We start from the raw sequence: 288358 nt of genomic DNA, 5'->3' as shown, positions 1-288358 counted from the left end.
AAGGAAGACTGTAAGAGTTTCTTTAGATATATAAAGGACAAGAGAGGTAACAGTGGACATTGGATTGCTGGAAAATGACGTTGGAAAGATAGTAGTGGGTAATAAGGAAATGGCTGAGGCACTGAGCAATTACTTTGGTCAGTCTTCACAGTGCAAGGCCCAAGTTATATCCAAAAAATTCAAGTGAGTCAGAGGGCAGAGCTGAATATAGTGGCCATCACCAAGGACAAGGTGTGAGAAAAACTGAATGGCCTGAAGGTGGATAAATCACCTGAACCAAATGGACTACACCCCAGATTTCTAAGAGAGATGGCTGAAGAGATAGTGGAAGCATTGATGGTGATCTTTCAGGAAAGGTTAGAATCAGGGAAAGTCCCAGAGGACTGGAAAATCATGAACGAGACACCCCTATTTAAAAAGGGAGTCATGGAAAAGACAGAAAATTATAGACTGATTAGCCAAACCTCAGTTGTGGGTAAAATCCTGGAATTCATTGTGAAGAATGAGATTTCTGAATACTTGGAAGTGCAAGGCAAAATAGGGTAAAGTCAGCATGGTTTCATCAAGGGGAGGGTCATGCCTGACAAACCTGTTAGAATTCTTTGAGGAAGTAACAGCATATTAGATCAAGCAGAGCCAATGGATGTTATCGAACTTTGGTGCTGCACAGGAGGCTACTGAGTAAGATAAAGGCACATGGTGTTACAGGCAAGGTGCTAGCATGGATAGAAGCTTGGCTGTCTGGCAGAAAGTTGAGAGTGAGGATAAAAAGATCCTTCTCAGCATGGCAGCTGGTGACAAGTGGTGTTCTGCAAGGCTCAGTGCTGGGACGACTTTTCACTTTATACATTAAGGATCTAGATGAAGGAACTGTAGGCATTCTGGCTAAGTTTGTAGATGACACAAAGATAGGCAGAGGGTCAGGTAGCATTGAGGATGTGGAGAGGCAACAGAAGGATTTGGACAGGTTAGGAGAGTTGGCAAAGTAGTGGCAACTGGAGTACAATGTGGGAAAGTGTGCATGTTGATAGGAAGATTAGAGGCATGGACTATTTTCTAAATGGGGAGAAAATTCAGAAACCTGAACTACAAAGACACTTAGGAGTTCTAGTCCAGGATTCTTTCAAGGTAAACTTGTAGGTTAAGTCAGCATTTAGGAAGTCAAACACAATGTTGGCATTTATTTTGTGTGGGCTTGAATATAAAAGCAGGGATGTACTTCTGAGACTCTATAGGCTCCAGTCATACCACATTTACAGTATTGTGCACAGTTTTCAGAAGGATGTACTGGCCCTGGAGCGTGTTGAGAAGAGGTTCACGGGAATGAGCCCAGGAATGAAAACCTTAACAAATGAGGAACACTTGAGGATTCTGGCTCTACATTCAGTGGAGTTTAGAAGGATGAGGGGAGATCTAATTGAAATACACAGAATACTGAATGCCCTGGACAGAATAGATGTTGGGAAGATGTTTCCACTGGTGGGAGAGACTAGGACCCGAGTTCACAGCCTTAGAGTAAAGGGAAGACATTTTAGACAGGAGATAAGGAGAAACTTCTTCTGGCAGAGAGTGGTGAATCTATGGAATTCATTGCCACAGAAGACTGTGGAGGCCAGGTCATTGAGTACATTTAGGACTGAGATAGGTTCTTGAGTATATCAAGGGATTCAAGGGTTACAGGGAGAAAGCAGGAGAATGGGGTTGAGAAACTTATCAACCATGATTGAATGGTGGAGCAGACACAAAGGGCTGAACAGCCTAATAGCCATTTGGTCCTTCAAACCTACTTCACCATTCTTCTCCTATAGTCAGTCACTGGATGAGCTAGGCCAGCATTTACTGCCATCCTTAATGGCTTACAGGGCAATTAAGAGTCAACCATGTTGCTATGGATCTAGAGTCACATGTAGGCCCAACCAGGTAAGGATGGTAATTTCCTTCCCAATTGGACTTTGGTGAACAAGATGCATTTTTCCAGCAATCAACAATGGGTTCATGGTCATCAGTAGACTCCTAATTCCAGATTTTTATTGAATTCACAATTCACTATCAGCTGCGGCAGGATTTGAACTAGTGTTTCCAGAACATTACCTCTGTCTTTAGAATGTCAATCCAGTGATAATGCCATGAGGCCACACCCTCCCCTAAACTGATTATGGCTGATCATCAAACTCAGAACCCTGCTCCATGTTTTCTCTATACCCTTTGATCCCTTCCATCTCACCAGCCGATGTTTGGGCTGCGGTGGTTAACACTGTGTTAGTCATTGCCCCCACTGTGGTTTAACAGTATCTGACAAACATACTGCAGGAGGAAGACAGTGGCCTGACAAGGTGCATATTTGCTAACCTCGGTTTTCTCTGCAGCCACCTATCAGTCAGCAGAGATTTTAGATTCCACTCTTCTCTTCCAATGCTCTTCCAAACGGTTGGTTTCCAGAGGTCAGAACTCAGTGACAAGACTTTCTGCTCCATGAATGTACGTTGCATTAACAAACAAAAACTCTACAGCAAAAGCAATCCATCCAGGGCTAACTGACGAGGTTAATGACAGTATTAAATTCAAAGGAGAGGCTTATGATTCTGTTGGGAAAAGTAATAAGCCGATTAGAATAGTTCTAAAACTATGGTGAAGTAAGTACAATGAAGTCATGTATAAATAGAGGAAAATGTTATACGAGAGTAAAAATCCAGAAATATAAAACAGGTTGTAAGGCCTTCAACAAAGGAAAATTCAGGAAGGCATGTTTAAAACTGAGCGAAAGTGAGGAATGCAGATACCCCATACCCAGGTCCTAGCTCCCAGCCCTGCCGAGTTTTCACTATACCCCCAGACCTCCCCCTCACTGAGGACCAACGATCAGTCCTCAGCAAAGGCCTTACCTTCATCCCCCCTTCCATCCACGCATCAACTAATTCAATATCCGTCGTGACGTCAAACATCTCTTCAGTCACCCCTGCCTCTGAGCTTACTTTCTTCAAGACTCCCGCCTACTTTCCAAAGACTCCTTCGCCCGCCTCCAACACACCACGTCCACCTGGACACCCCGTGCCGGTCTATTACCCACCCTCGACCTCTTTATTTCCAACTGCCGCTGGGACATTGACTGCCTCAACCTGTCTACCCCTCCCCCACTCCAACCTCTCACCCTCACAACGCACAGTCCTCCACTCCTGCTGCTCCAACCCCAACCCCACCATCAAACCAGCATACAAAGGGAATGCAGGGGGTAGTTTGGCACTCTAACCTCTACACCGTGGAAGCCAGGCACCAACTTGAAGACACCTCCTCCCACCAACCCCTAGACCATGATCTCACCTTCCATCACCAAACCATCACTTCCCAGACCGTACATAACCTCATCACCTCAGGGGATCTCCCACCCACAGCTTCCATAGTTTGGGAACTCCACACCACCCGATTCTACCTCCTACCAAAGATCCACAAGCCTGACTAGCCCAGCCGACCTAGCGTCTCAGCCTGTTCCTGCCCCACCGAAGTCATCTCCACATACCTCGATACTGTTCTATTGCCCCTGGTCCAGGAACTCCCAACATAGGTTTGGGACAACACCCACGCCTTCCATTTCCTCCAACACTTCTATTTCCCTCACCGCCCCCCCCCGATGCCTCATCTTCACCATGGACATCTAGTCCTTATAGACCTCCATCCGCCATAACCAAGGCCTCCAAGCCCTCCGTTTCTTCATCTTCTGACATCTCCATCAGTACCCTTCCACTGACATTCTAATTCGTTTGGCTAAACTAGTCATCACCCTCAACAATTTCTTCTTTGGATTCTCCCACTTCCTCCAGACGAAAGGGGTAGCCATAGGCACCTGCATGGGCCCCAGCTATGCCTGTCTCTTTGTCGGCTACGTGGAACAGTCCATCTTCTGCAGTTACATTGGCACCACTCCCCACCTTTTCCTCCACTACATTGATGACTGCAGCGGCACCACCTCATGCACCCAGCAGGATGTTGAACAGTTCACCAACTTCACCAATATACTCCACCCTGACCTTAAATTCACCTGGACTATCTCTTACACCTGCCTCTCCTTCCTGGACTTCTCCATCTCCATCAACGGTGACTGACTCAACACTGACATTTTCTACAAACCCACCGACTCCCACAGCTACCTGAATTAAACCTCCTCCCACTCTGCCTCCCAGTCTAAAACTGAGGCATTCAAATGGGAAATAGCCAGAGTACAGGACAAATACGTTCCTATAAATGCAAAGAGTGGCAACAAGACTGCAGAACCCTGATGTCAACAGACATAAAGATTCAAATTAAGTAAAAAAGAGAAGTCTATGGCAGATAAGCTAAGGGCTCCAAATGGCAGTCTCTACAGTCATTAAAAAAGTGCAGTGGGCACTTAAATGGAGGGGGGGGTGGGGGTATGATCGAGAAGGTTTCAGTTGACATTGAAATTTGTGATGTGTCAAATCATGAGGAAGATATTTGTAAACTGTAGGATGATATCAACAGACTGGTCAGGTGGGAGAAGCAAATGGAATTCACCTTGGAAAAGTGTGAGGTAATGCACTTGAGAGGGCTAACAAGATAAGTAATTACACTATGAATGGTTTGACCCTGAAAAGTGCTAAAGATCAGAGGAAACTTGGTGTGCATATCCACAGATCCCTGAAGGTAGTAGTCCAGGTAAGTACAATGGTTACAAAAAGATATGAGATTAAACTTAATTAGCTGAAGCATATTAAACAAGACCAGGGAGATTATGCTGGGATGATATAAAACCCTAGTTTGGCCACAACTGGAATACGTGTGCAATTCTGGTCACCACCTCAGATGAAGGAAGAGGTAGAAGGCCAAAAGGAGAATTAAGGAGAATTTGTTTTCACTCAGAGATTGGTGAGAGTCTAGGACCCATTGCCTGGAAATGTGGTTGAGTTATTTTTATATGTACAGACACATGCATACATATCCACCTGAGTTACCATCACCTCAAGGAAATTGAATCCACCCCATGTGATATCACGAAGCCACTGTATACTGCAAAGGTTATGAAGCCCAGCAATATTCATAGAATCCCGACAGTGTGGAACAGGCCTGTCAGCCCATCAATTACATAACAACGCTCAGAAGAGCATCCCACCCAGAACCACCCTCCTGTCCTATCCCTGCATTTCCAATGGTTAATTCACCTAAGCCTCCATATCCCTGGCCATTACAGGTAGTTCAGTGGCCAATCCATGTAACCTGCACATTTTTGGATTGTGGGACGAAACCGGAGCACCCAAAGGAAGCCCACGCAGACACGGGGAGAATGTGCAAACTCCACACAGACAGTTGCCTGAGGCTGGAATCGAACACAGGATCCTGACACTGTGAGGCAGCAGTGCTAACCGCTGAGCCTTCATGATTACCTCAGTCAGAACCCATGCTGTCGTCATCAGTCTGTGTCACAAACCAGCTATCCAGCCAAATGAACTAACTGACCCCCAAGTACTGAGGCTATAACAGCTGTTCAAAGGCTAGGAATTCTGCAGTGGCAAACCCACCTCCTAATTCTCCAAAGCTTGTCCATCATCTTCAAGGCAAAACTTAGGAATGAGATGGAATACTCTCCACTTGCCTGGATGAGTGCAGGCCCAACAACACTTAACATGCTTGACGTCATCCAGGACAAAGCAACCCACTTGATTGGCATTACATCCACAAGCATTGATTCTCTCCACAGCCAATGCTTTGTCGCAACAGTTTGTACCATTTAGAAGATGCATCACAGAAATTCACAAAAGCTCCTTAGCTAGCGCCTACTAAATCCATGGCCACCTCCATCTGGATGGACGAAAGCAGCAGATACATGGGAACACAAAGAATAATGTAAATACAAGTTCCCCTCCAAATACTCACAAGCCTGAAAGACATTAGAAAATCATAATGTAATGAGATAGACACTGGATTTATAAAAGGAAAATTGTATTGAAATATTTTGATGATGGAACTTGCAGTGAAGTTCAAGGGGAACCTTTAAGATGTTGCATATTTTGATTTTCAGCAAGTAGCTGCTAAGGAGCCACATGAAAAGTTGTTGCATCAATGATAGGTGTGCAGAGGCTTAAGGGATCGATTGTACTGTATCTAAGTTTGCTAATGTTACAAAGCTAAGTAGAAAGGCAAGCTCTGAGGGAAACTCAAAGAGGCTACTTGAGGTGATTGACATGTTACATGAGTGGGCAAGAAGGTGGTAGATAGACTAGAGTGTGCAGAAGAGTTGGGTTCATTGCTCTGGGAGGAAAATAGAAAGGCAGAATTTTTAATTAGAAGTGCAGACTATTAAACATTGGTATTCAGAAAGACTTGGAAGTCAATAAAACATAAGAAATATAGAATTAAAAATCACACAACATCAGGTTATAGTCCAACAGGTTTAATTGGAAGCACACTAGCTTTCGGAGCGTCGCTCCTCCATCAGGTGGTAGTGGAGGGCTCAATCCTAACACACAGAATTTATAGCAAAAATTTACAGTGTGATGTAACTGAAATTATACATTGAAAAATACCTTGATTGTCTGTTGAGTCTTTCATCTGTTTGAATACCATGATAGTTTTACTTCTTTCATATGTAAATCACAAAACCTTTTTTTCAAAAGTTGCATTCTCAGCTTAGCTGTAACAATGGGTGATAGCTAGACAATCTGTTGAAGGTGTTAGCCCCTGTGTTCTCTGTCTATGCCATGCTGTTTAGATTGATTCTAATCTAAAAAGTGAGATAACAGAGTTTTACATGAATTCATGCAGTTTTTGAGCAAAGTACAATGTAACTCTGCAGGTACAAATTCACCTCACAAAATATATGTGTGTCTGTGGGTCTTTGTCTGTGTGTGTGTGTGTCTGCCTGTGTTGGGGGTTGTGAGTGTGAGAGGGAGTGTATTTGTGTGTGTAGCGAGTGTAGAGTGTCTTAAGTCTGTGAGGGGGTGCATGTGTGAGTGTGGGAGTGTGTGCGTGTCTGGAGTGGGAGGTTGTGAGTGTCTGTGAGAGAGAGTGTGTATGTGTGTGCATGAGTGTAGAGTTGTCTAAGTCTGAGAGGATGCCTGTGGGAGTGTGTGTGTCTGTAAGGGTGTGTGTGAGTGTCTGTGTGCATGTCTGTGTATATGTCTGTCCGTGTGTATGTGTGTGTATAGGAGTGCCTGTGCGTTTGTATGTGTGTGTGTGTCCATGTGTATGTGTGTGTATAGGAGTGCCTGTGTGTGTATGTGAGTATATAGGAGTGTGTGTAGGAGTGTCTGTGTGTGTGTGTGTGTGTATAGTGCAATGGTGGTCACCTGTAATGTGACATGAACCCAAGGTCCTTGTTGAAGCCCTCCCTATGCATACCGAACTTAGCTATCAGCCTCTGCTCGGCCACTTTTTGCTGCTGCCTGTCCCGAAGTCCACCTTGGAGGATGGTCACCCAAAGGTCCGAGGTCAAATATCCTGGGCCACTGAAGTGTTCCCCAACTGGGAGGAACCCTCCTGTCTGTTGATTGTTGTGCGGTGCCCATTCATCCGTTGTCGTAGCCTTTGCTCGGTTTCCCCATCTCAGGGCATCCTTGCCTGCAACGTATAAGATAGGCATCGTTGGCTGTGTCACGTGAGTACCTGCCAAGTACATGGTGGGAGGTGTCCCCACATGTAATGGTGGTATCCATGTCCACACTCTGACACGTCTTGCAGCAGCTACCGTGACAGGGGTGTATGGAGTTGTCCTGAGAGCCGGACAGCTTGCTACGAACAATGATCTGTTTGAGGTTTGGCGGTTGTTTAAAGGCAAGTAGTGGAGGTATGGGGAAGGTCTTGGCGAAGTGCTCATCCTCATTGATAATGTGTTGCAGGTCAGGAAGAACATGGTGTAGTTTTTCAGCTCCTGGGGAGTACTGAACAACAAAGGGTACCCTGTCGGTTGCAGCACGTGTCTGTTTCCTGAGGAGGTCTGTTTCGCTGTGGCACGTCGGAACTGGTGGTCAATGAGTTGAGCATCGTACTCCATTCTTGTGAGGGCATCCCTGAGTACTTCCAGGTGTCCGTCACGTTCCTCCTCATCCTAACACCCATTGTTACAGCTAAACTGAGAATGCAACTTTTAAAAAAGGTTTTGTGATTTACACATGAAAGAAGCGAAACTATCATGGTATTCAAACAGATGAAAGACTCAACAGACAATCAAGGTATTTTTCAATGTATAATTTCAGTTACATCACACTGTAAATTTTTGCTATAAATTCTGTGTTAGGACTGAGCCCTCCTCAATCACCTGATGAAGGAGCGTCGCTCCGAAAGCTAGTGCTTCCAATTAAACCTGTTGGACTATAACCTGATGTTGTGTGATTTTTAACTTTGTACACCCCAGTCCAACACTGGCATCTCCAAATCAGAAACACAGAATGTTAGCAAACAGGTACAGCAAGCAAATAGGAAGGCAAATGGCACATTTGCCTTTTTGCAAGAGGAATTCTCACTAAAATTATACACAGGCTTTGATAATACACACCTTGGAGTCCTGTATAGAACTGTAGCCTGAAATCCTTTGTTGCCGAGTCCTCCTCTTATTCGTGGGGAGACAGTGACGTAGTGATGCTTTTACTAGATAGTAATCCAGAAGTTCTGGGGACATAGGTTCAAACCCCATTACGATAGATGGTAGAATTAAATTTGATTCATAAATATAACATAAATCTGGAACAGATTACTACTGTCAGTGTTTGTGACCATGAAACCATCAATGATTGTTATAAAAATCTACCCGGTTCACAAATGTCTTTTGGGGAATTCTGCCACCCTTACCTAGTGTAGCCTATGTATGACAGCAATGCGATTGATTTTTCACTGTCTTCTGAAATGGCCCCATGAGACTCTGACGGAGGCCAATTATGGATGGGTAACAAATGTGGAACTCACCAGCAATGCTCATATTCTGCGATATAATAAAGGAAGTAAGCATTTCTTACCAGCATGGCTTCTCTGAGCACCATGAGAGCTTTCGCCCTTGTCCCTGTTGTTTGTACCCCCTGCCCCTTCTAAGATGCCCTCCTTTCGCCAACCTTGAAGCTGCTGCGTAATCAGATCATTAGTTGAGGTCTCAAATAGTTGCACATGCCCATTCCCCGAATTCCCACCTGTAGCTGAAGTCACCCGCAACACACCAATGTCAAATCCAGCATCCTTCATTAAATAAAAGGCCATTAATCTGTTTAGTTTATAAAACAGGATATGACATTTGTTAACAAAGTACAGGCAGTAATTTGATACAAATATGTTAATGACTGCTCCAAAAATAACACAACAGGGAATTTGAATCCCTTAGCAAATGTCACCACTTCAGAGCTTTTTGTGCTCACAGAACTGTTACAGCACAGAAAAAGGTTATTCAGCCCACCATGTGTGTGCTAGCTCTCTGTATGAGTATGGATGTGTTCATGACAATACAATAAGAAATAGGATCTGGGGTAGGCCCTTGGATCCTGACCTATCATTTAGTAAGCTTGTCGCTGATGTGACTGTAGCCTTAATTCTATATTCCTGCCTATCTCTATTAACTCTTGACTCCCTTATCAGTCAAATAATCTTCACACGTGGACTTGATCTAACCTCCACTGTTCCAAAGAGAAGAACACTTCAAAGATTAAGGACTCTCTGAGAGAGTACATTGAACTATATATCCTATTTCTAGATTTCCCCATGAGGGGGAGAATTTTCTCAACATCTGCTCTTTTAAGTCCCCTCAGAATCGGTTAGGTTTCAATAAGATCATCCTGTATTGTTTTGCCGATTGTATTTTATGCAGGGATGACACCAGTATCTGTGTCTGAACAAGGGCTTTCATTTAAATAAAACAAAGAACTTCAGATGCTGAAGATCTCAAAGAAAGAGAAATTGCTTGAAAAACTTAGCAAGACAGCATCTGTGGAGAGAAAACAAGCTTTGAGTCCAGAACAGTTGTCTAAAGAAGATTCATTGAACCCAAAATATTAATTCTGCTTTCTCTCCATAGATGCTGCCAGACCTGCTGAGGTTCTCATTTATCTTTACTCTGTTTAGGATCTCGGTAAAAACAATGATTGCAGATGCTGGAAACCAGATTTTGGATTAATGGTGCTGGAAGAGCACAGCAATTCAGGCAGCATCCGAGGAGCAGTAAAATCGACGTTTCGGGCAAAAGCCCTTCAGAACTGCTGTGCTCTTCCAGCACCACTAATCTAGAATCTGGTTTAGGATCTGTCCAGTGATTAGTGATAGAGGGTACCCTACTGTAGCATATCTATAGAAGAGGCACTGTCTTAGATAACCACATAATCATAATTACATGACAGCAATAAGTACAATGGCATTTGGTCAGGCATAATGAATAGTATCTCAAGAGTTAGATTACATCTGCACCACGGTGCCGCAAGGTGGCTCAGTGGTTAGCACTGTTGCCTCACAGCACCAGGGTTTGATCCCACTCTCGGGTGACTGTCTGTGTGGAGTTTGCACATTCTCCCGTGTCTGCATGGGTTTCCTCCGGGAGCTCCAGTTTCCTCCCACAGTCAAAAGGATGTGCACGTTAGATGAATTGGCCATGCTTAAATTGTCAATTAAGTGCAATAGTCAGAGGGAAAATGGGTTTGGGTGGGTTACTCTTCGGAGGGTCGGTGTGACCTGTTGGGCTGAAGGGCCTGTTTCCACACTGTAGGGAATCTAATCTAATCATATGAAGGTTAGTGTAGAACTCCCTGTCTTCACCCACACACTGAATCGGATATTAACAGAATGGGTGGCGCTCAATATAATCATGGGGCATTAACTCCTTCAGAACCATCAACTTATACAACAAAGAACACCCCTTCACTCATCTAAATGCTAATGAGTACAGTCTAAATTCTCTCATCCTTTCCACAATAAGCAAACCTCTCATCTTAGAAACCAGCCAAATGAACCTCCTCTGAACAGTATCCAATTTAAAAGTATCTCTCCTTAAGCAGGGAGCACAAAGCTGCACACAAACACTTATGTAATGGAGGAACCGATGTTGGACTTGGGTAAACACAGTTAAAAATCACACAACACCAGCAACAGGTTTATTTGGAAGTACCAGCTTTCAGAGTGCTGCTCCTTCATCAGGAAAACTGTAGTGGGGCAGGATCATAAGACACAGAATTTATAACAAAAGATTACAGTGTCATGCAATTAATATGATATATTGAACAAACATAGGTTGCTGCTAAGTCTTTCATCTTTTAGAATGGGTTGCAGGTTTCGATTCATTAATTAGATTACATTACAGTGTGGAAACAGGCCCTTCGGCCCAACAAGTCCACACCGACCCGCCAAAGCGCAACCCACCCATACCCCTACATTTACCCCTTACCTAACTCTACAGGCAATTTAGCGTGGCCAATTCACCTGACCTGCACATCTTTGGACTGTGCGAGGAAACCGGAGCACCCAGAGGAAACCCACGCAGACACGGGGAGAACGTGCAAACTCCACACAGTCAGTTGCCTGAGGCGGGAATTGAACCCGGGTCTCTGGCGCTGTGAGGCAGCAGTGCTGACCACTGTGCCACCGTGCCGCCCACTGAATATGTAAATTTCAGAACTTCTTTCAAGTCACATTCTCAAGATAACTTAAGGTTTTATATTAAAAAAAGGTGATATCTCAGCACAGAAAATGCATTAAAGGTGTATGGTTAGAGTCTGTCTGTATCCCAAACTTGAGTCAAACTGGTTCAATTTCCAAAGTAGGAATTTATAAAGTGTTATATAGATTGACTGCCTGCAGGTTGTGTGCTGTGTGTGTGTGTGTGTGTGTGTGTATGTGCGCGCATGCATGTGTGTGAGTGTGATGGAGCATAAGCCTGTGAGTGGGTGTGTGCATGGGTATGGATACGGGGGGTACATGCGTGTGTGTCTGAGAGAGAGAGAGCTTGCGTATGAGAGAATCTGCCTGAGTGTGTGAGTATGTAAGGGTGTGTGCGTGAGAGAGTGTGTATAGTGTAGTGGAGTCACCTGTAGTGTGACATGAATCCAAGGTCCCAGTTGAGGATATCCACATGGGTACTGAACTTGTCTATCAGCTTCTGCTTGGCCACTCTGCATTGTTGTATATCCCGAAGTTTGCCCTGAAGGATGGTCATCCAAAGATCCGAGGCCGAATGTCCCTGACCGCTGAAGTGTTCCCCGAATGGGAGATGAATACACCTGTCTGGGGACTGTTGGTCGGTGTCCATTCATCCGTTATCGTGGCGTCTGCTTGTTCTTGCCAATGTACCATGCCTCGGGGCATCCTTGCCTGCAGCGTATGAGACAGATGATGTTGGCCGAGTCACAGGAGTACTTACCATGTACAGGTGGGCTTAAAGTGCAGTCTAAGAAGGACCCCGTACAGTTGTCGAAAGACTTCCTTACTTTTATACTGTACCCCCTCCACAAACACCATTTGCTTTCCTCATTACACGCTGTACCTGCATACTAACATTTTGTCTTTAATTCTTTGATGCAAGTAGGCATTGCTATCAATCCCAAATTACCCTTTAACTGAATGATTTGTTTGGCCATTTCAGAACTAAACTGAACAGTTGCAGGTCTGGAGTTATATACAGAACTCATACCACGTAAAACAGCAAATTTCTCTCCCAAAAAGACATTAATGAGCCAGATATGTTTTTACAACAGATCAGCATTTGAACTTAAATTCCACGAGGTGGGACTTGAATGTATGCCCCGAGTGCTTTAGTTTGGGATGTCTGGATTAATAGTCCAGTGACAATATCATAATATCACTATCTGCCCCATTGATGATTCAAGGACAACACATCGATTAATTGATGTGGATGTAAAAGATTGAGGCATTGTTTCTAAGCAGAGCAGAAGAGTTCTATCTAAGTACAGTACTTGTAAATTATTGTACTTCAATCAACACCTAAAACTGATTATCTGGTCATTAACACATCGCCACATGTGATAGCCAGTTGTCAAAATGCAGCTGTCCCATCAATTACACTGTCCCATCAAACACTGTCACAACAGGGACAGCACAGGGTTAGAAACAGAGGAAAGCTCCCTCTATGCTGTCCCCAGCAAACATGCCAAAGACAGGGACAGCACATGATTAAAGCTCCTTCTATATTGTTCCATCATACATTCCCTGGATAGACAAGAGGTTATATACAGAGTAAATACTGTCCCGTCAAACACTCTCAGGACAAGTAGATTGATATTAGACTCCACTACGATGTCTTGTCAGAGAATTACGGTTCAGTTACAGAATGTTTCAGAATTTCAAAAGGCTGTTAACAATTTTTCACATATCTGTTAGTGGTTCAGATATAAGATTGACTCAGAGACAGAAAATAGGGACCAGTAATGAATAAATTTTAATTTAAAAAATTACTTCTTTCATTGCTCATAGGAAATGTATTGTCCAGGTGTTAGTATTAAAATTTCTGATATTACAAAATGACAAGTTCAGAGCCTAGACAGAAATTTGGTTCAATAGATCATATTTTATTTGTTTTGGTTTTAACAAAATGGTGTCTTGTTGAAAGATAAGCACACAATGCTGCAGATTTTGTTTTAACATGTAAACAAAGGATTATTAACACATGAATTGAAGATAAAATAGGATAAACCACTTATAACACAAATCCAAAAAAATTTAAGCAGCAAAATTATAATCGTATAAATCCTAAAATTCCCCTTTGTAAATTGTAAGGATAAACTTCAGTTCTTTATAGTTCCAATACACACTCCTAGTATAGTATCCAAAACAACACTCATACAATATTCACACCAGAGTCCCGCTTTTTAACACTGTGGTAAATTTACGTCACTTGTAGCTTTGACTTATAGTCTGCAATTGTAGATGGTTCCTTCCTGGAGCTATTAAACACCTGACCTAAAGGTACTCAGCCTTAGGCAACCTCTTCAGGTTTTTATCTCAACACTTCTAATCTAGGATTAATACAAACTCCTTAAGGCAATCTAGTTCACTATATCATCCTTTCTCAGGCATACTGGTCTACATAGTTAACCTATCCCAAGGACTTCACAGGACTATTTAAAACTCAAAGTAAAAGTTGAAACCAAATGTCTGCCTTCCAAAGCCATGGGTGTTTCCCTTAAACTTGAAACAAGTTAAGTTTCAGAATTATCTAAGAAAATGTAATGTCTCATTATTTATCTCCCTGGTTTGAGAAACAATCTAAAAGCAAAACATATAACTATCAGTGGCATTAAAAAACCCCATTCATTCCAAAGCCATGTCTCAAAAACTACTGTAAAAGAAATCATCATGGCTACAGAAATAGCTACAAGTTAATTACTAACCTAAGACTGACAGAGAACCAATGGGTTACTAACTCAAAAACAAAACCAAATATAATTTTATATTTATACATAAATCACAGTTTATAATATGAAGTTTCAAAATGCAGAAAGTGAAGAAGATTAGGAACTGACTTCAAGAGTGCATAGAACATTGAATAAGTCAACAGCTAGCATTGAGCAGTATGAAGTGATACTGTTTGAGAAGAAAAATGAAGTCATCAAATATAAACAAATATAAATAAAATGCTATAATTTTGAAAGGTGTACAGTAACAGAGAAATTTGCAGATTTCCATACACATCTTGGAAGGTGGCAGGATAGGTTGAGGATTAAACATGCACATGATATCCTTGACTTCATAGATAGAATTTCAGACAATACACAATCCAGTAATGTATCACACTTGTTTCCCCGCTGTTTTTACTGCACTAGAGTTACCTCCCATCTCTCCTTATCTAACTCTCTCATCAGAACTATCAATTCCCTTCTCTCCCATGTGTTTTTCTGTGCTTCTCACAATAGAAATTTCTTCTAAAGTCCCACTTGGATTTTTTGGTGATTATCTCAAAATAACAACCTGTGGCTTTGCTCTTCTTCCATTCTCTGTTCTTTCTATCAGGTTTTTTTAGAACATAGAACAGAGAACATTATAGCGCAATACAGGCCCTTCAACCCTCGATGTTGCACCGACCTGTGAATCTAATCTGAAGACTATCAATCCTACACTATTCAATTTCCATCCATATGCTTTTCCAATGACCACTTTAATGCCCTTAAGTTTGACAAATCTACAATAGCTGCAGGCAGGGAATTCCATGCCCTTACAACTCTGAGTAAAGAAGCTACCTCTGACATCTGTCCTATATCTGTCACCCCTCAATTTAAAGCTATGTCCCCTCATGCTAGCCATCACCATCCGAGGAAAAAGGCTCTCACTGTCCACCCTAACCCTCTGATTATCTGAGATGCTCAATTAAGTCACGTCTCAACTAATCTCTTCTTGCTAATGAAAACAGCCTCAAGTCCCTCAGATTTTCCTCATAAGACTTTCACTCCATATCAGGGAACATCCTTATAAATGGCGTCTGATCCCTTTCCAAAGGTTCCGCATCCTTCCTGTAATGCGGTGACCAGAACTGTACGCAATACTCCAAGTGCGGCCACAGTAGAGGTTTGTACAACTGCAGCATGACCTCGTGGCTCCAAAACTCAATCCCTCTACCAATAAAAGCCTTCTTAAACAGCCCTACCAACTAGGGTGGCAACTCTCAGGGATCTACGTACATGGACAACAAAATGTCTCTGCTAATCAACACTACCAAGAAACTTACCACTAGCCCAATACTTATTATTCCTGTTGCTCCTTCTAAAGTGAATCACCTCACACTTTTCCACATTAAACTCCATCTGCCACCTCTCAGCACAGCTCTGCTGCTTAATGATGTCCCTAGGTAACCTGCAACACCATTCAGAACTGTCCACAACTCCACTGACTTTAGTGTCATCCGCAAATTTACTTACCCATCCTGCTATGCTCTCATTCAGGTCATTTCTAAAAATAACAAACATCAATGGGCCCAAAACAGATCCTTGCAGTGCACCACTAGTAACTGAAGATCAGTGTGAATGTTTTCCCTCTGCCTTCTTTCAGCCAGACAATTTCTGACACAGAACGGTAAATCATACTCAATTCCATGCCTCCTTATTTTCAGCAATTGCTTACCATGGGGAACCTGATCAAAAGCCTTACTGAAATCCATATACACCACGTCAACCACTTTACACTCATCTACCTGTTTGGTCACCTTCATAAAGAACTCAATAAGGTTTGTGAGGCATAACCCACCCTTCACAAAACCATGTTAACTATCCCTAACCAAATTATTCCTTTCTTGAATTGTACATCATGGGACCTGTCCTCACTTTCTCACATTGGCAACTCCGCTGGAGCGGTCCCTGCAGTTGTGTGAGTGCAGTTTCCATCATCAAATAGAAATTGAGACAGTTTGGTGTCCAGTGAAGTTGTCGGCTGTTTTCTTAACCTTGCCTTCAATACTTGGACTGTTTGTTCAGCCAGACTATTGGACAAAGGATGCAGCTGTCATTACAGGCCAAATGCCATTCAACTTCAGGAAATACTCAAAATTCCTTGCTGGCACATGGATGCCTGTAATCTGTGACCAACATGTCCAGACACCAGGTGCTCACAATTTTTCAAATGCAGTCTGCACCTTTGACAAATGAGCTTTATGCATATCTAACCACATTGAATGGGCGTGCACAAAAATCCACAAACAGACTGGCACATTCGATGTGTAACTGACTCCAGGCTATACCTGGCCAGTTGCATGAATATTGTGCACAGCTGGCGACAATTTCTGTCCTTGTTGGCACTCTGGGTACTGCCCTACCAACATGGCTGTGTCAGCATCCAATCCTGGCCAACAGTCATAAATTCTCATCTCTATCCTCATTTGGGAAATCACTGGATGACCCTGAAGTTCAGCCAGTTTCTGACAGTGATCTTTGCTTGGGCCAAACACTCTTGCTCCCCATATTAGTATGCCATCTTCAATGGTCATCTGGTCTTATCAGGCCTAGAAAGGACTCTTTTTGATTTTAAGATGTCTTTCAGGTCACCTTCAGCCTTTTTTAGATTAGATTAGATTCCCTACAATGTGGAAACAGGCCCTTCGGCCCAACAAGTCCACACCGACCCTCCTAAGAGTAACCCACCCCCGCCTCTGACTAATGAACCTAACAACTATGGACAATTTAGCATAGCCAATTCACCTGACCTGCACATCTTTGGAATGTGGGAGGAAACCGGAGCACCCGGAGGAAACCCACATAGATACAGGGAGAATGTGCAAACTCCACACAAACAGTCACCCAAGGCTGGAATCAAACCTGGGACCCTGGCGCTGTGAGGCAGCAGTGCTAACCACTGAGCCACTGTGCCTTCTTTTCTCTATTTTCTTGAGACCCAGCCTATTAATCATTCCCTGGTAGTTATAATTCCACAGTTCTGCAATCAAGAATTTCAATCTTTCTCCAGGGTGTTTATACCTTTTTATAATAGCCGACCTGCACATAATGTTCTAAGTGTTATGTAACCAAGATTCAGTACATAAGTTCACTTGTTTCCAATTCTCCCCCTCAAGAAATAAGTCCAAGTAGTCAGGTTAACTTTTTTAATGGCACTTGTTACGATCGATCCCTGGGTGAGCATCCCCAGTTTGTTCCGATTCTAGATGGAATACTTTAAAATGGTTATGATCCTGAGTGAGGAGAAATGAAACAGTCCCTCTTCATTTTTCAACCCCTTCCAAGGCTGATTGTAACAGGTTAATTTTAAAAAAGGATTCCTTGTCTTCGTAGGTGCCTTTCCCCAACCCAAATATATTCATGTTTTAAAGGGTTCCAAAAAAAAGGTTTTTTTGAGTTTAATAAAAGGTAAGTTTTCAGCCAAATCTGAGAAAAGATAGTAAAATGCCACTCACACATGCAGGTTAGAAATGTGATTCGAGGAAAAAGATAACAATTAAAAAGATATACAACTCAATCTCTGGACTCCATGAAGTTGAAAATTACAGCCCTTAAATTGAGTGATACCAATAATGCTGACATGGATAATTAAGTGATTCATAGAACATAGAACAGTACAGCACAGAACAGGCCCCATGATGTTGTGCTGAACATTTATCTGAGTCTAAGATCAACCTAAACTACACAGCCCTCAATTTACCACCATCCATGTTCTTGTCCAAGAGTCACTTAAATGTCCCTAATGTCTCTGACTCTACCACCACTGCTGGCAGTGCATTCCACGCATCCACCACTCTGTGTGTTTAGAACCTACCTCTGACATCTCCCCTAAACTTTCCTCCAATCACCTTAAAATTATGACCCCCTCATGACAGCCATTTCTGCCCTGGGGAAAAGTCTCTGGCTATCTACTCTCTCTGTGCCTCTCATTCCCTTGTACACCTCTATCAAGTCACCTCTCTTCCTTCTTCTCTCCAGCGTGAAAAGCTCCAGCTCACTCAACTTCTCTTCATAAGACAAGCCCTCCAATCCAGACAGCATCCTGGTAAATCTCCTCTGCACCCTCTCTAAAGCATTTACATCCTTCCTATAATGATCAGAACTGGACACAATATTCCAAGTGTGGTCTAACCAGGGTTTTATAGAGCTGCAGCAAAACCTCGCAGTTCTTAAACTCAATCCCCCTGTTAATGAAAGCCAAATCACCATACACCTTCTTAACAACTTGGGTGGCAACTTTGAGGGATTTATGTACATGGAACCCAAGATCCCACTGTTCCTCCACACTGCCGACAATCCTGTCTTTAACCTTGTATTCAGCATTCAAATTCACCCTTCCAAAATGAATCACTTCACAGTTATCCAGGTTGAACTCCACCTACCACTTCTCAGCCCAGCTCTACATTCTGTCAATGTCTTATTGTAGCCTGCAACAACCCTCCACACCATCTACAACACCATCAACTTTGTGTCATTGGCAAACTTACTAAGCCACGCTTCCAATTCTTCATCCAAGTCATTTATAAAAACTACAAGCAGCAGTAGCCCAAGAACAGATCCCTGTGGGACATCACTGGTCACCGACCTCCAGGCGGAATACTTTCCATCCACTACAACTCACTGTCTTCTTTCAGCCAGCCAATTCTGTATCCAGACAGTCAAATTTCCCTGTGTCGCATACCTCCTAACTTTCTGAATGAGCCTACTATGGGGAACCTTATCAAAGACCTTACTGTAATCCATATACACCACATCCACTGCCTGATCTTTGTCAACCTGTCTCATCACATCCTCAAAGAACTCAATAAGGATTGTGAGGCATGACCTGCCCCTCACAAAGCCATGCTGACTATCTTTAATCAAACTAGGTTTTTCCAAATAGTCATAAATCCTATCTCTCAGAATCCTTTCCAGTACCTTGCTTACCACAGGCATAAGACTGTAATTCCCAGAGATTTCCCTATTTCCTTTCTTGAACAAAGGAACAACATTCGCCTCCCTCCAATCATCTGGTTCTATTCCCTTGGAGAGTTAGGATGCAAAGATCATTACCAGAGGTGCAGCAATCCCATTCCTTGCTTCCCGGAGGAACCTTGGATATATCTGGTTCAGCCCTGGAGACTTATCTATCTTGATATTTCCCAGAATTTCCAGCACATCCACTTTCAATCTGTTCAAGCCTATTAACCTGGTCCACAGTGTTCTCATTATCAACAAGGTCCCTCTCTCCAGTGAATACTGAAGCAAAAAACTCACTTAGGGCCTCCCCTACCTCTCAAACTCCGGGCACACTTTCCCTCCACTATCCCTGATTGACTCGACCTTCTCTCTGACCATTCTCTTATTCCTCACTTATGTGTAGAACGCCTTTAGGTTTTCCCTTATCCTTCCCGCCAAGGCTTTTTTGTGCCCCCCCCCCCCCCCCCCCAGCTCTCCTCACTCCATTTTTGAGTTCTTTCCTAGCTACCCTGTAATCCTCTAAAGCTGTGCCAGATCCTTGCTTCCTCAACCTTTAGTAAGTTTCATTCTTCCTTTTGATGAGAAGCTCCTCTTCTCTTGTCATCCAAGACTCCTTCATCTTACCATTCCTTGCCTGTCTCATTAGGAAATGTTTGGCTCTACAAGTTACCTAGCAAGCTTTTATCCTGTTTCCTTTTCAATGGCATCTTCACTGGCTTGCCTGGCTTCCAGCACTCAGAGCAAGAGAGTGTCCATTCTGCATCTGCAGCACAGGGGTGTCCAATGGCTGTTCTCAAGCTATAACCTTCACAGCACACTATCCACACTTGTATATTAGCCCACCAACACACACAGATCATGGTTGCATTTGAGTTTTTGTTTGCTTTTTTTGTATATTCCTGGAAGACTATAACATAGTGTGTGGCATATTGGCTCAGTGGTTAGCACTGCTGCCTCACAGCACTAGAGACCCGGCTTTCTGTGTGGCGTTTGCACATTCTCCCCGTGTCTGTGTGGGTTTCCTCTGGGTGCTCTGGTTTTCTCCCACAGCCCAAAGATGTGCAAGTTAGGTGAATTGGCCATGCTAAATTGCTCATAGTGTTCAGGGATGTGTGCATTAGTAAGGGGTAAATGTAGGGTAGGGGAATGGGTCTGGCTGGGTTACTCTTCGGAGGGTCAGTGTGGACTTGTTGGGCTGAAGGGCCTGTTTCCACATTGTAGGTATACTATATCTATATAAACATGTCTGCAGTTTGGGGTGTAATCTACAAGAGATAGCTTTCTGATGTTAGGAATATTCAGCCTCTCATTATCTCTGTAGCCACATGAGATCACAGTTCATTTTGATTTGAGTTGCATGTTCCTTGACGAATTGCCTTTGAAGTTCCCTTGGTATTTTCAAGGGTGACATTCTATGCGTCATCTCAGCGTTTTGCTGGATTGTCATTGACTTTACATCAGCAGTCATCTTTTGTCTCTATGCCCTCTTATAAAAATAACATGCTGTTATTAAAGTTCAGTCTGTTCTTAAGGTTATGATTTATTTTAATGTTATTACTCCACATTGCCACTTTAAATAATTTATACATTTACACTCCAAGATTCTTTTGTCCCTCTGTGCCACTAAGATTCTTATTTTTCCAAATGATGTTAATTTTTATCACCATAACCCAATACCTCATATATACTTGTGCAGAAGTTCATTTAGGAAGCTTTAAATCCTTCTTGTAATTTGTTGCAGTCCTCCTCAGTATTGATCATACCCCCAAAATTGGCACCAAAATTTAGAAATTATGCTTTGCATTCCCAATGCTAACTCATTGTTATAAGTCATGATCAATTACGGTCCCACTTGTTGTGGGATCCCATAATTCACACTTTCAAAGTGTACAGATCATACAGAAATAGTTATCATTGTTAAAAGAGAAACACTGCGGAACTCCAAAAGCTTATTAAGTAGCTGTTGGAGTGGATGGATAAGTGGCAGATGAAATTCATTGCAGAGAAGTGTGAGGTGATAAATTTTGTTAGAAAGACAGATGAACAGTATTAAATAAGGGTCTTAATTCTCAAAGGATGCAGGAGCACAGGAACATATATGTGTTTGAGCACAGCTCATTCAAGGTGGTAGGACAACTGGAGAGAGAAGTTAATAAAACATTGTGTTCTCAGCTTTATTAATAGCAGTTAGGGTACAAGACCAAGGAAGCTTTGTTGAATTTGTACAAGACACTTGTTAGATCTCAGCTGGAGTATTGTGTACTGTTCTGGGTATCACATTGAAGAAAAGATGTGAATGCATTGGAAAGAGCATAAGGGACATTTACAGGGTCAATCTGTGGAATTCTCAACTACAGAAGGCTGCAGAGGCACGGACACTGAGTATATTCAAGAAAGAGTTGATAAGTTATTTGAAACCTCTAATCTCAAATAGTATGGAGAGACAACAAGAATATATCATTGAGAAAAAGGATCAGCCATGATCAGACTGAAATGCAGAGCAGTCTTAAAGGACTGAAAAGCTGACTTCTGCTCCTAATTTTATATATCAGTCAGAGACTTTAGTTATGAGGATAGATTAGAGAGATTGGTCTGGTTGGAGAGGAGATGACCGAGGGGTGAAATGACAGAAGTTTTCAACATCATGAGAGGTATGAGTGAAATAGGTAGGGAGAAATGTTCCCACTTAGAAAATGGTCAAGGACCAAAAGGCACAAATTTGCAGGGAATTACAAAAGAAGCAAGTATAATGTGAGAAAAATATTTTTCAACACAGTGAGTGGTTCAGCTCTGCTATACTCTGCCTGGAAATGTGGTGAAGCCATTCGATTTAAGGCATTCAAAAAGGCATTGGATGATTATTTAAATTAATGCATTCACAAGATGTGTCACTGTCCAGGCTTGCATTTATTACTACATTATTAATTTCTTTACTACTTATTTATTTTATATGTATTATTATCGTATTTACTTATTGTAGAAGCAACGTGCAAGGTACAAGGAAAAGACTTGATGCTCATTTGGATCAGGAAACTGCCAACATTGCCTGGTCAGGCCGATGTTTAACTCCAGACCAACAGCAATGTGGTTGACTCTTGGCTGACCTCTGAATAATTAGGACTGGGTGATAAATGCCGGTCTAACCAGCGATGCCCATAGCCCACGAACAAATGAAAAAGAAAGTTGATGGGGGTGTGCCTTGCAACAAAGTCACAAAGCACTGGACTTTATAAATAACCTACCTCCACACTCAGCAGTGTCTGTGTCTGCCTCCATGATTTTTACCTGGTGGGCTAGATTGGAGACAAACATTATCCACCATGACCCCACCAGAATGAAACGCCCACCTTTCCCAAACTTCCTCCCAAAGCTTGTGGGCTGAGGCAGGAATTTCCCCAACCCATGCCACCTGCCTCAAGGATGGATATCCAGGTCAATTATATATGGTATTCAATTTTCCTGATTATGCAAAGATAGATAGGAAAACAAGCTGTGTGGAGATTGCAAACAGCTTGAGATAAAGTAAGCAATTATACTTGTCAGAGAGTATCATGTGGGAAAATGTAAGGGTGTTCACTTTAGGAGGAAGAAATAAAAAGCAAAATATTATTTCAATGGAGAGAGACTGCAGAATGCTTCAGAACAGAGGAATCTGGTGTCCTAGTACATGAACCAAAAATGTTGGCATGCAGCAATGTGGTTGACATATAATGCAGAAAACAAATGGAATGCTAATCTTTATTACAAGGGATCATTGGTTGCATGGTCAACATTGACCCGGCTTTCTATTTCAGAATTTTTAAAAATTGAATTCAAATTTCACCATCTTCCATTGTGACATTCAAACGCATGTCCCTAAGCACTAACCTCAAGTACGGGATTCCTAATTCAGTGACTTTACTCTCTCCACTAAGATCTCGTGCCGCATGCACTTCTCATGCCCAATGAGGCCATCTCAAGGCCCCAACTCCACCATGATCCCTCATGTGCCTCATACCAAGAAATGGCCCCATTGCTAGGCTTTTGAATTTCCACGCTCATTCGCTCATTATTAATCACTATAATGATGGTAGCCTGTGTAAAAAGGCTCTTAAAAAGCAGTAATTTGTTGATAACTTCCAACTTCCTAAATACAAAACTCCTTTTTATGACAATTCTATAGAGGTGTCACTCATCCAGGGGCTTTGAAGTATCAGGAGGTTAAAGTGCAAGAATCTGAAACCTTCTGTAAATAACCATTATGAAATTGACAGCTAAGGTCAAATCAAAATTGGTGGTTCGGTGGACAGCGAAGAAGGTTACCTCAGAGTACAGCAGGATTTTGCTCAGAATGGCAAATGGGCTGAGGAGTGACAGGTGGAGTTTAATTTAGATAAATGTCAGGTGCCACAGTTTTGAAAGACAAATAAGAGCAGGACTTATACACTTAATGGTAAGGTCCTAGGAAGTGTTGCTGGACAAAGAGACCTTGGAGTGCAGGTTCGTAGCTCCTTGAAAGCGGAGTTGCAGGTAGATAGGATAGTGAAGAAGGCGTTTGGTATGTTTTCCTTTATTGGTCAGAGTATTGAGTACAGGAGTTGGGAGGTCATGTTGTGGCTGTACAGGTAAGGTTACTATTGGAATATTGTGTGCAATTCTGGTCTCCTTTCTATCGGAAGGATGCTGTGAAACTTCAGAAAAGATTTACAAGGACGTTGCCAGAGTTGGAGAATTTGAGCTGTAGGAAGAGGCTGAAAAGGCTGGGGCTGTTTTCCCTGGAGCGTCGGAGGGTGAGGGCTGACCTTATAGAGGTTTATAAAATCATGAGGGGGATAGATAGGGTAAATAGACAATGCCTGTTCCCTGGGGTGGGGGAGTCCGGAACTAGAGGGCATGGGTTGACGGTGAGAGGAGAAAAATTTATAGGACATTGAACATAGAATATAGAACATGACAGCGCAGTACAGGCCCTTTGGCTCTCGATGTTGCACTGACCTGTGGAGCCAATCTGAAGCCCATCTATCCTACACTATTCCATTCTCGTCCATATGCCTATCCAATGACCATTTAAATGTCCTTAAAGTTGATGAGTTTACTACTGTTGCAGGCAGTGTGTTCCCCACCCTTGCTACTCTCTGAGTAAAGAAACTACCTCTGACATCTAATTCCCCTCAATTTGAAGCTATGCCCCCTCTCGTGCTATCTATCACCATTCTCGGAAAAAGGCTCTCCCTGTCTACCCTACCTAACCTCTGATTATCTGATACGTCTCAAGGAAGTCACCTCTCAACCTTCTTTTCTCTAATGAAAACAGCCTCAGGTCCCTCAACCTTTCCTCGTAAGACCTTCCCTCCATGCCAGGCAACATCCGAGTAAATCTCGTATGAACCCTTTCCAAAGCTTCCACATCCTTCCTATAATGTGGTGACCAGAGCTGCATGCAATACTTGAAGTGCAGCAGAACCAGAGTTTTGTACAGCTGCAGCATGACCTCATGGTTCCAAACCTTGATCCCTCTACAACTAAAAACTAACACACCGTATGCCTTCTTAACAGCCCTACCAACATGGGGGCAATTTTGAGGGATCTATGTACATGGACACCGAGATCTCTCTGCTCATCTACACTACCAAGAATCTTACCATTCACCCAGTACTCTGCATTCCTGTTACTCCTTCCAAAGTGAATCATCTCACACTTTTCTGCATTAAACTCCATTTTCCACCTCTCTGCCCAGCTCTGCAGCTTATCTATATCCCTCTGCAATCTACAGCATGCTTCGGCACTATCCACAACTGTACTGACCATAGTGTCGTCTGCAAATTTACTTACCAATCCTTCTATGACCTCATCCAGGTCGTTTATAAAAATGACAAACAGCAGTGGACCTTGCGGTACGCCACTAGTAAATGAACTCCAGGATGACCATTTCCCATCAAACATCATCCTCTGTCTTCTTTCAGCTAGCCAATTTCTGATCCAAACCGGTAAATCACCCTCAATCCTATGCCTCTGTATTTTGTGCAATAGCCTACCATGGGGAATCTTATCAAATGCCTTATTGAAATCTGTATACACCACATCAACCGCTTTACCCTTATCCACCTGTTTGGTCACCAACTCAAAGAAATCAATAAGGTATGTGAGGCACGACCTAACCTTCACAAAACTGTGTTGACTATCCCTAATCAACTTATCTTCCCTAGATGATTATAAATCCTATCTCTTATAACTTACTCCAACACTTTACCCACAACCAAAGTAAGGCTCACTGGTCTATAATTAACAGGGTTGTTCTCAATGGTGACATGAAGATCAAAGCCTAAGGCTCTGTAAACTCCTCCCCGGCTTCTCAGAGAATCCTCGGATAAATCCCATCCAGCCCAGGGGATTTGTCTATTTTCACACTTAGAATTGCTAACACCTCATCCTTATGAACTTCAATCCCATCTAGTCTAGTAGTCTGTTTCTCAGTATTCTCCTCGACAACATTGCCTTTTTCCAGTGTGAATATTGATGAAAAATATTCACTTAGTGCTTCCCCTATCTCCTCTGACTCCACGCACAACTTCCCACTACTGTCCTTGATTGGCCCTAAACTTACTCTCGTCATTCTTTTATCCCTTATATACCTATCGAAAGCTTTAGGGTTTTCCCTGATTCCATCCGCCAACAACTTCTCACGTCCCCTCCTTGCTTGTCTTAACTCTCCCTTTTGGTCTTTCCTGGCTACCTTGTAACTCTCAAGCGCCCTAACTCAGCCTTCACATCCCAACCGAACACAATCCTTCTTCTTCCTCTTGACAAGACGTTCAACTTCCTTAGGGACCTAAGGGGCAACTTATTCACGCAGAGGGTGGTGCGTGCATGGAATGAGCTGCCAGAGGAAGTGGTGGAGGCTGGTACAATTACAGCATTTAAAAGACATTTGGATGGGTATATGACTCGGAAAGGTTTGGAGGGATTTAGATCATGTGCTGGCAAATGGGACTAGATAAGGGTCGGCGAGCTGGTCGGCATGGATGAGTTGGACTGAAGGGTCTGTTTCTGTGCTGTATATCTCTATGACTGGAGTTGAGAAACACTTTAGCAATGCTTACCAATAACTTGGCTAAAGCGACTGAATGCTAGTTGCTAAATTTGCTCATAATACCGATATAGGCAGGAAAGTAAAATATGGAAAAGACTTTAGGAGTCAGTAAAGATGAAGCAGACTTGATGGGCCAAATGGCCTAATTCCACACCTATATTTTATGTTCTCCTGTTTTGTCTTTCCCTCCTCCATATTCTCACGCACTTCTGTCTTTCAAAAAATCCATGGTTTTTACATTTACTTCATTATTTGAATTTTCACAATTCAAACATATTTTTAATTAGTTTTATTCAACTGCTTTAAAAGTTCTGGATTTTAGAAACATATTGTTGAGAGGCAGGTTCTAATTGATTGCTCGCAGAATCTAAGGTTTAGTTTGGGGTTAATTAAGTTCAAGTGTGTTAAACAATTGCCCTCAATCAAGCTGAAATAATTGCTCTTCTTTTTTGGATGCTTTTCTTGCAGAGTTCCTGTAGTGATTGTAACGGGCAGTAGCTCATCTTGTGCCTTTGCTACACGAAGAAGAGAGCAAATTTCTTCCGAAATGCTCCCAGCGCAAGAGGCAAGCTGCTCTGCATTACAATCGCCACAGTGCAGTTTCGAGAGTGAGCTACCTCGAGGCTAAGCCATTCAAGAGGTGTTTCTGGAATGTTACAAAAGGGGTGCTGATTAGTCTCCATCTTTTATTAAAAATATGTATTGCACAATTTCAGAGGCAGAGTAACAGTTGTGCATTTGTTTAAAAATGATGGAATGCAGTTTTCCTTATTTCACTAGCTCGGATGAGAAAGGTAAACAATTCAAAATGACAACTTTCTTCCCGATTTGAGCTGTTTCTACGGTTGCCAGGGAATAAGACCATATGTAGGGCTGAAAGGGGAAAGTAGGGCAAATGGTCAAGCGCATTCAAAGAGCCAGTGTGGGCTTGAGGGGCTGAATGGTCTCCTATGCTATTGCAAATATGGTGAAGCCAGTTTTCAAGGTTGGCCTTTGACCTTTCTAAGATGGCTGCTCTGCCGACTTTACTGCGATGGAGAAGGAATAGGGCCGGTTTTTGGCTGTAGTTCTGAGCAAAACAATTAATTTAAATTAGAATAAAAGTGTGCAAAACATTTCATCGACCCTTGGATATGATAATCTAATAATTTTGCACAGAATAGATTTATCAATCACAGAGTACTTTCTAAAAGTCTTTACAAAGAAGTATTATATTGAGCATTCTTTATTTGGGAGGATATGTTGCAGCTGAACAGGACATTAGTTAGGCCATTTTTAAAAATAGTGTGTGTAATTCTGGTCTCCTTCCTATTGGAAGGATGTTGTGAAACTCAAAAGGATTCACAAAAGATTTACAAGGATGTTGCTAGGGTTGGAGGGTTTGAGCTGTAGGGAGAGGCTGAATAGGCTGGGGCTGCTTTCCCTGGAGCATCGGAGGCTGAGGGGTGACCTTATCGAGGTTTATAAAATCATGAGGGGCATGGATAGGATAAATAGACAAGGTCTTTTCCCTGGGATGGGATGTCCAGAACTCGAGGGCATAGGCTTAGGGTGAGACGGGAAATATTTATTAGGGACCTAAGGAGTAATCTTCCATGTAGAGGATGGTGTGTGTATGGAATGAGCTGCCAGAGGAAGTGGTGGTACAATTACAACATTTAAAAAGGCATCTGGATGGGTATATGAATAGGAAGGGTTTAGAGGGATATGGGCCAAGTTCTGGCAAATGGGACTGGGTTAATATAGGATATCTGATCGGCATGGACAAGTTAGACTGAAGGGTCTGTTTCCGTGCTGTACATTTATGGCTTATGGCTCGATGACACTATGATTCTATAACAGAGACATGGTCAAACAAATGGTCATGTGTTTCAAGACAATAATTGTTGTCTGGGCTCTCAGCTAAAACTGAATACTGAGTTTTTTTTTGACACATCCTACTGTCCCTGTTGGTCTAGAGATAAGTACCACCTGGGAGATCAAGGTTCTTTGAAACAGCACTGTATTCCCTCAGGACTGCCTTTAGGGCCTTGGTCTAGATTATGAGCTTCTGTTATTCGGATGCGATTTGAATTCACAGCCTTCGAATTCAACAATGAGAGTGTAACCACTGAGGCACCACTGATAAATTAAGCTTTCAGGAGTTGGTTAACATCAGACTCTGCTAATCACAGTCCCCCATGAATAGTTATTGACAGAGACTCTGGACACCATTTATAATTTGCAGTTCAGTCCTTCAGGAAAAGAAAAAAAAATTGAAAGGTAGCAAGATAAAAGATTGTGGATCTATGATGTATAATTTAGGACTTGCAAAGAGCTGAAGTTGGAGCCAGGCCTCATCCCTATAGATTTTTAAAAGCTCTTTAAAAGCTTGAATCCCTGTCATTCCAGTCATCTATTTTTTATTGACACTGAGTTGCATCTCTTTGTTATTAGACACTGCGTAGTGACATTGTCTGCATTTAAAAAAACTAATGGGCTTTACACAGACAGCCTAGGAGCTCCCTTCCTGCCCTCCAACTGTTACAACCTCGACACTGCAATCCCAAAATAGCAACAGCCCTTCGAGAAGAGATTCTCGAGATTCTTCATTTAACCTGTTTAATAAAACATTGACAGCACTTTTAGATAGTCGACACTGAGGAATAATTGAGTGCACTGCTCACTGTATAGGTCTCAGTTCAAGCATTCCGGTTATTTTAGATGCATGGGTGACAGGTTCGATGTTAGGCACAAGTTGAAAGCCGGCACATCAGTCCCTTCACCTCACTGAGTAAAATGCTGATTAACACAAATTCTAAATCTGGGCTCAAAACAATGCTAAAACATCACAAGGGGTTTAAAATATTTGTAATCGATATATATCACATAATGATTATAGTGAAATATATGGGGAGAATTTTACACGGCCCTGCCTGATTCATTGGATCACTTGGATATAGATTTTCTTCAGTGATCACCCATGCTCACCATTACTGGTGATTCAACCATCCAACTAATCAATGGAAACACCCTTCCTTCATAAGTCTTCATCCCTTTCATCATATGCCTCCACCCTACCACCCCATCATTCTAAACTCCAACCCCTGATCTGTTCTGGGACCTCTGCTTGTTGTGAGTTTTATAAATGACTTGGATGATGAAGTGGAAGGGTGGGTTAGTAAGGTTGCTGATGACACAAAGGTTGGTGGATAGTGTGGAGGGCTGTTGTAGTTTGCAATGCGCCATTGACAGGATGCAGAGCTGGGCTGAGAAGTGGCAGATGGAGTTCAACATGGAAAAGTGTGAAGTCATTCACCTTGGAAAGTTGAATTTGAATGCAAAATACAGGGTTAAAGGCAGGATTCTTGGCAGTAGATTTAGATTAGATTACTTACAGTATGGAAACAGGCCCTTTGGCCCAACAAGTCCACACCGACCCGCCGAAGCGCAACCCACCCAGACCCCTACATTTACCCCTTACCTAACACCATGGGCAATTTAGCATGGCCAATTCACCTGACCTGCACATCTTTGGACTGTGGGAGGAAACCGGAGCACCCGGAGGAAACCCACGCAGACACGGGGAGAACGTGCAAACTCCACACAGTCAGTCGCCTGAGTGGGGAATTGAACCCAGGTCTCTGGCGCTGTGAGGCAGCAGTGCTAACCACTGTGCCACCGTGCCGCCCATTGTGGAGGAACAGAGGATCTTGAGACTGGGATAAGGTGTGAGAAGGGGAAATGAGGAAACTGGTGAAATCCGCATTGCTCCCATATGGTTTCAGGGTCCCAAGATGGAGGATGAGTCTTTCTTCCTCCAGGCGCAGGTGATTAGGGTTTGACAATGGAGTAGGCCCAGGACCTGCATGTCATTGGTGGCATGGGAAGGAGAGTTGAAATGTTCAGCCAAGGGCTGGTGGGTTTGATTGGTGAGGGTGTCCCAGAGATGTTCTCTGAAATGATCGCAAGTTGGCTTCCTGTCTCCCTGATATAGAGGAGATCACATCGGGTGCAATGGATACAGCAGATGACATTTGTGGAGGTACTGGTAAATTTCTGTTGGATGTAGAAGGATCCTTTGGGGACTTGGATGGAGATGAGTGGGGGAGGTCTGGGCGCAGGTTTTGCATTACCTGCAGTGGCAGGGGAAGATGCTGGGAGTGGGGTGAGGGCTAGGAGTGGGGGATTGGGGGGGAGCACGGGTAATGCATTGGATCTGACACTCACCTTATCCCAGTCCCAAGCCTCCAACTTAGCATCACCCTCTTGACCTGTCCATCATCTTTCCCATCTATCCGCTCCACCCTCCTCTCTGACCTATCACCTTCTCCCCCATCTTCATCTACCTATCACATTCCCAGCTACCTTCCCCCCGGCCCCACCCCCCTCCCAGTTATCTCTCAGCACCCCCAACCCACAAGCCTCATTCCTGATGAAGAACTTATGCCCGAAACGTTGATTCTTCTGCTCCTCAGTTGCTGCCTGACCTGCTGTGCATTTCCAGCGCCACACTCTCAACTCTGATCTCCAGCATCTGCAGTCCTCCCTTTCTCCAGGTTATCTCGATGTCATGGATAACATAGCAATCTTTGGAAGAACTAAAAATAAACTTAACACAAACATATACCAACTTATGAGCATGGCAAGGTTTTGTTTCCAACAATTAAAAATGTCAAATCAACCTGAGCAAAATCAATTTCTTCAGTTCATTCTACTCATCAAACTGTATTGGAACTGATCCTCGCAAAATGGAAGACATACAGAAGATACTTATGCTACAAGGCAAAATGATTTACAAAGGTGTCTCGGGTCCTTCAACTTTTTATGGAGTCTTACAGTTATAGAGATGTACAGCACAGAAACAGACCCTTCAATCCAACTCATCCATGCCGACCAGATATCCTAAATTAATCTAGTCCCATTTGGCAGCACTTGGCCCATATACCTCTAAACCCTTCCTATTCATACACCCATCCATAAGCTTTTTAAATGCTGTAATTGTACCAGCCTCCACCACTTCCTCTGGCAGCGCATTCCAAACACGCACCACCCTCTGCGGGAAAAAGTTGCCCCTTGAGTCCCTTTTAAATCTTTCCCTTCTCACCTTAAATCTATGTCCTCTAGTTTGGATTTGGCTAATCTAGGAAAGACACCTTAGCTATGCGTGCTATCCATATACCGCATGCTGTTATAAATCTCTGTAATGTCACCCCTGAGCTTCCAAAGCTCCAGGGAAATTACACCCAGCCCATTCAGCCTCTCCCTTTAGCTGAAACCCTCCAACATCCTTGTAAATCTTTTCTGAACCCTTTCAGGTTTCGCAACACTTTTTCTGTGAAAGGGAGACCAGAACTGAACACAGTATTCCAAAAGTGGCGTAATATATTCTGAATCTTGCAACCAATATCTCTCCTCTTTAAGATCTTCACCAAAAACATACACTATACATTTGGCAGGAAGATCGTCAACACATTGCTGAAATGGTTAGTAAGTTTGCAGATGAGACCAAAATTGGAAGTGTAGTGGACAGTGAAGAACGTCACCTCAAATTACAATTGGATCTTGATCAGATGGGCCAATGGGCTGAGGAATGGCAGATGGAATTTAATTTAGATAAATGTAAGGTGCTGCATTTTGGAAAGGCAAATCAGGGCAGGGCTTATACACTTAATGATAAGGTCCTGGAGAGTGTTGCTGAACAGAGAGACCTTAGAGTGCAGGTTCATAGCACCTTGAAAGTGGAGTCACAGGTAGATAGGATAGTGAAGAAGGCGTTTGGTATGATTGCTTTTATTAGTCAGTGCATTGAGTATAGGAGTTGAGAGGTCACGTTGCAGCTGTAACAGGACATTGGTTAGGCCACTTCTGGAATACTGTTTTCAATTCTGGTCTCCCTCTTATAGGAAGAATGTTGTGAAAATTGAAAGGATTTTGCCAGGGTTGAATGGTTTGAGCTACTGAATAAGCTGGGGTTATGTTTGGACCTCCAAGATTGGAGGTCATAGGTTTAAGGTGAGAGGGAAAAGATTTAAAAGGGACATCAGAATAACTTTTTCACGTAGATAGTGGTGTATGCATTGAATGAGCTGCCAGAGGAAGTGGTGGGAGCTGGTACAATTACAACGTTTAAAAGGCATCTGGATGGGTATATGAATAGGAAGGGTTTAGAGGGAAAGGGCCAAGTGCTGGCAAATGGGACTAGATTAATGTAGGATATCTGGTCGGCATGGACAAGTTGGATGAACAGGTCTGTTTCCTTGCTGTACAGCTCTATGATGCTCAATAATGCTCCATCACCCAGTAAATATGTTTTTCAAAATAACTTAGCAGGGTGGAAGCATGTGCATTTCAAAAAGGCCTCAGAAAATGTCTGTTCTCAGATGGTAAGCCTGCTATGTTTGGGTCAAAGTTCTTTATGAGAGCTCAGCCAAAATGAAAAATAAACTCTTGCTTTGGTTTATAGAAAGCTGTGGTTACTCACATTCCAATTCAACAAGCATTTCATTATTCATTCCAACTACAAATCATTGGAAACGACCTGTTCAAAGCATAGGTGCATTCCCACAATTCCAGTGATTACATGTAAAAGCCAAGCAGATGATTTAGGTCTCCAATATAAACCAGGTTTTCAATGCCCACTTCCAACATAATAAAATAAAACAAAAAACTGTGGAGGCTGGAAATCTGAAACAAACACGGAAATTGATGGAGGAAACAGGGTTAATGTCTCAAGTCCAGTGACTATTCTTAAGAACCCAGATGGAAATGGAAATTCACTGGGCTTGAAATATTAAGCATGTTTTCTCTCCACAGATACTGAACATTTCCAACAGTTAGCTTCCAAACCCTATTTAAAACCGAGATACAGGGTCATGACTCCCTAATGTGCCACCATCTCATCTGCAGGCACCTGTCAGTCTCCTGAAGAAAATGCTCAGTGGTTAGCACTGCTGCCTCACAGCGCCCAGGACCTGAGATCAATTCCAGCCTCAGGCGACTGTCTGTGTGGAGTTTGCACATTCTCCCCAGGTCTGCGTGGGTTTCCTCTCACAATCCAAAGATGTGCAGGTTAGGTGAATTGGCCATGCTAAATTGCCGATAGTGTTCAGGGATATGTAGGTTAAGTGCATTAGTCAGGGGTAAATAGAGGGATAGGGTCTGGTGGGATACTCTTTGGAGGGTTGGTGTGGATTTGTTAGGCTAAAGGACCTGTTTCCACACTGTAGGGATTCTATGAATGCATTTTACAGTGACGCCAGGAAGATTTTCAGGTTTTTAATTGCTGCAAAGGCAGTTTAAAGTGTAGCCACTAGAGTTCTGACATTAAACTATTGTAAACTATTGGGCGGCACGGTGGCACAGCAGTTAGCACTGCTGCCTCACAGCACCAGAGACCCAGGTTCAATTCCTACCTCAGGCGACTGACTGTGTGGAGTTTGCACATTCTCCCCGTGTCTGCGTGGGTTTGCTCCGGTTTCCTCCCACAATCCAAAAATGTGTGGGTTAGGTGAATTGGCCATGTAGTGTTAGGTGAAGGGGTAAATGTAGGGGAATAGGTCTGGGTGGGTTGCGCTTCGGCGGGTCAGTGTGGACTTAACCCCTGACCGGACTACTCTGCGCCAGCCTTGATTTCAATGTATCTCATGATCCCTCAAGTCTAAACTCCAGTCTGAATATATGCACTCATTACCTTTACAGCTGATGCTTGGGGGTCCATGATAACATTTTAAAAGATTTTAACCTCAGAGATATGAATTTGGAGCTCAGCCTCAAAGTAATTTTGTCCACTTTGAAGAATGGACGGCGCAGTCCTAACAGTTGAGGATAATCCTGCTGCAACTCACAAGACCGTTTCCATTAGATTCAGGCTGGGTCAAGGTAAACAAATTACTTCGGAGGAACTGGAGTATGGAAAAGTATTTCCAGCCCTGCGGCGCTTGAGGTGGCTGTAAATTTGGGAGAAAGATTTCCAGAACTGGCAAAATGCACCAGTTGTGAATCAATCAATGGACGGAGATATGATGCAAATTGTACATCAGGAGGCAAGTTAAAATAACGAAGTCAATAATGATGAAGGTGATGTGAGATTGAAGCTGCAGATAGAGTTCACAACAATAAATACATTCAATTGACCACAAGTTTGATAGCTGGATTGATAGCATGATACAAAGCTAATTATCAAAACAGATTAGGCAATCCAAGCCGCAAGATTGAGTTCGGAAGATAGAGGAGGAGAGCAGTCACCAGCCTTTACAAGTGCCTGTATAAGTGCAATAGCCCCATGTGTGCAGGAGGGTTTCCTGACACAATATGTAGACAGGCCAACAAGAGGTGAGGCCATACTGGATTTGGTTCTGGGTAACGAACCAGGCCAGGTGTTAGAATTGGAGGTAGGTGACCACAATTCGGTGACTTTTACTCTAGTGATGGAGAGGGATAAGTGTGCACTGCAGGGCAAGAGTTATAGCTGGGGGCAGGGAAATTATGATGCGGTGAGGCACAACCTAGGATGCGTGGCTTGGAAAAGTAGGCTTCAAGGCATGGGCACAATTGATATGTGGAGCTTGTTCAAGGAGCAACTATTGAGTGTCCTTGATAAGTATGTACCTGTCAGGCAGGGAGGAAAGGATCGTGTGAGGGAGCCGTGGTTTGTGGGCGGCACGGTGGCACAGTGGTTAGCACTGCTGCCTCACAGCGCCAGAGACCCGGGTTCAATTCCCGCCTCAGGCGACTGACTGTGTGGAGTTTGCACGTTCTCCCCGTGTCTGCGTGGGTTTCCTCCGGGTGCTCCGGTTTCCTCCCACAGTCCAAAGATGTGCAGGTCAGGTGAATTGGCCATGCTAAATTGCCCGTAGTGTTAGGTAAGGGGTACATGTAGGGGTACGGGTGGGTTGCGCTTCGGCGGGTCGGTGTGGACTTGTTGGGCCGAAGGGCCTGTTTCCACACTGTAAGTAATCTAATCTAAGAAAATAAGGAATTGGAATCCCTTGTTAAATGGAAGAGGGCGGCCTATGTAAAGATGAGGCGTGAAGGTTCAATTGGGGCGATTGAGAGTTATAAGGTAGCCAGGAAGGATCTGAAGAGAGAGCTAAGAGCAGCAAGGAGGGGACATGAAAGGTCCTTAGTTGGTAGGATTAGGGAAAACCCTAAGGCTTTCTATAGGTATGTCAGGAATAAAAGAGTGACTAGGGTAGGAATAGGTCCAGTCAAGGATAGTAGTGGGAAGTTGCGTGTGGAGGCTGAAGAGGTTGGGGAGACACTGAATGAATACTTTTCGTCAGTATTCACTCAGGAACAGGACATTGTTGCCGATGTGAATATTGAGTCACAATTAATTAGAATGGACGGCTTTGAGGTATGTAGGGAAGAGGTGTTGGAAATTCTGGAAAGGGTGAAAATAGATAAGTCCCGTGGGCCTGATGGCATTGAGTTCCGGAGCCCTGAGGTCATGTTGCAGTTGTATAAGACTCTGGTGCGGCCACATCTGGAGTATTGTGTGCAGTTTTGGTCACCATACCATAGGAAGGATGTGGAGGCACTGGAACGGGTGCAGAGGAGGTTTACCAGGATGTTGCCTGGTATGGTAGGAAGATCGTATGAGGAAAGGCTGAAGCACTTGGGGCTGTTTTCATTGAAGAAAAGAAGGTTTAGGGGTGACTTGATAGAGGTGTACAAGATGATTAGGGGTTTAGATAGGGTTGACCATGAGAACCTTTTTCCACGTATGGAGTCAGCTATTACGAGGGGGCATAGCTTTAAATTAAGGGGTGGTAGGTATAGGACAGATGTTAGGGATAGATTCTTTACTCAGCGAGTCGTGAGTTCATGGAATGCCCTGCCAGTAGCAGTGGTGGACTCTCCCTCTTTATGGACATTTAAATAGGCATTGGATAGGCATATGGAGGATAGTGGGCTAGTGTAGGTTAGGTGGGCTTGGATCGGCGCAACATCAAGGGCCAAAGGGCCTGTACTGCGCTGTATTTTTCTATGTTCTATGTTCTATGATAATCACCATCAGATATTCATGCAAGGGCAACATCTTTGTAAGAGTCAGCACATCCAGAATCATTGAAGCAGATAGGAGAAGAGAAAGCAGTGGTTTAAACACTGGGATTTATGAACTGAATGTTTTTAACTATTCTATGCTCAATACTTATTTTTGCTGTCTCTAATACAAAAGGATGCACACATGTAACAGTACACAAACAGTCAACAAGTGTTAAAAAATGGTTTAAAAATGCCTGTGCTGAGCCTGATACATGAGCTCCCATGGACTGGCAAATGCCTGACCTTGACAGCTCTAGCTTCGGGATGTACAACTTGTGCCATATTCAGCTTACAAATGGACATTTCTGAATTTCTGAGTTCGAAAATGGTCTCCATGTCAATCGCATTCGTTCTGGTCACTGCCGAGCTTTGGTTCGAGCTCAAATATAGTCAAGTGTGAGTCGGCTGGCACAGTTTCCTACATGAGCAGCTACGTTTTAAAAAAGTTCCTTTGTCTGTGAAGCTCTTTGGGACATTCCTTGAGGTTGTGAAAGGTGTTATATAAATGTAGATCTTTCTTTTTCTACAATGGAAGTTAATGGCAACACAGCAGCCTGGTTCAATTTAGATGAAATATGTGATTGAGCAGAGTATTGTTCTCTGCAAAATTCAGACTACTTCTGACGTCGAACAAGCAAAAAAATAGCCAGTATAAATAGAACAGTTCAGGTGGGAGCAGCTGCACTTCACGGGCCAGTGCTCAATTGATCTCATCGGCAGTAACTTCACAAAGGGGCTTCTTTGTTTTGAAATCTAATTTCACCATGACAGGCCAACATTCTCCTCTCTGAGTTAAAAATCACACAACACCAGGTTATAGTCCAACAGGTTTAATTGGAAGCACACTAGCTTTCGGAGCGACACTCCTTCATCAGGTGGTTGTGGAGGTAGAGATCATGAGGGGGATATACTGGAGGTTCCAGTTTTAACCCACTTCAGTCAGACAATGGGGTGCTTGGGAGTGGATTGAAATCAAGTTCAAGGATCTGTTGTGTTGAGCACACCAGTCTTGCTGCTGATTTGACTGGCTTCAAGATGGCTGCCTAGCCCAGAGATGTCAGGGGGGTGTAACCACGGAGGCAAAGTCACCGTCTGAGGGTGTGACTTTGGGCACCTTAGTCAATGCAGGGTCAAAGGCTGAAAAACCTCCCGAGGAAGTTGGAGCTGCCCAAACAAAGATAGACAGTGACCTTTTAATAGCTCTGTGGGGAGCAGTGGGGAGGGAAAGGAGGAGGAGGTGAGGAAGGAAGGGAGAGAGGGAGAGAAGAGGCGAGGTGGAAGAGAAGGAGATGAAGCAGATGGAGTTGGAGGGTGAGGGGGAAATGGATGTGGAGAAGGGACAGCAGGAATGGAGGAGGAGAAAGGATGGAGAAAAAGGGAAGGGGAGGAATGGAAGAAGGGGAGGGGAGGAAATGGAAGAAGGGAGGCGGAGTTGGTGGGGACAGGGTGGAGGAAACTAAGGGGAGGGGTGAGTGGAGGGGTAGGATTTGGAGGATGAGGTGGAAGAGGGAAAGGGAGGGAGAGAGGACGACGATGGCAGAAGAGGTGAAGTGGTCTCAGGGCTTGCTTGACCTCAGACAGTAGAGGATAACCATTGGTGAGTCAAGTGGGAGTAGGCTTTAGTATCAATTAAGACATGAGTTATTGCATAGCAGCAATCAGGGATAGCTTCTATTGGTCTGATAGGCATTAATACTGAGACTATGATGAGACCTCAACATCTATCTCCCTCACCTTCCAGGGCTGTTCTCCCTTTCCTCATCCAAGTCCTTGTGACATCATCAGATTGGATGGAGCTTGATGCAGTACTCAGCATTAACCCTTTCAGAGCTAAACACCTTATGCAGTTGTAAAGGGCTGTTTTGTTTTTGTTGGGTTTCAACAATGGCCAGGTTAACAATGCAGAGACCCCATGCCCAGGCTGCTACTTCAGTGAGAAAGTTTTAGCTTTAGGTGACTTACAAGGCTCCTGTGCCTGGAGACTCCAGCTCTCTGAATGTCAGTAAGCAAGTGGAAGTCAGCACTTTTGGGTGTTGAGATACCCAACTGTAAACCTTAAAATAAATGGAAAAACTTGGTGGGCTGCTGGATACTGCTGAGAAAACAGCCACAAGAATCCAGAAATACAGACTGGGGACTATAGGGCATTGTAACTCTGGAGCATGGAACCCACATCCAGCCCAGTACTGCAGTCTGGCACTGTGTACTGGTGCACTGTCAGATGTGACATTAAAACACAGGCCCTGCCTGTCCTCTTAGGCAATTGTAAAAGTTCACTGTGGGCAAAAGGACAAGAGAATTATTGCTTGGTGAGCAGGCTAATAATAATCCTTCAACCAACACAGATCTAATTACAGCTTGGGGTATCTTGCAGTGCAAGGATCCTCTTCCATGCTTCATACTTCGGTTAAGTGACTGCATTGCCTGTAAAGTGCTTCATGAGGTTTCATAGTCACAAATTCATGAAATTCACCCTCCGAAACTCCATCCTTACCAGCATTCACACTCCAAAACCCCACCCTCACCACCGTTTACCCTCTTAAACCCCAACCTCACTACCATTCACCCTCCGAAACCCACCCTCACCACCGTTCACCCTCGTAAACCCCATCCTCAACACCGTTCACCCTCTTAAACCCCACCCTCACCACCATTCACCCTCCTAAACCCCATCCTCACCACCATTCACTCTCCTAAACCCCACCTTCACCACCATTTACCCTCCAAAACGCCGCTCTCACCAGCATTTACCCTCTTAAACACCATCCTCACCACTGTTCACCCTCCTAAACCCCACCCTCACTACCATTCACCCTCCTCACTCCCACCCTCAGCACCGTTCACCCTCCTAGACCCCATCTTCACCATCATTCACCCTTCCCAACAACTACCATCACCACTGTTCACCCTCCTAAACCCCATCTTCACCACCATTCACCCTCCTAAACCCCATCTTCACCACCATTCACTATCCTAAACCCCATCCTCACCACCGTTCACCCTCCTAAACACCATCTTCATCACCATTTACCCTCCTAAACCCCATCTTCACCACCACCTTCACCACCCTCACCAGTGTTCCCCCTCCTAAACCCCACCCTCACCACTGTTCACCCTCTTAAACACCATCCTCACCATCGTTCACCCTCCTAAACCCCATCCTCACCATCGTTCACCCTCCTAAACTCCATCCTCACCGCCTTTCGCCCTCCTAAACCCCATCTTCACCACGGTTCACCCTCTTAAACACCATCCTCACCACCATTCACCCTCCTAAACCTCACCCTTACCACTATTCAGCCTCTTAAACCCCATTCTCAGCACCATTCACCTTCCTAAACCCCATCCTCACCATCGTTCACCCTCCTAAACCCCATCTTCACCATCATTCACCCTCCTACACCCCATCTTCACCACCATTTACCCTTCTAAACTCCATCCTCACCACCGTTCACCCTCCTAAACCCACCCTCACCACTGTTCACCCTCGTAACCCCATCCTCACTATCATTCACCCTCCTAAACCCCACCCTCACCACCGTTCACCCTCCTAAACTCCATCCTCACCACCATTCACCCTCCTAAACCCCACCCTCACCACTGTTCACCCTCCTAAACTCCATCCTCAACACCGTTCACCCACTTAAACCCTACCCTCACCACCATTCACACTCCTAAACCCCATCCTCACCACCATTCACCCTCCTAAACCCCACCCTCACAAACATTTACCCTCCTCACTCCCACCCTCTGCACGGTTCACCCTCCTAGACCCCATCTTCACCATCATTCACCCTTCCCAACAACTGCCATCACCACTGTTCACCCTCCTAAATCCCACCCTCACCACCGTTCACCCTCCTAAACCCCACCCTCACCACCATTCACCCTCTTAAACTCCATCCTCACCACTGTTCACCCTCCTAAACCCCACCCTCACTACCATTCACCCTCCTTACTCCCACCCTCTGCACCGTTCACCCTCCCAGACCCCATCTTCACCATCATTCACCCTTCCCAACAACTGCCATCACCACTGTTCACCCTCCTAAACCCCATCTTCACCACCATTCACCCTCCTAAACCCCATCCTCACCACCGTTCACCCTCCTAAACCCCATCCTCACCACCGTTCATCCTCCTAAATCGCTCCCTCACCACCGTTCACCCTCCTAAACCCCATCCTCACCACCGTTCGCCCTCCTAAATCCCACCCTCACCACCGTTCACCCTCCTAAACCCCACCCTCACCACCATTTACCCTCCTAAACCCCATCTTCACCATCATTCACCCTTCCCAACAACTGCCATCGCCACTGTTCACCCTCCTAAACCCCATCCTCACCACCTTTTGCCCTCCTAAATCACACCCTCACCACCGTTCACCCTCCTAAACCCCACTCTCACCACCGTTCACCCTCCTAAACCCCAACCTCACCACCATTTACCCTCCTAAACCCCATCTTCACCACCATTCACCCTTCCCAACACCCACCTTCACCACCCTCACTACCGTTCACCCTCCTAAACTCTATCCTCACCACTGTTCACCCTCTTAAACACCATCCTCACCACCATTCACCCTCTGAACCCCACCCTTACCACTATTCAGCCTCTTAAACCCCATCCTCACCACCATTCACCCTCCTAAACCCCACCCTCACCACCGTTCACCCTCTTAAACTCCATCCTCACCGCCGTTCACCCTCCTAACCCCCATCTTCACCCCCGTTCACCTTCCTAAACCCCATCCTCACCACCGTTCACCCTCCTAAACCCCACCCTCACCACCGTTCATCCTCCTAAATCCCACCCTCACCACTGTTCTCCCTCCTAAACCCCATCTTCACCACCATTCACCCATCCCAACACCCACCTTCACCACCCTCACTACCGTTCTCCCTCCAAAACTCCATCCTCACCACTGTTCACCCTCTTAAACACCATCCTCACCACCTTTCACCCTCCGAACCCCACCCTTACCACTATTCAGCCTCTTAAACCCCATCTCACTACTGTTCACTCTCCTAAATCCCACCCTCACCACCGTTCACCCTCCTAAACCCCACCCTCACCACCGTTCACCCTCCTAAACTCCATCCTCACTGCCGTTCACCCTCCTAAACCCCATCTTCACCACCATTTACCCTCCTAAACCCCATCTTCACCACCATTCACACTTCCCAACACCCACCTTCACCACCCTCACCACTGTTCTCCCTCCTAAACTCCATCCTCACCACTGTTCTCCCTCTTAAACACCATCCTCACCACCGTTCACCCTCCTAAACCCCACCCTCACCACCGTTCACCCTCCTAAACTCCATCCTCACCGCCTTTCATAGAACATAGAACATAGAACATAGAACAATACAGCACAGAACAGGCCCTTCGGCCCACGTTGTTGTGCCGAACATCTAACCTAGATTAAGTACCCATCCATGTACCTATCCAAATGCCGCTTAAAGGTCGCCAATGATTCCGACTCTACCACTCCCACGGGCAGCGCATTCCATGCCCCCACCACTCTCTGGGTAAAGAACCCACCCCTGACATCTCCCCTATACCTTCCACCCTTCACCTTAAATTTATGTCCCCTTGTAACAATCTGTTGTACCCGGGGAAAAAGTTTCTGACTGTCTACTCTATCTATTCCTCTGACCATCTTATAAACCTCTATCAAGTCACCCCTCATCCTTCGCCGTTCCAACGAGAAAAGGCCGAGAACTCTCAACCTATCCTCGTACGACTTCCTCTCCATTCCAGGCAACATCCTGGTAAATCTTCTCTGCACCCTCTCCAAAGCTTCCACATCTTTCCTAAAGTGAGGCGACCAGAACTGCACACAGTACTCCAACTGTGGCCTAACCAAAGTCCTGTACAGCTGCAACATCACTTCACGACTCTTGAATTCAATCCCTCTGCTAATGAACGATAATACTCCATAGGCCTTCTTACAAACTCTATCCACCTGAGTGGCAACCTTCAAAGATCTATGTACATAGACCCCAAGATCCCTCTGTTCCTCCACCTGACTAAGAACCCTACCATTAACCCTGTATTCCGCATTCTTATTTGTTCTTCCAAAATGGACAACCTCACACTTGGCAGGGTTGAACTCCATCTGCCACTCCTCAGCCCAGCTCTGCATCATATCTAAGTCCCTCTGCAGCCGACAACAGCCCTCCTCACTGTCCACAACTCCACCTATCTTCGTATCATCTGCAAATTTACTGACCCACCCTTCGACTCCCTCATCTAAGTCATTAATAAAAATTACAAACAGCAGAGGACCCAGAACTGATCCCTGCGGAACTCCACTTGTAACTGGGCTCCAGGCTGGGACACCCGGACCAACCAACCCAACCACCCTGTAGCTCAACATTTCAATTCCCCCTCCCACTCCACCAAGGATATGCAGGTCTTTGGACTCCTCCATCGTCAGACCACAACAAAACGATGGTTGGAGGAAGAACGCCTCATCTTCCGGCTAGGAACCCTCCAACCACAAGGGATGAACTCGGATTTCACCAGTTTCCTCATTTCCCCTCCCCCCACCCTGTCTCAGTCAAATCCATCAAATTCAGCACCGCCTTCCTAACCTGAGATCTTCTTCCCGACCTCTCTGCCCCCACCCCAGTCTGACCTATCACCCTCACCTTGACCTCTTTCCACCTATCACATTTCCGACGCCCCTCTCCCAAGTCCCTCCTCCCTACCTTTTATCTTAGCCTGCTGGACAAACTTTCCCCATTCCTGAAGAAGGGCTTATGCCTGAAACGTCGATTCTCCTGTTCCCTGGATGCTGCCTGACCTGCTGCGCTTTTCCAGCAACACATTTCCAGCTCTGATCTCCAGCATCTGCAGACCTCACTTTCTCCTCCAGGCTGAATATTTACCATCTACCACCACTCTCTGCCTTCGACCGGTTAGCCAGTTTTCTATCCAATTGGCCAAATTTCCCTCTATCCCATGCCTCCTGACTTTCCGCATAAGCCTCCCATGGGGAACCTTATCAAATGCCTTACTAAAATCCATGTACACTACATCCACTGCTCTACCCTCATCCACATGCTTGGTCACCTCCTCGAAGAATTCAATAAGACTTGTAAGGCAAGACCTACCCCTCAGAAATCCGTGCTGGCTGTCCCTAATCAAGCAGTGTCTTTCCAGATACTCATAAATCCTATCCCTCAGTACCCTTTCCATTACTTTGCCTACCACAGAAGTAAGACTAACAGGCCTGTAATTCCCGGGGTTATCCCTATTCCCTTTTTTGAACAGGGGCACAACATTCGCTACTCTCCAGTCCCCTGGTACCACCCCCGTTGCCAGTGAAGACGAGAAGATCATTGCCAACGGTACTGCAATTTCCTCTCTTGCTTCCCACATAATCCTAGGATATATCCCGTCAGGCCCGGGGGACTTGTCTATCCTCAAGTTGTTCAAAATGTCCAACACATCTTCCTTCCTAACAAGTATCTCTTCTAGCTTACCAGTCCATTTCACACTCTCCTCTTCTACAATACGGTCCCTCTCGTTCGTAAATACTGAAGAGAAGTACTTGTTCAAGACCTCTGCTATCTCTTCCGACTCAATACACAGTCTCCCACTACTGTCCTTGATCGGACCTACCCTCGTTCTCGTCATTCTCAGGTTTCTCACATACGCATAAAATGCCTTGGGGTTATCCTTGATCCTATCCGCCAACGATTTTTCATGCCCTCTCTTAGCTCTCCTAATCCCTTTCTTCAGGTCCCTTCTGGCTATCCTGTATCCCTCCACTGCTCTGTCTGAATCCTGTTTCCTCAACCTTATGTAAGCCTCCTTCTTCCTCTTTACCAGACATTCAATCTCTCTCGTCAACCAAGGCTCCCTCACACGACCATTTCTTTCCTGCCTGATAGGTACATACATATCATGGACACGTCGTATCTGCTCTTTGAAAAAGTTCCACCTTTCCACCACATCCTTCCCTGACAGCCTATGCTCCCAACGGTTTCACCCTCCTAAACCCCATCTTCACCACGGTTCACCCTCTTAAACACCATCCTCACCACCATTCACCCTCCTAAACCCCACCCTTACCACTATTCAGCATCTTAAACCACATCCTCACCACTGTTCATCCTCCTAAATCCCACCCTCACCACCGTTCACCCTCCTAAACCCCACCCTCACCACCGTTCACCCTCTTAAACTTTATCCTCAACACTGTTCACCCTCCTAAACCCCACCCTCACTACCATTCACCCTCCTCACTCCCACCCTCTGCACCGTTCACCCTCCTGGACCCCATCTTCACCATCATTCACCCTTCCCAACAACTGCCATCACCACTGTTCACCCTCCTAAACCCCATCTTCACCACCATTCACCCTCCTAAACCCCATCCTCACCACCGTTCACCCTCCTAAATCCCACCCTCACCACCGTTCATCCTCCTAAATCTCTCCCTCACCACCGTTCACCCTCCTAAACCCCATCCTCACCACCGTTCGCCCTCCTAAACCCCACCCTCACCACTGTTCGCCCTCCTAAACCCCACCCTCACCATCGTACATCCTCCTAAATCCCACCCTCACCACCGTTCACCCTCCTAAACCCCACCCTCACCAACATTTATTCTCCTAAACCCCATCTTCACCATCATTCACCCTTCCCAACAACTGCCATCACCACTGTTCACCCTCCTAAACCCCATCTTCACCACCATTCACCCTCCTAAACCCCATCCTCACCAACGTTCACCCTCCTAAACCCCATCCTCACCACCGTTCATCCTCCTAAACCCCACCCTCACTACCGTTCACCCTCCTAAACGCCACCCTCACCACCATTTACCCTCCTAAACCCCATCTTCACTACCGTTCACCCTCCTCACTCCCACCCTCTGCACCGTTCACCCTCCTAGACCCCATCTTCACCATCATTCACCCTTCCCAACAACTGCCATCACCACTGTTCACCCTCCGAAACTCCATCTTCACCACCATTCACCCTCCTAAACCACCATCCTCACCACCGTTCACCCTCCTAACCCCCACCCTCACCGCCATTTACCCTCCTAAACCCCATCTTCACCACCATTCACACTTCCCAACACCCACCTTCACCACCCACACCACTGTTCTCCCTCCTAATCTCCATCCTCACCACGGTTCACCCTCTTAAACACCATCCTCACCACCATTCACCGTCCTAAACCCCACCCTTACCACTATTCAGCCTCTTAAACCCCATCCTCACCACCGTTCACCCTCCTAAACCCCATCCTCACCACCTTTCACCCTCCTAAACCCCATCTTCACCACGGTTCACCCTCTGAAACCCCATCCTCACCACCGTTCACCCTCCTAAACCCCATCCTCACCACCGTTCACCCTCCTAAACTCCTTCCTCACCGCCTTTTACCCTCCTAAACCCCATCTTCACCACGGTTCACCCTCCTAAACTCCATCTTCACCACCATTCACCCACCCTTACCACTATTCAGCCTCTTAAATCCCATCCTCACCACCGTTCACCTTCCTAAACCCCATCCTCACCATCGTTCACCCTCCTAAACCCCACCTTCACCATCATTCACCCTCGTAAACCCCATCCTCACCACCATTCACCCTCCTAAACCCCACCCTCACCACCGTTCACCCTCCTAAACCCCATCCTCAACACCGTTCACCCTCTTAAACCCCACCCTCACCACCATTCACACTCCTAAACACCATGCTCAACACCGTTCACCCTCCTAAACCCCACCCTCACCACCATTTACCCTGTTAAACCCCATCCTCACCACTGTTCACCCTCCTAAACCCCACCCTCACTACCATTCACCCTCCTCACTCCCACCCTCTGCACAGTTCACCCTCCTAGACCCCATCTTCACCATCATTCACCCTTCCCAACAACTGCCATCACCACTGTTCACCCTCCTAAACCCCATCTTCACCACCATTCACCCTCCTAAACCCCATCTTCACCACCGTTCACCCTCCTAAACCCCACCCTCACCACCGTTCACCCTCCTAAACCCATCTTCACCACCATTCGCCCTCCTAAACCCCATCCTCACCACCGTTCATCCTCCAAAACCCCATCCTCACCACCGTACATCCTCCTAAATCCCACCCTCACCAACGTTCGCCCTCCTAAACTCCACCCTCACCACCGTTCATCCTCCTAAACCCGACCGTCACCACCGTTCATCCTCCTAAACCCGACCGTCACCACCGTTCATCCTCCTAAACCCCACCCTCACCACCGTTCACCCTCTTAAACTGCATCCTCAACACTGTTCACCCTCCTAAACCCCACCCTCACTACCATTCACCCTCCTCACTCCCACCCTCTGCACCATTCACCCTCCTGGACCCCATCTTCACCATCATTCACCGTTCCCAACAACTGCCATCACCACCGTTCACCCTCCTAAACCCCATCTTCACCACCATTCACCTTCCTAAACCCCATCCTCACCACCGTTCACCCTCCTAAATCCCACCCTCACCACCGTTCATCCTCCTAAATCTCTCCTTCACCACCGTTCACCCTCCTAAACCCCATCCTCACCACCGTTCGCCCTCCTAAACCCCACCCTCACCACTGTTCGCCCTCCTAAACCCCACCCTCACCATCGTACATCCTCCTAAATCCCACCCTCACCACCGTTCACCCTCCTAAACCCCATCTTCACCATCATTCACCCTTCCCAACAACTGCCATCACCACTGTTCACCCTCCTAAACCCCATCTTCACCACCATTCACCCTCCTAAACCCCATCCTCACCAACATTCACCCTCCTAAACCCCATCCTCACCACCGTTCATCCTCCTAAATCCCACCCTCACCACCGTTCACCCTCCTAAACCCCACCCTCACTACCGTTCACCCTCCTAAACGCCACCCTCACCACCATTTACCCTCCTAAACCCCATCTTCACTACCATTCACCCTTCCCAACACCCACCTTCACCACCCTCACTAGCGTTCTCCCTTCTAAACTCTATCCTCACCACTGTTCACCCTCTTAAACAGCATCCTCACCACCATTCACCCTCCGAACCCCACCCTTACCACTATTCAGCCTGTTAAACCCCATCCTCACCACCGTTCACCCTCCTAAACCCATCTTCACCACCATTCGCCCTCCTAAACCCCATCCTCACCACCGTTCATCCTCCAAAACCCCATCCTCACCACTGTACATCCTCCTAAATCCCACCCTCACCAACGTTCGCCCTCCTAAACTCCACCCTCACCACCGTTCATCCTCCTAAACCCGACCGTCACCACCGTTCATCCTCCTAAACCCGACCGTCACCACCGTTCATCCTCCTAAACCCCACCCTCACCACTGTTCACCCTCTTAAACACCATCCTCACCACCATTCACCCTCCGAACCCTATCCTTACCACTATTCAGCATCTTAAACCACATCCTCACCACTGTTCATCCTCCTAAATCTCACCCTCACCACCGTTCACCCTCCTAAACCCCACCCTCACCACCGTTCACCCTCTTAAACTGCATCCTCAACACTGTTCACCCTCCTAAACCCCACCCTCACTACCATTCACCCTCCTCACTCCCACCCTCTGCACCATTCACCCTCCTGGACCCCATCTTCACTATCATTCACCCTTCCCAACAACTGCCATCACCACTGTTCACCCTCCTAAACCCCATCTTCACCACCATTCACCCTCCTAAACCCCATCCTCACCACCGTTCACCCTCCTAAATCCCACCCTCACCACCGTTCATCCTCCTAAATCTCTCCCTCACCACCCTTCACCCTCCTAAACCCCATCCTCACCACCGTTCGCCCTCCTAAACCCCACCCTCACCACTGTTCGCCCTCCTAAACCCCACCCTCACCATCGTACATCCTCCTAAATCCCACCCTCACCACCGTTCACCCTCCTAAACCCCATCTTCACCATCATTCACCCTTCCCAACAACTGCCATCACCACTGTTCACCCTCCTAAACCCCATCTTCACCACCATTCACCCTCCTAAACCCCATCCTCACCAACGTTCACCCTCCTAAACCCCATCCTCACCACCGTTCATCCTCCTAAATCCCACCCTCACCACCGTTCACCCTCCTAAACCCCACCCTCACTACCGTTCACCCTCCTAAACGCCACCCTCACCACCATTTACCCTCCTAAACCCCATCTTCACCACCATTCACCCTTCCCAACACCCACCTTCACCACCCTCACTAGTGTTCTCCCTTCTAAACTCTATCCTCACCACTGTTCACCCTCTTAAACAGCATCCTCACCACCATTCACCCTCCGAACCCCACCCTTACCACTATTCAGCCTGTTAAACCCCATCCTCACCACTGTTCACCCTCCTAAATCCCACCCTCACCACCGTTCACCCTCCTAAACCCCATCTTCACCACCGTTCACCCTCCTAAACCCCATCCTCACCACCGTTCACCCTCCCAAACCCCACCCTCACCACCGTTCATCCTCCTAAATCCCACCCTCACCACCGTTCATCCTCCTAAATCCCACCCTCACCACCGTTTACCCTCCTAAACCCCATCTTCACCACCATTCACCCTTCCCAACACCCACCTTCACCACCCTCACTACCGTTCTCCCTCCAAAACTCCATCCTCACCACTGTTCACCCTCTTAAACACCATCCTCACCACCATTCACCCTCCGAACCCCACCCTTACCACTATTCAGCCTCTTAAACCCCATCCTCACCACTGTTCACCCTCCTAAATCCCACCCTCACCACCGTTCACCCTCCTAAACCCCACCCTCACCACCGTTCACCCTCCTAAACCCCACCTTCACCATCATTCACCCTCCTAAACCCCATCTTCACCCCCGTTCACCCTCCTAAACTTCATCCTCACCACCGTTCACCCTCCTAAACCCCGTCTTCACCACCATTAAACCTTCCCAACACCCACCTTCACCACCGTTCACCCTCCTAAACACCATCTTCACCACCATTCTCCCTTCCCAACACCTACCTTCACCAGCCTAACCACCATTCATCCTCCTAAATCCCACCCTCACCATCGTTCACCCTCCTAAACCCCACCCTCACCACCATTCACCCTTCTAAACCCCGTCTTCACCACCATTCAACCTTCCCAACACCCACCTTCACCACCGTTCACCCTCCTAAACCACATCTTCACCACCATTCAGCATTCCCAACACCCACCACTACCCTCACCACTGTTCTCCCTCCTAAACTCCATCCTCACCACCGTTCACCCTCCTAAACCCCACCCTCACCATCGTTCATCCTCCTAAACCCCACCCTCACCATCATTCATCCTCCGAAATCCCACCCCCACCACTGTTCACCCTCCTAAACCCCATCTTCACCCCCGTTCACCCTCCTAAACCCCATCCTCACCACCGTTCACCCTCCTAAACCCCACCCTCACCATCGTTCATCCTCCTAAATCCCACCCTCACCACCATTTACCCTCCTAAACCCCATCTTCACCACCATTCATCCTTCCCAACACCCACCTTCACCACCTTCACTACCTTTCTCCCTCCTAAACTCTATCCTCACCACTATTCAGCCTCTTAAACCCCATCCTCACCACCGTTAACCCTCCTAAACTCCTTCCTCACCGCCGTTCACCCTCCTAAACCCATCTTCACCCCCGTTCACCCTCCTAAACCCCATCCTCACCATCGTTCACCCTCCTAAACCCCACCCTCACCACCATTCACCCTTCTAAACCCCATCTTCACCACCATTCAACCTTCCCAACACCCACCTTCACCACCATTCACCCTCTTAAACACCATCTTCACCACCATTCACCCTTCCCAACACCTACCTTCACCACCCTCACCACCGTTCTCCCTCCTAAACCCCATCCTCACCACTGTTCACCCTCTTAAACACCATCCTCACCACCATTCACCCTCCTAAACCTCACCCTCACCACTATTCTGCCTCTTAAAATCCATCCTCACCACTGTTCACCCTCCTAAAGCCCACCCTCAACACCGTTCACCCTCTAAACCCCATCCTCACCACCGTTCACCCTCCTAAATCCCACCCTCACCATCATTCACCCTCCTAAACCCTATCCTCAGCACCGTTCACCCTCCTACATCCCACCCTCACCACCGTTCACCCTCCTAAACCCCATCCTCACCATCGTTCACCCTCCTTACCCCCACCCTCACCACCATTCACCCTCCTAAACCCCATCTTCACCACCATTTCCCCTCCTAAACCCCACCTTCACCACCATTCACCCTTCACAACACCCACCTTCACCACCATTCACCTTCCTGAAGCCCATGATCACAATATTTCCCTTTATTGAGGATTGGGATAACTGGCCCTTCATCAGTGTGAGTATCTCAGATGTTCTTCCTACTTCCCAGCAGATCAGATCTGGATATCCGAAGGTGGCCACATCAGTGTGCTGCGGGAGCTATGAACTGCTTGTCCATGCTTGAGCCCAGGGTTAGTCCAGATCATCATAATGCTCCTTCTCCATAACCATGGCCCACCTGCCCACCCCTTAAATAATGAGGAACAGAGGGAAAAAAGGATGGCAAAAGAATAACGGTAAGACTTGGAAATAAATGTACAGCCTGTGCTAGAGCTCTGCTTTGAAGGATAGACGAAAGATCAAATCGCCATGTCTCATTTCATCTGCATTATTGGTTTCGCTTGTGACTGAGAAGAGCAGAGAGCATAGTGTTCTATCAAAGTCTCGCATATTCAATCTCTTGAGGTGTTAGTAAGTTTTCAAAAACACACCTGCTCAATATCAAAATCGTGAAAATATTTGAAATATCTAGAAAGGTCCTCCAATTGTTTTTATTGTTATCATAGATAACATAGCATTATTTCAGTTGTCATAGCTACCACACTAACCCGAATCTCAAATCTTAGATAATTTGGTGATAAAGTGGGAATCCTGTCCTGGAAGGAGTGGAATTGTAGTTTTGGCAAATAGCTTTGGGTTTTCCAAGATTACAACTGGATTAGAATGGTGCTGGAAAAGCACAGCAGTTCAGGCAGCATCAGAGGAGCAGGAAAATCGACGTTTTGGGCAAAAGCCCTTCATCAGGAATACAGGCAGACATCCTGAATGGTGGAGAGATAAATGAGAGGAGGTTTTACCAAGATTACAACTGGAAAGGAGATACTTGTATGATATTCAATTTGCCAGTCAGATAATTTTGTATTTTTGGTTGGGGGCAGGCCATTAAGTCTAAATAAAAATGGAACCACTCATAGCATAAGTAATTACATATTCTTTTATCAATTTTTTCACAAAGTCAAGACAACACATTCAAGGCTATACATACAACAGGTGTAAAATTAATGGAGGTTTATAAATATTTATAAATTATAAATGGTGCCTCTGAATGTGCTTTGTGACACACAACAGTGCGTCACAACATGAAGAGTGTGGCATTGAATCCACAATAATTATTTGCACATTTCCCTTGCTGATATATACAGCTGGTAAAACACAGGTTGCCACAAACATTTTTTTGCTGCACTGCACCATTTTAATTTTCTATCCGAGTTAACTTTGGGGTATTCCCACCCTGTGTGCCTACTGATTAAGAAATACAGTCCCCTCACCCAGATCCCTGCCACGTTGTACATTTGCTCGTAGATAAAAACAGGGAGCCATCAAGTTCTCTCTCAATTTGTCTGCTTGTAGTCTGGTCACCTACTGCCATCCAGTGGAAAGAGATCCAGCTAACAGAGTGGAGACAACAACCGAAGTCTCAAAGCAAGGCAGCATTCCTCTGTCCCATGGTGAATTCTGTAAACTGCAAAGTAACAGCCTCATTCATTGCAAAAGCACAGAAAGAGAGGAGCTCCCCAGTCCAGGACATGACCAGGTCTGAAGAAGAATCACTGGACTCACAACATTAACTTTGTTCTCTCTCCACAAATTATGCTGGACCTGGTGAATTTCTCGAGCACTTTTTTGCCTTTTGTTTCAGATTTCCAGCAGCCGCAGTTCTTTGTGCAGGTTTTCTGGTTTATTTTTGAGATGACAATGAATCACAGATCTGTCAGACCTCTAACCCTAACCCTAATAGAGTGGAAGTGTGTGGAGATTTCTCTCTTGGGCTGGAGATGTGAATTCATTTTGATGCCTTGTACAGCAGGCACGCTGATCTGGGTGAATGAGTGCTGGCAGGATTTTTTATAGGTGGCTGTTCTGATCACTGACTGTGAACAAATTGCACCCGACATCAATCATGTTTATTTCTGTGACAATCTTCCAATAAGACCTATTTCCTCAGTAAGTGTTCTAAACACATGTGAATACATTTCTCCCAAATGGCCAGTATGTGGAAAGGCTTGAAGAATCTAACATTGTTCTCCTTAGAATTGGGGAAATTAATTGGAAATTTCCTGCTTAATCTTAAAGCCTTGTTCTGTGTCTTCAAATGCCTGTTTGATCATTGCTTCGCCACTGATAATGAAGAGGACAGGTGTTAAACAGCATTACTGTCGATGTCCGCTTCTGGTTACACAACGCTTTTTAGAAACCCTTCTTAAATACAGAGACCAAAGCAGCACACAAATCCCAGTGTAGATTCATCAAAGCCCTGTACTTTCTCTCACCAAATGCAAACTTCGAATTTCTTGTAGAAGCACACTCTAGTCTACTGGTATATCAACATTGACAAATTTCACACCTTTGACCTAAACAATAGAAAAGAATATTTTTTTAAAAAGTGCATAAACTCACCCTTCTTCACACTATACTCCATTGCCCACTTTCTTCAACTTGTTTACATTACTTATGGGTGGCACGGTGGTTAGCACTGCTACCTCACAGCGCCAGAGATCCGGGTTCAATTCCCGCCTCAGGCAACTGTCTGTGTGGAGTTTGCACATTCTCCCCGTGTCTGCGTGGGTTTCCTCCCACAGTCCAAAAAAATGTGCAAGTTAGGCGAATTGGCCATGCTAAATTGCCCGTAGTGTTAGGTGAAGGGGTAAATGTAGGGGTCTGGGTCTGGGTGGGTTGAGGGCCGGTGTGGACTTATTGGGCTGAAGGGCCTGTTTCCACACTGTAAGTAATCTAATCTACTTTGCAGCCTCACTATCATCAAAGCTTACATCCCAATGTAACTTAGTATCATCACAAAATTAAATTCATTACTTCATCTCAATCACTAAAATAGTTTATGAATAGCAAATTTGAAAATATTGATCCTTACAACATGGCATCAGTCACAGCTTGCCAACTTGAGAATCCATACATTCTGATTCTTGCAATTAAATGTAAATACATACTTTCAATAATTGGTTAAAGACTGTCTGGGAAATATTAGAAGTCTTTGGGCTTTTCTGTATTGAGAAGGGCTACCATATGATCTCTTGGAAATTGGAGAAATTGCTATGCATTGCTTTCAAGGAGCTAAGACATGGACTATAATCCCTCAATTACTGAGAAAATCCTACCTTTGGGAGGAATACTGCCCCATACAGTTGCTTCAAAACCCTCTTGTCTTAGAATTCTGTTTTGAAGGTTGAAAAGTCAGAGCAAAGAAAACACCCCAGAACCTGCTCGTCTCTCTCACCTGAAATCCTGTTGAGACCTTCAGTAATTCAATAGAATTTACAAATACAAGTATTTCTATCTATGTGGAGAAAGTGAGGATTCCTGAAGAAGGACTTATGCCCGAAACGTCGATCCTCCTGACCTGCTGCGCTTTTCCAGCAACACATTTTTCAGCTCAGTTACTATCTGTGTGACAAAACCTGAAGGGGTGGACTGTGAACAATTCTCATCAACTCACATCCAAGTCTGTTACAATCAGAAATAGATGTTCATCAGCAATCTGCAGCTTCAACAAGAAATGCAGACATGAAAAGTCATCATATGTATTGTGTGCTTCCAGGGTCCTTACCTATAGTGCCGTGGCTTTTTCCCCCTTTTTTTAGAAATAAGACCATCATCTCTGCAGAGGTTTGTCAGCTTGTGTTGTGCCAGTGTGCTTGTAGAGAAGTTCAAAGGATATCGTGTTCATTTCGATCATAGTTAAAATGTTCATAAGATCATAAGACATAGGAGTGGAAGTAAGGCGATTCGGCCCATCGAGTCCACTTTTTCGGCCCATTGAGTCCACTCCGCCATTTAATCAGTGTTTGCCATTCACTTTCAGAATAATTTTGTTCATAATAACCAGATCATTTTGAGTTCATTAAAGAAGCCTGCTGAAGAGAAGCATTTGGCCATTTTGGTAACTGAGTCAATAAATGTTGTCGTGAACTTTGATTATCAGCTCATTACTTCCAACATAATTGAAACTCAATCTTCTATTAATGCTAATATATTTTCCCCAACTCCTGAAACCATTACATTCTATATTAATCTTCTGTGTGACCCAAGTATACTTCCACTGGTTCTCCTTCATCTGGCCTTCTAGTTACATCTTCAAAAACCTCAAGATTTCCCTATTGTAACATCAGCTCATCTGATTACACTGTGACTTTCTAGATCATTGGTAATACTTGTTTAATTAGATTCCAGCACTCGCCTAACCACTAACACTGGGGGAAACCCATGGACCTGTTAGCCTGCCTCCAGTGTTGAATGTAGGAAGCCCAGCCAAGAGTGCAGTGGAATAGTAAAGGCACAACATAACAAAAGTATAAATGAGGTTTTCAGCAGCAGAGAAGCTGAGACAGGAGTACAGTTGGATGATATCACAGCCATTTTAGTTTTAGCATGAATGTATGGTTGGACAATAACTGCATGCCATTAGATTAGATTAGATTAGATTACTTACAGTGTGGAAACAGGCCCTTCGGCCCAACAAGTCCACTCCGACCCGCCGAAGCGCAACCCACCCATACCCTTACGTTTACTCCTTACCTAACACTACGGGCAATTTAGCATGGCCAATTCACCTGACCTGCACATCTTTGGACTGTGGGAGGAAACCGGAGCACCCGGAGGAAACCCACGCAGACACGGGAAGAACGTGCAAACTCCACACAGATGGTCGCCTGAAGCGGGAATTGAACTCGGGTCTCTGGCGCTGTGAGGCAGCAGTGCTAACCACTGTGCCACCGTGTCATATTGGATCCGAGCATAAAAATGGAGATGAAAAGAATGCTTCAACTCATACGTAATCCTAGCACTAAAAGGCACTGGCCAGCTTTTTAGGACAGAGGTGAGGAGAAATCTTTTCCTTAGTCATTTGTGACTTTGGAATAACTTGCCTTAGGTGGCAGTGAATGTTAGAATTAGAGCATCACATAACAGGGAAACAGACCCTTCAGTTCAACTCATCCATGCCAACCAAGTTTTCCAAAAATAAACTAGTCCCATTTGCCTGCATTTGCACCATATCCCTCGAAACCATTCCTATTCAGATACCTGGCCAAATGTCTTTTAAATGTTGTAACTGTAGCTGCATCTATCACTTTCTCTGGCTGTTTAATTTGATCCAAATGACATATTATTTTGACCCAAGTAACCATTTGAATGCCTCAATTGAACCCACTTCCACCATATTTCCAGGCAGTGCATTTCAGATCCTAGCTACCCGTTGAGTGGAAACACTTCTTTTCCACATTACCCTTGCTTCGTTTTCAAATCACTGTAAAAACTGCACCCTCTGATTACGAGCGGGAGTCTATTCTATCCAGTCCTCTCATGACTTTGTAGAGTGCCATCAGATCTTCTCTCGGCTTTCTTCACTTCAGGGAGAACAGACCCAGCTGAAGTTTTTCATTCCTTGAACTATTCTTGTAATATGTTTCTGCGCTATCTTCAATACGTTTACATCTTTGCCAAATGATTCCAGGAACGAGAAACTTCAGTTATTATGATAGATTGGAAAAGTTGGACCTGCTCTCCTTTGAGAGAAGGCGGCTGACAGGAGATTTGAAAGTTTTTTTTTCAAAATCACGAGTGGGCTGGACACAGTAGATCGGGATAAACTGTTTCAGTTCATAAAAAAAAAGAATGAGAGGGCATAATTTTAAATTGAGAACCACATGAAAGCAAGGGTGATGTGTGAGAAAAGAAAATTTGTTCACTCTGAATATTTAGAGGATAGAATGTACTGTTTGGAAATGTGGTGGAGGTGGGTTCAATTGAGGCATTTAAGAGAGTACTTGATGATTATTTGGATGAAAATGGTGTACAGGGAATTATGGAAAAGGCAAGGGACTAGCACTGGGTAATAAAAATGGTGCAGGTATGATGGGCCAAATGGCTTTCTTCTGCATTGTAACAATTGTGAGATACACCCAGAACTGTACAAAATACTCCATCTGTGGTCTAACAGGTGCTTGATAGAAGTTCAACGTCACTCCTTTATAGGAGAAAGTGAGGACTGCAGATGCTGGAGATCCGAGCTGAAAAATGTGTTGCTGGAAAAGCGCAGCAGGTCAGGCAGCATCCAAGGAGCAGAAGAATCGAGGTTTCGGGCATGAGCTCCTACTCCTTGGATGCTGCCTGACTTGCTGCGCTTTTCCAGCAATACTTTGTCACCCCTTTATAGTCCACACCCTATTAATAAAGCTGAGAACACAGTATTTCCTGCTCTCCCCACTGTCCTGCCTCAGTGATCTGTAGACATATACAGCCAGTTTGCCCTGCTCCTGCACCCCCTTTAGTAACGTACCCACTATTTTAGAATGTCTTTCAATGTTTCTGCTACCAAAATGCATCACCTCACACTTCTCTGCATTGAACCCCATCTGCCATCTACCTGTCCGTTCCACCAATTTGGTAATCTCCTTTGAGTTCCACACTGATCGCCTATAATTTACACTTCTTTCAAATATTGTGTCATCTGCAAACTTTGAAACTATCCCTTGCACAACAAAATCTAGATTAAATATATTAGGAAAACCAAGAGTCTCAATACCAACCCTGAGGAACTCCATTGCAAACCTTTCTCTGGCCTGAAAAATATCCATTGACCATTACAAATTCCTATCACGTGGTATCTATGCTGGTTGACTCTTTACAAGCCATGGAAACAATGTAATTTACAAGTCCATGTGTGTCAGTGTATTAAATGCCTTTCTGAAACTCTATGTACATCACATCCACATTGTTACCACATCAAGCCTTTCTAATGTCTCTTCAAAACAAAACTTAGGTAAGTTACTTAAACACAATTTCCCTTTTAGCAATTCATGCTGACACTTCCTAATCAGCCCAGCTTTTTCCCTGTGGCCATCCTGTGACTTGATTCTATCCTGAATAGTAGTCTGCAGAACATTGAAGTTGAACTGATTAGTTGGTAATGGCATAGATTACCTTTACAACTTTTCTTGCACTATAATGTTTGCAATTTTCCAGTCCTTTGGCACCTCCCTTGAGTGGAAGACTGAAAGTCCCCCTGCAGTTTTCACTCTTACCTCCATCAAAATTCTTAGACGCATTTGATGCCTTGTAAACTTAAAGTACCAACAGTCTATCCAACACCTTAAGAGGCATTTGGATGGGTATATGAATAGGAAGGATTTGGAGGGATATGGGCCAGGTGCTGGCAGATGGGACTAGATTGGGTTGGGATATCTGGTTGGCATGTACGGGTTGGACCGAAGGGTCTGTTTCCATGCTGTACATCTCTATGACTCTATAACCTGCTCATCAATTTTCAACCCTTCGCGTGACAGTTTCCTTCTCTGTTACATGTCCTGGTTAGCAACTCTTTATTTGGTAAAGACAAATGGAAAGTAATCGTTTAACACCTCGGTCATGTCCCCTGCCTCCTGTTCTAATTCCCTTTTTGGTTCAGCATCAGCCCATATCTTCCGTTTACCAGTCATAGAGTCATACAGCATGGAAACAGACTCTTCCGTCCAATCGTCTATGGTGAACATAATCCCAAACTAAACTAGTCCCACCTGCCTGCTCCTGGCCCATATCCCTCCAAACCTTTCCTATTCATGTACTTATCCAAATGTCTTTTAAACATTGTAATTGCACCCACATCTTTACTATTTTTATGCTGATGGACGACTTTGGGGCAATCTGGCTGCCAGTCTTTTCTCATAATTTCTTTCTCTTATTTGTCTTTTTTTAAACTCTCACCTCTGAACCTTCAATATTCCTCTTATTATCTTGGTTCACACCTTTATGTTCTACATGAAACTTGTCATAACACATATTTTCTTCATTACCTTATTTTTTTTGTCATCTCATTTCGTCAGGGATCTTTGGATTTTTTTTATCATACTTTTTCTGTTTGAGGGAATATGCCTTGCCTACATCTGAACCATCTCCTCTTTGAAGGTAGCCAATCGTTCATTTAGTTGGTTCCACCAACTTTGCATTCCAGTCAATCCTGCCCAGCTCAATCGTTATCCTTTATGAAGTCTGCTCTCTTTCAATTGGTTTTTCTCACTCTGGGTTAATATTTGTCATTCTCCACGATCATCCCAAACCTAAACCATTATAGGAAGAATGTGCAACCTTGGGAGAAGGTTCAGAGAATATTGCCTGGTATGGAAGGAAGCTGAAAAATGTGTTGCTGGAAAAGCGCAGCAGGTCAGGCAGCATCCAAGGAGCAGGAGAATTAACGTTTCGGGCATAAGCCCTTCTTCAGGAATGCTCGAAAGGATCAGAGAGTCCAAGGACACAATCAATTTAGCTAGAGCGAAGGAACAAAAAGGGTACAGTTAGATAAGAAGGCTCATGCCCGAAACGTCAATTCTCCTGCTCCTTGGATGCTGCCTGACCTGCTGCGCTTTTCCAGCAACACATTTTTCAGCTCTGATCTCCAGCATCTGCAGTCCTCACTTTTTACTGGTATGGAAGGAAGGTCTTATGAGGAAAGGCTGAGGGACTTGAGGCTGTTTCATTAGAGAGAAGGTTGAGAGGTGACTTAATTGAGACATATAAGATAATCAGAGGGTTAGATAGGGTGGACAGTGAGAGCCTTTTTCCTCGGATGGTGATGGTTAGCGTGAGGGGACATAGCTTTAAATTGAGGGGTGATAGATATTGGACAGATGTCAGAGGTAGTTTCTTTACTCAGAGAGCAATAGGGGCGTGGAACACCCTGCCTGCAACAGTAGTAGACTCGCCAACTTTAAGGGCATTTAAATGGTCATTGGATAGACATATGGATGAAAATGGAATGTTGTAGGTTAGATGAGCTTCAGATTGGTTCCACAGGTTGGCACAACATCAAGGGCCAAAGGGCCTGTACTGTGCTGTAATGTTCTATGTACGATACAATGATTACTGTTTTCTAAATGTTCCTTCACTGTCATTTGATCGACTCGGCACATTTCAATTTCAATCAGTGCACCCTTTCTTATTGGACTGGATCCGTGATGCTGTTGGAAAGTCTCCTCCACGCAATCCATTAAGTCCTAACCATTACCGCCCCTTACACTGCCAGTATCCCTGTCTATATTTGAGTAATTGAAATTCCTCATAACTACTCCATAGCATCGCCATATATTTGTAATTGTCAAAAAATGTGGCACTGGAAAAGTGCAGCAGGTCAGGCAGCATCCGCGGAGCAGGAGGGTCAACATTTTGGGCATAAGCCTGTTCTGCTGTGCGGATGCTGCCTGACCTCCTGTGCTTTTCCAGCTCCACACTTTTTGACTCCGACTCTCCATCATCTGCCGTCTTCACCTCTTCCCACATATTTGTAATTCCTGGCAGATTTATTCTTCTACATCCTTTTCTAATAGTTTGTGATCCATAGACTACAACTAGAAATGTAACTGTACCCTTTTTGTTTCTTTGCTCTAGCCAAATTGTGTCCTTGGACTCTCTGATCGTTACCTTTCTCCAACACTGCAATGCTCTTCTATCCTTCCTTTTCCATCTTTTCTGAACAATTTATATCCAGGAATATTTATTAAAGCCAGTCCTGCCTTTCCTTGATCAACTTTGTTATCACCACAAAATCATAGTTCCATATTCCAATTTGTGCCTGTAGCTCCCCAACCTTACTTACAATACATCATGTATTCTCTTTAATTTCACCCAATTACTTGTTATCTCTATGCTAGTGTTAGTTGCATCTGTAAATATTTTGTGAACACTGGGGGATTTCTAAGGCAGAGGTGGATAGATTTTTGATGGGCAATGGAAATAAAGGTTATTGGGATCAGATGGAAATGGGGAACTCAAAATACAAGCAAAGCAACCATGATCTTACTGAATGGGGCAGCGGCTTGTGGACCGGAATGGCCTACATCTGCTCCTATTTCTTTGTTTGTGACATTGAGGTTCAGCTTCAAGGATGGGGTCAGAGCAGAAAAGTGGAATTATCTTCCCTATATTTAACTGGAAGACATTTCCACTCATCTCCAGTAGTGGTCACAGCTGAGCAGTCTGATAAGTTCAGACAACAGAGGATCACAATGGGTGGCAGTGGTGAGATTCAGTAGAGAGTGTCCTTGGGTCAAAAATCTGAATTCTCGACCTTCATTACATAGACTGCAACCAGTCCACAAACTTCTTTCTTACCTTCTCCAAGGGAGTTTATGACGGAAAATAAATGTCAGCCTTGCCAGTGACACCCACGAAAGAACAATAACAAGTGCAAAAGTCTACGGCTAATACTCACTAATAGTACATTTATTGAGGTTGATATTCACATTTATGTACAAGCTACAAATGGTTTGCAATGCTGATTCTGATTCTTGGCATGTCTGGTCAAGCAGGTTGCTTGCACCCCACACACTGTGGCACTGTCCCTGTTAAAAGAGTCGGTGAGCAGTCCTTCATTTATTCAGCAGGTTGTCAAGCTGTGACTGTAAAGAAGCCAACTGGAAAAAGAAAGGACAGTGTGTTAAATCCACAGTCTTGATGGATATCGATTATGCTTAGGCATAAACAAAATCAAACTGACAGGAGCTGTCTGCACAATGCTGACAGCTAACGCTCCTGGTTTCCTGTGCAGGGAACCGCTATACTTACTGTTCAAGAAAAGACTGCAACTGGGGAAAATGTACAGACAAAGCAGAAGGAAGTAAACACCTTCCTCACACTGTTATCCACACCAAGCAGCAAGGGAAGAACAAGTGAAAGCTGGGGGAGGTTTAGGGGAGTGGGGGAAAAGAGGTGGGATTGATGGAAAGAGCAGAGAGTGAGGAGTGAGTACAAGGGAGGTGGTGAGAGTGAGGGATAGGGAGGAGGTGGTGAGGGGAGAAAGAAGAATGAATTGACCACCAGCAGGAATGGCAATTGAATTGGAAGGATGATGGGTACAAGGCAAGGTGGGGATCAGGGACTCCTTAAAATGTCCAGTTGCTCCTTGCTGTTTGGTGTAGAGTCTACATTACCATGTACTGATCACTCAAGCTTGAGATCTTCCTAAACAATTTCAGAATCACCATAAAGACCAGCAGAATTTCAGAAAACATTTTTCTCCTTCACAGGATGTCCCAAAGTGTTTCACAATGAAGTATTTTAGAATTATTTATTGCCAGTGTTCAAATATCACAAAGAAACATAGCAACTTGTGCAAAGCAAGTTCTCAAAAACATGAATGTAGTAATGAATGGATAATCTCAACTGGTGATGATGCTCAAATATTAAACAGTAGTCAGATATGAGAGCAGAGGTGGACTAAGTTTAACCTCTCATGTGACAGACTGCACATGCTACAATGCAGAAGTCCTTCGTCACTGCACTGGGTCAGTTTACTTCGAATCTATGCTCTGATCTCTGTAGCGGAACTGGAACTATGGCCTTCAAACTCTGAAATGACAGTTAGTGCTGAGACCAGGCTGTCAAACACAGAATGCTGTACAATTGAAAAATTATATTTTGATACCAAAATATTGAAACATAATAAGGGGGCCAAGCCAAGCTGATCTGGAGGATCTTCAGTTGAGCTCCTCAGTAGAAACTCTCCTGCTATGATCCCAGCGACGTCTGGGAGCATACTCATGTCCTTCCCCGGGCCCACGTGATTTCAAATACCAATGCCTCTGGGCCCATTACACTCCATACCATTTCCTTGTCACCTCCCTGTCTCACCTGTGATTTCGATAGTACCCTGTCACCTTGCTATGTTCCTCCAGCAATGAGAGTGAGAGAGAAGAGTGAGAGAAAGAGTCAAGTGCATGCAGTTGTGATCTATAGACTGCACCTACAAATGGAATTGTACAAGAAAGTGTAAATTTTTATTTTATACAAATCTAATTTAGCTTGCAGTAGCTTTAAACTGAAAGTTACAGCTTTAATTATGTGGTTGCCAGCCTTGACTAAGCTGCTCTTTCACTGGAAACCTTGAAAAATAACTTAGTTTAAGAACAAACTGAATCTGTACCCTCATTAATTCAGACAGTCTTTTGTGTTAGAAACAGATAGAAAACATGAAACTTTATATGATTTGGCACTTGAATGCCACTTACAATAGTGCACCATGGTCTTCTGCTGCAGTGGTATTTCCTACCTCAAGGAGGGGTTCATGGTCCACCTACCCCTGGGGTGTGCCATAACATGTATAAACAAGTTTATTAAAATACCTACAATACACTGCTGTTGTCACTGCTGTAGGGAATCACAGGGAAGGAAGGCAAAGACAAGTACTTTTGCTATTTTTTTGTCTAAACGTTTTCAGCCTCCAGGAATAGATGCTTACCCCGCGACAAGAGAAGAAGCTGGTTAATTGGAGAGTATATGGTAAACAATTAAGTCTTATTCTATTCCAACGTTTCAAAGTAGTATAGCAGCTGGAAGCAGAGTTAACCAAATATATTAAAATATATTTCAGTATAAAAGTGAAGAAAATAATTAAGTAGCCCCTCATAACAATTAAAGATGGTATGACAGGTGATGTGACACATCAGCAGCATGTAGGAGTTTGTAGATATCAGCTTGGTCCACAGCAAATATAACTGTTGATTCATGCATGAGGATCCCCTCATTATTTTGCACTACATTCCATTTCCCCATTTAAAATAATAATCTTCATTCTTCCTGTCAAAGTGCAGAACTTCACATTTTCAAATATTACTTTCTATCTGCCAAAGTTTTGCCCACTTGCTTAACCTGTCTATATCCCTTGAAAGGCTCTTCCTCAGCTCTTGCCTTCCCACCTATTTTTGCATAATTCACAAATTTGGAAGCAGTGCATTCACTACAATATATAATGACTTGGATGATGGAAAATAATTGTGACCCCAGCACTGATCCACGTGGCACTCCACTAATCACAGGCTGCCATCCTGAAATGCCTTCTTTATCCCAGCTGTGATTTCTTTTACTTGGCCAAAACTCCATCTATGCTAAAACAATATCACTGACACCATCAGCTTTTACCTTATTAAGCAGGTAAATAGGATAGTGAAGGCGGCGTTTGGTATGCTTTCTTTTATTGGTCAGAGTATTGAGTATAGGAGTTGGGAGGTCATGTTGCAGCTGTACAGGACATTGGTTAGGCCACTGCTGGAATATTGCATGCAGTTCTGGTCTCCTTCCTATTGGAAATATGTTGTGAAACTTGAAAGGGTTCAGAAGAGATTTACAAGGATGTTGCCAGGGTTGGAGGATTTGACCTATAGGGTGAGGTTGAATAGGCTGGGGCTATTTTTCCCTGGAGCGTCGGAGGCTGAGGGGTGACCTTATAGAGGTTTATAAAATCATAAGGGGCATGGATAGGATAAATAGACAAAGTTTTTTCCCTGGGGTGGGAGAGTCCAGAACTACACGGCATAGGTTTATGGTGAGAGGGGAAAGATATAAAAGAGTCTTAAGAGGCAACGTTTTCACTCAGAAGGTGGTACGTGTATGGAACGAGCTGCCAGAGGAAGTGGTGGAGGCTGGTACAATCGCAACATTTAAAAGGCATCTGGATGGATATATGAATAGGAAGAGTTTGGAGGGATATGAGCCAGGTGCTGGCAGGTGGGAATATCTGGTCGGCATGGACAGATTGGACCGAAGGGTCTGTTCCTGTGTTGTACATCTCTATGACTCTAAGTAGCCTTTATGTGTGGTACCTCACTGAATGCCTTTTGGAGAGCAAAATCTCTTTCATCTTTATCTTCTCTGCTTGTTCTTCATAGAACTGTAAAAGTTTTTCAGACGAGTTTTCCCCTTCATGAAGCCATGCTGACTCTGCATTACTTTTTTTTATATATTTCTAAATGCTATGCTATTACATCCTTTGTTATAAACTTCAACATTTTTACCAGTGACTGATATTAAACTATCTGGCCTATTGTTACCCGTTTGTTGCTTCCATCCATTTTTGAATTAAAGCGTCACATTGGCAGTTTTTCAAACCTCTAGGGCTTTGCCAAAATTTAAGGGTTCCTGGAATATTACTATCTAGCAACCAACATCTCTGTAGTTACCTCCTTTAAAATCGTGGCATGGGGTGAGAGTGACAGGTCTTGACATCAAGGTCACATTCAACCAATGTGGCATCAAGGAGCCCTTGCAAAACTGGAATCAAGGGTATTGAGGGCAAACTCTCTGGTGGCTAGAGCCATACCTGACATATAGGAACACAGAACATAGAAAAGTACAGCACAGAACAGGCCCTTCAGCCCACGACGTTGTGCTGAGGATTAATCCTAATGTAAAATAAAATAAGCAAACCTACACACCCCTCAATTCACTGCTGTCCATGTATATGTCCAGCAGTCACCTTAACTGTCCCTAATGACTCTGCTTCCACTACCACTGCTGGCAACACATTTCATGCTTCACAACTCTCTGCGTAAAGAACCTACCTCTGACCTCTCCTCTATACATTTCTCCTAATATCTTAAAACTATGACCCCTCGTGCCAGTCAATCCTGTCCTGGGGAAAAGTCTCTGGCTATTGACTGTATCCATGCCTCTCATAACCTTGTATGCCTTGATCAGGTTACCTCTTTTCCTCCTTCTCTCCAGAGAGAAAAGTCTGATCTTAGTCAACCTCTCTTCATAAGGCAAGCCCTCCAGTCCAGGCAGCATCCTGGTAAACCTTCTCTGCACCCTCTCCAAGCGTCTGTATCTTTCCTATAGTAGGGCAACCAGAACTGGACACAATATTCCTAGTGTGGTTTCTCCAGGGTCTTGTAGAGCTGTAGCAAAACCTCGCAGCTCTTAAACTCGATCCCCCTGTTAATGAAAGCCAAAGCACCAAATGCTTTCTTAACAACCTATCCACTTGGGTGGCAACTTTGAAGAATCTATGTACTTGAACAGCAAGATCCCGCTGTTCCTCCACACTACCAAGAATCCTGTCTTTAATCCTATGATTGTGGTTGTTGGAGGTCAGTCATGTCAGCTCCAGGACATCTCTGCAGTTCTATGGTGTCCTATGGCCCATACATCTTCAGCTGCATTATCAATGATCTTCCCTCCATCATAAGGTCAGAAGTGATGATGTTCACTGATGATTGCACAATGTTCAGCACCATTCATGACTCCTCAGATACTGAAGCAGTCCATGTTCAAATCCAACAAGATCTGGATAATATCCAGGGTTGGGCTGACATGTGGCAAGTGACATCAGCGCCACACAAATGCCAAGTTATTATGGTCATCAATACGACCATCTAACCATCGCCCCTTGACAGTGTTACCATCACTGAATTCCCTACAATCATTGTGGGGGTTTTCATTGACCAGAAACTCAACTGAATGCACCAAATAAACACAGTGGCTACAAGAACAGGTCAAAGCTAGGAATACTGTGGCGAGTAACTCACCTCCTGACTCCTCAAAGCCTGTCCATCATCTTCAAGGCACAAGTCAGGAGTGTGATGGAATACTCTCAATACACATCCACAAGCATCCACTCCTTCCACAACCGACATTCAATAGCAGCAGTGTGTACTATCTCCAAGATACACTGCAGAAATTCACCAAAGATCCTCAGACAGCACCTTCCAAACCCTTGACCACTTCCATCCAGAAGGATAAGGGCAGCAGATATATGGGACCACCACCACATTAATGTTCCCCTTGAAGCCACTCACCATCCTGACTTGGAAATATATCATCGTTCCTTCACTGTTGCTGGGTCAAAATCCTGGAATTCCCTCACTAATGGTATTGTGGGTCATCCCACAGCAGAAGGATTGCAGTGATTCAAAAAGGCAGTTCACTATCACCTTCGCAAGGGCAACTAGCGATGGGCAATAAATGCTGGCCCAGCCAGCAAAGCCCACATCCCACAAAGAACAAATAAAATAAAATGTTAAACCTATTAGATAGATGGAACTTATCAGCTTTTAGCCATATTAGGTTCCTTAGTAGATTTTTGTCCAGCATTTATTCCCATGCTCCCCCCAAATCCCATTATTTTAGACTCTTAATTTTTCAGCATTTATGGAACGCTGTTAGTGCTGCCTATCACGACGATGGCTAAAGTATTTATTCAACTCTTCTGTCTTCTTTGGCTCTCAACTATTATGTTGCTAGCCTCATTCTCAGAGGAGGGTATGTTCACGTCACCTCTCTTTTTTACATATTTGAAGAAATTTTTACTGCCGGTTTGTATTTTACTTGGCACATTGCACTCAGTTTATTTTATTCTTTTTTTGGGTAATCTTTTGTTGGCTTTTAAAACTCCCAATCTTCTGATTTAGTATTAATAATTCCCCCATTTTATGTTTTCTCTTTCAATTTGATACCATCCTAATCTTCCATGGTTAATCATGGTCAGACTAAAACTTTTGATGTGAGTTATTAACTATTTTCTTAAATATCTTGTTCATCAACCTTCTTTGCTGCTAAACTCCTTTCCCAGTCCTTCCCAGTCAACTCAGCCCTCAATCCTACATAGTTACACTTATTTAAGTTTAGCACAGTTGTTTCTATCAAGTTTCTCACTCTCAAACTGAATGCCAAATTCCAGCAATTATGGTCAGTGTTCCCAAAGGGATCCTTTACTTGGAGATCACTTACTAAACCTGCCTCATAACACATCGCCAAATCCAAAATAGCCTGATCACCCATTGCACCCACAAGATACTGTTCTAGGAAACTGTTTGAAATACACTCTATGGCTTTCCCTTTGTGGCTATCTATGCCAATTTCATTTTCCCAATCTACATCACACATGATTAATGTATGGCCTTTTTTACATGCACTCATTATCTTCTGAATTATTCTCCGTCCTACAGAACAGCTACTGTTAGAAGCCATAGGATCATACAGCACAGAAACAGACTCTTTGGTCTAACTCATCCGCACCAACCAGACAGCCCAATGTGACCTAGTTCCAGTTGCCAGCATTTCGCCCAAATCCCTATAACCCTTCCTATTCATATACCCATCCAGATGCCTGGTAATTGTTGCAGTTGTACCAGCCTCCACAATAGAACATAGAATAATACAGTGCAGAACAGGCCCTTTCGCTCTTGATGTTGCGTCGACCTGTGAACTAATCTGAGCCCATACTCCTACACTATCCCATCATCATCCATGTGCTTATCCAAGGACTGTTTAAATGCCCCTAATGTGGCTGTGTTAACTGCATTGGCAGGCAGGGCATTCCAAGCCCTTACCACTGTCTGAGTAAAGAACCTGCCTCTGACATCTGTCTTAAATCTATCACCCCTCAATTTGCAGCTATGCTTCCTCGCACAAGCTGACGTAATCATCCTAGAAAAAAGACTCTCACTGTCCACTCAATCTAATCTTCTGATCATCTTGTATGTCTCTCTTAAAGCGCCTTTTAGCCTTTTTCTATCCAATGAGCACTTCCTATTGTAGCTTTTTCTAAACACACACACCACCTTCTGCATGAAAAGTTAGCTGTAAAATCCTTTTTAAATCATTTCCCTCCCCTCTTAAACCTATGCCCTCTTGTTCTGGTCTCCCTCACCCTAGGAACTGACCTTGAGTATTCATCCTATCCATGCTTCTCATGATCTTATAAACCTCTATAAGTCAGCCTCTGATGCTCCAGGGAAACGTAGCCCCAGCAAAACTACCTGACTGCCTTGAAATTATCCAAGTGTCCTGCCATTATTTCTTAATAATAGCTTCTAAAGTTTTCTTTATGACAAATATAAAGTTAGCTGACACATAATGCCCTGCTATCTCCTTTCCTTTTGGATTACAGGAATTAGACACTCTATCTTCCAATCTAATGGGACAAAATCTGAATCAAGGCAGTTTTGTCAAATTAAAATCAATGCATCAATTATTTCACTGGTCCCTTCTGCTAGGACCCTATGATGAAGTCTATCATGTCTGACCAATTAATTGGAGTTCACATGTGCTGTGAATAAAGAGGAACAGGTGGGTGCAAATTGTTTTTAGATTTCTAGGAGGCATTTCTATGATGCTACATCAAAGATTATTGTAGAAAATTAAAGCTTATGATATTGGCGTAGCATATTGGCATGGATAGAAGATTGGCTGGTGGCAGGAAGCAATAAGTTGGCTCAGGTTGTAAGATGTCACAAGTAGTGTGCTACAGTGATCAGTGCTGGCACATCAACTGCTTGCAATTTAGATCAAAGACTTTAATGAAGGAATGCAAAGCAAGGTTGCCAAATTTGCTGAGGTAACAAAGATAGAAAGGAAATTAAGTTGTGAAAAGGACATAACAGGTTACAAAAAGTATAAGTAGATAGATTAAGCATGTGGGTACAGTTGTGGCATATGGAGCATAATATGAAGAAAATATGAAGTTGTCCATTTTGGCAGGAGAATTTTTTTTTAAATGCCTACTATTGAAACCATGAGAGATTGCAGAACTCTGGATGAAGAGGGATCTGGGTGTCCTCATGACTGAATTATAAAAGGTTGGCATGCAATTACAACACACAGATAAGAAAACTAGTAAATTGTTATCATTTATTACAAGGTGAACTAAATATAAAAGGAGAAAGTGAGGACTGCAGATACTGGAGATCAGAGTCGAGAGTGGGGTGCTGGAAAAACACAGCAGGTCAGACAGCATCCGAGGAGTAGGAGAATCGACGTTTCGGGCAAGAGCCCTTCATCAGGTCCCCACTCTTGACTCTAAATGTAAAAGGAGGTCCTTCTTCAATTATCCAGAGCACTGATGAACCTGCATCTGGATTACTGGGCATAGTCTGGGTCACTTTATTTCAAGAAGGATATAAATACATAGGAGGCAGTTCAGAAGAGACCTAGTAGATTAATACTTGCAGCAGGCACATTGTCTGATGAGGAATGGTGTATAGAAGAGCAAGAAGTCCCTTGATTGAAACAATTTCCTAAAGGGTGTTAACAGGGAAAATGCAGGCAGGCTGTGTCCTCTTGAGAGAATCTATAATTAGGAGCACTGTTTAAGAATTAGGGGCTGCCCATTGGAATCAGAGGTTAAACAAAAACAATACTTTGAGAGTTGAGAGTGTTTGGAGCTCGCTTCCTGGAAGCAAAGTCTTTGAATACCTTTAAGGTAGAGGTAGATAGATTGTTGATAAGAGGATGAAAGGTTATCGGGCTAGGTGGGAATGCGGATTTGACTTTACTATCAGATCAACCATGATTTAATGGAATAGCGAAGCAGATCGAGGGGCTGAATAGCCTATTCCTCTTCCTGCTGAGACTGAATGTGAGCGTGAATGTGAGTGATGGAGAGATTGTGGGAGAAGAGAATAAGAGACAGAGTTGGAGACTGTAAGCAAGAGCGTGACAAACCATGTCTTTGCAGTGGGTAACAGCATGTGAGAAAGTGAGATGAGTTCTCACCTGTAGTTTCTCCTTCTCCTCCTGTTGTTTGATCTCATCAACCACAGCCTGCAGGCGATTCTGAAAGAGAAACACAGGCTGACTGAACCTGCTGGAAACATTCACTTATGATGCTATCATATGGTTGGGAGGCTGAAAGCCACCGACACTAGCCCATGACAACTGATTGAGAGCTACACAGTTTCAAATTCTTACTCCCCTTTCCCCAGAGGGGCTAACTCGCTTGCCACATCTGCAAACTCACACTTATTCCCCTGACATACACACTGTCAGTTCTCTAAAGGTGTTGACTCGCTTCCTCCCTTCCCTCCCCCCCCCCCCCCCCTCTATCTGCTGACCCTCTCTCTGTCCACTCACACCTACCCCATCAGTCACCACCCCACCACACCCTCCCACCCCCGGCAGAATGTGCTGACTCTCTCAATGCTGAAAGTGCTCTCTCACTCACTCTCTCACCTCCCCACCCCAAAGGTGCTGACTCCCTCTGTCTCCCCACCCCAAAGGTGCTGACTCCCTCTGTCTCCCCACCGAAGGTGCTGATCTCTCTCTCTCTTTCACTCTCCTCTTCCCCTTAAGCTACAGATTGTCGCTCTCCATCTGCTGAACTTGCTGAATCCCTCCCTTTCTCCCCCTCCCCCTTTAAAGTGCAGTCTCTCTCCCTCTCTCTCCCCGCCCACACCTCCTCCCCCCCACCCCCCACCCCCCACCCCCCCACTGAAGGTGCCAGGTTTCTCTCTTTCTCTCTCTCCCCCCACTGAAGGTGCCAAGCATCACTCTCGCTTCCCCCGCTGAAGATGCCAAGTCTCCCTCTCTCCCCACTGAAGGTGCCAAGTCTCTCTCTCTCTCTCTTTTCCCCCCCACCCCACTGTAGGTGCCAAGTCTCTCTCTCTCTCTCTCTCTCCCTCCCACCCTCCACTGAAGGTGCCAAGTTTCCCCCCACCAATGAAGGTGCCAAGTCCCTTTAACCCACCCCCTCCCCCACCCCACCTCCCATGCACTGAAGGCGCTAAGTCTCTCTCTCCACCCCCCCATTGAAGGTGCAAAGGTGTGCGCTCTCTCTCTCTTGCCACCCCCCCCCCTCCCCCAGCCAACACAAGGTGCCAAGCCAAGTTTCTCTCTCTCTCTCCCCCGCTCCCACTGAAGGTGCCAAGTCTCTGTCTCTCTCCCTCTCCTCCCATTGCATATGCCAAGTCTCTCTCTCTCTCTCGCCTCTGAAAATGCTGATTCTCTTTTTCTCTCTCTCTCTGGGTTCAATTCCCACACCAGCTGAGGTTACCATGAAGGACTCTCTTTCTCAACCTTTCCCCTTGTCTGAGGCATGGTGTTCCTCAGGTTAAACCACCACCAGTCATCTCTTTCTCTCTAATGACAGAACAGCCCTATGGTCTGGCAACACTATGGTGACTTCACCTTTATTTTGCCTGACTGTGCTGACACATTTCTCCCTTCCCCGAAGGAGGACAATAAGTAATTTCTAACTGGGACATCTGCCTAACACCCCTCTACTCACCTTCAATGCCAAATTCTCCACCTTCATAATAAGGTCCTCCTGTCGTTTTCTCTTCTCCTGGGTTAACTGTAATGTCTCTCTCAGTTTTTCAATCTCATACTGGAACTGCACAACTACCAGGAGACAAGAAGGAAGTTGCTGAAGTCACACTACTCAATTGACCCACATCCCTCTTGTACTCCCTTACTTCCAAACCGTTATTCGCGTAAGAAAGAAAGCCATGTTGGTTCATCTCTGGTGAAAAACAGAGTCATAGTCATAGAGTCATAGACATGTACAGCATGGAAACAGACCCTTCGGACATTTTTCTGATAGGAAGGAGACCAGAATTGTACGCAATATTCCAACAGTGGCCTAACCAATGTCCTGTACAGCCACAACATGACCTAGAAGGTGTAATGTGGTGACTGAGACAGTATAAATGCACAACAAACAGAAATCACTGGTCAGAATCTGGAGCACAGTAAACCCAATGGTATTTCACACTCACCAGGAACCGAACTACGGGTTTGCTGGGTTCAGACAGTGTGCTGATCAGCACTGAGCTCCCCCACATGCACAGATCCTGGAAAGAGTTAGGGTTTTTCAAGCAACAGGGAGGGAGAGGATCTCATTCCCCTTATGCTGAATACTTGCCCTAGCCTGGCTACCCAGAAACTGAGACATGTGTGCAAATAGATTAGATTAGATTCCCCACAGTATGGAAACAGGTCCTTCGGCCCAACAAGTCCACACTGTCCCTCTGAAGAGTAACCCACTCAGACCCATTCCCCTACCCTATATTTACCCCTGACTAATGCGCCCAACACAGCATGGCCAATTCACCTGACCTGCACGACTTTGGACGGTGGGAGGAAACCGGAGCACCCGGAGGAAACCCACGCAGACATGGGGAGAACGTGCAAACTCTACACAGTCGCCTGAGGGTGGAATCGATCCCGGATCCCTGGCGCTGTGAGGCACCAGTGCTAACCACTCAGCCACCATGCTCCAAGTAATTGTGATGCTGCCACTCTGGCCTGACATAATGGTCTCCTTCTGGCAGGGGGGAAAAGCACTGGAGAACAGTGTGTGGGAGAGGGCAGAAGAGATAGTGAGTGCCCTATTGTGTGTGAACTAGACACAGCACTGACATTACCCATTTGGTTTGATTCTTGCTTTGGTTGCATTTGAGCATCAGTTTCTTCGAGTTTCTGTTGCAAGCGACGGGCCAAGTCATCCTCTGAATCCATGATGTTTAGGTTCTCGTCATCATGGCGATCACCTTCATCTTCATCCTCCTCACTGCTGCTGCTGATGTCATTGAAGATCTCACGCAGTTCATCTCTCTCCACTGTAAAACACAGTGAGAAGACATGGAGCAGATACACCAGTGCTCAGGCCTCTCCTTTGCTTCTCAGTTACTGACCAGAACTAGCCTCATACAGACTCACAACAAATCCTATCTGCCGCTCTGTTTCATTGCACTGCCTCTGTCCCTGCTCCCTCTGTCTGTTCTTTACACAGTCTTGCCCTGTCCCCAAATCCCATTTACCTGGCCTTCTCTACCTCTTGCTTCCATTCATCTGAACCTTCTCTAACCCCCGACTCCATTTGTCAGACCCTTTAACCCCTTATCACCAAGTTTCAGCTTACCCCTTAAACCCAACGCCTCTGCCCTGCAACCACAACTCCAAAACTCATTCTCTCACCCCTAGTTCCCGCCAACCTATGGCCTTTCCTCTCCCCGAGTTCACTCATCGTTCCCCGACCCACTCAGCTCTTGTTCACTTCGGTACCTGCTGAGGTGTGGCCCGGCTTGTGCCCAGATGATCCTGGTGATGAGCTGTCGAGGTTTGGCAGTGAGCCCTGGTTCTCCACTTCCTTCGTTTCATCCTCTGCTATAACTTCCCACCCTGCGCACGGGCAACATTAAGGGGCATAACGCATCGACCAATGTCAATCAGACTGAAACATCTTCCCTCAGCAAACACTGGAAGAAAATAAAGCTGCGCGAGTGCCACAAACTGGACAGCAGAGGTCAGCGGACCATGAGAACTCCCTCTCGTAGTGGCTGTAAAAATGTATGCAGCAGGTTACTGCTTGTGAAGATAGACGTCTATGATTCCAACTGCTCTGGTTGAACCCAGTCTTCACCTAGCCGAAAATGAAGTGAAAGCAAGTATCTTTTTTAAAATTCCATCCTGGCCTGTGTGCATCACTGGTTGGCCAGCATTTATTGCCTAGCCTTAGTTTCCCCTGAGAAGGTGATGGCAAGCTGCCTGGACTGCCCCACAATGCCTTTAGGAAGGGAATTCCAGGATTTTGACCCAGCAACAGTGAAGGAACGATGATATATTTCCAAGTCAGGATGGTGAGTGGGTTGGAGAGGAACTTGCAACGTGTCACAATGCATCTGCCACTCTGGTCCTTCTAGATGGAAGTGATTGTAGGTTTGGAAGGTGCTGTCTAAGGCTATTCGGTGCATTTCTGCAGTGCACTGCTGCTGCTGAGCTTTGATGGTAGAGGGAGTGGATGTTTGTGGTAGTGATTGAGGTGACTTAAAATGCCCAGGGCCCATGTTACAAAACGTAAACAAACACTCCAAATTATCCATAACTCTACTCGATGTTCATCCTGTCCCTTACAAACCATCTATCAACTTTATAAATACTCAGCAGCCATGCTGACTACTCCTAATCAAACCTTGTCTTTCCAAACGCATGTATATCTTATCTCTCAGAATCTTCTCCAGTAACCTACCTACCGCAGATGTTAAGCTACTGGTGTGTTCCTAGGCTTTTTCTTTTTGCAGACCTTCTTGAATAATGGCACAACATTCACTACTCTCCAGTCTTCTGGGACCTCAGCCGTGACTAACGATGAGGCAAAAATATATCAGCCAGGGCCCCTGCAATTTCTTCTCTAGCCTCTTGCAGTGCTCTTGGATGTATCTGGTCAGCACCAGGAGATTTGTCAGCGATCACACATTCTAATACATCAAACACCTCCTCTACTGTGCTATGGACTGTCCCCAAGATATCACCACTAACATCCCCAAGTCATCATGTCTTTCTCCATGGTAAACACAGAGGAGAAAGTATTATTGAGAACCTCACACACTCCTACAGTACTACACATACGTGTCCACTTTGGTCTTTGAAGGTCCCTACTCTCTTTTTAATTGTTCTATTTCCTTTAATATACTTTAATAATTTCTTTGGATTCATCCTAATTTTCTTAGCCAAGGCTATCTCATGCTCCTTTTTGCCCTCCTGATTTCCTTCTTCAGTAAACTCCTGTATCCCCTACATTCTTCCAGGGATTCCCATGATCCCAGCTGCCTGTACCTGAGCTGCGCCTCCATTTTATTCTGGTCAAAACCTACATCAGGCAAACACATGCCAGCATATCAAATAGATGACCAGCTATTTGCTACTTTGCACAGCCCTGAAGGGTGGAAACTGGCTGCCGTGTCTCCTACATTACAACCAAATATTATGCTTTAAAAGTTTTCACAGACTATGACATGATTTGGTAATTTCTGTGGTCACACATGATGATACACACATCAGAAGGCACTACTTTTTGCCATAAATTGAAGCCCACTCCGTCTTCAAACAGAAAGGATACGGACACTGACAGCCTCAGCATCTGTGCTGAGCAGTCTCTTCACTTCCTTTTCCACATCTGGAGATTCAATGTACTAGGAACAAAAAAACAAATAATGAGGCTCCATTCTCACATTATGTTGGCTGAGATCATCAAAGATTTGATTTCATTCTGCACAAGCCATCAAATTAGTCAAGCACTGTACCACACGCCACAGATTAAGCTCAAAGTAAAACTTCCTCCAATTAGAAAGTGAGATCACTCTCTACACTGTCCCCATTGAAAACTTCAAGGACAGGTACAGCATAGGGTGTAATGAGAGTACTGAAAATGTGTTGCTGGAAAAACGCAGCAGGTCAGGCAGCATCCAAGGAACAGGAGAATCGACGTTTCGGGCATAAGCCCATTCCTGAAGAAGGGCTTATGCCCAAAACTTCGATTCTCCTGTTCCTTGGATGCTGCCTGACCTGCTGCGCTTTTCCAGCAACACATTTTCAGCTCTGATCTCCAGCATCTGCAGTCCTCACTTTCTCCTGTAATGAGAGTACAGCTCAATCTACACTGTTCCCATCAAACACTCCCAGGACAGGTACAGCACGGGTTTGGATACTGAGTAGTTCACCTGGACTTAAGGTCATAAATCAGTCGTGATCTTTTTGAATGGTGGAGCTGATTGGAGAGGCTCTCAGGCCTACTATAGCTCCTGTTTTGTATGTTGTTACGTACACTGTGAAATTAAACATCCTCAGGATTTATTTACCACAGGTTAGATATACACAGCATACACTCCTACAGTTACACAGATTTTCCAAGTCCTCACCTTCTTCTTTGCAGTTTTCCGGAAGCGTCTTTTCCGGACATTCTTCAGGGGGCATGTGACTGAAATCAAAGGGAAATGGCAGCATGTCAGTCATGGTGACAATCACCTGATGAGGGAGCGTCGCTCCGAAAGCTAGTGTGCTTCCAATTAAACCTGTTGGACTATAACCTGGTGTTGTGTGATTTTTAACATGGTAACAAAAGACTGTGATTTGTTTCTCAGTATGAGTCCTACTCTCCTGTAGAACTTGAGAATGATGGTGAATTTAATACACTTGTCCAAGCTATTCAAATTTTAAATCCACTAAAGTAATTATACTACACTTCTCCGATCTCCACTTTGCTTCTGCCTGTGTACTGAACAGGCTTAGGGTACAGACCTTTTGATCTTCCTCCTATGTTGCTCACCCATGATGTCAGTATAAGGACTGGTTCAATACAATAAATAGAGAGTGAGGCACCAGAAATAGTTTTGGATTCATAGGATCACAGAATCCCTGCAGTGTAGAAAGAGGCCATTCAAGTCTACACCAATCCTCTGAAGAGCATCCTACCCAGACCCATCCCCCACCCTATCCCCATAAGCCCTGTATTTAACACGGCTAATCCAAATAGTCTGCTCATCTTTGGACTGTCGGAGGAATATGGAGCACCCAGAGGAAACCCACACAGACACGGGGAGCACATGCAAACTCCACACAGACACAAGGATCGAATCAAACCCAGTCCTTGGCGCTGTGAGGCAGGAGTAACCACTGAGTCACTCCTGCTATATGCTACTGCATCTAGTATTCCCAGATGTTCTCCCGTCCAAGTACTAACCAGGCCTGAGTCTGCTTCGCTTCTGAGATCAGGCATTTTCATACTATGATGGCAAGCCAGGTAAGAGATGAAACCACAATCTTCTGATTGATACAGGACTGAGGAGAAAATGGATCTACGGTATTGGTATATGATTGGCATAGTTCTGCTTTAAATGAACAAGACATTTGGGATTCAGATTGGAGTCAGACATATGAATTAGGGATTGATGCAGGGCTATCGAAAGACGGCAGGGTAATAGGATTAGTTCAGGATTGATACAGATCTATGGATTAATCCCACTACCCAGCTCATTCCTGAAATTTGATAGAGATCTACAAGGACAGAATGAGATAGTGGGATTGTTTTAGGATTGACACAGGGCTATGGTGACTGAGCAGGGTAGTGGGATTTCTTTGGGATTGATGCAATTGATTGATTGGGATTGATGTAAACAAGGCCATTCAAGTGTGCAGAGCGAAACAAAAAGTTGTAGTAGGAGGGGATTCTATAATTATGGGTACGGATAGCATCCTTTGAAAACAGGATCGACAGTCCTGCATGGTGTGTTGCCCACCTGGTGCCAAAGTATTGGACATCTCAGATCAGCTTGAAAGGATATTGGAGTGGGAGGGGAACATTGAGCTGTTCAGGTCCATTTTGGGACCCCCAGTACAGGCAAGAGACAAAATCTCAGCAGGGAAAACTCAGCAGGTCTGGCGCACTTTAACATACCACTGTGTATCCTAGCTGACATCATCTGTGTCAGGCTTACTGCAGTCCTCCAGCGAAGCTTAATGTAAGCTCAAGGAACAGCACCTCATTTTCCACTTGGAGACTCTGCAGCCTTCTGGGCTCCATACTGGGTTCAATAATTTTAGGGCCTGAACAGCTTCTCTCATGTCCTTACCCTAACCTCCGCACACCAAGCTTTGTCATCACATGGCTGCTACCCCAACCATCCTACTGTCCGCTACTAATGGTCCCAGTTAGCAGCTACTAATTCTCCTAGGCTGGCCGTTACCCATTCCTTGTCTGTCCAGCTGTTGTACTCTCTCTCTGGACTTCATCTCCATCTATCATTTACGCCTCTGCCACCACCCCACCTTCAGTATATATTCCAATATTTTTCTTGTTATAATCAGTTCTGAAGAAGGGTCACTGGACCCGGAATGTTAACTCTGCTTTCTCTCCACAGATGGTGCCAGACCTGTTATGTTTCTGAGCAATTGTTGTTTTTGTTTCTGATTCTGTAGTTCTTTGGGACTTTAAAAAAAAAAATGGGCAAAAGGTCCTATTAAGGGAACATCAGGAATTGGAATACAAGAACAGGACCTCAAGGATTATTTGGATTATTACCCAAGCCAAAAGCATGGCTCAGTGGCTAGCACTGCCCTCTCAGAGCGCCAGGGACCCAGGTTCGATTCCAGCCTTGCGCGACTGTCTGTGTAGAGTTTGCACATTTTGTGTCTGCGTGGGTTTCCTCCGGGTGCTCCAGTTTCCTCCCACAGTCCAAAGATGTGCAGGTCAGGTGAATTGGCCGTGCTAAATTGTCTGTAGTGTTAGGTGCGTTAGTCAGAGTGGGTTACTCTTTGGAGGTTGGTATGGACTTGTTGGGCCGAAGGGCCTGTTTCCACACTGTAGGGAATCTAATCTAATCTAATTTAATCAAATTGTCATAAAGATAAGAAAGTTTTGTCAGTAAACAGATGGCTAAAGATGGTGTGGGCAAGAGGGGTTCCATTCCATGGGGCACAGCAGCAGTATTTGGACAGGAAGGAACAAACCAACCTGGGTTTCGGATCCTCACGGAAAGGAGTTCAAACTAATTAAAGTCAGGGGAGGACTCAGCGGAGGTTAAAGTTTCCAGAACAAGGAAGAGGACAGAGAATACGGAAACTGTCAGAAATCTATCTTCAGGCACAGCAACATGGCTTTGTGCATGGGAAATCATGTCTCACTAACTTGATTAAGTTTTCTGAAGAAGTAACCAAGAGGATTGATAAGGGCAGAGCGGTAGATGTGATCCATATGGACTTCATTAAGGCGTTCGACACGGTTCCCCGTGGGACACTGGTTAGCAAGGTTAGATCTCATGGAATACAAGGAAAACAAGCCATTTGGATACAGAATTGGCTCAAAGGTAGAAGACAGAGGGTGGTGTTGAAGGGTTGTTTTTTAGACTGGAAGCCTGTGACCAGTGGAGTGCCACAAGGATCGGTGCTGGCTCCACTACTTTTCATCATTTATTTAAATGATTTGGATGTGAGCATAAGAGGTATCATTGGTAAGTTGGCAGATGACACCAAAACTGGAGGTGTAATGGACACGAAGAACGTTACCTCAGATTACAACGGGATCTTGATCAGATGGGCCAATGGGCTGAGAAGTGGCAGATGGAGTTTAATTTGGATAAATGCGAGATGCTGCATTTTGGGAAATCAAATCTTAGCAGGACTTGTACACTAAATGGTAAAGTCCTGGAGAATGTTGCTGAACAAAGAGACCTTGGAGTGCAGGTTCATAGCTCCTTGAAAGTAGAGTCACAGGTAGATAGGATAGTGAAGGCGGCATTTGGTATGCTTTCCTTTATTAGTCAGAGTATTGAGTACAGGGGTTTGGGAGGTCATGTTGCGGCTGTACACGACATTGGTTAGGCCACTGTTGGAATATTGTGTGCAATTCTGGTCTCCTTCCTATCGGAAAGATGTTGTGAAACTTGAAAGGGTTCGGAAAAAAACTACAAGGATGTTGCCAGGGTTGGAGGATTTGAGCTATAGGGAGAGGTTGAATAGGCTGGGGCTGTTTTCCTTGGAGCGTCAGAGCCTGAGGGGTGACCTTATAGAGGTTTATAAAATCATGAGGGGTATGGATAGGATAAATAGACAAAGTCTCTTCCCTGGGGTGGGGGAGTCCAGAACTAGAGGGCATAGGTTTAGGGTGAGAGGGGAAAGATATAAAAGAGACCTAAGGGGCAACTTTTCACGCAGAGGGTGGTACGTGTATGGAATGAGCTGCCAGAGCAAATAGTGGAGGCTGGTACAATTGCAACATTTGATTATGTTTAGATTAGATTACATTACAGTGTGGAAACAGACCCTTCGGCCCAATAAGTCCACACCGACCCGCCGAAGCGCAACCCACCCATATCCCTACATTTACCCCTTACCTAACACTACGGGCAATTTAGCATGGCCAATTCACCTGACCTGCACATCTTTGGACTGTGGGAGGAAACCAGAGCACCCGGAGGAAACCCACGCAGACACGGGGAGAACGTGCAAACTCCACACAGTCAGTCGCCTGAGGCAGGAATTGAACCCGGATCTCTGGCACTGTGAGGCAGCAGTGCTAACCACTGTGCCATCGTGCCACCCGTTTGAAAAGGCAGCTGTATGGGTGTATGAATAGGAAGGGTTTGGAGGGATATGGACTGGTTGCTGCAGGTGGGACTAGGTTGGTTTGGGATGGACAAGTTGGACCGAAGGGTCTGTTTCCGTGCTGTAAATCTCTCTGTCTCTAATAAAGGAATAACTATGAGAAGGGGGCGGTCAATGCAGGACTGAGGCTGTGGCCTTAAATGCTCACAAAATACAAAAGAAGAGAAATGTGCATGTAGTGCAGATTGAAACTGGCAAGTACAATGTTGAGGGTACCATGGTTGCAAGGGGCTCAGGGCTGGGAACTAAAACTAAAATCTAAGAACATGTATCCTATCAAAAGGACAAGCAGATGGGCAAGGTGGCGGGATTGTCTTGTTAGTAAGAAATGAAGTTAAATTGACAGCAAGAAATAATATAGGTTCAGCAGGTGCAGAATCTGTTATGTAGAGTTGAGGAACCACAAAGGAGAAGTAACCCCATCGGGAGCTATGTAAAGCCGCCTACCAGTAGTCAGAATTGGGGTAGACAAGAAATCAGGCGATCGAAAAGGCATGTAAGAAAAACACTATTACAGTAATGATAGGGCCTGGAGTGGACTGAGAAAATGAGGTTTATAGCAGATCCTAAGAAAAGGAATTCATGGAATGCTTACAAGATCTTATTTTCGAGCAGCTTGTGGTAGAAACTCATGAGGGAACAGACAATTCTGGATTTGGTGATGTGTAGTGAAGATGACTTTATTAGGAAGCTTAAGGTAAAGAAGGCCCTAGGGAGCAGTGACCACAATATGATAGAATTCACCCTGCAGTTTGAGAGGGAGACGCTGGAATCAGATGTAATGTTATTACAATTAAATAAAGGTAACTACAAATACACAAGGGAGGAGCTGGGATTTAAGGAAGGCCTAGCAGAGAAGACAGTGAAGCAGCAATGGCAGAGTGTCTGGGGGTAATTTGGGAGGCACAGCAGAAATTCATCGCAAAGAAGAAACATATTCAGGGGAGGATGAGGCAACCATGGCTGTCAAAGGGAGTCAGGGACAGCATAAAAACAAAAGAAAAAGCAGATCAATGGAAATTCAGAGATTTGGGAAACCTTTGAAAACCAGCAGAGGACAACTGAAAGAGCAATAAGGGGGAAGAAGATGAAACATGATGATAAGCCAGCTAGTAATAGAAAGGAAGACTGCAAGAGTTTTTATAAATATATTAAAGGTATGAGAGAGGCAAGAATGGACATTGGATTGCTGGAAAATGAGGGAGTAGTAGTTATGGGGAAGAAAGAAATGATGGATGAACTGAATAGGTACAGAATACTGAGACGTCTGGATGGAGTGGACATGAAGAAAATGTTTCTACTATTAGGAGAGATTAGGGTCAGAGGGCATGGCCTCAGAGCGAATGGGTGACCCTCCATTACTGCAATGAGTGGAAATTTTTTCAGCAAGATGGTGGTGAATCTGTGGAACCCATTGCCGCAGAGGACTGTGCAGGCTGAGTCATTGAGTCATCTTTAAGACAGAGATAGGTAAGTTCTTAATTAGTAAGGGGATCAATGGTTATGGGGAAAAGACAGCAGAATGGGACTGAGAAACATATCAGCCATGATCAAATTGTATAGTAGACTCAATGGGCCAAATGGCTTAATTCTGCTCCTGTACCTGATGGTCTTATTCTCTGCTGTGAACCTCTTACTGAATCCCCTATGCAGCAGTTCACTCCCAGCATTTCACATTGCAAACTATTCTCCACGTACAGCCCAGGTTTAGAAGGACAAAGGCGAGAATTATACTGCTGGAACTTTCCACAGTACCGATGTAGGTTGGGTAGTTGTAGGATGGCCCAGTCACTTCACTCACAACTCTGTTTAAAGAAGCCTGTAGGCTTTTCCATTCTACTACAGGCAAAGATAGAGGGTGCACTTCCTTAGCCTGCCATTATATGAACACAAGGCCAGCATATTAACACCTCTCTTGAATGCACTTACCCTGCCAGGCAGGATAAAGCAACACATTGTCTGTAATCTGATTCCTATACAGTGCTAATTGGGAAAGTTCCTCACTTTATTACCACTCTTCCTATTACTTTCCTTAAGGCCCATAGAAAATCATAGTAATCTGAACGTTCAGCCCATCACCTCTGGGCTGGTTGCGTTAACAAGCCTCGCCATTTTAATCCAACTTTCCAGCACCTTGCCCAGAGTCTTGCAGGTTACTGAATTTCAGATCCAGATCCAGATTCCTTTCAAATGATTTGACCACTAAACTGGGCAGTGAATTCTTGACACCCACCAACCCCTGGGTGGAAAGACGTTTGTGTTCCCTGAAAACATTCTACAAACTAAATTAAATTTGTGCCTTCTGGTTAATTTGTGCCTTCTACACAAGGCAAAACAGCTTTTTCCCATTTGCTTTATTTTTGACCTGTACATTGATGAAGTCACTCAGAGACATGCAGATATGCAACACAGAATCATACCCTTAGGTCAAACTAGTCCATAGAATCATAGAGATGTACAGACAGACCCTTCAGTTCAACTTGTCCATGCCAACCAGAAATCCTAAACTAATCTAGTCCCATTTCCCAACACTTGGCCCATATCTCTCTAAACCCTTGCTATTCATGTACCCATCCTGATGCCTTTTAAATGCTGCACTTGTTCTGGCATCTCATTCCATACATACACCATCCTTTGCGTGAAAAAGTTGCCCCTTAAGTCCCTTTTAAATTTTTCACCTCTCACCCTAAACCTATGCCCACTAGTTCTGGACTCCCCACCCCAGGGAAAAGATCGTATTTATCCTATCCATGCCCCTCATGATTTTATAAACCTCTCTAAGGTCACCCCTCAGCCTCCAACGTTCTAGGGAAAACAGGGCCCAGCCCATTCAACCTCTCCCTCGAGTTCAAATACTCCAACCCTGGCAACATCCTTGCAAATCTTTCTGAACCCTTACAAATTTCACAACATCCTTCCCAAAGGAGGGAGACCAGAACTGCACAAAATATTCCAACAGTGGCCTAACCAATGTCCTGTTACAATGTCCTGCAACATGACCTCCCAACTCCTATACTCAATGTTCTGACCAATAAAGGAAAGTAAACGAAATGCCTTCTTCACTATCCTACCTACTTGAGACTTCACTTTCAAAGAACTATGAACCTACACTCCAAGGTCTCTTTGTTCAGCAACACTCCCCAGGACCTTACCATTAAGTTCTGCCCTGATTTGCCTTTCCAAAATGCAGAACCACACATTTATCTAAATTAAACTCCATCTGCCACTCCTCGGCTCATTGACCCACCTGATCAAGATCCTATTGTACTCTGAGGTAACCTTCTTCGCAGTCCACTACACCTCCAATTTTGGTGTCATCTACAAACTTAGTAACTACACCTCCCATGTTCATATCCAAATCATTTATATAAATGACGAAAAGCAATGGACCCAGTACCAATCCTTGGGGCACATCTCTGGTCACAGGCCTCCAGTCTGAAAAGCAACCCTTCACCACCACCCTATCTTCTACTTTCGAGCCAGTTCTATATCCAAATGGCTAGTTCTCCCTGTATTCCAAGCTATCTAACCTTGCTAACCAGTCTCCCATGAGGAACCTTGTCGAATGCTTTACTGAAATCCATATAGCTCATGTCCACAGCTCTCTGCCTTTATCAATGCTCTTGGTTACTTCTTCAAAAAACTCAATCAAGTTAGTGAGACATGATTTCCCATGCACAAAGCCATGGTGACTATCCCTGATCAGTCCTTGCTTATCCAACTACGTGTAAATCCTGTCCTTCAGGATTCCCTCCAAAAACTTGCCCACCACCAATGTCAGGTTCACCCTGTCTATAGTTCCTTGCCATGTCCTGACCAGCTTTCTTAAATAGTGCCACCATGTTAGCCAACCTCTCAGTCTTTCTGCACCTCACCTGCGACTATTGATAATCCAAATATTTCAGCAAGGGACCCAACAACCACTTCCCTAGCTGCCCACCGAGTTCTAGGGTTCTAGTTCAGAGTTCTAGTTCTACCACCTCCTCACGTCCTGGGGTTTTAAGACATCCAGCACCTCCTTCTCTGTGATATGGACATCTTTCAAGATGTGACCATCTATTTCCCCACATTCTGTCTCCTTCTCCATAGTAAACACTGATGCAAAATACTCATTTATTATTTCCCCCCAATCTCCTGCGATTCCATACATAGAGAGCCTCGCTGATTTTTGAGGGGCCCTATCCTCTCCCTAGTTAGCCTTTTGTCCTTAATATAGTGATAAAATCCATTTGGATTATGCATAATCCTATTTGACAAAGCTAACTCATGTCTGCTTTTTGCCCTCCTTATTTCCCTCTTAAGTATACTCTTACTGCATTTATCCTCTTCTCAGGGTTCACACAATCTCTGCTGTCTATACCTGACATATGCTTCCTTCTTTTTCTTAACCAAAACCTCAATTTCTTTAGCCATCCAGTATTCCTTACACCTACCAGCCTTTCCTTTCACCCTAACAGGAATATTCTGTCTCTGGAATCTCGTTATCTCATTTCTGAACGCTTCCCAATTTTCTAGCCGTCCCTTTACCTGCAAACATTTGCCCCTAGTCAGCTTTTGAAAGTTCTTGCCTAATATGCCAAAATTAGCCTTCCTCCAACCTAGAACGTCAACTTTTGGATCTGGTCTTTCCTTCTCCATCACTATTTTAAAACTAATAGAATTATGGTCGCTGGCCCCAAAGTGCTCCCCCACTGACACCTCAGTCACTAGCCCTGCCTTATTTCCCAAAAGTAGATCAAGTTTTGCACCTTCTCTAGTAGGTACATCCACATACTGAACCAAAACATTTTCTTGTACACACTTAACAAATTCCTCTCCATCTAAACCTTAAACACTATGGCAGTCCCAGTCTATGTTTGAAAAGTTAAAATCCCCTCCCATAACCACCCTATTATTCTTACAGGTAACTGAAACCACTTTACAAATTTGTTTTTCAATTTCCCTCTGACTATTAGGGGGCCTATAATACAAACCCAATAAGGTGATCATCCCTTTCTTATTTCTCAGTTCCATCCAAATAACTTCCTTGGACATATTCACAGGAATACCCTTCCTAAGTACAGCCATAATGTTATCCCTTATCAAAAATGCCACTCTCCTCCCCCATTTCTATCCTTCTGATAGTATTTGTATCCTTGAACATTAAACTGCCAGTCCTGTCCATCCCTGAGGCACGTCTCTGTAATTGCTATGATATCCCAGTCCCATGTTCCTAACCATGCCCTGAGATCATCTGCCTTCCGTTAGGCCTCTTGCACTAAAATAAATGCAGTTTAATTGATCAGTCCTACCTCTTTCTCTGTTTCATTCCTGCCTGTCCTGACTGTTTGACTTGAAACCAAACAGCAAAGGTCACTGCTGGGTCAGACAGCTGTGTAGGTTTATTGCTCCATTGGAATCACTTCCCAAGTGGTCACTGCCTTTGTCTCTCTTCCTCCTTTTTAAAGTTCCGTTGTTTAATCTTGTCTTCCCCCAAATTTCCAAAACAATGCAACAGCTTATAATGCAATAATTACTGCTCCTAGAATTCCCGGAAATTAGTTCCAACACTGAAAATACATCAAAAAAAACAAACAGGTCTTTCACCTGCAATTTTTCCCATTCTCCATCTTGGATTACTGTCTTTTTCTAATCTAAGGAAAATGACACTTGCCTATCCAATCTTTCCTCATTGCTGCAACTTTCAAGCCCTCTGGCACGGTGGCACAGTGGTTAGCACTGCTGCCTCACAGCGCCAGAGACCCGGGTTCAATTCCAGCCTCGGGCGACTGCCTGAGTGGAGTTTGCACATTCTCCCTGTGTCTGCGTGTGTTTCCTCCGAGTGCTCCGGTTTCCTCCCACAGTCCAAAGATGTGCAGGTTAGGTGAATTGGCCATGCTAAATTGTCCGTAGTGTTAGGTAAGGGGTAAATGTCCATAGTGTTAGGTAAGGGGTACGGGTGATTTGCACTTCGGTGGGTCGGTGTGGACATTTTGGGCTGAAGGGCCTGTTTCCACACTGTAAAGTAATCTAATCTAAAAAAAACAACACTATTGTAAATTTCCTCTGCATTCATACCAGAGTAGAGTCATAGAGATGTACAGCATGGAAACAAGACCCTTCGATCCAACCGTACCGACCAGATATCTCAACCCAATCTAGTCCCACCTGCCAGCACCCGGCCCAATTCACTCCAAACCCTTCCTATTCATATACCCATCCCAAATGCCTCTTAAATGTTGCAATTGTAATTATGTTCTTCCAGTAATCCAGTGACAAGAACCATTCACAAACTCCAGTTGTGGCCTAATCAATATTTTATACAGTTCTCGTACTAAGCTAAAAGGCTCATAGACACAATGGACTAAATGGCCTCATTTTGCACTACAACAGTTCTGTTTTCGTGTTCAGTTGAGTGGGAAGAGAAATGAAAAATAGAACTTAATCCAGAGAAATGCAAGGTTACCTCTGTTTTATGTGTTTAATACATTCACCAATGAAAAGAAGCGTCCGAAATGCCTTCTTTAATGCCTTAACTACCTGTCCTGCCACTTCTAAAAGCATGTGGTCATGCACTCTAAGGTCTCTCATTTCCTGTACTCCTCTCAATTCCCCCTCATTGGTGTGTATCCCCTTATTTTCTTTGCCGCCTGGAATGCACATCACATGTCTCTGGATGCAATTCTATTTGATACTTTTGTCTGTTCACTCAAACATATTGCCAGAATTGTTACAATGCAGGGGGGAGACCATTCGGCCTGTTGCATCTGCACCAGCTGAGAATTCTGACACATCACCAAACCTCTGCCTTTTCCCTGTAATTACATTTCCAATTAAATAATCATCTCATGCTCCCTTGAATGCCTCAACTGAACCTGCCTCCACCACATTGCCAGATAAACTATTGACATCTCTGCAATCAACAGCTATTCTTTTCACTGTCAAATTCACCTGGCCAATTTTAGGGTCATTTACAAATTTCCCAATTATGCCTCACACTTTTAAATCTGAATCATTATTATAAGCCACAAAAAGCAAGGGACCCAACACTGAGCTGTCCATTCCCAAACACAACCATCTACTATTAACCTTTGCTCCCTGTCACCGATCCACATTCTCTTGGATTTTTACTCTTCTAACCAGTCTGCCATGTGAGACCTTGTCAAATTTCTTCCTGAATCCACTGAACTAACCTCATCAATCCTCATTGTTACCGCCTCAAGAAATGAAAGTTAGTAAAACACAAGCTCCCCATAATAGAACCACGTTAACTCTCACCTTTCTCAGTGACAGTTTACCCATCTCCCATTCAAATAATGTGCCTACCACAGAGTCAGACTAATCAGCATATAATTATTTGGCCTATCCATCAGACAATGGTTCAACATGTGCAGATTTCCAATCCTATGACATCTCACTTGTATCTATTGAGACCTGGAAATCAAAGGATCCATTATTTCCTCCCTGGTTTCCTTCAACAGTCTGAGATACAAATCACCATGCCCTCGTGATTTATCTTCTTTCGAGGAGGTTAGTTCCTCCAGTACTTCCCATCTCACTACGCTTCATTTATCTAAATTTTCACACACCTCCTCTTTAATTAGGATGTTTGCATTGTCTTTCTCTTTTGTGATGGCAGAGACAAATAACTAATTCAAAATCCTGCTCAAATCTTCTGCATTCACACACAAATGACCATGTACAACTCAAATACCCTTTTCTTAGTTATATTCTTGCTCTTAATGTAGTGACAGAACATCTACACAATTTCCTGGATCTTATTGACAATGGTTTTTCATGCTCTCTTTGTACTTTCCTAATTTCATTCCTTACCTCACCCCCGTATTTTCCATACTCCTTTAGATTGTTACTGTATTAATATTTTTGTCTCTGTCACAGGTTTTCTTCTTCTGCTTTATCTTACCCTGTCTCCTTCTTGGGAACCAGGGTTCTTCAGATTACACAGTACATTCCTTTTCTTTGAGGAGACATTTCTACATGAAACTTATTCTTAATGCCTCCCACTGTTGGGTCATTGCTTTTATTCAAGTTCTTATATCCAGTTCGTTATTGCCAAAACACCTCTGAACTTCATAGACACCGTCTTCCCTCAATGTATAATTCCCTTCAGGATATTTGTCCTAATCCCATTTAAATGCAGACTGCTCGTCCCACCTTTCTCAGAATCAATGCAGCGCCTTAGAAATCTGATCCTAAACCTCCTGAACCAGTTTCCCAGCCATGTGCTCAATGTTCCAATTTCAACGCTCACTAGAACGTGGGATAGGGAGTATTACTGAGATTACTGATCTAGAGGTCTTTCATTTTCATATCCTTTTGTTGTTGTAAATATTTTTACTGAGAAAAAGATTGAATTTTCTCAAAATTAGAAAATTACTACAAAAAAGCATAACAATCTTATAACTGCTTACTGTTATTGTTATAACTATTTCTCTACTCCACAAACAATTTCGAAGAAAGAAAAGAATGAAGAGAAAAAAAAGTACACAAGCTGCAATTCAATAAATAACTAAACCAAAAAAAAGAAACTAAATTAAACCAAATTGAACCAAGGCAAATTAAATTAAATTAAGTTACAACACCAGCACAATCCCACCAAAACTCCACACCTCCTGGAGCATCAGTTGGCAGACGCATATTTGTTCGGACTTCTTCCTCCCAGGGGCCCCTGGCCCGCCAGACACAGCCCTCATGGCTACACAAAGGCCCTGACCAATGTAGCTGAAAGCCTGCATCTATATAGTTTAAAAAGGGCAACCATGTCCTATAAGCGAGTTCCGTTTTCTGGTGCACCATACTTGTAAGGAAGTACAGGGGGATGTGCACCATAACTAACGTACGCCACTCCGAGAGTCCTGGGGGATTCTGCGACACCCAGCTCATCAGGATGTTCTTCCTCGCACAAAATGAAAGAATATTAAACAGTTTCTCCCCATGCACACCCAAAGAGGGTAGATTCGGCAAACCCAAGAGGAGGGATATCGGAACTACCTTGACCTCAGTTCCCAAGACCCCTTCCCAAACATTTGCTACAGCGGCCCAATACCTACGAAGCTTGTGGCATGACTACGAGCAATGAGGAAGAGTAGCAACATCTATTTTACATTTGGGGCACGTTGGTGACACTCCTGTCCTCAATTTCGCAAGACGCTCCAGTGTCAAATAAGCCCTGTGGAGTACCTTCAGTTACATAGCCTGTGTCCAATTGCAAATTGAAATCTTCCTTACGTTCTCCCAAATATTCTCCCACTCCTCTGACGAGATCTCCACCCCCAATTCCTGAGTCCAGATTCCACATTACATTCGAAACATTACCTCTTAACAAATGGTAGAGGGTGCTGACTGAGAAAGTATCCGTGGACCGAAGTACTCTCCTCTCCACTTCCGACTTATAGGGACTAACCATTAACGTAGTCTTTTTCTGTATAAAGTCCCTAATCTGAAAATAACAAAAGAGATCACGACTTCCCCGTCAAATAAATCTCCCAAACAGGAGACTCCTCTGGACTCCCAGAGCCGAAATCCAGAATCCATCAATCCCAGCCGGAACCCTAATATTCCTACTATTGGACTAAAAGGGCAAGTTTTTCTAAATTGCCCTCATTTTGTTGCATCATTCTCCATGCTTTAACTGTGTTAAGGACAATTGGATTTCTGCAATGGACCAAAACAGTCCTCATCTTGTCCATAAACACATTAACGAGGGGGCATTTTGCCTGGGAGGCCTCGATGTCCAGTCAAATTGACCGCGAATCCTGGCAATGCCAATCAGCCGCATAGGATAATAGGGAACTAAATTGATATTTCTTAAAATCTGGAAAATCCACAACCCCCCATCCCCTGCAGAGCTGCAATTTGGCAAGCTTAATGAGAGGCCGCCTATGATGTCAGATAATAGAGCCGAGCCAACTGGTAAGCCTCTGTAGCACTTGCCCGTGCAGCATCAAAGGGAGCATTTGCATAGGATATAATAAACGAGGAAGAACATTCATTTTGATCAGAGCTATTCCACCCAACCAGGAAGATCCTCCCAGCATTGAAGGTCCTGCCTTATCTTCTCTAGCAACTGCACAAAGTTAGCTTTATATAAGTGATCGAAGGCCAGGGTGACAAAAATGCCTAAATACAGGAAATCTCCCTGTGACCATCTGAAAGGGAATCGGATTCCACTCCCAAGATCGGGAACTCTAATAAGACCCCCACAGGTATGGCTTCTGATTCAATAAAATTGATTCTATACTCCGAGAAAGAACCAAATAGATTAATCACTTGTATTAAACAGGAGACATATATCGTCAGGTTAGTTAGAAAGAGAAGACTGTCATCTTCATAAAGGGTGATCGTATGCCTGCTGAGCCTACCTCTGGGCAATTATAATGGAGCCCCTCCGGATAGCCTCTGCCAACGGCTCAATCACCAATGTAAATAGTAACGGTGAAAGGGGGCACCCCTTGTCGGCTGCCTCTGCCAATACTAAAATTGTCATACCTTATACCACTCGTGAGAACGGCTGCTTTAGGGTCACTAGATAACACTGCCACTCACCTGGTAAAGACCCTCCAAGACCAAACCACTCTAGGACATAAAAGATATATGGCCACTCCACCCGATGAAATGCTTTCTCTGCATCTACGGAGACTACCAAGCCCAGAATCGACCCTTGCTAGCATACCTGAACCATATTTAATACTCTTCTAATATTATTAGAAGACCTGCGACCCCGAATACAACCTGTCTGGTCCTCCTTCACAATGAAAGACAAGACCTCCTCCAACCTCAACACCAACATTTTCAACAAAATCCATCTGAAATCCATCTGGGTCGGGCGCTTTACCACTCTGGAGCTGCCTCACCACCTTCTGTACCTCTTGAATTGTCAGAGGGGCATTCAAAAGAGACGCCTGGGAGGTCCAAAGGTCTTAAAAAAGGACCCCATGTCCTCAAAACCCTCCGATCAGTACAACTCAGAGTAGAACTTCCTGAATGCTGCGGTAATCCTTTTGGAATCGCAAGTGAGAGTACCAGCACACTCTCGAATGGATATGATAGATTGGAGGCACTTTTCTTTCTAGCTAGGTACACCAGTTATCACCATACTCAAATAGCTGCTGTTTCGCAATGGAAATCTCTCTCTCTTTTTGCTGTCTGGGTGAGCACCACATTTAGAGCGGCCCTGAGAGCTGTAATCTGCTACAACTTGGTTACAGACAAGTCTGTGAAAGTATGCTGTCTCAGCTACCTTCAGCCGGGCCTCGAACATACACTGCTGCTCTCCCTTCTGCCGCTTCTGGGTCACTGAGTAAGAAATAATCAAACCCCTTGCATAGGTTATTTAGATTAGATTAGATTAGATTACTTACAGTATGGAAACAGGCCCTTCGGCCCAACAAGTCCACACCGACCCGCCGAAGCGCAACCCACCCATTCCCCTACATTTACCCCTTACCTAACACTATGGGCAATTTAGCTTGGCCAATTCACCTGACCTGCACATCTTTGGACTGTGCGAGGAAACCAGAGCACCCGGTGGAAACCCACGCAGACACGGGGAGAATGTGCAAACTCCACACAGACAGTCGCCTGAAGCGGGAATTGAACCCAGGTCTCTGGCGCTGTGAGGCAGCAGTGCTAACCACTGTGCCACCGTGCCGCCCCTGCCACCGTGCCGCCCCATGTCTTGGCAGTCTCCCAGAGCACCAATGGATTATTGGCCATACCCGAATTAATGTCCCAAAAAATTTGAAATTCCCACAAAAAATACTCAGTAAACTTGCTCTCCTTTAGGAGGAAAGGATCCACGCGCTAATGCCGCGATCCTGTCCCATCACCACTGGCCTTAACCTCGATGTACACTGCCACATGATCAGAAATGGCTATGCTCCCAATTCCGCAGGTCAACACCAAATTCAAAAAGATCAATGTGGCTAAAAACAAGTCAATCCTAGTGTACCAATTATGTGGGTTAGAGAAAAAGGTGAAGTCCCTATCCTCAAGGTGAAAACATCTCCACACATCCACCAACTCCAGCTCCCTGTTCAGGTCCACCAACTGCCTGGATTGCAGGGATATATCCACGAGATCTCTTGGCATCCTGTCCACCTTGGGGTCCATAAGTCGGTTGAGGTATCCCCTGATAATTGTATGACGTGCCCCAAGGGCCATCAACCTGTAAAATGCATCCATTAAAAATTTGAGGGGGTGTGCCAGAGGGCAATATATATTCAAGATCCCATACTCCTCTTCATGTATTAAAACTTTTAAGGATCATAAACAGTCCATATTCGCCCTTGATTTGGTTTAACAGCTGAAATGGGAGATTCTTCCAGATGAGTAGAGCAACTCCTCTACTTTTCGAATTAAAGGATGAGAAGAACACCTGGCCGAACTCTCCCCGCTGTAACTTTAAGTGCTCCTTATCAGTTAGATGTGTTTCTTGCAGCAAGGTTTGAAAGGATCTTTTTTCTTTTAATTGGTGAATGACTCCCCCTAACATTCCAGGTGCACCATTTAAATGAGAGCTTAGCCACAGCCATCTGAAGCAGCCCATGATCCCCCAGGAGGAAGAACTCCACTCATAGCACGCCGAGTGAAAACAATAAACAGTTCGTATAAACTTGAAAATACAACTACAAAAACTACCAAATCAAAACTTCTAACAACTACTTCTACAATGAAACAACATATAACACAAATAAGAGACTTTCTCCCTTGCCCACAGGGGGCGCTCATACTTCCCATTAACCCCTCCATGGCTCGTTCTCACTGAAGCTGCACCCCAAACCCAGGCAAAACAAAGTTTAAAAAGTTACGTGTGTCTTACAACAATAAAATTAAAAGTGGGCACTCAACCCGTCCCATCCATATTTTGACCTTAGGTTATCCTGGAAAAACCCAAGCCCCCCACTCACCAAACCCTTCCCCCCATCCTCTATTAAGAGAGAAACAAAAAGGGAATGATAGAAAAACAAAGGACAATGGGAGGGAGGAAGAAGGGAGGAGAGAAACAGAAAAAAAGGGACCCACATATTAAAAAAGCTAAACCAGGTAAACCAAGCAAACTACAGAAAAAACAAAGGGAACACTATTGTCCATATTATTTGAGCCAGTCAGTCTATTTTAAGGTGTCCAGGAGGTCCTTTGCCTTTTCCAATGAGTCAAAATTAAAAACGGACCCTCCGTGGCTAAAAAGTAATATTCGCCCATAGGTGTTAAAGTTTGTGCGAAGATTTGTCGCTCGGGTGCTCGTTGTTGTGGTTCGGTTCGCTCAGCTGGGAATTTGAGTTGCAGACGTTTCGTCCCCTGTCTAGGTGACATCCTCAGTGCTTGGGAGTCTCCTGTGAAGCGCTACAACGAAATGTAATATTGCTGGATATCTGACAGAATACTGAATATATCCAAGTCCCTTAGCCATATTTTTTCCTTGTCAAAGGCCTTACTCTTGCGGATCATGGCTGCAGAAAAGTCTTGGGAAAATATAATTCTTGATCCTTTGTATGTCAGAGCCTGTGGATCCTTCCCCAGTGCTCTAGAAGTTTCCAGCACCATTTGTTGATCTCTATAGTGCTGGTCCAATCAGGGCCTGCGCACTGTGATCTGGTGGGCCACTCAACCCACACCCGGTCCGCCCGACTTCCAGCTTCAAAAACCGCAGGAGCGATTGCTCCGAGAAGCTGACCAGCTGGCATCCTTCTTCCTGTTCCGGCAGTCCGATCAAATGGATGTTCTTTCGATGGCCTCGATTTTCGAGGTCATTGACCTGCTCTACTAAGGCCCGTACCTGCCGTTCCCGTGGCTGGACCCAACCCATCCAGGATTCTGCCGCCTTTTCGGAAGGCGCGGTCCGCTGCTCCACCTCCATGACCCGCTGCCTGAGATGCTGGATCTCCTGGTCATGCTCCTGCAGCATGGCCGAGTTTGGTTCCAGCTTGATCCGGGTATCCACCATCGCTGAATTGATCTTCGCTCGGAGTTTCACAAACTCCGAGATCAGCCTCTGCTCCATAGGAAACCCCCTGGGACATTTGCGGAGGCCGACACTGTGGGCGTGCCCATTGCTGCAGGGGAATGCCCTGCTTGGTGCAATCCTCGCTGTCCTTTTCCCTTAGTCATTTTTCCTAATCAATTAAACTGACATACAGCAATTCTGGGGATCCAAAACTACCAATTTTTACCAGAATGGGTGAGAAAGGGAGGGTGAATGCATCACTTTGTCTGGGTTCTTGTAGAGCGCTCAGTAGGGCAGACCTATTGGATCACCGCCATCTTGGTTCTCCCTTCATATCGTTCTGAACTCACCAATATTTATTTTCAGGTCCAGACCCTTTGTTATTCAAGTTGTTAGTATCAATGCAGAGGGAGGAGTCAAACTGCGGAATGTTTCAGAGACACATGCACAAAACAACCCTGTGTGTGAATACTTTAACTCCTCCTCCCATTCTGCCAAGGACATGCAAGCCCTTGGCCTCCTCCACCGCCAAACTCTAGGCATCCAACGCCTGAAGGAAGAACGTTTCATCTTCCGCCTTGGAATCCTCCAACCACACGGGATCAATGTGGATTTCACCAGGTTCCCCATTTCCCCTCCCCCCACCTTAGCCCAGGACCAACCTTCCAAATCGGCACCACTCTCTTGAACTGTCCTACCTGCCCATCTTCCTTCCCACCTATCCATTCCACCCTCCTCTCCAAATTAACACCTTCACCCCCACCTTCATCTACCTATCGCATTCCCAGCTACCTTCCCTCCAGCTTCACCCCCCTCTTATTTATCTCTCAGCCCCCTTGGACTAACCCCATATTTCCGATGAAGAGCTTATGCTCAAAACATCGACCCTCCTGCTCCTCAGATGCTGCCTGGCCTGCTGTGCTTTTCCAGCTTTTTGACTCATTAGACCCAATGTCATACAGTCATGGTCTTGGCATCAGGGAGGCAATATACCACCTTGCACACAGAAACATCTGTCTGTTCCCCTGAGCACCCTATCACTACCATTCTGCCTCTCCCTCCTTTCCTGTACTGGTGAGCTGCCTGTAGTGTCAAAATCTTGGCCCTGACTTTGCAAAACTAATGCCCCTATCTATGCCCAAAACAGAAAATTGATGAGTGAGTAAGACATCAAAGGATTCCCGCATTACCTTTCTGGTTCTCATGGACTGTCACTAACCTCAACCCTATTCTTGGTAGTTACCCATTTAACTTTCTGCCTCCATGCTTCCAGCCTGCAGTGTGACCACCTCTCTGAATGTGCTATCCACTCAGCTCTTGCCGTCACAAATGAGCCACAGTGACTCTAGCCACTGCTTGAGCTGCAAAACATGGAGCTCAAGTTTCTGCAGCTGGCAATACTTTCTGAATATGGATGTTTACGTCACTGGAAGTATCTACAACTTCCCACATTCTACAGGGTAAACACTCCACACGACCAATCTGTGCTGCCGTAACTTTGCTTAATTTACATTATTTTACTTTAGCTGAAAATGTGTTGCTGGAAAAGCGCAGCAGGTCAGGCAGCATCCAAGGAACAGGAGAATCGACGTTTCGGGCATAAGCCCTTCTTCAGGAAACTGAAGAAGGGCTTATGCCCGAAATGTCGATTCTCCTGTTCCTTGGATGCTGCCTGACCTGCTGCGCTTTTCCAGCAACACATTTTCAGCTCTGATCTCCAGCATCTACAGTCCTCACTTTCTCCTCCATTATTTTACTTTAGTTTACTTAATTACGTTTATTTTATGTAGTCTTAACAAACTTTACGAGTCTATGGATGAACCTTATTATGGATAAATTCAGCTAACAGAGTCCAGCTACTCACCGTCCAATCAACTCATGAGGCCATGTCACTGCAGGTGGCAGACTCACCTCCTCTCTTGCTAGTTTCCTGATGAAAAGTGACCTAGGCTCAATGGATCCTTGGTTAAACCTTATCTTGATTGGCTGCCTTCACATTCCACATCACCTTGTAGCTTTCCTGATATCTCACGATGTCGTTCAAAATGGGGAGGGGGGGGGGGGCGGTGTCAGTTTCCTCCAATGTTCTCCTCTAGAGCGGCAACTACTTAGGGCAGCTGACAACTCAACACTTTTCAAGTTGCCTTTCCCTGTGATAAAGTTAGTAAAAGGGCAGATACTTTGACTGTGCGAGGCATCAGAACTAAGCCTGACTCTTGCCTCAACATTTATACAGGTACGCTATCCATGGAGTCACTGGAGAATAGTCAGGACTAGTAACTTTGCCTGCATCTTTCCTACTCAATGCCTAAGGTACTGAAACCCGCAATAATGTCTTTATTACTACATAGGCCGTGACCATAATGTGACTCACTGCTATGATTCCACAGGAATTTCTTCTCCTTGTCCTTGTCTTTCTTTTTGTTTTTCGGATCAACAGGTACAGGTTCTTCCTGAGGAGGGTACAGCTCCCCATCAGTGGAACACACCAACATCTAGAACAACAGGAACAAGAAATAATGCAGCTGAGACACCTGTTTCAATCCACAGAATGCCTTTATACACTCCATGATGCCATTTCCTCCTCCCACTCCCTCCCTGCTTCAGCAACCCACTCTCACCCTTGGCCTCTCCTCCTCTTCCTCCCTGGCCCTAGCCAACTCCTCACTCATCCTCAACCTTGCTATCATCTATGCTGTCAGCCAGGGTTCCTTTGGTCCACCCGCTATCCTAACAGCACCCAAAAGAAACCCATTCAGACACAGGACGAACATGCAAACTCCGCATAGACCACACAAGCCCAAGGGTGGTATCAAACCTGGGTCGCTGGCTCTAAGTCTGCTGACCACTGAGCCACCTTGCTGCCCCATCTCTTTGTGCTCGAAGGATAAGTGATGCAGTTCTAAGTCAAAATGGCGAGTGGCTTGGAGGGATACATGCAGGTGTTAGTGTTCCCACTGTTCTCATGACTCTGCAGTCCTTCACCTGCTGGATGGTAGTGGTCTTGGGTTTAGAAGGTACTGGCAGAGGATCCTTGGTGAATTGCTGCAGTGCATCGTGTAGATGATGCACAGTGGTGCCACTGTGTTTCACTGATGAAGAGAGTGTATGCTGAAAATGGTGGATGTGGTTCCAATCGAATCGCTGCTTCTGCTGGATGGTGTTGAGCTTCTTGAGCATTGTTGGAGCTTCACTCATCCAGGCAAGTGGATAGTCAGGAGGTGGGTCACTCACTACTGAACCCCTAACCTCTGACTTACTGTTGTAGCCACCGTATTTATATGTCTGGTCCAGTTCAGTTTCTAGTCAATGGTAATCCCAGCATGTTGATAGCAGAGGATTCATGCTACTGAATATCAAGGCCAGATTGCCTGGCACTATTGTCGTGTTAATGTTACTTTTGTCACTTACCAATCCAAGCCTGGATATTGTCCAAGTCTGGCTGCATTTGGATAATGATTGTTTCAGTATCTGAGGAGTCACAAATGGCACTGAACCATCCCTACTTCTGACCTTATGATGGATTCCTTGATACACACTTGGTCAAGTGCTTTCTTTTCATTAAGGGCAGTCATTCTCATCTCATCTCTGGAGTTCACGTTTAACATCATTTTCTACTCTGGTCCCGTTAATAAAGGAGAAAGTGAGGACTGCAGATGCTGGAGATCAGAGCTGAAAATGTGTTGCTGGAAAAGCGCAGCAGGTCAGGCAGCATCCAAGGAACAGGAGAATCAACGTTTCGGGCATAAGCCCTTTCAGGCTCAACGTTTCAGGCTCATTCCTGAAGAAGGGCTTATGCCCGAAACGCTGATTCTCCTGTTCCTTGGATGCTGCCTGACCTGCTGCGCTTTTCCAGCAACACATTTTCAGCTCCCATTAATAAAGCCCAGGATGTTGTATGCTTCATTAATCACTTTCTCAACCTGTCCTGTCAATATCAATGATTTCTTTACATCATATCCTTTGGGATAAAAATCAACAAATAACAGAATAAAAACCCAATAGTAGAAACAAATAATCTTGTCTTTCAGAAAGAGGGTCCTTGCTGATCTGAATCCAGTGTGTGGAACTTTGCTTTTCATCGCGACAAATAATGTGATGACCAAACCTGACACACGTCAGCAGTTTTGTAGAATGTCTTCTTATCAATGGTCTTGAGAGATTCGATGATACACGGCAGATCGACTAACTTGGCAGCCAAGGGCTGCTTGTCCACTCGCACAATGCCATGCCGGCCATCCGCTATGAGAAAGGAAACAGAAACCAGTTTTATACATCTACACTAATGCATTTACACTCTCCTCCACTTCTCCACCCCTCAAATCTCACTGAGTCTCATAGTTCCACCAAGCTTGAGTGAAGGTGTGGAAGGCAACAGAAAGTGAATCCTAAAGTGACATTCAATATTAACACAGGGTGTTGTTAAAGAAAGAAATTGTTTGCTATAAGCAGCTGTTTAAACAAACACTGAAACAGGACATAAAACATTCTGAAGTAGAATCTGACTGGACTGGGTACATGAACGGGTTCTACAGACACTGCCAAACCTGATGATTTCCAGCTTCTCTATATCAGAGGACACAAAAGGGAACTGGATAAGGATGTAGAAATAAATATAAAAAGAATGTGGGGAAAGGCCCAAGTTATATGTTGGAGTCTTCTTCGCCCAGAGGACTGCCTGGATGAAGTCATCAGTCCATGTGAACAGTGATAATTTACTGTAAATGACAAACCAGAAAGGTGTCAGTTCTTGCCTGGCGTAAAGAGGCAGAGGGAACGCTTGGTAATATGAGAGGGGTGCAGTCACCTAGCTTCACTTTTGATTGCCTTAGAAGCTTGGAAAGGAAATTCTGAGAAGGTTTGTAGCTCAGGTTGAGATTTAGGGTGTAGGTTTGCTCACTGAGCTGTAGGTTTGATATCCAGACGTTTCATTACCTGGCTAGGTAACATCATCAGTGGCGACCTCCAAGTGAAGCGAAGCTGTTGTCTCCTGCTTTCTATTTATATCTTTCTCCTGGATGGGGTTCCTGGGGTTTGTGGTGATGTCATTTCCTGTTCATTTTCTGAGGGGTTAATTTTTGGTATCTAGATCTATGTGTTTGTTTATGGCGTTGTGGTTGGAGTGCCAGGCCTCTAGGAATTCTCTGGCATGTCTTTGCTTAGCCTGTCCCAGGATAGATGTGTTGTCCCAGCCGAAATGGTGGTTTTTTTTCTTCCGTGTGTAGGGCTACGAGGGAGAGAAGGTCGTGTCTTTTTGTGGCTAGCTAGTGTTCGTGTATCCTGGTGGCTAACCTTCTTCCTGTTTGTCCTACGTAGTGTTTGTGGCAGTCCTTGCATGGAATTTTGTAGATGACGTTGGTTTTGTCCATGGGTTGTACTGGGTCTTTTAAGCTTGTTAGTTTTTGTTTGAGAGTGTTGGTGGGTTTGTGTGCTACTAGGATTCCGAGGGGTCTTAGTAGTCTGGCTGTCATTTCTGAAACTTCTTTGATGTATAGTAAGGTGGTTAGGGTTTCTGGCTGGGTTTGGTCTGTTTGTCGTGGTTTGTTCTTGAGGAATCTGCGCACTAGAATTTTTGAGTATCCGTTCTTCTTGAATATGTTGTATAGGTGGTTCTCTTCTTTCGACGAACTTCAGAAAACAGAGGAACCCCATCCAGGAGAAAGATATAAATAGAAAGCAGGAGACAACAGCTTCGCTTCACTTGGAGGTCGCCACTGATGATGTAATGAAACATCTGGATATCAAATCTACAGTTCAGCGAGCAAACCTACACCCTAAAGGAAATTTTGAGTTTTATATCCTTGACTGGGTTTTTAATATGCTCTCTTCTCAAGATTTGTATAGTGGCTCGGTGTCAATGTTTGTTCATACACCTTAGACATTGAGCTGTGGTTGACACCAATCGTGTTGCCATTAATAATGCCTATAAAACCACTGGATTGTCCTAAAACCTCATCTGACTCATCAAGGTGCTTTGGAGAAGAAAACCTTCTGTCCTCACTTGTCTGACCTGCATATGGCCTTAACGCACAGTCAGGGGTCTGACTCTTACCTATCCTCTGAAATGACCTAGCAAACATTCAGTTGTATTAAGCTACTCTGAAAATGAATTGTTATACAGCCTGCAGTTGTTCAAGAGGGTGGTTCCTCAGGGTAATTAGGGATGGGCAAGGAATGCCATTCTTGCTGGCAGCACCCATATCCCATACATAAAAATACAGTGTGCAAGAGAGGAGTGTCGACACTTCCTTCCTGTTGAAAATGGGAGAGGCATGATTTTTGTAGGAATTTAAAAAACTGGGCAGTCAAATGTGGGTGGTGGGTAAATCTTTAAAGTCAATAATTGGAGACAAATTAAACTGTTACCTGGAAAAATACAGATTTATAAATGATGTGAGAAGGGATTAGTTATGGGCAAATGGCATTTGACGACCATGATTGAGTCCTTTAATAAAGTCACCACAGATTGATGAATGCATTGTCACTCATCTTATTCTTGTGAATTTTCAATAAATGTTTGAGAAAGTGTCAAATAAACCTGTTATAAAAATTGAAGCACAGGGTTTCAAGGGCATAGTGGCTGCATGAATATTAATTTGTCTACAATTCTGCATTCACAGCCTTTTGCTAGAGAGAAAGCCAAGGAGAAAAACTCTTCACCCTCGGAGAAAAAAATACTTCATCATCTGTTTCAAATGGGAGCCTCCTTATTTTTAAACTATGAATCCTAGTCCTAAACTCTTCAACAAGAAAACCACCTTTTTAACATCTACATTCAAGTTCTCTCAGGATCTTGTACGTTTCAATTAAGTCATCTCTGATTCTTCTCAACTCCAGAGGATACAGGACAAGCCTTTCCTGATAAGGGAATCAGATATTAGTCAAGTAAACCTCTAAAGTACCTCTAACATATTAATATCTTCTATAAGTATGGTGACTAGAACTGTACACAGTACCCCAGACGTCGGCTCACCAATGCCTGATATAACTGAAGCATAACCTCCCTACTCTTGCATTTAATTTCCCTCACAATAAACCATAACATTTCATGAGATTTTGTGATTACTTGTTGTACCTGCACACGAGTCTTCTATAGTTCATGCATCAGAACACCCACGTTTCTCTGAATCCCAGAGCTCTGCAACTTCTCACTTTTTTTTTAGATTAGATTACTTACAGTGTGGAAACAGGCCCTTCGGGCCACACTTGGATGAAGGGATGAAAGGTGCAATGGCTAAATTTGTCCACACTGCCCCGCCGAAGCGCAATCCACCCATACTCCTACATTTACCCCTTACCTAACACTACGGGCAATTTAGCATGACCAATTCACCTGACCTGCACATCTTTGGACTGTGGGAGGAAACCGGAGCACCCGGAGGAAATCCACGCAGACACGGGGAGAACGTGCAAACTCCACACAGTCACCTGAGGCGGGAATTGAACCCGGGTCTCTGGCGCTGTGAGGCAGCAGTGCTAACCACTGTGCCACCGTGCCGCCCACAATTATTGGAATTCTCTGATGAAATAATTTTCCCTCCCCTCCCCTATCAGCAACCACCTCCAAACGGACCCCACCACCAAGGATATATTTCCCTCCCCTCCCCTATCAGCACCACCTCCAAACGGACCCCACCACCAAGGATATATTTCCCTCCCCTCCCCTATCAGCATTCCGTAAAGACCACTCCCTCCGTGACTCCCTCGTCAGATCCACACCCCCCACCAACTCAACCTCCACTCCCGGCACCTTCCCCTGCAACCGCAGGAGGTGCAAGACCTGCGCCCACACCTCCCCCCTCACCTCCCTCCAAGGCCCCAAAGGAAACTTCCATATCCGCCACAGATTCACCTGTACCTCCACACATATCATCTATTGCATCCTTTGCACCCGATGTGGCCTCCTCTATATTGGGGAGACAGGCCGCCTACTTGCGGAGCGTTTCAGAGAACACCTCTGGGACACCCGGACCAACCAACCCAACCACCCTGTAGCTCAACATTTCAATTCCCCCTCTCACTCCACCAAGGATATGCAGGTCTTTGGACTCCTCCATCGCCAGACCACAACAAAACGATGGTTGGAGGAAGAGCGCCTCATCTTCCGCCTAGGAACCCTCCAACCACAAGGGATGAACTCGGATTTCACCAGTTTCCTCATTTCCCCTCCCCCCAGCCTGTCTCAGTCAAATCCATCAAATTCAGCACCGCCTTCCTAACCTGCAATCTTCTTCCCGACCTCTCCGCCCCCACCCCAGTCTGACCTATCACCCTCACCTTGACCTCTTTCCACCTATCACATTTCCGACGCCCCTCCCCCAAGTCCCTCCTCCCTATCTTTTATCTTAGCCTGCTGGACCAACTTTCCTCATTCCTGAAGAAGGGCTAATGCCCGAAACGTCGATTCTCCTATTCCCTAGATGCTGCCTGACCTGCTGCGCTTTTCCAGCAACACATTTCCATCTCTGATCTCCAGCATCTGCAGACCTCACTTTCTCCCCTAAATCTACAGATGGTTTATCTTTATCCATCCTGTTAATGTTAATGTCTTGAAGACATCAATCACATCATCCCTTAACCTTCTAAATTCTGCAGAAAGCAGGCCTTATTTGTATAGTCTCTCCTCATAACTTAACCCCTTAGGTCCAGGTGTAATTCTTGTAAACCTAGGCCAATCTATCCTTCCTAAGTGGTGCTGCCCAAACCTGCTACAATATTCAAACTGGAATTTAACAATGGTTTGGTATAACTGCAGTATCCTTGTTCTCCAGTCAGAGTCCTCTAGACATAAAGACCAGTATTCCATTGGCTGTCTTGATTATTTTCAGCACCTGTTCCTTACATTTAAAAGGTCTTAGCAACTGAATCCCCGAGTCTCTTTGGACATCCACTGTATTCAACATTTTAATATGACCCTAATATGTCACCAAGTTGGGTAACCTAATTTTGGAAATGCTTGAATATCCAATCAAGATTGGCTGTGCAACTCTTTTTGGATGAACAGCTCATTGACAATCGTTGCCCAGGATTCCCTTAAGGTAGAAGGGAAGTACCAGGAAATACACAGTAGGGACTGGAACCAGGGCGGGGGAGAACTAGTAACACTAGAAGGTTCTAAGTTGGAAGAAAAACCCTTTGTCACAATTGACCGAACCAGCCTGAAATAGAGTGCAGCCTGAAGGAAGGAGATTAATAGTGACCAATTGTGAACGCATTCAGCCAAAAACACTTACGATGTAACTCGATGGTCAGTCTGTCCCGAAGATTAACATTTCCAGATTGTACAGCTCTCCGCACAGTGGCTGCATGTTCCTGCAGAGAAAAAGCACAGACTGAAAACTCTGCAGTCTGCATGATTCACAATCTCATTCACACAGGCACATGGAACAACTAGAGAGACATGGCTAGGGGTGAGACATGACAAGGGATGATTTCCAGGGATGTGTACTGGGGCCTCAAATGTTTATAAATGACTTGAATTATTAAAGAAAGAGATCCACCTACCTAAGTGTACTACGTTGGTAGGAACAGCAAATTATGACAAGTTACAAAGATGGGTTGAGTGACTTGTCATAATTGTGAAGTTTATTAAGATGGAGTTTATTGTGGGAAAGTTTGAGTTTATCCACGTTAATGCAGAAAATATAGATAATAATATTTTCTATAGAATGGGACGCACAGAACTATGGAGGAGCAGAGATTTAGGGGTCTGATAATAGATATCATCAAGAGTTGATAAATAGAGACAAAAACTAATTGAAAAGGCTAATGAAATATTGGCCTGTATCTCAAAAGGCTGGAAGACAAAGGGCACAATGTGACGGTTCCCTTTAATGGAGCTTTGACTAGAATCCCATTTAGAGTAGTACATGAACAGTTCTGGATACTTCGTAGCAGAGTGATGTAACAGAGATCACTTTTTTGGACACACTGCATAGACTAGACTTGTACTCGTTTGAATATAAAAAATTAAGCAATGATCTAATTAAGATGATGAAAGGAGTTGACAGGGTACAGAGAGGTAAATATCTTATCTTGAGCAAGTATCTAGAACAAGAGACTGATCAGTATTACAGCTAGGCTATTCATGTGTAATGTCAAAGTGCATTTTGTCACAGGGAGTGTGTTGGAAATGATCGACTATTAGTCAGCGTTCTTATTTCCATAGGTGCAGGTGATGTTTGTAATCTTCCTTGTGAAATGTATAACCTGCCACTTATCGACGTTCAAGTTAATTTGCTATTTAAATACCGAGACTGCAAGCTTCTAGTGTTTCTGTGTTCTCCTGTGTTCTTCCTCATTCACAAAATCCAAACTGAATTACTACAATCAGTGATGAACTACCAGAATTGATCTTTGCAAAACATGACATCTGCCTTCTTCCGTTCTGAAAAACTTCTCTTGAATTGGCTTCCTACTTTAGTCAGTTTATTATCCATTTAGCTATTTATCCGCTAACTTTCCACACATTAACCTTTGTCATGGGCCTACCATGTGGTACCTTATTGAAATCTGTTGAAAAAGGTCTCATTTTCTTTACACAATGGGATAAAATTTGGTCCATATTGTTTGAAAGAATGGTGGAAATTCACTCACAAGTAATTGAAACAGTGTATGAGATAAATAGTTCAAAAGGTAAAATTTGCAGGACTGTGGGAAAAGAACAAGAGAGTGTACTTAATTGGATAGTTCTTTCAAAGAGACAACACAGGAACAATAAGCCAAATGGACTCATTATTGTGGTCAAATTCTACTGTTATAGTGCATTCATTTTCACTTCTTGTTCAAGCCATTAGAAAAATCTAAATTGTCACTCTACGTCTTGGCACATGAACTCATACCTCACTTTATTGAAGAGAATGTGTAACACTTACTGATGGCAGCCTCAAAATGTACTGACTCTCTAATTCATGAGGTGCATCCTCTTTGCTCTTCGATCCTTGCTTCTGTCCTTTGGCTGTAAGAAAGAATATCAGTGCAGCTAGATTAGTCGAAAACTCACTGTCTTACAGAGAGAGAGCGCGAGCGCGAGCTAAAGCGAGAGAGTGATTGTGTGTGTGTGCACCAGCTATCTCTTAGACTGCCCTCCACTTAGTTGCTGGATAAAGTATACCTGCTTGGTCAATTGCCCTAGATCAAAAATGATTAACCACTCATCCTCTAACCCCCCACAACCAGCTTGCAATCCTGCCATGATACCCTAAAGTCCAACCTATCATGAGGCTTTGAATCTCTTGCAATCTCCAGACACTGATCTTGGCCAAGACACTCAATACACCACCAGCCTTTTTTGACCCCTCTGTCTCCTTTCCACCCCTCAGCTGCAGCAAAGTGTCAAAGACCTATCGGACTGACTGCTAGCCTGCCTCCCAATCTGGCTGGCTGGAGACTGGGAAAGGAGGCAGAAAGAAATGTCAGCCAGATATTGTTGTAGTTCTGTTCGCCGAGCTGGGAATTTGTGTTGCAGACGTTTCGTCCCTGTCTAGCTTACATCCTCAGTGTTTGGGAGCCTCCTGTGATGTTTCCTCCGGCATTTATACCACTATAAATGCCGGAGGAAACATCACAGAAGCGCTTCACAGGAGGCTCCCAAGCACTGAGGATGTCACCTAGACAGGGGACAAAATGTCTGCAACACAAATTCCCAGCTCGGCGAACACAACCACAACAACGAGCACCCGAGCTACAAATCTTCTCACAAACTTTAATCAGCCAGATATTGTTATTAATTTTGGTAGAACCCATGGGAAGCCTGTCATTCTGAGTTTCCTAATTTCAGAGCAATACCCTCTCCAACCGTCCTTGCACGCTGTGTTTGAGTTCACATTGAGTAGCACCCAAAGGCAGTGTGAGGACAGTGAACAAGAATAGGACAAACAATAATCCACAATCACTGTCAGCCTGTGGGATTGAGACCAATTGCTAATCCAGGACACAGGATGTTTGGTCCCAGGCAGAAATTTTCTGAAAGTCCATAGATCCATATTGAAAAGTTATAGCACAGAATGAGGCCATTCAGGTTTTGTTCTGGCAAGGGGTAACATCTAACATTAACTCATTTTCACTTTATAAAATACGGAGCAAGTTTGTAAGACATGATCTTTCTTGTAAACCATGCTGAGAATATCAGATGGATCCTTCCTTTTCTAATGATCACACAGAGCATCTTTCTTAAGATCATTAGTACTGTCTTCACAATAGGTAGGGTAGGCTGATGGCTGAGTATTTCCTTGATAAAAATTAACCCGTCTTCATAAAATCAGGACAAGACAAGTTCAGTTGCAGCCGAAGAGAAAGGTCTCCAACTCTATTGAGCTAATAATAATCATACAATCCCTACAGGGTGGAAGTAGGCCATTTGGCCCACTGAGTCCACTCCGAAGAGCAACCCACCCAGACTCATCCCCTACCTTATCCCTGTAACCTTCATTTAGATTTAGATGACATTACAGTGTGGAAACAGGCCCTTCGGCCCAACAAGTCCAGACCGACCCGCTGAAGCGCAACCCACCCATACCCCTACATTTACCCCTTACCTAACACTACGGGCAATTTAGCATGGCCAATTCACCTGACCCTGCACATCTTTGGACTGTGGGAGGAAACCCACGCAGACACGGGGAGAACGTGCAAACTCCACACACTCAGTCGCCTGAGGCGGGAATTGAACCCGGGTCTCTGGCGCTGTGAGGCAACAGTGCCACAATTTCCCATGGCTAATCCACTTGGAGAATGTGCGAAATCCACACAAGCAGGTGCCTGAGCCTGGAATTGAACTTGAGTCTCAGATGCTGTCAGGCAGCGGTGAGCCACCATACCACCCCATATCAGAGTTTGTAATTATGCAGCATCTATTATAATCTAAGGATGTCTTAATGCAGCTAATGAGTAACTTGACAAATGTTATGTTTGCAAGAACAGTTCTAGGGATGTTGGATTTTAGTTCAAAGGATAGATTGGTGAAGCTGCAGATGTCCTCCTTGGAGGAGAGAAGGATATGGAAGACAGAGAATATGTAGAAACAAACAGCAACATCTTGAAAAATGTCCATATTACAATGGAGGTGGTGCTGGATGTCTTAAAATGCATAAGGGTGGATAAAACCCCAGGAGTTGATCAGGTGTACTCTAGAACTCTGTGGGAAGGGAGGAGGTGATTGCTGGGCCCCTTGCCGAGATATTTGTATCATGGGTAGCTACATGAAGTGCCGGAAGACTGAAGGTTGACTAACATAGTGCCACAATTTAAGAAAGGCAGTAAGGAAAAGCCAGGGAACAATAGACTAGTGAGCCTGACAACAGTGGAGGACAAGTTGTTGGAGGGAAGCCTGAGGAACAAGAAATTCATGTATTTGGAAAGGCAAGGACTGATTAGGGATAGTCAACTTGGCTTTGTGCGTGGGAAATCATGTCTCACAAACTTGATTGGTGTTTTTTTTTTAAGAAGTAACGAAGAGGATTGATGAGGGCAGAACAGTGGACGTGATCTATGTGGACTTCAGTAAGGCGTGCAACAAAGTTCCTCATGGTAGACTGGTTAGCAAGATTAGATCACATGGAATACAGGGAGAACTAGCAATTTGGATACAGAATTGGCTTGAAGGTAGTGGTGGAGGGTTACTTTTCAGACTGGAGGCCTGTGACCAGCGATGTGCCACAAGGATCGCTGCTGGGTCCACGGCTTTTTGTCAACTGCATAAATGATTTGGATGTGAACATAGGAGATATGGTTAGTAAATTTGCAAATGACACCAAAATTGAAGGTGTAATGGACAACGATGCAAGTTACCTCACAGTACAACTGACCTTGATCAGATGAGCCAATGGGCACAGGGGTGGCAGATGGAGTTTACTTTAGATAATTGTGATGTACTGCATTTTGGAAAGGCAAATCAGGACAGGACTTATACACTTAATGGGGAGTGCCACAATTTAAGAAGTGTTGCTGAACAAAGAGACCTTGCATTGCACGTTCACAGTTCCTTGAAAGTGGAATCGCAGGTCAACAGGATAGTGAAGAAAACTTTTGGTATGCTTGCCTTCATTGGTCAATGCATTGAGTATAGGAGTTGGGAGGTCATGTTGTAGCTGTATCAGACTCTAGTTAGGCCATTTTTGGAATACTGTATGCAATTCTGGTCTCCTTGCTAGAGCAAGTATATTGTGAAACTTTAAAAGGATTTGGAAACGATTTACAAGGATGGAGGGTTTGAGCTAATAGGGAGAGGCTGAAAAGGCTGGAGCTGTTTTCCCTGGCGCATCTGAGACTGAGCGATGACCTTATAGAGGTTCATAAAATCATGAGGGGCATGAATAGGGTGAATCCCGGGGGGCGGGGGGACACAGGTTTAGGCTGAGAGGGGAAAGATTTAAAAGGGACCTCGGGGCAACGTTTTCACGCAGAGGGTGGTGCTTCTCTGGAATGAACTGCCAGAGGATGTCTTGGAGGCTGATGCAATTACAACATTTAAAAGGCATCTGGATGAGTCTATGGATAGGAGTTTGGATGGGCATGTGCCAAATGCTGGCAAATAGGACTAGATTACTTTAAGATATCCGGTCAGCATGAATGAATTGGATTGAAAGGTCTGTTTCCATGTTACACAGCTCTAAGAGAGGGTTGATTTGAGAGAAGTTCAAACTATGAAGGATCTGGACAGGACAGAGTCACAGAAACACTCCCCATTAGTGGACCATTCAAGGACCAGAGACAATCACTAATCAAGGTGAGTGTTGGAAACAGCAATGGCGATACAGGGAATTTATTATGCAGCAAGTGGTTAGGATCAGGAATGTCCAAGTGTAGAGGAGGCAGTTTCAATTACATTGTCGAAAGGGAACTGGATATTTGTCTGAAATTTGCATAGCTACAGAGAAAAGGCAGGTTAGTGGGGGCTCCTGGAGCGAGCCTTCACAGAAACAACAAGCTGAATGACCATTCTTCAATTCAGTTCTCTAATTTTTTTTCTGAATCTCTGAAATGCGTTCTCATCCTTCCTGGATTTTGGTACTCAGACTGGACATTGCCTTCCAAATGGGGGCAGACAAAAGGTTTTTTTTAAAAAGGTGACATAATATCCCTGCTTTTGCACTCTACGCCTCAATTTATAGTCAGTCTTTTCAGCCAGTGTTTTAATGTGTTCTGTTAGTGGGCGGCACGGTGGCACAGTGGTTAGCACTGCTGCCTCGCAGCGCCAGAGACCCGGGTTCAATTCCCGACTCAGGCGACTGACTGTGTGGAGTTTGCACGTTCTCCCCGTGTCTGCGTGGGTTTCCTCCGGGTGCTCCGGTTTCCTCCCACAGTCCAAAGATGTGCAAGTCAGGTGAATTGGCCATGCTAAATTGCCCGTAGTGTTAGGTAAAGGGGTAAATGTAGGGGTATGGGTGGGTTACGCTTCGGCGGGTCGGTGTGGACTTGTTGGGCCGAAGGGCCTGTATCCACACTGTAAGTAATCTAATCTAATCTAATTCAATGATCTGTATGCATATGCTTCCTCAGGTCTCTCTGCCACTGTAATCTCTTCGAATTGTACGCTTTATTTAGCATTACATTTTCACCAAATTGTTCCAATTTGCATTTCTCCGAATTACCTTCCTTTTCCAATTCCACCGGCCTACTATTTTTCTCACTGTTTAAAAGACTTCCATCTAGTGAAGCCCACATGTCATGAATAAATATATTAAAAAGATCTCATGAAATTGTATCTTGGATGTCTAGGTCATTAATACAGATTATAAATAACTTGGATGAGGAGGTTAAGGGGTGAGTTAGTAAATTTGCAGAGACACAAAGGTTGGAGGTGTCGTTGATAATATCGAGGGCTACTGCAGGGTGAGCCGGACTGAGAAATAGCAGACGGAGTTCAACCTGGAAAATGTGAAGTGATGCATTTTGGAAGATCAAATTCGAATGCTGAATGTAGGATTAAGGACAGGGTTCTTGGCAGTGTGGAGGAACAGAGGGATCTGGGTGTGCAAGTACATAGGTCCCTCAAAGTTGCCACCCAAGTGGAGATAGGGTTGTTAAGAGAGCATATGGCGTTTTGGCTTTCATTAACAGGGGGATCGAGTTTAAGAGCCGCGGGATTTTGCTGCAGCTCTACAAGTGAGACCACACTTGGAATATTGTGTCCAGTTCTGGTCATCCTACTATAGGAAAGAAACAGAGGCTTTGGAGAGGGTGCAAAGAAGGTTTACCAGGATGCTGCCTGGACTGGAGGGCTTGCCTTATGAAGAAAGGTTGAATAAGCTTGGACTTTTCTCTCTGGAGAGAAGGAGGAAGAGAGGAGACCTGATCGAGGTGTACAAAATAATGAGGGGAATAGATAGACTTTTCCCCAGGGGCAGGATTGACTGGTATGAGAAGTCATAGTTTGAAGGTATTAGGAGGAAGGTATAAAGGAGATATCAGAGGTAGATTCTTTACACAGAGAGTTGTGAATGCATGGAATGCATTGCCAGCGGTGGTGGTGGAAGCAGAGTCATTGGGGACATTTAAGCGAATGCGAGACATGCACATGGATAGCAGTGAGTTGAGGGGTGCATGGGTTAAGTTACTATATTTTACATTAGGATTAAATCTCGGCACAACATCGTGAGCCAAAGGGCCTGTTCTGTGCTGTACTTTTCTATGTCCTTTGAAGAGTGACAGTCCTAATTCCAGCTCCGGGGAAGTACAACTTTGATCTTCAGACTGACCAAGGTTCACCTCTGCACTGGGTGACTCTGTCTCTTTGATGCCAAGGGCCCACAACCTTGTGGGCCAGCTGGTGATGTGGCCCGTCACCACAGCACGGTGTGGCTTCAACACGTCCCTGACATACCCGCGCTGTGCCAGGTGTTGCTGGGGGGGGCGGCCAGGGCCACAGGCTGATCTTCCTCACCTGCCATCTTCTTCCAGGACACGGATCCTTTCTTGTCCATCAGGCCCCGGTCAATCCATCGGTCCCAGTCCCCCGTGGGGGGGGGGCAGAGACTGGGACAGGGAGGGCCCAAAGGCCGGAGCCCGCTGCAGGAGGAGGCACAGGGGAGGCCCGGCCCGGCCCAGCTCTCTCCTGTCCCACGGACGGGCCCTGCTCCGCGCGCGAGGATGGCAGCGCGCGGGGAGAGAGGGGGAAGACTCTTGCTGCTGCACGGGGCGGACCGGATGGTTCCGGCTGGTGAGTGTGTTGGGGGGGGGGAAGGGGGAACGGGTCGAGGGACGGACCAGAAGCGGAAGGTCAGGCGGCGCGGGGTGGGAGAGGCAGAGAGAGAGAGAGAGAGGGAGAACGGGGAATGGTGAGAGGCTGGGAGAGGGAGGAGTTAATGAGGAAGGAGGAGAGAGCAGGGAAGGGCCTATTGAAGGGAGTGGGGGGGGGATTTGTGAGGTGAGGGGTATTTGAGGAAGGGGTTGACAATGAGCCTGCAGGCGTCATGTCAGCAGAGGAACAGCGGCAGCACAGTTTCTTTCGAGCCTGTGAAGGCTTAGAGGGTGCTGCCTGTCACTTTTCCTTCAAGCCCTCAGCTGGTCAGGCGCTGACCCTTCCTCCCAACAGATGCTAGTCGTTGGACAGAATCCCCAAGTTACTGCTTGTGTAATTTATCCACGGCCGGGACGAATGGCTTCCTATGCACCACTGGTATGTGATGTGAGAAAACATTGCACACATTCAACTTATGGATGTTTTCTAATCAACCTGTTCAGAGATATTATCTCTCAGTTTTCAGCAAGTGGAACTTGAAGCCAGGCCTCCTGGCTCAGATTAGGAACACAACCACTGTACTGCAAGAACCCCCTATTCTTGGGTATCGTGCAGAGCCTGGCAAATTGACCATCAACAATTCTGGTGAGGTTTACTGTTTACTTTGTAATTCCTCCTTTAGGGGTTCTGTTTCATTTGATTTATTTTTGCATGTTAACATTTTTTTTTTCAGTTTCATCTAAAGAATGTCGTTATAGAGTTGAAAACTGGTTTATTTCAGATTTTTAATATCCATAGTATTTTGTTTTTATGCTTAGAAATATTTAATCAGCTATAAAGACATCCTATGGTTGTTATTCATGCCACAGATTTCCTTCTCTCTCCTTCCTACTATTTTGTGTAAAGCAGTTCCTCTTTTGCTTTTCATTTTAATCATGCATAGTTTTTATCTGAACCTTCAACTATGAGGTCCATCTCCAGTACTATCATAGTTTCTAATGATTAGTACTGCCGTTCACTCTTTTTTCTTTCGGCAGCTTTATGATTTCATAGTAACAAGGAAAATTAAATTCCTAATCCGCCGTTTCTTTGAGCCAGTTTCCAGCATTGCCACCAGTGGTGACTTGTGCCTGCAACTCACCCACATCACCTATCACTGAACATGGATACACATGGCTGTATTAAGCCATCTTACTATGAATTTTCCATATCCAATCCTTCCTATTTCTGAACTACTCGTTATGCTGCTTGTCTTCGGGTCCCCAGTGCACCTTAGTTTCCCAGCCCCACAGCATCTGATAAACCCCTTGTGAAAACATCCATTGGTTCCTTGTTGTGGAATTGCCTCCTTAATCAGAATTGCTCACTTCCCCACACACATTCATGCCACTCCTCTGAGCAAGTAATAACTTTATAGACAATAAGCTTGAGTTTCAAGGTGAAGCAAGATGCCTGGCCCCTGTAGTATCCCTATAATAGAGATTTTTAATTTTATTTTAATTGTTTATGGGTTGACGGCTTTGCTAGCCAAGTCAGCATTTATTGCCCATCCTTCATTGCCCAGAGGATAGTAACAAGGCACCCACTTTGCTCTGGGTTTGGTATCCAGACAAAGGCGGCAGATTTCCTTACCTAAAGGACATTCCTGAACCAGATGGATTTTATGACATTTGGCAGCCATTAAGCGATTACTCTTATACTAGCTTCTTATTCTAGATTTTTAATGAATTCAATTTTCACATCTGCCATGGTGGGGTTCTAACCCATATACTCAGCAGCATGACCAGTCCAGTGACTTTATCTCTATATCACCGTGGGTGGCACAGTGGCTAGCACTGCTGCCTCACAGCGCCAGAGACCCGGGTTCATTTCCCGCCTCAGGCGACTGACTGTGTGGAGTTTGCACGTTCTCCCCGTGTCTGCGTGGGTTTCCTCCGGGTGCTCCGGTTTCCTCCCACAGTCCAAAGATGTGCAGGTCAGGTGAATTGGCCATGCTAAATTGCCCGTAGTGTTAGGTAAGGGGTAAATGTAGGGGTATGGATGGGTTGCGCTTCAGCGGGTCGGTGTGGACTTGTTGGGCCGAAGGGCCTGTTTCCACACTGTAATGTAATCTAATCTAATCACTGCTTGCTCAGACCAGATCTCCCTTTTTTATGCTGAAAGCAGTAAATGAATGCCCTTTCCTTCTGTTCTGCAGCTCTCCACCATGGACAGTGCCACTGAGGGTTATCATTTTTACATCGGGCTTGCTCTTGCCATCAGTTCCAGCATTTTCATCGGAAACAGTTTCATCCTGAAGAAGAAGGGGCTGCTACGCCTGGCCAGCAAGGGGGTGATCAGAGCAGGTGAGAGGGTAGCAGAGAACCCTGACAGTCAGACAGACACCAGCAAATCACTGGTGGAGCTGGCTCTTAGACATGCTTTTGAAGTAGAAATTTACAAGTACTTTTCAGTTTCACTTGTACTGCGTTCTGCTGTCATCATAGTCTGGCACTGACCCATCCCTCATTCATCAGTCCCTTTGTGCTCTGGAGAACAGGTACTTTGGTGACACAAGGACATGCTATGACTGAGTCCTCACACAGAGCAACACTGTAAAAGGCTTAATGTTGCACTCGTACTACTTTATCAACTCACTTGCTGCATTCATACTGACACTGTCCCATTTCACTGAAGGTGCTCTCTCTACTCATCTTCTAAAGGTAATGATTGTGCTCTCCCCCTTTGAAGGTGCTGACCCTCTCTGCCCTTTTCTCGATTGTGCTAACTTCTGCCCACCCCTCCCTCGAGTTGCTTACTCCACACCCCTCTGCTAAAGGAGTTTGGACTGTCTGCTACTTAAAACAACAATGCTCTCCAGTACACCCCCTCCACATCCCAAACTTCCGCCCTTGAATCCCATCCCTTCAACTATAACAGGAATAGTACACCCCGCACCCACCAGTCCTTACTTTGCATTCCACCAATTTCCAGATACAACGCATCATCCACTGCCATTTCCGCCACCTACAGTCAGACTCCACCACAAGAGATATATTTCCCTCCCAACCCCTAACAGGATTCCACAGAGACTATTCCCTCCACGACTTCCTTGTTAGGTCGACACCCCCCATCAACCCATCCTCCACTCTCGGCAACTTTCCTTACCACCACAAGAGTTGTAAAACCTACCCCCTTCACCTCCATCCAAGGCCCCAAAGAATCCTTCCACATCTGGCAGAGATTTTCCTGCACATCCAAACACCGCACCTACTGTGTCCATTGCTCTCGATGTGGTCCCCTCTACATTGGGGAGGCAGGATGCCAACTTGTGGAATGTTTCTGAGAACACCTCTTGGACACCTGCACCAAACAACCCCACCGCCTCATGACCGGCCAAGGACGTGCAAGCCTCCTCCACTGTCAAATCCACTATCAAATCCAAGCCAGCCGACTCCTGGAGGAAGAATGCCTCATCTTCCCCCTTGGGACTCTCCAAGCACACGGGACTAATTTGGATTTCACCAGTTTCCACATCTCCACTCCCCACATCTTATCCCACATCCAACTCTCCAGCTCAGCACCATCATCTTGAACTGTCCTACCTGTCCATCTTCCTTCCAACCTACCCGTTTCATCCTCCACTCTGCCCTATTACCATCACCCCCCCGCACCTCCGTTTACGTATCGCCTTCCCAGCTACCTAGCCCCCAGCCCCATTTTCCCCCCCCCGCCTCCTATTTATTTGTCTGCCCTCTTGGCCCTGCCCCATTCCTGATGGAGGACCTATGCCCAATCCTGTTCCTTAGATGCTGCCTGACCTGCAGGAGCAGGATTGGGTATACGTCTTTCATCAGGAATGGAGCAAGGCCACACTTAACGGTTTTTGGGAAGAGTTATAGCTCAGGTTGATGATAAGTAAGTAAGTTAGCTCGCTGAACTTGAAGGGTTGTTTTCAAACATTTGTGACCATACTAAGTAACATCATCAATGAGAGTCTCCGGTGAAGCGCTGGTGGTATGTCCTGTCTCTCTATTTATAGGTCTTGGTTTTCTTAATATGGGTGATATCATTTCTGGTTCTTTTTTTTCAGGGAAAGGTAGATTGATTTAGATCCTATGTGTTTATTGATGGAGTTCTGGTTAGAACTTCATGTCTCTAAGAATTCTTGTACGTGTCTTTGTTTCGCCTGCCCTCGGATGTGTGTGTTGTCCCTGTCAAAGTGGTGTCCTCCTTTGTCTGTATGTATAGAAACTAGTGATAGTGGGTCGTGTCTTTTGGTGGCTAGTTAGTGTTCATGTATCCTGGTGGCAAGTTTCCTGCTAGTTTGTCCGATATAGTGTTTTTTTTACAGTTCATGCATGATATCTCGTAAATGATGTTAGTTTTGCTGGTAGTGTCTAATGAATCCTTTAGGTTCATTAGTCGCTGATTGTGTGTTGGTAGGTTAGTGGGCTACCATGATGCTAAGGGGTCTGAGTAGTTTGGAAGTCATTTCTGATATGCCTTTGATGTAAGGTAATGTGGCTATAGATTTTGGTTGCGTTGTGTCAGCTTGTTTGGGTTTGTTTTTGAGGAATCGGTGGATTGTTTAAATTGGGTACCCATTTTTCTTGAAAACATTGTATAGATATTTTTCTTCTGCTTTCTGTAGTTCTTGGGTGCTGCAATGTGATGTAGCTTTGTCTATTTATCCTATCCATGCCTGTCATGAGTGTATAAACTTCTATAAGGTCACCCCTCAGTCTCCAATGCTCCAGGAAAAACAGCCCCAGCCTATTCAACCTCTCCCGACGGCTCAAATCCTCCAACCCTGGCAACATCCTTGTAAATCTTTTCTGAGCCCTTCCAAGTGTCACAACAACCTTCCAATAGGAAGGAGAACAGAATTACACGCAATATTCTAAAAGTGGCCCAACCAATGTCCTGTACAGCCGCAACATGACCTCCCAACTCCTGTTCTCAATACTCTGACCGATAAAGGAAAGCATACTAAACACCTTCTTCATTACCTTATCTACCAGTGACTCCACTTTCAAAGTGCTATGAACCTGCACTCCAAGGTCTCTTTGTTAAGCCACACGCCGTAGGACCTTAGTGTATAAGTCCTGCTAAGATTTGCTTTCCCAAAATGCAGCACCTCACATTTATCTAAATAAAACTTCATCTGCCACTCTCAGCCCATCTGATCAAGATTCTGCTGTAATCTGAGGTAACCCTCTTCACTGTCCACTACACCTCCAATTTTGGTGTCACCTGCAAACTTACTAACTATACCCCAGATGCTCACATCCAAATCTTTATATAAATGACAAAACGTAGTGGACCCAGCACCGATCCTTGTGGACCCACTGGTCACACGCCTCCAGTCTGAAAAACATCCCTCCACTACCATCCTCTGTCTTCTGCCTTTGAGCCAGTTCTGTATCCAAATGGCTAGTTCTCCCTGTAATACATGAGATCTAATCTTGCTAACCAGTCCCCCATGGGGAACCTTATCGAATGCCTTACTGAAGTTAGTGTAGATCACATCTACCACTCTACCCTCATCAATTTTCTTTGTTACTTTTTCAAGAAACTCAATCAAGTTTGTGAGATTTCCCATGCACAAAGCCATGTTGACAATCCCTAATCAGTCCTTGTCTTTCCAAATACATGTACATCCTATCCCTCAGGATTCCCTCCAACAACTTGCCCACTACCGATGTCAGGCTCACTGGTCTATAGTTCCCTGGCTATAGGCTATAGGGCTAAGGGAATAGGGATAACCCCGGGAATTACAGTCCAGTTAGTCTTACTTCGGTGGTAGGCAAAGTAATGGAAAGGGTACTGAGGGATAGGATTTATTAGTATCTGGAAAGACACTGCTTGATTAGGGACAGCCAGCATGGATTTGTGAGGGGTAGGTCTTGCCTTACAAGTCTTATTGAATTCTTTGAGGAGGTGACCAAGCATGTGGATGAGGGTAGAGCAGTGGATGTAGTGTACATAGATTTTAGTAAGGCATTTGATAAGGTTCCCCATGGTAGGCTTATGCGGAAAGTCAGGAGGCATGGGATAGTGGGAGGTTTGGCCAGTTGGATAGAGAACTGGCTAACCGGTCGAAGTCAGAGAGTGGTGGTAGATGGTAAATATTCAGCCTGGAGCCCAGTTACAAGTGGAGTTCTGCAGGGATCAGTTCTGGGTCCTCTGCTGTTTGTAATTTTTATTAATGACTTGGAAGAAGGAGTCCAAGGATGGGTCAGTAAATTTGCAGACGATACGAAGATTGGTGGAGTTGTGGATAGTGAGGAGGGCTGTTGTCGGCTGCAAAGGGACTTAGATATGATGCCGAGCTGGGCTGAGGAGTGACAGATGGAGTTCAACCCTGTCAAGTGTGAGGTTGTCCATTTTGGAAGGACAAATAAGAATGCGGAATACAGAGTTAACGGTAGGGTTCTTGGTAAGGTGGCGGAGCAGAGGGATCTTGGGGTCTATGTTCATAGATCTTTGAAAGTTGCCACTCAGGTGGATAGAGCTTGTAAGAAGGCCTATGGTGTATTAGCGTTCATTAGCAGAGGGATTGAATTGAAGAGTCGTGAGGTGATGTTGCAGCCGTGTAGGATCTTGGTTAGGCCACATTTGGAGTACTGTGTGCAGTTATGGTCGCCTCATTTTAGGAAATATGTGGAAGCTTTGGAGAGGGTGAAAAGGAGATTTACCAGGATGTTGCCTGGAATGGAGAATAGGTCGTACGAGGAAAGGTTGAGATTGCTGGGCCTTTTCTCATTGGGACGGCGAAGGATGAGGGGTGACTTGATAGAGGTTTATAAGATGATCAGGGGAATAGATAGAGTAGACAGTCAGAGACTTTTTCCCCGGGTACAACAGTGTTACAAGGGGACACAAATATAAGGTGAAGGGTGGAAGGTATAGGGGGGATGTCAGGGGTAGGTTCTTTACCCAGAGAGTGGTGGGGGCATGGAATGCGCTGCCTGTGGGAGTGGCAGAATCAGAATCATTGGTGACCTTTAAGCGGCAATTGGATAGGTACATGGATGGGTGCTTAAGCTAGGACAAATGTTCGGCACAACATCGTGGGCCGAAGGGCCTGTTCTGTGCTGTATTGTTCTATGTTCTTGTCCTTACCGCTCATCTTAAACAGTAGCATCACGTTTGCCAACCTCCAGTCTTCCGGCATCTTACCCGTGACTATCAATGATACAAATATTTCAGCAAGGGCCCAGTAATCACTTCCCACAGAATTCTAGGGCACATCTGATCAGGGCCTGGGGATTTATCCACTTTTTCGTGTTTCAAGACATCCAGCACCACCACCTCTGTAATATGAACATTTTTCAAGATGTCACCATCTATTTCCAAACATTCTACACCTTTCTTGTCCTTTTCCATAGTAAACACTGATGCAAAATACTCGTTTAGTATCTTCCCCATCTCCTGCGGCTTCACACAAAGGCTGCCTCCCTGATCTTTGAGGGGCCCTACTCTCCTCCTTAGTTACCCTTTCGTCCTTAATGTATTTATAAAAGCCTTTTGGATTTTCCTTAACTCTATTTGCCAAAGCTATCTCATGTCCTTTTTTTGCCCTCCTGATTGCCCTCTTATATATACTGCTACTGCCTCTATACTCTTCTAAGGATTCATTTGATCTATCCTGTCTATACCTGACATATGCTTCCTCCTTTTTCTTAACCAAACCCTCAATTTCTCTAGTCAGCCAGCATTCCCTATACCTACCAGCCTTTCCTTTCACCCTGTCTCTGGACTCTCGTTATCTTATTTCTGAAGGCTTCCCATTTTACAGCAGTCTTGTTACCTGCACACTTCTGTCCCTAATCAGCTTTTGAAAATCTTTGCCTAACACCGTCGAAATTAGCCTTTCTCCAATTTAGAACTTCAACTTTTAGATCTGGTCTATCCTATTCCATCACTATTTTAAAACTAATAGAATTATGGTTGCTGGCCACAAAGTGCTCCCCCACTGACACCTCAGTCACCTGCCCTGCCTTATTTTCCAAGAGTAGGTCAAGTTTTGCAACTTCTCTAGTAGCTACCTCCACATATTGAATCAGAAAATTTTCTTGTACACACTTAACAAGTTCCTCTCCATCTACTGCATCTACTTTAAGCCAAAAAAAGGAAGGAAACATACTTAATGCTCAAGAAAATAAAGCCTTAGAAAGACTTTAAAAAAAAAGACAAAAACATTATTATCCTATCTGCAGACAAGGGACGCATGACCGTTATTTTATATCAATACGACTATCTTGAAAAGGCAAATGCTCTGCTTGCAGATACTGACACTTAACGGCTAATGGCGATCGACCCAACCCCACAACGACTAAACAAAATCTTAACCTTTCTCACAGCACTTTATAAAATCAGGAGAATTAAACAGCACAGTCTTCCAAAACATGAAACCAGATGGATCCAACACACCACACCTCCATGAATTACCAAAAACACACAAACCTGGTGTCCCCCTCAGACCTATAGCCTCCCTACCTGGTACACAAACATACAGACTAACCAAAAACTAAAACACCTAATTGAAGATTCACGTCACTCCATTCACTCCACCCAAGAATTCTTGAAAACCACAAACACACCAAGATAGAAGAGGACAAAATAACGATCTCCATTGACTTTACAGCCTTTTTCACATCAATTAACATTGATGTAGCCAGAGAAACACTGGCATCACTACAAGGAAATTGAGGACCACAAACACCAGACAGCACCAACTTCATCAGCAAAGATAACATCCTCAAACGAGTGGATCTGTGTCTCACCACCTCCTTCACATTTAATAAAAAAGACCTACAAATAAATCAACGGACCATCTATGGGATCACCAATATCAGGACGCATAGTTGAGCAGTAATGCAAAGACTTGAACAAGCTTCCCTCCCATCTATCCAACTCAAACGTTAGGTCTGGTACGTAGATGACACCTTTTGTCATCACAAAACGGAACAGAATAGAGGAAATATACAACACCATCATCAATATCCTGACAGGCATAGAATTCACAAAACAGGAGGAGAACGACAACAGACTCCCATTCCTAGATGTGACGGTTGAACGTACAGTTAACGGAGAGCTTCAAACCAGTGTCTACAGAAAAACAACAAACACGGACCAAATACTTAACTTCAGAAGCAATCAACCCAACACCCACAAACAGAGCTGCATCAAGACATTACTTCAACGAGCTACATCACACTGCAGCACCCAAGAACTACAAAATGCAGAGGAAAAATACCTATACAATGTTTTCAAGAAAAACGGGTACCCAATAAACACAATCTGCCGATTCCTCAGAAACAAACCCAAATAAGCAGACACTATGCAAACAAAATCTATAGCCACATTATCTTACTTCAAAAACATCTCAGAAATGTCTTCCAGACTACTCAGACCCCTTGGCATCATGGTAGCCCACAAACCTACCAACAAACTTAAACAGCTACTAATGAACATAAAGAATCCATTAGATGCTACCAGCGAAACCAATGTCATTTACAAGATACCATGCAAGAACTCTTTTTAAAAAACCACTACATTGGACAAACTACCAGGAAACGTGCCACCAGGATACATGAATACCAACTTGCTACCAAAAGACATCCTAGGACAGGCAAAACAAAGACATTCATGAGAATTCGTAGAGGCATGGCATTCTAACCAGATCTCCATCAAGGAACACATCAATTTAGATCATATCTACCTTGCCTTGGTAAAAAGAATTGGAAATGACATCACCCACCTAAAGAAACCAAGACCTATAAATAGAGAGGTGGGACAATCCGCCAACGCTTCCCCAGAGACTGTCACTGATGATGTTACCTAGTGTGGTGATGAAACATCTGAAAACAAACATTCAAGCTCAGTGAGCTAACTTACATACTTACACTTTTTAACCTTACTAACCAGTCTACCGTGGAGGACCCTTGTCGAAGGCCATTTCGAATGTTTACCATTCTGCCTTCATCAGTTGTCTTGGTAATGTTTTCAAAATTGTGAGACACGATTTCTCATGCTCAAAGTCCTGATGACTATTCGTAATCAGTCCTTGCCTTTCCAAATGCATATAAACTCTGTGTCTCAGAAACCCCTCCTCCAACCCACCCACCACTGACGTCAGATTCACTGGTCTCTAGTTCCCTGGCTTTTCCTTCCAGTCTGTCTTAAAAAGTGGCACAACATTAAGCACCCTCCAATCTCCCAGAACCTCACCCATGGCCGTCAGTGATACAGTTAACTCGGCCTCCAAATCTCTTCCCTAGCTTCCCATAATGTTCTGCAGTACTACTGATGAGGCTTGCTTCTATCCCAATGACATTATAATGTTCCCAACCTCAGTCATAATGTTCCATACCGTGACATCACAATCCTGACTGGGAATAATGAGCTGGAAATCATATGCCACAAAGCCATGCTTTGGCACAAGTAAGAAATATGACCAGTTTAATCTCTAGCATGTTTAGTATCTTTGACAGTGACCACGCAAGGATAAAAGAAACTCGCACAAGGTTTCGTCAGTCTTCAAGAATATCAGAAACTTATTATATCAAACTTATCGTCTGATATGTGGCAATAAAATGATTAATTATTAATGCAATCTTAAACTATATCCCCTTTAAATGTAAACAATTAGCCGTGCGCATAGGTTAGATAGACAGATGAAGCAAACCGTTTTATTTAAGAATATCTTGTTGGAAAAATACAGGCAACAAAGTCTATTGATCAAAGTCTCAGCCAAACAGTGTGGAATTAAGTGACTTCTCACAGTTCATTTTCGGGGGGCGGGGGAGGGGAGGGGAGGGGTCATGTATTGACTGATGAATCTTAGTTCCGTAACTGGTCAGTTGAACCTACGTGATGGCTTGAATTAAAGACTTTTACATTTGGAATAATGTATAAATCTTGTTTTCAATCAAAAAGAGAGGAAGATCCTGCTTGCCTCCATATTTTTGAAGGTCTGAGCTCAGACCTGTGATAAACTGCATTTAAACTAATACACAGCTTGTTGCAGAGGAGTCTTTTTTTCTTTTTCAAGATAATCAATTCCAGTTCCAGCAGGAAAACGCCACCATACAGTTTCACTTTCCTTCCAATTATATTTTAAAAAAGTTACAATCAAAGCCCCCCAGTTTCTGGTTTATATTTTAAAATAAATTATCTGTAGTCCATGCACCAAATTGATGTGACTGACTATAGGGCATTTTCATGACCATGGACCATAATCCCCGATTGCCTGTGGACCTACCTAACTTTAATTACAATGTGCTCGTTTTTCAAAACTAAAAGAAATGTAAAGGGAAAGGTTGATCTCAGATGCAAATTCAGTGACTGTCTGGGGACAGAGAGAGACTCTGGAAAGTCATATCTCTTGAGCTGTTAATGACACTTCAGTGGCAGAAAATGCACTGCGAACTGAACTTGTAACTGTAGAGTTATAGAGTGTTACATCATGAAGTAGTGGACAGCTAAGATGATTACATCAGAGTACAACGGGATCTTGATCAGGTGGGCCAATGGGCCGAGGAGTGGCAGATTTAATTTAGATAAATGTGAGGTGCTGCATTTTGGAAAGGCAAATCAGGGCAGGACTTATACACTTAATGGTAAGGTCCTGGGGAGTGTTGCTGAACAAAGAGTCCTTGCATTGCAGGTTCATAGTTCCCCGAAAGTGGAGTCGTATGTAGACAAGATAGTGAAGAACTTATTTGGTATGCTTGGCTTTATTGGTATAGGAGGTGGGAGGTCATCTTGCGGCTGTAGAGGACATTGGTTAGGCCACTTTTGGAATATTGTATGCAATTCTGGTCTCCCTCCTATAGGAAGGATGTTGCAAAACTTGAAAGGGTTCAGAAAAGATTTACAAGGATGTTCCTAGTGTTGGAGGGTTTGAACTAATAGGGAAAGGCTGAATAGGCTGGGGCTGTTTTCCCAGGAGCTTTGGAGGTTGAGCGGTGACCTTTATGGAGGTTATAAAATTATGAGGGCAATGGATATGGTAAACAGACAAGGTCTTTTCTCTGGGTTGGGGGAGTGCAGAACTCAAGGGTATAGATTTAGGGTGAGAGGGCAAAGATATAAAAGGGACCTAAGGGTCAACTTTTTCACACAGAGGGTAGTGCATGTATGGAATGAGCTGCCAGGGGAATTTGTGGAGACCAATGCAATTACAACATTGAAAAGGCATGTGGTTAGATATATACATAGGAAGGGTTTAGAGGGGTATGGGCCAAGTGCTGGCAAATGGGACTAGATTAATTTAGGATATTGGGTCAGCATGAACAAGTTGGACTGAAGGGTCTGTTTCTGTGCTGTACATTTCTATGACTCTTACCATGGAAAGAGGCCCTTCAGTCCATCATGTCCATGTCAATCATAAATCACTTATCTATTTACATCCTATTTCCTCGCACTTTGTCTTTAACCTTGTTTGTATGGTGCTTCAATTTTCATCTAAATATTTCTCAAACACTCTACTGGTTTCTGTGTCTACTAGAGACCCAAGTGAAGCCTCCAGTATGTCATGAGACATGGCCTTCCAGTCGGCACACTCTTGCCCATATGTCCATTTAGAATTGTTTGTCATATTGCCTGGATTAGATTCCCTACAGTGTGGAAACAGGCCCTTCAGCCCAACAAGTCCACACCGACCCTCCGAAGAGTAACCCACCCAGACACATTTCCCTCTGACTAGTGCACCTAACACTACGGGCAATTTAGCATAGCAAATTCACCTGACCTGCACATCTTTAGACTGTGGGGGGAAACCGGAGGAAACCCACGCAGACACGGGGAGAATGTGCAAACTCCACACAGCCTGAGGCTGGAATTGAACCTGGGACCCTGGTGCTGTGAGGCAGCAGTGCTGACCACTGAGCCACCGTGCCGCCCAGATACCTACCTACATGCAATCGAGATCTTGCCAAAAGTCTTACTGAAGTCTGTTTGGACTACATCCCTGCACAGTCCTCATCTCACACCTAGTCACATCCTCAAAAAATTCAATGAAGTTTGTGAAAGATGATTTTCCCCCGAACAAAGCCATGTTTACTATCCTTAATACATCTTGTCACTCCAAGTGGAGAAAAGTTCTGTCCTTCATTAATTATGTTGCAACCCTCTGGCACCTCAAACCAAACAGTTTGAAAATTCATGTCAGAGTCCGTTCAATTTTTCTTCCTACCTCTCCCTCACCTCCCACAGCAATCTTGTGAAAGTCGGTCAGTCTGTGAACATGGTACTAAAATTGTCAGCATTCTGGATGAGAAATAAAATTGATGTTACATATTTTCAAGAATAAACAGAGTTATGAGTTAAATCCTGGTGTGTTTGTTTGTGGTCTAACACACTAGTATGCTGATCAGTGTGCTGTGAGAATCACAACACTTTCATCAGCCATTAAAACACCTCTGCACTGTAGGTCAAAGATAAAGGAAAAGACTTCACTCTTAGTGCTGCCAACTGCAGAAAGGGTTAGAGGACAATGATATTTCAATCATTTACAAAGTTAAGAATCTAGAAATCGACTGTTCCGTTACTAAAGTTAACACTTCCAGTAACATCCATAAGAACAGCTTCAATGTTCAAATGTCCACTTTTTACAAACAATTCAGATACTGGTCATATTTTCTTTGTAACCTCCATCTCACTAGACGTATTTCTTATTTGTGTATTGTTTTCCCGTGTCTTTTTCATGTTTTGTAATTAATACTCACGTTTTAATTCAGAAACATTTGCTTAAATTTACTCCTTTATAAAGCATAAAGTTCATTTGGGTCTGGGAGAAAGATATCTAAAAGGAAAGGTTTTCCTTTTAAATTAAACTTAGTATGATCAACTGAGGGATGTTGCAAGTAATCAACAGGAGCCTCCTCCCCTAGAATTTGGTTTTGAGGTGTTGCACCTGAAACAGTAACAGACAGGGGTGCTTGCCTGGGAATAGGATTGAATCTGTGCCTTATCTTTGTCACTGGTTTCCATTAAACTAATGAGGGGAGCAGTCTTCACACTGACGTGTCCTGACATTTCCTCCTCTCTTGAAAGATATCACCACAGCAAGGTGAAGAGTTATTGGGGTTACCAGTGTAAGTCGATGGTTCTGCATTGTAACTCTATACAGGCAGGGTGTTGTTAGAAGAATACAGAGGGTCAATTTTTAACCAGCTGATTAACTCGTATCTTTCTTTTTAAAACTGGAAACCTTGGGATGTCCAACCTCCTCCGCAATAACACCATCTCCACCGCCAACTAGAAGAAGATTAAGAAAAAGAAAGAAAATGAATGGAAAGAGAAAGGAGGATGCAGCCACCCTGGAGCAGATGGGCTCAGGAGCTTGAATGCTACCTGGCATGTTGGCGCTGCTATCTAATATTCTAATCCACTTGACAGACAAACTGAAACTGAACCTAGTGGTGGTTCCACATTCAAAGAGGGTGGCACATCAGACACCACCAATCTCCTGCTTAGCAGTAGATCCATTACTTGCTCTCATGGCAAGGGATATGGATGTGTATGGGATACGTATGGAGCATATGTATAATGTAGGACCATGGTAGATTGTGAATGGGTGGGGATTGTAATGATGCAAGCTCTCCGGCTGTGCCACTTAGTGTAGTTTGTTTAATTCTTCTGTCCTCTTCCCACAGGTCAGGGTGGCCATGCATACCTCAAGGAATGGTTGTGGTGGGCCGGGCTTCTCACAAGTGAGTTTTGCACATGGTCCCAGGCAAGATTTCTTTAACCCACATTTGTTGACAATTTTGCACTAGCTGGAGCAGTGTTGAGGAGGGTCACAAACTCAGGGTTAAGGATGCTGGATATGGTTCACCTTAAACAAAATCTATATGTACAAGGAACAGCAGATTGCAACCCATTGCTCTGTATTATTTATTCCAACTCATCTTTGCAATCTCAGCTTCTTCCTCTTTCCCCCCCCCCCCCCTCCCCTTCCAAGTCCCCCTGCTTACCTTCCTCCCTCAGGGTCTTCCTGGTCCCACCCACCTCCCTTACTGTCTTCCCGTTGGCCCTGTCCTTCTATTACAAGGTTTATAAAATCATGTTAACTTGGTGAAAAAGGAAGTTCAAGGCCTAGAAGATGTGACTGTTAAAGACTAAAAGGCAGCCATGTTCATTTTACTGAAAAAAATATATGGTGTTCTCACTTGGGAGACTTTTGCAGCAGCACCTATTCCAAAAGGTTTTGAAAATGTCAGGTTGTCAACAGTTATGCTTAAAATTGTCCATTTATTTCCATGTTTCAAGGGATTTTGGGGTCTCAAGAGTAACTAACAAGTATTTCTCCCTGAATACAAAGTCCATGTGATTCACTGAAAACAACAAATGCTGGAGATCATAGTGGGTCAGACAGCATCCGTGGAGAGAGAGCAAGCTAACATTTCGAGTCGAGGTGACTCATCATCAGAGCTGAAGTGAAGCGTGGAGAGGACGGTAGTTATGCTGTAGTTTGTGAGGGATGGGGCTGGGAGTAGTGGGTGTAGGGTTCAGGTGAAGAAAAGACATTGATAGTTCAGATTAAGTGATCAGAATGTGACAATGGCAGAACAGCGGTGTCCTTCCTGCCAGAATTAAAAGGGTAGTAAGTAGGGAGGGAGGGAGGACAGGGTAACAAGTTAAAAGAAAAGGAAGAAATGTGATTCACATTGCTGTGGGAGATGGCTTTGAGAGAATAAGGGTTTTTAACAAAATCTCTGAGAACTCCTATGCAGAGGCAGCCTGCAAAAGCCTGGGAAACTGGCAGCAGCTAGAAGCAAAAACTCTGTATGGTTCACCATATAGGAATGCGGGGAGAAACTCACGCATGGATGAATTTATGAAGATTTGGAATTAAGTCTGAAACATTTGACTGGCTTGTGGGAGAGTGGAAATCAACAGGAAATCCTGTACCATGAAAGATCTACAGTTGAATGTGTCTAGGTGCAAATGCAAGGATGCTGAGAGTCACTTTGACTGTGCGCGTCTGTGTGTATCTGTGTCCGTGTGCATGTGAGAGTGTGTGTGTGTAGTACAGGTGATCACCATTGCACTACACACACACACACACACACAGATATTCCTACACACAGACACCCACACACACCCTTATAGACACACAGACTCCCACACATACACCCCCTCACAGACTTAAGACACTCTGCACTCACTACACACACACACACACACACACACACACACACACACACACTTTCTCACACTCACAACCCCTACCCCAGACAGAGACACACACAGACAGACAAAGACCCACATGCACACATATATATTGTGTGTGGTGAATTTTTTTGGTACAAAGTTACATTGCACTTTGCTCAAAAACCACATAGATTCATGTCGAACTCTGAGCTCAAAAACTGCATGAATTTATGTAAAACTCTGTTATTTCACTTTTTAGATTGGAATCAATCTAAACATCAGGTCATAGACAGAACACAGGGGCTAACACCTTCAACATATTGTCTAGCTATCACCATTGTTAACAGCTAACCCGAGAATGCAACTTTAAAAAAAAGGGTTTTGTGATTTACACATGAAAGAAGTGAAACTATCACTGTATTCTAACAGATGAAAGGCTTAACAGACAATCAATTCTTCAATGTATAATTTCAGTTACATCACACTGCAAATTTTTGCTATAAATTCTGTGTTACGATCGATCCCTCCACAATCATCTGATGAAGGAGCGTCGCTCCGAAAGCTAGTGTGCTTCCAATTAAACCTGGTGTTGTGTGATTTTTAACCTTGTGAATCATGGTTTCCTTAGTATGGGTCACTATTGCTGGTGCTCTGTGCTCCTGGTTCATTCTCTAACTTCTGTCTGTCCTGTTTTGCAGTGGGTTTAGGAGAAGCTGCCAATTTTGCTGCCTATGTCTTTGCTCCAGCAACTCTGGTCACTCCGCTGGGAGCCCTTAGTGTCCTTGTGAGGTGAGCAAACATCTGACATCACTTAGTTCCAGCTCCAATTCATCTCTATCTTGCCAGTCTACAGTTTCACAGACCCTGACCATACACCAGTCCTTCAAATATATGGTCATTTGTGGTGCTCAGACCAATGAATGCAGTTGTTCTGTCATGGAAGTCAAGGGTAACACCACTCATACCTCAGGTCCTTATCCATGCAGTTTACATGAGCTGCACTGGGAAACTGTCTCCTCTCCCCATGACAAACGCTCACTCACTGTCTCCCTCCAGTTCAGTGACAATGGGGTATCTCAATATCCAAGGATTGAGTGACATCAGGACTGAGCTGGAATCCAGGAACATGAGTAATCCAGTTCTACAGCATGAAAAGAGGCTCTTCAGCCCAGAGTATGTTTTTAGGCAACTGACTGTGTGGAGTTTGCACATTCTCCCCATGTCTGCGTGGGTTTCCTCCGGGTGCTCCGGTTTCCTCCTACAGTCCAAAAATGTGCAGGTTAGGTGAATTGGCCATGCTAAATTGCCCGTAGTGTAAGGTGAAGGTGTAAATGTAGGGGAATGGGTCTGGGTGGGTTGCTCTTCGAAAGGGCGGTGTGGACTTGTTGGGCCGAAGGGCCTGTTTCCACACTGTAAATAACCTAAACTAATCTAATCTAATCTAAAACACAGTGGGGTAGGTACAGCACGTGATAGAATAAGCTCTGTACCTTTTAAGAACCAAAAGTAAAGCTTTCTCCTCTTTTAAACTGAAACTATAGCTGCCTCTACCCTTCTAAATAGAACATCACAAACTACACTGTCGCCATCAAATACTCCTAGGATAAGTATAGCACAGAGTTAGACACAGAGTAAAGCTGCCTATTCTTTTAAACTGCATGTAGAACAGGGACAGTAGGGAAGTTAAGGCCGGTGAGCCTTACATCAATGGTAGGGAAATTATTGGAGAAGGTTCTTAGAGATAGGATTTACTTGCGTTTAGAAAAATGGCTTAGATTAAGTAATCAGAAGGCCGCATGGTTTTGTCCAGAGAAGATCATGTCACACAAACTTGATGTTTTTTTGAGGAAGTGACAAAGATGTTTGACAGGGCAGTAAATGTTTGCCAGTGTGGACTTTAGCAAAGCCTTTGACAAGATCCCTCATAAACAGACTGATTCAAAATGTGAAGCCACATGCAATCTGGAGAAAGTGAGGACTGGAGATCAGAGCTGAAAATGTGTTGCTGGAAAAGCGCAGCAGGTCAGGCAGCATCCAAGAAGCAGGTTTCCTGAAGAAGGGCTCATGCCCAAAACGTCGATTCTCTTGCTCCTTGGATGCTGCCTGACCTGCGCTTTTCCAGCAACACATTTTCAGTTCTGATCTCCAGCATCTGCAGTCCTCACTTTCTCCCAGATGCCAGGGTCAGGGATGTCTCGGATCAACTCTACAGGGTTCTTAAGGGGAAGGGAGAGCAGCTAGAAGTCATGGTACACATTGGTACCAATGACATAGCTACAAAAAGCAATGAGGACATGAAATTGAATATGGGGAGTTAAATTGGAAGCTAAAAGGCAGACCGATCAGAGGATTACTACCGGTGCCACAGGCTAGTGAGGCGAGGAACAGAGAGCGAATGCAGCTGAACACATGGCTGTAGAGCTGTGTAGGAGGGAGGGCTTCACATATGTTGATCATTGGGGTGCCTTTTGGGGAAGGTGGGAGCTGTACAAGGAGGACGATTTGCACCTGAACTGGAGGGGCACCGATATCCTGGGCAGGAGGTCTCCCACAGTTCTTTGGGAGGGGTTTAAACTAGTTTGGCAGGGGGATGGGAACTGGAGCTATGGGTCAGAGGATGGGGTAGCTGGTGAACAGGCAAACACATTGCGCAGAGAGTCTGTGGGGAAGGATAGACAGTTGATAAGGCAAAGTTGCCATCAGTGTGATGGGTTGAAGTGTGTCTATTTTAACGCAAGAAGTGTCAGGAATAAGGGTGATGGGAATTTGTGTTGCAGACGTTTCGTCCCCTGTCTAGGTGACATCCTCAGTGCTTGGGAGCCTCCTGTGAAGCGCTTCTATGATCTTTCCTCCGGCATTTGTAGTGGTTTGAATCTGCCACTTCCGGTTGTCAGTTCCAGCTGTCAGCTGCAGTGGTCGGTATATTGGGTCCAGGTCGATGTGCTTATTGACTGAATCTGTCCTGGACCTGGATCCAATATACCAATATGCAACGGACAGCTGGAACTGTGCTTCACAGGAGCTCCCAAGCACTGAGGATGTCACCTAGACAGGGGACAAAACATCTGCAACACAAATTCCCATCTCGGCGAACAGAACCACAACAACGAGCACCCGAGCTACAAATCTTCTCACAAACTTTGAATTTAATAAGGCTCCCCATGGCAGGTTCATTCAGACAGTAAGGAAGCATAGAATACAGGGAAATGGGACTATCTGGATACAGAACTGGCTGGCTCAAAGAAGACAGAGAGTATAAGTGGATGGAAAGTATTCACCCTGGAGCTTGGTGACCAGTGGTGTTCCACACAGATCTGTTCTGGGACCTCTGTTCTTTGTGAATTTTATAAATGACTTTGATGAGGAAGTGGAAGGGTGGATTAGTAAGTTTGCTGATGACACAAAGGTTGGTAGTTGGAGGGTGGTGGGTAGTTGGAGAGTTGTGGGTAGTGTGGAGGGTTGTTTTCGGTTGCAGTGGGAAATTGACAGGATGCAGAACTGGGGTGAAAAGTGGCAGATGGGTTCAACCTGGAAAAGTGTGAAGTGATTCATTTTGGAATGTCGAATTTGAATGCAGATTACAGGATTCTTGGCAGAGTGGAGGAGCAGTGGGATCTTGGGGTCCACATCCAAAGATCCCTCAAAGTTGCCACCCACATTGATAAGGTTGTTCAGAAGGCTATGGTGTTTTGGCTTTCATTAGCAGGGGGATTGAGTTTTAGAGCCATGAGGTTATGCTGCAACTCTATAAAGCCCTAGTTAGACCACACTTCGAATATTGTGTTTGGTTCTGGTCATGTCATTACAGGAAAGATATAGAAGCTTTAGAGAGGGTGCAGAGGAGATTTACCAGGATGCTGTCTGGACTAGAGAGAATGCCTTATGAAGGAAGGTTGAGGAAGCTGGGCTTTTCTCATTGGAGCAAAGAAGGATGAGAGGTGACTTGATCGCGCTATACAAGATGACGAGAGGCATATATAGAGTGGATAGCCAAAGACATTTTCCCAGGGTGGAAGTGGCTATCACAAGGCACAATTTTAAGGTAATTGGAGAACGTTTAAGGGAGATGTCCAGAGTAGTGGGTGCCAGCAGTAGTAATAGAATCAGATACTTCAGGGACATTTGAGTGATTTTTGGATGGGCATATGGATGATAGTAAAATGCAGGGTATGTACGTTCATTTGATCTTAAAGTAGGATAAAAAGGTTGGCACAAAATCAAGGGCCGAAGGACTTATACTGTGCTGTGCTGTTCTAAAACTGGATAAGGTGGTCAAGATGGTCAATATGGCATGCCTTCATCTGTCATGGCAGAGAGTATGAAAATTGGCAAGTCATGTTAGAGGTGTATAGACCTTTAGTTATGCCACATTTGGAATATTGTATACAGTTTGGGTCACCACACTACCAAAAGGATGTGGAGATTTTGGAGAATGTTCAGAAATGGTTTATTAGGATATTGCCTGCTTTGGAGGGTATTAGCTATGAGGAGAGATTGGACAAACTTGTGTTTTTTTCCACTCGAACGTTGAAGGATGAGGAGTGACTTGATAGGAGTTTAAAAAATTACGAGAGACATGAATAGAACGGATAGTTGGTAGAAATAATTGGCTGCACGGTGGCTCAGTGGTTAGCACTGCTGCGACCCAGGTTCGATTCCAGCCTCAGGCGACTGTCTGTGTGGAGTTTGCACATTCTCCTCGTGTCTGCATGGGTTTCCTCCCACAGCCCAGAGATGTGCAGTTTAGGTGGATTGGCTATAGTGTCCATGGATGTGTAGGCTAGGTGGGTTAGCCATGGGGAATGCAGGGTTACAGAGTAGCAGAGTGGGTCTAGCTGCACTTCAGAGAGTTGGTGTGGACTCGATGAGCCAAACGGCCTTCTTCCACACTATAGGGATTCTATGAAATATCGTTTACTAGGAGACATGGGTTTAAGGTACAAGAGGAAAGGTTTAAAGGAGATGTAAGAGGCTAATTGTTTTTTCACAGGGTGGTGAGTGCCTGGAATGCCCTGCCAGAGGAGGTGGTGTAGGCAGTTACTTTAGTCATGTTTAAGAGGTGTCTTTACAAATGTATAAATAGGCAGGGAATAGAGGGAAGTGGACCGCATAGAGGCAGAAGGTTTTTAGTTGAGAAAGACGTCATACAGTTTTGCAGTCTGTTCTTGTATTGTCCTTCATTCTAAAGCTCTCAAAATTGTCTGGATCAAATACTCCCATGACAGAGATAGCATGGGGTTAGAGGCAGACCAAAGCTCCCTCTATTCTTTTAAAATGAAAGTAAAGCTTCCCCCTCTCTTTAAACAAAGTAACCTTTCAGAAGTGAAAGTAAAGATACAGAGTAAAGCTTCCTCTAATATTTTAAACAAAGTAAATGTCTGTCAAAACTATCTATATCAAACATTCACAAGATCGGAACAGTATGGGGTTTGATGCAGAGGAAAGCTGTTTCTACACTTTTAAACCAAAAGTAAAGCTTCCACAATCCTTTTAAACTGAAAGTAAAATTCCCTTGACACCATCCCCATGAAACACTCCTGGGACAGGTACAGCACAGGGTTAAATACAAAGCAAAGCTCATCTATTCTTTTAACCTGAAATTAAACTAGCTCTGCACTCCCAGGAGAGATACAGGGCAGGGTTAGATACGAATTAAGGATTAGAGTCCCCCTATTCTTTTAATCTGAAAGTAAATGGAAATTAAAGTTCTCTCGACACCATTCCCATCAAACACTCCTGGGACATGGACAGCATGGAATTAGATACAGAGTCGAGCTTTAAACTGAAAGTATAGCTCTGATGACATTGTCCCCATCGAGCACACAAGATAGGCACAGTACGGGGTTAGCTGCAGAGTAAAGCTTCCTCTAAACAGTCCTCTAGAAACCCTCCCAGGGCAAATATAACATGGAGACTGGTCCTATCCCTCAGTTGTTTATGTCGTTTAAAGAGCAATTACTATCCCTGCTGTACACACAAGTGCGATCCGTGGAGTAGCTACATTTGAGGAAACTGTAGTTTGGCTTTAGATCTCAGGCATAGTGGTTGTGTCTGTCTCATTATTTTGCATCTACAATTTAAGATAATTGCAAGTAGCTATTTGAATTTATTCCAGACCTTTCGGACTTTTAATGTAACTACAGGATTAGGTCAACTCCTATTTGCTTGTCCTTTTCATATTTTAAATTATCAATGTATCTGGAATGAAAGAATGAGCTCTCAGCTGCATTTCCTTCCCTAACACCATTGGGTGTTTACCTGCAGCACATGAACTTCAGTGGTTCAAGAAGGCAGCTCACCACCACCACCTCACGGGCTACTAGGGATAGGCAGTAAATAGCGGCCATCCAGCAACACTGACATCCCGCACAGGCTGTCGTGGATGGGGTCAAGTCAAAGTTCAAAACTGTTGTTTGTCGGACCATGTGAAGACTGAAAGAGATATAAAGTTTCAGGGAAAGTATATCTCAGTGATTTCTCCATAATGTGCAAGGATGAGATTAGTTGGAGATGGCTCTTTTGATCTTTGCAAGCTACTTTCAGTGTTGATGGTTTTCTGCAGGGCCTTTGCATGTGCTAATCAAAAGTCCTTGCTTTCTCCCCTCTCTACAGTGCTGTTTTATCCTCTTATTTTCTAAATGAGAGCCTTAACCATCATGGGAAGATGGGCTGCATCTTGAGTATTTTGGGATCGACAGTGATGGTAATCCATGCCCCCCAAGAGGAGGAGGTTGGCACCTTGACTGAAATGGTGGAAAAGCTCAAAGATCTAGGTAGGCCAAATATTGCAAAGTAAAACCTCATAGACTGACAACTGTTTAAAGGAAATCTGCAACTACTACAGAGCTCAGTTCCTCACTGTATAGTTGTTCTAATTCTACAAAATCATGAATTTATTACAGGAGAAGCCATTTGGCTATATGGCAGTATATTCCTCCCCAGGAGAATGACTTGTATATGAGCAGTGAACGGCAACAGGCTATTCGGTTGTTTGAGCCTGTTCTACCATTCAATAAAATTATATCTGATCTTAATATAACCTCATCCGTATTGTTTCCAACCCCACTGATTAACAGTCTAAGAATCTACCTACCTTTGCCTTAAAATATTCAAAGACTCTGTTTCCACTACTTTTTCTGAGAGTTCCAAAGACCCTAAGAGAAAACAAATTCACTTCATCTGTTTTAAATAGGTGGCCCCTTAATTTTAATGACCCCGAGTTCTAGATCCTCCAATAAGAGGAAACATCCTTTTCACATTAACCCAAGCATAATTTCTCAGAATCTTATGTTTGAATAAAAGTTACCTCTTACCTCAGCAGATTTACGCCCTTCCTTAAATAAGGTGACCAATCTGTGTACAATACTATTATTCCTACAGAGGCAGTAGGGCATGGTAATGTCACTGGTCCTGTGATCCAGAACCTCAGACTAATGTTCTGGCACTGCAGAAAATTTGAATTCAACAAAATAGCTGGAAAATAAAAGCTTTTATTTATATAGTGGTGACCATATAAATATTATAAATTGTCCTAGAAAGCCATCTATTTATTATCATTTTAGAGAAAGAACTATGTATCCATACCTGGACTGACCTATGTGTTGGTTGAGATTGACAGCAATATGTTTGGTTGACACTCCTGCCCTCTGGGTAATTAGGGGTGGGCAATAAATACTGGTCTAGCTAGTGATGCCTATATCCATATTAATCCCTTTTGATAGTTACCATTCAACCTGCTTCACATCCCTGATGGTCTAATTCAAAGCAAATATATTTCTCATACTTCCATTTGCCTGTCTGTTCTATTTCTTAAACCTATTCAGTGTGCTGATGTAGTTCAATCACACATGAGAGCCATCACTTAAACATTTAATACCATTTAAATTCAACTCGTGTCTGGCTTGCAGGTTTTATTGTGTTTGCAATATGTGTCGTCACCAGCTGCCTGACCCTGATCACTGCAGTAGCCCCCCGCTATGGGCAGAAGAATGTGCTGGTCTACATCCTGATCTGTTCCATCATCGGCTCCCTCTCCGTCTCTTGTGTCAAGGGCCTGGGGATCGCCATCAAGGAACTGTTTATGGGTCGCCCTGTGCTGGTGCAGCCAGTGACCTGGATCCTGCTAGGCTGCCTGATACTCTGTGTGAGCATACAGATTAATTACTTAAACAAAGCCCTGGACATTTTCAACACCTCCATTGTTACACCCATCTACTATGTCCTGTTCACCACTGCTGTCATGACCTGTTCAGCCATCTTGTTCAAGGAGTGGTATCACATGACCATAGACAACATTGTGGGCACGATAAGTGGGTTTGTCATCATTGTTCTTGGGATCTTCTTGCTCCATGCCTTCAAGAACATCAGCTTCACCCTTGGTACCCTACCCCCATTCATCAGGAAGAGTGAACCTGGCACCATGTGGACCAACATGACACAGCATCAGCAGTATCCAGGTCTGCCAGAGCAGGAAACTGAAGTCCTCATCTGCCCAAGTGAAGTTGGGATTGTGCATGGTTTCACCTGAGGCCGGATCTCAAATGAAACAGGGCTGAATGGGCTATCAATGGATATGATGGGCGATGGAGTGAGTTCAGAACTTGCAAAGTTCTTCTGCAGAAATCCAGTTTGGCAATACTCACAGTTAAAGCTTGTGCCATTTTCCCTTCTGTTAATATGATTCTCTTCTTCCCTTAACTTGGGCCATAAACCCTTTGCTGCTTGATTCAGTGCTGTTTGAACTAAATGGGAGTTTGGCCAACACCACTTCATGTAATTGCATTACTGTGCTTACTAATAACTGACCCTGAAGGAGTGTTTGTTTCCTGGTACTAAAAGGCTAGAAAGATGTAAATATGGCTATTCAAATATACGAAGGCTGGAGCAGTGGAATCTCCCTGCAGGATCACCTCATTCATTCTAAAACTATGCAAGACTCAAGTATCAAAGTTCTGTAGACTCTACCCTACACAGTTCCATGACTCCTACACCTCACCTCTGAAATACTGTATCACAAATACAAATTTAACAGGCCAAGAAACATTTTATTACTATATATTGTAACAAAAGTAATGCATCAGTCAGCAGAGCACAAATGTCAGTCTATTGTCTTTCACCAGCTGAAAATACTACTTTCACAATATATCCCACTAAATTGGAAAATGTGTGCCAACACCAGGAGGGATAATCAGCTTTGAGAAATGCCACTGCTGTCATGATTTTTTTGCTGCCAATACACTGACAGTTTATATTATTTTGATCACAAACACCAGCCGTCACTAATCAACAGCAGGTCAGTAACCATGCTCGTACATTCCAGTAAAAGATGGTCTGTCCCAATACAATCCAAACTCAGTAGAAATTTCAGCTCAAAGGTTAATGGAGCTGGGGCTCTAAGAGGCTATTACAGTAGAAAATGTAATCTGCACAGTAACTGTCCTGGAAGAGTTTGTTAGAAAAGATGAGCTTCAGCTTCAACATATTAAGCACTAGTAGGGCAGGGACCGCATGGGGTTAGATACAGAATGAAGCACCCAAGACTGGTACAATATGGGGTTAATTATAAATGTAGAAGGAACTTTACTTAGTAGAGTCAGCAGTGTTAAATACAATGATGGGGACACTGAAGAGGGAGATTTACTCTGTATCTAATCTGTACTCTGTCAGAAGGCGAGTGTTTGATTCTCACATTGTACCATACTAATAGAACATGTTGTATACTCATTGCTGACACCTCCATGACTGCAATAACAAGTTTTCTGTCACTCGAGCTGAGGACCATGGTAGTGATATGACATAAAAAGCTATGAAACTGAGGGCGGTGATGCTGTTCCAGAGGATCACACCAATGAGTTATTCTAACAGTTTGATAAAACCAGGTGCTGACTGGATAACTCATCTTGCACAGAGGATGGGTAACTTGTAGCTTCATCCACTAAGTACAAATTCCATTGGAAGCATGCAAAAGATGCTCTTACCCTCTAATCATTTAGCTCTAAGTGAAGGCATTGCATGAATCTGATTGGAAGTTCAAGTTAGTGCCCATAGTCTTGTCACTTTGTTGAAAATAGAGTAAAACAGCTCATCTGTGCCTAAGTTCCAAAGTTGCTTCTGATTGTTTTGGATTGGGTTGGGATATCTGGTCGACATGGATGAGTTAGACCAAAAGGATCTGTTTCTATGCTGTACTTCTCTGTGACTAATTCCCAGCAACTGTATTTAATGTGCTCTGGCTGTGACAATTCTGCATTTACCTGCTTTAAGTTCCAATAATGCCTGCTAAATTGTTTTTTTTTAATGAAAATGGTTGGGGCAGCAGTTTCTCAACACAATTTAATGGGACTCTCCTGTTATTTCAGTAGAACACTGCCTGAGGGTGTCTCTAAAGTATTCAGTTTGTTCAGCTTGTCAGCAGAGCTTTTCAATCTTTACACTCAAGATTGTCCGGTTATGGAATGAGGAGCACAGAAGACCCTCACCCCACCACCACGGGAAGATCATAGATACGGAACATTGAACGCTGTTCAATTCTGTCATTGTGGGAAAATCAGACATAGATTTCCTGTCCCATTCTCTGGCTGAAATCTTGTACTGTCACCATGTGAAAATCACGATATAGATCCCTGTCCCATTGTGAAAATCACAGATGTGGATTCCCCATCCCAATTTCATTGTGAAAATCACAGACACAAGCCCTCGTTTTGTTCTGCTACCATGTGAAAAATCAGATATGAATTCCCCCAACTTGTTTTGTGTGAAAATCATGAATCCCACTCTAAATAGACAATTTATCTGGGACACCAGATTTAATTTTTCATGCTGAAGACAGCACGTAGATCATCCCCACTATGTTTTATTGTATTGAGTGCATGTTTGTGTTAAAAACGCCACCGTGCTTTATTTCTGGATGGTAAGACGATCATACAGGAGACTCAGTATCAAGGACATAATAGCCCGATTTAAGGTCCTTCCGAGAGCAATCGGGGCTAGCAGATCCCATAGAGCTGTGCCCCAGCAATGCTGCCTGCCCATTCTGCACTGTGCCTGACACGCACTGCGCCATGTGTTGAGGCAAGTCTTTTGTGCCGCTGTTCCACAGTATACTCCTGCTCACTCAGTCACTCAGACTCTCTGGTGACATCCTGCTTTTTTGTGTCTGTTCCAGTCGATTGAGGATGAACTGGCTGGTGTCGATAAAGCGTTCCACACAGTTCACAAAGCAGGTTTCTGTTCTGCTGTCGAGCCGTGGGCCTGGTTTATCCATACACTTATCCTGCCAAGGAAGAGGACAATCATCAACAGGACAGGAAGTGAGGTGTTGTGACCTGATCAAATTCAACGTCAAAGGAATCGGACGGAAATGGGGAACAATTCTGGCCAGTCGTGACTACTTTCAAATAGAGACAGAATAAACTTGCTCGTTAGTTACATTAAACATCTGTAAGGGAGCATTTTGGAATCTTTCAAGGTTAAATCATTCAATTTTTGCACAACAAAATAATTGGAAGCCGTCAACAAGAGAAAGTAACAAACATGAGACTCTGTGGTTAGTACAGCTGCATCACAGTACCTGGGATCGATTCTAGCCTCAGGCAACTGTGTATGGAGTTTGCACATTCTCCCCGTATCTGTGTGGGTTTCCTCCGGGTGCTCTGGTTTCCTCCCGCAATCCAAAGGTGTGCAGGTTAGGTGAATTGGCCATGCTAAATTGCCCATAGTGTTCAGGGATGTGTAGGTTATGTGTTTAGTCAGGGGTAAATGTAGAGTAATGGGGAATGGATTTGGGTGAGATACTGTTTGGAGGGTCAACGTGGACTTGTTGGACCAAAGGCCTGTTTCCACATTGTAGGGATTCTCTGATATCTATGAAGTGGCATACAGCATCTCATCCTTTGAGCCTGCTTCACAATTCAGTAAGAGCAGAACTGACCTTCCACCTCAACCTCACCTTCCTGCAGTATCACAGAATCTTTTAAAACCAAAAGCATAAGAAAACATTGCTGAAGAAACTGAGGTGGTTACTGGACAGAAAACGGTTAATGTTTTGAGTCCTTTTGACTAGTCTTCAGAATTTTTTTTCCCTTTGTTTTATTTCAAATCTTCAGTATTCACAATTCTATTTTACTTTGCACAAGAAAGCACTAACTTTTTCAGATATATGATTTGTAAACAAATAAGAACTGACTACAAAAGAACATGGATAGGTAAAAGAATGGGCAGACTTGTGACAAATGTAATTTAATGCAGAGTGTGAAACAAGACATATTATGAAGGAAGAGATAAGGGAGGGAAACACGTCAGCCTAATGGCACAATTAAAGCGTGTGTGCAGAACAGAGGGACATAAGACTGTATGTGCAGGATATATGTATCAGTGAAGATGGTGGGACTCGAGTGTGAGATTAATATTGCATATTGGATCTCATCAAAAATAGAAGTGTTGAGTGCAACATCAAGGAATTTATGTAGAACCTTAATTACACCCTGGTTAAGTTGCACTGAGAGTATTGTGTTCATTATGGTCACAACACTCAAGGATGAGAGCATCCTCAAATACCTGCAGAGGAGAATAGCCAGAATGGCTCAACAGACAGGTGCAGGAGTGGGGTGGGGTGGTGCATTTTAGTTCCAGGGTCAGTTTGGAGAAGCTAAGTAAATTTCTTTGGAGCAGGGAAGTTTGAAGGAAGATTCATGCAGGGTTTTTTAAACTTTACTTAGATCAACTGTAACACTTCAACTTTTAGATTCTTTATCTCTTATCATAATAGTGGATTCTTTATTTCCAGTGCTACTTTCCAATGTCAATTTGAACATCACCCACTGTGAATGACGTCCCTCTGCCAGAAAGACACCCCCAGACCGACCCTGTGAATACTGACCTAAACCCGGGGGACCTCCCTGTGAATACTGACCCACTCCTGGAAAGCCTCTGCAAATGAAGAGCCTCTCAGAGATCCCTGATAATTCCAGAACAATCCCAAGGTCTCTTTGTAAAGCAGAGCTAGTCCTGGGAACACCCGGAAATACTGAATCCACTCCTCTGGGAGTACATTTAACTCCTAGAAAATCCCCTTGAAAATTAACACATTCTCATGGGATCTCTTGTAACGACTAACACACTTAGGGACCCCCCCTTTTAAACATCAATATTACACACAGCCAAAACGTTCCTCCATCGATTGACACCTTGACTTGCTCACTGCTGGACGGTTCCCTGACCTGACCCTCTTGTGCTGTTTTTGAGAGAAACTCACTTCAATTCTGGAATTTGATCTCTTGTTAAACATTAACCTTTATGGTTAGCAAAACATAAAAAAAAACACACCACTCATTACCCCCACTGAACACAAATGGAGGTGAATTCTTCCAGAGAAGACTGTAATGCCTGTAGCTGGCATTTACTGTCTCACACTAGTGATGCACTGCTGTTCGCTTGCACTCTGGAACAGGCTGTTCAGATTCCTGCAAGAACGTGGTGAAGAGCTGACTGGGGTCCACGGTAAAGTTGGCCCAACATGCTCTTGCGAGGCCACATCCACACACATCAATTCAATTCTTTAGGTTGGTTGAGGATATGGGAGTATTTTCAGCAACCAGGCTCAGTGGGCCATGAGGCCATGTTTCTCAACTTATGTATACTACTCCCTCCATCAGCACCACCTCCCCCCAACCCAATCCTATCTCCCCTGGAATCTAAGCCCAAGTTTTAGCAGAGCCAAAATAGCAGAGAAACTGCTAGTTACAGAATTGTTATAGTGCAGGAGGCAGTTATTTGTTCCATCATGCCTGCATAGCTGTTCAAAAAAGCAGCATTACCTATTGCCAATCTGCTTTTTCCCCATACCCTTGCACATTATTTTTAATCCACATAATTATCCAATGCCCTCTTGAATGCCTCAATTGAAACTGCCTCCACCACACTTCCAGGCAGTGCATTCCATGCCCCAACTACAGGCTGTGTGAAAAAAGTTGTTTCTCGCATCACATTTGCTTCTTCTGCAAATCATTTTATATCTATGCCCTGCAGTTCTTGTTCCTTTTACAAGCAAGAACAGATTTATCCTATCTACTCTATCCAGGCCACTCATTACTTTGAAGAGCTCCATCAAATCGCCTCTAAGCTGCCTTTCTCCAAAAAAAACAGTCCCAACATCTTCAATTTACCGTCATAACTGATGTTTCTTATTTTTGGAAACATTCTTGTAAATTATTTCTGCGCTCCCTCCAATACATTCATTCTTTCCTTAATGTGGCACCAAAACTGTGCCCGATACTCAAGGTAAGGTCTAGCAAGTGTCTTATGGAATCACTCTGGTACCAAGTGAGGTTGGTGATTGAATTCAGTGTGACAATTTGCAACGTGCAGAATGATCATTGGAAAAGGAGGGAAAAAAAATAAACAAAAGAAATTGAAATAAAGGAAGTGGACTCATGGAGTATCTCAATGTAGGTGAGATGACTCCATTGAGTTCATCTTTTCTTAAGCTGTAGCTCCTTTCTGAGTGTAAAACCATGAGTATATTAAGCTGGAGAGGGTTCAGTAGAGATTTATAAGGATGCTGCTGGTATAGAATGTTCCAGTTAGAAGGAAAAGCTGAATAGGCTGGGACTTTTTTTTTACTGGAGCATTGTTGAGAGATGACCTTATAGAAGTTTATAAAATAATGAGGACTCATTGCTGTCTCCAGTCCCTTTCCAAGAGCCCATGACAAGTATTGATCACTGCAGGCTTTACTGCTGTCACCAACCCCGTTCCAGCTTCCTCCTCTCTCACCCTGCAGTCCCAGTTCAGTTCTGAAGAAGTCATACCAGACTGGAAACGTTAACTCATACTCTCTCCACAGATGCTACCAGAATTGCTGAGTTCCTCCAACATTCTCTGTGTTTGTTTCAGGAACATGGGACTGGGATATCATAGCAATTACAGAAACATGGCGCAGGGATACACAGGACTGGCAGCTTAATGTTCCAGAATACAAATGCTACAGGAAGGATACAAAGGGAGACAGAGGAGGGGGAGTGGTGTTTTTGATAAGACATTATAGCTGTACTTAGGGAGGATATTCCAGAAATACATCCAGGAAAGTTACATGGGTGGAACTGAGAAATAAGAAAGCGATGATCACCTTATTGGGGTTGTATTATAGACCCCCTAATAGTTAGCAGGAAATTGAGAAATAAATTTGTAAGGAGATTTCAGTTATCTGTAAGAATAACAGGATGTTGATGGTAGGGGATTCTAACTTTCTAAACATAGAGGGGGACTGTCATAGTGTTAAGGGCTCGAATGGAGAGGAATTTGTTAAGTGTGTACAAGAAAATTATTCTGAGTCAGTATGTGGATGTACCTACGAGAGAAGGTGCAAAACTTGACCTACTCGTGGGAAATAACGCAGGGCAGGTAACTGAGGTGTCAGTGGGGGAGCACTTTGGGGCCAGCAACCATAATTCTATTCGTTTTAAAACAGTGATGGGAAAGGATAGACCAGATCTAAAAGTTGAAGTTCTAAATTGGAGAAAGGCCAATTTTGACAGTATTAGGCAAGAACTTTCAAAAGCTGATTGGGCACAGATGTTTGCAGGTAAAGGGATGGCTGGAAAATGGGAAGCCTTCAGAAATAGGATAACAAGAATCCAGAGAAAGTACATTCCTGTCAGGGTGAAAGGAGCCTGGTAGGTGTAGGGAATGCTGGATGACTAAAGAAATTGAGGGTTTGGTGAAGAAAAGGAAGGAAGCATATGTCAGGTATAGACAGGATAGATCGAGTGAATCCTTAGAAGAGTATAAAAGCAGTAGGAGTACACCTAAGAGGGAAATCAGGAGGGCAAACCGGGGACATGAGATAGCTTTGGAAAATAGAGTTAAGGAGAATCCAAAGGGCTTTTAGAAATACATTAAGAACAAAAGGGTAACTTGGGAGAGAATAGGACAGTTCAAAGATCAGCAAGACAGCCTTTGTGTGGAGTCACAGGAGATGGGGGAGATACTAAACGAGTATCTTGCATCAGTGTTTACTATGGAAAAGGACATGGAAGGTATAGAATGTAGGGAAATAGATGGTGACATCTTAAAAACTGTCCATATTACAGAGGAGGAAGTGCTGGATGTCCTGAAATGCATAAAGGTGGATAAATCCCCAAGACCTGTGCCCTAGAATTCTGTGGGAAGCGAGGGAAGTGATTGCTGGGCACCTTGCTGAGATCATCAATAGTCAGGGGTAAGGTGCCTGAAGACTGGAGGTTGGCTAACATGGCACCAATATATTTAAGAAAGATGGTAAGGACAAGCCAGGGAACTATAGACCAGTGAGCCTGACGTCGGTGGTCGACAAATTGCTAGAGGGAATCCTGAGGGACAGGATTTATACGTATTTGGAAAGGCAAGGACTGATTAGGGATGGTTAGCATGGCTATGTGCACGGGAAATCTTGTCTCATGAACTTGATTGAGTTATTTGTAGAAGTAACAGAGGATTGATGAGGGAAGAGCGGTGGACTGATCTATATGGACTTTGGTAAGGCATTCGACAATGTTCCCCATGGGAGACTGGTTAGCAAGATTAGATCTCATGGAATACAAGGAAAGCTAGCCATTTGGATACAGAATTGGCTCAAAAGTAGAAGGCAGAGGGTGATGGTGGAGGGTTGCTTTTCAGGTAGTGGTAGTCTGTGACCAGTGGAGTGCCACAAGGATCCGTGCTGAGTCCGCTACTTTGGTTGTGAACATAGGAGATAGAGTTAGTAAGTTAGAAGATAGAGTTAGAAGAAGGTTTCCTCAGATTACAACGGTATCTTGATCAGATGGACCAATGGGCTAAGGAACGGCAGATGAATTAATTAATTCATATAATTGCAACATTTGCATTTTGGCCAAGCAAATCTTAGCAGGACTTATATACACTTAATGGTAAGACTCTCTGGAGTGTTACTGAACAGAGACCTTGGAGTGCAGGTTCATAACTCTTTGAAAGTAGAGTTGCAGGTAGACAGGATAGTGAAGAAGACGTTTGGTATGCTGTCCTTTATTGGTCAGAGTATTGAGTATAGGAGTTGGGAGGTCATGTTACAGATGTACAGGACATTGGTTCGGCCACTTTTGGAATATTGCATGCAATTCTGGTCTCCTTTCTATCAGAAGCATGTTGTGAAAATTGAAAAGGTTCAGAAAAGATTTACAAGGATGTTGCCAGAGTTGAAGGATTTGAGCTATAGGGAGAGGTTGAATAGACTGAATCCAGAACTAGAGGGCATAGGTTTAGGGTGAGGGGGAAAGATATAAAAGAGACCTAAGGGGCAATTTTTTCACACAGAGGGTGGTACGTGTATGGAATGAGCTGCCAGAGGTCGTGGTGGAGGCTAGTACAATTGCAACATTTAAAAGGCATTTGGATGGGTATGGGCTGGGTGCTGGCAAGTGAGACTAGGTTAGGTTGGGATATCTGGTCAGCATGGATGAGTTGGACACGGGTCAGTTTCTGTGCTGTACATCTATATGACTCCACCCTAGCTTCTACAGCAAGTGGCGGTAGCTCAGTGGTTAGTACTGCTGCCTCACAGCTCCAGGGACCTGGGTCCGATTTCACCCTTAGGTGACTGCCTACATGGAGTTTACACATTCTCACAATGTCTGTGTGGGTTCCCTTCCGCAATCCACAAGATTTGCAGGTTGGGTGAACTAGCCATGGAAAATGTGGGGTTTCCTGTGACAGGGTAGGTAATGGATCGGACGCTCTTTGGAAGGGTCAGTGTGACTCAATGGGCCAAGTGACCTTCTTCCACATTGAAGGGAATCTTTGATTCTATAGTATTTTGCTTTTATTCTAGTTTAAATATCATTAGTTTGAAAGTTTTCTGATATTCCCAGTTTCTCAGACAGGTGCACAAAAGTCACACATTCAAGTTCTGTCAAAAGCAAAGACACAAGGACTCATGAGAGCAACACCACTGCTGAAGGCCATGTACTGTACTAACGAAACTGAATTGAATGCGCAGAGTTACAGGTATTCATTGGGAGTGAAAAAGCCACAAAGGTCACACTTGTTCGGTGAAATTCTAGAAGTTAAATCAATGTTTTTTAAAAGAGGCAGGAGAAAGAATTGGAGAGGAAGTGAACAGCAGGTATCCCTGTGGAGATGGGACGAGGTTAACAGCCTGCACCTACTCGAGAAGTGTTTTTAGATTAGATTGGGGTGGGAATGGAGATCATGATGGAACAGCGTGAGGCAAGGACTGGACAGCAGCTTCTCAATGTCCAAAGTTGCAGGGGCTGTGTTGTAACACATCCCACAAGGTACATCACAGAAAAAGGGTGAGGGGTAAAGATGAGGATCCAGTCACTAAGAGAGAATATCCAGACAGTTCACCGAAATATGTGCTTCAAGAGAATGCTAGTAGCTCATTTCTCAATGAGCCAAGGTTTGTGAAAGGCCACGCTCTGGGTCAGATCACTAGTTAGATACTAGTTATGTTAACTATGTAGTTAACCAGCTGGGCTGAGTGAGGTCACGCTGTATCAGAACACTAGTTAAATAATAGCTATGTTAACTATGCGGCTGACCTGCTGGGTCCAGGCTCTGGGTCAGATCACTAGTTAAGTACTAGTTAATGTTAACCACGTTGAGACTTACCCAGCAGAGCTCCGTGAGGCCATGTACCAGTTGCTGGAATTTCTGTTTCTGACTCTCCACTTCGATGAATTGCTGTAAATGTGGGTCAGCGGCGAGGGCCTGAGCCTGAGCCTGGGACTCCATGCCGCCGGAAGCGCCCGAGCCCGCGCCCGCTCCGGACTTGACCCTTCTCCTTGTTTCCGCGCCGACCTTCACCCAGCCCTGAGGCTGACCCCGGAACCGGAAACAAACACCTTTCCTCCCCCCCCTGCCCTCTCACCCCAACGTGGCCGCCACCAGCAGAAACGTGCTGCAACCACCCCCTTCCCCCAACCCACTGTCACGCTGTTCCACCACCACTACCTCCCCCCCCCCGTCACTCTGTTCCCCCATCCCCATCCCCCTGTCACCCATTGGGAGACCCTGTCTCCTCCCCCCACCCCATACAGCACTCAGACACCCTGACCCACATCCCCCAGCATCGCTGAGTCCTGTGGCACGGTGACTCAGTGATTCGCGCTCTCACAGCGCCAGTGACCCGAGTTCAATTCCACCCTCGGGTGTCTGTGTGGAGTTTGCACATTCCCACCCCCCCCCGTGTCAGCGTGGGCTTCCTCCGGGTGCACCGGTTTACACCCACAGTCCAAATGTGCAGGTCAGGTGAATTGGCCATGCTAAATTGCCCGCAGTGTTCAGGGATGTGTAGGTTAATGTTGAGTGGTAGGGGAAAGTGAGGTCTGCAGATGCTGGAGATCAGAGCTGAAAATGTGTTGCTGGAGAAGCGCAGCAGGTCAGGCAGCATCCAAGGAGCAGGAGAATCGACATTTTGGGATAAGCCCTTCTTCAGGAATGAGGAAAGTGTGCCAAGCAGGTTAAGATAAAAGGTAGGGAGGAGGGACTTGGGGGAGGGGCATTGGGAATGCGATAGGTGGAAGGAGGTTAAGGTGAGGGTGATAGGCCGGAGTGGGGTGGGGGCGGAGAGGTCAGGAAGAAGATTGCAGGTCAAGAAGGCGATGCTGAGTCCGAGAGTTGGAACTAAGATAAGGTGGGGGGAGGGGAAATGAGGAAGCTGGATAAATCTGCATTCATCCCTTGTGGTTGGAGAGTTTTTAGGCAGAAGATGAGGCGCTCTTCCTCCAGCCGTCGTGTTGCCATGGACCAAACCAAAGGAGTAGCCATGGGCACCCACATGGGCCCCAGTTATGCCTGCCTCTTCGTCAGATATGTGGAACAGTCCATCTTCTGCAGCTACACTGGCACCACCCCCCCACCTTTTCCTCCGCTACATCGATGACTGTATTGGCGCTACCTCGTGTTCCCACGAGGAGGTTGAACAGTTCATTCAGTTTACTAACACCTTCCACCCCGACCTCAAATTTACCTGGACCGTCTCAGATTCCTTCCTCTCCTTCCTAGACCTCTCCATTTCTATCTCGGGTGACCGACTCAACACGGGCATTTACTATAAACCAACCGACTCCCACAGCTACATAGACTACACCTCCTCCCACTTGCCCCCTGTAAAAACACCATCCCATATTCTCAATTCCTTCGTCTCCGCCGCATCTGCTCCCAGGAGGACCAATTCCAATACCGAACAACACAGATGGCCTCCTTCTTCAAAGACCGCAATTTCCCCTCAGACATGGTTGACGATGCTCTCCACCGCATCTCCTCCACTTCCCGCTTCTCTGCCCTTGAACCCCGCCCCTCCAATCGCCACCAGGACAGAACCCAATTGTTCCTCACTTAGCATCCCACCAACCTCCAGGTACATCGTATCATCCTTCGTCCTTTCCTCCACCTCCAAACGGACCCCACCACCAGGGATATATTTCCCTCCCCTCCCCTATCAGCGTTCCGGAAAGACCACTCCCTCCACGACTCCCTCGTCAGGTCCACACACCCCACCAACCCAACCTCCACTCCCGGCACCTTCCCCTGCAACCGCAAGAAATGGAAAACTTGCGCCCACATCTCCCCCTTCACTTCCCTCAAAGGCCCCAAGGGATCCTTCCATATCCGTCACAAATTCACCTGCACCTCCACACACCTCCGCTGCACCCTCTACATTGGGGAGACAGGCTGCCTACTTGCGGAACCTTTCAGAGAACACCTCTGGGATACCTGCACCAACCAATCCAACCGCCCCGTGGCTGAACACTTTAACTCCCCCTCCCACTCCACCAAGGATATGCAGGTTCTTTGCCTCCTCCATCGCCAGACCAAGGTAATACGGCGCCTGGAGGAAGAGTGCCTCATCTTCCACCTAGGAACTCTCCAACCACAAGGGATGAATGTAGTTTTCTCCAGCTTCCTCATTTCCCCTCCCCCCCACCTTATCTTACTCCCAACATCTGACTCAGCACCACCTTCCTAACCTGCAATCTTCTTCCTGACCTCTCCGCCCCCACCCCACTCCGGCCTATCGCCCTCACCTTAACCTCCTTCCACCTATCGCATTCCAAACGCCCCTCCCCCAAGTCCCTCCTCCCTACCTTTTATCTTAGCCTGCTTGGCACACCTTCCTCATTCCTGAAGAAGGGCTTATGCTCGAAATGTCAATTTTCCTGCTCCTTGGATGATGCCCGACCTGCTACGCTTTTCCAGCAACACATTTTTCAGCTTATTAATAACAGGAGACATACCAATTCCTGAAGATAAAAATAAAGGGCACTTTGGTATGCAGTGGGGCAGTTGGTAACCAACCATCTGGTATCTTCTCGGGGCACTGATCCCTGGATGTTACTCCTGCATGTGCCCAGTCCTCTAGGTGCATGTGGTTCTGGTTGGAATGGAGTCAGGACCTGTCTCTTTGCCCTACTTATGATGGGGAGCCATGATAACATGGTCTCTAGGCAGAGAATTCAAGGCGAAGAAGTGCATACTGAATCTGAAGACTACCCACCTCCTCCCTCTACCCTGCCCCACAAAACAATATACAAACTCATCCACAACTGCAAACAATGTACGGTTTCTTGACGTCTGCTCCACCATGAGGAAAGAGACCCCAAGACTTTACAATCTTTTCAGAATGTCCCACTTTGAACAGTATGCAATCGATTCTAAACTTCCCCTCACTTGATGATATGGGAGACTCCTGGCTCCCCCTGGGATTCCAGATTTCCTTTATTTCCAACTTTGTCCTGGTTGCTGCTGGTATTCTGGAATCCCATGTTTCACTTAGAGTTTTGGATGCTGCAAGGCTCTGATTCCTGAAGAAGGGCTTATGCCCGAAACGTCGATTCTCCTGCTCCTCGGATGCTACCTGGCCTGCTGTGTTTTTCCAGCACCACATTTTTCAACTCTGATTCCCCATGTCCTGATTGTCACATGAGCTGATTCCCTCTTCCCAGGATTGCTGATAATGCTGCCTCCCAGAACTCTGGATCACGGCACTTTAAAACATTTAATTTCTGTATTTTGTTTAGTGTCAGCTCGAATGGTTGTATACATATACAGAACACACTGCTCACAGTTTTAAATAAGAGAATCAAAGATTTATTTTGTCTGTGTCTGTATGTTGATGTGCATTTGTGTACAAGTATATATGTCTATATATATTGGTGTGAGTCTACATTTAGACCAGATTGAAAAGCTATTAGACATTTTTTAATCATTGCAGGAAGGTTGCAAAATGAAAACACATTGAATTGGCGAAGAGGGAATGTGAAGTTTAGTAGCTCTAGGTAAGACAGTGGAGATTTCCCTCATGCTTGACTGTCATCTTCCACCAGCTCCTGGATATTACTCAGCAGCATGTTGAAAGAAGGGCGATTATCTGCTTTCTGCAACAGGTAGCAAAGAGAAAGTATCAGTCAGAAACTGCACAAAATCACCTCAAGAAAGAACCCAGAACAATTACTTAAGAACATAATGATCTTAATGTTAAATTAATGTTAAACAAGCAGCTACCACACACCCTGCTTGTAAGATTCAACTGAGACCCAGCAACAAATAATCAACACTAATTAGGGCTTTGTTTTTGATGCCCATATTTCAGAAAAAAAACTCCTTTCCAATGTCAGTGAATGCTGCTTAGTCCATGTATGGTTTCTACCAGGTTGTCGATCCCAGGTTACGTGACAGCCTCGCCTCCAACCTGGACCCCTTAAAACTGCTAGTTTGTGCTAGTCAGTCCCCAGCTTCACTCTTATCTTCACTCCTTCAGTCATAGAGATGTTCAGCATGGAAACAGACCCTTTGGTCCAACTCGTCCATGCTGACTAGATATCCCAACCCACTTGCCAGCACTTGGCCCATGTCCCTCTAAACCCTTCCTATTCATATACTCATCCAGATGCCTTTTAAATATTGTAATTGTACCAGCCTCCACCACTTCCTCTGGCAGCTCATTCTATACACACGCTACCCTCTGCGTGGAAAAGTTACCCTTAGGTTCCTTTTATATCTTTCCCCTCTCACCCTGACCCTATGCCCTCTAGTTCTGGACTCCCCCACCCCAGGGAAAAGAGCTTGTCTATTTACCCTATCCTTGCCCCTCATGATTTTATGAACCTCCATAAGGTCACCCCTCAGCATCTGACGCTCCAGGGAAAACAGCTTCAGCCTCTCCCTATAGCTCAAATCCTTGAACACTGGCAACATCCTTCCAATAGGAAGGAGACCAGAATTGCACATAATATTCCAAAACTGGCCTAAACAATGTCCTGTACAGCCACAACGTGACCTCCCAAATCCTACACTCCAGGCTCTGACCAATAAAGGGAAGCATGCCAAATTGCCTTCTTCACTATCCTATCTACCTGCAACTCCACTTTCAAGGAGCTATGCACCTTCACTCCAAGGTGTCTTTGTTCAGCTACACTCCTGCGGACCTTACCATTAAGTGCATAAGTCGTGCTAAGATTTACTTTTCCAAAATGCAGCAAAAAGTTGCTGCATTTAACTAAACTCCATCTGCCATGTCTCAGCCCATTGGCCCATCTGATCAAGATCCCATTGTAATCTGAGATAACCTTCTTCATGTCCATTACACCTCCAATTTTGGTGTCATCTGCAAACTTACTAACTACACCTCTCATGCTCACATCCAAATCGTTTATATAAATGATGAAAAGTAGTGGACACAGCACTGATCCTTGTGGCACTGCACTGGTAACAGCCCTCCAGTATGAAAAGCAACCTTCCACCACAACCCCCTAGTTTTGAGCCAGTTCTGTATCCAAATGGCTTGTTCTCCCTGTATTCCATGAGGTCTAACCTTGCTAACACCAATGAAAATTGACGAGAATAATGATTGGACAGAAATGAGTGTAACCATTTACCACCAGATCCTGCCCTCATTTGCCACTGGACAACCTGCAGCTACACCACCACAAACCATTTCCTTAATCTTCTCTCTCCTACCGCCTCCACCTTCACCTTCAGCAACAAGTTTAAGGACCTCATCAATCTATTGTCGTGGAGATCGAGATGATTTGATTGATTGTGAGGGTGAAAGATAAGGGTGGCAAGATTCAGTAATCTTGGATGACAAGAAAGATATTGAAGTGTTATTTTAAAAGGGATAGCAAGTGTATGTAAAGTTTAGGAAACTAAAATCAACCAAAGCCTTTGAGAAGTATAAAGGAAGCAGAAAAGAATTGAACAAGAAGTTAGGAGTGCTGGAAGGGGTCAAAAATGTAGGAGAATTCCAAGGCATTTTATACATATATTAGGAGCAAAGAGGTAGTTAGGGAAAGGGCAAGTCCACTCAAGGACAAAGGAAGGAATTTATGCATGGAACCAGAGGAAGTGGGTGATGTTCTTAATGAACACTTTGCATTGTTATTCATCAAGGTGAAGAAAATGGAAGATGGAAATTTTAGAGAGGGGTATGTTGATATTGAGAAGGAGGTGTTGGTATTTTGAAAAATGTTAAGGTAGGTAAGTCCCAGCATTTGATGGGGTTCTATCCCAGGTTACTGCAGGAGGCAATGAAGGAGATTGCTGAGGCCATAGCAGAGATCTTTGTATCTGTTTTAGCCTCAGGCAAGATCCTAGGGAACTGGAGAATAGCCAATGTTGTTCCTTTGTTAAAGAAGAACAATGGAGATAATTGAGGAAATTATAGGCCAGTGAGCCCTAGGTCAGTGGTCGAGAAATTATTGAAGAAGATTGTTTGGGACAGGAATTACTTGCATTTGGAAAAGAATGGATGTATTAGGGATGGTGTTATGCTTATGAGGGAGGTCTTGTCTTACAAACATCATCGAGTTTTTTTGAAGAGGTGACAAAGATGATTTATAGGGCAGGGCAATGGATTTAGGTAATCTGATTAGTAAATTGCAGATGACATGAAAATTGGTGGAGTTGTGGATAATGGGAAAGGTTGTCAAACAATGTAGATTAGATTACATTACAGTGTAGAAACAGGCCCTTCGGCCCAACAAGTCCACACCGACCCGCCGAAGCGAAACCCACCCATACCCCCACATTTACCCCCTACCTAACACTACGGGCAATTTAGCATGGCCAATTCACCTGACCCTGCACATCTTTTTGGACTGTGGGAGGAAACCGGAGCACCCGGAGGAAACCCACGCAGACACGGGGAGAACGTGCAAACTCCACACAGTCAGTCGCCTGAGGCGGGAATTGAACCCGGGTCTCAGGCGCTGTGAGGCAGCAGTGCTAACCACTGTGCCACCGTGCCATGTAGCAGGATATAGATCAGTTGGAAAGTTGGGCAGAGAAATAGCAGATGGAATTTAATCTGGACAAGTGTGAAGTGATGCATTTTGGGAGATCAAATACAAGACAAAAGTATACAGTAAATGGCCTGGACCTGAGGAGCATTGAGATACAGAGGGATCTTGGAGTGCAAGTCCATAGCTCCCTGAAAGTGGTAAAGAAGGGATTACCTTGTTTACCTTCATCAGTCAGGCATTGAGTATAAAACTTAGATTTGCAGGCCCAATAGTTCTGGGATAAGGTGCGTTTCGGCAGCACAATTTGGCTATAATGTCATTGAAGAATTAGGGAACTGTATTTTGGAGAACACACCTCCATTGACAATAGCGTAATTCCAGCAGGGATTGGTTCAAGCACTTTGTTCTGTGCATGCACCGATGTGTGCGCCGAAATCTCCGCACCATTTTATGTATACGCTGATGTTCGTACCGTTCTGCACATGCACTCGTATCTGCACATGTGCAAGCTTGGTGCCGATCTGCACATGCGCGATATCAACACCAGTCTTTGTGCCATTCTGCGCATGTGCCAATGTCAGCTGCCGACAGAACAGCTTTCTGTGAGAAATACTGTACAGAGAGCAGCTTTCTAACTTTTTTTTAACATGCACTGTGTTAAATTTACTTTTGGTTTGTTAATAAAAATGATTTCAAACTTTAGGATGTAGGTTTGCTCGCTGAGCTGTAGGTTTGATATCCAGACGTTTCATTACCTGGCTAGGTAACATCATCAGTGGTGACCTCCAAGTGAAGCGAAGCTGTTGTCTCCTGCTTTCTATTTATATGTTTGTCCTGGATGGGGTTCCTGGGGTTTGTGGTGATGTCATTTCCTGTTCGTTTTCTGAGTGGTTGATGGATGGTATCTAGATCTATGTGTTTGTTTATGGCATTGTAGTTGGAGTGCCAGGCCTCTAGGAATTCTCTGGCATGTCTTTGCTTAGCCTGTCCCAGGATAGATGTGTTGTCCCAGTCGAAATAGTGGGTTTTTTTCTTCCGTTTGTAGGGCTACAAGGGAGAGAGGGTCGTGTCTTTTTGTGGCTAGCTGGTGTTCGTGTATTCTGGTGGCTAACCTTCTTCCTGTTTGTCCTACGTAGTGATTTCAAACTTCATTCAGGCTGTGCTATACTTTGCGTTCGACTTTTGGGTGATTTTTGAGCGATCGTCAGTGATATTGTTTGTCGGTTTGCCCTGAACCCCACATTTCCCATAGGCCCCATTATTTCTATTAAGCGAGGATTCAATGCAACGCAACACCGGTGTTATAGGAGAACTACCTGCATTGTGTACAATTCTGGTTGCCACTCTACAGGAAGGATGTGGAGAGTGCAAAATAGGTTTACCAGGATGTTGGTTAAATTGGAGTGTTTTAGCTATAAAGAGAAGTTGGACAAACTTGGATTGTTTTCCCTACAGCATCGAAAGCAACCTGATTGAAGTATGTTGGTCAGAATCTTTTTCACAAGGTGGAAATGTCATACTAGAGGGCATAGGTTTCAGGTGAAAGGGGAAGAGTTTAAAGGAGATGTATTAGATAAGTTTTTTTTACACAGTGGGTTGTAGGAGTCCGGATTACATTTGCAGGGAGGTGGTAGAAGCAGATACGATAGCAATGTTTAATAGACATTTAGACAGACACATGAACAAGCAGAGAATGGAAGGATATGGACCATATGCAGGATTAATTTACAATGGTGTAGTGGATGGGAAGACATAGTGGGCTGAAGGGTCTGTACCTGTGCTGTTTTGTTACGAGTGCAATGACTGCTTCTGCCACTTCCTTCCCTTCACCTCAAGGTCAAATTAGCCCCACATTTGAAGAGCTGGAGAATTATCTCTCCCCTATTCTGTCTATGAACTTCCTTTATTTTCTCTCTTATCTCCTCTCTCTGAACTGATCATGTATATGATACATATCTCCTCTTCTCTCAACCTTACTGCTGACCCCATTGAGCTTCTGTGTAAAGTCCAATATTATCTTTTATTGTTTATGGTCACCTTCTGTTTTTCTTCTCTTACTCCCTTCCTTTATCCCCATATTCTTGCAAATTACACCCAATTTCCAGCCTTTCTTTTCAGCCATTGTCATCGGACAGATTACCACCCCCTGAATCCATGTCCCTTTTTTCCTTATTTCCATGTTTCACCCTCTCCAAAACAGATTTCTGGTTCTGCCACTGCGCTGGAATGATCCTTATTAATGTCACCAAGAAACAAGTTGTCTTCCAACAACTCCTCCTTTGTTGGTTGGAGTGGCTTCTGTACCTGGTTTTGCATCTAACTATCCAGTTATGGCCTGACAAATTGAACTGCATCTGCCAGACTTTTGCCCACTCACTCAGCCTATCCATATCAATCTGAAATCTTCCCAAGTCAATTTCACAATGTACCTTCAATCCCCTCATCTAAGTCATTGCGATAAATTGTAAAAAGTATACAGCCCAGCACAGACACAACTTGTCAAATGCTGCCAATCTGAAAAAGGCCTATTTAGGCATTTTCTGCCAGACAGCCAATTGTCTATTCAGGCAAGCATATTACCCCCTACATCATGAGTTCTACTCAGCACATGTGGAACTTTAGTCTAATGCCTTCTGGAAATCGAAGTACACCACACTAATGGACTCCTAAATAGTATCCCCAGTATTTGTTGCTTCTTCGGAATCACAGTAAATTGGCGAAATAGAATTTCTCTTTCACAGTGCTGACTTTTCTTGATTACCTTGAGTTTTTCCCTGTGCACTATCGTTCCCTTCTTGATGATTAATTCTAATAGCTTTCCCATGACAGACATCAAGGCCTATGGTTTTGTGTTTTCTGCCTCCTCAGAAGGGTTAGATTTGCTGTAAAGGAGCCTTTGCAAAATCTAATGAATTTTGGAGAATTAATACAAATGCATCTAACAGCTCTAACTACCTCTTTTTAGACCCTGCAATGAAGTCCACCAGGACTCAGAGGTTTGTCAGCCCACAGCTCCATCACTTTGGGCAGTATCATTTCCCTAGTGATTGCAATTTCAGCAAATCTGTTTCTTTCAACCTCCTGATTTACAGCTATAACTGCAATGCTTTTTGTATCCTCAACATTGAAGATAGGAATGTTGATTCACGATGAACACCTTTTCTTTATTATCTAAATACATTCCCATTCTCACCTTCTAGAGGACAAACACTTGCTTTACTTATCCTTTTCCTTGTACCCGTGTGATGATGCTGCTCTTTTAACAAGGTTACGCTGTCTTTGGTTTTTTTCTCAGAGCAGTCATAAAAGACACAGATTCTGAGAAGTCTGGGGTTGAAGGGTTTTAGGGGAGAAAGTGAGGACTGCAGATGCTGGAGATCAGAGCTGAAAATGTGTTGCTGGAAAAGCGCAGCAGGTCAGGCAGCATCCAAGGAACAGGAGAATCGACGTTTCGGGCATAAGCCCTTCTTCAGGAGCTTATGCCCGAAACGTCGATTCTCCTGTTGAAGGGTTTTAGGGCCAATTTAATGATAGCTAACAGATACTGCCTCAGGCAAAGGGCTTTTAAGTTAAAACAAAACACTTGTACAATGAAAGGGAGGTAGCCAGTTCTCCCAGTTCACCTTTACTCTGGTTTGGTTTGGGTTTTAGCAGTCATGTTGCTGGACCCCAAAGAAGCAGGTCCAAGCTGATGCTCTTTCTTTGACGTCTCTCCTGTAAGACCCTGTGTTTGATTTTACCTTTTGTTCCAAGGGGATTGTTGCAAGTATTTGGGAACAGCATCATTAATTGGGATAATCTATTGGGTTTTCAGAGAGGTGAAGTTATTCTGTATTTTGTTCTCTTTTGTTTGTGTTTCATTCGGTAACCTTATAAATAAATGCTGTTTTGTTTAAAGCTAAGTGGCTTGACCTGCGGCATCTTTCCTGGAATATCCATCTCACACCTACCTAAAACAACTAGCAAAGATAGTCTGGGCTACCTTCTTGAAATGTTTTGAGGGGTCTAGCCGGGTCCATAACACCAGAGAAATAAAGGCCCAGAGATTCCAAGAAACTGAAATGCCACTCCACTCATCCTTTTCCTACGGACTGAGCTCTGCATTTCAAGCCAGGAATTCTGATCCCAGCTTCCTTTTGCTAAATAAAACTCTCAACTCCTTTTATACTGTAAGACTCTTTCATTTACATCTGTACATAGTTAGTTCTTGAATAAAACTCTCTACATTCTATCTGGTTTCTACTCTTTTACTGACGCCAGAATCTTGTGATCGGATCATTATGATTTCCATGAATCTCATTGTACCACACAAGGGCTGATGGGCAGAGGAGAAGGAAAAACGAGGAATTATAGAGTACAGGGAGGTAAAGAGGATGATAATGTGGGAGTGGATGTAGGGAGGTGGGGATGGGAGGACACTCCTTGTTCCTTCACCAGGGCACATTTCAGCACTGAGCAGAAAGGTAGGCAGCTCAACTTTTGCCAAGCCAAATTGACCCTTCCTCACTATCCAATCCACCCAGTGGCAGGGAGCAGAAGACAAATCATCATTTTCATCCCTAGTTCTCTATGGCTTAATCTGGTGATCATGAGATCAGCCATGGGATCTCCCAAACAAATATTCCATCCAATCAGCTAAGCCATCTTTCATCTGCAGATATGATATTTGCTTAGCTTTTTCACCAGGAGTTGTAACAGAGGCTGGAGCAGAGAGCTGAAATTATAATTTCCCCACTGTTCACTATAGCACTGGAAACACTGCCCCTGGAATCAGGGAGCCTACCCATGTGCCTATGAAGGGTTAAAATTGAGTCCATTCCACTCTGCTCCTCATTAGTAGCATGAGGCACCAGGATAAAGCAAACCTCACATTTCCGAATGACATTTCCCTCCCCCAAGGCTCCTCAAAGTGTGTTACAGCCAGTCATTGTTGTTTGTAGGATATTGGGCCACCAGGTTAGTCAAGCTGGTTCAGGGACAACAACAGACAAACTCACCTTGTTCTTTATCAAATTAGTGCAAGGGGCTGTTTATCCACCTGATAGGACAGAGGGGCCTCAGTTTAATTTTACCTCCAGCAGTGCAGTGTTACCTCAGGACTGCATTAATTGTGCCAATCTACAATTTCTGGTCAAGTATTGGGGTGGGCCTTGACCTCATGACACCTACCCTCAGGGGTGAGATGACCCAAACGAGCAATGGTTGATGAAAGGTAGTTTCTGAATACTCTGATGATCACCAATTTCCCTTTCTGAGAAGTTAATCGATAGATATGTTGGAAACTTACATCATCCCAGCAGCTGTACATGATGCTGTAGACAGTCTCAGAGGCCTGTTGAGGTCTGTATAGGCGGCGCCCTTGAAGTATGTGATCTACCACATCAGCATTGCTGAATCGCTCATAAGGCGTTTTCCCCAAAGCAAAGGTCTCCCACATCAGGACCCCTGTGTCAAGGAGCAAAACCATTAATAAAGACGTGAATGTTAAAACATTGGAGACACAAAAACCATGAACAAGAACAGCCATGAGAAAACTAGCAACACTTAAAGAACCACTTCCATCTGTCCTCATTCAAATAAAGTACCCTTTCACTTTTATTATAACTCCTTTTTGAATTGATCATGTTCCAGCAACAGGTTATATGTCCATCAATGTCTCCCCACATGAAGCACCCAGTCTAATTTGGGGGGCACGGTGGCTCAGTGGTTAGCACTGCTTCCTCACAGCACCAGGGTCCCAGGTTCAATTCCAGCCTTGGGTGACTGTCTGTGTGGATCTGCACATTCTCCCCATGCCTGCATGAGCTTCCTCTGGGTGCTCCGGTTTCCTCCCACAGTCCAAAGATGTGCAGGTCAGGTGAACTGGCCATGCTAAATTGCCCGCAGTGTTAGGTGTATTAATCAGAGGGGGGATTGAGTGCCTCTTCGGAGGGTCGGTGTGGACTTGTTGGGCCGAAAGGCGCGTTTCCACACTGTAGGGAATTTAATCTAATTCCACATTCTTTAAGAACTGAGTTCACCCCACAAAATATATGTGCATGTGGGTCTTTGTCTGTCTGTGTGTATCTGTCTGTCTGGGTTGGGGGTTGTGAGTGTGAGAAAGTGCAGAGTGTCTTAAGTCTGTGTGTGCGTGCGTCTATAATGCAATGGTGGTCACCTGTAATGTGACAAGAACCCAAGCGTCCGGTTGAGGCCCTCCCTATGGGTACCGAACTTAGCTATCAGCCTCTGCTCGGCCACTTTTCGCTGCTGCCTGTCCAGAAGTCCGCCTTGGAGGATGGTCACCCAAAGGTCCGAGGTCGAATGCCCTGGACCACTGAAGTGTTCCCCAACTGGGAGGGAACCCTCCTGTCTGTTGACATCTCTAAATCAATTTAAGAACTGACACAGAGTAAACTGAGTTCCGACACCCTTTAATATCCCACCCAGTCTAATCCCATTCTCCCTGCACCTTTGCCAAGATGGAATTTCAAACTATGTTCCACACAGTATTAGGCCCTCTGGATTATTCATCCAGTGATGTTACCACAGCACCAACATTTCTGCCTGAGAATGGACTTCTAGCTGCTGCAGTTGTCAGATTTCTTTACAGTAATACGGATGTCTCAGAAAGTTGTTCATGAGGAGGATCAGGTGATTCCTGACCACCCTGGCTAAATGACAATCTGATGAGGCCTTCCTTCTCCCCCTCCTCCCCATCCCCTGACCCTCCATCTGCCAGTGGCTTGCCCTATTCTCTTTGGCCTCCCCTCATTAAAACAGAAATGCCCAAGCTCTCCATCCGTCCCTACCAAAGGCACTTATGTCAATCTTAGCTAAGAGCCCACATGCTGGCTCCAGAAGTGGTTACATACTCACCAAAGGCCCACACATCAGACTTGCTGCTGAATCGGGCAAAGTTGAGAACCTCAGGAGGAGACCATCGGACGGGAAACTTGGAACCTTGTGAACTTGTGTATTCATCATCGAGGACATACCTAATAAAAATCAAATTCAGTCTGGGGTTCTGACTTGACCCTCACACTCACCAACTGTATAAATAGTTGTCAAAAAAATAACCACTTGCAGTTTGATAGCATAACTTACAACATCAGAGTGTTTCCAAATGCTTAAAAGCCAATGAGGTGTCTTCCACAAACATTAGCATGATAATTCTGCTGTTTCAGTTGAGGGATAAACATTGGCCAGGCTATCGGTTTACTTCAAATAACCACAATGGAATCATTTACATTGACCCAGAAGAACTAGACATGACTCCAGTTTGACATTCATCATAATGAGGGTTTCACTGACAGTGCTGCATCCCTCAGTGCCGTGTAGGAGTTTTAGCTGAGAGCTCCAGTCACAGAGATTTCCTGAAGTCCATAATCCCTCAATTATACCTTCCCGCTGGCGTGTGCAAAACCTTAACCCAAGCTCCTTGCGCAACAAATTCTGCCCACAACAAACAAATCCCACCTCGCCCGCACCAACACATGGACCATTCAAACCCTACCCAACCTCCATCCACACTCCCCACCCAGTCCATGCAAACCCTAAAAAATCTTACCCCAAACCCTGCCTCCACTTCCCTGAGTCAGGATGAGTGATGATGCTAAACTAGAGTAGTCAGGGGTGAATAAGATATTGTCTCACTCTCTTGTAGGGAAGTTTCTGGCTGCTGCAACTGATCATTTTCTAATGATATCTCCTGGTTCTAAGCAGACATCTACAAGAACACTGCAAGAGGCTAGAGAAGAAATTGAGGGAGCCCTGGCTGATACTTTTGAATCATCATTAGCCATGGGTGAGGTCACAGAAGACTGGAGGGAAGCAAATGAAGTGCCATTACGCAAGATGGGCTGAAAAAGAAAGCCTGGGAACTAAAGACCAGTAAGCTTAACATCTGTACTAGGTAAATTACTTGAGAAGATTCTGAGGGATAATACATACATCCCATTTGGAAAAGAATACTCCAAAGAAAACAGTCCTGGAAAGACAGAGTTAAAAATCACACAACACCAGGTTATAGTCCAATAGGTTTAATTCATCAGGTGATTGTGGAGGGCTCGATCGTAACACAGAATCTATAGCAAAAACTTGCAGTGTGATGTAACTGAAATTATAAATTGAAAAATTGATTGTCTGTTAAGCCTTTCATCTATTAGAATACAGTGATATCACTGTATCACTAGATGTAGTCAATATAGAATTTCAGTAAGGCCTTTGATAAGTTTCCACATGGTAGGCTGCTCTGGAAGGTTAGATCGTATGGAATCCAAAGCAAGCTAGCAAATTGGATACACAGTTGGCTTGCTTAAAGGAAACAGCAGGTAATTGTGGACTGGAGGCCTGTGACTAGTGGAGTGCATCAGAGGTCGGTGCTGGGTCTATTACTGTTTGGTATCTATAACAATGATTTGGATGAGAATGTACAAGGCATGATTGTACAGTTTGCAGATGACACTAAAATAGGTGGTATCGTGGACAGCGAGGAAGCTTATCAGAATTTGCAGCAGGACCTTGATCAGCTGGGGAAGTGGGCTGAAAAATGGCAAATGGAATTTAATATAGATAGTGTGAAGTTTTGCATTTTGGAAAGTCAAATCAAGTAGGAATTTCAGGGTGAATGGTTGGGCCTTAAGGAGTGTAGTGAAACAGAGGGACCTTGGAGTTCAGGTGCACGGTTCTCTGAAAGTGGAGTCACAGGGAGACAGGGCAGTGAAGAATGCTTTTGGCACATTTGCCTTCATCAGTCAGGGCATTGAGTATAGTTGGGAAGTTATGTTGCAGTTGTACAGGAGATTGGTGAGGCTGCACTTGGAGTACTGTGCTCAGTTTTGGTCACCTTGTTATAGGAAGGATGATACTAAACTGGAAACAGTGCAGAAGAAATTTACAAAGATGTTGCCAGGACTCCATGGTCTGAGTTATAGGGAGGGGTTGGACAAGATAGGACTGTTTTCTTTAGAGCATAGGAGACTAAGGGGGTGTGGTGTAAAATTCCAAGCAGTGGAATGTGGTGAAACGGTTAAAAATTATGTCCCAATACATGTGTGAATCTAACCGGAATGGAGGTGTTGCTTAGTCCCGTGTGAATCTTCTTATCTGTATGTAACCAGAATGGAATGTGTTTTTTAGCCTTGCTCTGCTGTTCACATGAATGTTTATATCTGGAAGGGAGTATATCAGCTGGAAAAGTCTCCAGTTCGGTGAGTCTGCTCCGGGGTTACGTTTAACCGCCGAGCGTGGGTTGTTGGCAACCGCTCTACGAGAACTGACGGCTCCCAGTTTTTGTAACATGTAGAGTGAGTATAAGCCAGACCCGTTGTGCGACACTGCGGGGAATAAAATGCCCATATTCTAGCAGTCTCGCCTCTTGGTCGTTTGTTCTGTGTCAGACTACTCTCCTACGAACCTGACCTTGAGAATTTTTTAAAACATTTGGCGCTGCGAGCAGGGTCAATCGCAATTGAGGAGAGATTTTGATACAGAACAATGTTTTGGAAAACGACTAAGAAACCAGAAGAACAAACTGTGGAGGTCCCGACCGTCCCGGGATGGCATGGATGTGGGCATGTACGTGGCAGTTTGTTTGAGAAAGGATCCCAGTCCTGCCGAAGAACCCCTTGCCTGGGGTACAGCGGAGGATGTGGGCATGTCCAAAAGGCTGAAGCGGAGTTAACAGAATTGAATGGGATTGAACTGAACTGAACTGAGTGGAACTGAAGTGAATTAAATTGAACGGAACAAAATGGAACTGAGTTAAATTGAATTGAAATGGACGGAACTGAATTGAATTACACTGAATTGACTGAACTGAAATTAACTGAAACGAATTGAACTGAATTAAGCATAATGTAACACATGTATTGGGCCAAGCAGTGGAATGTGGTGTAAAATTCCAAGCAGTGGAATGTGGTGAAACGGTTAAAAATTATGTCCCAATACATGTGTGAATCTAACCGGAATGGAGGTGTTGCTTAGTCCCGTGTGAATCTTCTTATCTGTATGTAACCAGAATGGAATGTGTTTTTTAGCCTTGCTCTGCTGTTCACATGAATGTTTATATCTGGAAGGGAGTATATCAGCTGGAAAAGTCTCCAGTTCGGTGAGTCTGCTCCGGGGTTACGTTTAACCGCCGAGCGTGGGTTGTTGGCAACCGCTCTACGAGAACTGACGGCTCCCAGTTTTTGTAACGTGTAGAGTGAGTATAAGCCAGACCTGTTGTGCGACACTGCAGGGAATAAAATGCCCATATTCTAGCAGTCTCGCCTCTTGGTCGTTTGTTCTGTGTCAGACTACTCTCCTACGAACCTGACCTTGAGAATTTTTTAAAACAGGGGGGACCTCATAAGATCATGAGAGGCATGGATTGGGTGAATGCAATCAGTCCTTTTCCCAGGGTTGAGGAATTGAGGACTAGAGGGCATCAGTTTTCGGTTAGAGGGGAAAGAATAAAAGGGAACCTGAGGGACAACTTTTTTACACAGAGGATGGTACACATATGGAATGAGCTGCCCGCAGAAGTGGTTGAGGTGGATACTGTAGCAACATTTAAAAGGCACTTGGACAAATATACTTGGATGGGAAAGATATGGACCAAGTGCACGGAAATGGGGTTAGCGTGGACGGACATTTTGGTCAGCATGGACCAGTTTGGGCCAAAGGGCCTGTCTCCATGCTGTAGGACTCTGTAACTAATGTCATGATTTATGCAAGAGGAATGACAACTCACCTGCTTAGACCAAAGTCTGATACCTTCACAGTCCCCGCCTCATCAACCAAGCAGTTCCTGGCAGCCTGAGATAACCAAACAGCAAACAGGTGAGTTAGAAACTTGGACTGCGTCTGTTAGTGTAATCTGTTCCTACAGATGATCCAGAGGCCTGGCCTAGTAATCCAGAGGTTATCCTAGTAAACCTGACCTAGTAATCCTGACCTGGTAATTCAAGGGTTTATCCTGGTCATCTTGGCCAGTAGTCCTGAAACCTGACCTATTATCCACAGGGAATTCAGTTCAGAATATAAACTGACCACAAAGCTGTTGGATTGTAAAAACCAAACTGGTTCGTTTGGTCCTTCAGGGACAAGAAATCTTGCCTGACCTATATATGACTCAGACCTAATGCAACATAGTTGATCCATTCTGCTGTTTTTAAGGGGAATAGAAGGCCACTGAGATGTTGGACTGGGTGGACAAAAAACACACAATGTCAGGTTATAGTCCAGCAGGTTTATTTGGAAGTACTAGCTTTCAGAGCACTGCTCTTTCATCAGGTAACTAGTGGGGCAGGATCACAGGTAACAGAGTTTATAGCAAAAGATCTTTGAAAGCTAGTACTGCAAATAAACCTGTTGACCCGAACCCGGTGTTGTGTGATTTTTAACATTATTTATGATGTGATTTTCCCATTAAAGGTTCTGTTTATTTGTGCCTATAGTTGGTAGATAAGCTGTGCAGTTCTGGATTTGGCTATGTGTCTCCTCATTCGATGTTGTGAGGTAATGAGGTGCCTCTTAACTGATGGAGATTATAAGGTGAAGAGTATTCCATGTCATTGTGAGTGGTCAATGTAACAAAGTGCTGATCTTTATGTCCTTACAAGGTCTCTGTGCAGGAATCGATGTGACTCAAGATATGCCATGGCTTCACACACGTCCTTGGTCATCTCCAGCAGTTGTAAGCTGCTCAGTTTTTTCCCGTGTTTCTTCAAGTAATCCAGCAAGCAACCATTTGACATAAACTCAGTGACGATATAGATCGGTCGTTGTTTTGTGCAGACACCATATAACTGCACCAACTTGTCATGTTTCAACATCCTAATACAACAAGGGAGGTACAGAAAGAGAGGTCATTTTCCAAGTCAGCTGATATTTTTATCCTTGCATCTCGAGCTTATTCACATTTTGCAGTGTACAACACTAAATACTCCCAGAGTAAATAAAAGCTCCTCCTACATTATCCTCATCAAACACTCTCAGGACAGGTAGAGCATAGGGTTAGATACAGGTAAAGGTCCTTCCATTCATTTAGTCTGAAAGTAAAGCTGTTACTACATTGTCGCTATGAAATACTCTCATGACAGGGATAACATGGGGTTAGTTACAGAATAAAGCCCTCTTAACTCTTTTACATTGAAAGTAAAGATCTGTCCTCACTGTCCCCATCACACACTCCCAGGACAGAACAGCATGGGTTATGTAACAGAATAAAGCTTCCTCTACTCTTTTAAGCTGAAAGTAAACTACAAGTTAGGCTCCCATGACACTGTTGTCATCAAACATTCCCAGAACAGGTACAGCATGATGTTAGATACAGAATAAAGCTCCCTCTGAAATGTTCCCATCAAACAGTTCCAGGACATGTAGAGAGGAATACAATAATAATATATATATAATGATATATATATATATATATATAATTAGTAATGAATTGTCTGATTGATAGCTAAAGCTTCACACTCTATTGTTTCCCTGACATTATTTACTCACATCATTGTTTCAGCCTCATCGATAAAGTCATCCTCAGACATGGAGCCCTCTTTGATCATTTTGATGGCGACCTCATACTGCCCTCGCCATTTACCGTGTTTCACAACACCAAACTGTCCATTCCCTAACTCTCTCAGGAATGTTAGGTCGACAGGATTGATCTCCCAGGCACCTGACAAGAACAAAATAATTATCAGCCTGGAATCAGAAGAGAATGTGCACTGGGAGTGGGAAATCAGGAGAAGATTTTATATCATAGTCGGATAGATTCCATTACACCAAACAAATTATAAGTAATATTGGCTTCCTATTCTGAGGGGAGTGCTATTCTCTATTTAATAAACACAGCCTGCTAGTCTCCATATAAATAGCTGTCTCTTTATATAGTGCACAACAGGCATTATTCCCTCCAATAATATGAAGGGACTCTGTTCACTAGAGTAGTCAAAGGACATTCCTGAAATTCAACCTCAGTGTTTACAAGTTGGATCTGAATGCATGAGAAAAAATAACCCAGGACACATAGAGACGTCTCTATCGTCAAATAATTCTGACATTTGAAGGAACACAGTCCAGTGCCTTCAGGATGTTTGGGCATGGTGTCTTTGTCCATCCCTCCAAAACTGCTATTATATTCAGTAATTATAAATACTTATGAAAATCTCAAATCGCTAAAATATCACACATCTTTTTGGATGTACGTCAAACAGAACATCAGGCGTATCCATCAAGACAGGAACAGCTTTCTCCAATAAAATATGCAGCAGCTATCCTCTCCAATACACATAGTGATTCCTGGTGAAGATACGTAAGAACTGCCATTCTCGACATTATTAACACAGAGCTGCTATTTTCTAAAATATGCATAAAAGTTACTATTTTCAATGTAACGTTGAGACTTCTATCACGTACATAAAACATACATAGGACTCTCTATTGGGAAGGCAATAGCCTCGTAGTATTATTGCTAGACTACTAATCCAAAGACCAAGGCAATGTTCTGGCTCCTGGGTTCAAATCCCACTACAGCAGATCATGGAATTTGAAGTCAATAGAAATCTGGAATTAAGAGTCTAATGATGGCCACGAAACTATTGTTGATTGTCAGGGAAAAAAACATCTTGTTCATTATTGTCTGTTATGGAAGGAAACTATTGCCCCCTGGTGTCTGCAGTATGCCTTGGCCCTTTCCCTCATGTCTTCAGGGGGAGATCCTCTGTGTACCCTGGTCAACAATAACCATGCAATCAATTTTATAATGAGCTGATTATGTGGTGATCGCTGTTTGTGGGATCTTGCCATGTGCAATTTAACTGCTGTGTTTCCTACGTTGCAGCAGTGGCCACACTTCCAAAGGACTCGATTGACTGTAAATCTCTTTTGCATGTCATTTAGTTCTGAAAGGTGCTATATAAATGAAATCTTTCCTTTTCCCTCACCCGATTGCTGCATCATTGCCTAGGAGCAGATGGTGGGTGCGCCAGTGTGCGTGGTTTGTGGTTTGTTCATGACTTATTGCTGGTTTAAACAAAACTATTTATCATCACAACACTGCAGCAACTGAAAGATAGGGGAACTCTGACCACTGCATAAGTCTCTGCAGGCTTTCACACTGATTCCATCTTTGTAAACTGGGCTGGCTCAGAAAATCTCTCAGTTAAACCAGAAACCTCACAAAGGAAGTGACCACTGGGTGACTGCTAGGTTACAGAAGGTCTGAGTGAAAGTGCACAGCGCATTAAAAGCTTTGCAGCCTTGATCTTGCTTATGTGCATGAGAGTCTAACCATTCTGTATTTGTGATTTTTTTGTGGCTTATGTTATCATTTGAATTTCAGAGTACCCTTAAGACAGCATCATGCATCAAAACATGTGATGGTGTTCAGTAGTAAAGATCCTTGCTTTCCGTCAATTCTACACATAGAGTTAGTATTGTGTGTTTATTTGGCCAGTTTTAGAGATATATTTAATGTAACAATAATAGTAGGTACAGAACCCAGACTATTTGTAAGTGACAGTGTAAGCAGTTTCTGTAAGCTAAGAACATCTGTCTCACCAAGAGCCCAGACCTTGTAGTATATGTTACATGAGCTAACACATAGGGCAGTACTCAGTCATATCATACTGCAGTAATGTTTCACCCAAGAAGCTACATCATGATGGCAGCAAGTGGGCACTAGAAGCTGGTGGCAGATAATAGTGACGGCTAGTTAGTTGGAGATAGTGGTGATAAAAGGTGATAGTAGCAGTGGAAGATGTGAAGAGTTCTTTATCCTAATAGTTATTACTCATCATCCACCTGAGCTCAGAGCTTAAATTTACAACTATACCCAAATCCAAAGGCACAGCTGTGAGTACAGTCTATCTCTCGCAAAGGGAAGGGAGATCATAATTTGTCTGATTTAAGAAACGGCAGTTTACAAGGAGTCTAGAACAACTCCAATTTGGCAAAGTGATTTTAGAATGAAGTTCAGCCCAAAATGTGAGAAAAAAAATCTATGTATTGTTTAATCATTGGTCAATTCCACCATTTTGTTTTCCTTGTAAATGGCACATAAACTGAGAAAAAAAAAGTATCCAGTGCTTTACAGATGTAGGAAGTGTTCAGCTATTCCTTTCAAAAGAACAAGATATATAAAGAAAAGAAAGTAACAAGCTCTAAAGTACCAATAAGGAAAGAAACAAGGAAGAAGCTAACAAAAAAATTAATCAGCGAAAGCTTTATATAGTAATTAAGATGTTCATACTGACAATTTAAAGAGCATAATACAACCAACAAATGGAAAATAAACAAATAAATGTGGAAAATAAAAGCAGAGCATGGATTGGCATGCTGCCAACAATTTGTCAGAGTTTCAATTATTTTAAGAAATAACTATCACTGAATTGTGACAGATTGCTAACAAATGATGACAGGCAGTCAAACTCCTCATTGCACTGGAAAACAAAGGGTTAAGAAAAGTAAAATTCTTTTGTATTTTAAAAGGTGACTGTAAAGATTCAGACAGCATTTTCCAGATTTCAGAAGGTGGAAAGACAGGAAAGAGAAAGGAAATAGGAACACTGGACAAGGCAGGAATTTAAAAAGGAGGTCCTTGAGGATACTAATATCTGGATTACTCCTGGACCTGCGAGCTAGTGAGGGTAGGAATAGGAGGATAGAGCAGATGAATGTGTGGCTGAGGAGCTGGTGTGTGGGAGAAGGGTTCACATTTTTGGATCATTGGAATCTCTTCCAGGATATAAGTGACCTGTACAAGAAGGACAGATTGCACCTAAATTGGAAGGGGACTAACATACTGGCAGGAAGATTTGCGAGAGCTGCTCGCAAGGTTTTAAACTAGTAAGGTGGGGGTTGGGGGGTGGGACCCAGGGGAATAGTGAGGAAAGAGATCAACCTGAGACTGGTACAGTTGAGAAAAGAAGTGAGCCAAACAGTCAGGGCTGGCAGGGACAAAGCAGAGAATAAGGTAGGTCTGATAAATTAAACTGCATTTATTTCAATGTGAGAGGCCTAACAGGGAAGGCAGATGAACTCAGAGCATGGTGAGGAACATGGGACTGGGACATCATAGCAATTACAGAAATTTGGCTCAGGGATGGGCAGGATCGGTACCTTAATGTTCCAGGATACAAATGCTACAAATGAAAGGGAGGCAAGAGAGGAGTTAGATTGGTGTTTTTGATAAGGGATAGCATTAGGATAGCATATACTGAGGGAGGATATTCCCAGAAATACATCCAGAGAAGTTATTTGTGTTGAACTGAGAAATAAGAAAGGGATGATCACTTTATTGGGATTGTATTTTAGACCCCCTAATAGTCAGTGGGATTTTGAGAAACAAATTTGTAAGGAGATCTCAGTTATCTGTAAGAATAATAGGGTGGTTATGGTAGGGGATTTTAACTTTCCAATCATAGACTGGGACTGCCATAGTGTTAAAGGTTTAGATGGAGAGGAACTTGTTAAGTGTGTACAATAAAACTTTCTGATTCAATATGTGGAGGTAGCTACTAGAGAGGAAATAAGGCAGAGCAGGTGACTGTTGTGTCAGTGGGGGAGACTTTGGGGCAAGCAACCATAATTCCATTAGATTTAAAATAGTAATGGAAGAAGATAGACCAGATCTAAAAGTTGAAGTTCTAAATCGGAAAAAGGCTAATTTTGACGGTATTCGGAAAGAACTTCCAAAATCTGATTGAGGGCAGATGTTTGCAGGTAAATGGATGGCTGGAAAATGGGAAGCCTTCAGAAATGAGATAACAAGAGTCCAGAGACAGTACATTCCTGTCAGAGTTAAAGGAAATGGAAATGTGTTGCTGGAAAAGCGCAGCAGGTCAGGCAGCATCTAGGGAACAGGAGAATCGACGTTTCGGGCATTAGCCCTTCTAATGCCCGAAACGTCGATTCTCCTGTTCCCTAGATGCTGCCTGACCTGCTGCGCTTTTCCAGCAACACATTTCCATCTCTGATCTCCAGCATCTGCAGACCTCACTTTCTCCTCAAAGAGTTAAAGGAAAGGCAGATAGTTATAGGGAATGCTGGATCACTGAAGAAATTGAGGGTTTGGTTAAGAAAAAGAAGGAAGCATATGTCAGATATAGACAGGAAATCCTGGGAAGAGTATAAAGGCAGCAGGAGTATACTTAAGAGGGAAATCAGGAGGGCAAAAAGGGGACATGAGATAGCTTTGGCAAATTGGGTTAAGGAGAATCCAAAGGGTTTTTACAAATATATTACGGACAAAAGGGTAACTCGGGAGAGAATAGGGCCCCTCAAAGATCTGGCGGAAATGGGTACTGCAGATGCTGGAGATTAGAGTGAAGATTAGAGTGGTGCTGGAAATGCACAGCAGGCCAGGCACCTGATGAAGGGCTTTTGCCCGAAACATCAATTTTGCTGCTCCTCAGATGCTGCCTGACCTGCTGTGCTTTTCCAGCACCACTGTAAATATGGCCCCTCAAAGATCAGCAAGGCGGCTTTTGTGTGGAGTCGCAGGAGATGGGGAGATACTAAATGAGTATTTTGCATCAGTATTTACTGTGGAAAAGGAAATAGAAGATATAGAATGTAGGGAAATAGATTGTGACATCTTGAAAAATGTCCATATTACAGAGGTTGAAGTGCTGGATGTCTTGAAATGCATAAAAGAGGATAAATCCACAGGACCTGATCAGGTGTACCCTAGAACTCAGTGGGAAGCTAGGGAATTGATTACTGGGCCTCTTACTGAGATATTTGTAGCATCAGTAGTCATAGGTGAGGTGTCAGAGACTGGAGGTTGGCTAATGTGCTGCCACTATTTAAGAAAGGTGGTAAGGACAAGCCAGGGAACTATAGACCAGTGCGTCTGACATCATGGTGGGCAAGTTGTTGGAGGGAATCCTGAGGGACAGGACATACATGTATTTAGAAAGGGATAGTCAACATGGCTTTGTGCACAGGAAATCATGTCTCACAAACTTGACTGATGTTTTTGAATAAATAATAAAGAAGATTGATGAGGGCAAAGTGGTAGATGTGATCTATCTGGACTTCAGTAAAGCATTCAACAAGGTTCCCCATGGGAGACAGGTTAGCAATGTTATATCTCATGGTATACAGGGAGAACTAGCCATTTGGATACAAAACTAGCTTGAAGGTAGAAGACAGAGGGTGGTGGTGGAGAGTTATTTTTCAGATTGGAGGCTTGTGACCAGAAGGATCGGTGCTGGGTCCACTACTTTTCATCATTTATATAAATGATTTGGATGTGAGCATACGAGGTATAGTTAGTAAGTTTGCAGATGACACCAAAATTGGAGGTGTAATGGACAGCGAAGAAGGTTACCTCAGATTTCATCAGGATCTTGATCAGGTGGGCCAATGCACTGAGAAGTGGCAGATGGAGTTTAATTTAGTTAAATGTGAGGTGCTGCATTTTGGGAAAGCAAATCTTAGCAAAGAAAGGATTTACAAGGATGTTGCCAGGGTTAGAGGATTATACACTTAATGAGAATGTTGCTGAACAAAGAGACCTTGGAGTACAGGTTCATAGCGCTTTGAAAGTGGAGTCACTGGTAGAAAGGATAGTGAAGAAGGCATTTGGTATACATTCCTTTATTGGTCAGAGTATTGAGTACAGGAGTTGAGAAGTCATGTTGCAGCTGTACAGAACATTGGTTTGGCCACTTTTGGAATAATGCGTGCTATTCTGGTTTCCTTCCTATCAGAAGGATGTTGTGAAACTAGAAAGGGTTCAGAAAGGATTTACAAGGATGTTGCCAGGGTTAGAGGATTTGAGCTTTAGGGAGAGTTTGAATAGACTGAGGCTGTTTTCCCTGGAGGGTCGGAGGCTGAGGGGTGACTTTATAGAGGTTCGCAAAATCATGAGTGGCAGGGATAGGATAAATAGATGAGGTCTTTTCCCTGGGGTGGGGGAGTCCAGAACGCAAGGTTTATGGTGAGAGAGAAAAGATATAAAAGAGACCTCAGGGACAAACTTTTCACACAGAGGGTGGTATGTGTATGGAATGAGCTGTCAGAGGAAGTGGTGGAGGTTGGTACAATTGCAACATTTAAAAGGCATCTAGATGGGTATATGAATAGGAAGGGTTTGGAGGGATATGGGCCGGGTGCTGGCAGGTGGGACTAGATTGGGTTGAGATATCTGGTCAGCATGGATGAGTTGGACCAAAGGGTCTGTTTCCATGCTGTACATCTCTATGACTCTATGAGTGTTAGCTGAATTGGATGAAAAAGAGTAATAGGTAAAAACAATGACTGCAGATGCTGGAAAACAGAGTCTGGAGTAGAGTGGTGCTGGAAAAGCACAGCAGGTCAGGCAGCATCCGAGGAGCAGGAAAAATGACATTTCGGGCAAAAGCCCTTCATCAGGAATAGAGGCAGAGTGCCTGAAGGGTGGAGAGATAAATGAGAGGAGGGTGGGGGTGGGGAGAAAGTAGCATAGAGTACAATAGGTGAGTGGGGGTGGGAATGAAGGTGATAGGTCAGGGAGGTGGGTGGGGTAAAGTAGCAAAGAGTACAATGGGTGAATGGGGGTGGGATGAAGGTGATAGGTCAGAGAGGAGGGTGGAGTGGATAGGTGGAAAAGAAGATAGGCAGGTAGGACAAGTCATGGGGACGGTGCTGAGCTGGAAGTTTGGAACTGGGGTGAGGTGGGGGAAGGGGAAATGATGCCCTCGGCATCAATGTGGACTTCACCAGCCTGAACTGCTGTGCTCTTCCAGCACCACTCTACTCCTGAAAAAGAGTAATATCAAGCAGAAAATGAAACATATCAAGAAAGAATTGACAAGTTGGGTCTCTCTTCCATTGAAAAGGAACGGCTGACTTGTTGAAAGTACTTAAAGTTTTGGTTCAGTACATACAGAGAGAATGCTTCCTTGTGTGGGGTCGAGTGTAACTCTAGGCCGCTAATATAAGATAGTCACCAAGAAATCCGACGAAGCTTCTGTCTCAGAGATGCATGAGAATGTGGAACTCACCGCCGCAGGGAGTGATGATTGAAGTGAATAATATTGATGCAATTAAGTGGGAAGTCAGAAAAACACAGGAGGGAGAGGGTTTAGAGAGTTACAATATTAGATTTACTTGAGGAAAGATTTGATTGCCTTGAATCGCCTGTGGATGTGCTGTACATTCTGTATAATTCTACATAATACCATAACTGACTCCTAAGCATAACTAAATTATGCCATTACAAAATCCTACCGTAACCAAATCCAGCTGTCAATGGAGCTTTCTTGCTCTGCTGTGAGACTGGGTGCCGTAACCTGGTAACAAGCCCTGCAATGAATGAATGAAGATGATCTGTTAATAAAGTATTGTTAGATACACCGGCAGCTATGTGGAAATGAATGAATTGTGATGGCACAATTAACCCTTCCTTGCTGATTACAATGCCCCTATCCTCACCAACACTGGAATAGTCATTGCGTGTAGCCACTGCTAACAATGTCCCTCATTGATTGGTTGTGTCACTGAGAGATCAGTATTGTGAGTGGGGTTACTGCCAGTTAATGCCCACTTTGAGTCTACCTTGTTCCTCTTAAAAAGTGGGTGAAGGTCTTGCTGTAGTTGCTGGAAATGGGATTGTGATATACTTTATCCAAAATTAGAGGGAGATTCTCCTGACACAAGTGAAAGGCAGTGTGTGAGCAGAATTTTATGGGTTTTGAAGAGATTCCCCCCTCATGCTTCTAAACTCTAAATTCTAAAATTGACACAGCATAAAGTAGGATCAGAGTGGGAGGGGATCATGGGTGGAGGGAGATATAAGGGAGTGACCAAAGCTGATCATATCTGATGGATAGAATGGGGCTTGCAATACATGTCAGAAAACAAGGTTAAAAGGTTTGTCTTATTGATGGTCTCAAGCTGTTGGTGCAGCAGAAGAGGAGGTACCTTCCATCTCTGACTCTTCCCTTCCCTTCCTCGGCATTGCTGTCTCCACGTCTGGGGATAGGCTGGTCACCAGTATCCACTATAAACTCACCAACTCCACAATTATGTTGACTTCACATCCTTACACCCTGTTTCCTGTAAAGAATCTATTCCATTCTCCCAGTTCCTCTGTCTCCATTGCATCTGTTCTGATGATGCCAGTTACTATAAGGGAGTCTCCGAAATGTCCACCTTCTTCCTCAGCCGAGGATTTCCCAGCAACACTGTTGACAGGCTCTCAGTCAGGTACAACCTATCTCTCACATTTCGGCCCTCAACCCCTCACTTCCCTACTGCAAAAGCAATAGGGTCCCCCTTGTCCTCACCTACCATCCCACCAGCATTCACATCCAGAGGATCATTAACCACCATTTCTAACACCTCAAGTGAGATGCCACCACTAGACACTTATTCTCCACCCCTCCCTTGTCAGCGTTATGTAGGGACTGCTTCCTCTGGAACACCCTGCTCCACTCTTCCCTTATTCCCAACAGCTTCACCCACAGGCTCATGGCATCTTCCCTTGCAACCTCAGAAGGTGTAACACCTGTCTGTTTACTTCGCCTCTCCTCAGTATCTAACAGCTCAAACACACTTTCCAGGTGAAGCAGTGCTTTACCTGCACTTCACACAATCTAGGCAGCATCCGAGGACAGGCAAAATCGACGTTTCGGGCAAAAGCCCTTCATTAGGAATAAAGGCAGAGAGCCTGAAGCGTGGAGAGATAAGCTAGAGGAGGGTGGGGCTGGGGAGAGAGTGGCATAGAGTACAATAGGTCAGTGGGGAAGGAGATGAAGGTGATAGGTCAGGGAGGAGAGGGTGGAGTGGATAGGTGGAAAAGGAGCTGGGCAGATCGGACAAGTCCGGACAGGTCAGGGGATCGAGTTGCGGGAGGTTAGAAGCTAGGATGAGGTGGGGGAAGGGGAAATGAGGAAACTGTTGAAATCCACATTGATGCCCTGGGGTTGAAGTGTTCCGAGGCGGAAGATGAGGCGTTCTTCCTCCAGGCGTCTGGTGGTGAGGGAGCGGCGGTGAAGGAGGCCCAGGACCTCCATGTCCTCGGCAGAGTGGGAGGGGGAGTTGAAATGTTGGGCCACTGGGCGATTTGGTTGATTGGTGCGGGTGTCTCGGAGATGTTCCCTAAAGCGCTCTGCTAGGAGGCGCCCAGTCTCCACAATGTAGAGGAGACCGCATCGGGAGCAACGGATACAATAGATGATATTAGTGGATGTGGAGGTAAAACTTTGATGGATGTGGAAAGCTCCTTTGCGGCCTTGGATAGAGGTGAGGGAGGAGGTGTGGGCGCAGGTTTTACAGTTCCTGCGGTGGCAGGGGAAAGTGCCAGATGGGAGGGTGGGTCGTAGGGGGGCGTGGACCTGACCAGGTAGTCACGGAGGAAACGGTCTTTGCGGAAGGCGGAGAGGGGTGGGGAGGGAAATATATCCCTGGTGGTGGGGTCTGTTTGGAGGTGGCGGAAATGTCGGCGGATGATTTGGTTTATGCGAAGGTTGGTAGGGTGGAAGGTGAGCACCAGGGGCGTTCTGTCCTTGTTGCGGTTGGAGGGGTTGGGTCTGAGGGCGGAGGTGCAGGATGTCGATGAGATGTGTTGGAGGGCATCTTTAACCACGTGGGAAGGGAAATTGCGGTCTCTAAAGAAGGAGGCCATCTGGTGTGTTCTATGGTGGAACCGCTCCTCCTGGGAGCAGATACGGCGGAGGCGGAGGAATTGGGAGTACGGGATGGCATTTTTGCAAGAGGTAGGGTGGGAAGAGGTGTAATCCAGGTAGCTGTGGGAGTCGGTGGGTTTGTAGAAGATGTCAGTGTCAAGTCGGTCGTCACTGATGGAGATGGAGAGGTCCAGGAAGGGGAGGGAGGTGTCAGAGATGGTCCAGGTAAATTTAAGGTCAGGGTGGAATGTGTTGGTGAAGTTGATGAATTGCTCAACCTCCTCGCGGGAGCACGAGGTGGCGCCAACGAAGTCATCAATGTAGCGGAGGGAGGTGGGGAGTGGCCCCGGCACCACTCCCCACCTCTTCCTCCGCTACATTGATGACTGCATTGGCGCCACCTCGTGCTCCCGCGAGGAGGTTGAGCAATTCATCAACTTCACCAACACATTCCACCCTGACCTTAAATTTACCTGGACCATCTCTGACACCTCCCTCCCCTTCCTGGACCTCTCCATCTCCATCAGTGACGACCGACTTGACACTGACATCTTCTACAAACCCACCGACTCCCACAGCTACCTGGATTACACCTCTTCCCACCCTACCTCTTGCAAAAATGCCATCCCGTACTCCCAATTCCTCCGCCTCCGCCGTATCTGCTCCCAGGAGGAGCGGTTCCACCATAGAACACACCAGATGGCCTCCTTCTTTAGAGACCGCAATTTCCCTTCCCACGTGGTTAAAGATGCCCTCCAACGCATCTCATCCACATCCCGCACCTCCGCCCTCAGACCCAACCCCTCCAACCGCAACAAGGACAGAACGCCCCTGGTGCTCACCTTCCACCCTACCAACCTTCGCATAAACCAAATCATCCGCCGACATTTCCGCCACCTCCAAAAAGACCCCACCACCAGGGATATATTTCCCTCCCCACCCCTCTCCGCCTTCCGCAAAGACCGTTCCCTCCGTGACTACCTGGTCAGGTCCACGCCCCCCTACGACCCACCCTCCCATCCTGGCACTTTCCCCTGCCACCGCAGGAACTGTAAAACCTGCGCCCACACCTCCTCCCACACCTCTATCCAAGGCCCCAAAGGAGCTTTCCACATCCATCAAAGTTTTACCTGCACATCCACTAATATCATCTATTGTATCCGTTGCTCCCGATGCGGTCTCCTCTACATTGGGGAGACTGGGCGCCTCCTAGCAGAGCGCTTTAGATAACATCTCCGAGACACCCGCACCAATCAACCAAATCGCCCAGTGGCCCAACATTTCAACTCCCCCTCCCACTCTGCCGAGGACATGGAGGTCCTGGGCCTCCTTCACCGCCGCTCCCTCACCACCAGACGCCTGGAGGAAGAACGCCTCATCTTCCGCCTCGGAACACTTCAACCCCAGGGCATCAATGTGGATTTCAACAGTTTCCTCATTTCCCCTTCCCCCACCTCATCCTAGCTTCTAACCTCCCGCAACTCGATCCCCTGACCTGTCCGGACTTGTCCGACCTGCCCAGCTCCTTTTCCACCTATCCACTCCACCCTCTCCTCCCTGATCTATCACCTTCATCTCCTTCCCCACTGACCTATTGTACTCTATGCCACTCTCTCCCCAGCCCCACCCTCCTCTAGCTTATCTCTCCACGCTTCAGGCTCTCTGCCTTTATTCCTGATGAAGGGCTTTTGCCCGAAACGTCGATTTTGCCTGTCCTCGGATGCTGCCTGAATTGCTGTGCTCTTCCAGCACCACTGATCCAGAATCTGGTTTCCCGCATCTGCAGTCATTGTTTTTACCTTCACACAATCTAGTCTACTGCATTCGTTGCTCACAATGTGGTCTCCTCTACATGGGGGAAATGAAGCATAGACTGGGTGACTGCTTCACAGAATGCCTATGCTCTATCTGCAAAAAAGACCCTGAGCTTTCAGTTTCTTGTCACTTCAACACACCATCTCTGTTTCAGGCTTGCTGCAGAGTCTAGTGAAGCTCAGTGCCAGCTGGAAGAACAACACCTCATTTCCACTGGGGAACCCTGCAGCCTTTTGGACTCATTATCATGTCCAATAACTTTAGGGCTTGAACTCTCCCAAGTCCTTACCCCAACCCCCACACACCAGTACTTGTTATCACAGTCTGCTATTATACGCAACCCATTGTTAGTCACTAACAGTCTCCATTAACAGCTATTCACCCTCCCAGCCAGATTGTTACCCACTCCTTTCTCTAACCAACTGTTCTTCTCTCTATCTGGGTTCTATCCTCACCTAACATTTACTCCTTACCCCGTCCCCCACCCTATCTTCTGAATATAAACTGACATCTTCCTTGCTAACATCAATCCTGTCAAAGGATTACATAGCCCGAAACATTAAGTGATTTCTCTCCACAGATGCTACCAGACCTGCTGAGCTTTTCCAGCAATTTCTGTTTTTGTTAAGCAGCTTCCAGCTGTGGAACCCATGATCCATTGTGAAGGTCAAGTGAGGTTAAGCTCGAAAGTGTCATTGGTGTCATCAAATCAGCATTAATGTTGATACTGGCCAATACCTAACTGCTCTGCATACACCTAATATTTATTCACCCCATATCTACCTGCTCTACCGACACTCAATGGATATTCACCCAATATCTGCCTGATCTGCATACACCCTACAGATATTCACCCAATACCTACCAGCTCTGCATACCTGTACATCCATTGGATATTCGTTAAGTACATGCAAACAACTTAACTGAATGGTGTACAGTTTGATTCTCACCCAGATTGTGCACTCACACCCTACTTTGGAGCTCTGAGGGTACTTGTAATGCCCCAAAGCAGATACTAACCAACCATATTTCACACTAAGTCTGGATAACTACGCGCAGACCACAGAGTTAGGTACCTGCTGCCACAGTAACCAGTGTTTGTAAGTTAACATGTATTCAGTGCTGTTACTGTGTCTCACTTGACATTGTACATCTCCACTATTTGAAAACAAAGTAGCAAGGAGACTTACTCAATCAAGCCTGATCTCTAATCTGGTAACCCCCTCTGCTGACCCCTACTCCTCTTGACTCTCCTCCAGGCCAGGCCATACCTGCTGCATTGTGCTGGTGATAGTTGATCAGTTCTGGAATCGAATTGAAGGGGTGTTTCTCTGCAAGGTAGTATTGGTTGGATGGTGTCACACACACTGTGTAGTGTTTGACTTTTCCACTCTGATCCCTGAAGTATAGCAGAGAGCACAGCATGAAGTTAGCTGCAATACTTTAGTTTCATTTCAGTCAAAAGATGTTACTAATACCAGTTCCAACACTTATATCACAAGTATTCAGGAGCGTGATAGAACACTTCCTATTTGCCTGGATGGGTGCAGCTCCAACAACACTCAAGGAGCTTGACACACCCAGGACAAAGCAGCCCGCTTGATTGGTATCACATCCACAAGCATTCACTCCCTCCACCACCAACACTCAGTAGCAGCAGTGTGTACCATCTACAAGATGCACTGCAGAAATTCACCAAGACTCCTTTGACAGCACTTTCCAAATCTTCCTTCTCGAAGGACAAGGACAAGAGATATATGGAAACTCTACCACCTGAAAGTTCCCCTCCAAACCACTCATCAGCCTGACTTGGAAATATATCATTGTTCCTTCACTGTCACTGGGTCAAAATCCTGGAACTCCCTCATTAACAGATTTGTTGGTCTACCTCCAGCACATGGACTGCAGGGGTTCAAGAACGCAGCTCACCACAACCTTCTCAAGGGCAAGTCGGGTTAGGCAGCCTAAATGCTACCCAGCCAGTGAACCCCATGTCTCATTAACGAATAAGAAAAGGAAATGTAAGTCTTTCTGTAAACTGTTAACTGGTTATGGGTTCATCATCCAATAAAAACACTTCCTCTTTATTTATTGCATCTACCCTCTTCTAGGTTTTGAACAAGTCTGTCCAGAACTGCCTCTGTTCAGCAGAATGCAAACCCAGCCTCTTCAAACAACTGAAGTTTTTCATTGCTGATAGTGGACCAGCAGATCACTTCTGTACCCCCTCCAAGCCTTGATCTCCTTTCTGAGGCATTCTGCTCAGGATTGATCACAACACTCTCAGTTGAGGCTGAACTAATGTTTTAAGATTAGATTAGACTAGGTTCCCTACAGTATCGAAACAGGCCCTTCAGCCCAACAAGTCCACACCGACCCTCTGAAGATTAACCCACCCAGACCCATTTCCCTCTGACTAATGCACCTAACACTGTGGACAATTTAGCATGGCCAATTCACCTGACCTGCACATCTTTGGACTGTGGGAGGTAACCGGAGCACCCGGAGGAAACCCACGCAGACACGGGGAGAACGTGCAAACTCCACACAGACAGTCGCCCAAGGCTGGATTCAAAACTGAGACCCTGGTGCTGTGAGGCAGCAGTGTTAACCACTGAGCCACCGTGCCACCCCAATAGATATATAGAAGTCTTTCATGAGTTCAGAAAAATACTGAAGCACTCAACATATCAGAGAGCATTTGTGGACAGTGAAAGGGTGTTAATGTTTTGTGTCAATTGTCTTTCTTCAGAGGATCAGAGGATAGAAATGTAACAGTTTTGAACATGTAAAGAGAGGGGAAGAATGAAAGGGAAAATCTACCAGCTGAGAGATTAATGGACAAGCAATGTTATGGTACAGAAGGCACTGGGTGTGTTAGATGGTTACAGGGTAGAGGATTACAGAGTAGCTAGGAAAGAAATTTAAAAAATGGACTGAGAAGAGCAAGGAGGGGGTATGAAAAAGCCTTGGCAGGAAGGGTTAGGGAAAACACAAAGGCATGTACGTGAGGAATAAGAGAATGATCAGAGACACTGTAGGGCTGATCAGGGATAGTGGAGAGAACTTATGCCTGGAGTCTGAAGAGGTAGGGGAGGCCCTAAATGAGTTTTTTTGCTTCAGTATTCACTGGAGAGAGGAATCTTGTTGATAATGAGAACACCATGGACCAGGTGTATAGGCTTGAACAGATGGATATTAAGAAAGTGGATGTGCTGGAAATTCTGGGAAGCATCAAGATAGCTAAGTCCCCAGGGCCAGACCAGATGTATCCACGGTTACTCCAGGAAGCGAGGAATGAAATTGCTGCGCCCCTGGCGATGATCTTTGCATCCTCACTCTCTATAGGAGTAGCATCGGATGATTGGAGGGAGGCGAATGTTGTTTCACTGTTCAAGAAAGGGAATGAGGAAATCCTGGGAATTACAGACCAATCAGTCTTACGTCTGTGGTAAGCAAGGTATTGGAAAGGATTCTGAGAGATAGGACTTATGACTATTTGGAAAAACATAGTTTGAGTAAAGATAGTCAGCATGGCCTTGTGAGGGGCAGGTCATGCCTCACAAGCTTTCTTGCTTTCTTCGAGGATGTGACGAGACAAGTTGACAAAGGTTGAACAGTGGATGTGATGTGTGTGGATTTCAGTAAGGCACTTATAAGGTTCCCCACAGTAAGCTCATTCAGAAAATTAGGAAGTATGGGATACAGGGAAATTTGGCTGGCTGGATACAGAATTGGCTGCCTGAAAGAAGACAGTGAGTGTTAGTGGATGGAAAGTATTCCGCCTGGAGGTTGGTGACCAGCAGTGTCCCGCAGGGCTCTGTTCTTGGACCTCTGCTCTTTGTAGTTTTTATAAATGACTTGGATGAAGAAGTGGAAGGGTGGCTTGGTAAGTTTGCCGATGACACAAAGTCAATGGTGTTGTAGATGGTGTGGAGGGTTGTTGCAGGCTACAATAAGACATTGACAGGATGTAGAGCTGGGCTGAGCAGTGGCAGATGGAGTTCAACCTGGATAAATGCGAAGGTCAAATTTTAATGCTGAATACAGGCTTAAGTCAGGATTCTTGGCAGTGTGGAGGAACAGCGGGATCTTGGGGTCCACGTACATAGGTCTCTCAAAGTTGCCACCCAAGTTGTTAGGGTTGCTAAGATGACGTATGGTGTTTTGGCTTTCATTAACAGCAGGATTAAGTCTAAGAGCTATGAGGTTTTGCTGCAGCTCTATAAAATCCTGTTAGACACACTGGAATATTGTGTCCAGTTCTGGTTGCCTCATTATAGGAAGGATGTAGATGCTTTAGAGAGAGTGCAGAGGAGATTTACCAGGATGCTGTCTGGATTGAAGGGCTTGTCTTATGAAGAGAGGTTGAGTGAGCTGGGGTTTTTCACACTGGAGGGAAGAAGGAAGAGAGGTGACTGGATAGAGGTGTACAAGGGAATGAGAGGCATAAGTAGAGTAGATGACTTTTCCCCAGGGCAGAAACGGTTGTCATAAGGGGTCATAATTTTGAGGTGATTGGAGGAAGGTATAGGGGAAATGTCAGAGGTAGGTTCTTTACGCAGAGAGTGTTGGGTGCATGGAACGGTAGTAGAGTCAGAGACATGAGGGACATTTAAGCAACTGCTGGACAAGCACAAGGATGGCAGTAAATTGAGGGATGTATAGGTTAGGTTGATCTTAGATTAAGATAAATGCTTGGCACAACATTGTGGGCCGAAAGGCCTGTACTGTGCAGTACTGTTCTATGTTGTATGTTCTATGGTTGTAGAAACGAAACAAGAAAGATTTGTTCAAAGTGGGTATGAATGGCAGAAAAAGGAACTGTTGTATCTGTAACATGTAAAGCAAGAGTATAACTGGGCAGCACAGTGGCACAGTGGTTAGCACTGCTACCTCACAGCGCCAGAGACCTGGGTTCAATTCCCGCCTCAGGCAACTGTCTGTGTGGAGTTTGCACATTCTCCCCTTGTCTGCATAGGTTTCCTCTGGGTGCTCCGGTTTCCTCCCATAGTCCAAAAATGTACAGGTTTAGTGAATTGGCCATGCCAAATTGCCTGTAGTGTTAGGTGTAGGGGAATGGATCTGGGTGGGTTGCTGTTCGGAAAGTAATCTAAATGAAAACTGATTAATTTTTTAAAAAATGGTGTGGCAGAGTTCACAGTCTGAAGTTGTTGAACTCAATGTTGAGTGCAAAAGGTTGTAAAGTGATCTAACTGGGAGATAATATGCTGTTCCTCGAGCTACAGTGGTATAGAATAGACTGGAATGGCAATTTATTGTCCTTGTATTTATGAAAATACAGTGCGATGTGTATTAATCACAACAATTCAGTGCCATTTCAATTGCAGAAATTATAAAAGTAAATAATTGTGATGAAGATTAGATTCCCTACAGTGTGGAAACAGGCCCTTCAGCCCAACAAGTCCACACCCCGACCTCTGAAGAGTAGCCCATCCCAACTAATGCACCTAACAACGATGGACAATTTAGCATGGCCAATTCACCTAACCTGCACATCTTTGGACTGTGGGAGGAAACCGGAGCAAACCCACACAGACAAGGGGAGAATGTGCAAAATCCACACAGACACTCGCCCAAGGCTGGAATTGAACATGGGACCCTGGTGCTGTGAGGCAGCAGTTCTAGCCACTGAGCCACTGTTCATCTTCTGTTCCCTCCACAGCAATCCGGGTTTATGGAGTGGCTACAGGATGCCGCCACCGAAACTGCCCCTAAGGCCACTAATGCAAGGATTTTCAGACCAGACCCACCATCCTGCCACCGCCAAGGCCTACACTGAAGCCATAGCCAGGAGGGACAAGCCGGACCCAGCAAGTCGCTGATGCTGAAGCCATCGTTCAGGCCGTCACCACTTCAGTTGCTGCCCAAAGCTGCCACATTACTGCCATAGCCATGAGGAACGAATTAGAACCCCCATGCCACCACTGCTATAGCCACCTTTGAAACTACTACCAGAAAGATCGGACCAGACCCACAGACAACGAAGCCCTTGTCAAAGCTGCAGCCACTACGGTCACGAGGAATAGACATCCAGTTCCACCATGCTGCAGGACCTTGCAACCACAGCCACAGAAAAGAAGAAAAGGTGAATTTCGATACAAAACAGTAATAAAGGGATGAAGAAACAAAACAAAACAAAAAAAGAACAAATAAGATTGTGGCCGGCCAGGTGAGAGGAGCATATGGGCTCAGAGGCTGAACACTTCTTACGCTGCCACCATCTTGAGATGCTGCAGATAGTGCTGCAGACTGAGGTCAAATTATCATTGTGAGAGAAAATGGAGAATTCAAAGGACAGGTCATTGCAAAATTGGCTTTATGCTTGTGACAGAGGAGACAAAACTGTATTTGCTGCTTATGAAATGGTCTTCTTTCCACTGGGGAGATCAAATATGGACTGTGTAACTGTCTTGTCAAACACTTCCACTCAGTTCACAAGCAAGCATTTAATTGCCCCCAATTCTAATTCTCCACCCTACTTTCGTGCTGATGTTCTCCATTCTTGGCCTGCTACAGCGTTCTACGGGAGCTCAACACAATCTCCAAGAACGGCACCTCAGCTTTCTATTTGATGCTAAATTCAAGACTCAACACTGTATCCAACAATTTCAGATTCAACTTCTGCCACCTTCATTTTGTTTCTTTTTTTTTCAATTTTGTTTATTCTTGCTTTTCACAATTTTTGCTTTTGGACAAAGTTGATCATAATTCTGCCATTCATGCTCACCCTCTGCATTACAACAATTACCTTGCCTTGTGCTTTGTGTACCACAGACTCTTTCATCACTAATCTCTCATGCCCTCCACACTACCACAGAGCTTCCCTATTGGTTTTTCTCCCCATCCCCCTTCCCCTCCCACTTGCTCAAAGCCTGTTACATTTCTATCCTTACTTCAGTTCTGAGGAAAGTTCCTCAGCTTGAAACGTTACCTCTGATTCTATCTGCCCGTGTACTGCCTGACCTCCTGACCTTTTCAGGATTTTCTGTCTTTATTTCCAACCTCCAGTGTCCTCAGTATGTTGTTTAACTATAGTTTCCTTGGTGTTGTGCACTAGGCCTTTATTAACAAAGCACAAAATCCTGTACATTTTTGAAATGAACAATTATCCTATCACATTCAAAGATTTGTGAACATACGCTCCCAGATCTTTTTGCTCCAACCCCAGTTTAAATCTCACTGTGGTGTTGTTATAGTGGATACTCCCAAGATGGCACAATGTCTAAACTGAGCTGAGGACTGCTGTTGTTATTGTGGCTATGCAGTCAGGAGTTTGTGGACAGGGGAGCATATGAACAAATTGAATCTAGTCTGCCATTCAACAAGATCGTGGCTAATCAGATTTTAATCTCAATGATAATCACTCACCCTCTTGGTAATCAAGAATCTGTCTACCTCTACCTTTAAAATATTTAAAGATTCTGCATCCACTACCTTTCGAGAAAGGAAACTTCAAAGACTCACAACCCACTGAGAGAAAAAAAAAGTTTTCTCATTTCTGTTTTAAATGGGTGACCCCCTATTTTAAACTCTGATCCCTGGTTCTAGATTCTCCCACAAGAGGAAATATCCTTTCAACATCCATCATCTCAAGTTCCCTCAGGATCTTTGGGCAACGTGGTGAGAACTTCTGCTTCACAACCTGAGGGACCTGGGTAACTGTCTGTGTGGAGTTTGCACATTCTCCCTGTGTCTGTGTGGGTTTCCTCCCATGGTCCAAAGATGTGCAGGTTGGATTGGCCATGCTAAATTGTCCCATCGTGCCCAGGGATGTGTAGGCAAGGTGGATCAGTCATGGTTAGTGCAGAATAGGGTGGGATACCCTTTCAATGGGCCAAATGGCCTCTATCTCAATGGCTAAATGCCTCCATCTGCACTGTAGGGATTCTGTGCTCTTATATGTTATACATTAAAGACATCTCAGAGACAATGACCAGACTACTCCAGCTCCTAGGCATCATGGTAGCGCACAAACTTACTACCGCACTGAAAAAGCTCCTGATGAATTTAAAGGACCCAGTACCAGTAGCCAGCAGAACAAACATCATATACATGTACCCAGACTACACCTCCTCTCACCCTGCCCCCTGTAAAAACGCCATCCCATATTCCCAATTCCTTCATCTCTGCCGCATCTGCTCCCAGGAGGACCAGTTCCAATACTGTACAACCCAGATGGCCTCCTTCTTCAAGGACCGCAATTTCCCCCCAGATGTGATCGACGACGCCCTCCACCGCATCTCCTCCACTTCCCGCTCCTCTGCCCTTGAGCCCCGTCCCTCCAACCGCCACCAGGACAGAACCCCACTGGTCCTCACCTACCACCCCACCAACCTCCATGTACAGCATATCATCCGCCGTCATTTCCGCCACCTCCAAACGGACCCCACCCCTTCCCTCCCCTATCAGTGTTCCAAAAAGACCACTCCCTCCGTGACTCCCTCGTCAGGTCCACACCCCCCACCAACCAAACCTCCACTCCCGGCTCCTTCCCCTGCAACCGCAAGAAATGCAAAACTTGCGCCCACACCTCCCCCCTTACTTCCCTCCAAGGCCCCAAGGGATCCTTCCATATCCACCACAAATTCACCTGCACCTCCACACACATCATCTATTGCATCCGCTGCACCCGATGTGGCCTCCTCTACATTGGGGAGACAGGCCGCCTACTTGCGGAACGTTTCAGAGAACACCTCTGGGACACCCAGACCAACCAACCCAACCATCCCGTGGCTCAACACTTCAACTCCCCCTCCCACTCCACCAAGGACATGGAGGTCCTTGGACTCCTCCATCGCCAGACCATAGCAACACGATGGTTGGAGGAAGAGCGCCTCATCTTCCGCCTAGGAACCCTCCAACCACAATGGATGAACTCAAATTTCTCCAGTTTCCTCATTACCCCTCCCCCCACCTTGTCTCAGTCAAATCCCTCGAACTCAGCACCGCCTTCCTAACCTTCAATCTTCTTCCTGACCTCTCCGCCCCCACCCCACTCCGGCCTATCACCCTCACCTTGACCTCCTTCCACCTATCGCATTTCCAACGCCCCTCCCCCAAGTCCCTCCTCCCTACCTTTTATCTTAGCCTGCTGGACACACTTTCCTCATTCCTGAAGAAGGGCAGGAAGCTAGCGACCAGGATACATGAGCATCAAAAAACACGACCAACTATCACTGGTATCCATACACACAAACAAAGAGGGATACCAGTTTGACTGGGACAATACATCCATCCAGGGTCAGGCTAAACAAAGACAAGCACGGGAATTCCTGGAGGCCCGACGTTCAAACCAGAACTCTATTAACAAACATATCGATTATTGGACCCCATTTACCAACTTCTCAGAAACAGAACTGCAAGTGATATCACTCACCAAAACAGATCAAGACACATAAATAGCAAATGGGACAGAACACCAATGCTTCATCGGAGGCTCACTGATGATGTTACCTCGCATGGTGACAAAACGTCTGAGAACAAACCCACCAGCTCATTGAGCAAACTTACAACTTGATGTTTATGTTTATAAAAATGGACACTGTAGCTTTCATTTGGTGTTAACAACTCTGTCTGGCCACAGTAACCTGGAACAAGCAGTGCCCTGATGCACTGTCCATACCTTGAGTAGATTGAATTTTTTCATTGCCTGTTTGTCACATTAGATTACTTACAGTGTGGAAACAGGCCCTTCGGCCCAACAAGTCCACACCGACCCGCCGAAGCGCAACCCACCCATATCCTTACACTTACCCCTTCACCTAACACTATGGGCAATTTAGCATGGCCAATTCACCTGGCCTGCACATCTTTGGACTGTGGGAGGAAACCGGAGCACCCGGAGGAAACCCACGCAGACACAGGGAGAATGTGCAAACTCCACACAGTCAGTCGCCTGAGGCAGGAATTGAACCCGGGTCTCTGGCACTGTGAGGCAGCAGTGCTCACCACAGTGCCACCATGCCGCCCACTCAGTGAGGAGCTCCATTTTCCAGAGCAAACCTGGGCTGGATTTAACACTCACCAGCTCACAGGTTTGAAGAGAAGCTTAAATCCAGCAGATAGGCTGTCCACTGCTTACCCACCTGCTCCTATCCCCACCCGAATTATACTCGTCCTGGGAGCAGTTTGGACAACACCCAACAATGAGCAAAATATTGCCTTTAAGGGGAGATTAATGCCCATTTAAGGCCCTCATCTCACTGCCACCAGTATTTATTGGGCAGTCTGTGGAGCCCAGGCAAAGTTGCTCGTATAATTCAGGCCGTGGTTCAGATTTGGCAACAGTCATTTCCCCACTTCCTTCTGAAATAACAAACTCCACCACAAGGTGATGCTAGCCATCCAGCTGACACATTCATCCACAACCATCTGTACTTTGAACGTCTGGGTGAACTTTTTTTGCTGAAACGATATGGAGGTGCTGGTGTTGGACTGGGGTGGACAAAGTTAAAAATCACACAACACCAGGTTATAGTCCCTAGAATTAGAATTCCTACAGTGTGGAAACAGGCCCTTCGGCCCAAAACGTCCGCACCAACCCTATGAAGAGTAACCCACACACACCCTTCCCCTATCCTATATTTCCCCCTAACTAACATACCTAACCTACACATTCCTGAACACTACGGGCAATTTAGCATGGCCAATTCACCTAACCTGCACATCTTTTGATTGTGGGAGGAAACCAGAGCACCCGGAGGAAACCCCCGCAGCACAGGGAGAATGTGCAAACTCCACACAGACAGTCACCCGAGGCTGGAATCAAATCTGGGTCCCTGGTGCTGTGAGGCAGCAGTGCTAACCACTGAGCCACAGTGCCGCCCCAACAGGTTTATTTGGAAGTACAAACGTTCAGAGCGCTGCACTTTCGTCAGGTAGCTAGGGGCAGAATCCTAGGGCACAGAATTTGTAGGCAGTCAGTCCATGTGATATTTTATAAATTCCTACTTTGGAAATAGAACTGGTCTGACTCAAGATTGGAAACCAGACAGACTCTAACCTCACACATTTAATGCATTGTCTGAGCTGAGATGTCATCTTAATTTATAAAACCTTAAATTATCACGGGAATATATCTTGAAAGAAGCTCTGTGATTTACATATTAATGATCAAAACCTGCAACCCATTCTAAGTGATTAAAGACTTAGAAACAATCTATGTTTGTTCATTACATGGCATCAGCTGTATGAGACTTTGCTCTTTTTAATATAAATTCTGTGTCCTATGATCCTGCCTCACCTGATGAAGGAGCCGTGCTCTGAAAGCTTGTGCTTCCAAATAAACCTGTTGGCTATAACTTGATGTTGTGTGATTTAATCTTTTTGCTGAAGACTAACTGTAGAGATGGGCAGAAAATTGGGCAGGATCTCTTCCTGTTGTGGGAGCTGTCAGGTTTCCCTGTGGGATTGTGTTCTTCTCAGCTCATTGCGTGTGAATACTTGGGTAAGTGCAAAAACCTTACAGGCAAGAAGACCACCCCTTGCTATCCACCACAGCCCCAGCTAGGGCCCTCCATGCTCCAGAATCCGGGTGTCATGTTGGAAAAGCAACACTTCACTTTCACCAAACCAGAAGCCTCACTCAACCCCTGCTCATCACCCCCACCCAGCCTGGAGATATCAGAGATCAGGCAGAAAAGCGACACCTCCCTTGAGGTGCCCCTGAAGGCTGTCCTGGAGAGAATAAATGTTCTTTTCCCTGTGAGCAATAACAGGAGACCATTCTGACAGGGCAGTGGAGCCTGTAGAGGTCAGGGGTGACTCAAGAGAACCTGGCTCTTGTGCCACAAGAGGATGAATGATCTGCCAGGGAGTGTGTCAGTGCCTGCTCAATACCTCATGCCCCAATGACTGTGAGCTAGCAATGTGAGGTTGTCACTGCAGAGGACAGTCACACTGGAGTCTGTGTGCTTGGCATCTCCATGAGATCCTCATATGCAGTCAATGTCTGTTATTCATTGCAGCTATCTGTGTCGTACCAGCAGCACAGCAGTGATCCCACCTATTAGTCCTCTGCTAGGGTTCACACTGCTAGGTGCCCTTTCACCGCAGAGAAGAGAATGTACACATTTGACAGCGTCTCACCAGGGGCTTGCAATGGGGTAAGGACACAACCACAAAAAGGTGACCTTTTGAGCCAAGCTCCACCCTCGTTATGTTAACCGGTGTCAGCCAGTGTGGGGCCAGATTGTCGACATACCCAGGCTTCACCATGAACACTGCAAGCATTCACCACAACAAGGAGAAAGTGAGGTCTGCAGACGCTGGAGATCAAAGCTGAAACTTTATTGCTGGAACAATAAAGAAGAAGGGCATGTGCCCGAAACGTCGAATCTTCTGTTCCCTAGATGCTGCCTGACCTGCTGTGCTGTTCCAGCAATAAAGTTTCACCTTCACCACAACAAGCCAGATTGTGGATAACTGAGACTTCTCCATGAGCTGATTGACATGGAGAGGCTCCCCCACTAGCAACAGAAGTGGCTATGTAAAGGGCACAACGTGGCCAGGAAGTACCTGAAAAAGTTTGTGCTCACTGGAGTTTGGGTGAAGAAGCCTAACTCATACTGACCAGATATGTGATCTGAGATGTGGTCAGGTTTATGAACAGACATATTTCCTAACTTTGGCTTGCAGGATTTTGCTTGTGAATGTAATTCCAATGAACTTGAGGCATTTTGTGGTCTGCTAATGATTGCAAAACAGGTCAGGGAAAGTAGAGCTGAACATAGAATGGTACAGTCCAGGAACAAGCCCTTTGGCTCACTATGACGATGAGTCTATTCTAAACTAATCCCACCTCTGTGCGGTAGCACATGGTCCACATCCCTCTATTCTCTTGGACAAAGTGAGGACTGCGATGCTGGGGAGTTACAGTCAAAAAGTGTGGTGCTGGAAAAGCGCAGCAGGTCATTCCTGATGAAGGGCTCCTGCCCAAAACATTGATCCTCCTGCTGCTTGGATGCTGCCTGACCTGCTGCGCTTTTCCAGCACCACCCTTTTAAACCCATCCCAGTATTCTCTGCCTGTTCACATGTCTCTCTAATTACCTCTTAAACATTGTTATCTGCTTCTACCAAGAATCAAGGTGGGATTAGTTTTATGGTCACCAACACAGAATTGAACTCTCAACACCAGATTTATTTGTCAATTTCAAATTTCTTTGTTTTTGCTCAGTGACCCTGGAGCATTGACCTGAAAGTTATTGAGAAGTCAGTACCAAAACAACCGGCCACTACGTGTTTGATTCCTGCACTTTTAAAAACCTCTGGGTGGGCATGTACGAATCTGCCCACTATGACTAGGAAGAAGGTTACAATGTATCTCCTTCCCATTCCTTGCCGGCATCTGGTATGGCTGAGTGAGATCCTAGGCACTGGGTTTCAGTGGAGCAACAGGAACATCCAGCCTCCCAATATCAGTGCAGTGTAACTTCTCTATTCCTTTGCCTGAATTTTGAGAGTGAGACAGATGAAGCTGCGATTCCCAGAAAGCAACTTTGAGTATCGGGTGTCTTGCTGTAGTAGTATAGGGCCTTGGTGAGGCCACACCTTGAGAGTTGTGAGCAGTTTTAGAACATAGAACATTGAACTGAACAGAACAGGAACGAGGCCTTCAACCCATGGTGTTGTGCCGAACATGATGCCAAATTAATCTAATCCCTTCGTCCATCTCCCTCCATTCTTGGCATATTCATGTGCTTATCTAAAAGTTCCACCTCTCACCTTAAATGCTTTCCCCCTAGTATTAGCCATTTCGACTCTGGGAAAAAGATTCTGACCGTCAACCCTATCTATGCATCTCATAATTTTATAGACTTCTATCAAGACTCCCTTCAGCCTCTGCTGCTCTTGAGAAAACAACCCATGTTTTTCTAGCATCTCCTTATTACAGCTCATTACAGGTTCACCAGCATGATTCCTGGGATGGCAAGACTGACATATGAGGAAAGACTAGATCAACTGAGCTTGTACTCACTGGAATTTAGAAGAATGAAGGGGATCTCATAGAAGCATATAAAATTCTGATGGATCTGGACAGATTAGATGCAGGAAGAATGTTCCCACTGTTGGGGAAGTGCAGAACGAGGAGTCACAGTCTTAGAATAAAGGGTGAGTCATTTAGGACTGAGATGAGGAAGAATTTCTTCACTCAGGGAGTTGTGAACCTATGGAATTCTCTCCCACGGGAAGCTGTTGGGGTCAGTTCATTAGATACATTCAAGGGAGAGTTGGACATGGCCTTTGTGGCTAAAGGGATCAAGGGAGAGACAGCGGGAATGGGATACTGAGATTACATTATCATTTGACTTGTTGGGCAGGCTCAAAGGGCTGAATGGCCTACTCCTGCACATATTTTCTGTTCCTACGTTTCAACACTGACTTAATGTTGCAAAGCAGACAGTCCCCAACGGCCAGGGAAAGCAGCCTGCTAACATCACGTTTGCAAAGCGATTCTGACTCCAAGCTGCTGAAGGCTCTCCCTTCCTAGAATAATCACACAAATTACACCGTACATCAAGGTCAAAGAGGCAGGCATGGTGAGGGTGACGGTAAAAGTGGTAGTCGGGCGCACTGACCTCTACACCGCTGAAGCCAAACGCCAACTCAAGGACACTTCTTCCTACCGCCCCCTCGACCATGACCCCACCCCCCATCACCAAACCATCATCTCCCAGACCATACAGAACCTCATCACCTCAGGAGATCTCCCACCCACAGCTTCCAACCTCATAGTCCGGGAACCCCGCACTGCCCGGTTCTACCTCCTTCCCAAGATCCACAAGCCTGACCACCCTGGCCGACCCATTGTCTCAGCATGCTCCTGCCCCACAACTCATCTCTACCTACCTCGACACTGTCCTATCCCACCTAGACCAGGAACTCCCCACATACGTTCGAGACACCACCCACGCCCTCCACCTCCTCCAAGACTTCCGTTTCCCCAGCTCCCAACGTCTCATCTTCACCATGGATATCCAATCTCTCTACACCTCCATCCGCCATGACCAGGGCCTCCAAGCCCTCCGTTTTTTCCTCTCCCGACGTCCTCAATAGTACCCTTCCCCCAACACTCTCATTCGTTTGGCCGAACTGGGCCTCACCCTTAACAATTTCTCCTTCGAATCCTCCCACTTCCTCCAGACCAAAGGAATAGCCATAGGCACACGTATGGGCCCCAGCTATGCCTGTCTCTTTGTTGGCTACGTAGAACAGTCGATCTTCCGTAATTACACCAGCACCACTCCCCACCTCTTCCTCCGCTACATTGATGACTGCATTGGCGCCACCTCGTGCTCCCGCGAAGAGGTTGAGCAATTCATCAACTTCACCAACACATTCCACCCTGACCTTAAATTTACCTGGACCATCTCTGACACCTCCCTCTCCTTCCTGGACCTCTCCATCTCCATTAATGACGACTGACTTGACACTGACATTTTTTACAAACCCACCGACTCCCACAACTACCTGGATTACACCTCTTCCCACCCTACCTCTTGCAAAAATGCTATCGCGTATTCCCAATTCCTCCACCTCCACCGCATCTGCTCCCAGGAGGACCAGTTCCACCACAGAACACACCAGATGGCCTCCTTCTTTAGAGCCCGCAATTTCCCTTCCCACGTGGTTAAAGATGCCCTCCAACGCACCTCGTCCACATCCCGCACCTCTGCCCTCAGACCCCACCCCTCCAACCGTAACAAGGACAGAACCCCCCCTGGTGCTCACCTTCCACCCTACAAACCTCCGCATAAACCAAATCATCCGCCGACATTTCCGCCACCTCCAAAAAGACCCCACCACAAGGGATATATTTCCCTCCCCACCCCTCTCCGCCTTCCGCAAAGACTGTTCCCTACATGACTACCTGGTCAGGTCCACGCCCCCCTACAACCCACCCTCCCATCCTGGCACCTTCCCCTGCCACCGCAGGAACTGCAAAACCTGCGCCTACACCTCCTCCCTCACCTCTATCCAAGGCCCTAAAGGAGCCTTCCACATCCATCAAAGTTTTACCTGCACATCCACTAATATCATTTATTGTATCCGTTGCTCCCGATGCCACCTCCTCTACATTGGGGAGACTGGGCGCCTCCTAGCAGAGTGCTTTAGGGAACATCTCCGGGACACCCGCACCAATCAACCACACTGCCCTGTGGCCCAACATTTCAACTCCCCCTCCCACTCTGCCGAGGACATGGAGGTCCTGGGCCTCCTTCACCGCTGCTCCCTCACCACCAGACGCCTGGAGGAAGAACGCCTCATCTTCCGCCTCGGAACACTTCAACCCCAGGGCATCAATGTGGACTTCAACAATTTCCTCATTTCCCCTTCCCCCACCTCACCCTAGTTCCAAACTTCAGCTCAGCACTGTCCCCATGACTTGTCCTACCTGTCTATCTTCTTTTCCACCTATCCACTCCACCCTCCCCCTGCCCCCGACCTATCACCTTCATCCCCTCCCCCACTCACCTATTGTACTCTATGCTACTTTCTCCCCACCCCCACCCTCCTCTAGCTTATCTCTCCACGCTTCAGGCTCACTGCCTTTATTCCTGATGAAGGGCTTTTGCCCGAAACGTCGATTTCGCTGCTCCTCGGATGCTGCCTGAACTGCTGTGCTCTTCCAGCACCACTAATCCAGAAAATGGTGAGGGTGACGGTCAGATCATGCCAAGCCTGCAGTTGGTAGAGTTTTTGTCTGGGAAGAGGGAGGATAGACAGCTGGAGGGCAGGAGGCACATAGCAATTGGAACACATTAACACACTGCCTACCAGCCTCCTGTGGCACATGATTGACTTGAAGCTAATCAGTTGCTGCAGATTGTTGCAGTGACAGGCATGATTCCCTCGACTGAGGCACTGACATGAAGTATCAGCGTTCACAAGCACAATCAGAAAGGATCCACCCAACTTCAAAGTTCATTGTCAGCTACGTACCATATTCCAATCTTCTTACGCTATCATTTTTCAATATACATACACCCTGCAGTGCTGCTAATGCTGCTGTGAGTCTCACTGAGCCTCAGCACTAAGTCAACAGTTTTACTTCCCTTTTACACTGTCTGCTGTCCCTTCCAGTCACAGCAGATAACTAACAAGCTGCAGTTAATGGAGACGAACAGAACCTCAGAGTCACATCTGGAGTCTAATATTAGCCACTCAAAACACCCGGATACAAATCAAGGTTATTTTTGGTATTTATCAAGGTGAGGATTCTCAACAAGATAGAACACATTTCTTTACAGGATATATGTGTAAGCATCAAACACTCTCAGGGCAAGTACAATGCAGGGATAAAAACACAGCAGAGCTCCCCTTATATTGTTCCCATCAATCACTCCCAGGATGGGTACAACGCAAGGACAGATGCAGAGCAGAGCTCCCTTTTAATTGTCCTCATCAAATACTTCCAAGACTGGTACAACATGATCTTAGATACAGTGTAAGATTCCCTCCACATTGCCCCCAACACTGTCAGGACAGGAACATCTTTCCATTTCTCATTCTTGACCTGAAACCGGAGGCTGAACCAGAAAATGTTAACATCCTAGCTGTATCTACTTCTTAATTTTATTGAGAATTTAACGTTTTGTTCTTTAAGTACTTGCATTTCCCATTTATTTTGCAACTGTGAAAGAAAAATATGTTAATGTCTTAAAATTAATGTCACATGGGCAGTGGCCAAGAGGAAGTAAAGATATTCTAATATCAATCCGAGGTATGCCACTAATCTTCTGCCCAAAGTAGGTTTACCATCTACAAAGTGGCTGCCTGTGATTCCGAATCTTTTAATCATAACATATGGCAACTGCCTGCCGTGAAAGAGAGTTGTGGTTTGCCTTCCCAACAACTATCCTGCACAGAACTGGTCAGAATGGAAGTACAGCTCTGCATATCTAAAGGACCCGAGATTGGATTCTACTCAGAAATCCAGAGCTCTCTCTTAATGAAGAAAAAGTGAAGTGGCAATCTGCGAGTGATTGTCACTCCTTGGAAAATCTGGTCCATAGTTCTCTTGTGAAAGGCATTGTTTTTGAAGAGTCAACTCTCAGGTTCCTATCATTCCTCAAATGATTGGCAGTGATCAGGACTCAGGCTTACTGCAATAACTTATTGCAATTTTTAAAATTTGTCTTATTCGTGATCACAGGAAGGGCAACTTTTATCAGCTATCCTTAGTTGTCCTTGAGAAGGTGGTGGTAGTGAATGCCTGCAGTCTCTGTGGCATAGGGAGACCCTCATGACTGGCCTTATATTAACAGGAATGTTTTTGGATTCTGCGCATTGCAGTGCTGAAAAATGTCAGTGGCGAATTGACCCTCTGTTGTACCTTGCCTTTCCAATTGAGTTATTTGAAGGACAGTTTGAACTGGATAGAAATTGCTTGAAAGATTCAATAACAGACCTAATCTAACCTTACCCAAACTTAAAAATATATTAATCCTAACATATTTCAACTTTTTTGTATGTTTTTGCTGAACTTTAACTCGTGTTGGAACATTGTCCTCTACAATCCAATGTCAAACCCTCTTTTGGTGCACTCCACAATTCAAAGGTAAAATTGTTGCCTCTCCCACCTCAATTAAGACCTCACCCATCTCTTCACATAAGACCATTGTTTGCCTTGTCCATAGGGAAATATTGGTGCTATGCCACACACTGATTGCTTCATTTCATGCAAATTGACTTTCCACCACTACATGCAGTTAAAAACTTAGCAACATAGATACCACAAAATTCAGGAAACTTAGGAAGTAGTAATGAAATACACAGCAGCATCAAACCTAGAGTTATAGAGAAAGATGCTCACTGAAGAACTGGTCAGGACAAACACAATTAGCTTGGTACAGAGGAATTAGAAATGGGAGAAAGTGCAGAGGGAATAGTGATAGAGAACTTGAAGCTCAGGGTTCATTCTAAATATTATCTTTCAGTCATGTTTGGATTATGGCATTAACAATGTTAATATTTATTATCCATTAAGAATTGCTGATGAAAATTGTTGAGCTTTCACAGCAGTGTAGTAAAGACCCTCTGAAAGTGTTCTCAATCCTAACAAATATGGTCTGTTTTTCTTGTTGATTCCTTGAAATAGTGATCTTGTCTTCTATTTATTCCAGGAACCTGTCCCTCACGCAGGTTCTGGAAATTTGCTGTTCCCAGTCTATCGGAAGATTATTGCCCACATGGTTAATTACCCTTATTACATGCACTGTTAATTTTCTGAATTGCATTCAACGCTAAAACCCCAACTACTGGAAAGAAACCTATAAATAAGTCCCATCACTGTTTACTGTCTCTTGCTGTTTCACAGCTCCATATAAACTAATTTCACTTCCATTTTGTTTAATTAAGATCCTCTCTCTCTCTCTGTGCTGACTTTATGTCAACCTTTATTAACAGGGAAACCAATCCTCCTTTTTCAGTTTAATCTGTTTCTTTTAAAATACTCCCCAAATTTGGATACCTTGCCCCTGCATCTAATGGTAATTCAATCAAAGCTATCTGTGTTATTAATTCATCCAGTTTCGTATGAATGTTTCACAAAGTCACATAGCTTTGATGTATGTTTGGTTTTCTTCAATGTTACCTTAATGATTATTGCCTGTTTAATGTTACATTCACTGTCCTTTCCTGACGCTCTCTGCTTCATTTTGCCTCAAACACTGTTCTGCTCTAGAGCCTTGACCATTTCCCCTGTTGTTTTTCAATCTCCTGTTTCCTGGATCTCACCATCTCCTCTGTACTAGTTTCCTGCCTCTTGCTCTGGCCCTTATCAAATATCAATGGTACCAGGAGAAAGTGAGCACTGCAGATGCCAGAGGTCAGAGTCGAAGAGTGTGTTGCTGGAAAAGCACAGCCAGTCAGGCAGCATCTGAGGAGCAGGAGAGTCGATGTTTCAAGTATAAGCTCTTCATCAGGAAGAGCTTTTCCTGATGAAGAGCTTATGCTTGAAACGTCGATTCCCCTGCTCCTCGGATGCTACCTGACCAGCTCTGCTTTCCCAGCACCACACTCTTTGACTATCAATGGTACCAGCCTACGCTGAGCGGAGTCCATCTCAATGGAACAGATTCCTCTCATCCTTGTTTTTTGATACTTTGATGACCTCCTTCCACTTTCCCTTTGCTTCCTGATCCCCTTCGATGGCTGTCATGCTTTTACCTGACTTCAGGAGAATGTGAGCAGAACTAAAGGAGACATTTTGGGATTGAACAGGGGTAAATTTAAAATGAATCTGTCAAAATTTCACTGAGTGACGCCACTCCCTAGGAAACAGTAGAGGCATCTAGTATTGATAAATACAAACATAAGTTAGGTTCCTTTCTGAAAAGAACATGCTGGGTAGAGTATACGGTTAAATTGGGGAGATAATGTGTGGTGAATTAGGATCCTTCATAGGAATGAGTGATTTTGGATCAATGATTCCAATTACTGTGAGTTTCACTCACCCTCTGTTTGGGACTATAGTACATTGACTAGTAAAGTGATTAGTCAACAAGTCAATTATCATTATGTCCGTGCACTACCAGGATGCTCGAAGTTAAGATGTTTAAGATGTTAATAGTAATTACGCTGGTGATATCCATCATCAATGATGTGAGCTGATGTCAGATCCATTGGAAACAAAGGGAGAGAAAAACGTCCTGGAACACATAAGTAGTGAATGAATATTCATCAGTTTCTAACTCACTATGTTTTCCAGTTCAATTCTATTGAAAACATACAGACCCCAGTCTAGTAATACTCTAGTATTATTGCAAATAGAGTACAGTCCATTTTTATTCAATAACTCGAGTTTCAATGTAAATGGAACGGCAAGCTTGCTGACCAAGCTCCTATTGAAATTGGCTATGCTGTTAGACAATGCAATGGCAGAGTTTGACCTACCCTGGTGCTTTGCTGTACACAGACATTGTGTATTTTCCAGCCTGGCTTGAGTTCCTGAGCAGGAATGCGCCTTCCTTACCCTACAAAGGAAACATAAATTACTGCATTAACAGGCAAAAGGATAACATAGAAGACAAAATAACATCACAATTCAGGAGATTCAGATTTTAAAAAATAACAACAATAAAAAGATTTTAAGGCAGAAAAGATATTCAATAAGAATATGAGAAAAAGCAACAGGAGTAGCCCTTCGAATCTGCTTTGACATTAAATCCATCCATGGCTGATCTTCTCCCTGAACCATATTTAAAGGCAATGTCACAAGGCTAGCAATCCAGAGCCCCAGGCTAATGTCCTGGAGACCTGGCGTTGAGTCCCACTGTTATTGGACAATGAATAAATCGACAAGAAAGTCAGGTTACGATTGTTTCTTTCATGCAGGGAGGGCCAGCCTTATCATAATGGCGTATTACAAACACTTCCATGCTTTATACACCCATTTGCAATTACAACATGACAAAAAATGTAACCCTTAACTAAATGAAACTGATTCAATCCCAACATCAACATCAACCCTTGTGGAATCAAGGGTTATGGAAATAAGGCAGGAACATGATACTGATTAAGGATGATCAGCCATGATCATATTGAATGGTGGTGCAGGCTCAAAGGGCAGAATGGCCTACTCCTGCACCTATTGTCTATTGTCTAACATGACAAATGATGAAGTGTGAATATAATTAAAAATCTGAAATCAAAAAGCTAGTTTAATCGTGACCATGTAATCAATGTCAACTGTTGTAAATAGTGATCTGGTTATTAATATCCTTTAGAGAAGGTTATCTGCCGATTCCACCTGGACTGGCCTACAAGTTGACTTCAGACCCACAGGAAAGTAGCTGACTCTTAAGTGCCCTCTGCAATGGTCAGCAAGTCATTTGGTTCAAGGGCAATTAGGGATGGACAGAAAATGGTGCCCAGCCAGTGAGACTCATGTCCACCAGTGTAAAAAATCTTCGCTGTACATTGTCCTTACCCCTTAATTCCCTGAAAGACCTAAAATTTTTCTCTCCCTGTCTTCAATGTATTGAATGATGGAGCATCTCCAATCCTCTGAGGTAGGGAATTTCAAAGATTCATTTCCAACTGAGGGAAGAAATATTCACTTGTCTCTGTCCTAAATAATCAATTCTTTTCCTGAGACTGCGTCCCTGCATTCATGATTCCCCACTGAATAGAATCAGTTTCTCAGTGTCTACCCTGTCAAGCCCCTTTATAAATGTCCATTTTCAATTAGATTAGCTCTCATTCTGTGAACTTCAGAGATGGTAGACCCAATTTACTTGGTTTCTCAGAACAGGACAATGCACTCATCCCAGCTACCAATCTCAGGAACCTTCACTATACCTGACCCTCTGCATGTACACCTTTCTTGAAATGCAGAACCAACCTACTTAATATTTGGAAAGGCATGAGTTTATTAGGGATAGTCAGCATGGCTTTGTCAGATGGAGGTCATGCCAAACAAATTTGTTAGATTTTTATTGAAAATGTGATCAAATGTGTAGATGAGGGAAGTTCAGTTGATGTAGTATATATGGATTTTAGCAAACCTTTTGATAACGTCTGACATTGGAGACCAATTGAGTAGGTTAAAGCACATGGAATTGAGGGAAACTCGGCAAAATGGATCAGAAACTGACAGTAACAGGACACAAAGGTAGAAGGCAGTTTGAATGACTGGAGGCCAGTGTCCAGCATGTACCACAAGAATCAGTACTGGGACTCTTATTGTTTGTTATATGTATAAATGATATAGATGAATATTAAGCAAACTTGCAGATGACACCAAGATTGCTAGAGTTGTTAATAGTGAAGAAGATGGTTATAGGTTACAGGAAGATATAAATGGAATGATCAGATGGGCAGACCAGTAGCAGATGGTATTTAACTCTGACAAGAGTGAGGGGAGGCACTTTGGAAGAAGAAAAAAAGTGAGGAAGTGTTTAATGAATGGCAGGACACTGAGTAGCTTAGAGGAAAAGAGCGATCTTGGGGTGATGATTCACAGATGAAATCGGCAAAGCATGTGAATAGGACAATTAAAAGACATATGTGTCACTTCCTTTCATCGGTCATGGAATAGAGTAAAAGAGCAAGGAAGTAATGTTGGAGTTGTATAGAGCATTAGTCAGGCCAAACTGGAGTACTGCATGTAGTTCTGGTTGCTTCACTTGAGGAAGGATGTGATAGTACTGGAGGAGGTACTGAGAAGGTTCACCAGGATGTTGCTTGGGATAGAGAAATTGAGCTGTAAGAAGAGAATAGATAGGTTTGGATTGTTTTCTTAAAAACAGAGAAGACTGAGGGGGGACATGATTGAGGCGCATAAGATTATGAGGGGTATGAGCAGGGTGAATAGAGAGCAGCTGTTCCGGTGGTTGAGGGGTCAATCACAAGAGGATATAGTTTTATGGTAAGGGGCGGGAGATTCAGAGGGGATTTTGGAAAATATGTTTTCACTCAGCGAGTGGTGGGATTCTGAAATGCACTGTCTGGGAAGGCTGTGGAGGCTGGAAGCCTTACAACATTTAAAAACAATATCTGGATGAGTCCTTCAGATATCATAATATTGAATGATATGGGCCAAAGTGCAGGAAATTGGAATTAGTGCACTTTTAGTGAGAATTATGTAATGCAGATTTGATGGGTTGAAGGGCCTTTTCTGCACTGCATGAATCTATGAATCTAAAACAACATGTAGGATGTCTAGTTTAATCTCACTAAAGTCCTTATCAATTGCAGCAAAACTTCTTTATTCCCATTTCTAATCCTTTGTAATAAAGGCCAGCATGCTACTTGCTTTTTTAATTGCTTGTTGGAAATGCATGCTAATTTCTGGATTAATTGTATGATCAGACCCTTTGAACAACAACTACATTTACAGGCTTTCTTTCCTGTTAAAGAATGTTCTGCATTTTTATTCTTATTAAATTAAATAATCTCACACTTCCTTGCGTTGTACTTGATCTGCATTTTATGACCCAATATGTTAACCTTTTATGCAGCTTCTTTGTTACTTTTCCCACAATTTACATTATCACCTCACTTCATCTCATTAGTAAACTTAGATAATTATGCTCGGTCCCTTTGTGCATGTCACTAATATAGACTGCAAACAGCTGAGGCCCCACCACTCATCCTTGCAGCATGCCACTTGTCACAGCTTCAGGAATGAAGGCAAGAGTTTGTGCAATCTAATGCAGCACAAACACAGGTGAGAAAAGTGCTCTGACACTCACAGGAGGGAGCATTTCAACCCTTCTCCTGAAGATCAGTCCCAATGTTCGAAACAGATCTGGTCTAGGATCAAATTCTAAAGAGTGAGGTACGAGTACCAGCAACTCATTCAATTGACTGGATTGCATGTGGTTAATCATGTCTATTGGTCAATAGATTGCACTTAATAGGATATTGTATTCATAGAGTAGGGTCTCTGTAGGACTCAAGTCCTAATGCGTTTTAGGAGTGGTATCTTTTATTTAACCCCAAACTCTAATAACTTGGGAGTGTTTGATAAGGAAGACACCATAGAGGGAGCTTTACTCTATACTTAAACCTATGCTGTTCCTGTCCTTGGTGTGATTGAAGGTTACAGTGTAAATGGAACTTTACTCTGCAACTAATCTCACACTGTACTTGCTCTGTGAGTGTTTGATGGGGACAGTGTGGAGGCAGCTTTACTCTGTATTAAACCCTGTACAGTGCCTGTCTTAGGAGTGATGATGTGGAGGAGGCGGTGTTGGACTTGGGTGGACAAAGTTAAAAATCACACAATACCAGGTTATAGTCCAACAGGTTTATTTGGAAGCACTAGCTTTCGCAGTGCTGCTCCTTCATCAGGTAGCTGTGGAGCAGGATTCTAGGCCACAGAATTTATAGCAAAAGATTATAGTGTCATACAGCTGAAATGATATATTGAACAAGCTTAGATTGCTGTTAAGTCTTTCATCTTTTAGAATGGGTTGCAGGTTTGGGTTCATTAATATGTAAATCCCAGAACTTCTTTTAAGTCACATTCCCATGATAGCTTAAGTTTTATATTTAAAAAGTGACATTTCAGCTCAGACAATTCATTAAAGGTGATTCTTCTGCTTCTAGAAATAGAACCAGTCTGACTTACTCTAACCAGACTCTGGGGATCCAGACAGATTCTAACCTCACACCTTTAATGCATTGCTTGAGCTGAGATGTCACTTTTTTTTATAAAACCTTATGTTATCTTGGCAATGTGATTTAAAAGAAATTCTGGGATTTACATATTAATGAACCAAAAACCTGCAACCCATTCTAAACGATGAAAGACTTAACAGCAATCTAGGCTTGTTCAATATATCATTTCAGCTGTATGACACTGTAATCTTTTGCTATAAATTCTGTGTCTCATGATCCTGCTCTACTGGTTGCCTGATGAAGGAGCAGCACTCCAAAAGCCAGTGCTTCCAAATAAACCTGTTGGACTATAATCTGGTGTGGTGTGATTTTTAACTTTGTCTTAAGAGTAATAGATGTGGACAATGTAGCGAGAGCTTCACTCTGTGTCGAACCCTGCGCTGTACCCATCCTGGGAGTGTTGGCTTTATGATCTCTGAACCACTCTTTTGCATAGTCACACTGTTAGGTTTTGACATTTTGTACAGTGAAGGAGAAGAGTGAAAAATAATCATTACCTCCTGTTTCAGCAGCTGCTCTGCTTTGCTCCTTGTGATTTCTTTGTTATACCATCTGTGTGAGGACAGGACAACGGTAAATATTTCTGTTCATTGCAAATCTGCTGCGTGCTCACTTTTTTTTAAGATTAGATTACTTACAGTGTGGAAACAGGCCCTTCAGGCCAACAAGTCCACACCGACCCACCAACACGCAACCCACCCAGACCCATTCCCCTACATTTACCCCTTCATCTAACATTACGGGCAATTTAGCATGGCCAATTCACCTAACCTGCACATTTTTGGACTGTGGGAGGAAACTGGAGCACCTGGAGGAAACCCACGGGGAGAATGTGCAAACTCCACACAGTCAGTTGCCTGAGGCGGGAATTGAACCCGGGTCTCTGGCGCTGTGAGGCAGCAGTGCTAACCACTGTGCCACCGTGCTGCCCACTTGATCAGGTCCTGAGATTTATCTACCTTTGTGTTTTCTAAGACCGCCAGCATTTCCTCTTCTACTGCATTTTTTCTTATTGGTTTGACCGGTATGGTCTCTCTGTGAGTATCAAATCTATTGGAATGGAATACAGAGCCTGTAGTGGAGCCAGTGGTCCAGAAGGCATTGACTAGATCTCTTAGGCCGATCCCCAGGGTTTACTCCATCAGACAATGCTGTATAATCTATAAGTATGGGCAACACTCCTGTCATGAAACGATTCAAGTCACCTTCTGCCTACCCGAAGCAGATTTATCATTTTTAAGGCAGAGGTCACTATGTGGCAGCAGTGTGTACCATCGACAAGGTGTACTGCAGCAACACACAAATCCATTTTGGAGAGCACCTTCCAAAGCAGGACCGTTACCATCAAAAAGAAATGGCAAAAGGTACATGGGAGCAGCATACCCTGCAGGTTCCCCTCTGAGATGCACATCAACCTGATTTGGAACGACATTACTTCACTGGGTTAAAATACTGGAACTCCCTCACTAACACCACTGTTGGTGTATCTATACACAATGGACTGCAATGGTTCAAAAAGGTTGTTCCTACCAACTTTTCCAGGGCAGGTAGAGATAGCAAATTAAAATTGGCCTATTCAGCAAAGCCCGTATACCATGACTGATAAAAAGACTAATTACAGAAACATGCCACAAAATCTAGCATGATATTAATGCCACTTCTGAGGGAGTGCTGCACTATCAGAGAGTCAGTAATTAGAGATTGCTGCACTTTCAGAGGGTGAGTACTGAGGAAGTGCTGCACTGTCGGAAGGTCATTACTGAGAAGTTCTACATTATCAGAAGGTCAGTAGAGTCATAGAGATGTACAGCATGGAAACAGACCCCTCAGTCCAACCCGTCCATACTGACCAGATATCCCAACTCAATCTAGTCCCACCTGCCAGAACCTGGCCCATATCCCTCCAAACCCTTCCTATTCAGATGCCTTTTAAATGTTACAATTGTACCAGCCTCCACCACTTCCTCTGACAGTTCATTCCATACACGCAACACCCTCTGCACGAAAACGTTGTCTCTTAGGTCTCTTTTATATCTTTCCCCTCTCATCCTAAACCTATGCCCTCTAGTTCTGGACTCCCCCAACCCAGGGAAAACATTTTGTCTATTTATCCTATCCATGCCCCTCATGATTTTATAAACCTCTATAAGGTCACCCTCAGGCTCCCACACTCCAGGGAAAACAGCTCTAGCCTATTCAACCTCTCCCTATAGCTCAAATCCTCCGACCCTGGCAACATCCTTGTGAATCTTTTCTGAACTCTTTCAAGTTTCATAACATCTTTCCAATAGGAAGGAGACCAGAATTGCATGCAGTGGCCTAACCAATGTCCTGTACAGCCACAACATAACCTCCCAAATCCTGTACTCAATACTCTGACCAATAAAGGAAAGCATACCAAACGCCTTCTTCACTATCCTATCTACCTGCGACTCCACTTCCAAGGAGTTATTAACCTGCTGTCCAAGGTCTCTTTGTTCAGCAACACTCCCTAGGACCTTACCATTAAGTGTATAAGTCCTGCTAAGATTTGCTTTCCCAAAATGCAGCATCTCACATTTATCTAAATTAAACTCCATCTGCCACTTCTCATCCATTGGTCCATCTCATCAAGATCCCATTGTAATCTGAGGTAACCTTCTTCGCTGTCCACTACCCCTCCAATTTTGGTGTTATCTGCAAACTTACTAACTATACCTCCTATGTTCACATCCAAATCATTTATATAAATGAAGAAAAGTAGTAGACCCTGCACCGATCCTTGTGGCAGTCCACTGGTACAGGCCTCCAGTCTGAAAAACAACCCTCCACCACCAATCTCTGACTTCTACCTTTGAGCCAGTTCTGTATCCAAATGGCTAGTTCTCCTTTATTCCATGAGTTCTAACCTTGCTCACCAGTCTCCCATTTGGAACCTTGTTGAATGCCTTACTGAAGTCCATATAGATCACATCTATCACTCTGCCCTTGGTCAGTATTGAGGGAGTTCTGCATTAACAGAAGGTTAGTACTGAGGGAGTTGTACATTATCAGAAGGTCAGTGCTGAGGGAGTGCTGCACTGTTGCAGGTCAGTACCGAGGCAATGCTACATGATGGAGGGTCAGCACTGAGTGCTACAGAGTCAGACGATTTTCAAGGATGTTGCCAAGGTTGGAGGTATGGGAAGAGGCTGAATAGGCTGGGCTGTTTTCCCTGGAACATTACAGGCTGAGGGATGACCTTACAGAGGTTTATAAAATCATGAGAGACATGAATAGGGTGAATAGTCAAGGTCTTTTCCCCAGGATAGGTCAGACCAACACCTGACATTATAGGTTTAAGGTGAAAGGGGAAAGATTTAGAAGGGACCTAAGGGACAACATTTTCACACAGACGGTAGTGTGTGTATGAAATGGGCTACCAGAGGAAGTGGTGTAGGCAGGTAGAATTATAACATTTAAAAGACATCTGGATGGGTAAATGAATGTGAAGGGTTTAGAAGGATATGGGCCAAATGGGACTAGATTAATTTAGGATATCTGGTCATCATGAATGAGTTGGATCGAAGGGTCTGTTTCTGTGCTGTACAACTCTGTGACTCTACTGAGGGAGCACTGTACTAATGGAGTATTAGTACTAAGGGAGTGCTGTACAGTTGCAGGATCATTACTGAGGGAGTACAAGAGTGTCAGAAAGTCAGTACTGACGGAGTACTGCACCGTCGCAGGATAAGTGCTGAAGTATTGACGCACATCAGAGATTCAGTACTGAGAGAGTGTCGCATTGTTAGAGGGTCAGTACTGAGGGAGTGCTGCACTGTCAGAGGGTCAGCATTGAGGGAGTTTTGCACTGTCAGAGGGTCAGTATTGAAGGAGTGCTGCACTGTCAGAGGGTCAGTACTGAGGGAGTGCTGCACTGTCAGAGGGTCAGCATTGAGGGAGTGCTGCACTGTCAGAGGGTCAGTACTGAGGGAGTGCTGCACTGCCAGAGGGTCAGTACTGAGGGAGTGCTGCACTGTCAGCGGGTCAGTACTGAGGGAGTGCTGCACTGTCAGCGGGTCAGTACTGAGGGAGTGCTGCACTGCCAGAGGGTCAGTACTGAGGGAGTGCTGCACTGCCAGAGGGTCAGTACTAAGGGAGTTTTGCACTGTCAGAGAGTCAGTACTGAGGGAGTGTTGCACTGTGCTTTCCACCAAAACAATGCAGTAGCTGATGGTTTGAATCTATCTGCTTACATTTAGAAAAGTCTTTTCTCTTCAGTATTTGCTACAAGCTGGAAAACAATCACTCTTGAGTATTTGTTTCTCTGTCATTTCATATTGTCCAACAATCAATGATTATTATTATCTTAGTCAGTATTCAGATTCCCATTGTACAGAATTGTAGTTAACTTCTCCAATTCTGCTTCTACAGAAAAGTGAGTACTTTAAGCAATTCTATATATCTCTTTGGCTTTCCAAACTGAAAGACCACATTTTCCATTTTCAACCATAAGAGACATTATGAGACCAGCTGTACTTGAATAGCCATCAGTAAGAGTCACACGTCACATACTCGAAAGTTAACTAGGTTCATTAGGTTACCTAAGGAAATACAAAAGCACATTTGTTCATATTTAATTTTCCTACTACCTATTAATATAACCTTTCACCTAATATGTTTCATTGAAGCACCTGTTTATGATATGTCAACATAAGTCCCCCCCCCCCCCCAGTTTTTCATTGTGAACTAGAATTGTGGCAATCTCTACTGTGCTACTTACTCATATGTTTCAAGCTTGTTCCCAGATTCCACCACGTAATTACTGGGGATGAATCCTTCCTGTCTGCAGAGAGAATGAATGAGACCAATCAGCTATTTTCAACATCCTATCCACCATAGGCTAATCCCATGCAGGTATCTATCAGAGCAGATCACTCTATTAGCCCTGATAATACCCTCTGTTTCCACTCTGTAACTTGTGTCTTTGAGTGTGATTATAAGTAATATAAAATGATTCTCCCATTATGTTACTTCCCATAATAATTTCTCCCACCTCTGCCTCTAAGAGCTGTAATGTTTCTTGAACTGTTTTCGTACTTTCATATAATTGCAAAAGCTCTCGCAATCTGCTTTTATATTACTATTTAGTTTATTCTCAAATTCTAGTTTTTTCTCTTTTTATCAACTGTTTCAGTTGCCCTTTGCTGTTTCTAAAACATTTCCAAACTTCAGGCTTACTATTATTTTTACAACATTGTATGCCATTCAGTAATTATGGCAGACAAAGGGGAAAATCTCCAAAGAGTTTCTGACATGGTTGTAACAAACACCACCACATGGATTATCATTAAATTGCACAAAACAGTATGCACGTTATCAAAGAAAAGGACTTACGCCTGCTGGCAAATTAAGAGCAAAATCAAAGAACCCAAAAAAGTAGAATTATTTTGAGTATTGCTGAAAAACATATTTTATCATAACCTTCATTTTGCACATATCAACTTTTCAGTTGCCCTTTCCTAGTTTCAATACCATTCCAAATCTTCGGGCTTGACATTTTTCTTTTGCAATATTATAAGCCTCTGCAGTATTGATAGTAGATGACAAGGCAAATCTACAAAGAATTTTAACTGCACCTCTACAAACCAAATTCCACTTGTTGACCAACCAGCACTCTCCTCTTAACAGTATAACAGCTGATTTTCCCATAAATTGGTATTCTTGCAAGATGAATGCAAGATGAAAAGCTTATCAAAATATGTCCTTTTACAAATTCTATACTAATAAATAGATATTCATATCATTTTCTTATTTGCTTAGCCTAACAATATCTAATCGGAAAATTGATGAAGACATCAGGAGTTGAGTAACAGTTGTAACAGAAACCTTCAAAAAAGTGGCATACCTGTTCAGAAATGAAGACAGAGTGAGATGAAACCTACACCTGGTTGATTTTATTACATGGATGTGCAAGTTGGAATCTAAATGGAAAATAAAGGCTACAGAGACGTAGTTATGTTGAACCATGGTGAGGGTTAACAAAAACAGAAAGTGCTGGAGAATCTCAATAAGGTTGGCAGCTTCTGTGGAGAGAGAAACAGAGTTGACATTTTGAGTCAGTAACCTTTCGTCAGAATGAGACTCAAAACATTAATTCTGTTTTCCCTCTATAGATAGTGACAGACTTGCTGAATTTCTACAGCATTCTCTGTTTTGTTTTAGAACATTCACTGATCTTTATTTTATCGGGTTAGTTGGACAAAATCACTACATCACTATGTTCCCCCCCCCCCCCCCAATGTGTGAAGTTATCCACATTGGTAGGGAAAAAAAACAGAAAAACAGAATATTTTTAAATGGCGAGAGATTATGAAATGTTGTTATTCGTAGGGACCTGGGAATCACCAGCATGAACCAGAGAAAGCTAATGGGCAGCTACAGCATTCAGGGCAGTCTGGTGGCTCAGTGGTTAGCACTGCTGCCTCACAGCAGCAGGGACCTGGGTTCGATTCCAGCCTTGGGTGACTGTCTGTGTGGAGTTTGCACACAGTTTCAAGGGAAAAAGGAACACAATAAGAACATTTGCAGCTGACGACCAATAGCTGTAGTTAGCAGAGAGAAACCAGAAGGTCTGTGAAGACCAGTGAAATTCTGGGGTTAATGGAGCAACTGGGAACCAAATGAGGAAATACAGTAACAGCTTAAGAAGCAGAACAGATACAGGACCAAGATGGTGGCTTTTATCAAAGACTGTGGAAGTTGGAGAGCCAACATTGTAAAATCCCATAATACCAGAAGATAAGCAGAATAACCTCTTCATTTAATCTAGTACTATCAATAAATTCTCTCATCATCCACAGATGGATGTATTTGACAATTAAGCATTGACAACATTGTTTGTGTAGAGAATTCAAAAGATATATAAACTTTAAGGGAAGTAATTTTTCGTTTTGTCAGTCCCATTGGGCTGATCCTTTATTCTGGTCATGTGACCCCTCTTTCTAGATTTCCCAGACATGTGAAACCCATGCTCAACATTTACTCAATCAAACACTCAGAAATTTGATAAGTTTCAATAAGATCTCCTTTCATTCTTTGAAATTCCAGGGAATATAGGCCCAATCTCCTCAATCACTGCCCGTAGGACAATCTAGTCAACTCATGAACCAGTCTCGGGGAACTTCTTACCTTCCTCAAAAACAATTATATCCTTCCTTAGGTAAGGAAACCGAAAATGTACACATTACTCTAGGCTGTGGTCTCATCAAGGCTGGCCAAATTTACAATAAGGGTTTTACACTCTTATACTCCGAGACTTTGATAATAATGACTAACATGTCCCCTGCCTTCCAAACATACTTGTTTTTTAAAGAATCCCTACAATGTGCAAACAGGCCATTTGGTCTAACAACTCCACACCAACCTTCTGAATAGTAACCCACCCAGACCCATTCCCCTACATTTACCCCTGACTAATGCATCTCACCTATACATCCCTGAACACGATGGGCAATTTAATATGATCAATTTACCTTACCTGCACACCTTTGGATTGTGGGAAGAAACTCACACAGACACAGGGAGAATGTGCAAACTCCACACAGACAGTCACCCGAGGCTGGAATCGAACCCAGGTCCCTGCTGCTGTGAGGCAGCAGTGCTAACCATTGAGCCACCAGACTGCCCTGAATGCTGTAGCTGCCCATTAGCTTTCTCTGGTTCATGCTGGTGATTCCCAGGTCCCTACGAATAACAACATTTCACAATCTCTCGCCATTTAAAAATATTCTGTTTTTCTGGTTTTTTTCCTACCAATGTGGATAACTTCACACATTGGGGGGGGGGGGAACATAGTGATGTAGTGATGTTGTCACTAGGGTAATAATCAAGAAGCCCAGACGAATGGTCTGAGTTTATATCCCACCTTAGCTTCTGGTGGAATGTAAATTTAATTTATAAATGTGAAGCTAAAGATAGTCTGAGTGATAATGACAACTATTAAGTATAGTTGCTAAAGAAAATCCAGCTAGTTCACTAACACCCTTTTGAGGAGCAAATCTGCCATCCTTATCTGGTTTGGTCTACATGTGACTCCAGTCCATAGCGACATGCTTGGCTTTTAAGTGCCTCTGGAAATGGTCTAAGAGAGCTCTTCCTAAATGTTTCCCACACTGGGACTCTTGTTCAGGGCTTGAAAACTCGCACAAACTCAAAGTGAGGACTGTGCAACTGGAGTGGAGGAGAGGAGTTGCGGGTGTGGACTGTGGAACCTACTTTTTCACAAATCTTTCAGAAGTAAGAATCAGACCATAGACAAGGGTCAGTTAGGTCAAATTGTTAAAAAATAAGGATATGACGAGGTCTCGCAGGTCTTGACTCTAGTTGGTGTCATTGCAGTCTTGGAGTTTGCAGCCCCAAACCTCATTTTGTCACACCTTTGGGGAACTATGACCCACTGTTTAAGAAGGCCTGGCATAGCAAGCCATTCAATTCAAGGGCAATTAGGAATGGACAAGAAATGACAGCTTTGGCAGTGACATGCACTGTTGAGCTATTACGTAGATTTCAGACCAGACATGCAGTGTATATTTACATGACATCGCAACACGTAAAGTTCTGGGACAAAAGTATCCTCCTTACCATCAGACACTGCCTCTGTCTGTTGGAATCAGTAGAGTGACATCAATTAGTTAGTATGTGTATGCAATGTACACTAAAATCAGTAAGCATAGAATCCAGACCATGTTTAAATCTGTGATATTATAGCAATATAAATAGTTAGTGTAAACAAACTTCAAATGACTGATTAAAGAGCAGAGTGTTTGTGGCACATGTAATGTAAGCTAATGCATGGGTGCATTGGGCAGCACTCAGACCATATTCACAGTGGCACTGTTGTTTAATTCAGGAAACCAGGTCATGGGGGCACACTCCCCCATATCCCATGAAAGAAAAATAACACAACACCACATTGTCCGACATATTTTTGCACTTTCCAACAACCCCCTGTGGAGATTACTGTTAGTATAGCTTCAGGAGAAAGAGGAGTGCCTCCAGGTTAAAACAAAAAAAGTTGTGATAAGATTAGAAATCAGCAACAAAAATGTAAGAAAGGAGAATAGAGAAAGGCTACAAATCCTGGTTATATATTCCATCCTCAGCCTCCATCAGTTGGTGAATGTTTCTCGCAGTACAGTCCTGGTCAACACAGAGGGTCAGTTACACCCAACTCCACAACGGCCACCAAGGTGCTCGGTAACATTGTGTCCATGTAGACCTTAGCCAGATTTTCAAGTTGACGGGTGCCTGTTTTCCTCCAAGCAGACATGACAGCTTCTGAGGCACCAACCACACACAGAGTTTTTGGACAATAATCTCGGGATCACCTCTTACCCGCGCATGTCTCTAGCTTTCCACCAATGTTGATCCTGGTCATCCAAGACAACATATTCTTCATCCTTCTGGAGAGACAGATCGTCAGGACTCATCTTCTGGTAATCATATAGTGCAACAACAACCTTTGTGGGTGTGGAGCTAGGCTGGGGAGGTGGAGCTCGTTTCATCTGCTGGAATACAATGAGTAGAACCATTACCAAGTCAGCATTAACTAGTTACTTAGCAACCTCTGGCTAATCATCCATATCTACATGTGAGGGTACCATTGACAAGTTGGTCAACAACCAGGAATCAATGATTGTGTTGTGTGTGTCTATTATTCATTCATGTAGTGTAGGTGTGTTGGCTTGGCTTGCAGCTATTACTTATCCCTAATAGCACCTTGAGGAGGTGGCGAAGGCCTGTTTTCTTGAATTACTACAGACCGGTACAAAGTACCTGCAGTGCTGTTAAAGAGGGAGTTTCAGGACTTTGATCCAGTCACGCCGAAGGAAAGGCGATATACTTCATGGTCAGGATGGTGTGCAGCTTGAAGGAAAACTTGTGTTCCCATGCATCTGTTGCTTTTGTCCTTCTAGGTGGTAGAGTTTACAGGTTAGAACATAGAACAGTACAGCACAGGAGCAGGCCCTTCGGCCCATGATGTTGTGGTAAACATGACACTAAATTAAACTAATCCATTCTGCCTGCTCTTGGCCAATATCCCTCCATTCCTTACATATTCATCTGCTTATCTAAAGGTCCCTTAAACACCCCTGTCCTATCTCCCTCCACCACCAGCCCTGGCAGTACAAACCAGATTCCTACCACTCTCTGTATAAAAAGCTTGCCCCTCACATCTCCTCTCAACTTTCCCTCTCTCACCTTCAATGCATGTCGCCTAGTATGAGACATTTTAACTCTGGGTAAAAGATTCTGACCGTCAACTCTACCTATGCATCTCATAATTTTATGATTCGGAGATGCCGGTCATAGAGAGAGAACACAGGGGCTAACACCTTCAACATATTGTCTAGCTATCACCATTGTTAACAGCTAACCCGAGAATGCAACTTTAAAAAAAGGGTTTTGTGATTTACACATGAAAGAAGTGAAACTATCACTGTATTCTAACAGATGAAAGGCTTAACAGACAATTAATTCTTCAATGTATAATTTCAGTTACATCACACTGCAAATTTTTGCTATAAATTCTGTGTTACGATCGAGCCCTCCACAATCACCTGATGAAGGAGCGTCGCTCCGAAAGCTAGTGTGCTTCCAATTAAACCTGTTGGACTATAACCTGGTGTTGTGTGATTTTTAACATAATTTTATAGACTTTGATCAAGTCTCCCCACAGCCTCTGCTGCTGCAGAGAAAACAACCTGAGTTTTTCCAGCTTCTCCTTATAGCTCATACCCTCTAATCCAAGCAGCATCCTGGTAACCCTCTTCCACACCTTCTCCAAAGCCTCCACATCCTTCCTGTAATGTGGCAACTAGAATTGAATGCAATAGTCTAAGTGTGGCCTAACCAAAGTCTGATAAAGCTGCAACATGACATCTTGACTCTTGTACTCAATTCCCTGACCAATAACGGCAAGCATGTCATGTGCCTTCTTTACCATTCTATCTACTAGCATGGCCACTTTCAGGGAGCTATGGACATGAACACCAAGATCCCTCTGTACATCAGGGTCTTGCTGTTAACTGTATACTTTTCCTTAACATTTGATCTCCCACAATAGAGCACCTCACACCTACCTGGATTAACCTCCATTTGCCATTTTTCTATCCTCCCTATTTGGATATTGAACTGGTGAATATGGTTGCCATCAAAAGGGCTGCTTATTCATAGGTGATCTCAAGCTTCTTGAGTGCTGTTGGAGCTTCATTTATCCAGGCAAGTGGAGAGTATTCCATCACACTCTTGACATGTGCTATTTAGATGGTGAGCAGCTCCAAGGAGTCAGGAGGTAAGTTACTCAACTCAGAATGTTCGGCCTCTGATCTGCTCATGTAGCCACAGTATTTATACACCATTCCTGAGGGGATAACAGTCTCCTTATTGGAGTAGTATATTATGGTTCTGTCCATTTGTGTGGAAGGGGAGGAGGAGAAATATTCATCAAACATGAGGTGAGATAAGTTGACTGACTTCCCTTGACATCAAAACTGCATTTGACTGAGAATAGCATCAAGAAGCCCAAACAGAACTGGAATCATGGGAAAAGTCTCCTCTAGTTGGAGTCATAGCTGCTACATAGGAAGATGGTTTTGGTTATTGGAGGTCAGTCATCTTAGCTCCAGGACATCTCTACAGGAGTTCCTTAGGATAATGTCCTAGGCCCAACCACCTTCAGCTGCTTCATCAATGACCTTCCCTCCATCATAAGATCAGAAGTGGGAAAGTTTGCCAATGATTGCACAATGTTCAGCACCATTCGCGACTCCTCAGATAAATGAAGTAAACCATGCTCAAATGCACCAAGATCTGGACAATACCCATATTTGGGCTGACAAGTGGCAAGTAACATTTGCACCATATAAATGCCAGGCAATGACTATCTCCAACAACACCCCTTTTCGTTCACTGTTACTGACCACTGTCCCACTGTAAACATTCTCAGCGCGAGAGATGCATTCGGTGGGGGGGGGGGGGGGGGGGGGGGGGGGGGGCGGAGGTTGTGGGTGGTTATCATTGATCATAATCTGAACCAGACTAGCCACATAAATACGGTAGCTACCAGAGCAGGTCAGAAGCTCAGAATCCTGCAGTGAGTAACTCACCTCCTGACTCCCCAAAGCTTGTCCACCATGAACATGAAACAAATCAGGGATGTGGTAAGATACTCCCTACTTGCCAGGATGGGTGCAGTTCCAACAACACTCAAAACACTTGACACAATCTAGGAGAAAGCAGCCCACTTGATTGACACGGCATGCACAAATCTCCACTCCCAGAACCACTGGCACTCAGTAACAGCAATGTCTACCTGCATTTCAGAAATTCACCAAGTCTCCTTAGCACAAATGCACAAACTCTACCATCTAGAATGATGCAGATGGATGGGAACACCCCTACTTGCAAGTTTCCCTCCAAGCCACTCACCATTCTGACTTGGAAATGTATTGCTACTCCTCCAGTGTCACTGGGTCAAAACTGTGGAACTCCCTCCCTTATGGCATTGTAGGTCAATCTTCAGCATGTGGACTGCAGCAGTTCAAGAAGGCAGTTCACCAACACCTTCTCAAGGGCCACTAGGGACATGGAATAAATGCTGACCAGCCTGTGACACCCACGCCCCATGACAGAATTAAAAATAAATGAGGCTGTATCAGGTTATTACTATGTTGGAAGAGAGGTGAATTGATGTGCTCACCAAAACCAATGCCTAATTTTTGTTAATTGTCTGCCTCACACTGTCAGGGACCTGTGTTCGATTGCAGCCTTGGGTGACCCTCTATGTGGACTTTGCACATTCTCCCTGTGTCTGATTGGGTTTCCTTCGGGTGCTCTGGTTTCCTCCCATTGTCCAAAGATGTGCAGATCAGGTGAATTGGCTGTGCTCAATTGCCCGTAGTGTCCAGGGAAATGCAAGGTTAAAGGGGTGGGGGGGGGAGCTGAGTGGTGAGTCAGGGTGCGATGTTCTTCGGAGAGTCAGTATTGAATTGTTGGGCCAAATGGCATGTTTCCACATTGTGGGGATTCTATTGGAACCCTGCCATGGCTTGCTTTGCCTGACAGAAGCATGGTTAAGGTCTGTATCAGTGGTGCTTCCAGAATGCCAAAGTGTCACCCAGTGAAGACCCAGAAACACTGGTGGCAGATGGAGACTCTGGTGGGCTTCATTCACTACCAGCTTTGGAGAATGTTGTTTGCATTGTGACTGGTTTGGTAAGAATATCACTTCCATCCCATCTCTTATCCACCCATGGGACTGGTCCTTGTAAGGTTGAGGGACACTGCTGAATTCTTAGCTGTAGGTAAGACTATCTTTTTATTTAACATTCTGTGGACTATTCTCATGATATAAAGTGGTGTGCAGACAAAGCAAGTATAAAGTGAGAATAAAACAGCAAGTAGTTAGAGTCTGGAATGCACTCCTGGAAATGTGGAGCAGGCAGGTTTTACTGATGTATTCAAGAGGGCATTGGACAGTTAGTTGAACGGAAATAGGGGACATAGATATGGGGAAAAGGCAGGAGATTGGCACTAGTCAATGGAGTCAGACTAGATGACAGAACTAGCACAGATACAATGATCCAAATGGCCCTTGTTCTGTGATAATAATTCTGTGATTCTATGATGAAGCTTAGCACAAGACGATACACAGAATAATCTCTCTCTGGAGTCTGCTGTCATGCAATCTCGCATCATGACTGATGTTGCAAGAGATGATTCACATACTTGAGTATTTACCCTTTACTCTACACTCATCACCAATCAAACATTCTGGGGACTCTCACCTTCCAGTCTTCCCTCACCCAAAGGCAGCCAAATCTTCACTTATTCTTCCAACCTCGCTGGCTTAACAGACATAAGACCTCTGTTTCAATATCAGGGTAATGTTCGCCATTCAGGTGCAGAGATTGTTTACCCAAAATATAACCAGCTATTCACCATCATCAGCATTTAGAATGACAGAAAGACACAACATCGGAGAGAGAATGAAAGATGGAAAGAACAATACGGAGGTATGGCATTGAGGGTGAGTTGGAGGTTTAGATTAGGAATTGGCTGGCTGGAAGAAGACAGAGGGTAGTAGTTGATGGCAAAGGTTCATCTTGGAGTGCCGTCACTAGCGGTGTTCCGCAAGGATCTGTTTTGGGACCATTGCTGTTTGTCATTTTTATAAATGACCTGGAGGAGGGGCTAGAAGGTTGGGTGAGCAAGTTTGCGGATGATACGAAAGTCGGAGGAGTTGTAGACAGTGAGGAAGGATGTGGCAGGTTACAGCGGGATATAGATAAGCTGCAGAACTGGGCAGAAAGGTGGCAAATGGAGTTCAATGTAGCTAAGTGTGAGGTGATTCACTTTGGTAAGAGTAATAAAAAGATGGGGTACTGGGCTAACGGTCGGATACTTGGTAGTGTGGATGAGCAGAGGGATCTTGGTGTCCATGTACACAAATCTTTGAAAGTTGCCACCCAGGTAAATAGTGCGGTGAAGAAGGCATATGGCGTACTGGCTTTTATTGGTAGAGGAATTGAGTTCCGGAGTACTGAGGTCATGTTGCAGTTGTATAAGACTCTGGTGCGGCCGCAACTGGAATATTGTATGCAGTTTTGGTCGCCATACTATAGGAAGGATGTGGAGGCACTGGAACGGGTGCAGAGGAGGTTTACCAGGATGTTGCCTGGTATGGTAGAAAGATCGTATGAGGAAAGGCTGAGGCACTTGGGGTTGTTTTCATTGGAGAAAAGAAGGTTTAGGGGTGACTTGATAGAGGTGTATAAGATGATTAGGGGTTTAGATAGGGTCGACAGTGAGAATCTTTTTCCACGTATGGAGTCAGCTATTACAAGGGGGCATAGCTTTAAATTAAGTGGGGGTAGGTATAGGACAGATGTTAGGGGTAGGTTCTTTACTCAGCGAGTCGTGAGTTCATGGAATGCCCTGCCAGTCGCAGTGGTGGACTCTCCCTCATTATGGGCATTTAAGTGGGCATTGGATAGGCATATGGAGGATAGTGGGCTAGTGTAGGTTAGGTGGGCATGGATCGGCACAACATCGAGGGCCGAAGGGCCTGTACTGCGCTGTATTCTTCTATGTTCTATGTTCTATGTTTAAGTGAAAGACAGAGAGAGAGAGAGAGAGAGAGAGAGAGACAGGCAGAAGCTATGGCACAGAGAAAGAGTGATATAGATATAAGAAAGACAAGTCACTGAATGAAACAGATGGACAGAGCAAGAAATAGTTTGAGACACTGGTTAAAACTCATGAAGACATAGACACAGTGAAGGCAGAGGAACTGGGAGAGAAATACAGTCATCAAGACAAAAAGCGAGTGAGTGTTAGTGAGTGAGGCTGAGTGGGCGAGTGTGAGTGAGGCAGTGTGACTGAGTCAGTGAGTAAATAGGAAAAGGTAATAGAAAGGGAGTTTCTGCCTTGTGCGGTTCCAGCTCACTTGCCTGCTGCTGTTCTTCCACTGGAGTTGGAGGAAGAGGTTTCCTGGATTTACGCCGAGAATTCCCTGCTGAAGGAACTGCAATCACAGAGTTTAGAATTACTCTTCCACACATTGCCTCGCCTGAAATGCTTCTTCATTTCCAACAAAGCTTACAGTGAGCTCCAACCTGTACAGGGCGACTGTAGGCTTGGTTCTTAAGGAAGGGCTTTGAACTCCCAGCATAAATCTTGTGATTTTCACCTGTGCTCAGAGAGCTAAGCATCCAATTACATGTTACTGATGGTCTGTTGCATATTTCACTGAGAGGCCCACTCCTTGTTTCATTGGTTCACATAGGGATGTGAAGAATCACATCTGAATGCAGAATGACACTGTTATCATTGTGGTAACAGGCTTCCCAACATCAAGTGAGATGTCAAACTGAGGCCCCATCTGCCCGCTCAGTGGACGTCAAAGACTTACATGGCACTATTTCAAAGTACAGCAAGGTGCACTATATCCTTCATATTCTGGCCGACATTTATCACTCAACCAAGCTATTAAGACAGATTATCTCATCATTATCACACGGCTTTCTGGGATCTTGCTGTGCATAAATTGGCAAATAAGGCAGTGACTAAACTTTGGAAGTACCTCATTGGCTGTGAAACAGTGGTAGATCATTTGAAAGCCAGAAAAGTGCTGAAAAAAAAAGCAATCCCTTTCTTGGCCTAGGATCTGGGAGCAGAACTCCCTTACTCTCAGTCAGCTAGTGCCAAGGGTAGACAGGATTTCATCTCCTCTGAAATACAGCACCTCCAACAATGCAGCCACTCCCTTGGGACAACCTTGGAGTGCCAGCCTCAAGTCTCTGGGGTGGAATTGAACCCTCACTGTCAAACACAGCAGTGAAGAGGCTACAAAGACTCACAGCTGCTGGATGCATACTATCCCTGTCCCTGTGCTCAGGGGTAGCTTGCTGCACTTCACAATCCTAGCTGGGACTCAGTGCCATCAACAGCTATCCAATCAGGAGTTCACCCCACGTGAGTTCTGCAAATTGCAATCCTTGGTTTGGTCTGAAGGTCTGGTCTCAGCACTGCTTCCACTCCTGAACATTGTTGAGGATGGCAGAAGGCAGATTGCTGATGCCCATCATGTTTGATGAGCATATATCTAGGGCCATGCAGGGGGCTTTCTTGGAAAGGCCTGATATCATTGATGAGTATGCACCAAGAAGGGTCAGCAAAGCGAAAGAAGAGACATATTTCCCACAATTTGTAAAACTCTCACAAGAATTCATGGACTTGATGATGGAACATCCAGGTGCATTCTTAGCTGACTGTTGACAGCAGGACCATTCTCCCTCTATCCAAAAACATGGATGGTATTTCTGCATCAACTCCTGATTGAACCGGATTCCTGGAAAACAACATAAATTAACATCAGTCCAAGGGGTAGGAAATCAGGAGGCAGTCCTTGGAGAATAGGAGGCTGAAAGGAGATTTCGTTGAGGTATTCAACATCAGTAGAGTTCTGGACAGAGTAGATGGAGAGAAATTGTGCCTATTGGTAGAAGGATCTGAGGAAACTTTGAAAGGTAAGAGAAGGAGACACAGGGAGAAACTCTTTCTTACAGCAAACGATTCGGACTGACCTGACATTGTAGCAGAGTCAGCTTTAACTAAAGCTTTCAAAAGAAAATTGGATCAGGTCCTTCAATAGAGAAGCCTTTGTAGGATGATGAGATAAAAGTAGGGAGGACTAACTGAGTTGTTCTTCGAGAGAGCAGCAGGGACTTGATGAGCTGAATGGTCTCTTTCAGTGCTGTGACCACTTTGTTTCTATGATTACATTAACTAATGTCACATATTAACCGCTCCCAGCATTACACTGATTACCCCCCCCCCCCCCACTTCGCTACCATATATATTAACCTGCCTGTTCCCACAGAGATTAAACTCCCCCAATTATCATACAGTATAGCCCCATTAAATTATTATTAAACCCCCCCTTACAATTCCCACACAGACTAAACATTCCACCGATGGCCAGATGGATTAACCACGAGGATTAACCCATCATTTTATAACACAGATTAACACTGCCATCTTCTAATTATGAGTCAGATTGAAAGTCCCCAATTATCACAGAGTAAAACTCCTCTGTATATAACACCCACTCCCCTCCAGTTATCACACAGATTAAACTTCCACCTCCCCTACTTTTATTATACAAATCAATCCCTACCTCTCCATGACTTTCTGAAGTTAAAAGATAGTTCACAGGTCTAAATGACCTGACCTAGCTCTTCCCTAATTTGTTGGTCCTTTCAGAATCAGACATCTGATATTTTGACTGGATCGCCGATATTACAAGAAACTGCAGCCTAGTTTTGTTCTCTCAGCCACACCGCAAGGCAATAGCAGAATAGAATTTGCCTCCTTTCTATCCAGCAAGTGACAAATTTGTCTTTAACCTCACAAGTAGATCTTTGTTTCTAAATTTAATCAACCTGAAAGCTGAGTAAATTGACTACGTAACTGTTGTTCAAGTCTTTGATCCATTGTTTCCGCACATCTTCATTCTTGGCAAAAACATAGAGAGGACCCTCATCATACACAATCTGTGGAAGAGAAAGTCATGTCATGATTAAACCTTGGCATCACAAAGTTGTGAAAGCAACAGCAAAGTCAAACATTCTGCATATGAACCCTGCAAACAATAGCAAGGAGTTTAATCTCAGATCTGATGTTTCAGACTCTTGTCTCTCTCCCACAGTGGCTTAACTCTAAGGTCATGCTAACTCTGATATTGGGGGTATAAAAATCTACAAGCCTAAGCAAAATATCTCAGGACAAATGGGTTAATAAAAAACTTTCTCTGCATAAAAAGGCTGGTTTTGTAGAATGCTTTCTGAAAAGTTCCCTACAACAATATGTTCAGGACTTAACTGAAAATTAAGTTATTTTTGGTCTAGAAGCAGGTAGGCAGCAACTCATGGTAAACTCTGCAGAAAAAGCGATCATATTACAAAGTAATTCCATGTTAAGCTTCAGAAGGATACAGGTATCCCCCATTTTTCGAACATTCGTTTTATGCAAATTCACTTTTATGTAAGACCTATATGACTACCTGTTTTCGCGAATCCAAACAGGATTTTTGCTTTTATGAAAACGGCGATACTTTTTCCCCACTTAAAAATGCACCTTCGCTTTATGCCATTTTGGGCTTACAAAAGGTTTCCTGGGAATGCTGTAGTTTCGGATTGCTGGGGCTACCTGTGTACTTGAATCCAAAACACGAATTTTAAACCTGAGCAAAGTCAATATTACAACTATGTGGGAGAAACTGATTCAGCAAATGGATGATAAAATCTGCCCTTGTCCTTCTAGATGGAACTGGCCATGGATTTGGAAGGTGCTATCTAAGGATCTTTAGTAAATTTCTGCACTGCATCTTGTAGATGGTGCATGTTGCACTATTGAGCACAAGTGGTGAAGGGAGTGAATGTTTGTGGATTTGCTGCCAATCAAGTGGGATGCTTTCTTCTGGATGGTTCAAGACTCTTGCTGGCATCGCACTATACCAGGAAAGTGAGGATTATTCCATCACACTCCTGACTTGAGACTTGCAGGTGGTGGACAGGCTTTGGGAGTCAGGGATGAGTTATTCACTGCAATTCCCCTAGTTTCTGACTTGGTCTTGTAGCCACAGTATTTATATACCAGTCCAGTTTGGTTCCTGGTCAATGGTAAGCCCAGGATGTTGACAATGAGACATTCAGTGATGGTAACACCATTGAATGTCAAGGAACAACAGTTAGATTGTCTCTTAACGGAGAACGCCATTGCCCAGCATTTGTGTGAATGTTAGTTTCCAGTTGTCAGCCCAAAACTGAATATTGCCCAGGTTTTTCTACTTTTGGACTTGGATTGCTTCAGTATCTGAGGAGTCTCAAATGGTACTGAACATTTGCAATTATTATTGAACATCCCCACTTCTAACCTTATGATGGAAGAAAGATCATTGACGAAGCAGTTGAAGATGGTTGGACCTAGGAACCTAAGGAATTCTTGCAGAGATGTCGTGGAGCTGTGATGATTGACCTCCAACAACCATGAACATCCTCCTACTTGTTCAGTATGATTCCAAACACTGGAGAGATTTTCCCCGATTCCCATTTAATCCAATTTTGCTCGGGCTTCTCAATGCCATACTTGATCAAATGTAGACTTGATGTCAATGGCAGACAGACTCACCTCACATCTATAGCAAATGTTACATTCGTATTCAGAAAAGGATAGAGGAGAAAACAGGGTTACAGAACAATTAGCCTGACATCAGTCACTGAAAAATCACTGGAACCTATTATCAAATGGTCTTGGAAAAGTATGGTGTGAAGAGATCGAAGCATCATGGTTTTTACAAAAGAACTATTGTGTTTGGAAAATTTATTACTGTCTTTTTGAGGATTCAACTCATAAGTTAGATAAAAGACACCATTATATATAATGTATTGGATTCCGAAAGACATTCATTATGTTGCCACAGAAAAAGCTAAGACACAAGATAAGATTCATGGAAGTGGAGATAATGTATCAGCATGGATACTGGATTGATTTATGATCAACAAGCAGAGACTAGGGATAAACACTACATCTTCAATTTGGTATTCATGAACCAGTCAAGTGCCACAAGAACCAGTGCCTGGCCGCAATAATTTACAATTTATGTCAATGACTTTGGAAAAGAGACTGAGAGTAATACATCCAAATTTGCTGAGGTTACAAAGCTAGTTAGAAATATGAAAGAAGAGGACTAGGTAATTGAAACTAATTTTAGATTCATACAAAACATCAGTTAAATGATGGTGCAGTGTGATTAGTCTGAGATTGATCATCGTCTATGGAGATACAATGGAACAATAAGATTAGTTTGAAATTTCTACAGATCTACATGTAATGACTATTTTACTGAAAGGAAGATAATAAGGAAAAGTTATAATTTCTTTAAGATGTCTTTAGAGTTTGTAACTTTTTCTAAGTGTGTTCGAAAAGGACCTTTATACTAAGTGACCTGAGACTCTTGCCTTGAAAACAGTACATTTTGGAAGGAATTTAGGGTACAGAAGCTGCGTGGGAAGAGAAAAAAAAGAGTTTTAGCAGGATGAGAATGGACAGGCACATTTACCAGGAACTGTGTGCATAATACAGTTGAAAAGAAACAGAAAACTACAGACAAGGTTGGAACTGAGAAGGTAGATTGGTCACAGATACAATTATGCATTGGCTTTGCTCGATCCGACTAGATTTCTTAACAAGTTTTAGTAAAGGAGTGTGCTGTCTAGGGATGATTGTCTCTGGGAAAACATGGACGGAGTGGAGCTATATTGCTTCAAGGACAAAAGCAAATGAGTGGGAAAAATGAGAGATTCTGCATCTCTCTGCGATAGCCTTGTGGCATTATCACTGTGCTATTAATCCAGAGACCCAGGTAATGTTCTGGTGACCTGGGTTTGGATCCTATTATGGTGGAAATTGAATTCAGTTTTTTGTTAGATCTGGAAGTAAGAGGAAAACGATAACCGTGAATCCATTAAAACCCTTTAATGCCCTTTAGGGAAGGAAATTGCCATCCTTCACCTGGTCTAGCTTGCATGTGACTCAGGTCCACAGCAATATGGCTTCTGGGGATTAAGGAATGGACAATAAATGCAGGCCTAATGATTTCCTTTTAAATGATAAAGACAGAGTTGGAAAAAGTGAGATGAGGTGGTGCCATATTTGAGCTGGGAGCCCTTTTTTTTAACCTATTTCCCACGTATCATTGATAACATGTACCCACCATAAACCTATTAATTCAGGTTTAATTTGCATTGTTTCTGTTTCTGTTGGTTGTTTCTCATTTTGGATGTTAATCAATAAATGTGGCTCTTTTGATCTACAGATCCTCCACATGGGTAAAAAACAGGAAGAGAATGGGGAGTAATTTGGGATTGATACAGAGCTTTGGAGAACAAATGGAACATTGGGATAAAGTGAGTTCTGGGGAAAGAATGGGGATGGAGATTCACTTGGTATTGATACAAGGGACTGATTGGGGAAGTGGTTTGGTCTTGGTGAGGACTGGATAGCCTACATCCTGGGGTCTTAAAATAAATCGTGGTATAGACAATAAATGCATTGATTAGAATCTTCCAAAATTCCTTAGATTCTGGAAGGGTTCGAGCAGGTTAGAAAATAGCAAATGTCACACATTTATTCAAGGAAAGAGGGAGGCAGAGAGCAGCAAACTATATACCAATTAGCTTAACATTTTCCATCGGGCAGATGTTGGAATCCAACACAAAGGAGGTGATCACAGGATACTGTACTTAGAAAAGTATAACTTGATCAGGTAGAATCATGATTCTATGAAAGGGGACAAAAAATCTAATAGATTTACACAGTAACATCAATGGTGAATACAGGGGAACTGGTAGATGAGGTGTACTTGGATACAAAGGCTTTTATTGGCTTTTATAAAAGCCCTGACATGTCATAGACTCCATTCCTGCCCCCTTCCCCCTTCCAATGGCTCATCCTCTTATTATTGGTGAATTCCAAATGGAAACATTCTCTTCTTCGTAGCCTTTGACTCAACCCTATGAACTTTGAACTTGTCCACATCACACCCAACCTATCTATCTGAGCCTGTATTAGTTAGTCAATCCACTATCCACATAAATGTATTACCTCCTATCAAATAGCATTAATGTGTGATACCTTATTAAATTCTTTTTAAAAATCCAAATATATCACATCTGTAGGCTCCCTTTTATCTATCCTGCTTGTTATCTCATCATAGAACTCTAATAGATTTGTCAGACAGATTTCCCTTCATGAAGCCATTATGACACTGTTCAATTATATTATGTGTTTTTAAATGCTGTGTTATTAAATCCTTTATACTAAAACCTAACATTTTCTCAATAACAGTGTTACACTAACTGGTCTGTAGTTACTTGTTTTATTTTATCTCCCTCTCTTTTTGAATCCTCTGGGACTTTCCAGAATCTACGGATTTCTAGACAATTACTACCAGTGATCCACTATCTTTGTAGCTACTTCTTTTGATATCCTATGGTGTATCCTATCAGGTCCAAGGGACTTATTGAATTTATATAGGTTTCCTTTGTACTTTATCTCTAGTGTTAGTTATTATCACCCATATTGTTTATCCTCTTGGTGATTTAGTACTTTTGGAACAGTATTAGTATCCTCAACGATGAATAATGATGCAAAGTATTTATTCAACTCTTTCCATTTCCTGGTTCCCCATTTTAAATCCCCTAGCCTCCATCAAGCAGGAAGTAAAGATTGGTTTGAAAGCTATCTTTAAATGTGGGATTAACCATCCCTAGGAACCTCCCATTTTGATAAAATTTGCAAACATGGTACCCTTTGTTTTGTTGTGGCACTCATTTCCGTGGCAGAATGTTGCGAATTCAATCCAGAAACTCAAGAACATTCTAAGAGAATGTGGCACTGTTTAAGATGCCAAGCATTGGGTGATGAGTTAATCTGGACCCTTGGCAGTCATGTTTTCCACTTTGCAACTGCAAAACACTTTTAAAAATATCCGATTGATTGCAAATGTACTTATTAATGTCCGGACTGAGGTTATGAAAGTTGCAATGTAAGTATAAATTTGCCTATCTGACATGATCTACACCGATTCAAAAGATCAAGGCAAATTATTTGCAATATTGAAGGAAACCCCACACCCACAATTTCAAAACAAGGAAGTGAAGAGTAAAGATGGTCATAGAGTAAGGGGGCAATTATGTAATGGGAAATATACATGCATTATGTTCCCAGTGAAGTTATAGCATTGATAAAAAGAAACCTGCATGGATTTCAGAAGTGAGAAGTTGTTGCAATTTATAAATCTATCACCAATAGTTTTTTTTTAAATATGGTATCTGTTATTAATATAGGTATCAAAGTACAGGAACTTATACACTTTTCACTGTGTTTTTTTTTAAATACACGTGACAATAATTTACTATACGATACTATTCTGTACTATTGCAGAGAAAATTAAGCAAGGAGTAACTGGAATTTTCTGGAAGTTTTTGAGGGTAAGAGAAGGGCTTATGCCCGAAACGTCGATTCTCCTTCTCCTTTGATGCTGCCTGACCTGCTGCACTTTTCCAGCAACACATTTTTAAGCAAGTAACTGGAACTTGTAAGGCACTGCAATAAATGTGAAGGACTTTCATTTTGATATAGCCTGGACCAATAAAATTGGTAAAGGCAACTGAAAGATAAGATTGGAGAATGTTTTTGCTTCCTGAAATTTGTGGAACCAACTTAGAGAAAGCCATTTCAGAGCTAGTCCTGCATCCTCGTTCCATTTCTCCTACCAACCATACTTTCCAGCTACCAATTGGATTTATCCCTCCCATCGACCAATCATGTCATACCCACTACCAGTATTCACCTATCATCGCCTCATCATTCTGTTACTCTCCCCATTCCACCCACTCCTCTCTCTTATTATCTGTAGATCCCCCTACCTCCACATCGACTCCTGAAGAAGGGTAATATCTGAAACATTGACTTCTCCACCTCCTGATGCTGACTGGCTTGCTATGTTCTTCCAGTCTCCTGGTTTGTCTATTTCAGAGCTAATGTTGTGCAATAATGCAGGCTTAATTAGTAATCTCACAGTGACTCCTCTCAGACAAAATGCAGTCATAATACTGTATGATTAAACTTCATGACGGGTTTGAAAGTAACAGGCTCAAATACAAAGCAATCTTAATTGTAAACAAATCCAGTTGTACTAGGTACAAGGGGAGAGCTGGAAAAATTTGATTAGGTATTTTGTTTTTATTCTTTCACAGGTTGTGGGCACCTGTCATCATTTATTGCCCATTCCTCATTGTACTGGAGAAGGGAGTGGTGAGCTGCCTTCTTAAAATGCTGCAATTCTTGTGCTATAGGTAGACCCACAATGCTGTTAGGGAAGGAATTCCAGACTTTTGACCCAATGACACTGCAGAAATCGCAAAATATGACACAAAGGTCATGGTGTTGTGGATAGTGTGGAGGGCTGTTACAGGCTACAACAAGACATTGAAAGGATGCAGAGCTGGGCTGAGAAGTGGCAGATGGAGTTCAACCCGGATAACTGCAAAGTGATTCATTTTGGAAGGTCAAATTTGAATGCTGAATACAGGGTTAAAGGCAGGATTCTTGGCAGTGTGGAGGAACAGCGGGATCTTGGGGTCCACATACATAGTTCCCTCAAAGTTGCCATCCAAGTTGATATGGTTGTTAAGAAAGTGTATGATGTTTTGGCTTTCATTAACAGGGGGATCGAGTAGGTTAGGTTGATCTTAGATTAAGATAAATGCTCAGCACAACATCGTGGGCTGAAGGGCCTGTATTGTGCTGTACTCTTCCACTTTCTATGTTCTATGTTCTACGTCAGATAATGAGTGACTCAATGGGGAAATTACAGATGGTCGGGGATTTACCATTGAAAAGCATGAAGATAAATAAAACATTGGGAAACATTTGAAGAACTTTTTCAAAATAGATAACTAAAATACAATCCTTTGAAAAAACATGATTTGAGCCTGTACATGATTTCAAAAGGATATTCTGTGGACCCTTCAAACTGGAAGGGGGCGAGGTGTGGATTGGGGATGTGAGACATGCTGAGTTACTACACACAGAGACACATGGCCTTGGTGAGTTGAAAGGCCTTTGCTGTGCCATTCCAGATGAATCTTGAAGTATCTTCCCTTGATTCAATGAGTAAAATAGCAGTGTGAGGGAACTATAGCTTAATCTGACCTTCTGTTCCATGCCAGCGCACTGTAGCTGCGCCCTCAGAATCACTGCACGACAACATAACCCAGCCTTGTTGTGGTCCTGTGTTCCTGCACAGTTTGGCCCTTGTAACCAGGATTACCACTTACTGAAGCCAAAGGCACAAGAAACAGACTGCCTGTTTTCCTCAGTCTGAGCAATCAACTGAACCAATCTTCTTTGACATGTGTCCTGTTGTCCTCTGGCTGAACCTATGTCACTTCACCATCAGTTTGGTGTCAATAAATTAATTCAAAATTTTAAAAAAACCACACAATGCCAGGCTATAGTCCAATAGGTTTATTTGGAAGTACTAGCTTTCAGAGCGCTGGTCCTTCATAAGGACTAGGAGCAGGAGTAGGCCGTCTGACCCTTTGAGCCTGATCCATCATTCAATAAAATTATGGCTGAACTTTTCATGGACTCAGACCTTATGCTCCACAACCCACTGATGAAGGAACAGTGCCCTGAAAGCTAATGCTTCCAAATAAACCTGTTGGACTATTACCTGGTGTTGTGTAATTTTTAACTTTACCCTCCCCAGTCCAACACCAGCTCCTCTATATCATAACTCAAAATTGAGTTATTCTGAATGGTGTCAGCTCTTGAAGTTGGAATGTTGTAAGTCTACTTTTCACTGAATCAATGTTTAAAGGGGGTTGCCCCTCTGTCAGGAGTCAATACTGGTGTCCTCTTCAGGCAGGCAGTAGTTGGTTAAAGGTGCACTATGTTTGAGTGTCGGGGTGAGAATTCACCTTTTGAGGGATTTCAGTGCTGGGTTGAAAACCAGTGAAAAAAATGCTTTTAAATCATTTCTCACTGAGAAGACTCATTTTGCAGTCTCAGTCTAAGGTGCATACTCACTGCAAGAATGAATCTTTCCATGATTCAGTGGCTGATTTGAAATCAGAGACAATCAAAATAACAACAGGGGGTTTCATTTCCCCTTTTGTTTACCATTGAGCATGTTGGTTATCTTCAAAGCCCAAAACCAAACAGAGAGCAGACTCTAGCTTGATTACCTAAATAACTAAGCCATGTTTGGTCAATATGATTGATTTTACACATAGCATTGTCAATCCTTCCATCACTTGTCACCTCCAGTCTGTCTGTTTACTTTCTTCTCTGTTTTACTCATTGCTCCTCTCAACCTCGCTCTTTTGTCTTCCTTCAATTTCTCCTCTCCTATTCACTCTTCCTACTCTTCACCTGTTCATTAAGTTGAATTTCAAACTCATCGCAGCTTCTCCGATTCCCGAACTCCCTCTGTTCCAGAGTCTGCTTGTTGTGGACCTCCAGCTCTCTCAGTCTCTTTTTCCTGCCACACTTGAAGTGTTCAAACCAAGCATGGACTTAGCCAGGCTTGGTTCCACCCAAGAAATGTTTTCCAATTTACTTCACCTTTGAACCTGTCGTTATCCATGCTGACAACCTTTCCTTTAGTTTTTCCACAAAAGTGCAGACAGTTCTCAAGTCAAAATTACAAGGAAGCCATATAAGAAAAGCTTCTCTCATTGTATATGACCTCAACAAATACACGTGGTTGTTCACGTTCACTATGTACGATCAAGATAATAACTGCTGCGTACAGGTCCCAAGTTATCACCTGGCCTGACTCTCATTGAGAGTTTACAGTGTGACTGGCTCACTGATGCTCAGCTCTGGCAATGACTAAACAGTTCTGTCAGTGAAATTTAGCTTGCTGTCATTTCACTTTAAGTCATCAAACACACCTACTACTGCTTCCAGCTCCTCCAGTATTTCACCTTTACAAGAATAGCTTGGATGCAGTGTGACATTAGTCTTTGGACTGGGCATGTCTTGGCAAGATGTCGTTTTTCACAGAATGATGTCTTGTCCAACTCTTTACAGAATTTGTGTCATTTCTTCATGGTTTCTACAGCGATTTTCACTGCCCTCTCAGCCTCTCCATTTGACTGGGGGTTGTGTGGGGATGATGTATAATGCTGAATTTCTCCATCTTACATGAAGCATCTGAATTCTTCACTCATGAACTGAGCACCACTGTCACTCAGCATAATGTGGGGAATTCTGAAGTGGCTGAAGTGTATTTTTTGTGACAACTGAAGTGATAATTATTACCGTCCAGCTCCGATTAATCAAAGGCGAAAGCTACTGTGACACGATAATCAGTTCCTGTGAGAATGAAGCAGTAGACTGTCAGCTTCATGAATGATCTGCCATGTTGTCATGTGTTTTCTGTGGCTCTTGATCTTGCTGAACTTAGAACGCATCACTAGTGTAGCAATGGTGGAAATTTTATTGCCATGTTTCACCAGTAGAGCAAGTCTCTTCTCTTCCCCAGCTTGATCCAGTTCCTTGATCACTTAGAGTCAGAGAGTCATAGAGATGTACAGCACGAAAACAGACCCTTTGATCCAATTTGTCCATGATGACCAGATATCCTAAATTAATCTAGTCCCATTTGTCTGCATTTGGCCCATATCCTTCTAAACCCTTCATATTCATATTCCCACCCAAATGCCTTTTAAATGTTGGAATTGTACCAGCTCCCACCACTTCCTTTGGCAGTTCATTCCATACATGCACCACCCTCTGTGTGAAAAAAATTGCTCCTTAGGTCTTTAAATCTTTCCCCTCTCACCTTAAATCTACACCCTCTAGTTCTAGATTCCCCTACCCTGGAAAAAGACCTCAACTATTCACCCTATCCATGCCCCTCGTGATTTTACATAGTTTTATAAGATCACCCCTCAGCCTCTGATGGTCCAGGGAAAACAGCCCCAGCCTATTCAGCCTCTCCCTATAACTCAAACCCTCCAACCTTGGCAACATCCTTGTAAATCTTTTCTGAACTCTTTAAAGTTTAACAGCATCTTTTATAAATCAGGGCGACCAGAACTGAACGCAGTATTCCAAAAGTGGCTTGACCAATGTCCTGTACAGTTGCAACATGACCTCCCAACTCCTATACTCCATGCATTGATCATTTTGCACAGATACACTTCAGCATCTCTTTATCAGGTCTTTAGTGGTAATGATCTAGTTTCTTTGTACAAGATTCCATCTTGAGCAACCTCTTTACCGCTGTTTGTCCAACATTCTCTTATAACAACATGTGTACCCAATCCTTTTGTCATAACTTTCTGCAGCACTGGGAGAGGTGTATAAGCCATTTTATTTGATCAAGATGTTGCCTTTCAATGTCTTTAACTGAGCATGGCAAACTGGTACTTCCTGTTCAATCAAATGATTTTACATTCTGTCAGAGCAACCTCAACTTTCTTCATAGGCAGTGTTGATTTTGACAGTGGGTTCACAATGTACATCTCTTTCTCTTTCTTGTATATCACGTCTATATGATAGCTCATAGTAAAGTAACTTCCTTTGAAACTCTTTCATGCAGTTAAAATGGTTTGTGGCATATGCTTTGAAGTGGCTTGTGGTCAGACTCCACTGTCACTTTGTCTCTCCCAAACAGGTATCATTTAAAATGCTGACAAGTGAGAGAATAGCCAAGCGCGCTTTCTCGATCTGAGCATAGTTCTGTTCAGTTTGCATTAAATGCCATGGATGGAAATGCAAGCGGTTGTCCTTGCTGCATACAGATTGCTTCAAGTCCTGTTTTGCTGGCATCACACTGCAAGGTAATTTCACCATTGACTTTGTAGCACTCCATTGTTGCTACCATTTTATTCACAGAAGATCACATTCGGAGAAAAAAAAAATAGGAAATAACGTTCCTAAATCACTGACGAATCCAACAAATGGTTGCGCGGTTTTTACACATGCTGGTCACTACATCTTTACTCCAACTCTCACCTTACCACAATCCAGGCAAAACATTTTTGCTTTCAGTGGAATTGAATTCGCTCAATGCTATACCAGGAAATGGCTGAAGACACAAATTACTACAACACTAACCAAGCTCTTCCAGTACAGTGACACCAATGACATCCACGGACAATGTGAAAAATTGTCCAGGTATGTCTTGCACACAAAAGCAGGACAAATCCAACATAGCCAATTAACACCACATCAGTCAATGCTTGATCATTAATAAAGTGATGGAAGGGGTCACAACCCTGCTCAGCAATAATCTTTTCAGTGATGCTCAATATGGGTTCAGCCAGTGCCACTCAGTTCCTGACCTCATTACAGCCTTGGTTAAGACATGGACAAAAGACCTAAATTCCAGAGGTGAGGTCAAAGAGGCAGCCATTGACCTCATGACCAAATTCAACTGAGCGTGGCATCAAGCCACCCTAGGCAAAAGTCAATGGAATTCAGCAGAAAATCTCTCCACTAATTAGTTATAGCTGGTTCATAAGGAGTTGGTTGTGGTTGTTGGAGGTCAATCATCTCAGCTCCAGGATATCTCTACAAGAGATCCTCAGGGGAGAGTCCTAGGCCCAAACATCTTCGGCTGTTTCATCAATGACCTTCCCTCCATCATAAGGTCAGAAGTAGGAATATTGGCCGATGATTGCACAGTGTTCAGCACCATTCACAACTCCTCAGATACTGAAGCAGTCCATGTTAAATACAATACAACCTGGACAGGATTCAGGCTTATGCTGACCAGTGGCAAGTAACATTCATACCACAAAATAGCCAGGCAATGAGCATCTCTAATAAGGAATAATCGAACCAACAATGCTGAACATTCAGTGGCATTTCCACCACAGAATTCCCCAGTATTGAGAGTGCTGAAGTTACCATTGACCATAAACTGACCTGGACTGTTATACAAATGCAGTGGCTATAAAACAAGGTCAGAGGCTATGCAAGAACTCAATTCCTGACTCCCCATAGTATGACTACCATCTACAGGGCACAAGTCAGGAGTGTGATGGAATACTCTCCATTTACGTAGATAAGTGTGGCTCTAACAATATTCAAGAAGCTTGACATTGTCCAGGACAAAGTAGCCCACTTGATTGGCACTGCATCCACAAACATCGACTCCCTCCACCACCAACACTCAGTAGCAGCAGTGTGTACTATCTATAAGATGCACTGCTGAAATTTACCAAGAGTCCTTAGACAATACCATAAACCAACACCTCTACCATCCAGAAAGATAAGGGCAGCAGATATATGGGAACACCACAACCTGCAAGTTCCCTACCAAGCCATTCACCATCTTGACTTGGAAACATATCACTGTTCCTCTACTATCTCTGGGACAAAATCCTGAAACTCCCTCCCTAACAGAAGGTGGACTGCGGCAGTTCAAGAAGGCAGTTTCCTAGCACCTTCTCGAAGGCAAATAGGAATCAATGCTGAAACTATGTTCTGAACTTGAGGCATCTTCAACTACACTTTTTTCTTCTTGTTTCATTCTTTTTCTGATCTCAGTTTGTTCTCTGCAGTTCTGTATTGACTCCTTCTTCTGCTTTCAGTTGCTTATCATCAGCTGCTGGCTCTTTAAGAAATAATTTCTTGGTCTTCTTTCCTTTCTTCCCATTTTTTAGTACCTCCTCGGTCAGTGGAGCTACCATTTACTCTGTCGTGTCTTTCAGGTTGGACATCAGGGTAGCTGGATCTCTTTGACAGATTCTGAATTGGTTTCACATGTTCATTTCCTTTCAGATGATATTCGCCAGGAAGATAATCAAAATCTGTAAAAACATTTTGGTAATCTTCAAGGATCTGTTCAGCAACCAATGGCTTAGTGATCTGTGAAATGCTGTCGCTTCTGACACAAGTCGTGTCTTATTTTCGAAAAAAATCAATTTGTTTAGCGATGTTATTGCTTACACCTGGAGCAGGTGGGACTTATATCCAGGCCTCCTGACTCTAAGATAGTGACACTACCACAGCACCACAAAAGCCATGCCGGCTTATTAATGCAAGCTTTAGATTGCTTCAACTGGGGTGAGTGGATTTTGCTTAATATCTGGAGCTGTCAGTTTCACTTCCACTCTGTGAATGAGAATTGCTCCAGCATATCTTCAATCTTGTTAATGTTGATCTCACTTTGTCCACCTCCTGTGTAGTGTAACCCTGTAGGCCTCAATCTGTCCAAGCACCCTAAGATCTGTACATCCTTACTTTTTATGATCTGCCTGTATTGCTTGCAAACAAAGCTTTTCACTGTGCTAAGGTACACATGACAATAAATCAAATCAATCAATCAATCTCACAAAGGGGGCTTCATCTTCAGATCTCCCTCTTGAGCCACTGCACAAGTTGCCGAAGCTCAGGGTGTTCCACAAAGCGCCAGTGTCTATCTGACACTTTACACTCACTTGGTGTTCTCCTTCTGCAATTATCACTTGGACAGTCACATTCCATTGATCACCTTGAGACCTAATTATTGAACGATGTGGAAGAAGATTGATGAGGGCAGAGCAGTAGATGTGAGCTATATGGACTTCAGTAAGGCATTCGACAAGGTTCCCCATGGGAGACTGATTAGCAAGGTTAGATCTCATGAAATACAGGGAGAACTAGCCATTTGGATACAGAGCTGGCTCAAAGGTAGAAGACAGAGGGTGGTGGTGGAGGGTTGTTTTTCAGACTGGAGGCCTGTGACCAGTGGAGTGCCACAAGGATCGGTGCTGGGCCCTCTACTTTTTGTCATTTACGTAAATGATTTGGATGCGAGCATAAGAGGTACAGTTAATAAGTTTGCAGATGACACCAAAATTGGAGGTGTAGTGGACAGCGAAGAGGGTTACCTCAGATTACAACAGGATCTGGACCAGATGGGCCAATGGGCTGAAAAGTGGCAGATGGAGTTTAATTCAGATAAATGCGAGGTGCTGCATTTTGGGAAAGCAAATCTTAGCAGGACTTATACACTTAATGGTAAGGTCCTAGGGAGTGTTGCTGAACAAAGAGACCTTGGAGTGCAGGTTCATAGCTCCTTCAAAGTGGAGCCGCAAGTAGATTTGATAGTGAAGGCAGCATTTGGCATACTTTCTTTTATTGAGTACAGGAGTTGGGAGGTCATGTTGCAGCTGTACAGGACATTGGTTAGGCCACTATTGGAATATTGCGTGCAATTCTGGTCTCCTTCCTATCGAAAAGATGTTGCGAAACTTGAATGGGTTCAGAAAGGATTTACAAGGATGTTGCCAGGGTTGGAGGATCTGAGCTACAGGGAGAGGCTGAACAGGCTGGGGATGTTTTCCCTGGAGCGCCAGAGGTTGAGGGGTGACCTTATAGAGGTTTACAAAATTATGAGGGGCATGGATAGGATAAATAGGCAAAGTCTTTTCCCTGGGGTTGGGGAGGCCAGAACTAGAGGGCATAGGTTTAGGGTCAGAGGGGAAAGACATAAAAAAGAGACCTAAGGGGCAACATTTTCATGCAGAGGGTGGTACGTGTATGGAATGAGCTGCTAGAGGATGTGGTGGAGGCTGGTACAATTACCACAGTTAAGAGGCATTTGGATGCGTACATGAATAGGAAGGGTTTGGAGGGATATGGGCCGGGTGCTGGCAGGTGGGACTAGATTGGGTTGGGATATCTGGTCGGCATAGACAGGTTGGACCGAAGGGTCTGTCTCCACGCTGTACATCTCTATGACTCTATGACTCTAATTAATCAGAATCATCCTCCTGCATCCCTCAGCACCATCTTTAAAGCCGGGCTTTGCTTCTTTCCTGCTAAGTATTCGTGTGTTAAGAGATGCAGCTACTTGTAGTTAATGCACTATTTGCCCCATTTTGGACATTCCCTCTTTTCATTTGTGTCATGTCTGTACAATACTGACAGTCTGCCCTCTGACCCTGATCTTCCTGCTGGTTTGAGGATTGAATGGTATTTTCATGTCCCACAGTTCCTCTGCTCTATTTCTCCCCAGTCAGAGTGTGACCAGTCTAGCACTCACCTGGAATGGATACTGCCTGTCCAGGGGACAATTTTCCTCAGCAGTTACTCTTTCCACACACTTGACTTTTTCCATCTCGATTGACCCTTTCTTGTTCCCTCGTTTCTGGAGAGAAAATAGAGTCAATTAAATTCAAATATATGCTTAACCATATGAGCTCTTAACCTTCTTCCCTCAACGGTGCTGACTCTCTCTCTCTCCTGAAGTTGCTGACTCTCTCTCTCTCTCTCTCTCTCTCACTCTGCCGAAGGAGCTGATTCGCTCACTCTCTCTCCCCTGAAGATGCTGTGTCACTCTCTCTCTCTTTAACCTGAATACGATGACTCTCTCCCCTTCCCTGAAACTTCAGATTGCTTCAGGTTTTCCCTCGGCTTGGAGAATTGATGTTACCTCAGGTCCGTGACATTCTCCTGCAGTGAACCGAGCAGGAATCTGTTGAATTAGGAGTAATATCATGGATACATTCTCTCTTAATCAGTATATCCACCCAACACATGCAAATAACCAAGATCCAAATCATTCTATGCTGCACCCCTTCGTAATACATTGCTTTGTCTAATGTGGGAGAGGAAAATCACTTCCTGGTGAACTGTAAGAATCTCTTGTATTGAACAAGCTTTATTTTGTTGTATGTTCGCAACTAGTTACAAGTTACATTGAGATGATAGACTTTAATCCAGAGGACCAGATGCTGGGTCATTTGAAATCCTAACCTGTTTGCTCACAGCTCCATATGATATCATTAAAGTGGCATTCCTCAGACCTTTATCAGTATGCTAGATATCGTAGATCTCTGATTAATTTACTTGGGTAGGCAACTGCTTCAGATGAGTATTTGGCCCCTTGCTCGTGTCATTGAGGAACTGAACACTCTTTTGAGAAATTGGTTCCTGATAACCAAAGAAGGTATCAGACCACAGCCACTCCTGAAGATCTATACACATACATACATATATACAAGTATACATGTATATATAACATATCTGATTTCACCATCCCCACCCCTTGTCCCCCTTGTGCTACAGCGCCCAGTCTCACAGGCCTGTGGTCTTCCCCAAAGCTTGCTTGCTCAGCTCACACAGAAAAGCCCTTCAGCCTCCTTCAACTTGAAGAGTGTCTGGACTTTGTGCCTGAATTTCAAGGAGCTATGACCAGACTTCAGAAATTGCTTTTTCCTTTGATCTGTGAGGATCCGCAAGCCCTTCAAATCTGGCTGAAAGATACGTGCCAAGAAGAAGAAACAGGAAAAAAAAGAGAAACACTTGGAAATGAAGGGCATAAGACCTGTCTCATTCACGAGATTTGCTGGTCCATCGACAGTTCTGAAGACGAATCATACTGAACCCAAAACATTCATTGTTTTTCTCTCTCCATGCCTGCTGACAGACCTGCTGAGTTTCTCCTGTATTTTCTGTGTGTGGTACTGTTTCTTCCCTCAGGGCACCATGTTCATAATCTCGCCACAGCATTCTCCACTTTTTAGCTGCCTCTGCTAGATTCACCCAACGGAAAATGTTCTTATAAAGTGCCACAGCCTTGTTCCGAGATATGACAGCCAACTCAGTGATGTCCGCACTTACCAATCACTCCCCTTACCATCTATTGTGACAATCTATCACCAGGCCTAGCTTTACAAAGGCTACATTCCTATCCTGGCCTTGCCCAGCCTAACACTTCTATTTCGAACTGGGTTTCCTATATATATTATATATTGATACAATGAAGTCATGGATTTGTTTGTTGAGCTGCTGTTTTGTGCAAACGTCCCATCACCTCGCTAGATGACATCATCAGTGTGTCTTTGTTAAGGTGTTGGTAGTCTGTCCTGTCTGGTATTTATATGTTGCTGTTTGTTGGTACTTCCAGTTCTGTATCTGTGTAGTTTGTATATGGGGTCCAGTCTATTGATTGATTAGATTAGATTAGATTCCCTACAGTGCGGAAAGAGACCCTTTGGTTCTCACCAACCCTCTGAAGAGTAACCCACCCAGACCCATTCCCCTACTAATGCAACTGTCACTGTGGGCAATTTAGCATGGCCAATTCACCTGACCTGAACATCTTTGGATTGTGGGAGGAAACTGGAGCACCCGGAGGAAACCCACGCAGATGTGGGGAGAATCTGCAAACTGAGGCTGGGATCAAACCCGGGTCCCTGGCGCTGTGAGTCAGCAGTGCTAACACTGAGCCACTGTGCCACCCCCAAAGTTCTGGTTGGAGAGCCAAGTTTCAAGGATTTCTCTGGCATGTCTCTGTTTTGCCTATACTTGGATGGTTACATTGTCTCAGTTGAATTTGTGTCCTTCATTGTCAGTGTGGTTGGAAATGAGAGAGTGCAGGTCATGTCTGGCAGTGGTAACCTGATCTTTGTGCACTTGTATGGTCAGTTTTCTTCCTGTTTGTCCTTTGTAATGTTTTTCTCAGTCTTTGCAGGGTGTCTTGTCGATAACGTTCGTCCTGTTGGAAGTGGGTGTCGGGTCTTTAACCTTTGTGAGGAGCTGGTGGAAGGTCTTTACTGATTTGTGGGCCACTAAGATTCCCATTATGAAATAAAATATGACAGAGATATTAGAAATGATAACAGAAACTGCTGGAAACATTCAACAGGCCGAGAGAATCTGTGGGGACAGAAATAGAGTTAATATTTCAAGCTCGAAACACTGGCATGGTTTCTCTCATCAAAGACTAAATAATTGGAGCAGGAATAGCCTACTCAGCCCATCAAGCCAGATCCATCATACAGGGCAGGTGATGGTCTAAGTGGTACTGTCACTGGACTGACAATCCACAAACACAGATAACATTCCAGGTTCAAATCCTGCCACGCCAGATGATAGAATTTGGGTTCAACAAAAATTTGGAATTAACAGTTTGATGATGACCGTCAATGCCGATTGTCGAGGGAAAAACCCAACTGTTATACTAATCCCTTTAGGGAAAGAAACTGCCATCTTTACCTGGGCTGGATTACATGTGAATGCAGATCCACAGCAATGTAGTTAACTCTCAATTGTTCTCTGGGCATCCACATCCCATGAACAAATTAACTTTTAAAAATTACAATCATGTTCGATCTGATTGTGATCTTAACTCCACGTACCTGCCTAAGCCCTTCTCAATCAAAAATCTCTCTAACTTGGCTTTGATGATGTCTTCTAGAGAAAGGAATTCCAAACACAACATCCCTCTGAGAGAAGGAATGCCTTTTCATCTTTGTCCTAAATGGTGAAAGTATTAACTTCAGAGAAGCTAGAGAGACTCGGATTGGATAACCGCTGAGAGGCTTGTTGGGCTGAAAGACATTCCAGCATCTCGGAGTGGGGGAGGGAGTCTATGGAGGGATTTGTAAACGAGGATGAGGAGAAGTTTAGCATCAGATCATTGCAGTTCAGAGAACACAGAGGGTGATCGGAGGGTGGGATCTGGTGTCAGTTAAGACACAGGCAGCAGAATTTTGCTTACCTTAAGCTTACAGAGGGTAGGAAGTGGGACACTTGGCACTATTTGAATGTGCTGACCTGACAAATCAGGGCTAGCAATCTCTGACTCAGCACATCACAAACGGAGTGCACCACAACGGGCTTAGATTTTTATCTCAAGTCCTCAGCAATCAGAATTAATCAAGATATTTTGGGTGACTAATGGATTCTTAACCCCATTAGGTGCTCCAAACTTAGTGCACAATTGAGGAACAGGCACCAACATTCAATGTTGTCCAATTTTGTTGCCTTTGTTCCTTTCCCTCAGCCACAGAAAAGTTGTGTATAGTGTTTTGGACCTCTGGATATTGAGATGCTGTCCTGCTCCCTTAGCAGGAGCACTGCCCAAGTGCTGTGCCTTCAGCATCAATTCCTGCTCTGTCGTGAGCAGCTGAATCACCACAAGCTGAAGAGAAACGAAGGGATAAAACTTCAGCCAGTTAAAATTCAGGGCACATAGCTGGTGATTGTGTGGATTGGCTGAGATTTCCATCAAGACTGTGAACCCCCCCCTCCCCACAATGAATAATTCAAGATCACCTAACAAACCACAGTGATGCAGAGGGCAGAAAGTGATTACATAGAACTGATGCCCCAATTGGACTTGAAAGCTGCATTTTCACAGAATCGCATCAACCTCAGATGCGCCTAAGAACGGCAGCGGATTGAAAATGCAAAACATCTAGCCCTCACTTCGGGTAGTTTCTGTTTTACCAGGACAAAGCAGCCCGCCTGATTGGCACCACGTTCACCATCTTAAACATCGACTCTCAAAACCATCACCAATGCTCCTTAGACAGCATCTTCCAAAACAACAACCACTTCCAACCAGAAGGAGAAGGGCAGCAGATACATGGGAACACCACTGCTTTCAAGTTCCCTTCCAAGCCACATACCATCCTGACTTAGAAATATATTACCATTCACTCACTGTCGCTAAGTCAAAATCCTGGAATTGTGGGTCAATCTACAGCATGTGGACTGCAGCAGTTCAAAAAGGCAGATCACTATCACCTTCTCAAGGGCAACTAGAGATGGGCAATAAATGATAGTGATATCCATGTTTCACGACAGAATAAAAAACACTCTTGCTACTCACAAACTACCTGCTGAACAGCATTGCTCCAGTTAATAGCTAGGCTTCAGGTGTATCAGAAACCACTAAAAATAGACACTTACCATTCGTTCACTGTCATATTCATAATAGGAGATTTTGGTGTCAGTCAGGATGAATAATCTCTCCTTGTAGTTGAGAGGTGATGTCTTTTTCTTCTGCTGTGATCTCTTAATGAACACCTCCTCCATGAGTACCTTTGATGGGAGCAGACAACCACTGAGAGATCCTGTCAGAGAGAAACAGGGGGAAGGAAACGTCAAGGACACGGAAAAATGGGAGTAGAAACAGATGAATTTGATCCATGAATGCCAATCATCTCGCCCTCCCCTAATTCGAGGACAGTCCAGTGATGCCTGGAAGACTCTTTACAAGACTCATTTACAACTGACTTTGAACACTAACTTTAATTCATAGGTCAGTTAGCTCAGATGGTTAGAGCGTGGCGCTAATAAAGTCAAGGTGTAAGTTCAATCCCCACACTGACCAAGTGCGTTGTTGAAATTTGAAAGTCATGCCTTCCACACTTGCAGGGTATGCATTTGTCCTTGCATTTCTTTGTAGGTGACTAGGTGGTTAGCACTGCTGCCTCACAGCGCCAGGAAACCAGGTTCAATTCCTGCTTCGGGCGACTGTCTGTGTGGAGCTTGCACAATCTCCCAGTGTCTACGTGGATTTCCTCCCATGGTCCAAAAATGTGCAGGTCGGGTGAATTGACCATGCTAAATTACCCATGGTGTTAGGTGCATTAGTCAGGGGTAAATATAGGGTAGGGGAATGGGTCTGGGTGGGTTACTTTTTGGAGGGTCGGTGTGGGTCACGTGGTTTGTTTCCATACTGTAGGGAATCTAATCTAATCTACTTCAATCATTGGGTCAGATCATTGAGTGACCTAGAATTGCACCATTCTAAATGATGGGAACAGGATTTCCAATCAACCTACTCCTACTGCATTCTGGGAAAACATAGTAAAAATCAGATACACAGGCTCATTAGCCAATAGGAGTGGGTTTTCCCCAGCTGGCGCAGTAATAATAAGGATATGAGGGATGATGCGAGGAGATAGGTGTCATATGCTGCAGTATCATTTACTGGTGGCTTGTGGTGACAGCAATCTCCTTTCTGTTCTCTTAAAACAAAATATTACCAGGTTAAATAGGCCCTACTGGTGCACTGTAATAGAAAGAAAATCAAACAACTAATGGAAACTTACAGAACTCCAAATGAAACTTTTCAAAATCAAATCAAAATATTATTATCTGGGGTGATGATACACTTCAGACCCTATGGTGCCCACTCACCTCTAAAGGTCCCTGTTGTGCTGGTGTACTGCATGCTCCATCTCAATGGCTACCCGAATGCAACATAACCATGGAAGGGGGTTAGATAGTTCATACAATCACCTCCTTCATGATCTACAGCCTGGACCTGTTGATGATCACTTTGGCCAGGGCAGGAGCAGACCCATAAGGAAGCCTTTGAATCTGTCCATGGACTCTCTAAATCCTGCTTTCAGTGATAAGTATAATGGTCTTTCAAATTAGCAGTGGCAGAACATGTAAATTATCAAGCCTTAGCAAGAATAGGCATTTGCCTTACACAGCAAGGTACTGTTTGCTGCATTAAAGCAATGGGTGTAAGCTACATTAGCTAGTTAGGTATAATTATAATTTCTATCAGAACCCGGAGATGACAAGTCTGTCTCCACAGAAACCTCGTTTCTTCTCCACCTACAGACTTTCACCATCCATGGGTGGAGCTATATGAAACTTCAAAGTTAACTCTTTCAGAACAATTACCTTACAAAACAATGGGATCAACTGGGAGACCACAACTGTGTATCCTGGCAGTATAGCTGTCAAAGGAATTGGAATCCACTGCAAGGGAGCACAGTATGTGGGATGGGCCAAAGCTGAGGGCCAAAGGTAACAGTATAAAAGTAGTGGAGAGCTTAAGGAACTGGGTGGCAAGGTAGGGTTGGGTGCCAATGGAATGCTTGACACCATGGCTAATGATGGCGTCATAAAGATAAGTTTATGACAAGGAAGAGGAGGTAACCAAGGCTGGATCACTGAGGGACTGCAGAACGGAAGAGGTCAGTTGTTCCTGGAGACTATGTCCTGTCAGATCGTATGGAGTGGTTGGACCGGCAATTAGAGGCAATGAGGAACTTACAGGAATCAGAAAGTTGGCAGTTTCAGGAAGGTGGAAACACCGCAGATATAATCAGGTAGATGGGCGACCATAAGGAAAGGGTGTAGAAGTAGGCAGGTAGATGGATGACTGTGAGGAAAGGTTGTAGAAGTAGGCAGGTAGATGGGTGACTGTGAGGAAAGGTTGTAGAAGTAGGCAGGTAGATGGGTGACCGTGAGGAAAGGTTGTAGAAGTAGGCAGGTAGATGGGCGACCATAAGGAAAGGTTGTAGAAGTAGGCAGGTAGATGCTGTTGAAAATGTGTTGCTGGAAAAGCGCAGCAGGTCAGGCAGCATCCAGGGAACAGGAGAATCGACGTTTCGGGCATAAGCCCTTCTTCAGGAATGGCTTATGCCCTAGGCAGGTAGATGGGTGACTGTGAGGAAAGGTTGTAGAAGTAGACAGGGTAGTACAGGAGTCTCCTTTGGCTACTTCCATCGCAAACAAATATGCAGTTTTGGAAAAGATAGCAATGACAGCCAGGTTCCTGCTACCGAGGCTGGCTCTACTGTAAAGAAGGGTATGTCAGGTTCTAAGCGATCGATTGTGATAGGGGATTTTCGAGTCTGAGGCACAGACAGACATTTCTGCAGCTGACAGCAAGACATCAAAGTGGTGTGTTGCCTCCCTGGTGCCAGGATCAAGGATATCTCGGAATAGGCCCAAAATATTCTGAAAGGGGAGGGACCAGCAATGTAGACATTGGTGTCAATGATATAGGTAGAGAAAGGGAACAAGGTTCTGAGGAGAGAATGTAGGAAATTAGGCAGGTGGTTAAAACATAGGCCCTCGTGAGTAGCAATATCTGGAGTACTCCTGGTTCCATGTGCTAATGGGGGTAGGAATAAGAGGATAGGACAGATGACTGTACAGCTATGGAGCTGATGTGAGTGGCAAGGATTCACAATTTTAGACCATTGGGATCCCTTCTGGGGTAGAAATGACCTGCAAAAGAAGGACAGATTGCTGAATTGGAAGAGGACCATTATTCAGGTGGGAGATTTGCTTGTACCACTTGGGAGTATGGAAGCTCGTAAGACTGTGGGGCCCAAAGAGATAGTGAGAAAAGAGATAAGTCTAAGGCTGGTACAGTAGATAAGGGGATCAAGTTAAATAGACAAGGCAAGCAGGAGCATAGTAGAGAATAAGTTAAGACTGATAAATTAAGCTGCATTTGTTTCACTGCGAAAGGACAGGTAAGACAGATGAACTTAGGGCATGGTTAGAAACATGGGATTGGGATACCATAGCTGTTACAGAAATGTGGCTCAAGAAGGGGCAGGACTGACAGATTAATCTTCCACAGTATAGATGTTATAGGAAGGATAGAAAAGGGGCCAAGAGAGGAGGTTGAGTGGCATTTTTGGTTAAAAGGATAACATTTTAGCTGTACTTAGAAAGATAGTCCTGGGAGTAAATCCAGTGATATTATTTGGGTGGAACTGAAAAATAAGAAAGAGATGATCACCTTAATGTTATAAGCCTATAAATTGAGAAGCAAATATGTAAGGAGATCTCAGGTATCTGTAAGAATAATAGGGTTTTAATGGTAGGGGATTTTAACTTACCAAACATAGACCAGGACTGAAAATGTGTTGCTGGAAAAGCGCAGCAGGTCAGGCAGCATCCAGGGAACAGGAGAATCGATGTTTCGGGAATCCTTCCTGAAGAAGGGCTTATGCCCGAAACGTCGATTCTCCTGTTCCCTGGATGCTGCCTGACCTGCTGCGCTTTTCCAGCAACACATTTTCAGCTCTGATCTCCAGCATCTGCAGACCTCACTTTCTCCTCATAGACCAGGACTGCCAATGTTAAGGGCTTGGATGGAGAGGAATTTGTTAAGAGTATAGAAGAAAGTTTTCTGACTTGATATGTAGGTGTACCCATTAGAGAAGGATCAAAACTTGACCTTCTCTTGGGAAATAAGGCAGGGCCAGTGACTGCGGTGCCAGTGGGGAAGCACTTTGGGGCAAATGACCAAAATCCAATAGTTTTAAAATAGCCATAGAAAAGGGTAGATCTGATCTAACAGTTAAAGTTCTAAATTGGAGGAAGACCAAATTAGGCAGAAACTATCAAATTTCGAAAGTTGATTGGGAGTGGCTGTTCGCAGATAAAGGAATGGTTTGAAAGTGGGAGGCCTTCAAAAATGCGAAAACAGGAATTCAGAGACAGTATGTTCTTGTTAGGGTGAGGAATAAAGTGATAAGTGTAAGGAATATTGAAGGACAAGAGAAATTGAGGCTCTAGTCAAGAAAAAGAAGGAGGCTTATGACAGGTATAGACAATTGGGATTGAGTGAATCCCTATAAGGGCAGTCGGGGCATACTCAAGGGTGAAACCAGGAGGGCACAAAAGGGTCATGAAATAGGTATGGCAAATAGGGTTAAAGAGATTCCAAAGAGCTTCTATAAGTACATGAAGGGCAAAAGAGTAACTGTTGTGGTTCTGTTCGCCGAGCTGGAAGTTTTTGTTGCAAACGTTTCGTCCCCTGGCTAGGCGACATCATCAGTGCTTGGGAGCCTCCTGCGAAGCGCTTCTTTGATGTTTCCTCCGGTGTTTATAGTGGTCTGTCCCTGCCGCTTCCGGTTGTCAGTTTCAGCTGTCCGCTGTAGTGGTTGGTATATTGGGTCCAGGTCGATGTGTTTGTTGATGGAGTTTGTGGATGAATGCCATGCCTCTAGGGGCCACAAACGCCATCAACAAACACATCGACCTGGACCCAATATACCAATCACTACAGCGGACAGCTGAAACTGACAACCGGAAGCGGCAGGGACAGACCACTATAAACACCGGAGGAAACATCAAAGAAGCGCTTCGCAGGAGGCTCCCAAGCACTGATGATGTCGCCTAGCCAGGGGACGAAACGTTTGCAACAAAAACTTCCAGCTCGGTGAACAGAACCACAACAACGAGCACCCGAGCTACAAATCTTTGCACAAACTTTAAAAGAGTAACTAGGTCGAGAATGGAGCCTCTTAAAGGTTATGGAACCACAGAAGATAGGTGAGATAATAAATTAATATTTCATATCAATATTTACTGTGGAGAAGGATTTGGAAGCTAGGGAACTTGAGGAAATAAACAGTGATGGCTTGAAAAGTGTTGTATAAAGGTGGATAAATCCCCTTGGACCTAATCAGATGTATCGCAGAACTTTGTGGGAATCTAAGGAAGAGATTGATGAGCCCCTTGCTCAGATATTTGTATCATCAGAAGGTATAGGTGAAGTGCCAGAAGAGTGGAGGGCGTCTAATCTGGTGTCACTATTTAATGAAAGTTGGTGAGGAAACATCAGGGAATTAGACCTTGACATCAGTTGTTGGAGGGGATTCTGAGGGACAAGATTTACCTGTATTTGGAAAGGTACAAACTGATTAGGCACAGTCAACATAGCTTTGCGCATGGGCAATCATACCTCACTAACTTGACTGAGTCTTTTGCAGATGTGACAAAGAAGATTGCTGAAAGCTGAGCAGATGTTTATATGAACTTCAGCAAGGCGTTCAACAAGGTTCTGCATAGCAGACTGGTTGGCAAAGTTAGATCACGTGGAATCCAGTGGGTTTAGCCAATTGGATATAAAATTTGTTTGAAAGTCAAAAACAGAAGGTGATGGTAGAGGATTGATTATCAGATTGAGGCCTGTGACAAGTGATGTGTCGTAAGTATCGGTGCTGGGTCCACTGCTTTTTGTCAGTTATATGAATGATTTGGATGTGAATATAAGAGATATGGTTAGTAAGTTTGCAGATGACACCAAAATTAGTGGTGTAGCGGACAGTGAAGAAGAGTATCTCAAAGTACAACGGGACCTTGATCAGATGGGCCAATCCTCTGGGGAGTGGTACATGGAGTTTACTTCAGGTAAATGTGAGGTACTACATTATGGAAAGCAAACCACGCCAGGAATTATACACTTCATGGTCGCATCCTGGGGAGTGTTGCAGAAAAAAAGAGACATTGGGTACAGGTGCATAGTTCTTTGAAAGTGGAGTCGCAAATAGACAGGGTGGTGAAGAAGGTGTTTGGCACACTTGTCTTCATTGGTCAGAACATTGAGTATAGAAGTTGAAGTGTCACGTTGCAGATCTCAGGACATTGGTGGGACCACTTTTACAATATTGAATTCAATTCTGGTCTCCCTGCTGTAGGAAAGATGTTGCTAAACTTGAAAGGGTTCAGAAAAGGATGTTACCAGGATTGGAGGATTTGAGCTATAGGGAAAGGCTGATTAGGCTGGGGCTTTTCTCCCTGGAGTGTTGGAAGCTGAGGGGTGATGAAACAGAGGCTTATAAAATCATGAGGGGCATGATAGGTTTTTCCCAGGGTAGGGGAGTCCAAAACTAAAAGGCATGGGTTTAAGGTGAGAGAGATAAAGTTTAAAAGGAATCAAAGGCATAACATTTTCACACAGATGGTGATGCATGTATGGAATGAGCTACCAGATGAGGGTGGTGGAGGCAGGTAAAATTCCAACATTTAAAAGGCATTTGGATGGATACGTGAATAGGAAAGGTTTAGAGTCATATGGCCCAAATGCTGGCAAATGGGATTAGATTAGTTTAGGATAGCTAGTCAGCATGGACAAGATGGATTGAAGGGTCTTTTTCCATGCTGTACATCTCTATGACTCGATGAGATTGAGATAGCTGACAGCATAACTGGATGGTGGCGTGAAGATACGGGGATAATAGGAAGGAAAGTTTGATGGAGTGATATGCGTAAGGCATTCTAGGACTAGAGGAGGTGACAGAAGGAAGGGGCGAAAATATGACAAGGTACTTAAAAAAATTATCAATTTAAATAATAAACTTAAGCCAAGGAAAGTCAGCAAGGATAGGGGTGATGGATGATCAGAACTTGTTTTTGAGTTGGTTTACTAGTAGCATTGTTTTGAGTGAACTGATAACTATGATCTAAAGAGGTAGAAGGCCATCTTGTTGGGATAATGTTGACATATTTGTGTCAGGAGGAACTAAACTGAGGATGAGGATTTCAGCAGCAGAGGAGCTGAGGCAGGAAGAGAGATGGGGAATATCAGAGAAATGGAAGTGGGTGCAAAGTCTTTGCAAAAGAGAAGGTTTTGAAATGGCAGCCCATCTCATCTCATCTCAGGGTCAAATATGACACTGAAGTTGCAAACTATCTAGTTCTGTTGGAGACATGAGGCTGGAAAAAAGGAGATTGGGGGGGGACCTGATTGAGGTCTACAAAATCATGAAGGGTATAGACAGGGTAGATAGAGATAAGCTTTTTCCCAGGGTGAGGGATTCAGAGGTCATGCGTTCAAGGTGAGAGGTGACAAGTTTAAGGGGGAGATACACGGCAAGTACTTTACACAGAGGATGGTAAGTCTTAGTGATGCATGAGAATTCCTATTAGCATGGCATTCCAACCAGAACTCTGTCAACCAACCCATCGAGTTAGACCCCATCTACCACCCCCTGAGAAAAAGAACAGGAAGTGACTTCACCAGAGGAAATAACATCACCACAGGAAATGACATCACCAACCCAAAGAAACCAAAACATATAAATAGAAAGCAGGGATTTTCAGCAGTGCTTCGCCTGAGGCCCACTGAAGATGTTACATAGTAGGGTGATGAAACGTCTGGAAATGAACCTTCCAGCTCAGTGAGCGAACCTACATCCAGACGGTGGTAGGTGTCTGGAACGCGTTGCAAGCAAAGGTAGTAGAGGCAGGTACTGTAGATTCATTTAAGGTGCGTCTGGACAGATGCATGAGTAGGTGGGGAGCAGAGGGATAAGGATGCTTAGGAATTGGGCGATAAGTTTAGACAGTGGATTTGGATCGGCTCAGACTTGGAGGGCCGAAGGACCTGTTCCTGGGCTGTAAATTTTCTTTGTTCTTTGTTCTTGTTCTGGAAGGCCATGTGGAAATTATGGTGTGGATACTAAAAAAAAACAAAGAACTGTGGATGCTGGAAATCAGAAACAAAATCAGAAATTGCTGAAAAATCACAGCAGGTCCAGCAGCTGTGGCAGGAAGCAGAGTTAATGCTTCAGGTCCAATGACCTTTCCTCAGAAATGTCTCTTCCCCCTGAAGGCATTGACTCTTTCTCTCCTCTGGGTGCTGACTCTCTCTCTCTCTCTTCCCCACTCCCCATTGAAGTTGCTGATTCTCTTTCTCTCTCCTGAAGGGGTTGATTCTGGTCTAGGGTCCATTTGCAAAGGTTAATTTCGCCTCTGTGTGATCTGTTGAAGATAACGTTCTTTAAGCTTGAACTTACTGACTGATTGCTAATGGAACAATAATCATGGGGAACATCATGCCAACCCACAGGAATACTCTCTCACTGAGGTTTGTTTCTTTACCATAGTCAGCACAGCTTAGAGCAGCTAACAGCACATTCCTGATTGAATCCCTTGTGACATTGTCTAGAATCAGAGCTCTGCAGTGACCCTAGGCTACCCTCTGAGTCCAGGGGTTGTGGCTTCAAGTCCCACTCTGGAAACACCCAATCTCTGCTGACATACCGGGGAAGTACTGAGGGAGAGCTGCTCTGTTTGAGTGTCACTTTTATAACCAATGAGATAATAAACTGAGGCCCTATTTCAGGTGAATGGCATCAGGGGAGTTGCTTTCATGGCACAGTGGTTCAGTGGTTAGCATTGCTGCCTCATCGCCCCAAGGACCCGGTTTCGAATCCAGCCTCGGGCAACTGTCTGTGTGGAGTTTGCATGTTCGCCCTGTGTCTACGTGGGTTTCCTCCGGCTGCTCTGGTTTCCTCCCACAGTCCAAAAATGTGCAGCTCAGGTGAATTTGCCAAGCTAAATTGCCCATAGTGTTAAGTGCATTAGTCAGAGGGAAATGTAGGGGAATGGGTCTGGGTGGGTTACTCTTCGGAGGAATGGTGTGGACGTGTTGGGCCAAAGGGCCTGTTTCCACACTGTCAGGATTCTATGGATTCTCTGGATGTCCAAGCCAATCCATGAGTCTACCAAGGCTGAGTCCTCAGCATACTCTTCCACAGTGGTTGGACGTGGACAACGTCGGCTCGGCAGGAGAAAATGTCAAATAGTTTCTTTCCTCACAGAGCTCCTGGAGTGTATTAATTCCAACACCATACATTCAGTACTAAACCAGTGAAGTCTGTGTTGCCTCTGCCATATTTATTAGTCAGATGAAACCATTTCTCCAAAGATCTTATATAAAGTCAATTCGCACTAGGTCATGACCCTGTGAACACTGTCAACTGAGAGACAGCCAGTGGCAACATCTCAAGGACAAGCTTTGGAAGAGCAAACGAGAACTGAAAGGGTCATTGGCCAAAAAGCAGCTCAGAGAAAAGAGGAGCCAGAAAATCCTCCACCTTCTCAACCCACACTCTCCCTCTTCAGCAAACATGGCGAAGATGGCCAAGCTAAAGAGTGGAGTCTGAGACACCAAAGTTCAGCACCACAGAGCAAAGCATGCCTCACAAGATGGAAGATGTCCAGAGGTTGCAAGGCCCTGACCAGCATAACAACATGTGAGATCTTGCTTTGTTAAAGTTGGCTGTCAATTTATTCTATTATAATAGTAAAAACACTTGATAAGTGTTCCTTATTGAGTCATTGACTGCTTTTATGAGGAAAGGCTAGACAGGCTAGAAGAATTCAGAAGAGTGAGAGGCGACTTAGTTGAAGCATGTAAGATCCTGAGGAGACTTGACTGGGTGCATGTGGAAAGGATATTTCCTCTTTTGGGAGAATTTGGAACTAGGAATCAGAGTTTAGGGATGCCCATTTAAAACAGAGATGAGGAAACATTGTTTCTGTCAGAGGGTTGTGAATCTTTGGAATTCCCTTTCTCAAAAAAAGCAGTAAATTCAGAATCTTTAATTTTTCTTTCTGCAGAGGTAGATAGAGTTTTGATTATCAAGTGGGTAAAAGATTATTGGGATTTGCAGGAATGTAGAGTTGAGATTAAAATCAGATCAGCCATAATGTTAATGAATAGCCGTGCAAGCACAAAGGCTGAGGGGCCTACTCCTGTACCTTGTTCATATCTTCCACTGGTTGTGTCTTTGGGATCATTTGGAAAGGTGAAGCGTTCTGTTAAAACACAGTTGGTAATTTTGCAAGAAAATACGTTCGGCTCATTTGACCCTGCTGCGTTGAATGAATTCTCTCTTCACTTCACTGGGCCCATTTTCCAATAACCGAGTGAACTTTCAAAAGTACAGACAGCTCTTACTCACGTGCAGGAGTTGCTTCCTCTTTTTATTCATCTATGTAAAATCATTTCAAGTTGCATTGCTGACCTTCCTGATTTGCTTCCTGTCAGCCACACAAAGGTCACCAACTGCCCCTCAGCTGTGTACAAGCAACACCTGCAGCCTGACTCACCAGAGCTACGGCACAGGCACATCGAGCAGCTACTGTTATTGCGAATCATCCTGATCATTATCCCTTCATCCATTATCAGGCAAGCTCCACAAACAATCAGAAAAAAGTAATGTAAGAATTATGAAGAGGAGTAGGCCATTCTACCTCTCAAGCCTGCTCCACCTTTTAATCCGATCATAGCTGATCTCATCTTGGCCTCGAATCCATTTTCCTACCCGCTTCTCATAACCATTCAACCTGTGACCAATTAAAAATGTCCATCTCTCCTCCTTAAATTTATTCAGTATTCCGATGTGCACCGCATTCTGGGATACTGAATTCCACAGATTCACAGCCCTACGAGAGAAGTCATTTCTCCTCATCTCTGTTTTAAATCTGCTTACCCTTATCCTAAATTTACGACCTCTCTCTTCTAGATTATCCCACATGAGGATTCATCCTCTCTATGCTGAGTTTGTCAGCCCATTAAGCATCTTATCTACCTCAATGAGATCTTCTCTTATTCTTCTAAACTCACGAGACTGTCGGCCTAAACTACCAATCTCTCTTCAAAAGACAAACCTCTCAATTCTGGAGTCAATCCAGTGAACCCTCTATAAACTGCCTCCAGTATAATTACATCCATACTCAAATAAGGGGAGAATGGTGCTGGGGAAGCACAGCCGGTCAGGCAGCATCCAAGAAGCAGGAGAGTCTATGTTTCGCGCTTCATCAAGAATGGGGGGTGTGGCACAAGGAGGCTGAGAGATAAATGGGAGAGGGGTGGGGCTGAGGAGAAGGTGGCTGGGTAGATGAAGGTGGGGATGAAGGTGACAGTTGGAGTGGAGGGTGGAGCGTGGAGTGGATAGGTGGGAAGAAAGATGGGCAGGTAGGACAGTTCAAGAGGATGGTGCCCGATTTGAAGGTTGGATCTGGGATAAGCTGGGGGGAAGGGAACTGGGAAAATTGGTGAAATTCACATTGATCCCATATGGTTTTGGGGGTCCCAAGGCAGAAGATGAGGCGTTCTTCCTCCAGGGTGGCTAGAGTTTGGCAGTGGAGGAGGCCCAGGGCCGCATGTCCTTGGCGGAGTGGGAGGGGGAGTTAAAATGTTCAGCCACAGGATGGTGAGGTTATTTAGTGCGCGTGTCCCAGAGATGTTCTCTGAAGTGGGACACATGCACTAAACAACCCCACTACCCTGTGGCTGAACACCTTTACTCCCCCTCACACTCCTCCAAGGACATGCAAGTCCTGGGCCTCCACCACCTCCATACTCTAGCCACCCGACGCCTGGAGGAAGAACGCCTCATCTTCCACCTTGGGACCATTCAACCACACGTGATCGATGTGGATTTCACCACTTTCCCCATTTCCCCACTTATCTCAGATCCAATTTCAGCACCGCCCTCTTGAACTGTCCCACAGTCTATCTTCCCTCCCACCTATACACTCTAACTTCCTCTCTGACCTGTCACCACCACCCCCACCCTTCATCTACCTATCGCATTCCCAGCAACCTCCCCAAGCTCAACCCCCTCCCATTTACCTCTCAGCCCCATCCTCCCTCCAATACTTGATGAAGAGCTTATGCTTGAAACATTAACTCTCCTGCTCCTCAGATGCTGCCTGATCGACTGTGCATTTCTAGCACCACACTCTTTGATCTCCAGCGTCTGCAGTCCTCAGTTTCTTCAAGTAAGGGGACCTAAACTGTAGGCCATACTCCAGGTATAGTCTCACTACTGCCTTGTACTCTACTTTTATAATCTGTTCCTTTGACAATAAATGCCATTTTCCTTTCTTATTTTCTGCTGTACTTGCATACTAGTTTTCAGTGTTTCAGGGCACCTAGATCCCTCTGCACCAAAACAGTCTGAAGTTTCTCTCTATTTATGCAATTAAATTGCCTTTCTTTTCCTCCAATAAAAATGGATAACCTCACACTTATCCACATTAAACACCATTTGCCAAATTTTGGACTATTCCACTGATCTATCCAAATCCAGATATGGTTTCTTATTTTTTTCACTGCAGCTTACTTTCCTACCTATTTTCATGTCTTCTGCAAATTTGGCGACAGTATGTCTGCATCCAAGTCAATAATGTAGATTGTAAATAATTGGGGCCTGAGGACCGAATACAAAAAAAAATGAATGGAAGTGCTGGTGTTGGATTGGGGTGGACAAAATTAAAAACCACACAACAAACAAAAAGTGAAAGAAGACAAATGAAAAAGGAGAAAGGAAAATAAACGTAGGGAAAGGAAAGACAAAAAGAGAGAAAGAAAAAAGAGTCGAAAGAAGATGAGAAACCATGTATGTGTGTGTGGATAAGGTCCAGAACTGCAATAGTTTGTTTGAATTCTTTCTTTAGAAAATGGACGTTTGCTGGATTTTAAAATGGCTGCTATTGAACACAGAATGAGCAAGTTGACTGCTTTCAAATTTCTACCAAATATCAGGACAAAAGCAAATATTGCCTCCTGAAATGTGACAATCTGTGTATGGGGGGAGCATTCGAGCCAAGCCAACATGAAAGATCTGGAGCCGGAATTGCTACCTTAGCTAGTTCTGAGCGAAGAAACTATGACAACTCATTATCAATTAGCTTGGTGCAAATGTTCCATAGTGATATGCTATAAAACACAATGGTGTCTCATGATAGAGCAGCAAAACTACCTCAGTAGCTGATTGCATTACCAAAAGCCCCAATAATCTGATTGAAACTTCTGTGAATCTAAAGCTTCGATGGTCAGCCTGCTTAGAACACCTAAAGGGTAAGATAAAAATAGGTTTAGCTAAATGGCTGTCTCTAATCTCAATGACCCTCAACATTTGATTCCATTTGTTTCTGAAAGGAAGGTTCTGTACATGGGGTAAGTTGGTTCACAGCTTACAACTACGACACCTTTATCGGCAACTTGACTGTGACTCAACTCTTAAAATGGAGATATCTGTGCACAGCCAATGGACAACCTCAACTGGGCATTGATTTACTACAAAGTCTTATTCAAGAGAACTCATTCCAATACCCATGATTTGAAGGAATTTGTAAATTCTTCCTTTCCCATTAATGTGTGTGAATGTGTATTACGAACTGTTACTCTGGGTTTTCAATGCAATACAAACCCTTTTAGATTACTTACTTTAGATTACTTACTTACAGTGTGGAAACAAGGAAGATTTGGAGAAACACATCACCACATCTTTTAAATGAGGAAAAAGAGAAAACAAATTAAAGATAATCCCTGTTACAGACAGGAAATGTGGATTAGATTACTTACAGTGTGGAAACAGGCCCTTCAGCCCAACAAGTCCACACCGACCCGCCGAAGCGCAACCCACCCAGACTCATTCCCCTACATTTACCCCTGCACCTAACACTACGGGCAATTTAGCATGGCCAATTCACCTGACCTGCACATTTTTGGACTGTGGGAGGAAACCGGAGCACCCGGAGGAAACCCACGCAGACACGGGGAGAATGTGCAAACTCCACACAGTCAGTCGCCTGAGGCGGGAAATGAACCCGGGTCTCTGGCACTGTGAGGCAGCAGTGTTAACCACTGTGCCACCGTGCCTCCCACCAATGGATGGAAATAATAACTGAATTCACGTCTTGCTCTTGACCATAATACTATGACAGAGAAACAGAGAAACCACATTGTTCTGGACTACATTATCTATATGTGAAATTAATCAAATTGGTTTCCCTGGAATGGACTCTGACACTGCGTTCCACTCAAGCTTCAGGCATGGTCATGCTGACAGGGTGGGTTCACTCCAGCTCTCTCTGGGGCGGAGGCAATCATATCATTCATCTGACATTATGTGTTTGTGTTGCTGTGGTTTTCTCCAGCACAGATTCTAATCTACTGTTCTACCATGCAGCACTCTTTCAACACTGTGTCTCTGACAGTGCAGCACCCTTTCAATACAGATCTCCTGACAGTACTGCATTCCCTCAGTACTAACACTCTAACCGGGCAGCATCCCCTCAGTATTAACCCTCTGACAGTGCGGCAGTCACTCAACACTGACTTTTTGATAGTGCAGCACTCACTAAGTACTAACCCTTTTCAGTGGAGCACCCCCTCAGTACTGATCGTCTTTCTGCATTTTTCAGAGTTCTGAGAGAAATGTCCGACAACGCAGTTCTCCCTCAGTATTGACATCTGACAGTGCAGCACTCCCCCAATACTGTTCCATTGACAGTGCAGCACTCCTTCAGCACTTACCCTTAGACAATGCAGCACTCCTTCAGTACTGACCCTGTAACAGTGCTGCACTCCCTCAGTACTGACCCTGTAACAGTGCTGCACTCCCTCAGTACTGACCCTCTGACAGTGCAGCACTTCCTCAGCATTGACCCTCTGCCTCATTTTTCACAGTTCTGAGAAAAATATCTGTGAGTTTTTGAAGAGAATCTTTCTAAAATACCAGAAAGAAAATCCCCCATAGTCAGCAACGCACCTGGACAGCCGTGGGGTGAATGTACTGCTGTCTAAGCAGTACAAATACCATGGAAAAAACAAATTTCTGGTCCAGCAATTCATTGAATGGAATCTTACAGAATGCCATTTAGCACACTGAGCCTGTATTTGCTGGAGAAAAGTCATATTACCCAATCCAATGTTGTATTTGTAAGACTGAATGATGCCACTTTCACCTGCTAGTTGGTCACTTTCAGCACTTTGCTTGCACTCCACTTTGACTCTCGTAGAGTCATGGATTCTACTCCCAGTCCCGAAAGGCCCAGGCCAGATTTGGAGTCGAGCAAGCCAGTTCACCCCAGGGTTTTCATCAATATATATTTTCCAATCCGCATGGTTGTTTGCAGGAGATCACTGTGAGCACATCTTGGCTGCCACATTACAATACTGGTGTAAGCCTTTTTAGTTTACACCTGAAACGTTGACTTCTCCACCTCCTGCTGCTACTTGGCTTGCTGTGTTCTCCCAGCCTCCTGGTTGTCTACCTTAGATTCCAGATTCTGCAGCTTTTTGTTTCTAACATTATAATACTGACTACATTTCAAGACTACTTAATTAGAAATGTTCCAATGTTGATGACACCAAAATCATTAGCCAGTAAAGAAGGTTATCTCAGGGTACAATGGGACTTTGATCAGATGGACCAATGGGCCGAGGCGTGGTAGATGGAGTTTAATTTCAATAAATGTGAGGTGGTGCAAATCAGGCTAGGACTTATATACTTAAGGGTATAATTCTGGGGAATGCTGAACAACAAGGAGTCCTTGGAGTGCAGATTCATAGTCTTTTAAAGTGGAGTCACAGGTAGAGAGGGTGGTAAAGAAGGCAATTTGGTTCCCTTGCCTTTATTGGTCAATCCATTGAGTATAGGAGTTGGGATGTCATGTTGTGGCTGTACAAGACATTGTTTAGGCCATTTTTGGAATATTGCTTTCAATTCTGATCTCCATACTAAAGGAAAGACATTGTTAAATCTGAAACGGTGCAGAAAAGATTTACAAGGTTGTTAACAGGATTTGAAGGTTTGAGCTATTCAGAGTGGTGGAATAGGCTAGGGCTATTTCCTTGGAGTGTCAGAGGCTGAGGGGTGACCTTATAGAGGTTTATAAAATGAGAGGCATGGATACAGTGATTGGCCAAGGTCTTTTCCCAGTGCAGGGGAATCCAAAACGAGTTTAATCTGAGTGGGGAAAGATATTAAAGGGACCTAAGAGGCAACAAAGGGTGGTGCTGTATGGAATGAGTTGCCAGAGGAAATCATGGAGGCTGGTAAATTACAACATTTAAAAGGCATCTGTACATGTCTACGAATATGAAGGGTTTAAAGGGATATGGGCCAAATGCTGGCAAATAGGAATAAATTAATTCAGGATATTTGTTCGGCATGGATTGGTTGGACCAAAGGGTCTGTTTCCATGCTGTATGACTCTATGACAGATTCCACCTACTGTCACTAACTCTACTCCACATGCAGGGTCATTTTAGGTGAGTGCACGATTGCAGGGGATTGAGGCTGTTTCGAGACAACAATCAGTATAGGTCCCTTAGACAGCAACAATTACCACAGCAACAGGCCTCTCAGGCAGGTGATTGATTTTCACCCCAACCCCCTCCCCAGCAGAGCTATCCTGTATCATTGGTGGCCTACGTAGGCACCTATTTTAGTAACAGTTGTAAACGACAGGAAGATAATTTTTTTTCTCTAATTGCTTTTGTGGGGGTTGTGTTGATGATGGTGAGGGAGGAGATCTGCGCTAGAATCACAATGCCTTCCATTTTTGTTGCCTCATTTTGACGCTCAGAGTGATGCTGGTGGCTTCAGCCTGTGTGCAGACATTCTGCTTTCAGTGTTCTTCAGCAGTATGTTATCTGACTGCTGCAGATGTGTGATACTTGAAGTGTGACAGACAGGAAATGCACATTGCAAGAATCATTTTTTTTCTCTCTCTCTCTCCAACATTACATTCACATGCCTCATCAGTACTTATTATTCTTAAAAAGAAGAGGAAGTGAAGATAAACCAGATGGTGCTGCCATTCTTTTTCCTATCTCGCCAATTTGAAACTGGAATACAGATGGACAGCTGGATCATTGATGATTAGTAACTATTGTCAAATTTTGACTCAAATTAATTGGATTGGCCCATAAAGTGTCAATGATCTGTACATGTCAGTGAAGTGTTAATAAAACCTATAGGTTCTTTGTCAGGACTAGACAGGGTAAACACTGGAAGGATGTTCCTGATATTTGGGAGATCAGGGGTCACACTGCAAGGATATGAGACTGAGATGAGGGGAAATTTCTTCACGCAAGATAGAGTTCTCTGCCACGGACAACGGTTGAGGCCAAAACATTGAATATTTTTAAGTGGGAGTTAGACATAATTTTTAGGGTGATCAAAGTGTATGGGGACAAAGCAGGAAGAGGTTAACAAGTAGAATGATCAGCCATAATGATACTGATTGGTGGAGCAGGCTTAAAGAGTCGAATGGCCTCCAACTCTTCATGTTTCTACAACCAGGTCAGTTATGAGAATAGACCCACCAGACCCAACAGGAGGCTGGCTCCATATGTGCCTCCCCATCTCCTCAAGCCTTTCTCCTGTCAGCAGACCCCCAATCACCTCCAGCCTCATGAGCAATTCCATCTGCATGTTTTCACAGATGTCCTGGAGGAGTAGATTTCTCCACCCCCTCCCCCATCTGCGTACTGCCTTTCAGGGTATTAGTACTGCTGTTTTGTTCAGTTTCACTCTCAGAACAATACATATTTCACCCTTCTGCAAAACCGAAGTTGCAACTCTGAAAAGAAAAGGTTTTAGTCAACAAGTCCTTAAACATGAAGGGTTGTTGCCTTTACTGTCTAGTCTACACCAGCCATGTCAAATATTGTCTAAGATCCTTTAACAGTAGACAGCAGTCAATTCCGACTATACTGAACTTGCATAGAGCAGAAACAGAAGAGGAACTAAATGCACAAAAAAAATACATTCTTCTTGCTCTGCACTTTAAACCATTGGCTGCTCGACTTCCTCAGCAAATCGTACAAGCTAGGGGTGTGATTGTTTGACAAAGAAGCTGCTGAGCAAAGCTTTTAGACTGAGTTCTAATACACAGTGGTCTCTTGTGTGGAGTCCTTCAAAAAACAAGGTGGGAATCTGTGCCATTCATGGATGCCAAGATGGATTGGACACTACTGCCTTTCCTTAATTCTATTTGCCAAAGCTATCTCATGTCCTTTTTTTGCCCTTCTGATTTCCTTCTTAAGTATACTCCTACTGCTTCTATACTCTTCTAAGGATTTACTCGATCGATCCTGTCTATACCTTACATATGCTTCCTTTTCTTTCTCAACTAAAACCTCAATTTCTTTAGTCATCCAGCATTCTCTACACCTACCAGCCTTTCCTTTCACCCTAACAGGAATATACTGTCTCTTGACTCTTAGTATCTCATTTTTGAGAGCTTCCCATTTTCCAGCTGTCCCTTTACCTGCGAACATCTATCCCCAATCAGACTTTAAAAGTTTTTATCTAATACTGTCAAAATTAGCCTTCCTCAAATTTAGAACTTCAACTTTTAGATCTGGTCTACCCTTTTCCATCACTATTTTAAAACTAATAGAATTATGGTCGCTTGCCCCAAAGTGCTCCCCCACTGACACCTCAGTCACCTGCCCTGCCTTATTTCCCAAGAGTAGGTCAAGTTTTGCACCTTTTCTAGTAGCTACATCCACATACTGAATCAGAAACTTTTCTTGTACACATTAAAAAATTCCTCTCCATCTAAACCCTAAACATTATGGTAGTCCCAGCGTATGTTTGGAAAGTTAAAATCCCCACCCGTAACCACCCTATTATTCTTACAGATAACTGTAATCTCCTTACAAATTTGTTTCTCAATTTCCCGCTGACGATTAGGAGGTCTACAATACAATCCCAATAAGGTGATCATCCCTTGGTTAGGCCACTTTTGGAATATTGCATGCAATTCTGATGTCCTTCCTATCGGAAGGATGTTGTGAAACTTGAAAGGGTTCAGAAAAGATTTACAAGGATGTTGCCAGGATTGGAAGATTTGATCTCTAAGGAGAGGCTGAATAAGTGATGCAGGCACACAATGAGCAAAACTTTCAAGTTTACTTAAAGGTCAGAGTTCTTAGTCAGACTTCATTGGGAGTAATTGGTTTCAGTTTTGTGCACTGTGCCTCAGGAAGGAGATATTGGCCTCCTAAGTGGTACAGTGCAGATTCACCAGTGCTTAAAGAGTTAAATTATAGACTTGGCGTATTCTCCATAGATTTATAAATGTTGAGGGTGCTCGAGGTGCTGAAGGTGATAAAACGAGTCATAGGCAGCAGAATAAAATGCAAGCGCAGAAGGATGCAGTTTGACCAATTGTGCCTTTGCTGAGTCTTTGATGAGATCTGTCCCAATTACTGCCACATCTTCAGTTCAGACAGAGCGTTGGAGGGATACAGGATAGCCAGGAGGGAGCTGAAGAAAGGGATTAAGAGAGCTAAGAGAGGGCATGAAAAATCTTTGGCGGATAGGATCAAGGATAACCCCAAGGCATTTTATGTGTATGTGAGAAACATGAGAATGACGAGAACGAGGGTAGGTCCGATCAAGGACAGTAGTGGGAGACTGTGTATTGAGTCGGAAGAGATAGGAGAGGTCTTGAATGAGTACTTTTCTTCAGTATTTACAAATGAGAGGGACCGTATTGTTGAAGAGGAGAGTGTGAAACGAACTGGTAAGCTAGAAGAGATACTTGTTAGGAAGGAAGATGTGTTGGGCATTTTGAACAACTTGAGGATAGACAAGTCCCCCGGGCCTGACGGGATATATCCTAGGATTATATGGGAAGCAAGAGAGGAAATTGCAGAGCCGTTGGCAATGATCTTTTCGTCTTCACTGTCAACGTGGGTGGTACCAGGGGACTGGAGAGTGGCGAATGTTGTGCCCCTGTTCAAAAAAGGGAATAGGGATAACCCCGGGAATTACAGGCCAATTAGTCTTACTTCAGTGGTAGGCAAAGTAATGGAAAGGGTACTGAGGGATAGGATTTATGAGTATCTGGAAAGCCACTGCTTGATTAGGGACAGCCAGCATGGATTTGTGAAGGGTAGGTCTTGCCTTACAAGTCTTATTGAATTCTTTGAGGAGGTGACCAAGCAAGTGGATGAGGGTAGAGCAGTGGACGTAGTGTACATGGATTTTAGTAAGGCATTTGATAAGGTTCCCCATGGTAGGCTTATGCGGAAAGTCAGGAGGCATGGGATAGAGGGAAATTTGGCCAGTTGGATAGAAAACTGGCTAACCGGTCAAAGTCAGAGTGGTGGTAGATGGTAAATATTCAGCCTGGAGCTCAGTTACAAGTGGAGTTCCGCAGGGATCAGTTCTGGGTCCTCTGCTGTTTGTAATTTTTATTAATGACTTGGAAGAGGGAGTCGAAGGGTGGGTCAGTAAATTTGCAGATGATACGAAGATTGGTGGAGTTGTGGATAGTGAGGAGGGCTGTTGTCGGCTGCAAAGGGACTTAGATATGATGCAGAGCTGGGCTGAGGAGTGGCAGATGGAATTCAACCCTGTCAAGTGTGAGTTTGTCCACTTTGGAAGGACAAATAAGAATGCGGAATACAGGATTAACGGTAGGATTCTTAGTAAGGTGGAGGAGCAGAGGGATCTTGGGGTCTATGTTCATAGATCTTGGAAAGTTGCCACTCAGGTGGATAGAGCTTGTAAGAAGGCCTATGGTGTATTAGCGTTCATTAGCAGAGGGATTGAATTCAAGAGTCGTGAAGTGATGTTGCGGCTGTACAGGACCTTGGTTAGGCCACATTTGGAGTACTGTGTGCAGTTCTGGTCGCCTCACTTTAGGAAAGATGTGGAAGCTTTGGAGAGGGTGCAGAGAAGATTTACCAGGATGTTGCCTGGAATGGAGAATAGGTCGTACGAGGATAGGTTGAGAGTGCTAGGCCTTTTCTCATTGGAACGGCGAAGGATGAGGGGTGACTTGATAGAGTTTATAAGATGATCAGAGGAATAGACAGTCAGAAACTTTTTCCTCGGGTACAACAGTGTTACATGGGGACATAATTTAAGGTGAAGTGTGGAAGGTATAGGGGGGATGTTCTTTACCCAGAGAGTGGTGGGGGCATGGAATGCGCGGCCTGTGGGAGTGGCAGAGTCAGAATCATTGGCGACCTTTAAGCAGTGATTGGATAGGTACATGGATAGGTGCTTAAGCTAGGACAAATGTTCGGCACAACATCGTGGGCCGAAGGGCCTGTTCTGTGCTGTATTGTTCTATGTTCTATGTTCTATGTTTGTGTTTTCTCATAACCCTGCAAAGTTACTTATGTCAACCCCATTTCTATACGTGTTTTTGAAAAGTTCCTGTGGAGTCCGATCCCAGCATCACTTTGGGTAATGCGCTAGTGATCTTAATAAATACCCTCTCTGTGGAAGAATTTCTCCTTCATCCCACTCTCTTTACTTTGCCAAATTATATTAAAGCATTTTAGGGAAATGGCTTCCCTCTAATTGCTCAAAAGGACTCTCATCATTTGAATTAATACTTCCATTAGCTTTCTGTTTAGTGTTCCCACGTACAGAACAATCCAATCTCCATATGACTCTACATCCTGGTCAAACTCCCATATACCCTTTCTTACAAACATGCAAAATGCAAACAGGAATGGGCCACTTAACCCCTCAAGGCTGCTCTGCCATTCAATAAAATCATGGCTGATCGTTCAACACATTTACATAACCATAAACAGTTGATGTTCCAGCTCTGATCCTTGTGGCATGCCACTCGTTACATTTTACCAACCAGGAAGTGATCAATTTACGTTGTCTCTCTGCTTCCCGTTAGCCAGCCAATCACCTATCCATGTCAATATGCTATCCCAGTACGAGCTTTTATTCTCTGCAAGGGCCTTTGTTCTGATGCCTTATCAAATGCCTTCTGGATATCTAGTATAATACATCCACAGTTCCTCTTTATTCACAGCATATATTTCAAAAGTTAATTGGAGAGGCTACTCACAGGTAAAGGGACAGTTGGAAAGTGGGAGGCCTTCAAAGGTGAGATAACAAGAGTCCAAAGGCAGTATGTTCTGTTAATGTGATAGACAAGGCTGATAGGTGTAGAGAAAGTGGGGCTCTGGTGAAGAAGAAGAAGCAGGCATATGTCAGGTATAGACAGCTGGGATCGAGTGAAATCCTAGAGAAGAGTAAGGGCAATAGGGGTATACACGAGAGGGAAATCAGAAGGTCAAAAAGGGGACATGAGATATCTTTGGCAAAGTGGGTTAAGCAGAATTCAAAGAGAGTCTACAAATATATCAAGGACAAAAGAGACACTAGTGAAAGAATGGAGCCCCTTAAAGATCATCTAGACCGTCTACATGTGGAATCACAGGAAATGGGTGAGATAATTAATGAATACTTTATGTCAGTATTTACTGTGCAGAAGGATATAGAAGCTAGGAAAGTTGAGGAAATAAATAGTGATGGCTTGAAAAGTCCATATTGCCAAAGAGGAGGTAATAGAGACATAAAACGCATAAAGGTAGATGAATCCTGAGACCTAATCAGCTTCTAACGTCTTCACTATGACGAGGTTAACTGAACACACCTGCAATTTTCTGTTTTCTGTCTCCCTCTCTAATAGAAATACAAATGTATAGGAATTTTGAAAAATTAAAACCAATGAATCAACTATTGCAAGAGTCATTTGTCCAAGGCCCTGACACTCTTTGATGTCAACAGAGGTGCAAGAAACACCACGTAAGGCCTGACCAATGATTTTAGAATGTTTAACATGATGACCCTGCTTTTGCTTTCACTGTCCTTATTCACAAACTATTACATTCCATATGCTTTCTCATTGCCTTATCAAGTTACCCTGCCAGAGTTACAGAAAAAAACAACTTCCCTTTGTGGGGAATCTAAGGGATTATAATCTTAAAGCTAGAGCTAAACTGTTTACAAATGAGAGCAGGAAAGACTTTGCCTTGGTTGACGGGTCAATCGTGAGGGGGCATAGATTTGGGGGAAGCGGCAGGAGATTCAGAGAAGATTTGAGAAAAAACATTTTTACTCAGCAGGTGGTAGGAATCTGGAATGCACTGCATTAAAAATATTTGGATGAACACTTGAAGTCTCACACCATTCAAGGATATGGGGCAAATGCAGGAAATTAGGACCAGCACGTCTTTATTGGTAGTTATTGTTGGTGCAGACTCAATGGGCCAAATGGTCTATTTTGCACTGTATGACGCTATACAGGGAGTAAAAACCTGGATCTCTCTCTTCCCCAAAAACCTGTGGACGCTGGAGCGCAGTGAGAGTTTTCCACCTGCGATTGGGAGGTTTTTGTTTGGTAAGGGTGTCAAGCAATATGAATAGAATTGTCACATATAGGTCAAAGGGTACAGTACAGTGAAATGTTTATACATTGCCAATTACAATGCCAACGTACAAACATACATAGGCACAGCTTCTTTAGTTACAAAACTTTAGACAATACAGAAATAAAAAGTCCAGCATTACAGAAATAAATCTTCGGTGCAGAAGACTATGCTGCAACCTAGCTTCCAGTCCGCACAGGGCCCTATCTCCACACCATGCCAGTGATGCCACGCTGGGAGGTGGCTGTGCCAGGCTACGGCATTGCCATGCCACACAGGGAGGCCCTTATGTGAAGAGGCCCCTAGTTGAGGGATGCCACTGCGCCAGGTCAGGAGGTTGCCATGCTACATTGGGAGGCTGCTGTGGAAGGTCACCACACCACACCTGGAGGCAGCTGTGGGAGGCCACTGCACTGGGTCTGGAGGATGCCACACCATGCTGAGAGGCCGCAGTGCCAGGCTGGGAGGCCACTATGGGAGGTGGCTGAGCCAGGCCAGGAATCGTCACTCACTGAAGGCTAGGAATCGTCGCCGGAGGCCAGTGGTTGTCACACATCAGAGGCTGGGACACATAGCTGGAGAGCGGGAATCATTGCTGGAGCCAGGAGTCAAAGAGGAAAGAAAAGTAGAAGGACACGAAGAGAAAAAAAAGCACTGGAATGAAGAAAAAGAAGAAGAGCAGGGAGTGAGGGTGAGCTCCAGCTGGAGAGCCCTACTCCACCACCACCTTACAACATATACATTGTAAGTAAATGGTCTTGAGTTGTAGATCAATTATGATTGAAAGTGTGCCAGAGAAGGTTTGAGGAGCTGAATAGCCTGTCTATGTGGATGCAGAATAAGCTCAATGAGTTAAATGACCATATACTTTTGCAAAGAAGCAAATACAAGTGACTAACTAGTTACCTCCTGTAGCAGGCTTTATGGGTTAAGTGATCTAGGTCCCCAGAATATTAGCCTGGGTCTTGGATTGCTAACCTAGTGATAATACCACAATACATCACCACTGCATAAAAGGCCTGAGGGGCTGAATGGCCACCACCTGTTAGAGGCTACCATGAAGGAAAAGTGGAAGCAGTTGTCACTTGGAAAACATTCACAGACACTGAGATGATAATCACCAGATCTTTGTGTGACACTGACTGAAGGATAAAATATTGGCTGGGAATACTGAGGGATAACTCCCCCACACTTCCTTAGAATGATGCCATACCAGTTTACTAACATGTGCCTGACCAGGCAGATGGGATCTCAATTTAATGTCTCATCCTAAAGGCCCAATTGCAGCACTCCCTTGGCACTGCATTGGAGCCTCATCCTTGGTAGTAGGCCCAAGCCTCTGGAGTATGATCAAACCCAGAGAAACTATAGTTCAAAGGCAAGAGTGTTAATCACTGAGCTGCAGATATACATGTAAATAAGAGTACTCCAAAATGATTCACTATGATTATATTTGCATGCAAAATCAGAGGACATTGCAATGTCTGCACTCTTTTTTGGTGCAGGACACGACTGCAATTTTCAAAGGATTTGAGTAACTTCCCCTCAGCCGCTTTTGAACCATGATTAAAACTATTTGCAGAAACGGAAGAATTACTCCATTTCAGAAAGGTGGTGCTTTTATCTTTCTGTCCTAAAGGTTGTGTCTTCAAGACCCAGTCTGGAGAGTTCTTACAGACTTTGGAACAAGTTTCTGTGTATTGCCATTCATTGGTCATGAACAATCCTGGATTGAAAGACGAGTAGGGGAATTCCACCTGGTATCCCCATCAATATTTAACCCATTGACCACAACTACCGCTGAAAATTCATTATCTGCTTGTTTATCACGGTACTGTTTGTGGGTGCCTGCTGTATGCAAATTATCAGCTGCATTTCATATATTACAACTGGGACCAAACCTCACACAATCTCAGAACACAGAAAGAAGCCATTTTACCCATTTTATTAAATAGTCCCAACTCCTGTTCTTCCCACATTGCTGCAAATTGTTCTTTTTCAATTACTTATCCAATTCCATTTTGAATGTTACTATTGAATCTGCTTCTAACTTTTCAGGCTATAACTCAGCATCAAACTAAATTCTGTATTCCCCTTTCTGCTTTTTGCTTTTCCGTCATTCGTAATTCCATGTCCTTAGCTTTACCAATCCTTCTGTCGGTGAAATCGTTTTCTCCTTAATCTCTTCATCAGCATTTCTCATCACTTTGAATGTACACGCTCAGAAGCACGTCATTGATGGTAAGGACTTTAGCTCCTTGCTTTTGACAATAAAAATGTAAACGAAAGCCTCACAGCAAGGGCTCCTGTAAATGCTCACAGACCCAGAAACATTATTCACACCTTTTTGTATATTGTGGTTGAATACTACAGGCCACTGGAGCAATCCCCTAGGTGCAACTTCAATGACAAATCAAATACAACTGCATCTTCTGCCTTGTCACAAGTAGAATATAAGCACAGATATGTGGCCATGTTATGTCTCCAACCAGAATTGTGTCCCCGTTAAAAAAGGGCTAGAATTGATTCCTAAACCTTTTGTGCATGTTGCCTCCAGCAGAGTGTTTTACTCGTATTGGACTTCACAACATAAAGATGGATCATGGGTAACATGATATTGAAAGATCAAACCGGCATTGACTCCAACTCACTAATATATACAAATACAATAAGCTCCCCATTATCCAGCATGTATGAGGAATGCATGGGTGCTACTACATGAATCTGCCAGTTGCATGAGAAATACTCTGATGGGAATCCAATACAGTATAGTCTAGTGTTTGTTAAATTAAAAATCTGAACTCAAAAGGACAGCGCAATTTACTCGCCAGGTGAAACTCCAGGGTGAAAGTACAAATGTCAGAACTTTGTGTGCCAAGTTCAAGTGCACTTTCTCAAAAAACTTTATAAAAATGATAAATTTTCTTTGAGTTTTCTGCCAGTTGCATAAGAATTCTGGAAGCTTCATTAAGGGATAACGGGGAGTTTACCGTATTATGTTCACTACCACATCTGTGTCTGGGCTAACATTAAGCCATTCAGTTTAAGACAGTAACACATGTTCATGTGTGCCATGCTACAAATGGCCCTGGTTCAGATGGAGTCCAAGACCTTTACAGGTTACATGCAATGATACAGCGATGATTTAATTGACCATATCCTGACATACTGGAATCCCATCACTGAAGGCATTTTGGGTCTACAGGGACTGTAGGGGTCTACACAACACAGGGACTGCAGTGGTTCAAGAAGGCAGCTCACCATCACCTTCTCAAGGGCAACTAGGGATGGGCATTAAATGCTGGCACAGTGAGTGATGCCCATGTACCAACACAAAAACACTGGATTTGATGGAGATCTCCTCTCCAGCCTGATTGTCTGGGAGGCAGTCTCCAAAATGGCTGCATCAGGGGTCACCATCCAATTAAAGAGAGTGGATGGTGTTCATGGAGAGCCCACAACCAGGAAGGCTAACAGGCCCCATTCTCCTTGGCAGAGGTGGGCAATGCTACTGCAGGATGCAGAGTGTGGGGGCACCTCATTCTTAGAGCAGCCCCTTTGGAGTGGTTGGAATATATGGCAAACTCGATCCTGCTGAGGAGGGTGGAGGATGGGTAGCCATGCCAATAGATGGCTGATCAAAGCAGAGCTGGCTGCAATCCCCTTGGGAGGTAAGAATGGGTTAACAAGACATTAAGATTCATAGAATCCTTAGAATCCCTAGAGTGTGGAAACAGGCCCTTCAGCCCAGCAAGTCCACACCGATCCTCCAAAGAGTCACCCATCCAGACTCATTCCCCTATTATTCTACATCTACCCCTGACTAATGCACCTAACCTAAATGTCCCTGAGCACTATGGGACAGTTTAACACAGAGAATTCACTTAACCTGCACATCTTTGGACTGTGGGAGAAAATTGGAGCACCCAGAGGTAACCCAGGCAGACAGGGCGAAAATGTGCAAACTCCACACAGACAGTCACCCTTGGCTGGAATCAAATCCAGTTTCCTGGCACTGTGAGGCAGCAGTGCTAACCACTGAGCCATCATGCTGTCCTAAAGGTATCATGGGCACTCCTACCCCCACCCCAAGAGTAGACAATGACTAGTCACTCTAGAAAGCTGCCAGGTTAGGATCTCTTGTTGGACTTCTGAATGGACCTGCCTTCAAACCTGCCCCATACCTGGATAAACTGCCCACAACTCCAGTATTGTGGGGAAGAGGTTTCAGATTCATAGTGAGCTTGAAGAAAAATGAGACCAAAACAAATCATTGTGCAGCAATTATACCCAAAACAAGCCTTAGATCCTGTCAATTGGTATCGTCCAAGGATGATGGAGCTCAATACAAAGGAGACAGAATTGGGGAGAGGAATGAGGATAGGGGTGGCAGGAGGAGGGCAAGTGGAGCTGTGGGAATAAGTGGAGTGGGATTGGAAAGCGTAGGAGTGGGGCTGAGGCAGGAGGAGTGGAGCCAGGTGAAGGCAGAGTGGGTTTGGATTTGTGGAGGGAGAGCTGAGTGAAGGAGGAGCTGGTTCGAGATGAGGGGTAGGAGTAAATGCAGTGGGAATAGTATGGGGAACATTCCCTCCTCTGGGTCAGAAGGTTCTGGTCTGTGCGCCACTCCAGGCTGTGAGCATAACCATCAGGGTGCACCCTCCAATGTAGTACAAAGGGAGAGAGCTGCACTGTTTTAGGTGCCATCTTCTAAGTCCTCTCTCCCTGTTCGGGTGGATATACTATTTAAGCAGAGAACAGGAGAGTCATCCCCAGTGTCCTGTTAATAATGACCCCTCACTCAATGTCACATTAGGGGAGTGTGGGCTGATTTGAAAGAAAAAGGTAACTGCCACCTTTCACAGAAATTCAGGCTTTGTATGTTTATATCACCAGGCACGGAAGGAAGACGAAGACAAGGTTTCACTTTCATTGTCAGCTACAAATAATCAAATCGCAAAGCCTGGCAGACAAACCAACTGACTGGAGAGGGGCTTGCAAAAATTCTCAACAACTTTGAAAACGCAAATGCTGAAAGATTGTCCTGTCTGGATGTTGAACTGAAAACAAACACACAGACTGAGCATTAACAGCTGGGGAATCTGATAGGAAGATGTTTCAATGAATATTATCCCAAAGAGAAAGAATTGGTTACCACAGGATGACTGGGACTTAAGATTTGATTGTCAGAAAAAAAACAATTAGTAAACATTTAAACAGCAAACGATGAAGAGTAAGAGCTGGATTTGTAATAGACTGCTTCAGTCAGTGAGTTCTTTCAACACAGGGGAGATGAGCTAAAATATTCCGATAAATTGGATATATTGTTAGAAGTGTAACAAGTGTTGACAGAAGATTGACAAATAAGAGTGTAAGGAGTTTTCTGTGGACCATAAAGATAGAAAGACAGGCTAATTAGAGTCATAAAGTCAGAGAGACATTCAGACCCTTTGGTCTAACTCGTCCATGCTGATCAGATATCCTAACGTAATCTAGTCCCATTTGCCAGTACTGGGCCCATATCCCTCCAAACCCTTCCTACTCATAACCCATCCAGATGCCTTTTAAATCTGTAATTGTACCAACCTCCACTATTTCCTTTGGCAGCTCATTCCATACATGTACCACCCTCTGTGTGAAAAGGTTGCCCCTTACATCTCTTTTATATTTTTCCCCTTTCACCCTAAACCCTCTAGTTCTGGACTCCTCCACCACAGGGAAAAGACCTTGACAATTTATCCTATCCATGCCCCTCATGATGTTATAAACTTCTACAATGTCACCTCTCAGCCTCCGATGCTCCAGGGAAAACAGCCCCAGCCTGTTCAGTCTTTGCCTATAGCTCAAATCCTCCAAACCTGGCAACATCCTTGTAAATCCTTTCTGAACCCTTTCAAGTTTCACAACATCTTTCCGATAGGAAGGTGACCACAATTGTACCGAATATTCCAAAAGTGGCCTAACCAATGACCTGTACAGCTGCAACATGACATCCTATCTCCTATATTCAACACTGTGACCAATAAAGGAAAGCATATCAAATGCCTTCTTCACTATCCTATCTACCTGTGACTCCACTTTCAAGAAACTATGAACCTGCACTCTAAGGTCTCTTTGTTCAGCAACACTCCCTAGGACCTTACCATTAAGTGTATAAGTCCTGTTCTGATTTGCTTTTCCAAAATGCAGCACCTCACATTTATCTAAATTAAATTCCATCTGCCACTCCACAGCCCATTGGCCCATCTGATCAAGGTCCCGTTGTAATCTGAAGTAACCTTCTTCGCTGTCAACCACGCCTCCAATTTTGGTGTCATCTGAAAATTTACTAACAATACCTCTTAGCTCACATCCAAATCATTTATATAAATGATGAAAAGTAGTGGACCTAGCACTGATGCTTGTGGTACACCACTGGTCACAGGCCTCCAGTCTGAAAAACAATCCTCCACCTCTGTTTTCTACCATCAAGCCAGTTCTGCATCCAAATAGCTAGTTTTCCCCTGCAATGAACAGCAATAACTCAAAACTAAATGCAGTAAAAAAAAGTTAGAAGATGCTTCACAGAAACATAACCAGTGACAAATTTCCAAAAATAGCCAGCTGCTATAGAGTGTGAAATGAAATGTAAAGGTGCAGCTTGCACAGTTTGGGTGGAGAAAGAATCAGAGTGAATATTTTGAGGTAAAGAAACCTTCTTCGATAAAGGTGTGACACTGCTGTTACAGAAACTGTAGGTTCAGGCTAAATTACCAATTAAATTAGCAGGTCTTACACTCAGGGCAGCTGAAGTAGGAATTGAGTGCATTTACTGCTGTTGGCATTGAATTGGAGACCTGAATGGAAAATTCTGTCAATGGGAATGAGAAATTTGATTTCCCTACACAGCCTTCCATTGTAATTGCATTCAGCAATGAGCCACTGAGCCATGAAGAACTCTAGATTCAGAAGTACTGTCCACTGATGGGGTGTATATTCCCAGGAGTACCATCCAATGTCTATTGACAGGTGCTGTCTATTGATGGGGTGTGTGATCCTGGGTGCTGTCTATTGATGGGATGTTTGTTCCCAGGTGCTGTCTATTGATGGGGTTTGTGATCCTGGGTGCTGTCTATTGATGGGATGTTTGTTCCCAGGTGCTGTCTATTGATGGGGTTTGTGTTCCAGGGTGTTTTTTTTAATTGATGGGTGTGAGAATTTTAATTCTATCTTTTGTGATGATGTATATTGTCAACATTGTTTGTTGATCAGCTGTTTTTTTCATGGGTGCAGTCCAACATGGATTATCTTTGGTATGTCTATTGATGGAGTGCTTGTAGACTCAGGCTTATAAACATTTCAGCACAAAAGGATGCCAGTCAACAAAGACCTGGACTATACTAATCCCAAATCACATTTTCCAGCTCTTGGAGCATAGCCGAGGAGGCTATGGTAACATTAATAAATGTCTAAATACTGTTTAAATGCTTTGAGAGTTTCTGACTCTGACCTTTTCATGCTGTGAGTTCCAAACCCCTACCATCCTCAGAGTGAAAAACCTTCATTTCAAATCTTCTTTGAGCCTTGTACCTCTTTCTTTAATTCAACGTTACCTGGTTATTGATCCCTGTACTATATCCAGTAGATGTATCATGTGCTATTGAACTGTGTTCTCCTGATATTTTCCTCCACCCATATCATTTTTATTTGTCATTGTCTGCCTGCCTCGGGGGTGAGAGTTTAAGTTTCTCCATCACTAGAGTGGATTTATTCGTTAGAAATAGTATTTTCTTTTGTGTGTGCAGAAACATGGTTAATGGTTTCTGTTAACCTGAGTTCGCCATGTAGGAACTCTGGGGACTTTGAGGATTCAATTAAATTTAGGGTGGCACAGTAGCTCAGTGGTTAGCACTGCTGCCTCACAGCACCACGGATCTGGGTTTGATTCCAGCCTTGGATGTGAAGTTTGCACATTCGCCCTGTGAATGTGTGGGTTTCCTCCAGGTGTTCCAGTTTCCTCCCACCAGCCAAAGATGTGCAGGTGAGGCGAATTGGCCATGCTAAATTGCCCATAGTGTTTAGGGCTATGTAGGTTAGGTGCATTGGTCAGGGGTAAGGGATGTGAGGGTGGGCGAATGGGTCTGGGTGAGTTGGCCTTTGAAGGGTCAGTGTGGACTTGTTGGACCAAAGGGCCTGTTCCCACACTGTAGGGATTCCATGATAACGGGTTGACTCTGGGAGAAGTGGGCTCGAACATCACTGAATATCAAATGGGCCATGACAAGAGACTGGGGGCTCTTGAAGGATTATTCTAGAACAGACAATGAGGATTTGAACATAAGGTTAGTAAATAATTGAGGATTAAAGAGAGCACGAGGTTCTGTACTATAGAAAAGAAATGGCATTGGATGCTGCTAAAGACTTCCTGCAGGTGGCAGAGCAATTCTGATGGACATAACCTAGGTCACAAAAGCCAGATAAATTCAAGTGGCAAGTGAGTTGCAAGTTGAATTTTGGCTAACACTGAGAAGACAGAAATAATTGAAGGTATAGCATTTAGATTTAGTACGGACCAGTTACCCTAACCAGTGAGGTCTCAGAACCAGTTAAAATTGAGTTATTGCTAAAGTGATTGAAATATGAGGAAAGAATGATAAAGCTGGAGATGATATTCCAAAGTACAGAAAAAAATAAGGAAATGCAGATGGAATTGAAAAGGCCGGAATTAGGGATGAAAGAGAAAATGAGAGAAGGAAAGAAACTTTAAACATAAAGTGCTGCACTTTAATAAAGTAATATCAGATGCTGATGGAGGAAGAAAATTGGGAAAATCCGAGCAATAATTTTAAATTTAAATTCATACAGGTCCTAGCAAAATTTGAGTGCAAGAATATGGAGGCATTCTTTGTCATTTGATTAAATAGTAACTCAAATGAATTGGCCAAAGAAACACTGGACACTGTCCATGCAAAGCAAATTGAACTGTAGAGCACAGGAAATTTATGCACCATTGTCAGAAGGTATTTCAATGGATTATGACTCTGTTAAAAAAAACTATAATGCATGCATATGGGTTACTGCATGAAGCACGTACGCAAAGGTTTCGAAACTTCAGGAAGTAACCTGGACAAAATACATGAAATTTGAATGGATTAAGAAAAGTAATTTTGACAGGTACTTATGTGCATTAGAAGGTAAAAACCTTCTAATGAAGAGAGCATTCTCTTGGAAGAATATAAATCCTCACTACTTTCCGTAAAAGGAACTCAGGTTGAAGACCAAAGGTTTGCAACTGTTAGACAAGCAGTCTCTAGCTGTCAGTTATGAGCTGATCCATAAAACTCGAATTTTTTTTTCCATGATCTACATAAGTTCAAAAGGGATAGAAAATGGGAGATTGAAAGAACAGTAAGTATCTGGAGTAAAGAATCGATAACTGGGAATGTCTTCTCCTTAGATCAGAAAGGAAGGTACGGAAGATGGAGGTGAAAATCAAAGGTCCAACATTTCCATTGCAAATAGAAACATTGAAGCATAGAAAATAGCAGCAGCAGTAGGCCATTCAGCCCTTCAAACCTGTTCTACCATTCAATTTCATCATTGCTAATGATTCAACTTCGTACCTTTTCCTGCTTTCTTCCCATATCCTTTGGTCCCTTTAGCCCGAAGCACTTGTATCTATTTTCTTCTTGAAAATATTTAATGTTTTGGCCTCAGCCACTTTCTGTGGCAGAAAATTCCACAGGCTCATCACTCTCTGGGTGAAGACATATCACCTCAACTCAGTCCCAAATGGCCTTCCCCAGTTCCTCAGATCGGCTCCCCAGTCATCAGAACATCTTTCCTGCAACCTTATAAATGGGATACATTTATTTAGGATGCCAGATATTGCAAGAGAAGGTCATTGGAATTATTGGGGTTTAGACCATAAGACCATAAGACAAAGGAGTGGAAGTAAGGCCATTCGGTCCACTCTGCCACTTAATCATGGCTGATGGGCATTTCAACGCCACTTACCCACACTCTCCCCATACCCCTTAATTCCTTGCAAGATCAAGAATTTATCAATCTCTGCCTCGGAGACATTTAATATTCCAGCCTCCACTGTGCTTCATGGCAATGAATTCCACATGCCCACCATTCTCTGGCTGAATAAATGTCTCCTCATCTCCATTCTAAATTGACCCCCTCTAATTCTAAGGCTGTGCCAATGGGTCCTAGTCTCCCCATCTAATGGAAACAACTTCCCAGTTTGTGAGAGTAAATCTGAAAAGGAAACGAAAAAGTGAAATGCCATTGACCAAATTGTAGGTTTAACTGAGTAGGTTTAAGAGAGTAGATAGTAAAATGGCTCTAAAGGACTTTTGTTCAAAGGGAAGATAACCCTTTTTTCTTCAAATGAGGCATCTAAATTGCTAATTACATTTAGGTTGCAGAAAAAGCTTACACTCTCTGGCTGGAGATGGATTTAGTTTCTCTCCAGAAATTTCAACAAAGATCAAAGTGTTGGTAAATGGGAAAGTTGAAGAATATATTCCAGGTCCATTTTACAAATTGAAGTGTAACTTGCTGTCTGGACAGGTGGTAGTCAGGGTAGTTAAGAAATTACTAGATGAAATTGGTTTACTCCTGGCGAATGATTTAAAATGAGTGAAAGTTATAGATTTGTCAATAATCGCAGAAAAAAATAAGAAATGCAGATGGAATTGAAAAGGCTGGCATTAGGGATGAAAAAGAGATTGAGAAAAGGAAAGAGACTTTAAACTTAAAATACTGGAGTTTAAAATTAGAAATAGCAGATGCTGATGCAAATCCTATTGACAATTTAAAGTCTCGCAAGGAAATGTTTAGGTTTGTACAGGTCGCAGAAAATCCAAGTGAGTCTAAATAGATGAAACAATAACAAAACCAAGTTCCATGTATTTTCCATGTATGTAGTGACCAGAGCAATGGCTAAACGAAGTTTATCACCAGAGATCACTGTAATGCCACAGTTGAATATTCAGACAGACCAAACACTATTTAAGAATTAGGACAATTCCAAAGAAGTGTTTGGTATATCCCCATTGATTAAAGTTCAGGAAGCATATTCAGAGTTGAGTAAGTTAGCTCACAGCTCACACTGAGGCTGTGGCTAAAGGAATTCCAGAGTGTTATTATATGCAAAACAGTTCTGATAAGGAAGTGGAGACAACCTCACAGACCTGCAGATGAAAAGTGGATGATTGTTCTTCAAATGATGGTACTGCCCAGATATTGCGAATGAAGTGTCATATTGCATGAAATTCGTATGGCAGAACACAGAAAAATGGAAAATGCAGGTATCAAAAGCAGTATATTTGACATCGAGAGGACTTCATAATCGTGTAGTGCAATTCTGTAATGTATTATACACAAGATGTCATAGGAAAATTTAAATTAAAACAATACTTCTGATACCTTTACCGGTTTTACAAGAAACATTCAAACAGGTGTTAGGAAATTTTCTAAATCCATTATTAAAAATGAAAGCAATACTCTCTAGGTAATGCGTTTTGTTGCAACGATTCAATGGAAAGATTATTCATATTGCTGGAAAAGATAATATCTCAGGATCACAGAATTGTTGTGGTGCAGAAGGAAACTGTTCAGCCCATTATGCTTGCAACAGTTCTATGACCTAGTACCAGTCTCCTGCCTTTTCCCCATCTCCCTGCATAGCTTTACTATCTAAATAATCATTTAATAACTTCTTGGAAGCCTCAATTGAACCTGCCTCCATCATTTTTCCAGGCAGAGCATTCTATATCCAAACTACTCACTAATATGGACAATCGCAGATATATTGTTCCAAGTGTAAAACAATGGAATAAGTTAAAGATTTCAGAATTGCTGAAAAGTTGCATAAGGTTGGATATGTGGGGAGGAAGGACGAATGGATGCAAGTCTCATTTTTTGTTGTTTATGTATGATACCTTGAAATGAAATGCATTCCTGCAATGCTGTTTAACCTGATGTAAAGCTGGTGTCATATAAAGATCACATCTCTTTATTCTTTCTTGTTTTGGATAGTTGGTCAAAATGGGAAAGGGACTGCTTTAAACCTGTGGAGGAGATGCTGGATTTTTAAAAACAAGTTACTGGAACACATTGTGAGTTGTGTTTGCACTATTGCTTTGTTCAAGCAGTGAGGGAAGATGTTCAAAACTTAATGTCATGATTAAGTCAGCATTGACCTGGTAGACACTGAGAGTGGGAAATTATAATGAGGAAAGGAGGAGTAGCTGAATAAATACTTTAAATCAGTCTTTGTGGCACAATACAATAATAGTATTCCAAAAATGCTAAATAAGTAAGGGGATAAAAGAAGAAAGGAAAAATTTACAATCACTATCATTAGAGAAAAAATACCAAAGAATATAATAGGGCTAAAGACCGATTAATCACATGGACCTGATGGGTTGCAGCTAGTACATTAAAGGAAGTAGTTACAAAGATAAAGGATGCACTGATTGAAATCTTTCAAGAATTCTTAGATTCTGTAAAATCTTGGAGGATTGGAAAACTCCAGCTAGTCTCTCTTCATAACTGAATCACTCGAGCCCAGGCAAAATCCTGTTGAATAGTTTCCTTAGTTCCTCTAGAGGAATTTCTATAGCATGTAGATAAGAACTGCACATCGTACTCCAGCTGTGGCATAATATACATTATATAACTAACAATACATAACATTATATTCAGTTTCATCATAACTTCCCTGCAATTGTATTCAATGCCTTGATTAATAAAAGTAAGTATTCTATGTGCCTTCTTAACAACCTTATCTACCTGCTCTGCTGCCTTCAAGGACCTATAGACATGCACACCAAGGTCCCTCTGATCTTCTGTTCTTCCTAGAGTGCTACCATTCAATTAGTCCTCCCAAAATGCAACACCTCACACCTCTCAGGATTGAATTTCATTTCCCACTGTTCAACCCATTTGACCAGTCAATTCAGGCTTTCCTCCTCATTGTTTACAAACACCACCAATTTTCAAATAATCTGTAAACTTATTGACCATATTTCTTACATTCATGTCTACATCATTAATGTACACAACAAACAGCAAAGAACCCTGTGGTACACCACTGGACACAAGCATTCAGTCACAAGAGTACTCTTTGATCATCACCCTCTGACCCTAAGCCAAGTTTGGATCCAATTTGAAAGATTTCCATGAAACCCATGCGCTGTTACATTCTTAACCAGCTTGTCATGCAATATCTCATCAAACCTTACTGAAGTCCATCTACACCAACGGTATTACTCTAATCTACACCTCTACTTCACTCAGCAAATTCAATCCAATTTGTTAGACGACATCCACCTTGGAAGGCCATATTGACTATCATTGATTAATCCTTGCTTCTCCAGTGGAAATGAACTCTGTTTCTCAGAATTTTAATATCATCTTGCATGATGTGTACTGATAAAATATGTATTCCCAGGTGCTGTCCATTGATTGGGTGCATGTTCCTGGTTGCTGTCTATTGATGGGGTGAGTGTTCCCGGGTGGTATCTATTGATGAGGTGAGTGTTCCCGGGTGGTATCTATTGATGGAGTGAGTGTTCCCGGGTGGTATCTATTGATGGAGTGAGTGTTCCCGGGTGGTATCTATTGATGGAGTGAGTGTTCCCGGGTGCTGTCTATTGATGGGGTAAGTGTTCCCGGGTGGTATCTATTGATGGGGTGAGTGTTCCCGGGTGCTGTATATTGATGGGGTGAGTGTTCCTGGGTGGTATCTATTGATGGAGTGAGTGTTCCCGGGTGCTGTCTATTGATGGGGTGAGTGTTCCCGGGTGGTATCTATTGATGGGGTGAGTGTTCCCGGGTGGTATCTATTGATGGAGTGAGTGATCCCGGGTGGTATCTATTGATGGGGTGTATGATCTCGGGTGCTGTCTATTGATGGGGTGAGTGTTCCCGGGTGGTATCTATTGATGGGTTGAGTGTTCCCGGGTGCTGTCTATTCATGGGGTGAGTGTTCCCGGGTGCTGTCTATTCATGGGGTGAGTGTTCCCGGGTGCTGTCTATTGATGGAGTGAGTGTTCCCGGGTGGTATCTATTGATGGGGTGAGTGTTCCTGGGTGCTGTCTATTGATGGGGTGAGTGTACCCGGGTGCTGTCTATTCATGGGGTGAGTGTTCCCGGGTGGTATCTATTGATGGAGTGAGTGTTCCCGGGTGCTGTCTATTCATGGGGTGAGTGTTCCCGGGTGGTATCTATTGATGGGGTGAGTGTTCCCGGGTGCTATCTAATGATGGAGTGAGTGTTTCCAGGTGGTATCTATTGATGGGGTGAGTGTTCCCGGGTGGTATCTATTGATGGGGTGAGTGTTCCCGGGTGCTATCTAATGATGGAGTGAGTGTTCCCGGGTGCTGTCTATTCATGGGGTGAGTGTTCCCGGGTGGTATCTATTGATGGGGTGAGTGTTCCCGGGTGCTGTCTATTCATGGGGTGAGTGTTCCCGGGTGCTGTCTATTGATGGAGTGAGTGTTCCCGGGTGGTATCTATTGATGGGGTGAGTGTTCCTGGGTGCTGTCTATTGATGGGGTGAGTGTTCCCGGGTGCTGAATATTCATGGGGTGAGTGTTCCCGGGTGCTGTCTATTCATGGAGTGAGTGTTCCTGGGTGCTGTCTATTGATGGCGTGAGTGTTCCCGGGTGCTATCTATTGATGGGGTGTGTGTTCCTGGGTGCGGTCTATTGATGCATGCGTGTTCCCGGGTGCTATCTATTGATGGGGTGTGTGTTCCCGGGTGCTGTCTATTGACAGGGTGTGTGTTCCCGGGTGCTGTCTATTGATGCGTGTGTGTTCCCGGGTGCGGTCTATTGATGCGTGTGTGTTCCCGGGTGCGGTCTATTGATGCGTGTGTTTTCCTGGGTGCGGTCTATTGATGCGTGTGTGTTCCTGGATGCGGTCTATTGATGTGTGTGTGTTCCCGGGTGCTATCTATTGATGTGTGTGTGTTCCCGGGTGCTATCTATTGATGTGTGTGTGTTCCCGGGTGCGGTCTATTGATGTGTGTGTGTTCCCGGGTGCGGTCTATTGATGCGTGTGTGTTCCTGGATGCGGTCTATTGATGCGTGTGTGTTCCTGGATGCGGTCTATTGATGTGTGTGTGTTCCTGGATGCGGTCTATTGATGGGGTGTGTGTTCCTGGGTACGGTCTATTGATGTGTGTGTGTTCCCGGGTGCGGTCTATTGATGTGTGTGTGTTCCCGGGTGCTATCTATTGATGGGGTGTGTGTTCCTGGGTGCAGTCTATTGATGCGTGTGTGTTCCCGGGTGCGGTCTATTGATGCGTGTGTGTTCCTGGATGCGGTCTATTGATGTGTGTGTGTTCCCGGGTGCGGTCTATTGATGCGTGTGTGTTCCCGGGTGCGGTCTATTGATGCGTGTGTGTTCCTGGATGCGGTCTATTGATGTGTGTGTGTTCCTGGATGCGGTCTATTGATGTGTGTGTGTTCCCGGGTGCGGTCTATTGATGCGTGTGTGTTCCCGGGTGCGGTCTATTGATGCGTGTGTGTTCCTGGATGCGGTCTATTGATGCGTGTGTGTTCCTGGATGCGGTCTATTGATGTGTGTGTGTTCCTGGATGCGGTCTATTGATGTGTGTGTGTTCCTGGGTACGGTCTATTGATGTGTGTGTTTTCCTGGATGCGGTCTATTGATGTGTGTGTGTTCCTGGATGCGGTCTATTGATGCGTGTGTGTTCCTGGATGCGGTCTATTGATGTGTGTGTGTTCCCGGGTGCGGTCTATTGATGTGTGTGTGTTCCCGGGTGCGGTCTATTGATGCGTGTGTGTTCCCGGGTGCTGTCTATTGATGCGTGTGTGTTCCTGGATGCGGTCTATTGATGTGTGTGTGTTCCCGGGTGCGGTCTATTGATGTGTGTGTGTGTTCCTGGATGCGGTCTATTGATGTGTGTGTGTTCCCGGGTGCTGTCTATTGATGCGTGTGTGTTCCTGGATGCGGTCTATTGATGTGTGTGTGTTCCCGGGTGCGGTCTATTGACGTGTGTGTGTTCCCGGGTGCGGTCTATTGATGTGTGTGTGTTCCTGGATGCGGTCTATTGATGTGTGTGTGTTCCTGGATGCGGTCTATTGATGTGTGTGTCTTCCCGGGTATGGTCTATTGATGCGTGTGTGTTCCTGGATGCAGTCTATTGATGCGTGTGTGTTCCTGGATGCGGTCTATTGATGTGTGTGTGTTCCCGGGTGCGGTCTATTGATGTGTGTGTGTTCCCGGGTATGGTCTATTGATGTGTGTGTGTTCCTGGATGCGGTCTATTGATGTGTGTGTGTTCCTGGATGCGGTCTATTGATGTGTGTGTGTTCCTGGATGCGGTCTATTGATGTGTGTGTGTGTTCCTGGATGCGGTCTATTGATGCGTGTGTGTGTTCCCGGGTGCGGTCTATTGATGTGTGTGTGTTCCCGGGTGCGGTCTATTGATGTGTGTGTGTTCCTGGATGCGGTCTATTGATGTGTGTGTGTGTTCCTGGATGCGGTCTATTGATGTGTGTGTGTTCCTGGATGCGGTCTATTGATGTGTGTGTGTGTTCCTGGATGCGGTCTATTGATGTGTGTGTGTTCCTGGATGCGGTCTATTGATGTGTGTGTGTTCCTGGATGCGGTCTATTGATGTGTGTGTGTGTTCCTGGATGCGGTCTATTGATGTGTGTGTGTTCCTGGATGCGGTCTATTGATGTGTGTGTGTGTTCCTGGATGCGGTCTATTGATGCAGTACGGTTATCGATTGTTGTCCATTCATGGAGTGTGTGCTCCTCGATGCTGTCGATTGATGGGGTGCGAGTTTGTGGTTACAGAGTCATAGAGATGTACAGCATGGAAATAAACCCTTCGGTCCAATGCATCCATGCCGATCAGATATCCTAACCTAATTTAGTTCCATTTGCCAGCACTTGGCCCATATCCCTCTAAACTCTTCTTATTCATATACCCATCCAGATATCATTTAAATGTTGTAATTGTACCAGCTTCCACCACTTCCTTGACAGCTCATTCTGTACAGGCACCACCCTCTGTGTGAAAAATTTGCCCCTTAGGTCCCTTTTAAATCTGACTCCTCTCACCCTAAACCTATGCCCCTCTAGTTCTGGACTCCCCCACTTCAGGGAAAAGACCTTAACTATTTATCCTATCCATGCCCCTCGTGGTTTTATAAACCTCTATAAGGTCACCACTCAGCCTCCGATGCTCCAGGGAAAACCGCTCCAGCCTATTCGGTCTATCCCGATAGCTCAAATCTCCAACCCTGGTAACATCCTTGTCAATCTTTTCTGAACCCTTTCAAGTTTCACAACATCCTTCCGAGAGGAAGGAGACCAGAATTGCATGCAATATTCCAAAAGTTGATGTCGACTGATGAGGTGCAGGTTCTGCCTGTTGATAGGGTGTATTTTCTTGGGTGCTGTCTATTGATGGGATGTGTGTTCCTGGGTGTTGTCAATTAATGTGTATTCCCAGGCGAACATAAACATAGGGCAGTACAGCACAGGAACAGGCCTTGCGGCCTACCAATTCTGTGCTGATCATGATGGTATTCTAAATTAATACTATCTGCCTGCTCATGGTCCATATCCTTCTATTCTCTGCCTGTTTGTGTGTCTATCTAAATGCCTCTTAAACTTTGCTAACATATCTGCCTCTACCACCTCCCCTGCCAACATGCTCCATGCACCTACCACCCTCACTGTAAACAACCTTTCTCACACATCTTTAAACTTGCCCCCTCTCATCTTAAGTGTCTAGGTTAGAGTGGTGCTGAAAAAGCACAGCAGGTCAGGCAGCATCCGAGGAGCAGGAAAATCAAAGTTTTGGGCAAAAGCCCTTCATCAGGATTCCTGATGAAGGGCTTTTGCCTGAAACGTCGATTTTCCTGCTCCTCAGATGCTGCCTAACCTGCTATGCTTTTCCACACACCACTCTAACCTAGACACTGATTTTCAGTATCTGCAGTCTTCACTTTTGCCCTCTCACCTTAAACCTATGCCCCCTAGTATTTGACACTTCCACCCTCCAACTATCCATAATGCTCATAATTTTAGATACTTCTATCGTAAAAGCTCTCCTTATTGCTAACACATTCCAATCCAGGTAACATCCTGGTAAAGCTCATTTGCACCATCTCCACAGCCTTCGCATCCTTCCTATTGTGTGGTGATTAGAACTGCACACAATACTCCAAACGTGGCTGAACTAAATTCTCATACAGCTGCAACATGACTTGCCTACTTTTATAGTCAGTGCCCTAACCGATGGAGATAAGCATGCCGTATGCCTTCTTCATCACCTAAAGGTCTGGCTATTTAGTTTACTTTCTGTTTATTGATGGGGTGTGTGTTTCTGTGATTCTATATTCAAGACTGAGATTGATTAACTTTAGACTGAAGGGAAATGGGGGAGAGCAGTAGAAATTCAAGTTGACAGCCATGATCTTTCCAAACAATGAAGCAGACAGGAAGAACAGGACTGTGTACACCTGCGTCCTTCTCTCGTGGCCTCATGATGGGATTTTGCAAGCTACTCTGACTGTGCTTCCTCTGTACTGGTTCATCTGTTGGCGTGGCCATTGCAAGTTTTTGAGATTCACATTTAAATCAAGGTGTAATCTGTTATCCCAAAGATACTAGCAAGCCCCCAGTTGTTTGGGAGCTAAAATTAAAAGGAGGAATTGCAATTTTAAAGGCAGCCTCCTTCATCCTCCATGGAAGTAAGCCTGTTTTATCTGTGGCAAAAGTTGAAGTGCTGGGTTTATTTGCACATTTTGTAGTGGTTTTGAAAGAATCACACCTTCAGTGAAGTTTGACAAAGCTTTACCACACTCAGACAGAGGTAATTTAAAGCCTTCAGAGCCTGTAATTTACAGCACAGATGCATGAGGGCACCTGAGGCTGGAAGGCACAAGCGACAATGTAACCTCGGTCCCACTCCCAGGCACATTGCTACATTAGGGGACAGCAGAAACAAAGGGGCCGCTCTCCTTAATTATTCATTAAACACGACTGGTTTGCAGAAACACAGGGCAAAAACACTTACAGTTCTGCAGTTCCCCAAATCCAATCTAAACAGGAAAACAAACCAACCAACAAAATAAGCTAGTCTCCCCACACGCACTGTGAAAATGCATTGCAACGGACAGATTGTAATTAAATCCACACATTACTGTATTGCCCAACATAGAATCCTTGTTTCACTTACCTACAATCTATCCATGCACGGCAAGGATCGGTTTAGCTGTCCTCCCTGTCTCTTTAATTTATCTAAGACAATGTTAGCTCCACCCTGTGCCAGGAACTAGCAGATAAGTTCCTCATTTCCATCAGAGGGCAGTTTTTATTTAAATTAATATGGATTTAAACATCCATTGCTGCCCCCTTCTGTTTGCTGTACCTAGTGCCTCAAGTTATTTGCCCAAACAACCTGTTCAAACAACCTGTTATGATACATCCTGGGAGGTAGGTTTGCTACCACTCTTCGGGGGGGTTTAAACTAATTTGGCAGGGGGATGGGATCTGGACTTGTAGTCCAGCAAGTAGGCTAGCTGTTTGTCAGGATGTCCAAGAATGTAGGGAGGCTGTTGAGAAGGTAGCACTGACAGGGAGTACTTGCGGACACAGAGATGGGCTCAAGAAGTGTGTATACTTCAATGCAAGGAGTATCAGAAATAAGGTGAACTTAAGGCGTGGATCAGTACCTGGGACTACCATGTTGTGGCCATCACGGAAACGTGGATAGAAGAGGGACAGGAATGGTTGTTGGAGGTTCCTGGTTACAGATGTTTCAGTAAGATTAGGGAGGGTGGTAAAAAAGGAGGGGGGGGTGGCGTTGCTAATTAGAAATGGTATAACGGCTGCAGAAAGGCAGTTCGAGGGGGATCTGCCTTTGGAGGTAGTATGGGCTGAAGTCAGAAATAGGAAAGGTGCAGTCACCTTGTTGGGCCCCCCAATAGCAGCAGAGATGTGGAGAAACAGATTGGGAAACAGATTTTGGAAAGGTGCAGAAGCCACAGGGTAGTAGTCATGGGTGATTTCAACTTCCCAAACATTGATTGGAAGCTCTTTAGATCAAGTAGATTGAATGGGGCGGTGTTTGTGCAGTGTGTACAGGAAGCTTTTCTAACTCAGTATGTAGATTGCCCGACCAGAGGGGAGGCCATATTGGATTTGGTACTTGGTAACGAACCGGGACAAGTGATGGGCTTGTTAGTGGGTGAACATTTTGGTGATGGTGACCACAATTCTGTGACTTTCACCTTGGTTATGGAGAGAGATAGGTGCGTGCAAAAGGGTAGGTTTTACAATTGGGGGAAGGGTAAATACGATGCTGTAAGACAGGATCTGAGGAGCATAAACTGGGAGCACAGGCTGTCAGGGAAGGATGTCGTGGAAATGTGGAACTTTTTCAAGGAACAGATACGACGTGTCCTTGATATGTATGTACCTGTCAGGCAGGAAAGAGATGGTCGTGTGAGGGAACCTTGGTTGACGAGAGAGGTTGAATGTCTTGTAAAGAGGAAGAAGGGGGCTTACATAAGGTTGAGGAAACAAGGTTCAGACAGAGCATTGGAGGGATACAGGATTGCCAGAAGGGAGCTGAAGAAAGGGATTAGGAGAGCTAAGAGAGGGCATGAAAAATCTTTTGCGGATAGGATCAAGGATAATCCCAAGGCATTTTATGTGTATGTGAGAAACATGAGAATGACGAGAACGAGGGTAGGTCCGATCAAGGACAGTAGTGGGAGACTGTGTATTGAGTCGGAAGAGATAAGTGAGGTCTTGAATGAGTACTTTTCTTCAGTATTTACAAACGAGAGGGACCGTATTGTTGAAGAGGAGAGTGTGAAATGGACTGGTAAGCTAGAGGAGATACTTGTTAGGAAGGAAGATGTGTTGGGTATTTTGAATAACTTGAGGATAGACAAGTCCCCCGGGCCTGACGGGATGTATCCTAGGATTATGTGGGAAGCAAGAGAGGAAATTGCAGAGCCGTTGGCAATGATCTTTTCGTCTTCACTGTCAACAGGAGTGGTACCAGGGGACTGGAGAGTGGCAAATGTTGTCCCCCTGTTCAAAAAGGGAATAGGGATAACCCCGGGAATTACAGGCCAGTTAGTCTTACTTCGGTGGTAGGCAAAGTAATGGAAAGGGTACTGAGGGATAGGATTTATGAGTATCTGGAAAGACACTGCTTGATTAGGGACAGCCAGCACGGATTTGTGAAGGGTAGGTCTTGCCTTACAAGTCTTATTGAATTCTTTGAGGAGCTGACCAAGCAGGTGGATGAGGATAGAGCTGTGGATGTAGTATACATGGATTTTAGTAAGGCATTTGATAAGGTTCCCCATGGTAGGCTTATGCGGAAAGTCAGGAGGCATGGGATAGAGGGAAATTTGGCCAGTTGGATAGGAAACTGGCTAACCGGTCGAAGTCAGAGATTGGTGGTAGATGGTAAATATTCAACCTGGAGCCCAGTTACAAGTGGAATTCCGCAGGGATCCGTTCTGGGTCCTCTGCTGTTTGTAATTTTTATTAATGACTTGGAAGAGGGAGTCGAAGGGTGGGTCAGTAAATTTGCAGATGATACGAAGATTGGTGGAGTTGTGGATAGTGAGGAGGGCTGTTGTCAGCTGCAAAGGGACTTAGATATGATGCAGAGCTGGGCTGAGGAGTGGCAGATGGAATTCAACCCTGCCAAGTGTGAGGTTGTCCATTTTGGAAGGACAAATAAGAATGCGGAATACAGGGTTAACGGTAGGGTTCTTAGTAAGGTGGCGGAGCAGAGGGATCTCGGGGTCTGTGTTCATAGATCTTGGAAAGTTGCCACTCAGATGGATAGAGCTTGTAAGAAGGCCTATGGTGTATTAGCGTTCATTAGCAGAGGGATTGAATTCAAGAGTCGTGAAGTGATGTTACAGCTGTACAGGACATTGGTTAGGCCACATTTGGAGTTCTGTGTGCAGTTCTGGTCGCCTCACTTTACGAAAGATGTGGAAGCTTTGGAGAGGGTGCAGAGAAGATTTACCAGGATGTTGCCTGGAATGGAGAATAGGTCGTACGAGGATAGGTTGAGCGTGCTAGGCCTTTTCTCATTGGAACGGAGAAGGATGAGGGGTGACTTGATAGAGGTGTATAAGATGATCAGGGGAATAGATAGAGTAGACAATCAGAAACTTTTTCCCCGGGTGCAACAGAGTGTTACAAGGGGACATAAATTTATGGTGAAGGGTGGAAGGTATAGGGGAGATGTCAGGGGTAGGTTCTTTACCCAGAGAGAGGTGGGGGCATGGAATGCGCTGCCTGTGGTAGTGGTAGAGTCAGAATCTTTGGTGACCTTTAAGCGGCAATTGGATAGGTACATGGATGGGTGCTTAAGCTAGGACAAATGTTCGGCACAACATCGTGGGCCGAAGGGCCTGTTCTGTGCTGTATTGTTCTATGTTTTATCCCTTGAGTAGGTGGGACTTGAACACTTGCCTCCTGGCCCAGAGGTGGGAACACTACCACTGCAGCACAAATGCCCTCACAAACAAGTGCCCTGAAACTGATCACTGATGTTCACGCTAGATGTAAACCTGTAGCTCTGAGGTAATATTGAATCAGAAGGTAATTCATCTATGCTGTCATCACAGGCATAAAAGATGGAAGATTTTCCAAAGAGCAAACATTTTTACAATAGAAAGGTTAACAGGAAGTTTTGGTGCCCAATTCTATAGATCCCTGAAAGTGTGAGCACAGGTAGAAAGAGCATATCAATGGTTGTCGAAAAGCATGGTGCTGGAAAAGCACAGCCGGTCAGGCAGCATCTGAGGAGCAAGAGTTTCAAGCATAAGCTCTTCATCAGGATGAAAAGCTAATGCTCGAAATGCCGACTCTCCTGCTCCTCGGAAGCTGCCTGACCTGCTGTGCTTTTCCAGCACCACACTTTTCGACTCTGATCTCCAGCATCTGTTGTCCACACTTTCTCCATATCAATGGTTGCCTTTGTTAGCCAGGGTGTCGAATATAGGAGCAACTTTATAAAACATTCGTTAGGCCGCAGATGGATGTGTGCAGTTCTAGTCATTAGTAGGATGTGATTGCACTGGAAGGGTGCAAAGGACCTTCACCAGGATGTTGCCTGGGAGGGCAAGTCTCAGTTATGAGTAGAGACTGGGTAAGCTGTGTTTGCTTTCTTTGGAGCTGTGGGATATAGGTAAATTAATGTTACTTCTGCAATTCTGCAATTATAATTGATTATATAAAAGTAAATGAACTCACACCAGTGTGTAATTGTTTTAGCCAAGAGCTGAGTCAACAAGAATGGAAACATGTGGAGGAAATATATAATTGTTTTTGTATTAGCTAAAATTGTATGCCAGCATGAAACGTGATTGCAAAACAATGGTAGATATTACGGGCAAATAGATAAGATGTTGTGAGGGGATGAAGTTAAGCTAGATACGCCTGTACAAACAGTAAGTATAAACATCTGTTTCCCATTTTTACAGAAACACAGGAACAAACCCCAATTAAAAGGGCTTAGTGATAAGATGCTGTGAGGGGCAGCACAGATGGAGGGAGTAGATAATGGTAAGCAAAGGATGGGATGAGGTCAAATGGCCTTGTGAGGTCAGAAATAAGCATTTTGTCACAGACAAGGCCGGATAAGGCAAGAGATAAACAGGGGTAATGGGGCCAGTCTTAGGGAAGTGGAGGATGTAAACAGGGGAGGAGCAATGTAAAACAAATGAAACCAAATTATATAAATGTTGTGTATGAATTGAATTTGGTGTGTATGTCCTTTGCCTTATAGGCACTGGACATCACACCCACTTGCAAGTGTGAAATAAATGACACTACTGATTCAGATCTTGTCTCGGACTGAAATTATTGAAGTGAGTGAGCTTTGTTTCTCACAATTGGGGGCTGTCCAGGATTTTCTTCCATCGCCGGGGGGAGTGGCTGGCCCTGGACACTGGGAAGACGCGTCCCGTTCCCCATTGAGGAGCGGTCTCGTGTCCCGGTTTGGTCCGCTCCCTTGTGCGACTGGTACGAATCCCACAAGAGAGACATCTGAATCAGACAGTGATAGGAGCTCGATAGAAAATATAGCAAAAAGGGGCCAGACAACTCTGTGCACAGACCAAGGTAAGAAAATTGACTTTTAAGTATTGCCTTGGTGGCCGGGATTGAGTTTTAGTAGTTAATCAGGGACTAACGAAGGAACTCAATATGGGTTGTGCCGTGGGTAAGGAAAAAGCCTCTGGGAAAACAAAAGAAGAAAAAGGCAATGGAAATGGAGGCGGGGTCCCTTACAACATACCTCCAGAAAGTCCTTTGGGCAGGATGTTGTGGAATTAGAAAAATAATACTTGTACAAGGGAAAAAGATGATTAAATATTGTTGCTTTGTATGGACTAAGGAATTCATTCTTCGTCCCGCCATCTTCTGGCCAAAGTACAGGTCGGACGAAGACTGGGTTTGTAAATATCTGAATTTATATGTCAATGTGTGAAAGAGAGAGAATGAAAAGAGCTGTACAGCTGGTAGAAAGTTTAACCCTTTGTGATTTGGTTTGAATGCACATTTGTTTGTTGGTGATTGAATGTTTGCGTTTTATTCCCTGGAGCTTGAGTTCCAGGACTGTTTTGAGTCTGATTTTTATTATGGAAACTTAACATGATTTCTTTTAAGGTTAAGGATTCTATCGAGATTATGAAAAAAAAATAGTGATAACTCCTGTTCTTTTTACAGGTCATGACTGCCTTACTGTCAGTTTCTAACTAATCTCTTTTATCTTTACATAAAAGCGATTTATGGAGGACAGTTGAAGTTTCAGTTCAACATTAGATTGTAGTAAAAACAAAATTCTATGGTTAATA

The 288358-nt window shown here is 44.2% G+C and overlaps 4 protein-coding genes across 7 annotated transcripts; 1 reads left to right on the top strand and 3 right to left on the bottom strand.

The window, feature by feature from the left end:
- Window positions 1-60989: 60989 nt before the first annotated feature.
- taf7 (TAF7 RNA polymerase II, TATA box binding protein (TBP)-associated factor) lies at window positions 60990-111300 on the bottom strand. Its single transcript, XM_043704294.2, has 12 exons — window positions 111039-111300; window positions 105031-105113; window positions 103390-103468; window positions 98265-98398; window positions 96531-96651; window positions 75972-76030; window positions 75173-75245; window positions 73339-73455; window positions 72699-72893; window positions 71561-71673; window positions 70051-70110; window positions 60990-61196 (listed from the first exon to the last, which is right to left on the bottom strand). Exons 1-12 carry the CDS (start codon window positions 111076-111078, stop codon window positions 61152-61154), a joined length of 1119 nt encoding a protein of 372 aa, XP_043560229.1. The 5' UTR covers window positions 111079-111300; the 3' UTR covers window positions 60990-61151.
- Window positions 111301-111479: 179 nt separating this feature from the next.
- On the top strand, window positions 111480-138788 carry LOC122557048 (magnesium transporter NIPA2). 3 transcript variants are annotated; one of them, XM_043704293.2, is made up of 8 exons: window positions 111484-111773; window positions 111862-111980; window positions 113533-113680; window positions 125984-126040; window positions 128183-128273; window positions 134097-134257; window positions 135392-136071; window positions 138649-138788. In XM_043704293.2, the coding sequence occupies exons 3-7, from the start codon at window positions 113542-113544 to the stop codon at window positions 136009-136011; spliced, it is 1068 nt and encodes a 355-aa protein (XP_043560228.2). In that variant the 5' UTR covers window positions 111484-111773; window positions 111862-111980; window positions 113533-113541; the 3' UTR covers window positions 136012-136071; window positions 138649-138788. The 3 variants fall into 3 exon arrangements, with proteins under 3 accessions (XP_043560226.2, XP_043560228.2, XP_043560227.2); XM_043704292.2 differs by having other exon boundaries at window positions 111855-111980; XM_043704291.2 differs by lacking the exon at window positions 111862-111980 and having other exon boundaries at window positions 111480-111773.
- Window positions 136508-146290, bottom strand: timm8a (translocase of inner mitochondrial membrane 8 homolog A (yeast)). The gene is made up of 2 exons (XM_043704295.2): window positions 146109-146290; window positions 136508-138756 (listed from the first exon to the last, which is right to left on the bottom strand). The coding sequence occupies exons 1-2, from the start codon at window positions 146229-146231 to the stop codon at window positions 138598-138600; spliced, it is 282 nt and encodes a 93-aa protein (XP_043560230.2). The 5' UTR covers window positions 146232-146290; the 3' UTR covers window positions 136508-138597.
- A 3387-nt stretch (window positions 146291-149677) lies between these two features.
- Window positions 149678-282779, bottom strand: btk (Bruton tyrosine kinase). 2 transcript variants are annotated; one of them, XM_043704297.2, is made up of 18 exons: window positions 282697-282779; window positions 240096-240259; window positions 235438-235542; window positions 220291-220372; window positions 219040-219168; window positions 217769-217842; window positions 211650-211822; window positions 207037-207099; window positions 202793-202847; window positions 198063-198142; window positions 178413-178540; window positions 172928-173002; window positions 165215-165386; window positions 164326-164542; window positions 163458-163522; window positions 159599-159717; window positions 158028-158185; window positions 149678-149875 (listed from the first exon to the last, which is right to left on the bottom strand). In XM_043704297.2, exons 2-18 carry the CDS (start codon window positions 240219-240221, stop codon window positions 149798-149800), a joined length of 1899 nt encoding a protein of 632 aa, XP_043560232.2. In that variant the 5' UTR covers window positions 240222-240259; window positions 282697-282779; the 3' UTR covers window positions 149678-149797. The 2 variants fall into 2 exon arrangements, with proteins under 2 accessions (XP_043560232.2, XP_087848415.1); XM_087992289.1 differs by having other exon boundaries at window positions 211650-211819.
- Between the last annotated feature and the right edge of the window lie 5579 nt (window positions 282780-288358).

The sequence above is a fragment of the Chiloscyllium plagiosum genome, unplaced genomic scaffold (assembly GCF_037043375.1).
Source record: "Chiloscyllium plagiosum isolate Xiang-an unplaced genomic scaffold, Cpla_swu_hap1 HiC_scaffold_11, whole genome shotgun sequence".
NCBI classification, from domain to species: domain Eukaryota; kingdom Metazoa; phylum Chordata; class Chondrichthyes; order Orectolobiformes; family Hemiscylliidae; genus Chiloscyllium; species Chiloscyllium plagiosum.
This window is presented reverse-complemented; position numbering and strand designations above follow the sequence as displayed.

What these genes read in the sequence shown, in the direction of transcription:
- LOC122557048 (XM_043704291.2), top strand. Translation starts at nt 111,690, where the DNA reads ATGCTAGTCGTTGGACAGAATCCCCAAGTTACTGCTTGTGTAATTTAT. An exon ending in TGGCTTCCTATGCACCACTG is followed by an intron (nt 111,774 to 113,532) that starts GTATGTGATGTG and finishes TCTGTTCTGCAG; the next exon opens with CTCTCCACCATGGACAGTGC. An exon ending in GGAAAAGCTCAAAGATCTAG is followed by an intron (nt 134,258 to 135,391) that starts GTAGGCCAAATA and finishes TCTGGCTTGCAG; the next exon opens with GTTTTATTGTGTTTGCAATA.
- taf7 (XM_043704294.2), bottom strand. Translation starts at nt 111,078, where the DNA reads ATGGACAAGAAAGGATCCGTGTCCTGGAAGAAGATGGCAG. An exon ending in ATTCCTGTGGAATCATAGCA is followed by an intron (nt 76,031 to 96,530) that starts GTGAGTCACATT and finishes CTTTGATTTCAG; the next exon opens with TCACATGCCCCCTGAAGAAT. An exon ending in TGGAGAATTTGGCATTGAAG is followed by an intron (nt 70,111 to 71,560) that starts GTGAGTAGAGGG and finishes TTTCTCTTTCAG; the next exon opens with AATCGCCTGCAGGCTGTGGT.
- timm8a (XM_043704295.2), bottom strand. Translation starts at nt 146,231, where the DNA reads ATGGAGTCCCAGGCTCAGGCTCAGGCCCTCGCCGCTGACCCACATTTA. An exon ending in GCCTCACGGAGCTCTGCTGG is followed by an intron (nt 138,757 to 146,108) that starts GTAAGTCTCAAC and finishes CTTCCTTGGCAG; the next exon opens with GATAAGTGTATGGATAAACC.
- btk (XM_043704297.2), bottom strand. Translation starts at nt 240,221, where the DNA reads ATGGAGGAGGTGTTCATTAAGAGATCACAGCAGAAGAAAAAGACATCA. An exon ending in GATTCCTGCACAGAGACCTT is followed by an intron (nt 163,523 to 164,325) that starts GTAAGGACATAA and finishes TGGTTATCTCAG; the next exon opens with GCTGCCAGGAACTGCTTGGT. An exon ending in TGTACAGCTGCTGGGATGAT is followed by an intron (nt 149,876 to 158,027) that starts GTAAGTTTCCAA and finishes TACCTGTTGCAG; the next exon opens with AAAGCAGATAATCGCCCTTC.